Source organism: Colletotrichum fioriniae (genome assembly GCF_027942845.1).
Source record: "Colletotrichum fioriniae strain IMI 355084 chromosome Unknown scaffold_12, whole genome shotgun sequence".
NCBI lineage: Eukaryota > Fungi > Ascomycota > Sordariomycetes > Glomerellales > Glomerellaceae > Colletotrichum > Colletotrichum fioriniae.
The window spans coordinates 1757093-2025187 of record NW_027076848.1 but is presented as its reverse complement, the minus strand read 5'-3'; the positions used below and the strand labels follow the sequence as shown (position 1 = coordinate 2025187).

Genomic DNA, 268095 nt, shown 5'->3' with positions numbered 1-268095 from the left:
TTTATATAACGTAACGAACCACGCTATGTTATCTATCCCCGGCCCTAATAGCTCGCTTTTAATAGCTACCCCTAACCCCTGCCTAACCTTAAACTATTAGCTCCTAGCGTATAATAAAAAAAACCGCTAGTATAGTACCCCTATTATTTATAATAAATCCCTTATTATTATAACCCTTTTTTATATATTACCCCCTTTTTGCTAATTATTCTACTATTTATACTCTACTTAATAATACTCTTATATATTCTATACGTAGTAATATATATAATAATATAAATAATAATATAATTTATTGGCTTAGGGTAATATAATATAAGTAATAAGTTTAACTATAGTATTGGGGTACGGGAATAACTCTAATTTGGTTTAGTTACGGATAATATTAATTATATTATTAACTAATCTAGCGATTTTTACCCTAGCCTTAGTAATAATTAACTAATAATAATTATATAAATATACTATAATTTTATTAGTTATAACTATATATTAATATAACGTATATATTAAAATAAAATACTACGTAACGTAAACGAATAGCTCTATTTTTAGCTATATATATTAATTATTTTTTTTTATTTATTATTTATAACTAATTCCTCTTATCCTTTTTTTATAATCCTACTTTCTTACCCCTTAATTTTATATATTTTTTTTTTTATCTATTTTACTCCCTACTTACGTTCTATTACTTAGTTAGGTTCTCTAGCCTAGCTAATAGCCCTATTATATAATTAGTTAGTTAATATAGGGACTAGAATAATATTATAAAAAAATTTATTATCCTATTCCCCTATTTCTAAACTTAAAATACGGAAAATAATACTAAAAACTAGATTCTTATAATAACCTAGTTTATAGTTTTAATTATATATTACTTTTATTTATTTTATTATTAGGAATCTCTATAGCTTTATACCTCCTTTATGTACCGGCTTTAACCCCCCCTCTCCGTGGCCCCACTTTTAATTCTAGTGGTGGCCACAACGGCTTTGATACACAACCATCGCCCACGTAATATTAGATATAATATTTACACTCTCGAGAATATTTAAATCGACAATATCATACTTACATAGCAAAAATCCAGCTTCCTTACTAAAAATATATTATATATGCTGCTAATAATTTATAAATAAGACTTAAAGTCTTATCTAAATAGCTAGCGTTATAAGAAAATTAGCATACAGGCACAAGTTTCTAGTCTTAGCAATATCTTTATAATTAAATTAGTAAGAGACCTACAGAACGTTAACCTTCCACCGCTTATAGTTAACAAGAGCGGTTAAAACAGTTATAATCAGGATAATCAATAGTTCCGGGTCTAGTTCATTCATAATACAAGCCCTATTATATCAGTCGTCTCTAATAAGCCTTCGATTCGAGATAGAGCGACCTTACTACTACGACAAGTTAACGCATTAGCAAAGAGTCTCTTCTAAAAAACAGGCCTAGCATTTCTCACTAATACTATACAGCATTCAATAATCCAATAAAGTTACTAAAAAAAAGCTTACACATTTCCAGAACTTAAGCAAAACTAACGTAAAATAAGTATCCAACAATATACTACTAAAGGTTCGTAAATAATTATCTCGAGCTACGAATATATATACCGGATCTCCCGATGCCTTCCTTACTAAAATACCTAGAACTCACTAGAGTTTCCTCGCTCGTTTATAAAAAACTAGTAGCAGCAGTACTTACGAACAGCTTCCCTAATATAAACAACACTCCCGCTATCAACGGTAACTAACATATACCAATCATACTCTTCCCTAGTTATCACTCCGGCATTCAACGGACTTGTAGTTACATTGCTATTTATATAACAATCTTAGCCACTTTTTACATTACTATCTTCCGCTAGCGATATCTACGACAATGCGAACGCGATAGTAAAGGGTATTCCTTAAACCGATAGTCATCTTAAGGGGAGGAGGGCCACCTCTCTTACGGATTGGTTTATCCTCACAAAAGTAATAAGGCTTCACGTAGGTTTCACTAGGAGGCAAAGATATAATCAAACATCGGTGCGCAGCTAGAGAGCAAGCGACGCTCAACATTTCTTAAAATAATTATATTAAAGCTATAGAAGCATTGATAGCGAGGACGTTATCGCCTCAACAAGATCAAGGTTGAGAAGACCCCAGTCAATCTTAACATAAAGCTAACAGACTTTAAAAGTCATGTCGCTACAGTGAGCATTAATGCAAACACTAGCTTCCTGTTAATTCCCGTTTTCTAATCCTACATCAGATACCCGAATCATCCTGCGTTGCATTGTAGTTCTTGTTAAACATAGTGTAGTACGCAGCCCAGTTAGTACAAGTTTTCGAAAATTCGTCTACTCTACCGGATTCACCAAATTGGCGGCTGAGCTTCTCTGGTTGCTCAATGAATTGCAAAGCAAGACCGCCGCTTGCATGCCAGGCAATCTATAATCATTAGTCGGACATTGCATATATATAAGGTAGCTATTTCATGGCAAACGACTTACGTGACAGTGCATTAACCAAACACCAGGGTTATCGACTGATTGATAGTTAGCTACAACTATTCAGTTAGAGAATGAGACTGGAATGCCTACTTTGGAAAGCAATTATAAGATACCCGTTAACTGGAAGGAGTGCCACGTCACGGCGGGGCGGGTTATCGCGATTGATGGTGTAGTTCTTTGGGTCGAACTCGGCAGTTCCGGAATCGAGGATAACGAAATCGTGTCCATGAATGTGCATGGGATGTGCCACTGGTGCTTGTGTCTTGTAAATTTTGTGAGTTGCGTTGTCGACAGACTCTTGGAATTTGCCCTCGATAAGAAAGTACACCCAGCTATTCTCCTTGTAGGACTGAAGATCCACAGGCTCATAACCTTTGGGAAATTTGGGATTCTCCCAGCCTTGGTCAGATGCAATTTTAACCAGGCTCAGACTGGGCTGCGACCAGTCTAGATAAAGCGAAGAGTCTTTGAGAACCCACTTGTGGAGCGTTGCATCGGGATCAAAGTCATTAGGAAATCCGACCAGGTGCACCTTCAACGAATCCTTCTCGAAACCTTCATTAGCTGCGTTTTTAACCATCCGTGGGACTATCGGTTTCAGGTCTTTCGGAGACTCATCGAGGCAGCCATAACAAACGTGACGGTCGTCTACTGGGGGTGTCCAAGGTAGTCTTGTAGACGTAGGATCATAGCGGATGATGCCAAGATTCGATCGAGCACCTCCAATTTGACAATCCCGAGCATGAATCCAAAAGTCCGTCCGGGTGTTCTTGCTTGCATTGGCGTTGATAATAATGTCGTAACGCTGGCCAATGGCAATGTTGATGATGGAGGCTGTGTATGGTTTGATCGGGACAAAGTCCGTACCCACAACCGTAAAATTGTGATGATCAATCCAAAAAGTCGTATGAGTCGAGGTGCCGGTGTTGACAAGGCTCATCTTGTAGGACCTCCCTCGCTGGAAGTTAAATGTCGTAATGTTAGATCCGCCAACGCAATTCGGGTCTGCGTTGCAGCTCGCACCAACTGGACAGCAGTAGTATCTCCCGTTACCGTTCATTAACATGCTATCGGGAGCAGGAGGTCGACCTGGTCCACTTGATTTAGTAGTTTTGACTAGTTTGTGGTGGTGCGGCCTTACCCATGTACTCAAGTTGCACCTGGGAGAATGCAGTCTTGTGGAAATTGTCAGTGATAAGTACGGGACCGAGATCTTCGTCGTAATTCATGCTCGTTGGCCCATTGATCTTCAATGCACCCACAAGTCCATCCGCATCTAACCAGACGTGTTAATATTACGTGCAGAGGGTGGCGATAAAGAGTTGGGGTGACGGACATTGAAGACTAAAGTGGCCTGAGAAAGTCAGCGATTGTTATGCAATTGACCGTGTTCAGTACGCACTGTGGTACCATGAAGTTCCATATTGAGTGGCTCGCCAGGTGTATGTTTTCTCCTCCCCGGGCTTTGATTATCAGCTTTATGTCGGTGGAATATGGAGATGCAGGCCTACCGGGATTGGGCATTCTGTCACGCCCGACACTCCATCCATCCAATTCGAGTTTCGCTGATGGATGCCATGCCAATGGACAGATGTCCCATTGTGATTCTTCAGCTTGTTCTTGATTGTGATTTCTTTTTGGAGGAGTAAGCTAAAGTACCTGGATCTGAGTGTTGAAATCAAACTCGACGGAGTCTAGGCCAAGATGACAGAAGGCAGCGCCAGCAGGCTTACTAAAAGTATCTCCCCAATTCCCCTCAAGCGTAGGACCAGGATAGGTTCCATTGAACAACATGCGTTGAACAAGGTACCCATCAGGGGCAATCTCATGATTGTCGACCTCCAAGTAGAACTAGATCATCCATGATCAGTGACAAATGATCAGTTTTGGCATCACTATAAGACATCACTAACCTCTCTCTCTATTCCATCAGGAACATGCTTTTCATAATCAGTGGTGATATTGAATCCCTCAGACCAACATTCGCGATTGTTGGCGGTGTTGCAAGACCCTGCGAAAGACAGTCGACTGGGTTCCTCGGCCAATGGCTGCGTTGCCAGTCTGCCCTGTGCGGAAAATTCAGCGGTGAAGAAGAGGAACTCTGTGAGTCTCTTGAAGAACGTCATTACGGAGGTGGACCTGTTTACCAGACTAAAGTAGGTACCGTAATTGAAGGATCTTATGCAGCACCGACATCAGAGGTGGGGGAAGTCCTTTACTTAAAGGCAAACCTTGGGAGCCAAGTTTGACTGTCGTACGTTTGGATTTCAACTCGTGGAGCCCCTTGAGATAGCCAGTATGTATGTACTAAGTGCAGTATGCATGCATGCAGTCACGCGATTCATGCAGCTGTCCTAACAGGCATGCTTGTTGATGTTAAGTTCTGTGCGGAAACGGACCGACTGACTTTGCCTTGGTAGATCATTGCTCCGTTAAAGGACTTACGCTCTCAACTGTAAGGGTTGGCCAGTCTCGGTTATCATGGAACTGGCAACGACAGCCACAGCATTCTGGCGCAGTAGTTTTATCCTCGCATTCATCTAAGTCAAGAACTGCTTTCATGAATTACCCGGGAAACGAAAACCCCGTGGCTTGTTGATGTACGAATACCTAGGGTAACCATCAGAGGGCTATTTTGTGCCAACATAAGCCACAACCATGCTTGCTAAGCCTGTACGTTGCCATCGGACTTGGCTTCAGGCGTCAATCTCAGTTTCGGGCCGTGAACGGAAATCAAAAAGCCTTATCCTCAAAGTTCTACTTCGGGATCCAACCGATGTAACTTCCGTTGGAATGCATTTGCAATGGCGTTGAGGGGAGCTGAAGCGGGACGGTCCGAACCTGGGTTAGCTAGTCAGATTCCAAGACACACTACGTTCAGCCGCACGGAGCATGGCTGGCTGATCACGCCAGCTTTGACGCGAACCTTTGTCTCTTAGTCCCTAGGAACGAACAGGACCAAAATTTCATCATGGTAAGATGATTGGGTTTTCTGTTTTGACAGCCGTCAGGCAACCGCGGGCCGATGAAAGGTTGCGAGGTATGTCAGCTCATGCCAGGCCAGACAGCAGTCTTGGGAGCTAGGGAATTAGAGGTCTCTACCTAATATCGCTTCATTTATGGCGAGAAACCCAAACCGTTTAGTTGAGACCCGTGATAGGAATGTGATACACTCCGATATGGAAAGCAAGTATCTTATGATCCCAAAATACCGTAGGCAACGCCTAGATTGGTTGGGGCGCCGCCCTGTACGACCGCTCCCCGTTATCGCCCATTTGCTAACCTATGGGAGGGAGTAAGACAAAGTATTGAGGGGCCAAGATGAGCCGCGACTTCTACCTGCTTGTTGGAGAGACTATGTGGGAAACGGCGCTTGGTCATTCTGATGTCTTGCTTCAATGAAGCAACTTTTACTCCGAGGCTCGGATCTCAGTAGTCTATGGTCAAATTATCCATGCTATTCGCGAAAGTACGCTGTAACTGAAAACAGATTGATGCTTTCATCCCGAGGCATTAAAATCACTCATCGACCACTATTTTCGGAGCCCATGTGGCGGAAATTCGTTGTGGCCGGCCGCTTGCTGCCTGCCACGATGGCATGACAAGTATCAACCCCTAAGCCAAAGTAACTTTGAGAGCGCGTTTAGAATCCTCTTGTTCCAGCTGTAAGTCCGATTTGTCGCTCGAGAGTTCCACTCCCGCAAATGAGATCTAGACCGCTCGAAAGTAGGCTGAGGATCAAGATCATAATTTCTAGCAGTTCCAATCATTTCATGGCGTCGAAAGGCTTCATTGCTGAATGCCAAGCTGGTGATCTCGGTCCGTTCTAATAATTCCACTAGCAAGACATTCTTCCCTTCTACTAAAGTATCATGGCTAGTGGTACTAAAGCCACCCCAGCGATGGGGCCGATATAAGGACGAACCACCCGGCCTACTGACATCGGTTGGGACTCGAAAGGTTCATACGCATGAAATTCACAATCAACATTGCTCCAATGTCTGCTCCTGGTGACTTGTTGAATTTCATTCCTGCCGATGTTTTCTTCAACTCGGTAAAGGCATCTGTTCCATCTTACAAGACGCCTGTCAAAGCCATTAAGGTCGAATCCTCTGCTTTAACAGAGAAAACCAACAACCCTCTTCGATACGCCGCTCATATTACTCTCCAAGGAGTTGAAGGCGATGCTTCAACACACTGCCTCGTTCAGTTTGTAACCCCTCAAATCTGGAGAATCAGATACAACCCAAAGTTCACTGGTGTCGGGGACTACCCGGATACCAACTCGTACGTATCAAACCTCGCTTGATCCCGACATTACTTTCTAACTAATGATCACTCTAGACGCACAATTGTGAGGAACCGTTTTGTAGATCTCGTTGATGACCTCCAGCAAGAATACCGAGATTGCGACGCGGGCAACAGCTACCATGCACCGCAGAGTTGGTACTGGAACACAACGTTTGAACAGCTGTCTGGTGACCACTGGGTTCTCAGTGTATGTATTCTTGACCCATTTAGGTGACTTCGAGTTCATAATTCTAAAAGTTACGCAGTCGGTTGATCACACTGCTCAAAACCCGAACGGAGCAGTTAAGACTCGCCTACACTTTTTTGCATCACCATTCCGCATAATTGTACGTTAAAATCCTCACATGGAAATGGCAGTCTAATGTAGGTACATTAGGCAACACGGCCGGGCCTCGAGCCGAGGGAGAAGACTCCCACATTCATAACAGAGGCCGGCATCCAAGGAACATCAATTTCGGAAGAAGTGATTTGGCGAACTGCTGACCAGGCCTTTTCTTACAACGGCGATCGCGAGATTGATGCAATCAACAATGTCATCCTCAAAATGCATAAGCCTCCCCCAGCCCACTATCTTGGGTTTGGCGAACAGGGCGGAAAGACTGTCTTAAAGAAGCCAACGTACATGAATTACTTCTGTAGGTCTTCATAATCAACCCCAGCGTCATCACTCCCTACAGTCTGCTAATCGTCCCAGGCTACGACAACTTCAATTACAGGAAGGTATATGGTCAGGGGGCTCTGGATGACAAAGAACCCTTGTAAGCGTTCGTTACCAGGATGTCTCGTGTCTAGGCTGATTCCACAGATACCACTCATCTCCATTCTTCCTGGAGATGAATGGAATTCCGACCCATCGGAATGTTACCGGCTTGATGGTTGACAACTACTCACAGGTCGCCATTGACCTTGGTATGAACGACTCGAACACCATCGGCATTGCCACGCGATTTGGGACGTTTGATGCCTACGTTATGACGGCGGACGATGTACCGAGAATGATTTGGTTGGTCAATCATCTGCGACTTTGCCAAGTCGTTGCTGACAGCTTTAGGCAATACACTTCGATTGTCGGGCGACCAAAGCTCAAGCCTCGCTTCATTTTAGGCCATCATCAAGGATGTATGATGTGAAGCTGAACCCCCCCTTCTCATAAGCATGCTCATGATCCTAGGTTACGGATACAACAGCAATGCGACAGTTGGGGGAATCGTGGACGGGTACCGCAACTCTAACATTCCCCTAGACGGAATGCATCTGGACGTGGATTTTCAGGTAAGATCTCCACCGCCAACCTTGATTACGACTAACAATTCTAGGATCGATACCGCACTTTCACCGCGAGTGAGTCAAAGTTTGGCAACATTGGCGACTTCTTGAACGGCCTCAGGCAGAAGGGGGTAAAGTGCTGCACGAACATCACGCCTATCCTCAGTCTTCGAGAGTCGGACGCCGACCCATACATCAATCTACGTAACTTTTGGGACGAAGATGATAAGCTGAATCCCGCCACAAAGTAAGCAATACCCAGTTCGTCAATTTTACCAGGCTGACGGACAATTGGCAGCCTTTTGGTCAGTGACAAAAGATATCTCAAGGGTCTTCCCGATAACCAGCAGCGTGGATGGCGATATGATGGCGGTGGATTCGCAGTGCCGACACAGCTGGATCCAGCCGACCCGAACATACAAAAGATATACACAGATTCTGTGGATGCACCCGGGAATGGACTGCGTGACGATTACAACTTCAACGAGAATTACAACAGCGGGTACCCATTCCATGGAGGCGTTAGCTACGGCACGCTTCCAGGAACCAACACCAACCTTGGCACTGTGAGTAGGTCTCTGCATATCTTTGATTCAAGACTAATCCTTGCAGGCCGGTTATTATCCCGACCTGAACCGTACCGTTGCACGCGAAAGATGGGGTGAGCAATACCAGTATCTGTTCGACAACGGTCTGGAGTTTGTCTGGCAAGATATGACAACTCCTGCCGTTGCAGAGGTCTACGGCGACATGCTTGGGTCAGATAGCCTTGTTTTCTGGAGTCAACAGTCGCTTACAAACTTACAGCTTCCCATCCCGTCTCCTCATGTCAGATGACACTCCTAACCAAGATCCGAAAGTTAAGCCATCGACGAAGACTGCTATTGAGCTTTGGGGTCTTTACTCGTACAACTTGCACAAAGCAACGTACAAAGGGCTAAATAAGCTGAAAGGAAGGGAGAATAAGCGCAACTTTATCATCGGCCGTGGTAGCCTTACTGGTATGCACAGATTCGCCGGCCTTTGGACCGGTGACAACGGCAGCTCTTGGGATTTCTGGAGAATATCGGTTGCGCAGGTCATTGCTCTGGGATACAGTGGCATGACAATTGCAGGAGTTGACATGGGCGGCTTCACACCTGATCCAGACAAGAATCTCAACCCCCCGCAATGGTGTGATCCAGAGCTGCTGATCCGCTGGTACACGGGGGCATTTTTGCTGCCTTGGTACCGAAATCATTACATTCAGCATTTCGGTGGCAAGAACTTCCAGGTAATTATGGATACTACGAAGCTTCACGGACTTTTCTTATGTTGATCATTGTCTAGGAACCGTGGCAGTACACATACGCTTTCCAGAATTACCCGCAAGCTCTTCAGGGGTCCAGTCAAGATGTGTACAACCTATACATGTCAGTCGAGCCGATTTGCCGCTACTACGTCCAACTCCGATATTCGCTTATGCAGGTATTGTACGATACTATGTTTGCAAACCTGATTAATGGGTTGCCTATCGCCCGTGCCATGGTACGCCACATGTTCTTGGTATACTCTTTGAACGAGGTTGTTTACTAAAGTGATTAGCTTATTACCGATCCGGATGACACAACGTTGTTCAATGCAAATGACGATTTCATCGACAATCAATATCTTCTTGGTCACAACATCTTGGTTTGCCCCGTCCTAAATCCAGGTGTAAAGCACAGGCCAGTTTATCTGCCCGGTTCTGATCAGTGGTACCCATTGAACCTTCGCATCGACGTCCAGAACCAAGGAAAGGATCCGCAGCGAATCAAGCATGCTGCTAATTTGGAGCAATCTGTACCTGGTGGTACCACGATCAGTTATGGGTGTTACATACCCAATGCCGGGTTTCAGCCCGAGCAAATACCCTTCGTCACACCAGTATATGTCCGAGCCGGCAAGTAACTAAAGCACCCACCAAATACGACTGAAAATCTGACCATCACAGGCGCCATCATCCCGCAACTTCACTTCCGCCAGTTCGTGAATGAAGGCGGTGTAAACAGGCCTACAATTCACATCTATCCGAATGTTCTGGGGAAAAGGCCAACGGCAAGTGGCCTCCTACAACTTGGTCAACGAACTTAAACTGATAGGTGTGACGCTTTAGCATTACTCCATGTACTTGGATGACGGCGTCAGCCGGGACAGTGCGCCGGCCTGTCTACCTCAACACAGGTACTCTCATGTTACGACCTCTACAGTGAATGAGGCCAAGAGCTACTTCCGCGAATTCAAGATTCATCAGGTTTGTCTAGTCCATCAAAACACCACTGTCAGCGTATATATCTGATACCGGCCTTAGGAGTATGACGGCGCGTTACGCATCGTCAAGCTCTCTCATCCTTGGAACCAATTCAATGCGTGTCCTCTCATTGGTGACACGTATCAACTCGCCATTTGGACCGAGAAGTGCACAGCGCCAAGCACTTTGGATGCCGTCAGTGTCTCGTTCCAAGACCAAGACGGGAATTCCATCACTAATTCAGGTTTGACATTCGAATACTTCCCAAGCCGAGGTGTTTTGACGGTTTATGTGCCGGTAGCTCTGGTACCCGATCATCAGAACCAGCTACCTGGGTTGGTTTCCCCTGAGGACCACTTCATTTCTATCCGTGTTTCTGGGCTTCTTTAGGCTGGTACTTGATGAGGTAGTCCACAGATAAATGGGTGTGATTCCTAGGCTCAGTATTGCATTGCTACTCAATGTTTGCTTTTCTTGTCAGGGTTTCACTTATCAATGCTCCTGGAATTGTGCGGTTGTGAATCAACCAGGACTTAATAGTACGGAAATAAATATCTGGATTTAACTCTTTTTCTTTTCACTTTCTTTTTATCACCTACATATCCAATGAAGATATCGTGCGACAGGGCGCATCCACTTCAAATTAACCCCAGCTTCAAAGTTGGGTATGAAATAGCGACAGTGCCTTTTCATCTAACCCGCCGGAATTTCATGTACGAAGTACCAACGTTGAATTTCTCTACTGACTGAGTAAACTTTAAGGGTTTGTGTAAACCGTGATTTCCACCTTGACTGCTTGACCCATGAAGAAGTGGATTATTTAGAAAATCATATGATCTCCTTAATACCTATGGAGTTACATAATTGTGCTCAAAGCCTTAGTCGGGGAGGTAATCTTTCATTAATAGACTAGTCAAGTAGGTAACAAAATAAGATACCGGTCAACAAATAATTACACTACTGCTTTACGAATTATTTGTTATTCCTAGCGGTCTTATTCTGCATTTTATTCTTTTTATGTATTTTTATATCTTTTATATATTTACTAAAGGATACTCTTGAAAAGTCCAGAAATCAGAGCAGTAGAAAAAATGCTAGGGTTTATATAGCGGCAAACAACTATGTCACCCACTTGCTCGTGCAGAAATTCGTCACGATGCAAAATACATGTGTTTTTCCCCAGTCTTCTGAGTGGTGCCAACTACAGAATGCACGTATCAAGACGTAATCTATGCGACGGCCTCGTATCCAGAGCGAGAGTTGTGGGCGGCGCGGTTTGAGAACAGCCAGTAGATGACCATGCCGACGATGGGGAAAAGGAAGACGACCAGGCACCAGAGCACCTTATGGCTGACAGGTCGATCAGACTTGAGAACCTCAACTAAGCGACAGTACTGTTAGCAAACACAACGTGACTGCTTGCGTGCGAACGAGTATTTGGCTGTCGAGGACACCATTTAGGAAGGAGACTCACGGAACACGATAATATCCAAGACGAGGACTATGAAACCAAGGATACCGCCACCAGTGCCATACTGCCAGGTGTTGCCGTGAGCTGCTGTGCCGACAGCGGGATCGGATGCCGGCGCGGCGACGGCCAAAAGCGCGAAGCACAGCTGTAGGAGAAACTGTGCGAATACCGCGTTATGCATCGTGATATCGATCGTTGTCAAGTGGTGTATGTGATCAAGATGGAGAACTATCTGGTATGGAGGGACGTGGTTCGAATTGATAGGTATTGTGATGAACAGTGGAGTGGGTGTTGACAATAGGTAGGTAGAACGGCGTCGCAACTGGTCATTCACGTGGGGAGAGCAGTTGCATTAATATTCGCAGGACAGCGATGGAAATGACGTCACATGTTCGTGTCGTCTGACCAAGCCGCGCTTTGCGCTACGCCCAGACTGGTCCATCGAGATCCTGCGGAACTTTGGCGGGGTTAATGATAGGCGGAATATGCTCTGCTGACCCTCCAACCGCGGGCAAAGACAGCAAGCCACTTATGGGTAGCCTACATGTGCCTATGGTATTTTGTCTCGAAGTTCCCAAAGCGGACGGTGTTCTTGAATGAAGCTAAAGCTCGCTGATTGGCTTTCCTCTGCTCCGAAGGGCAAGCGATGAAGGTTTAGTCGCGGCCCAACCCCCCGCTGGGTCGGGGTAACCCGCAAGGTGTATACGCAGTTCGTCGGAGATTAATATCCATAGGTAATGATTGTTGTCGACAGAGTTTCGCATTTAAGCTTCTTGGGGCCGTGGGTACTACTTACTTTTGTAGCGCGAATCTAGCCATGGCCTTTCGGTCAGTATTACAAAGACCTTTGAGATGGGTAGCTGTTCACTACAGAAGTACCTAGAGCGTATCATGCTCATATTTGGCAGTCTAGTTGTTCATCAGTTCAATCAACGATGAAAAGAGCAGGAGGCTACGGATTGAGCTTGAGGCAATAGTCATGGTTCACAAACTGTGCTGTCCAGGGCCAGTATGAGTTTAATAGTGTCACAGTCTCAGAGGTCACGATGCAAATCACTCGCTCTGTGTGATACGAAACTAACAAACAGCCCCAAAGAAAATACTGGCGATGGGGCGCTACTGTGTATGGTCGCGTTTGAAGCTATAGATACCGAGCCAGGCAATGGTTCTGGTGTACCAATTGCATGTCTTGACTGGCACTGTAGAGTCTCTTACAAAGAATCAGAGGGTCAGGTGCTTTGAGGGGCGAGTGTTGACTTCGTGTGCTTAAAAATAGAAATCAAACAACAGGAGAAGATGGACGAGGTGCAAGAGATCGTCTCTTACTCGGCTACTCAGTATTCTGTGCCACCTAGATGAACGAAATCCCAAATGGAAAACAAAATAGATTGTGCCTGTAAATGTTCTCTAGCTTCGCGCCCTACGCAACCATACAGATTTGATGCTGTTGCTGACGACCAGACTAGTCGCCTTGCATAGTGTAGTGATTGAGTTCTGTACACTTTTGCAGCTTTGCGAGCTAGAACATGATGCATTCTCATCTGGTATTTTCGCCGTAAATATCTCTTGAACCCCAGCTTTCTTTAAGATTATTCCATTTCTCTGTTTAAGACGGATGCTGCAAAACATCAAATCGGTACCATGGGGTGGGTATCCCGGATGATGTGAGAATATCGATGACGTAGCCTCCGTGTCACCACACATAAACCCCAGCTCACTGCCGATGCATCAGTGCGAATGGAGAATGGATTTTGTGCATGTGATTAGGTTTTCATAGAGCCTGGAATGAAAGGCTTCTACATGCCTCTCTCCCATTCACGAATAATAAGTATTGCATTTTCTTACCTTCTTGGCCAGTTTCAGACAGCTTGACCAAGCTTCTTTCGCAGGCACTCTGGGAAAGTGACCATGCCTGGATTTAGAGATATCGAAGCGGCCAGCCGACGACACCGCAGAGCTTCTACCTCGAGGTCAAGAGGGCAGGAAATGTCACAGCCAGCTTCCTCTCTGACTCTCCGATCCACGGTCGTCGGCATCATAGTTGGCTTCTTAATATGCCTCTCCAACACGTATTTCGGACTTCGTACTGGTTTCCTGGCCATCATGAGCCTTCCTTCAACTATACTAGGCTTTGCCTTCTTCAAAATGGTCCAAGATCATTTGGCCTTCCCATTCACCCCCCAAGAACATGCGACAATGGTTGTTATTGCCAGCTCGTTGGGCTTGATGCCGTTTACGATCGGATCTGTCGGGATTTTGCCGGCCATGGAGTTCCTCACCAACGAATCGGAAAATGGGCCCTTCCGACTTGACTGGTCTCAACTCTGTGTTTGGTCCATTGGTGTCAGTATTCTAGGTGTTGCCGTGACTCTACCACTGCGAAAACGGTTTCTTGTCCAAGAGCCTTTGCCATTCCCGTTTGGAACATCGTCGGCAGCTATGATTGGATCATTACACCGGGATGCTGACATTGCGGATCGAATTCTCCGCGCTCAGAATGATTTGGATAGCATTAACGACAAGCAAAAGCCATCAATTGTAGAAGACTCAGTTGATACTGACGCTAGCCTCGTGCAACATGGTTGGAGCCAGAATAACAAACTCATTCTCATCACATTCTTGTTTGCGGCACTTTACGTGAGCGTCAATTTTCTTAGACAACCCTTCCGCCTTGCTGACCTCGAATGCAGTCCCTCGCTGCATATTTCATCCCTCAGATACGTACCATAAATATCTTCGGCAACTATCTTGCTCGAGAATGGCTCTTTTCTCTCTCGACATCCCCGGGCTACATATCCATCGGCTTAATTGTACCTCCGGTCACAACCCTTTGGATCGTCGTTGGATGCTTGATTGGGTGGGGAATACTTTCACCTCTATCCAAATTCAACGGGTGGGCACCTGGCTCTGTCTCCGACTGGGAAACCGGTTCAAGAGGTTGGATCATGTGGATTGCAGTCGCACTGATTTTAGGCGACACAGCTATCACTCTTTCGACAATGCTCCTACGTTCTTTCAATGCCTACGCCATGCCAAACCTATTGAGCCTCACAACATACCTGAAAGGATATCACCAGCCTGACAACGAAGAGGGCACACAGCCTCTGATCAGAAGTTCATCACGGTCTGAAGCACTGCCTCTAGTTGGGTCTTTACACTACCGGGATGACAAGTTGACGACTAAAGTATATCTAATCTGGATACTAGCTGGCCTACTTTTGTGCTTCGCTTCTATGGTCGTCCTTTTTGGGTCTTCGGTTCCAATATTAGCCTTACTGTTGGCAGTATTCACAATCTTACCGCTAAGTCATGTTAATATCCGATGTTACGGAGAAACGGGGACTGGAGGGGCCGCCTATATTGGTATGTGGTTTTTTTTCCCAAGTTCCTGCGGTGATAATGGCTCTAACCCTTCGGGCATGTCATAGCTAAGATCCCGCAATTTCTGTTCGCCTTCCTAATACCTTCAACAAATCCGAACGCCATTTTACTCAGCTTAGCCGTTGCCGGTGTTGTTGAGGCAAGTGTCTGGCAAGCAGCAGAGATGATGGACGAGTTCAAGATGGGTCATCTTGTCAATGCGCCACCGATGTCTCTTTTCTATGGACAACTCATTGGATCGTTGGTGGGATCCGCAGTATCGATGCTGGTTTACCGGCTTTACACCAACATACTCGGCTTTCCGTCCAAAGACTTTCCCATGCCATCGGCGCACATCTTAATATCAACAGCTCGGCTAGTATATGGCCGAGGTATGCCGCCTGGCCTACTCAGATTTGGTATAGTTGCATCAGTTTTGGGTGGTATATTCAAGATCTTGAAAGGTTCCAAGCGTCTTAGTCGCTGGTCTCCTTGGATACCATCAAGTGTTGCGTTAGCTGCAGGTATGTCAAGCTGCGCAGACCAAAGGGATCACAATCCTAACTAATAGTATAGGCATGTACATAATGCCCGAAATGATTTTGGCGCAAGGAATTGGCGGTCTGATTCATCATTTTATCCTTGGCCGCTGGGGTCGCGAGAAGGAATCACGCCTCATTTCCACGGCTACGGGGTTTATACTTGGCGAGGGCTTGTTCAGCTTAGTAACCATGATTCTGCAGAGCATCGACGTGCCACATTTATAATACCTACATTGCGTCCGAGGCCGGTTATCAATTGAAACCAGCCAAATTTAAAAGGCTGCTGAAATAATTGCCAAAGTGCCTCGAGACACGTCGTGGGACAAGATTTGCCAATGCGTGCTGCCCGTAGATAATGAACTTTCTTTTATTAATTAGTATAAAGCCCCGTTATTGTTTTCGCCGGGACTTTTCATCGAGAATTTCAAGCAATAGCCTTCCTCAGAGTGTCCATGAACTTCCATACATCCTGGAATGTGCAATACAAGGGCACTGGCGCAACACGGATAACTCCTGGCTTGCGTTTATCGCAAACGATTCCTTCCTCAACAAAAGCTTCCACGACATGTTCAAGTAGGCCGTCCTTGAGCAGGACACTCAGCTGAGCACCTCTCTCGTGGGCATTCCTAGGTGTAAGAACCCTAAATGAAGGTTCGCTACCGGTATCGTCTGCCAAGATGCCATCAAGAAGATGCTCCGCGTACGCAGTAAGCACTAAAGATTTCGTTCGCAATTCAGCCATGGAGGTCTTGCTGAATACCGAGAGGGCACCCGAGAGCGAGGCGAGATCGATGGCTGAGGGATTTGAAACTTGGAAACCACCAGCGCCAACAGTTGGAAGAAAGTTGTTATCCATGTTGAAGCGGACCGATTTGTCTCCACCGTACCAGCCTGTTAGTCTATGGCGGAACTTGGGCTTACCCTCGCTGGTGTCGACTTTTCCGTGTTTTTCGTGGACAAATGCGCCGGCCATTGACCCTGGCCCAGCATTCTGGTACTTGTATGTACACCAGGCCGCGAAGTCAACATTCCAATCGTGAAGTCTTAGCTCGACGTTTCCAGCAGCATGAGCCAAGTCCCAACCGATAACAATACCCTTGGACTGCGCGTATTCGGTAATCCGAGGCATGTCGAAGAGTTGGCCACTGTAGTATTGTATGCCAGGAAGCAGAATGAGGGCTGTCTCCTCTGCATGTTCATCAATGGTCTTCAGAATGAGATCAGTTGAGATGTAAAAGTTCTCATCGGGCTGGATCTGGACCATCGACTTGGACGGATCCAATCCATGCCACTGAATCTGCGATTCAATCACATACTGTCTTTGTCAGCTAAGTATACGAATAGCATGTGTTGACACTCGACTCACATGATCACTCGGAAATGGCCGCCATTCAAGGATAATTTTATGCTTCTTCTCTGTCGGCCGGTAGAAGCTGGCCATCAAAAAGTGCAGGTTTGCGGTCAAGGTATTCATCATAACAACCTCTTCGGGGAGGGCGCCGACAATGGCTGCACTTTTCTTCGCCACGTCCTCGGCCATGTCTTGCCAGCAAACAAGGGGGGAGTTCTCGAGACCCTGAAAGTGGCCATTCACCCCAATTGATGCCCAGGTCTCCAACTGAGCGTGAATGTAGTCCTTGACTGCTTTGGGTGGAACTCCCAGTGAATTACCACAAAAGTAGACTGATGGAGTCGCATCATCTTCGAGTGATGAATTACTTCCATTGGTGCCATTAACCCCATTTGCATTGCCGTTGAGAAGTTGATTGTCTTTTGGGGTGATCAGTACTGAATCTGTGATGATTGCTGTGCCACAAATATTGTGTAATCATTTCTTGACAGGACTTACTAGGGAGGGTTCCGGTCAAAGACCTTTTTTTAAGAGAGCCTTTGGTCGGAATGATAAAATCGTTGCGCAAACACGCGAGTTTGTCTTGCGCGTCGAGCTGCTGCGCGAACGAGATGGTGTTTGCATTGGCAGGAAACTTGGCCTGGCTCCCAGACCGAATCTGCTCGGCAAACGCGTTGAACTCCATCTTAGATCGTACGACAAACTGTGTCGATTTTTCTGGGTGAGTCGGATACTCTCAGGTGTGTCACTATTCGAGGCAGAACCGAGGCGTCTTGTTCGTCTTTGTACCCGTCGCTTCCTCATCTGACTCGAGACAGCGCATCGTCATTCCGAAAACTTCGCGAGCGGCCCCACCAACATCCGGCATCCGCTTCCGTCTCAGCCCTAGCGCTTCCGCAAATAAGCGACGGATTTCGGCTTGGTCCACTTATACCATCGGATGACAAGCGTCTCAGTGCAAGATACATACGGAATACTGAGTACGTACGGATACAGGTTGGCAAGCAACACGGAGACAGGGGACTTGAGACAGGCATTTGGAGAGCTACTTCTTCATCTTACCACACCCTGACTCGCATCGGATTGTTTTCTGTTCCATGCACATATCATCTCAATCGATCTCTTCTGACCCTCTTCTCCCGTTCACACGTATCGACTTCATCATAGTACGCCTCCTTTCTGTTATTGACGTTAAACTCCGTCAATATGTCCCCTCATGCGCTTCCTATGTTCTCAGAACAGGCACAGACAGATGTCTTTGCCCTGATGAAGAAGTACGCAATCACACAGAACGGTTTCCTGCCGGCCGACGCACCGGTCAAAGTTCTTCCGGATCCTTATTACTCACCCTGGGAAACAATTATCCATCATCTCCCAGAGCTTCTTAAAGCCCGCAAGCTTAGACGAGACGTTGAAGGTCTTCCTCTTTTATCGACGAACAAGCTACGCAGTCAATCTGAGTGGAGGAGAGCTTATGTGATCTTAATCTTTCTGGCGCATGCCTACATTTGGGGCGGAGAACAGGCAGAAGAGGTTGGTACCCCGTCTGACTTTGCCAAGGGCTTTCTAACATCAGTTCAAGATCTTGCTCCCAGCAGTAGCTGTCCCTCTCTTACGCGTCTCCGAGCATCTCGAGGTTCCGCCTGTCGCGACCTATGCAGGCTTGAACTTGTGGAATTTCTCATCGACTACGAACGATTTCACTGATTTGGACTCTCTAGAGTCTTTACACACTTTTACTGGCACAAAAGACGAAGCTTGGTTTTACCTAGTCTCAGTGGCCATGGAGGCCCAAGGAGCTCGAATCATGACCGACATGCTGAATGCTTTGGAGTCCATCAAGACAAGGCATTACGACAAAATCACGAGGGCACTAGAAGCACTGTCTGGCAATATTCGACAGACCGGGGCTTTACTGGAACGAATGTATGAGAACTGCGACCCGATGGTTTTCTTCTACGAGATTCGTCCATTTCTGGCCGGGAGTAAGAACATGGCAGCAGCAGGTTTACCGAAAGGTGTCTTTTACGACGAAGGCAATGGCCAGGGTACTTGGCAACAACTTCGTGGCGGAAGCAACGGACAAAGCTCTCTCATCCAATTTCTCGATATTGTTCTGGGGGTTGAGCATACATCAGAGGGCAATAGCAACCCACATGCAAGCAAGACCAACACCAGCCAAACAAGAATGCCCGCTTTTCACGAGGAGGTCCGCACTTACATGCCAGGGCCACACAAACGTTTCCTCGAACACGTTGCCCGCATGGGCAGCATCCGAGAGCTTGCAAAACTACCGGTTTCAACTGTCGAGCAAGAAGCCTTCTGCAATGCATACAAAGCAGCAATTCGAGCGATGACGGAGTTTCGGAACAAACATTTGCAGATTGTAACCCGCTACATTGTGCTTCCCTCGAAGAAGATGCACAGTGGTGTGAAAGTAGACTTGGCAAGCGCGTCTTCAGTGAAGGACGAGCAGCTCACGGGGACTGGCGGAACAGCATTAATGCCATTCTTGAAGCAAACAAGAGACGAGACTCTGCATGCGGGACAGCTAGAGAGGGCAGAGCGGAAATGATCATTCGACGCGTTGATCCATGATATCCATAACAGTAGAGCCATCAAAAAGGAGAGAACTTACATAATTCAGTGCTAGACTAATGCAAGGGGAATGAAGAGTCCAACTTCCGCATGTAACCTCAATGCTCCATTCATATTGAGCCGGGTCCACAAATTGGGAAAGTCGCATCTGTGTGACTGCTGTGACCCATTCTCCGGTGACGGGAGCGGAAGAGCGGTTTCGGATCTCGGATCGCATCGCAGCTGAGCGAGAAAACAATAACAGTCTTCGCAGTGGCGACGGGTGTCCTGATGCTGATATGCATTTACTTCTGTTTCTTCCGAAAACCTCGGCTGTAGTCTACTATTCCCCAAACGCGCTTGTCCGATTGAAAGGTTCAAGTTCGGCTCGCACTTTGCCTTCATCTGATAATGATGAGATGCGGGCAGAAGATGCCCAGCCTTGAACGCAACTTTCATTTGGTCATCTAACTAAGCTGCCGCATGCCGCAGTCTGATGTCTGTCATGTCTTGGACTTCCAGAAACTCCGTACTATTCGCGGAGTAATCGCAATGTACCATCGTACGGGGAGAGTAGAGAAAATGGCTGGTTGAAGAGTATCTCCATAACAGTTAATAATCATGACTGTACTGAGAAAGGATACTGCGAATCTAAACGATATTCCGAAAACTGGGATTTTCGAAGAATTCGGAGCCAAGCAATTATAAATGAAAATTCTCTGCAGTCAGGTATGTACGTCATCGTGTTATAAGTCACGCTTGATCCACTGCAGAGTATGGAGTAGTGATTAGGGTAGTTTCTAACTTTCCATGCACGATGCCTTCCTAGGATCGAAAGTGTGATGACGAAGGCATCAGGTCAAATACACTAAGGCTCCTGCACGTTGGAAGTGGCTCTGGAGTGGCTAGGAGCGGCTCCAATGGATCATGATTACACCGTGCATCCGTCAACGTGTATATAGTCGGAAGTACTGTATCATGTGCTCTCACAGAAGTTTATCCAACCACGGCTAGCGTCATGCAAGTTCCGCCCTCGGAAACTTCCACCTCGGCACTGGCTGATTTCCTCCCTCCGCGTCCCGATCTTCGCTCTTCCGCATATACGTCTGCACAGCAGGAGAGTAATTACGGCTGTAACACCATGGAAGATGTTTCGGGGCGAGAGTCATCGCCACACACCTATGTCCGCACAAGAGTCGCCAACGCTTGCGACAGCTGCAAGGCCCGCAAAGGTACAATTCCCATTCTGTTTCCTTTGTCTCCGAATGTCTCTCACGAGCCATTTTGCTTTGATTTTGGGCATTGTTGTGTCAAGTAGTCAGCTGAATGTGCGTGCTTCTGGCGTGCTTCTGGCCCACAAACAATCTCAGCGCGCACTCGCATGCCGTGGTTCGTGGATTGCTATCCGAATTTCATTTTGACCATTCTATGAAATAGTCAAATGCGATGGCAAGTTGCCATGCAGCTATTGCTTGAGACGGCAACGTCCTTCCACGTGTCGATACTCTCCGCAACAGAGGCGAAGAGCTCCGGCACCCCTTCTGAGAACGCCGTCTCCGTCTGTGCACAACGGCCCAGATGTTCAGTCCGAGACCCGGCAATCAGTCCCGTCACACGAGGCCCTCGCCGAAGAAGAGACAGAAGTCCCTCGAGAAGGACGTCTTTTATGCGACGCTCAGGGGAAAATAAGTTCGTCCATCCCCCAAAAAAATAATACCTGATTCCCCAACTGATGTGTCGTATGCCATCAAGTCTTCATTGGAGATTGTGCGCCGTTGTCATTCTTCCAAACTGTCCGGCAATTGGTGAACACACGCGTTGATCCGCAAGTCTTTGCGCACCAGACCGAAAATCCACCTTTCCGACCGCCAGTTCAACATTCCGGAAACGACGAGCCCACTCTCCAACTTACGACAATATCGGGCGCTGTTGCAAGGTACCATGAAGTGGTGAGACCTCCTCCTTGTGTTGCTACAGAGTGCCCAACTTTGATAACCAATCATACATGATCTTACAGACCAGTGGTCTAGTTGATCTGTTTGGACACGCGCAACTCGTCAACGAAATTAAGTCCTGGGTTCGTCAGAACCGTAGACTACAAGACGCAGTATCCGCCACTTTTTACCTCGTTCTTGCCATAGGCTACCAGTCTTCCGAGGAAGACCTTGCATCTTCCTACTTTGAATATGCGCGCAATATCGCCCTCGCAAATCTCAGCGGGAACATCAATGTCCCAACCATTCAGACGTTCATTCTAGTTACTGTCTATATGCTCGGTTCATGCCAAATGAATGGGGCGTTCTTATTCTTCGGTATTTTCCCGGCAGAACTATCAATCATAACATTACTTAGGCAGGGTGGTTCAGACTAACCACATGGCAAACTTGCAGGCATTGCAGTGAGAGCAGCCTACTCGATCGGGATCCACCGCACCGAGATCAACTCTCGATTTGGTGCAGACGTTCACAGACAGCGGTACAAGCCCCCTTCGTTACTCCGTCACCAAAATAAACCGCTAACACTCATACTTGGTAGGGATCGCCTGTGGAAGAGCTTACGTGTCTTGGATCTCTTCTTAAGTACATCGATGGGCCGGCCGCCTGCAACATCTGACGTGGATTGCACTGTACCATACAGGGAGTTGGACGATGAGGGACAAGAAATATTCGATCTACTCAATGCTTCAGCGCAAATATTTCTAATTACTGAAGGCATCGTCGTGGAGGTGTACTCAAGAAGGAAGGTTTCGTATCAATTGACCGAGGGTATCTCACGACAGCTACGTGACTGGTCGCTTCGGTGGTTACAGAGGCTAAAGGACACGATATCCGACACTACATCTGACCAAGAAGCAAGCAAAGTGACAGGAGCATGTCAGGTCCTTTGTTCCTACTACTACGGTCAGTTTCCTTAGCAATTTCTGTCTAGCACTACGACCCAAAGAGATGATACTGATGTGATACAGCGGTAATCTTGGTCTCACGACCTTTCCTAATGTATGAATTGCACAAGCGACTAGCCGACGGGATTGCCGAGGCACCAACGACAACTTCAGGTCTGACCTCCGGCAAATCGAAACTTGCCGATGCGTGTATCGATGCCGCAAGCTTCATGGTTGACATTTTAGTTGGCCTAGCAGAGAAAGGGGTTTTGATAGGGCACATGCCTTTAGTCGTGTGAGTGACCACCCCGATGCATTATCATTGAACCTGACTTATTCATTTCTATAGCTCTTGGTTATTTGCTTCATCTCTCATCTTGGGCGTGGGCCTCCTCGGATCCTTTGGCCGCATTTTGGAAAAGTACACGCGAAACTCCATATTAGTGCTAGAACATTTTGCGAAAATCGATGCCCACGCCTCACAATACTCACTCATTGCAAAATCATTACTCAACGCTGCTCTCGAGTATTTGGAAAAGAAGGAACTCAGAGAGCGTATCCAGCGTACTGAAAGCTCCTCGCAGCTTTTCGGGCTTGTCCCGCGAGAAAGCACTGAAAACATCCACAACATCCAAGCTTCAGCTACTGAGGCCAGTCCGAATACAAGCACGGATCGAAACCTCGTCCCGAAGACAAATAACTCCGCCTCTGGTTTTCTTGGGCTTGGTTCGCCATCTTTTGTGGATGTGGACGCGTCCTTTTTAAGCCTTTCATCCTCCTTACCCAGAACGCCGGATTTATCTATACTTGATGGAAGAAACGAGATGGATCATGGCTTTGGGGATCTGAACTTATTTCAACTCCTAGATGGTGACGGACACATTGATCTTGGACCTTACATCTAACAAGAGTTCTCATCAGAAAGTCCTTTAACATTTGCTTAAGAATTCGTTACGCGTTCGAAATCTTGGTTTAAAGTTTGGGGCCAATCAGAAGATTCAAGCTTATTCTTTCCTATCGTTTCGGGGCGCTCAGATTCAATGTGACTCTTGCCAGTCTGACTTCCGTATCAAGGAGGAGGCAAAACAGTTATAAATCTGCTTGGCCCGAATGAAGGCATGCCAATATGTCGTAACGCCATATGTGGCGCTCCCCATTCACTGCCGTACGATACCGCTTACTACCTTACGAGACGACTGTCCACTTCGTACGGTAATTAGATACGACCCCTTAAGGTTCTCTCTCACTTAGAGGAATTAAGCCACTTTTTACTATATATGTCTTCCACTTGGATCCTCGCTTTGTGATAACATACGAACTATGACCCCGAAGAACTTACTTTTACTGGCTCGGCATCTTCCAGCGGTGCGTTTTGCCTCGCTCAACGCCTCTACTAGTCATGGGGAGGGTACTGATACTCTACCTTACTTTGCATAAACGGCCAGCCACATATTACAGGTAAAAGTAGAGGTATCCATACGCTAGGCTAGCTTGCACGTCCTGACTTAACATCACAATCTGAGAACAAGATATATTTCGTAAGCGACCTCTAAGTTCTTGCTGAGATGCATGACATCGGGATACTTTTACGGCTCATTGCGCGTGTCTGAATGCACTGCGTCACCAGGAGGACTGGAGCGACATCTAGCAGTACGCGTTGATTCTTGGAACCGTTAAAGCACGCAGTGAAACAACGCTATCGAAAACGCTAGCTTAAGCTTGCTGTGCGAGACGCTGCGCGATTTTTCACAGATGCCGCATTTTACGCCGGGTGGCTTGATTCACTTGACGGGTTACAAAAAGAGTCTCTTCAGGAATATTTCGCCTAAGGGGACGTGCTCCTTCTAGATGGATCCCTTGATCAATGTATGGCCTAGGCACAATTTGGTAGTATTACTTGGTGGCAGCCTAGCTAGAGGTCTTCGACGCTTTACGAGTACGTGTTCATCACAGCTGCAGGGGCCTGCAGCCGAGCAAGCCGCTCGGTTCCTAGGCATTGGCTTCGATTTAAACTTCGTCACCCTTTCCGACTGACGTCTCACAACGGGAGTCTGCGCAACTTCCCACACATGTTGACGCCACCGACAATTGTGCTGCATTGTGATGGATGAACGCATCGGCTTCTGAAAGAGGTACCAAAGAGACGCCCACAACTGGACATCCCGCATGTCTTCCAATTGCTGGCCGGCCCGCAATCGCCCCTCCGTACATACCCGTTCCCGCTATCGGCAGAAAAGATTGAACGAGACTCCTGGTGCACATTTCGCTTATCTCGTCAGCTCACTTATCTCGCGAGATGTCAGCTCCTCCTCCGAATAGGCCTTATGCAAAGCAGCCTCGGCCTCTAGCTTGCATGTTATGCCAACGTCGAAAGGTCAAATGTGACCGGAAGTACCCGTGCGCGAATTGTGTCAAGGTCTGTCTTGGAAAACGTCAGCGACATATCATAATGTCATGGATCTCTATCTCTGAAGCGGAGGAGCTAGAGCTTCCACATTCTACCGGACCACACATCTCGTTTTGTTGTTGTTTCTTCCTTGCTTGCTCTTGGATTCTTGCTGACATCTATATTCTCATACCTAGTCTAATATGACATGTAGTCCTAGCATTCCGGCACCAGTGCGAAAGCGTAGACGTCCTAATGCGGAGCTGCAAGCTAGACTTGCTCGTTGCGAGGAGCTTATAGCCCGATATGCAGCTGCAAGCAATGAGCCCCTGGAAGACAATGGCATAGTCGCTCCGCCACAGTCTTCCAGCATTCCCCAATATGAGAATCACGAAATCAACTGGAAACCCGCTGGCAAGCTTGTGGCGGAAGGTGGTACTGTGCGTTTCATGGACAACTTCCTATGGGCCACCGTCTATGAAGAGGTACGACCTTTTTAAATATCCGTCGCCTGGCTGCCCTTCTTGCTAAGAAAACAACACATTTAGCTACGTGGGATGAGAGAACTTGTGGAACACGAAGAGGATATTGCTGAGGCAGAACCCCACGACTGGGACCCCGGAGCTTCAATGCCTGATTACAGCGAATATCTTCTTGTCGGCGGCAATTTGCCGTCTGAGAAACCTCATGATCTTTACCCAAGCGCCGGTCAAATTTTCGGCTTATGGCAGATCTTTCTCGAGAGAGTGAATTCTCTTACGAAAATCATACACCCTCCCACCTTGCAGCAGTCTGTGGCAGAAGCTGCCGCTGGCCCAGGGACCTTGCCACACAACATTGACGCCCTCCTCTTCGCCGTGTACAGCATGTCCATCGTCTCCATGAATGATGGCGAGTGCCTCGCAATGCTAGGCTCCACATGCAAAGCTGCATTTCGGCGGTTTTCATCCGGAGTACGAGCGAGCCTGCTACAGGCGCAATTTCTTAAATCTCACGATCTGACAACACTCCAGGCATTAGTTTTGCACATTGTAAGGCCACTTTCTTGATTGTTGCTGTCTATTTTGCTAATTATGTCCAAGATGTCGATACAGGGCCGGTGCAACATCCATGGAGCTTGGATTTTGAATGGCATCTGCGTACGAATCGCCCAGAAAATGGGCCTCCACAGAGATGGAGAGCTTCTCGGCCTTTCACCTTTTGAGACCGAGATGAGGCGGCGGATTTGGTGGCAGATTTTCATGCTGGACTCCAAATTCTCCATGATATCAGGGCTGAGCCAATCGTTGCTTCCTCGACCTAGCGACTGCAAGCTTCCCAAGAATCTCAATGACGCGGACTTACATGCAGGTGCAACGGAGCGATATCAGGATCGCGAAGGCCCAACAGACATGGTAATTCCACTCTTGGTGTATCAAGTTGGCTTTTGCATTCAGCAGCAGCAAGACATCGAATCGTTAATGCTTTACAACGAGTTAAGCACCCTGAGCTCAGGAAGAAGAAGCAAAGTTCAGTCGGCACAAATCAGCGCTTTTATTAAGAATCTCGAGGGTCGGCTCAATAACGTTATCGATAAGAACTCCGATCCGACGGCTGGTCCTGTCCACGAGTTGGCCAGCCTCTTGAAGTCTCTGATACTTCAAAAAGTTCAGGAAACGAGTCGCCCTCCCCAAGAACAACCAGAATGGGGCTCGGAAATTATCACACCTAAAGACAACCTATTTAAATGGTCTGTCATGACCACCGAGCAGAACATCAACGCCTATAGATCGAATAGACACCCCGAGTTCCACTGGTTTCTCAAGTTGCTATTTCAGTATGACGTATTAATTTTCATGATTGGCCAGCTTAGCCAGCGAATGACCGGGGCTATAGTCGAGCGGGCCTGGCAGCTGGTTCCGTCTATTTACGAGTTTCATCCCGAGTTTTTGGACCCTTCTCAGGAGTATAACCTCGTTCTCGCCAGGTTTACGGTAAAGGCCTGGAAAACCCGTGATGACTATCTTTCATCTCAACAAGGACTACGACCAGAAGAGCCAGACTACATGAAGCGCATCAGACAGATTCTAGGGACCTCCTTGGATAGGTGTGCTACTGGGACCGTGCTGCCGGTTCCTGAAGATGCACTGAGCGCCGAGAGCCAGATTGGACAAGGCTCTATGGAAGAATTGTTTTCCACATGCCTCGGTGCAGCTGCAGCATGGGATTCTCTAGCGCACCCCGACGAAGAGTGCATTCAGAGGCAGCTCTCCACGTTCGAGGATTTGGACATGACAGTACCAAGAAACTGGTGATTCTGTGGCTACGAAGTGTAAGGCTAGAACAAACAGGCTAAGGTTTGCCACCGTAGCTACTTAGCGGTCTAAGTGAGGGATCTTATCGACATTCCGAGTCTGGAGAGGCATAGCCCGCTTGCGGGTCTTGGGTGAAAAGAGAGTACTGGTGTTGCGTGCCAGTATACACGTGTGCCACACTAGCTCACTGTACACCTAACAACTGCCGTTATGTATCTGGGTTTGAGGCTTTCTTTACAGAAAGTTATTGCGTTATAAATTAGGTGAAGGGTCAAGACCCTCCACTGTTGCCTTTTGAGTTATGTGTCGAACGGGGCTCATCGTTTGTACAGACCCTAACTCACCAAGGTGATATAAACATTATCCACAGAATAGTCCTATTGATTACATGCACCCTATGCTTTTTGCACTAGTTCTGTCAAGTACCTCTCTCGGTGTACTAAATCGAATTCATACTTATCGAGGCTCCACACAAAACGGACACATAGAAGTTCATGTCAAGATGCATATGTCGATCACTCAAGGCCGATTGAGGTTGCGGATATTTTAGGGGCCAATGATGTCATGCCTTCAGCATAGTGAAAGGATCGTGAATGGCTTCAGTTAGCCGTACATATGTATGTCTTGTATACAAACAGCGAATGCGTGCGGACTCGCCAAGTACACAAGCTGCAATCAGCCCGCATCTCTCTCAATCTGTGAAAGGACAAAATCGAGTTTATTGTTGCAATAAGACATGGCGATGCAGTATAATTTGAAAGAATACTACTTTTGCGACACAACTTCGCCGCCTTTACATAAGTGGCAACGTTGGTGTTTAATACAGCAGAGAACCCGCACGGTGATCGCGATCAATAATACCTTTTGGTCACCCTGGCATTTTTTACTGGGGTGGGTGCTGCAGCGGTGGAGTCTCTCATGGGTGTGAGCAACGCCCGTAAGTGACATACGTGCGAACTCAGGATGCGTTAGGAGGGATGATGGTTCAAGCCTTTGAGGGTAATTACCTCACTAAATTTGCCAGACCGCTTTCTAGAACTATGAAATACTCTGTGCCTCAATACTTGCGTCTCATTTATGTTTCGCACATGGTCGAGCTCAGACCCTGTCGTTGACAAAATTACTTGTATGGTGCAAACATGGGACGAGCGCTAAATTCGCCAATGTCTGGATGGGCCTGAAACAGAAGTGGCTATGTTATCCGTTGTTTCTAACTCATGAAACGCACAACTTTGTGAGAACCCCTGGGGTGTTTTGCTGTCTAAGGTAGGTTCAAATCTCGCCAGAACCTCATTGTTTTTCCCACCCCAACCTCATACATCATCAGCAATCACTAAGTTACGACGACGAAGCGGTCGCTATCGAGAACACGGAAAGTGCCCAAACAGTCCTCGGAACAAGCCACGATGGAGTCAAAACAGGAGGACCATGAACCCTTCTTAGGCTTTCGGGACGACCCTAACAAGCGAACTTCCACCGAAGACGAGATGGACGATGACAGCTCCCGCCGCCAACAACAAGCTCTGAGAACATCACGCCATGGCAGGCTTCTTCGAGACGTCCTCGTATTTCTCGTCGCATCTCTTCTATGGGTCGCAGCGTTCTACTTTCTAGTGCCCAGTCCTCTGAACCAGAACACAGGCGGCAAGGTCACCGATGGAGAAGATGGGGGAAGCCGAACTCCAACATCGAGTGACTACATCGCAGCTTTCCACAATGTCACTTCCAACGCCCAATATATCTCTTGCGGAAACTCCACAGTCGAGGCGAAGAAGATGGGTTGCAAGTACGATACCTTACTGAATTATTGGGTTCCGTCGCAATGCTACGACCGAGAGTTCGAAACGGAATATAAAGATGACGATAGCTGGAATGCCTTCGCGGAGTATGTCAACGAATACTTACTCAAATCATTGTGTATTATATCTATACCAACTAACACTTTGCTGCAGTCAAAACTTGACTCAACCCATAGCCGCAGAAGCAATGGGTGACCAAGAAGTCTACTATACTTCAATTCGGGACCATCTCAACCACTGTTCGATGCTTTGGAAAAAGCAATTTTGGACCCTTTTCGAGGAACGAACCGCGTTTGATGGCATAATTGTTAACTCGTTTCACACGGAGCACTGTGCCGACTTTCTCAAGGATATCTACGGATCAAACCGAACTGAGGCGACGCTCGTGAGAGTTGGCTTCTCAGGATGCTGGATTCGGAACAATAGCAAGGATGTCTAGAAGAATAATGCAAAAGCAGGCCCATAGCTGTTGTATCTACACACGCATCTAATCGTCTAGATCGTATTACTCAGTGATCTTCAGCCTCGGCGAGTTATCATGACCAGCCAGACACGAAAAAGCGACATGGTTGATGAAAAGTCGCAAATCATATTTTCATGCCCGCAAGGTGTGTGCCTGAAAAATTGGCTTCCCGAACCAGATTTCAATTCCCCTGGCGGCGTACTTCTACACCAAGCCACCTCTTCCCACTTCGAAAATTTGTGTTTTCTTCGCTATACTGTTGGTCGGAACGCTCACTTCAATCAGAGTTTCTTGGGATGCAGCTCCCCGTAGTCCAATGTTGTGAAAGGGGGGTTATTGTTTCTTTCCGGGTAACATTAGGCTGGTACTGTGATGGCTCGGACATCTATAACTTTTAATGTGACCATCGTTGATTTGGCATTGCCTTTTTCTCGAGAAATCTGTGCATAGCTGTCTCAAAATACACTCAAGCTTTGCCAGTCAATATGCAGATCGCTATCGTCAAACTGGAGCTCACTCCAGTTCAACAACCCCCCGTCAGCCCCAGGCCAAACGTCAAAGGATCCTTGTTCAGTTCCTGCCCGAGTTGGGGCCCAGGATGTCTCATCCTCCGTATATCCCTCCTGGTTGCCAGCGCTGACGCTGCCTAGACTCTCCAAGCTAAAGAGCCTTGAGACGTATCGACTGCTCCCAGCGTTATTCGACTTCAAGCGACGCTCTGCGATGGCGGTAGCCAACGACGTCAATATCTCCAGGTAATGTGCGGCCTGTGGGCTTTGGCCAGCAAGAAATCTTAAAACATCTATGGCTCCTTGAAATGCTCTATCTGTCTCGAGATCGATGCTGACCTTTGCGAAGCACTCCACTCCGAGAATGAGTCCTGCAGAAAATACCAAAGCTCTGTGTGGGATTATTAGCACTGTCTCAGAGCGAACCTTGTGGGAAATGAACAAATACAGAAACCAGAACAGTTGAATCTTACTTCAGGATACACATGCTTCTCTCGAGTAGCCCGGCCTTCAGAGCATCAGCACAAGTTTGTGCCAAATACACGGCAGCTTCGATGCACGCCGCGGCTAGCGGCGGATGATGAATTTTGTTTCCTGCTTGACTGTTGAGAGAGGAAATGAATATCGGCCGTGTTGCCAGTGTGACAGCGAAATAATATAGACAAGATACATGGATCTTGGCAACGGCCATTCGATTGGCTTCGATGGAATCTCCCAGAACTTTAGGCTGTTCAGGGTTCTCCAAAGGCATGAGGAGATCCCTTTTCCAGCCATCTATGTTGACTAGAAGTTGCTCCACGACGGGAACCGTGATATCTTTACCGTGATATAAGGTGTTGTTGATATCATTGATAATTTCAACAACCTCACACGTTGCAACAAGATATTTCGATCCGTAGTTGCAATCGGGTGCCAAATCTCCAATCAGAGGCCTAGTATCCGTTCCAGCCGTGGCGGCTGGCCGGCCTAAGAGAGAGCTAACAAGCTTGTCCAGAATTCGTACACTGATCCAAACTCTCGATCTTTATAGTGTTGCGAATGTGAGCGAGGTACGATCAATTTTTACAGACGCATTTTGCTGTGGGATGACTTACTTCAATAGTCCACACTGATGGGACTTGGGCTCACATGTATACATAGTTTGACTGTGAAGGCCAAGTGCAAGAGCAGCCCTGACAGCAATAGATATGTACATGTACGCTGTATTTCTGCGGCAATTCCCCAGCATATAGAATGCCATAAGCAGGAAAAGTCTGACCATGTCTAAGTCTGGATCTTCTAGCAGTCCAGAGAAGGCTTGCCGCTGTGCTTTGCGAAAAAACGTGAAGCTGTGATCTTGAGCTTCTGGTGCGTTGCTGCACTGTGCCCCTATTGCCATTACCATGTCTCTGATGGCATCTGAGAGGTGCGGTGAATGGTTTGATGGCCAAGCCGCCTTGTCAGCAAAAGAATTTTCGTCAAAGGGTGATGTAACTCCGACACAGATGCTGTCGGTTAAGCACAATAATTCCCTTTGATCATCAGAGTCCAGGATGTTGATGAGACCTTCTGTCTGTGGCATGATACTTAGTTATAATCAGATTTGAGGAGGGGGGGTCCTCTTACGATTGTATAGTAACATTTCAAGTAATCGAGTCGTTGCTGATTGCCCAAGTCCACGGCCTCATCTGATGAAATCGACCGCCTTGCCTCCGGAGACTCGGCTTCGAGCATCGTCTCCATTCCATCATTGTGGGAGAAAGGTGAGGGGCCAATCTGCCTCACCACCACCTGGCGAACGGTTTGAAGGAACGAGATTGCTGCAGCGCCCCCAACGAATACTTTCATATGTACGTTCAAGGTCAGCAATCTCAGTAGTGCGCTAGTAGGTCGAGTAAACCACCCGACAACTACCTACCTTGTTCACCGTGTGCACTCCGTAATAATCTACTTGGATTGGCCAGTAGAGAGGATTCTGGCCGAGTATCCTCTCCGGTGTGGGATTCTCGAGGAGGTGTCATGGGACTTTGATGCGCATCAACACAGGGTTCTTCGCATTCTTGTTGAGAAACTGAAGGAGACATTGGGAATGGGTTCGGAGGCTGTTCCGTGTCAATCTCACTGTGCCGTCGCGGACGAGTTGTTGATGACCCGGAAGCGATTGTTGACACTGTGATAGAACCATGCTCGAAGGATGCGCGTGATCTCCGCCCACCAGCAGTACTGGCCCTTGTAACTGAGGGCCTTTTCGTCCTTGAACCTCTGGGTAGATACGTCATGCGACAGTCAGGTTCAAGACCACGGCGAACACATTGATTACAAGGTGCAGTGCCGCTGCACTTCTTCTTGGCTTCGCGGCAGAACCTACATGCCTCAGCAGCACGCTGACGCTGGCTCTCGGGGACTTTGGGGCGAGGCATGATTGTGAGGAGCGCGAGGAGGTTGAAATGATCGTGGAGAGATGGAGATGCGTAAGCCTTCCTCCACGCGACCAGACGTCAGTCAGTCCAAGTCAACAGGGCCGCCCAGTTGTGTGGAGCACCTGATAAGAGAGAGTTTCTTACTGCAGTAGGCACATCGGTTGCCGGCTCCCGGACCCTGCACCCCGAACCCCCGCGTCCCCACCCCGCTCACAGTGCCCTTTCGGAAGTTCCTAAATGGCTTCCGATGTTAGCACAACGAGAATTAGTTAGTCAGAAACCAGCGCTGATAAGCCATGACTTCAAGCTCGCCATGTGATTTCTCACGAACGGGAAGAGTCGCTCAGATAGCAGTAGCTTCTCCGGCAATTTCATACACTCGTTAACTATACATGTACTATCTAGTTGATCTCGACACAGCTTGATGCTCTTATGCGCGAGAAACAATTCTTTGTGACTCTTGCTACATCCATGAGGAAATAGCTTTTATATAGCCAGTCAATGATTAAGTTAGGTACGAATCATAGATTGCCTGCCAGTGGCTCGCTATTACACACGAATGCATCCTGAAGACTCGTATCTGGTATTTTCAAATTATTACTTGTACTTGATAGGCCGCTTACAAAGCAACACGGTATCCGCTGGCTCGCCTTTCCGTCCATGATGTGTCTAGTCCCACCTACAAAAGCTCATTTGAACATTGACTTTACGCCTCACTGTCCTTGAAACCCGGCAGCTTGAACAGTTGCTTGGCGTTGTCCCGCCCGATTTTCTTCTTGTCGTTATCATTGATGGGAAGAGCATCATACCAATCGCATCCATCCGAGAAAGATTCGAAAGGGTAGTCAATCGAAAACAATATGCGATCCGCTCCTACTTCAGCCATGCAGAACTGAAGAGTCGTGGTGGAGAAATGCCCGCTAGTCGTGATCCACAAGTTGCTTGCAAAGTACTCGCGGATAGTTCGCTTGCAAGACAGCCCCAGCGGCTTCTTCACATCCTCGAACCAGTGGTTAATGCGCCACATGTCGAATGGTATCTTCTCTCCTAGGTGGCCCAAGATAATTTGGAGCTTGGGATGGCGATCGAAGACACCGTTTGTGACCATTCCGAGGACGTGCAGACTGACTCCCTGCGAAAAGCTCAATGGAGGTCCAATGAGCCATGAGCGCTTTGCCCATAGCTTTTCGTGAATTGTTCCGGTGGGATTTCGTGGGTGCAGGTAGAAAGGAACATCGAGTTCGGTCACTGTAGACCAGAAAACATCCCATTCCGGGCCGTCATAGAAGATCATGTCGTCACCATCAGGGCCTGCCCGCTGAGTGTCGTTGACAAGGGCACCCAAGAAGCCGTACTCAGTTACACAACGCCTTAACTCATCGGCAGCTTCCTTGGGGTCATGCATAGAAAGAGTTCTGGCACAGGTAAGCCACAGAATACTTCAAGTGCTTTCTAAAAGTAGATGACTTACGCAAACGCGCCGAAACGTTCAGGGTGTTTCTTAACCTCTGGAGCAATGTAATCATTGATCTCTTTGGCCAAAAGCTGTGCTTCCTTCGGATCCCAGATGTCCTGGATCCCAGGTGCTGTGTACGATAGAATGGTGAACCCAACACCGTGTTTGTCCATGTAGCTGAGTCGAATGTCCGCAACATCGGAGATTTCAGCTGCGTGCTTCTCGGGGTCGATGGCAAAAAGTCCTGCCCACCAACGTGTCTTCTCTTGAAAACGTGGAAGAGCAAAGGCCTCCTCGAGCGCAATTTTTCCGAGCATGATGAAGGATGTGCGGGGTTACAAACTGTTAAGGTGATGGGAGCACAGTCTGACTGCTTATGTGACAAAAAGCTGAGGGAAGTGAATCAAGGTCAGGCAGTGAAAGTAGCAAAGGAATTAAGATGTCTCTGCGTCTGGTAGATTCTTGGGGCTCGGCGAGTGTTTAAATCTCGAGTCGATCACAAACACAAAGATAGATGACCCTCTTGATCCGTAGCATGAGACAACGGCTTCGAGCAAGACGCACTGTCGCGTACCGGGCCGCTCGGTTTCATCCCGCTGCCCGCATCGGAATACATAGCATTCGGCCTATACCTCAGGTACTGTAACCATTGTGAAATCTACCGCCTGTCCATTCGCTGCTACTAGGTAGGTGTATGGCGGATATGTACTTTTGGAGAGCTGCCCACTACAGCCAAAGTTGGGGTCTACGACACAGTGCGGGCTCAGAGCGGATACGACTCATACACCTTCTCATTTACCGAACCACTTGTGGTTTACCTGGCGGACCTTAGCCGATGGTGGCCATGAGCGATGCTGACCCGCTTAGCCGAAACGAAAAGCTTCTTACTACGTACTTAAGGTGGCCCGTAGCCGACAGGCCTGACATTTGCAGCATCTCCGCATCTAGCCGCTCGGATGTGCAGTCATCAAAGAGCTAATCTGTTAATCCCAATGTTCCCAACGCCGTCGGATAATACACTACTGATCGCTCCCCGCCACCTTTGAGCATTCCAATGGTTGTAAGTTTAGTGACGTGACTACGTGTACTCATAATCCCATAAATCCGGCTGACTACTCGATTAATGGCGTCGCGGGATCGTGGTTCTGTTCAACACGGAAATCTCAAGGTCGTGATCGTCAATACTCTAGACATTTTACCGGCGGCCTGAGAAGTGAATGCACCCGTGAGATTGCCTCCAGTGAAGTAGGAGAATGATCGCTTCCTGCTTACTGGTCTTGTAGATGCGACAGTATCGCCAGTTCAAAAGGCTCTACGCAGCAGTTGCATGCAAACTACATTGCTGTTTGGCTTATAACGCGATTCAGACGATTTCGGAATTGTGTCTACAATATTTACGTACTTTACCTTGTTCCATTACTGCCTCAAAGCTCATATCATGCGCGAAAGAAGTCCCGAATCCTTGCTCCTTAGATTCCACTATACAAGCCACCAGAGAGACTTTAAGTCCCGTTGTTGCAATGTATATGTTTGGCTAATTCATCTTCGCTTATTGATATCGAATTTTGGTAAGTAATCAGTGCTTGTATCTTACGGAAACGATAATGGAAACCCAGAGTATATAAGTATACAGTAGGACATATGTTGAAAATAGCCAATACGCAGTTCGAGGCCACTTTTGTGTCATGAGACATCAGTAGTGGGTACGCATGACTACTGCTTGCTATCTGACGTTGCTGTCTCTGCCGATATGCATCTCGCATGCTCCTGCCGGCAACATAATGTTAAACATCCAAAGCGAGGGCCTTATTAGAATTGTCTCTCAGAGGAAGACAATCACAAGTCTATAAGTTTGTGGAGATAATTCTCAAACCCGTCCTGGATGATCTCAAACCCCTCTGTGGTTGAGAGTGAATCTAAAGCGTTCGGCGCGAGGAATGTGGCTCGGGAGCTTGCATCGTTCATACGCAATTAATGACCACGAGAGTTACTCATTTTAGATGCCAGAATGGCTCGCATGTTGATGATTGACGAAGATGGGGCATGGTACCTGGCGTTGATTCAACAATACATGCTTTGTGATTGGATCGCGACGAGCCAAATTTTCTAAAGACACAGGCATCGGATATGCGCTGTTTTGATTGATTGGCATGTCATTATGTTCGCTAATACTATGACCGAGAGGCTAATGCAGGCGATGCAGGAATTCGTTTCCCCGCTGTCGATCTTCAGCAGCTTAAACTACCAGGCCCAAGCGTTTTGTCTAGATACGAGGAATGGGGCCTAAGCATCGGGAAACACATGGGCTGATTGGTGCTTACGCCGCAAACTGCAAAAAGGTTTCGTTCTCCAACTGCGAGTTACCTGTAATTCTAGCAATGGACGTATTTCCTTCTACAGGAGACCACGGTCCTAGATCGTCCACAATAGTAGCCTTCATGGTCATGGATCCGGAGTCTGGTAATATGACAATGAGGAGGCCGAGTATATAATATACTCCAGGTATTCCCCAATGTTGACCTCACTGCCCAGCACCATTCCAGCAATATTCTCAGCAACTTACATCGCAACCCAATATCTTTTTCGTTCACCGCAAGATTCGTTATAAATTCTCCTCCGATAATGGGGCTCACTATCATCCAGGCTTCTGTTGTTGCTTTTTTAGCCACTGTGAGCTTGGCAGCCCATATATCGAATACTGCCGTACCTAAGCCTTGGAGCAATTTCAACAACAATGGCGTGTTCTATCCAGAGCAGACTGCGAGTAGCTGGAGAACTCTATACGGCCGAACTCTTCAACTGCCTGACGATTCTCTTCTTCTCTCTTGGGAAGACTATGACCCCGCGGCAGCTTTGACTTACTTTCCTATCTACAAGTCAGAAGATGGCGGGGCTTCGTTTACTGCTTTCTCCAGAGTCGAAGATCAAGTCAATGGCTGGGGAAACTGGTATCAGCCATTCCTCTACGAACTTCCGCAGCCATTTGGGGGGTTTCCACAAGGCACCATTCTCCTGGCCGGTGTCTCTACGCCACGCAATCTGTCACAGGCGTACATTGATTTGTATGCCAGTACCAATCAGGGAAAGGCATGGACGTTTGTCAGCCATATAGTCTATGGCCCTGGTCCGGAGACCATCGCCCGAGGGGACAAGGCAGTCTGGGAGCCCTTCTTGCTGATGCATGAAGGAGAGCTTGTGTGTTATTATTCCACTCAAGTCGACCCCTATCACAACCAAAAGCTTTCTCACAGAACAACCAAGGACCTGCGGCAATGGAGCGATGAAGTCGATGATGTCGCCCAGGCAGATGCAGGATTACGGCCCGGCATGGCTACAGTGGCATATAGCCCAATCTCGCAAAAGTATGTCATGACTTTTGAATTCTGTGGCGGCCCTATCGCTAGCGGATGCCCAGTCTACTACAAGGTCTCCGACTCTCCCCTGACCTTTGGCGATGCCGACCTTCAGCCCATTATTCCTGGTGACGGCCAGCTGAATCCTAATGGGAGCCCATTCGTCATCTGGACTGCGGAGCCTGGGACAAATGGCACGAGTGGTGTTTTCATCGCCAATGGAAGTAGTCGTGAGGAGGTCTTTGTGAACAGCGATGCCGTCGATCCAAACGGATGGAAGGTAGTCAACGTCGGGCAGTGGTCAGCTTACTCCCGAGAACTTCGGATCATTGCCACCCCCGAGTCTAGCCCTCAAACGGGAGCCCCAAACTTCTCCTCACGAACGGGGGAAACGTTGGCTGCTCTGGAGATTGCTACAAGTATGTTGCTAATGGTGTAGTGGATATACCTACATACCATGCCTAGAGAATGGCGAACCGAAGCAAGGAGACATTTTTGGCTTAATCAATTGATTCATAGAATCATGAACTTTCCAGTACAAGCGCTTTCGAGATTTCTATTTACGTGGCTCTTACAAACTATAGGTAGTAATCGTCCTAAAAGCGTCGGTGTGATCGAGCTCCTGCACTAGGAATTTTTTCGCAACATCTATCATGTAAACCACTTAGCAGTATAATGCAATATGATCGGATATTTTGCGAAGCTCCAGGTCATTGAAACCAACAATTAAACTCATTAATGTTGAGAAAAGCTTGTGACTTGCTTCAGTTACATGAGACCCGTCATGTCGATGCCAAATAGTTTCAATCCCAACTTTCTCTACTTCATGAACTGCACTGGCACTTCGCATTTCAAATATAGATACATTTCTGTTCATCATGCTTGAACACATAGATTTCAATCTCCAACGAAGTGTGAACGACTTATTAATCAAGGTCAGACAAATGTTTTAGCAGGTTCATGTTCATGGGGCCGAAATTGGTGTCATTCCTGGTTTCCCATCTCCTCTCCATCTCTCATCTTTCCGAATTAATTTACTTCCACCACTATGGCGCATCAGCATTTCGATGCTACCCAGACTATCGATCAACCATCAGGTGGTCTCCGTGACCATATATCCCCCTCCAAGTTACTAGTCATTCATTCGTCCTTTACTAGCTGCTCATGAGTGTGATATCGCGGATTGGTTCTAATTGGATATGAACGTATTTCAAATTCCCAAAACAACTACGATTTAAATAACTTTCTGTTTTCATATCGTCTATTCACTGTTTGTCGTGGTGTCTCCGGGAACAGGCCCGGGGGCTAGGGGAACAAGGGCGGTCGGCAACGCTAGTGGAAGTACGTACGGAGAAAACGTCTTTTCTGGGATTCCATCCCCGTTTGCTCCCCACAACCTCATGCTAGCTGTCGAATCACGTTAATGCATTCATCACGTGCCTGGCGATGCCAGTGACACCCTGCCCGACTGGGCACAATGGCCCACGCAAGACGAATGAATGTAAACAACATGATAAGAGCACGTGGCCGGCAATGACCGGGCCGATGGCTAACTATGATTGTATATAACGAGGAGTTGGCAGCTTATGTCGAATGCAAAGGTCTCTTGTTGCGCGGCACAGAAAAGGAATTGCAATGGCACCCATTAAGCTTGGCTTGGTATGCCTCGCGGCAATCCTGGTAGAGGGAAGTTCAAGATTCCTTGCGCCAGTTCAAGACATCAATTTACCGGCCAGTGAATCCGCCGAGCACCCTCTTGAACACCTGGGCGCAAATGGGCCTTGGTTCGCAGGTACATCTCTCTATCTGACCCTCATCTCGATCGTTCAGCACCGCTTACCTTTAGTCGCTTGTCAGGACCTAACGTCAACGAGATCTCATCCGAAATCCCGGAGAATTGTTATGTTGACCAAGCAGCGTATATTTCTCGGCATGGATCGAGATACCCAGATACTGGCGCTTACAATGGATGGGTCTCGATGCAGGAACGAGTCAGTAACATATTTGTCTGTCATCTAAAGCATGTTCGTTTGTAGCTGAAGGTTTGGTGTGCAGTTCCAAGCTGGCAACTATACTGCCTCTGGCAGCTTGAGCTTTTTGCCGCGATGGCAAACAGCGCTAACGAATCCATCGTCTCAAATTGCTAATTTGAGTCCAACGGGCTACAAAGAGGCTCACGATCTTGGGTACACTTTGCGAACCAGGTGATTTCTGCTCGATAGCATCCAAACCCAACAGAACAGATGTGCTAATTGTGTTAGATATCCGGGCCTCTACACTGAAGGCGAAGACTTCATGGTCTGGGCAAACAACTACTCTCGAGTCCTACAGACTGCCAAGTTGTTTGTTCGCGGTTTCTTGGGAACCAATGCCACCTTGCTCGGTGACATCGTTTCAGTGACATCTCGAGGCTTTACCGCTGGCATTGGCGACTCATTGGCGCCGTCTGATATGTGCCCAGCTTTCAAGGATACGGAGGGAGGTGACTACGTGGCTGCGTGGAACAACGTCTACATTCCTCCAATTCTAACCCGCCTGCAAGCACTCGTCGATGGAAACCTCACACTTACGCAAAGCGATGTGTCGCAAATACCCTATCTTTGTGGTTTCGAAAGTCAGATCACCGGCCGCCTCTCACCTTGGTGTGATATCTTTTCGGACGAAGAATACCTCCAGTACGAGTACTTCCAGGACCTTCGCTACTACTACGGAGTCGGCCTTGGTACCGATGTGCCTCAGACCATGATGACTCCTTATTTAAACGCATTGATGGACATTTTCGTTCAGGGACCTTCGGTCACCGGCAAGCGCGGCGACGGGAGCACTTTCAATTTACCAAAGCTTCTCGTCTCCTTCCTCAACGATGGACAGCTCAACCAGTTAGTGGCCGCTTCAGGTGTATTCGACAAGCAGCAGCCTCTTTCAAGTACGCATAAGGACGATAGCCGTCATTTCGTCAGCTCTCGCTTCACAACAATGCGGGGAACTATTGCATTCGAGAGATTGAACTGTGCCGGGGCTGGAAACGCCACACATGGCAACTTCACTAATGTTACCCGCCGGAATCCAACGATCAGAAGATCAACCTGCACACAGCCGTCACCCCCGATCCAAGACAGCCGAAATTCGACATATATTCGCATTCGTCTGAACGATGCTGTCTACCCGATACCTACTTGCAACAGCGGTCCTGGTTCTTCTTGTCGGCTGGAGGATTACAAGCAATACGTCGCCACGAAGCTTGAGAACCAGGGTAATTGGATCCAGAACTGCAACGTAACCACACCTGGAGCACCAACAAAGGTGAAGGGTGCAAGTTTCTACACCGATCTTAGTAGCCCTTGGTTGAGCCATGTCGCTCCTTAAGATCAAGATGGGTAGGACTAAATTTGGACAAGCTTATTACATTTCAACGGAATCAGGACATCTTCAATTCTTTGGCACTTTGCATAATCAAATAATATTTCTATACACGCAGCATAACTGTTCAGATGCTGCACGATCTCGTGTCTGTAATGTCAAGTGGAAGGCGATATTCAACCCCTGTGCTCTCCTCTCTGACATCCCAAGCGTTTGGGACTTGAGTTTCCGTGACTTGCAAAAAGCAAAAGGTATTTTGAGAACTGGCGCTAGACGATTGACTTGAGAACTGTGCGGTACAGGGGTCGTCATCCATAGAATAATCTTGCCATAGATGCTGTCTTGTCAACATGTCCCTCACCCATCAAGCTTAACTTCAGGGGCGATGAAACTTCGACTAGCCAGTCTGCATCCGTAGTTTGATATGCATGATTTCGATCGTGTAGAAAACATCCCTCAACTCACGTTATCTTGCCATCGAGGAGACAAGTTTGTACTCAATCAGCATGCCGGCTAGCCCAAGCATTGACGTAATGAATCATAGTCACGCACTCGTCGACAGGTCAATACGCCCTGAATTCGTAGCTTCCGACTGTTGGGGCTTCTATCTCCAAGTCTTATCATCCTCCTGCCGCTTATTGTCTTTCCGTGATATTTCGTCTCTGCTAGATGGCTCCAATAAAGTTGCAAGGCCAAAGATCTGAATCTCTATGGTGTGAAGACAGAAGTTCTGCTTTATATGACCTCATACATACGATTTTCTCGGCAAGCACAATTCAAAAAATTAGTAGGTAAAGAATCATGCTATGTTAGAGCTTTGGCAGAGCCTCCAGTCTTTGCGTCACACTCACATTCATCAATTGTCGGGCTTAGTGCCTTATTCGTTTGAAGTCGGTCTCAGCCGATAAAGATTGTAAACGTGGACGATGATCCCAACGTCATTCCCCACACCTTCTGAACTTTGAAATGATCGCCGCGAGGCAGCGACAATGGATCAGGACTTCTAAAATGTGGGTTGGAACTGACAGCTATGGCCAGTGAAACATCTAAATTATAGATATGTCAATAATTGCGTTACTACGGCCCTGTGATCATTTATTCTGTCGTGCTAATGCAGCGAAACATTCGATCTAGTCTTCTCCGTTCCTGAGTGCATCGATCCCATGGTTCCCAAGCGAGTTCTATACCTCCACTGTCCACATACGTGAATGTTCCTTGGGTAGAGGGGGCCATAGGTAAACTTTTGTCCGAATCGCGTATACACACATTTATCCATGCAGAAACATTCATCGTGGGCAGTCCTATTGGGCGCTACCTCACGTTTGATTCTGAGCTTCTGCTCGAAACCGCGAGACTCCGATGTGTTTCGACCAGGAACCGTTGCAACTCGCACGTGGTTGATGTGCCAAGAGATTCCACGTTGGTGAGGTATCAGAGCACTGGTGCTTGCTGTAAACTCAATCAACAAAATCTTGAGCTTGCTTTTATGTTACTAGGCAAAAGCTTGCTATATGTTGCTTGAGTGGAACTCTCCCCAAGCGCTAATATTGTCATTTGAGTTCACGTCTGATTTCCCCCTCCCAGCGAACAAAGATATTGGGTTCCCTTACATGCATGTTCCTGGGGGAACGATTGCTCGGACCCAATTCATATCCCGAAGATCAAAGGCCGTGATCAAGCAAAACCTGCACAGGCTCTTGCTATCATCGTCAAATCACCTGATTCTGGAAGCAACCTTCGTAACCATCCTTTGACTTTGGCTCAGTTCCGGCGGTCAATGCATTGACGCCGACAACCTGCTCGACTCAACTCATCCACCTGTGGTAACACACACAACAAAGAGTGTCTTAACCATGGTTGAGCAACTGACTAGTTCAAGATGGTCTTGGGAAAACTTAATTCGTGATGTTGTGCGGGCCGAGTACTCCTCGTTGCAGCTTGACCCGCTCACAACCATGCATAAGTAACGTCAACAGCGCTTTCTTATGTCATTTGCTCATCCTATGATGCTTGGTACACTCATGCCAATTTTGTGAGCTCTCTCGCCTGCACACTTGTTATCAATCGTCGCACCTTCATCTCAAAGTCATCCCACACGCCTAGAATCATGGGCTGAGGCGCAAACCCCTCGGTGTCTTCAGGCGTAAAGTGTCATTATCTGCAAAATACCGAACTTCTCACGGAGTTTTTGGAGTCCTGAGGATTCGAGTTATTTCGGGCATATGTTGCGAATATCATAGCCTTGTTGGCGGCTATAAGAGAGTATATCATGGCGGATGACATGGTAGGAGCGCTTGTCGGTTCGACAGTAGCCATGATATGTGTCACTACACTGGTTATTTCCATACGAATGGCCGTCAGAACAAGTCTGAGAACTTGCGGCCTCGATGACGGTATGTGACGTTTGAGAGAGTAGAATTCAAACAAAATTGCTGAGTTGTGTATAGTTCTCATTACCGCTAGCTGGGTACGTTGATTTCGTTCAGCCATACCTACTCTGCGCGGAGGAAAATTGATAAGTGTTGATCTATAGGTTTTCGCGATGGGCATGTTCACTGCGACCATGATCTGTGAGTTAACGTCCAACCATGACGTTGCAGTTTCCTTGGCATTCCCGGCTGTCGAATGCTAACTAGCATGCGCAGCGGCCCATTCAGGATTTGGCAGACATCACCATGATATCAGTATTTCAGAATACGAGCAATTTCTCAAGGTGATACATCATCTCTGCGGTCCTGACGATAGCTAATGATGGTTGGCACGAGGGAAGTTGACTATCGCGACTTCGGCAACGTACAGCTACGGTCTGGCTCTCGCTAAAATGTCCTTCGCCGTTCTCTACATACGAATGCTACCAGATCGAAGACTCGTGGTGATGAACAGGGCCATTATTCTCTTCCTTTGCTGTCAGGCCATCGAAGAGAGCCTCATCCCAATATTCCAATGTAAACCGATTGCGAAAGCCTGGACCGTAGGTATGGAAGGAAGCTGCCTTGACCTCCCGGTTCTATGGTGGAGCGGCGTGAGTGAAAAGTCTAGTCTCGGCCCTGGTGACAGTATGTGGTTAAGCGTTATCAAACTGACTGATAAATATATTAGTTTGGATTCAATCTCTGCACCGACTTGATCTTATTCATACAGCCAGTCCCTACGTTATGGAAGTTGCAACTGCCGCTAGTGAAAAGACTTGGCCTCATCGCGATGTTGTCATTGGGTTTACTGTGAGTGCCACATGCATTCTCGAGTTTCGCCAGACGTTTGAAGAAAGTAGGACTCACGAACATGTTCTGACAAATCTCTAGGGTTGTCGCTATTTCTGTGATTCGCATGCACTCCGTCACCAAGATGGGAATTGACGACACACGTGAGCAATATACCCCTTGAAGACTAATCATCAAAGCTGATACACATTGTCAAAGATGACCTTGCAACCCCAATACTGTGGTCTGAAGCAGAGATCAGCACCTTGATAGCTTGTTCATGTGTGCCTTCCTTACGAAAGGTGGTCCAAAAGTTGCCATGTTCATACCAACCATTTGGTATAACTAGCATCGACACACCGCCACGGACCATCGAAACCATTGGCCAGACGAGACGAAAACCACGATTCACGTCGAAGTATAGTGGCGGCCAGGAAAGATACTACTCTATCGGGTCAGGTTCTACAGGTAGGACCCTGACGTATCCTTTGAGCGTATTGAGTCGGCCTATGATAGCTTCGTCCGAGGTAAAGGAGGGAATTCGGGACATACTACGCACCGGTCTCAAAGACGACGTCAATAGCGTTGCCAATCTGCGAAAATTTGAACTGGAGCTAGACTGCGACGTGGAGCGCGGTGCGGGAGATACGGTCAACATGCCCGAAGAGACATACTTCCCAATGGGAAATGTTAATGAAAAAGTGAGAAGCGACGGCAGATAGACATAGAGATTATACCACGAGATGAGTTATCACCTTGTCGGATCCAAATACTTGAGCGGGTGTGAGAGGTGGAGGTCCGGATTGAGCTAATGAACGGACCGTGCGGAGGAATGATTCGGGAAATATGGGTCTTATCCGGCGGCCTTTTCCGGGCTACCGAAAATCAATGACGTATAGAAATCCTTGAGAGTAGCCGCAGTCGCACGTGGAATCATTAGGGACGGGAGTCCACGTCATGAGCTTGTAACTTTCATAAAATCGCCGGAACGTCGGAGATCGGCAGTTTGCAGTGCCCGAGCTCGAGTCTTTGTACCACCCAGTCATTACTGACGCACGACACCACTTGAAAGCGTCATTGGGGGAATCCATCCTTCCTCAATCAAATAAGACCACCTCCACGACCACAATTTCCATGAGCTTCATGAGCCAGGACTCTACTTCTTGAGTTGAAGTATAATAAACCTACGCGCAGAATATCGTAGCCGAAACCCACAACATGGGCGTCTCACTTTCTACTGCCAAATGGTTGGCTCCGCTATCCTTCGCTGTCGACTTTGCAGCTCAAAACTATGGCATGCTTAGTACTCCCAATATGAAGGATGTTCACGACGCCAACCTATCATTTTGGTCGCCTCAACCTTTCTTCATTGCTGGATTTTTCTTCCCTCAGCAACTTTTCCAGCTTGCTTGGCTATACCGCCTGTACAAGGCAGACCCCAAAGTAGAGCCCATGGCCCCCGACGTAGGCACCATGGTTGACTTTGCACCCTTCTACGCCATTGGAAACTTCTGTATTGCTAGTGAGTAGCAATCTTTACTCCTTTGTGTGCTATCTGAGCTGCGCTGACTGTCTTCAAAAGCATGGATGATCTTTTGGAACAAATCTGACCTGAAGGTTGCAAATATCTTTGTCGTCATCAATAGCCTTGCCCAGCTGTACTTTATCTTCAATCGCCTTCCGCCCATGAACAAAAAGTCCGTCAACTCTGTTCTCACTCACGTCGTTGCCAAAACCTTTGCTGGTATCGGCGTCTTGGATCTGCTACACAACGGCTCGGTAGCATACTTTGTTCACCAGCAGCCATCTACCACTGTCAAGGTTCTCACCGGCGTAGGCTTCGGATTGTTGTCGAGCATCAGTGACTGGATCTTCGGAGGCTGTCTGGTCTATGACTTGATTGCGCTGTCAGTCGGTCAATCCGCCTATGGTAACGCCGGTTGGAGCAGGCTTCTCGGCATTTATGCCGGCGGAGCTGCAGCCATTGTTGGCACGCGTAATCTCTTGAGGTAAGGACTTGATCAGCACCAGCGAAAGACACTTTTGCTAACTTTTGTAAGACCGCCATATGTTAGTCAATCTACGGCGGGATATCAGCCTCTTTAGATCGTGAGGTTGGCCTCTCATTTGCCTTTGCGAGCTACCTTGCCTCACAGGAAAACCGAGTCAGATATGGAATTGTATTAATAGCACTCGTAGTTTATGAACATTATTGTTAACCCTTTTGCGGAACAATCTTTTTGCCTATTGCCAATCGTATTTCAAGACTATTTGTAGACAGTTGTAACCATATTACCCTCTTATCCAACGCCGATAACCTGGTCCTGGATACGACCTTTCACGTCTATGTGGTATCAACAATGCTCTATACCTGCCAACGCCTCTGGATACGATTCGATGTGTCCCCCGAAATGCTGCTAGCCCTCTCAATCATCTCGTAGGCGCCCAATTGGTCAGCCATTCCCGCGCTTTATCCAAATCTCCCGAGCTCGCTTCGCATGCCGCTATACACCATTCAAAGTCCCACACACCCTCACCTGCCAGCATTTCCGCTAATTTCCTCCGTCGTTGTGAAGCCTCATCCACACAAAAGTACATAGCCTCTTTCACCTCAAGAATGCTTTGCACGAGCGGCTTCACGAGCGGAAGAGCGGCCTGCGCGCTGCCACCCTTCGCATCAAGTCCAAGATTCATCCTACCTGACTTGCACCACTCATTTCCACACCACTTTTTACCACAACCAGTCATCAGCTGGCTGAGATATCTTCTCTCAATACGTCGCCGGAGAGCTTTGCCTTCTGGGTCATGCATGCTGACGTAGAGGGGGGCCGAAGCACAGTGAGCAGAGACCAAGATCATTACCAGGTCCCTGACCCATTGCTGTTCCGGCCCCAACAGCTCCAGCAGATCCCACGCCATGTAGGGTGCGACCACAGTTGATGTTGCGACAGATGTCGGGCTTCCGTCGAGACACTTTGTCTAGCTCGTGGTGCTTCATATGAGCTGACATATCTCGCATCCGTACAATCTTGCCACACAAGTGGCAGTCGGTGGTTCTCGCGCCATCTGCTAGTTCGTGTGCAGTCAAGCCGGACAAGATTGTTTCTGCCGATGGATTGGATGGATCCCCCTCTTGTGGTACCTCAAGGTGACAAAATTGGCAAAGAATGAGTTTGCCAGGGCAGACGCTTGTGCGATGTAGTGCCAATTCCACCAAGGACGGAGCTGCATATTCGCAGCCCAGACAACGCTGTTCAGTGTGACGCACAGCGTGATGTTTGGCTTTGCTCGCCGGTGAATCTCCAAAGACATCGTCATGCTCGCAGTGCCAGTGAGTTTCCCACTCTTCCGACCCCTTCTTGAAGACACGTTTGCACTTTGGACAGGCAACGTTATTCCGAAGACAGAAGTTCTGATGCAATACCATTGTCCTCTTAGGGATCCATTGCAGACAGTTCTTACACTGCTCCTCGTCTGAAGACTTAGAATCCCTGTGTTCCGAGTCAAAAGGCACATCTCTTGATGCGTACCCCGCCTCAGCTCTGGCCCTGAGTTGAAAGGATGCTGGGTTTGGGACTTGGTCGTTGTCTACCAGCGGGTAGCAATAGACTGAAACGAGAAGCTCTTCAGCAGTCTCCATCTCGACATTCGTGGGTTGTATAGTAATGGATTTGATGCCGTCTTCAGCGGGATTAAAGTTGCCAAAGACGTACTCGGAATCTCGCGGTCGTGCTCGCTGTCGTGCTGATCTCGGACTGACGAATAGGTCGATACGATCAGGGTGAGCAAGTTTGGAAAGCTCGATCGTCAAGGGCCGAGTCCGGTCCCAAGAGGGTAGTTCGTAATCGACGTATTCCCCATGCAAGACCTGGCCATTGACAGGCTTCCACACGTCGATCTCGCCTCCTATTGAGCTTCCATTGGAAGTACCAGGCTGAACTTTGGCCATGATCTGGCGCATAGTCTCGCGGGCCTGCTCCTCGTTCAAAGCCTCAATATCCACTTCCAGATCTGTATCGACCACGCAAATGCCGTCACCTTCTGGCAGGAACTTGTCGACCAAGAACTTGAAATCCTCGCCCTTGACGCCGCGAACAGACAGAACCGTATCCTTTGTGAGTGTTGTGTAGCTTTCGCGCAGCTGGCGTTCGAGAAGTGACTTCCAGTCGTCGGGATCGTAGCCGGCTTCGAGGGGTCTGAGCCGGACGTAGGTGCCCTTGGGTAGTTGCTTGGCGTGGACCATCAACCGTGGTTCAGTATCGAGGACCATGTCAGAGGTCGACTCAGATGGCTCTTTTGGGAGAGAATCGTCAGAAAAGTCAGTCGGAAGTAGCCCTAAAGCATCCATGAGATATGGCCCCAATGCAATGTCCCCTTCCTCGGCCGAAAACTCGCGGATGCCGGCGTATACAGTATTTCCATTCTTTTGGTTAACCAGCCGAAACATCAAAGGGTTCGGTAGTTGCTGGGAGGTTTCGTGATAGAGACTCTGCTGCTGTCGCGCGTATGGATTGAAGGGATCGTAGGAAGTGAAGGTCGAATTAGAGGGCGCGGGTGGTCTCGGGGACGCTGCGAGCAATTGTTCAAGGGCGGACTGGGGAAGCAGGATCTTGTCACCGCGCAGGTCTCTTGAGGCAGATTTGATGGGAGGCACGACGGCAAATGGTGCAGACCACTTCAACTCGGGTTGCTCGTTCTCCATATTGGCGTAGCAGAGTCTCGTCCAAGTCAGAGTAGGGCGGTAATCTCGAATAAGGTATCGTGATTCTCGTTGCTCGACGCGTCGGCCGTCGCTGAGGGTAAGGTGGGGTGGAGGGGTAACGACCACGTTATCTGCTCAAAGGGCTGCTGATCGAGTTGCTGTATCTGGGCATGGCCGGTGGATTGAAGTCGAGGTGACCCAAGCCGTGAAAAGGCATTTGTGGAAGGTATAGCAAGTAAATTCCAGAGTAGGATTTGTGTTGTTAATTGGGATGTATCATGGTGACAGTGTCGATGAATCAGCAGGCTGGTTGGATTCTTTGAGATTCCACAGTACCTTAGGTCAACAAGCTCCAGGTTGACTCGCTGACGACATGATGTGGGCCGCCCAAGCCTCAAGGAGAAAGCCGAGTGTTAAGGTACCTATCTATGTATGCAGTGGAGTTAGGCGTGCGCCACAATCTCAACTCTCACCGGCCACCTGTATGCCATCTTGCCGTACCTGCTTACTTAAGGTTCATGAGGCATCCCCCAGAAAGGAACAATCGGATCCGGGGACAGGCTGGCCGGCCTCCGACTGGCGGCCGACGATGGCGCAAGAATGGAAATGAGAGAAATGCTTACTAAACACATTTCACAGTGCTGCTACAAGGCCAAGGCCCCAAACCCCCAAGAGTCCAAATGGGAAGCTTCTCAGACCTTCTCAATTACAGTCGTCAATAGTCCACGCCCACGCTGGGCATTGGCATATTTGCTGGTCCATTAATTTTCTGCGCACGCCCTTGATCAACATTCAGCGTGCAATCAGAAAACCAAGATAAAACGAATACTACTCAACCAATGCCAAATAAAGCTGAATCATGATGTGCATCTGCCAAGAAGCCTCATATCCCGACTCGCCAAACACAAGAACCACTGAGCACTCAACCACTGCAACGCAACCTGAGTCCTTCACACCTCATGCTGGTATCATTCATGCTTCTACTATTGGGTTCCCCATTCACCAAAAACAGCAGAAACAAATGTGGCCAAAACTCCCGACTCCGCGACTCCGGACTGTCACTCCGTGCCCCCCCGGAGCAGGGCTAGCTAGCGGATCAGCACGCCGAAACAATACCTAAAATAGGCATGGGAACCCCCTCTAGCCTACCACCTAGTGTACATACCTACACCACAGGTACGGATACCTACTCGCAGTTCCCTGTGCTTCCCCAGCTTGCTCGACACTACCACACCAGGTATTCAACGTCTTTGCAGCAACTTGCAACTCCGCACCGAGCAATGGGGCAGATATGGGACTTCTCGAGGCAGAGGCACGGACAGGCGAGCACGCACAGCTGCTCCGCTGCGAGTCGCAACTTCAGGATGAGGTAGCATGACCCGAGATACGCAGAGCAGACACAATGAAATGGGCAGTTCGAGTCGAGCGCCGGCCAAGGGACATCCCGCAGTGCTAGAGCGCCATCTTATCGGTGGTTGACAGACAAAAGTCAAAGGCGGCACCACCGGAGCCTTGAGGAGTATACAGAGTACGTTATGTGTGGTGCAGCTGAGCGTGAGGTGAAGTAAGGTAAGGTGGTCACTCGTGAGACTGCCAACGTGGCTGCGCAGAGCAGCGGAGCGGAAACACTCAAATGGCAACTGGTTATTACCTACCCCACGAAACGCTTTCGTTGATACTATGTAGATAAGTGCCACCCTGCGAAGCGAAGCTGTCGTACCGTATACAGCCTGTGTGAGGTTGGAACGCCTGGCACCTTTGGCTCGGTGACTTTGGGGATGGGATCGAAGTTACCATATCCGGCAAAGCCATCCCCAACCAAGCTTTCGCATTTGATTTGGCCAGGAACACCGAAAAGCGAACCAGCAACAAGCTTGCGCTGCGGCAGTCGTGCTACTGTGCAGGGGGTGGTGGGCTTCAATAATCTATGGTAATCAGGCAGCCCAGCGATCCCCGCTCAATCATGGCAGGTTTAAGCGGTTGGAGCGGCTAATTTGGTCATGTAACACTTTCAAGACATGCCCAGCTCGACAACCTTCATTGGAGCTTGGATCCCGCATACCTCTTTCTTGCGCGGGATGGAGCTTGACGGGGCGGGATGAGATGAGAGCGCCATCCTGAGGAGGGGGTCAAGAACCTGCGCTTGTATCCGTAATGGACATAGGTTGGTGCCCAGCATGACCGGGGAGACCTTTTCTCGTCTCTTTACTCCGTTAATACTCCGTATAGCCGTACGAATGTCCCGCAATCATTTCACAGATCCTCCCGGTTATCTCGGACAAGACATCGCGATTATGCGCACCTGGGCTCATTCAAGCCCCGTTTAGTCTTGACATTCAAACATTGTTAGATCTGCAATCTCCGTTTTCGATATCTGCTTTTGATGAAAAATATGTCAACACACATGGCCTGCTTGAGCAGTATACTTTGTTGTAGGTACTTTACACCTCATCAACTCATCTCATCGTACCGCACCAGAACTCAACAACACACCGTAACTCGGATCATCACCCCCAATCCTCCCCCACCCCCTTCTCACAACCCTTCGGGCCTTCACCCAAGGTTCAACCAGTTTCCATACACATCAACCCCCGTCCAGTGCCTCACATTTCGGTCCGTACCTTATTAGGTTTCCTGACTCTACGCATACCCTCTCTCTTTTTTCCAAAGCTGTCGCTCAAGTCAGCAAGGGCGCATAAACGCCTGCATGCTTGGCACGGAGTAAGGTACCGAGTAGCAAAACGCGGCGTACGGATACTTTGGAGAGGTTCTCAACGTCAATGTCAAGGTGCCAGCGCAGCGGACCTTCTCTGTCGCCGTGCTGTTGCCAAGACCGCACCAGGCGGCGGGTTGAAGCTCTTCCGTTTCAACCGCACTATTCTTTGCCCCGCGTCTGCCACAAATGACTCCATTGACTGGACACGGCCGATCCTCTCTTTCAGGGTCCGACGGTCGACTCAACCGGGCCAACCCCAGATGGATGCTACACGGTTACACTACAACCCACGCTACCACCTTCTGCCGATAATACCTGCCCTGCAAGCTTCTGGGGAAGCCAAAGGCGAGCAACAAGTGGATAGTGGGAACACCTGTGACTCTTACGTCTCTACTTGCCCTCCGCTCTTCGCTCTGTGCCATCCTCTACGGTGCGAAGGCCCGGATGGGAGGGGGAGGGACGTGGGTAGGTAGAGAGAGGTATGGGATGTGGATGATGGCACGGGGTGGGTGTGTGGGCAATCTGGACGACCGTCCACTTGGACCTTGGACCGGTCTAGCCTGCACAGCTCTAGCCTGCCCGTGCTGCATTTCTCGGCGCATCTTGTTGACTGTACGTACGCAGCGGTTGACCCCCAAGGTCCCTTGCTCGATGTACATCTAGGTATGGCTTCCAAAGTTCCCTGTCTCGCTTTGCTTGAGGGCGTGACGGGGTACCTCTTCACCGCAAAGCTAAGGATAGACACTCCCACGTTTCTTGTCTTTCCCGGACACTACGTAGCCCACCGTCCTCTCTCTTGTACCTGGCAGGGCTCGATACCGTGGATATTTAGAGCGACACGTCGTCCGCCCGAAGACGTCTTTGGTCTGGCAATCTAGATCTCTACCTTACCAAGCCGAAAGCTCTTATCTTCCCATGTAAACAGTGAGCATCATCAGTCTGACACCAAAGCTCGATTGCGATTGCGCTTACGACCGAGTTCTGCCCGTCCTCCCTCGACGGCCTCCGCTCCACCTACTCAGCTTTCTGGCTCTCAGCCTCTCTTTTCCCGTCTAACAACGCCCTCACCAACTCTTAACCTCCAGACTGATCGCCGCGGACCCTCGAGGTTTACGGCCGTCGCGTAATACCTCGCCTCTGCTCCCCCGTTTTCCACCCTTCGCGCGCGTTCGCCGTAACATGCTCCAGGACGTCGAGGACGCCTACACGCCTTACCAGAATCCGGTCACCAATCTCCTCCATCTCCTGTCCAATCCTCTCATCCTCGCCCACACAGCTCCTCACCTCTCCGCTTATGATCGCCTGAGTCTTGCCTCCACGAGCCGAGCATTCCGAGAACTGGTCAAACACACCTCTGGTGTATTCCGCCATCTTGATCTGACCCACGTACGCGCGGCGCAGTTTGAAATCGACGGCATTGATCGCGGTGGTGAAGTCTGGCGCAATGTCCAACTTGATGAGAATCTGACCGAAGATGAGTGCGTCCACTCTACCATACTCCACTCCACCTCTCTCCAACGTTGGTGACATTCTTCTCCCTACCCCCGGTCGCGGTATTTAGACGCGGTGGGGATGCCGGAGAGGGCCGACGGTGGTGCTGTTAAACGGTTCGACTAACGCGCCATTCTCACCAGCTTTTACTCCGGTCCGCTGAGAGGCATCTTCTCAGGCATCCGCCGACAGGACATCCTCCAAGACGTGCAGACGCTGATCCTAGACGGCTTGTCCGTGACGGCTGAGCTCTGCCACGAAATCATCCTCGACCCAGCCTACAGCGTGCGACTCTTGTCAATCCGCGGCGTCAAGAACCTGAACGAGCGCAAGCTGTGCGCATCTCTTCAATATGCCTGCAGACCGTCGCGACCAGAGGACATGCCCCGGCTGAAGGGTCTCTACGTTTTCGGTGCCAAGGATACTCCGCTGCTCTCCCTGGCAGCACCCAGTGTACCCTCTGGCACCGCTTCGCACGCAGCGCAGATCAGCGCAGGGTGGAATGCCAAGTCGCAGCAGGCGTTGACATCATCGCTACGAAGCGAGGAAGAGGACTGGTACCATAGGAAAGGCCGCATCATCGCACGTCCGCTGGTCGAGGAGTGGGCCAACACTCTGGTTGACTGCCACGGCATCATTGCCTTCGATGCCGTTGCTTGCACCGGACCTCACCATATGAACTCGCCTGCCTACGGCAAGGTAAGATCCCCGGCCTCAGCCCGGCACTGGGCCGTAGCGACAGTCGCCCTGGGCGGCTGTGCCGGTTGTGGTGCTGCACCCGAAGGTATGTCAGTCCACAGCGGGACTCCGGCGATTCAACGTCCTCTCCTGTCCCCTCCGCCTCTCCTGGCCTCGTCAGTCAAGGCCGCAACGGCACCGCAGCTCTGTACCGGATCGGAATCGTCCTTCGTGGCTCGATGCATCGACTGCCTGCGAGAGAGATACTGCGCCGGCTGCAACAAGTGGTGGTGCGAGGAATGCTACCAGACACCCAGCGCTGTGACCGAACTGGCCGACACCGATGTGATAGTCGTCGACGCCGAGGGCGGTGCTTGGGTCCAGCACCAAGAGCACGAGAGCCAGCCCAAGATCAAGGTACGAAATGGCGCCTGCTTCCCAGACTGCACCATGGGCGAGATCATTGATGCGCAGAGGGTGTTGCTGGGCTGAGTCGGACGTCCTTTGCCGTCTGGCCCGGCCTGTTCCAAAGTGTATGCCACAATGCTATTCATGTCCCTCCCCCTTTTCGCTCCTCTTGAGTTTCCGTTATCCAGCGAACAGTATACGTCACGATCGGCGACCCGATGATGCTGACAGGGATCACCAACCTTAGGCTCGTATCACGAAAAGCTGCTGGGAATGCGGTAGTAATGTAAGTGGCGATTCTAGACCCAGGATCTTTGTCGAAGAGACCTGAGCTGATGGCAAGCAAACAGTGCCACGACTGCATTGATCGTACACAGAGGCTCTGTAGGGGCTGCTGCGGTGGCTACTGCTTAGTTCACAACGAGGGGTCAACCTCAACTTTCGTAAGACCGCCTCTCCCGAACGGCATCTCTTGTGCCTTGGCTAACATTCGCAGTGTGACTGTTCGATCCCCGCAACCTCGTTGATGCGTTCAGATCGCTAACTCTTTCGGTAGGGTGCTCGAGCCGTGGTCGCTTCTTGCGACACCTTTAGGGAGGTGTCATTCGGGCGAAACGAAACGAAAGACGCCAACCGCTGTTCAGTCACCGCAGGCTGCGGGGTTTGAGACCAACTGAAGCTCTTCAAGGCTGGTGGCACTCTCGGGATTGGAAAATTCCAAGACGTTCCTCATACTTGCATCTTCGAGCGCGGCAAAGCGGCGCACCCAAGGGCTTGTTAGCTTTGGGTCACGATTTACGGCCCGTCTCACGTGGCCAACTTGTGTACTTTTTGATTTTCTACATGGGCTACATTTACAGAGCCGGCGAGCTCTCGTCACGTCAACAAGCGCTTTCATCGTTTGTGAGATACCCTTGAAGCAAAGCGTTTGAGGCGTTGATTGCCAATGGTTTAGCGGTATTAGACAACCTTTGACCTCAATCCCAACTCCTTTACACCCACTTCCTATGTGCTGTAATGGTGATACCCTTGACAAGAGACGTCTATAGACGGCTGTTTGGGGCTGCCTGCTATCCCCATTCATAGGTGAGACTATCACCATGATTGTGTCCTCGCTAGTTGGCATCTTTCCTCGGGCCTTTGTCAGTCTTCCTCGTCTACTCGATACTTTCTCCTGCCGATTCAATCCAGATCAAGTTCCGTCATTGACACCGACATATCGCATCAGGAAGGAAGAAATCATTCGGTAGTTATGCCAAACATGACTCCACTACATTGCTACGTCACCCAGTCGCTCAACCTGGCCATTGCCGGGAATAAACACTCTGTTTCACAGGTATTTGGCATGACAGTTTGCCTCAAACTCCAGTCGTCGTCACGAGTCATAAACCCCGGACCATCCGTGAATGCTTCCATCTTAGTTTAGTGAAAGTATACATTTCCCTGATGCGATGCTGAACACTTACCACATGCCTGGACTGATTACTTCGAGCAAGGCTCCGACTTCGGCCGTCACCTCGACTACGAGACTTTCGAGGAACCACGACGCGTGGCTGCGCCCAAGGGACATTGCTCTTCTCTAATTATCATGCGACGACCTAACATGGCCTAGTGACCAAGCGGAATCATGGAGCTATACGATATTGTGGAAGGAGGACCTCGTCGAGAAAGCCTACGATTATGTAGGGGATAGCTTGCCGTACCAGATTGCAAAAGTGGGAGTGACGGTATCACGAGCTTACTTGGACAGATACAACAGCGCCTTGCTTCCTCTCCGCTCTTTCTCTGGCGTAACTTTGTCATCTGGGACGACCCTGTGGACACTTCAAGTCACACGCCAATTTTCGTACATAGCACACCTTTGTTGATGATATGAAACCCCAGGCAAAAAAGATTGTAGGGACGATAGTAAGCTATAGACAGAAACGGGATTTGGATTGGTCCTTGTGTTGATATGCCAAGCCCGAGGAGATCATTCATTTGAGTGCCCAGTGTATCCGAGCACATCTTCTTCGTCCGAGCCGGGTGAACATCTTTGCACTGGTGTATTCATCTACCAGCTGTGAGAGGACGTGGCAAGTCGCACCGGTCTCCTAGCACAGGACAGTCGGGGTTTCTGTACTTTTTCAGGGCCCCCCTATTCTCAAGACCCTGCCTCGTCTCCCACCATTCTCAGGTCAGACACCATGTAGGTCATTGTCGATCGTGCGCTGCACAGGAAGGGATTCGTGATCGCATACCCAGAACAACGGCTTTAGCCTCGAGAAAGCTAGATGGAGATTCCAGCAGATGGCCTTCTACGCCTATTTGCTATATCCTGTTGGTCTATACTTCAAGCGGAGACTGCTCCGTTGCCATGGTACCCCCTGAGATCTCGTGGTGACTTCCATGGATCTAGGCGTCCTACCTGGCCACCGAATTAAGACCCACGAGCTAGTATAAATTCGCCTCGTCCTGGTTCGCCAGAGGGAGGACGACCACCGATCTAGAAACGGCATCTTCAAGATACAGTTGGACGCCTTTTGGACGCCTTAACCTAATCCTTCACGTCCAACATGGCCATTTTCGCCCTGTCGCCAACCAGGCTTTCCTCCCTCTTGCTGCTGTGTCTATTTGCCGCCTTCATTAACGCCACAGACGACATCCTACACCCAGATCTTGTTCGATCGTTGAGGACAAGTCCAACAGAACTTGATAAGCTTAATATTCTACCCGATGATGAAGACTGGACGTTCAACTACTTCACCCACGAATTCCACACCAATAACCCCGGAGGCGTTGTCAACGCCAATGCCGCGACATTTCCAGCAACTGTTGTCAATGGTATGACCATGGCCTGGATCAGTCTCGGTCCTTGCTCTATGCTACCGCCGCATTGCCACGCTCGTGCTTTCAATTACGTGGTTTCCGTCCAGGGGACTACCGAGACCTACATGACGCTAGAGAACGGAGCTCGGGTGGTGAAGACAACTTTGGCGCCCGGGATGATGACAATCTTTCCCCAAGGTAGTTTGCACACGATGCAAAACACAGGTGAGCTTCGTTAAAGCCTCCAAATCTTGTCCCATGCTCACCACTTTAGGGTGCGATAATGCTACTCTGATCTCGGCCCTGAGCTCGGAAGACGCCGGCACCCATAATGTCGCTAATGGGCTCTTCGATCTTCCTCCAAGTGTAGTAGCAGCGGCATTTGGAGGAAACCCGCTGTCAGCAAAGTTTGCACAGCTACGACGCGATATCCCGGCTGTCGGAACCGGTGCCGCGGCTGGCACCGCAGAATGCCTAAAACGGTGCGAAACTATTGGCTCGAAGTAGGTTGTCTATAGTATGCCCAAAGCCGTTTCGATATCGACAAAAAGGATGGTCGATACTAATGGATGTGAAGACACCCCATATTGTCGGGGAAGAGAGTCCTTACTTGGCCAAAGCGTATCGACAAAAGCTCGCAGCATAGATACCCGTGGCAGATGGCGTCGTGGAGCGGTCTGTCTGATATACTCCAGAAACATTCGACTGTTTAGACGCTGGAATGGAGGTTGCTTTTGTTCCCATAGACTTGCGATGTACACCTGCAGGGCATACGCGGATGTGAAGATCCTAGGGATGTTTGAAAGTGACCAATTGCTCTGCATGGTGCTTGGAAAAGTAATAATTCAAACACCGGTGTCTCCAGAGCCAAATTTTCGAGCAACCCACGCGCCGCCGTACTCTTCGTACTCTTGTTTCGTGGCAGACAGCTTGTGTATATCGGCATGGTTGGCCAGTTTGGCGCCGCCATGCCAGGTACTCGTGATAGGGTCGACGGGATGCGCTACCCTCACAATACAGGCATCAGGAACCCTCTTGACAAGCTCTTTCTCTAGCCGCTGAATAAAGCCAGGAAACAAGGCGTTGCCGCCAACGACGACGATATTAGCCAAGAGCGCAGGCCAAAGTCCAACCGGCAATTCGGAGAGGGACTGCATGATGACGTCCGCGAGGCCGGGTTGGCGGAGTCCAATGTCAGAAGGCTGGAAGAGTAGTTCGGGAACAGAGAAGCGTTCGTTTCGAAGCGTGAGTATGTCTTCGTCATTGTCAGCGGCGCGCGCTGCCATCTTTCTTGCTTTTGTGTGCATAGCAGGATCGTAGTCTCGGACGACGCCCTTCACCTTGGAGTGGAAGTCGGGCAGTATGTAGTCTTTGGCAATGCCGGCTCCCGTCACATACGGTTCCCTCTTCTCGCCCCTCGTGCCCTTCCAGGTCTTCTCGAGATCGCCATTGAAGTCGAGAGAAACGTAGCTAGCCTGCTCCTTGATTTCATTGACGATGTATGTGTCGTTTCGCATGTCGTAGTATCGCAGAGAAAGTAAACGCGTCAAGTAATTTGTCATGAGCTTCCCACCAACGTCCAGCCTTCGAACAGCGGAGTGCAGGGGCTTGCCGTTGAGAAGAGGCATGACAACGGTATTAGAGTAGCCAGAGTCTATGAGCAGCACAGCTTCGGCCGGAATCTGGGGCACCGAATTCGGGTCTCGGGGGGTCTGAAGGATACCTTGAATATCGTGGTACGCATTGAAGGAGGCCCCTGGGAAGACAAAGGTCAGCTAAGTCGATGAGACCTGCAAGGGGATTAAGCCACATACCAATGCCACGATAGTAGCTGGTAAACTGATATTCCTCAAATATTATCTGGTCACAGTTGACCTGTAGGGTAGGTAACGAGTTTGGTTGTTCCGCGAGGAGCAGTCTGGTCTCGGAGGGGTCGCACTTTTGCGGCGCCTTGTCGTCGAAGAACTCGTGATCCCAAATCTCCTTTTGAGCTTCCCAGTTGACAATGTAACCTTTCTCGACCGGTCGACGGAACTGTATTTCGCCAAAATCACGGCATTTTTCGAGGTCGGATGCGACGTAGACCTTCCTCGCCCTGTCTCTGGCGATGCAGTTTGGTATTACTCGGGGCTCGTCGGTGTGGTCGTCGGAAACGAAACCTGCTTTGATGGTCGACGCACCATTGTCGAGAACTAGTGTTCGCGACGGAGGCACTGGGCCCGAAGACTTCGTATTGCGGCCACCAGCCATGGAGATGACTTGCAATGGAGCGAGCGCGTCGCACTGGAAAATATTGACGAAATCGTGAACCTTGCGCTGGCAATTCCAGGCACCCGAGCTTGGACTTCTACCCGTCCGCCTCCACTATTGGACTTTCTCAGTCGGTGGTCGGCCTGCCCAACGCCGATACTGCTGACGTAACAGAGCCAGACCAGTGACATGGATAGGATGCGACTCCCGTTGTGCCAAGAGCTTGCAACCGTTGAAAGTGTCGTAAACTCTTTCCGACCTGAACTAATTATCCAATATCACAAACCAGCTTGAGCTGCGAAAAGCGTCTCCTTCGATGAGCGCTTTTGAGATGTATCCTGGGCCCCATATTGCACTGTCCTTCACATGCATTACTGGTACTCGCGACATGCGTACATTTAGTTGTGCTCACCTGAAGTTATGAGTTGACGTGCCAGAAATAACGGCTATCTTCTGCGCCATGTTGAATCTCACCTCAACGTATTCGAGGCTTTGAATACCTCTACATTTGACTTCCATTTTGGATTCAAATTTCTATCGTTTCGCGTACGCTATCTTAGATGCATACTTTCGAAAGCCTATCCCGCGCCAGGTGAGTCCCGGCCACCCAATATCTCGAGATTACATGACTAGGACACAATTGCGGTAAGTAGACTATGGCAAGTGCGAAACTGGCATCAATGAGACGAAGTTGGCGGTTGCAGCGCCAGCCATTGTGCGACGTGGGGTGCAGTTGGCGTTTTGATGTAGGTACTCCGTACTCACCGCCGCCAACATGGTGGGATGGGTGTCTCAGAGAATCACGCGACAGTGTCATGGCATTGGTTACAGAGATAAGGCGGCAGGCGGTCGGGGCTTTTGGAGAGTGTAGAGGGCGCCTCCATGGCGGAAGCTCATGAGGCACCCCAAGGAACGAAGCCGTTTTCCCAGCGCTTGCCTGTCTTGGACTCTTTCGTTGAGTCAATTTGTTGGACACCGCCACGGGTAAGCCTTCGCACTATAAAGAGCAAAGTGTTCGGATATCGTGTGCACATGTTGCAACTTGAACCTCATGCTTTGCAATGTCTAGCCCAGGAAGCACATGCAAACTGCCTTGGGTCCCTTTGTTAGTCGTATCTAGAGTGCATGCAGGGAAACAAACTCGGGCTGAGACGTGCCGTGTAATCCAATCAACCTAGCACTTCTCCTGTAGGTAGCTGACATGGCCGAAGGCTCGCGAGCATCAATGATGAAAGACGATTGTCTGGAGAGGATCCGTTGTTGAGGCGCATTGCTTGGCGGTAGCGATTGACACGTGGAGCATCATAGGCATAGGGTAGATGCGAAGGCGGACTCGATCTTTGGTACTACCTTGGAGTCTTACACTAAGGCAATAGTGGAGAGCGGTACGAATACATTGGGTGCAACAGACGCTCAAGCCCGTGAGGCATCATAGCTTTGCAGGACGGGGTGTCGCGAGATGTCGTGCGCATGAAGCTCTAGGCGCAAGATTCATGGATATAGGTGGGAGATGTCCGTTGGGAGCTTCTAGAGGCACTTGCCGCGTTGGGTCGGGACCGGGAAGCATTAGACGGCAAGGGGTGCCGCGGGGGTCATGGTGGATTGGATGAGACATGAGACATAGCAGCGATGAGTTGTTCAAGTGCCGGGCTGGAGGCTAAATAGGGGGCAAAGAAGTTGGTTTATGACCACAACCGTTGATGGTATGTATTATGGACGTGAAAAGGGAGTGAGAGACAGTAATTATCGACATAATCGAATGACACCGAGCAAATGGCAGTGGCTGACTGCGGAAAGACCGGAAGCAGGGTTTTCGGCTCTCACCCCATCAATCTCTCATCAAACCGACGACCCCTCATGATGGACAGGCGTGCTTAGCCAATGCGGGTCAGGAGGGGCTCCAAGTGGTGGTGAATACCGTCCAAGGCTCCAAGCCAACGGGCCTGGACAAGCTTTTTCTTACCTTGAGGTCATGTTATGTCGATGAGAGAGGCATGAGGATGAGTGGAAGATTGAAGTGAATATAAGAAGTAATGGTGTTACTCCCCAATTTAGTAAGACGGTAGCAGGCCTCAGGGCTCAAGACTCAAGTGCATTTTGGAAGTCGGGGAAAGGAGGGGTCTTGCCGATGGTGTACGGAGTATTCCTGACCACCTTAGCTTAGGTACTTTGGGTGCTTGGGTTGGCAGGCACGCACCTAAGGTACCTTGCCGTGTACCTAGGCTGCAGATGGTCTCCACCTTCCACGCCAGCCTCTTGCCCCTCCATGCTCCGAAGTCCCCAGCTAGGTCCTTCCTCTCGTCTATTGGCGTCAAGAAAGCATAGGAAGGTGTCGTGGACCGTGGTGACTTCCACTAGTTAAGGTACAAAGGAAAGAGGTTGTCGAGACTCGGCGAGCGCCTCCCATGAGCTGTTATGACTCTACCTTGGTGGAAAGAAACCACAGGATTCTCCTTCCCTTAATGGACCGCACTCTAATTACCTCTACTACATGAGGCAAGGTACTGAGGGAAGGTAAGAAGAGTCCACTTTTATATCATCTCCTACCTTACAGGTTAGGAGTGCCTTCCAAGTCCCAAGAGTGTAGATCTGAGGCCAAGAAGCAAGCCGGGCCGGTGCAGCCAGCGATTTCGGTCCAGACTTCATCCACCTCACTCACCCACCAACTTCAGCAAACCGCCCCCAAAGGTGAGATGAGGTAAGGTACCTTACCCAACGGATAGCTACCACATTAAATGCCTTTGGGAAAGGTACAATGCTCAGTGCACAAGTAACCAGCCGATTGAGGTACCCTTCCTACTTCCTGTAACTTAACCGCCCGACGCTTCTACCCATTGGAAACAACCCAAGGTAACCTCGCGCCGCACACCCGCCTACTGTACCTTACCGGCTTCAAGGCTCAAGGACCAAGGCCTCTCCACTGGGACCCGATTTCCCTTTCTTGGACCCTGTCTGCCTTGATTCTCGACCTCTTGCACGCACCTTACCTCACCTGCACAATTTTGCTGTCCTTTTTCACTTTCTCCAGTTCTCCCTCTTTTTTTTTTCTTTCCGTTTGGACAGCTTGAGTACGGATACAACGTCAGACGTCACATCTCCCTTGGCGACACCGGTGACAGCTACAAACTACCTTACCACCTTACTACGCTTACCTACATGCCTAAGGTAGGTACATACCTAAGGTTCCCAAGGTAAGGCAAGTCAGCCAATACCATCCAAGTATGTAGGTACCAGTATACTGGTACGGATAGAATGAGCACCATCAATCGGCCTTTCTCCTTCTTCTTCGTTTGCCATTCAGGGTGGAACCTCTTGCTTTTGTATTGATCAAATATTATCATTAGCAGTCCTACTACATAGAGGTAGGTCACTTGACTTTCATCACCTTTCGTTGCTACCAACCTACAAGGTAGCAGCAGGCCGGCTACCTTACCTACCTTACGTACCTTAGCTACACCACCTTGCTGAAGTAAGGTACCTTTCCTCCATACGAATACCTGACCTTCCATTAGGTACCTACCTTACCTGGATTATTGGGAACCTTGCTCTCCACCGCACCCGACAACCGTAACCGCGCCCCCCGGCCCTCCGCGCCCGACAACTTTCTCACCTTCCCTTAAGCGTTTGTTGCTCGTCCCTCCAACGACCACTTCACACTTCTCATCTCTTTTGCTTTTGCATCTCCCCATCTGCCATCTTGGCAACACTTTCACTCATCCCTTTTATCCTGCCTGACTCAAGGTAGAGCCACTTTGCGTCCTCTTGCGAAGCCCGTCTCTCTAAACGCCTGGAAACCTTCACATCTTGGCCTGCCTAGCATTCAGTGCTCAGTGCCCAGCCACGCACGTACGACATCCACGTCGTCACAAGCTTCCCCGACCCGACACGCCCGTCCGGTCCCAGATCCCCAAACCCAGCACCACAACCACCACCTAACCACCCAGACATAACATCCGCTGACTGCGACCCCTGGACCGTCACCCTGCACTGCCAACACCATCCGTCCATCATCACCATCCCCGATATCACCACCCGCCATCAACTCATCGCGCCCATTCGCAAAGGTACATCCTACTACCTCTTATCCGCCTCCGACGATCAATAACATCACCTGCCTCCCCTCACCATTCCCAACAATGCTTGCAGCTCTCTGCCACTTCGTCTGAAGGATGCGTTGTTGATTACATTCGGTTCATCCCCAACCATATTGCGGCGGTACTTCACCTGGCACCCACAACACTGCGACCATACGTCGACTACGACATCAACACTCTCTGCCGGACTAATATTGGCTGGACTACCTCTCACTGCTTAACTTACTGCCGTGATCGACTCTGGTCCACTGCAGTCCTACTTGCAATCCTTGTTCTGATTGAATCGGGCCATCAACCACCTGCCGTCGCTCTGTCCACTCCGAGAGAGCCCACACTCGACGAACCCTCTAGCAATACCGCCCGGCCACATCATCGATAGCCAGTATGGGCAATAGTAGCACCAAAGAATCTCGTCCGATTGACCCGGGGACCGACTACAGGCAAAGCCAGGCTGCCTACCTCAACCACTCCACCTCCAGAGAAGCCGCAAACGATCATGCCAGCTCACGGAGGCAAAGTCGCTTTAGCAGAGCCGACTTAAATCTCCTTGGCCTGGGAGCCGCCGGATCTTCAAGTGCTGCAGGCAGAGAAGATGCGCCATACGAACGGAGGGAGACGAGGCAGGAACGGGAAGCCCGGCGACTTGAAAGGGACCGCATCGCGAGAGAAAAGGAACGTGAGCGGAGTCTGAAGGAGGAGCATATCGATGGCGGATACCTTGTCACTCTGGGTACATACACTGGTCCCGAAGATTTTAGCAAGCCCGTCGTGCGGCAATTACAGGTAAGATGCTTTCCGAATATTCCCATGCTTTGGTTGCAAAGGTTAACAGTTGCGGCCCCGCAGATTGAGAGACGACTTGCACCATTCTGGAGAGGTCTCAATGACTACTCCGACAGCTGGACCGAATATCAGCTCATCTGCGCCGGTCGTGGCCTGCCTATCCCGGCTGCCGACGAACAGCCTCCGCCCGAGTTCATTCCCCAGTCCAACACGCCCGCCTCTCCCACTGAATCATCCCAGAACCTTGCCAACCTCACCGTTCCAATGGGCCCGAGATCTTTGTCGGTAGGATCGGATCGTAGTAGTTCAATGCCCGGCTCCGGGATATCGTCGCCCAACGCAGCCCAACAGCGGAGTAGCTCGCCTTTCAAGCCTCGGGCAAAAGCCCTTGCAGCAGCCTTGAGCGGCGGGTCACGCAGCAACTCGTCAAACGACGTCGCGCCCCGTGAGATCAAGTTGCCCAACGACCCCTTGGTCAACGGACAGCCATTAGAGGTTTTCCTGTACAAGGATGCTACCGAGTGTCCTATCTGTTTCCTAACCTATCCTCCCTACCTGAATCGCACCCGTTGCTGCGATCAGCCCATCTGTAGCGAATGTTTCGTGCAGATCAAGCGCGCCGATCCGCACCATCCCGAGCATCACGGCGAACCGACCGAGCAGCCTGCGAATCCGACCAACCCGGAAGAAGCTCCAGAAATGCTGATATCAGAGCCCGCGCAGTGCCCCTACTGCCAGCAGACCGAATTCGGTGTAACCTATGACGCTCCCCCTTTCCGACGAGGTCTATCTTATGCCATTGGATACCCGTCACAAAATACCGCCATGTCATCTCAGAGCTCTCTGAACTCCACTTTGTCGCCTACCTCTCCAACCTCTGGCAGGCGGCGTGCTCAAAGCTTGTCCGCCAACGCCCCGAATGTTGTCACAACTGATCGAGTTCGACCGGATTGGTCAACCAAACTCGCAGCGCAACGAGCCCACCAAGCACGCAGAGCTGCAGCAGCAACTGCTTTGCACACTGCGGCTTTCCTCATGGGAAATAACGAACAGCAGCGCGGCTTCGCTTTCACACGACCCGGGCGTTTCAGTCGGAGGAACACTGGGAGTCGCACCCCCTCTGGACCTTCCAACCAGCAGCCGGAAGAGGGCCCCCATCGCAACCCTGAGGGTGAAGCGCCCCCAGCTGGACCTGAGCCTGGGCCGCGGAGCTCCTCTGGGCGTGGAGCCCTGAACAATAGGAGAAGTCGGATGGAGGAGCTCGAAGATATGATGTTTATGGAGGCTGTCCGTCTTTCTCTCGCCGCCGAGGAAGAGCGAAAACGTAAACAAGAAAAGACGGAGCGAAAGGAGGCCAAAAAGAGGGACAAGGAAGAGCGAAAAGCCCTCAAGAAGCAGGACCGGCAGAGTGTCTATGGGCCTGGTCAAAGCTCTGCTAGTGGTAGCAGCCTCTCTCTTGGCCTTGGACGACGCAGAGGGAACAGCACAACGAGCAACTTGCGTGTGGAGGCTACGCTTCAGGGAGCGCAGACGACGTCCGCAGGGCCCAGCGCCGAAACTTCTCCAGTGGCTTCCTCAACACCGATTGGCAATACCTTTTCTCCCACCTCGGCACCCGGCTCGGCACCAAGTTCGAAAGGCAAAGCTGTAGAACGTCCGGCCGTTGAGACGCAGTCATCCGAGAGCAGCTTCCAAAGCACCTCTACTACGCCCTCACTACCGATCCCAACGACTAGCCGCGGGCCTTCTCACTTGAGGCAGATGAGCAATGCATCTTCCATCTCATCGTCTCTGGCTGATAGCGCAGCTGGTAGCTACAGCAACCAGGCGTACTTGGATCCTCGGGCTAGCGAGCTAAGCGTTGGCAATAGAAGCGAGGAAGGTGACCGAGACAACACGGAGCCAATGTTCAACTTCCGGAGCCTGGCAGAGATGGTAGGCGTTGACATTGAAAATGGCGAGGCCAACCAGGACCAGGATATCGCCTCAGGCGAGGGCCGGACTGCCAGCACGAGCAAGAAGGCAGAAGCGGAAGACGAACCAGAGGCGGAGCACATGGAAGATGTACACAGTGAGGAGCCTGTCCAGACAAATGCTGGCACATTGAAGCCACCGCCAACAATTCCCGAAGAGCCTGTCGATGGCGCCAGCAAAGGCGACGTGTCTCCTTTACTTGGCAGTGGAGCATTGACACCGGAAGTCACAATAACACCCGAGACTCCGGCTCCCATTTCGGATGAGGCTGCTGAGTCGAAGAGACTGGGCCATGAAAACATTGTGCAGAGTTCGACTGGAGTAACGCAGTAATCGGAGTGCGGATAGACAGAGATGACGACGGGATGATTGCAAAATATGATGATGCCAAATTTGATGGCAACGGCTACACGGGAGGAAGAGTTTTGCATACACTCTGGGGGTTGTGGACTCCAAGAAACTCAAGGCGTTCAGGGTGGACTTTGGGGAAGGAGGCCATTAGACGTGATTCTTTTTTATTTCATCTATTTGCTTTTTTGCCATGTGAATGGCTAGCGCTCACTGTACTCTACCCAACCTACCTATTATAGGTATGTGAGAAAAGCGGCTGAGATGTTGACAGTCTCGAGCTGCTTGACAAATACCATCAACTCATGGAAACATTCCGGCCCCGATTGTTGTTTGACGTTTTGAAAGTATGACCTCGCGTGCCCAGCTTGCTTGTATAAAGAAATGGGTTCCTACCAGGCTTACAAGTGTGGCTCGGCGGTGGCGGCAGCGGCAGCGGCAGCGACAGTAGGAAGGGCAGCATCAATGGCGGCGACGGAAGGTTGGTTGACGAAATCTTCGCCAGGACTGGCCCAGCTGTAATTCCGCCATTCGCCCAAGGCCGGCCACATTTGCTCCGTGACCAAACGCTGAATCTTGTCAAGTCGGCCGGCTTGGGCGCCGACGGGATTTGACTCTTCATTCTCGGCCGCAAGCTCGCGCATCATGCCCTGCCAGGCAAGGAACGTCTCTTCCAGTTCCGACACGGACGTTACGCCCATGACGCTGACACCGACCTTGGCAGGGCCGTTGTAGGTGGGCGGCAACAGCTCGCTGCCAAAGGCGCTTCCTACGCGCGCCCAGTTCGCCATGGCCCAGTATAGAGCGAGCTCTTCCATCTTTTCACCCGCACCCTCAGCGATTCCAACCAGGCTCTTGCATAGCTTGCGCAAGGGGCTCGGAGCCGGATGCCAGCTCGCCATGGGCCCGTCGTCAACGCCGCGGGTGGTGAGCAGGCCCATGCTCAGCATGCTCGCGTTGGTCACGACACCGACGCCGGCATCTTTAAGTCGTGTGAGGATCGCGTCGCTGCCGAGGGTATCGTTCTGGATGCAAAAGTGCGAAAAGGATTGGACGGCGTCGACGGGTTCGCCCGTTTCTCGAAGGATCTTTTCGGCGAGCTCGCAAAGGATGGGAACGGGGTAGCCGCAGATACCGACGTAACGGACTAGGCCCTCATCGCGGAGACGGCGCAGCTCGCGGACGGCGGCGACGACCTGGTCGGGGGTGACGAATTCTGCGTCGTGGGTGTAGACCAGGTCTAGGTAGGTGGTGTTAAGACGCTCGAGGCTACGAAGGACGGAAGCGCGGATCCAGGCCGGGGAGTAGTCGAACTCGGTCGGGGCGATGCGGCCGGCCTTTGTGACGAGGAAGTAGGAGTCGCGGGGCGGGGAGAGGGTGCGTAGGGCGGCGCCAAGGATGGTCTCGGAGGGACCGTAGTAAGGAGAGGTATCGAAGGCGTTAACGCCGAGGGATAGGGAGCGGGAGACGATGTCGACGGAGGGCATGCGCGAGGGGTTCGAGACGTATTGGTAGTTGAAGGTCGCGGTGCCGAGGATCAGAGGCGGGAGGACGGCGGACAGTGGCCGGGTTGTGCGCGGGGCCGCCATTTCGGATGTGTTATTTTGCGCGCTCTAAAGATAGAATTCGACCTTTAGCTTCGAATGAGGAAGGAGAATCGGCGGGCTATAGCTTCGATTCACCACTCGCTAGTAGATACCTGCTGCAAAAGCTATCGTTGCTGGCTGTGACGAACGGTGCACAAGGCCCAGCTTCAGGGCCGGCGGCTCAAAAGATATCGAGTCGAGCACGTCAATGATTGATAGTCAGGGTCCCCCCCCGCGTGCCTGAGTCCCCGAATGCGATTTGCCCCGCCGGAAAGGTGGGGGAGAGTCTTTTTTCCCTTCTCTTTGGGGAATTTCTGGAATCGGACTGGTCTTGTTCTGGTCGCTCCGGATAGGACCGATTCGACTGACGCGGAGGGCAACTCTAAAATGCTGAGGTTCATGGTGTGGTGAATCGGTGGGTGGATAGCTTGATTTCGTGGCCATGAGCATAGCTAGAGAGAGACTTTGGGAAATAGCATACTAAGTGTTGAGATCTACCCCAGTAACGATGGATTCAATTTGGTACACCTTTCTTGAGCTGAATGAAGATGCCACGAGTTTCGTGAAGACCTCAGCGCCATTGCGGGGGGCTCAGCGTGACGCGGGGTTCTGGAGGGGAAGCTGGGGTGTCGAGGCTTCTGGGACTACCATGTTTGCGGTGAGGGCCGAGGTAGGTAGGTAGGTACCTGAACCCAAGGCAAATGGGAAGAGTTGCTGCATCTGGAACAAGATGGGTGTGACGACCGAAATATTACAACGGTTGAATTTGTAGAGAGAATCATGGAGGAAGACAAGCACTGCTGGGTTTTGCAGGAAACAAAAGATGGGTAAATTCGATCTTGATTCTCAACAGGCCACCAGCACCTGCTCCTTCTCTTCTCATGGCTGCAGGCCAAGAGGGGTCGCCTGTTCTTCCGAGACGGGCAGCGTCCAGGTAGGTACCTAAGGTAGGTCGTGATTCTGTTATCACTATCTTATCTTATCTCTTATCTTATCGATCACCGGCAAGCTCACCTCGAGCTTCGTCTGTAAGGTACACCTACCTTAAGGGAATCACGATGAATCACACAACACATGATCCGTAGAGCTCTTGTTCACCACCCATTTATAGTATCTTTCAGAAGCAGAAACTTCTCTACGTAGATTCCTTACATTAACAGCAAAAGTATTCTCAAACGACCCACTTCGTTCAAACCCTGGCGCGGTGAAGTGTCTCTGGCGACGCGGATTCATCTCCAAATTCTGCCCGAATCTCGTCGTCTAGTGACGAGTACATCCGTCTTCGGGTAAAGCATATCGTGGTATCTTGGAGTTGCCCACGGTCTTATTCTTATAGACTTTGGCTGATACTATATCAGGTAATGCATGGTATCAATTACAAACCGACCTGTTAGCATTGGACGGCAATTAGCCTGAAGATCCTGCCAAGTGAGCTCTACATACCACACTCATCATTTCTCCCTATCAACCACCCGAGTGGTCCTTCACAGCCTCGCTCCCTTCAGGCTCTAATTTTTCCTGCATCAACTTATTATCTCGTTCCAATCATAACAGCATCAACGTTACCCTACGAGTCTGACTCGTATTGGCTGTCGACCATCCCTCGTTCGACACTTTGGTCAGCCGGTCAGCTGCCCCTATGGAGAATCTAACCTCCCTCCCCGTTCACTCTGTGGCCTGCCAAATTCGACCTCCGAGACAAGTGTCTGCTTAAAGCTATGCCGGAGTCTCTCACTTGTCACTTGATACTCTTTCAAGCGGCGATACCTACCTCCTGCCCCTTCTGATGTAAGGCCTGTAGGCGATTTTCCACCCCTCAGTGTGTCTTCCGTCTCCCAAATGATTGCCCGTTATGATCAGATCTTCGCTATCCATGGCGTTTGGGTTCCAATCTTCAAACGGTGCTAGACGACTGCCTTTGTTTTCATCACGTCTTCTCTTCTACGGTAAAAAAGCGTAACCGGTGTCTCGAGAGCATTCATCCGCCTTGGCAAATGAATGGCTTTCGGATCTTCATATTGGCAACCATCTTCCCCTCCCTTCTCGTATCATATTGTGTGACAGTGTTGCACCCGGAGTGTTTGGTCTCATATCTGTCTACTGTATCCATACGATATGACTTCCTCTTTCGTCGCTACGGAAGTCTACATGGATGAATGGGTGATTGCTCCGAACCACCGTTGACTATGGCAATGCTGGTGTCAGGACTTCACTTAAAGACTTCAAAACAGCTCCCATAGAGTCGTCATCATCCTCATCAGAACTTCCCCGTACTACCAAGGCCTCATTTGAAGACAAGAGAGCGAACTGGCCGGCAGAGATCATGCTTTGGCTTACCTATACCCTCAGTGCTGTGGCGCTCATTAGCTTCGGTAGGTTCTATTACCACCCGTATTTGGGGGAATTGTACTAATACATAGGACAGTAGCCATCGCCCAAGACCAGTCAACATACTGCGACAGTCTAGGTCGTTGCTTCGCTTCCTATACCAACGCAGGCGGCATAACTTACGGCATCGCTATACCTGAAGGGCCTGCGACGGGTCAACCATATGAAGCCATTGTTCAGATCACTTCCCCCATCGAGGTAGGCTGGGCTGCTTTAGCCTGGGGCGGCTCTATGACGTACAATCCCTTGACAATCGTATGGGCCAATGGCAAAGACGTGGTTGTCTCTTCTCGAATGGCATTGTGAGGATACAGTTCGGTCCACGGAAACCGCAGGATCACTGACAATTACTAGTGGCTACTTCACTCCTCCACCTTACGAAGATGCAGAGTACACCGTTCTCCCAGGCACTGTCGTCAATGATACACATTACTCCGTCACGGCTCTATGCCGAGGCTGTACATACTGGGCACCATACGGAAACGACCCAATATCTGTGGACCCCAACGGAGAAAACTACTTGGCGTTTGCTTACTCTGGCGTGCCAGTTGATGACCCGGCTACCAACGACACAACTTTCGGCATCCATGAGCGCGCAGGACATTGGATGCACAACTTCCGGCCGGCTCAGGCAGTCAATTTTGAATCTTGGGCAGCGGGCAATGCTGAAGGCGAAGGTCCGACCAGCGCCGTTACCAAAACGACGCTGCCGACCACCTTGTCGACATCCACTTTGCATAGTACCACGACTCCCAAGACTAATGTTACTTGGACAGGTGTTTCACTCAGCAGCTCAACGGCCACTGTCTCATCTCCGCGTTCCACTTCTACATCGTCCTCCATCGTATACGGCGCCCCTGTGCCTCCAGTCCCCAACTCGTGCTCTGGCGCCAGTGCCTTCAGGTTCGGATACCAAACTGCGAGTGGCTGGAAGGCCGTTAAGCTTGCTGGATCTCTGACAGGCCCCCGCGGATTGGTCGTTGACTCCGAGGGCAACTTACTTGTCGTGCAATCGGGCAAAGGTGTTACGGCTCACACCTTTGGGGCCGACGGCTGCATCTCTTCCACAAAGACCCTGATCAGCAACCCCTCGCTAAATCATGGCATCGGCTTGACGCCTGATGGTAAGACTCTGTACGTCACCTCCATGACTACGGCGTGGTCCTATGCCTACGACGCAAAAGCTCAAAGCGTGAGTGCGCAGACTGTTGTCGTCAAGGGGATGCAGCAGGGAGGTCACCCAACGCGCAACCTCGTCATTCCGCCGGCAACACCGCATCTGCTAGTCATCCAGCAAGGCTCTTACAGCAATTTTGACTATGAATCACTCAACAAGGCAGTGGCGCGTGCTGTAGTCAAAGTGTTTGACATGCGCAGCGTGCCGTCCGGAGGTTATACATACGCCTCCCAGGGGTGGTTTCTCGGCTGGGGTCTGCGCAACGAAGTAGCCCTCGCAGCGGACGGAAACAATGCGTACGTCCACATTTTCTTGTCTTTCGTAAACATCTGTAAGCTGACAGTGATCTTCACAGGATTTGGGGCGTGGAAAACAGCGGTGACGACTTCGCCCGCACAGTCAACGGCCAGAGCTACGACATCCACAATGACAACCCAGCAGAAGAGCTGAACTTCCGTGAGTCTCCACATTCTCCGGGCAAATAATTCAAGACAGCTCACAACTCGTTCAAGTTGGCGATCCTTCTCAACCGAACGACCAGTGGTACGGGTACCCAACTTGCTTCTCTGTCTGGGAGCCGTCCGTCATCAAGGACAAGGCCTTCAAGGTCGGCCAGCAGTTCGTCGTCGCTCCCAACAGTACCTTCAACGACGATACTTGCACTCAACGCTCTGTGGCGCCCAGGCTTTCGATCCAAGCACATAGCGCACCCATCGGCGCCGTGTTCGACAGCGCGTTCCAAAACCTGTACGTCACGCTACATGGCTCATGGAACAGGTCACCTGCTACGGGCTTCAAGGTGTCCTTGGTGCCGTTCACCCAGCTCGCCTATGGCGGATATGAGCCGGTTGCTGCTACAGACTCTAAGACTGGTTACACTGATGTCTTTTGGAGCACAAACGTCGGAAGCTGCACTGGGTCAACGTGTTTTAGACCTTCCGGCATTGTCTTTGACAAGGAATTCTCGAGGTTGTTTGTGGCCAGTGACAACACCGTGGAGGGTGAACTCTTCATGCTCATCAAGTCTTGAGACAGGCGCAACTCATTGCTTACAAAAATAAAGTGGTGCGGGCGTATCTAAAGATGACCACGCCGATAATTAAAGCCAATTTGTGGTATGGCATATGTCCTTGCTTCATGTTTATCCATAGACTGCGTGAACTTAGGCTGTAACCATCGTACCATTCACCATACGCAGCCGAAGAAGCGTAGTAATGAGACGACCGGCGCCAAGTTAACATATATTGTTCTCATGAATAGCCTGAATCTCCCTAGGGGGCTGCCTGGATGAACAGATGGATTACTACTCTGGGATAAGATGTAATTACCCAATTACACAGCCTGCAAGTTGACTGTCAAGTCGCCCATCAGATAGACTCGAAATAAGTGATGAGATTGCGTCAGTGCCACATAGGTTCGAGCTGGTGCGGCTGGTTGATATAGATTTTATTTATTTCGATTCATACTGAGTGAGCATGAACAAAGGATGAAATGCCTCGTGATCAACTTTTCTTGATGCGGAACTCGAATAACAAGGGAGACCCATAGATAATCTCTCATTATCCGAGGATAAACCATTGTACGCGAGTTTGATCATGATCCTGCTTCTCTGTTTGTACCGGTTGCCGATTCTACGGAATCCCGGAAAGGAGCATCATCTTGCAAGAGATGTTCAGAGAGGTCTACCAATATGTCAGAAGATCAGTGTCATGGCAGAAAGGGGTGTTCGGCCTACTATCGACATCACTCCGTCGTGCTTCAATGGCGCCGAAGAGCGCGTCCATGTCCTCCAACTCCCGACCCTTAGTTTCGGGAAAGAAGGCATATATGGCCTAGAGCATTTGTTAGCTTTTGGGGGTTCGATAGGCAGTAAGTCTGAGGTAATCACACCGGAATGCAGATAATGTTCACGACCATGAATATGAAGTAGATGTTACTGCCCATATATCCGATGCCCGCAGACCACACCATGGTGACGATAGAAGAACCGACAGAGGCACCAGCGGAGGCGAAATTCAAGCCTCGGGCTCGAACCGAGGTGGGAAAGATCTAAAGTCATATCGACATCAGTGATTGTCTCACGGGATGGGAGAGGGCATCATCAAGAGGTACCTCTGTATTGTAGACCCATGCAGTTGGCCCAAATCCCAAGGAGAAGCCAATGACATATACAAAGATGAAGGCCACGCAGATTATATCGGTAGCTGGGCTTTTACGTTGAGGATCTAGAAGGGGCACAGCTCCATTGATCTGAGAAAAGCCTGTTAGTAATTGCAGTCCTTGCGCACGGGTTCCTCCTTTTCCCTACCAGCAGTGAGAAAGCCATGATGATACAACCAGCGACGAGGCATTTCCTCCGTCCGAAACGATCAATGATAAACATCTCGAGAACAGTAAACCCTATCTTAACCGTGGATTCGGTAGCGCTGATTAGCAACGCAGTATGGGAGAATATGCCATGTTGCTCCAGTAGCCATGGGAGAAAGTATTTGATGGCAGTAGCACCACAACTTGAAGCCATGAATTGTAGCAGTGTAGCACGCCAGAGACGATTGAACAATGGCTTTTGTCGGAACAGAGAAAGCCAGTTGCTGCCGGATTGATGGTACTCGTCGACGCTCTTGATGATGGCGGAAAACTCATGCTCGATTTCGTCATCGTCGAAGCTACCCTCGCGGAGCCAACGAAGTGTCGAACGTGCCTGATCTTTCCTGCCATGTTCGACTAGCCAACGGGGACTTCTTGGATGTTAGTGCGAACAGCCTCTTTGGGATTGAGGTACTGACGTTTCGGGGACCCAGGGCAACCCGAGTCCAAAAACCGTTGCGGGGATGATCTCCAGGAGGATGGTCAATCTCCAGCCATAGAAAAGGCCTGCATCGGAGGACCAAAATCTCATGAAATAGCCAACCCTGATGTCGTTAGAAGGTTCTCAGACAAAGGTCAAATTGGCTTAGTTTACCAGAAACCCAGCGCTATGCCAGCAATGAATCCGACGTGGTTCAGTGTCACGAAATGGCCGCGCTTGTGTGCCGGCGATATCTCACTAGCAAAGCAATCAGCCTCTACACATTGGGAATCGGCTTGAGAGACCTTACGCTTGGTATAATGGCACTGAAGTAGACACGACGGCGACTCCGACGCCACTGATAAGTCTTCCAGCAAGCATGGTGCCGCGAGCTGTACTGCCACCACTTGTGGCTTGCAGTATGGCGCCGAGGCAAACGAAAGATATTCCCGACAAGGCGGCATATCGACGACCAAGCCAGTCAGTTATCGGATGAGAAATGCAGAGATAACTGATGAAGGTTCCTGTGTAGTAGATGCTGACTACAGTTCCGATCAAAGCGCGTGTTGGCTGCTGTAGAGCTTCGCGCCAGCCTGCACTGACTATCACTGAAGATAATATGCCGATGTTGTATCTGTATAGAGTATTTAGAATCAACTAAGCTCTTTGGATCACTAGCTGGTATAGTTCCAGATTGCTCCTATCAATATCCAACGCTATGTCGTGACCTCGATGTCTCAACAAATTCGGTTGGCTGGGTGGAGGAGAGAACGAACTTACCCCCAGACGGATGCTCCAATGCCGAAAAAGATGCACAGAAAGTAGAGGCGCGACTCGCCAGCGGGAAATGAAGCACCAAGCCAGGCCATATTGATGGACGTACACTTTGGAGTCGCGGCTAGAGGGGTAAGCGGCGGGCGGGCACCGCAGGCTGGAGGGCGCCTTGCGGCAAGAAGGTGTCCTCAGTGGCTTGTCAGAATTACAGGAGAACCTTTACCGATGAGTTCGCACGTAAATTCAACGCAATTGCCAGCGGAAACATGCGGCTGGACGGCTCCTTAGGAAGGTATGCAATTCCATGGTGAAGCGCGGGGTCGCTTGGCCGAGACAAGTTGGAGCATCTTGTGATTATGTAAGACACCTTCATGCACCACCCGCTAGCTTAATCCTGCCGTTCAAAGAGACAATTTTTGTCCTGTTTGCGTACTTTGCGACTGGAGTTTCCCGAGTAAAGTTCATGATTAGCTCAAGTCTTGTGTTTCCGTTTGGCACAGGGAGCCTAGGTAGAATCAACGAACATCCGAGTACGGGTTGAGACTACCAACTCCATGCGGAGGCTGCCCCTCTTCGGCGGACCGATACCCGCTCTTGGAGGTAGAGCAGGCAGAGCGAGGAAAGGCACAGACTGCCCTCGTGGACCAAGTGGCCGCAAACTCTATGCGCCAGCCACGCTCATGAAAGCGAAAAGTCTACTACATTATTATCTACTTGATGATTCTGACCTGAGCGTGTTGTCGGTTTCAAACATAACTCCTAGATTCAGGTGTGATACCACCCAAGGCCTCCAGATTATGTACCGCCAGCGATGTTCTAGCCAGCTGTTGCCTCAACAGCGGTCCTCATCTGAAGTCATAACGGCGAATGACCGCTTCCAGTGTATCCATCATTCATACATTAATTATACAACGTGACGTTCTCTCCTCATAAACACACACTCTATCGAGGCACATACCCCGTGAAGTCGTACATACCATTATGATCCTGCAGTCCCGAGTTCCAGTCGAGAAACTGGGGCTGCCCATTCGCGTCAATCACTGGCGCATACATGCCCATATGGCTGGGTGATGGCCCTGACACTGGCACCATGTTGCCATCTTGGTAGCTCCAAAGTTGAGCTGCCATCTCTGGCGTCATTCCATTTGCCATTGGCATGAGTTCCGCCTGTTGGTCAAACATTGGCGGCTGCTGAGGCAATTGCTGCTGCGAAGGTGACTGTTTCTGCACTGGAGGAGAGCCTCCGAGACCGAAGTCGGATGCGGGCAGCTGTTCCATCAAGGGCTGCAGCGCCCTCGGCGGAACAGAGCCTCTAAAGTCCTCTGGGGTCGAGGACGCCCTTCTAACTGTTCGGACACTGTCGGAGTGGGCGAGCATACCCTGCCCGTCGAATCCGCCTCCAGGGAAGATGGCGACAGACTGGCTATCTTCCGAACCCTCGTCGACGTCTACACCCGAGTCTGGACGAGGAACAGTGCGAGTCAAGTGGCGTGGGGCCAGGAGGCGGGACGGCGATGGCTCGTTCTTTCGGTTGCTTCGGTTCGAGTAGGGCATGTTTTGTGCGTTGGCGATGCACTGTTCAATGACCTGAATGAATTGATTGCGATAGATGTTCCCGATGGTCTCCAAAGCTTGGGGAGTCATGCCCTTGTTGCGCAGGCTATCCTCGACATCTTTCAGACTGTTCATGAACTGGTTCTGCAGCTCAAAATGCTCGATTACAGGGCAGAAGTCTAGTCGGCGTTAATAGGGTTGGAGACACTGCGTTGGAGGGAAGAGATTGGCATACCGAAAGGTTGAATCCTATAGTCATCGTCATCAGGGAATAACAGGTTCCAGATCTCCTTCCATTGAACCTCAGTGCTCATGCCACTGGCTCGCTTCCTACTAAGAAGCTTCGTCATTGTAGGACCGTCGATACCGGATTCTGGATCATGATCGGAAACGTCACACATTTGTTCCTTTGGTAGACGTTGGTGGTCCCTGAGATCCTTCTTGCTTGGGAAGTCTCGATTGCAGCGGTCGCACATGAAGGAGGAAGGGTCGTTGCGCTTGTGTTGCTTGACGATGTGTTGCCTAGCAAGGGTCAGAGCATGTTTCGTGAGCTTTCCAGTGGTCAGGTACTAACCTCAGCTCGGCAAACTTGGGGAAGTAAGTCATTGCACACGAATGGTGCTCCCTCACGTTGAACCTGTGCGGATTCCTCTTGCGAAACGGACAGCTCAGTCGAAGGTCTCCCTCTGCCTCTCGTGGTGTTTGCCTGGCCCTCTTGAACGGCACGCTTGAGTCTCCATCGTCATCTGTCAAGTCATCGCCATCATCATCACCATCTGCACGGCCAGTGTCGCCCTTCTTGCGCTTGCCGTTTTGGGACCCTCGACCTGACCCTGATCTCCGAGCTAGGGGCAGAGAGCCATTAGACGATGTGGATTGAGTGTGGGTTAGTTGTGTTCCGGCGGGGAATCCGTTGAAAGCAAATCTTCCAATGTCTTGGATAAATCTGAAGACGAAATGGCGGAGGAAGGCTGGCGGCATGGTGACCTCTTCCAACTCCACGCCATAAGTCACTTGCAAGACATAGTCGAGGACTGCATCGGCTTCCTCGTTCGAGAAGTCAATGGGTGTTGGTGTGATGGGCTCCCATGCGCGTGATAGACGATCGGAGCCGGAGTCGAAGCTCATCCTCTCATTGAGGGGCCGGGGTGGCACCCGCTCTTCGTGGGGTGACTCGGGCGTTTCGTCCGGCGACGGTGGCCTATCTTTGGCATAAGCATCGCGTCTGGAGAAACACCGGTCTCACGGATCAAGATTTACCTTGGGGTGCCCACCGTGTGAGGCAAGTCAGTTTGCTCGTCATCCTCCGGCTCGATGATGTCCATCCGCGGCAGTGGATCCTCCTTGTGACCCGCGCCGATGGATTCCGGATACGCCGGAAACCTCTCGCCCATGATGGAGTCCACGAACGTCGATCCCGAGTCGCATGATTCTCTGTAACGATGTCCGCTCGTACCGGAGCGCGACGCAAGAAACGGTGTTGGTAAACGTTCAGGGCCATCAATATCAGGAGTCGTAGCCCTTGTAAAGGTCGATGAGGTGGGGGACATGGGCATCGAACAGGTCGTCGCTGAGTCTGGAACATGAGTCGAGCTCATGGTCGATGAGGTCGGCGACCGGTCACGAAATGTCTTCCCATAGACGCCTGAGATGATCTTTAGACCCTCAGGACATTTCTGCTGATGATGCACAGGTTGCGACAGGCGAAAGTGGTGTTCAAACGGTGGTGAGTGAACCACTTCCTCGATTTTGGCATGAGAGGCATATGTCGAATCCCGGTGACGTGACTCCCGAGGTCGGATCGGGATCTCGACCGTGAACGACTGCTCGTCGCTCATCGTGACTGATATACTTTAATCTGGTCGAGATGTCGCTGATTCTGAATTGCTGGCGCGTCTCGATTGAAAGCTGAGCCCAGAATGACACTTGTACCCGATTTACTGGGTTGGCCTTGGCATTCAGTTCTCCGGCTGCCCTTGCTCAAGAGATCCCTTTTCGAAACCCGTACGTCACTTGTCGTTATGATCGCGATGAAAATAAGGCACTGAAAATGATTAACGAGAGTGATGAAAGAAGACAGAAGAGCGATTGGAATCGAGTCTTGGGATGCGACACTCGAAGAAGGGTAATTCCCCCTCGGTCATGCTGTTGCCTCCAGGCTCAGCCCCCCAAACTATGCGGAGTACTTAGAATGCGAACCATCTCAGCATAACAAGGGTGGGCTAAGCTGGAGGCTGTGATTGGATCATGACGACGACCGTCGTTGGCGCAAGAAACAAGTTTCTATCATTGGACAATGCGGGCGTGACGGACGAGGATGCCTCCCCTATTTCTGGCGCGCAGCTTGCAGCAGGCCAGCATACCCCCTTTAGAAGAACTGGACCTCTGATTTGCTTGTGGCCGGTGCCGTTCTGCTTCTCTGACAGCGGCGGGCAGGCAGAAACAATGTTTCTGCCAGTGTGGCCTGTTAGGGACATACTCATCATAAACCTAGTTCTGGTGTAAGAGATCTGACGAGTCATGGTCTTCCCCTAACAGCCACCAACGCGATCAGCATGCTTCGTCTCAGGGCGCCGACCCAGGCGTCCGATATATCCTAGCACTGGCACCGTCAGTGCGCCTGTCCGACTGTCAGACCTGGTAATCAGCCCTACGAGGATCGCGTCTGTCCAACATTGCGACTCCATTAATGCACGCCATCGCGACTCGGTGGATGTCGATACTCGTCTGGACCTGAAGCGTTCCAGCTTCAGTTGAGATCAGATCGGCCAGGGCTCTCTGGTTGCCCCGTCGCAGGCCAGCCGCCGGTCATTCGAATTTGCCCTGTCATTGGATAATGGCAACAGTTGGCCCATTAAGCATGCGCAGTGTATCGTCTACTCAATGTAGGAAGCGGAGCTCACATTGAGATGATGCTGATTCAACCTCCTTCGAGCCTCACTGGTGCTTGAGTATGGAGTGTTCGGGTATGGAATTGAGCCTCCAATTGAGCCTCACAAATTCCTCATGGCGTTCTTATAAGAGCTGGATGGTAAGATGAAGGTCATGGGAGGGAGATGAGGCCAATACTGGTCTTTCCGTTCGCAAGCGACAGGAATCCATAGCCAAGCGAGCCAACTCCTCAACCACCAAAGCCAATTGCATCGTGACCAAAACTGGACCCTCACTTTTCTTTCCAAATTTGGGCGACCGCTACCCCGGACTCGATCCGAACCGAGCGCAAACCTTGAAACTCTCGAGGGAAATAGTCTACCGAATATGTCACACTCTAAAGCCAGCTCAAGCCAGAGCCTAGCAGAGTATCCCACCGGGTATGAAACACATCAATTTTCTGCCTTTGAGCAACCGCACTGACAATGCAATATCGACAGATCTTCCCGTGCCGCTCCCTATAGTGTCGATCGTTTCATGATCGAGTCATCTTCCTGGACATCATTGAGCCAAAGAACCGGCACTCTCCGCACGACTTACAACGACCTCATGCAATCAGACCTCGACAGCCTGTTACAACAAGCGAAGCAACGGCCACGGACAAGCAATAAGTGAGAAACGAGTGAAGGAAGTCAAACGATTGTACGATACTGTAATACTACTTGCTCACTTGATCGCCCCAACAAGGTTCTTGATTGCCATGCAGATACAATGGCATGGAGGATCAGAGGGCGATGATTTCCCTGTCTATGCGAATGATAATGGAATTACGGGAGCGTTGGGCTTGTTGTGGCCAATGCTGTGTCACATGGAAGTCGCAATGAGGGCTCTTGATGCATGGCAAGACGATAGAATTATCTTGACTGGTGAGATGGCAGGCCACCTCACGCGGGTACGTAGACTGCTTTTTGCAGAATTATATACGATGAAAGCATATGTGCTGTTGACCAAAGGTCGAATATATACGGTGAAGACTCAGAGGAAGTGTTTGTTTTCGCATTTCAACACCATCACAGATGCAATGCCTACTCTGCTGCGTCTTAAGCAGGAAAATGTAGGCATTTGGTCCCGGATGTGAACCAGCATGCGCTTACTGGAAGAGCTCGACGGTGTCGAAGATCTAGGACAGGAGTTAGCATAAACATTCATAATTCCAATTATCTCCAGTGAAAACTTACGACGCTGGGGCTCAGGTAAGTGTCGCCACTGCTGCCGGAGATGACATTGATGGTGATGGTGTTGGCTCCTGAAACGAGGGTGCCGGCAGGGATGCTAACGTCGTAGACCTCGCCGAGGCCGCGGTAAGCACCACGAGTAACGCCACGGGAGTCGATCTTGGTGGGCGCAGCAGGGGCCGGGCCGGTCCAGCTGTTCACCTTGGCCTGGGGGCGGCCACTGGCAAAGGCAAGGGTGGTGGCGATGCGGAGGGTGGCAGCGCCAGGAGCGGAAGCGAGGTTGAACTTGATGGTGACGGGGTTGTTGACGGCGGTGAAGATGGCCATGGGGAAGTCGCCGACGGCAGATGTGCCGACGGTGTAGGTGAGGGGACCCCAGCTGCTCATGCGGCTGTCAGAGGGGTGCATGCGGAGCTGCTTGTCGGCATTGCGGAAGCCGGTAGGCTGGCCGTCGTACTCGCCAATCTTCCAGAGGGTAGTACGGGCAGCGAGGGTGCTGGCGATGTTGGCAGTGGTAGTCTTGCCGGCCGAGACGGTGACGGAGCTGGTGGCAACCTTGAACTCGGTCTGGTAGAGGACCATGGTGTAGGTGCCGGGCTTCATCAAGGGGGAGGTGAAGGCACCGGTGGACGAGGCGTAGGTCCAGTACTGGGCGTTGGCGTTGTACCAGTGAACAACACGCTGGAAGCTGCCGGTGATGCCGGAAGCGGTGCCGGAGACGGTGCCGCGGCCGGAGGCAGCGACGTAACCCTTGAGGCTGAGCTCGCTGAAGAAGTCATAGTTGAAGTCGGTGTTCTTGGGGATGCCAGAGCGGGAGAAGGACTGGACGTAAGGGCCGTGCAGACCCATACGGTAGGCCTCGGTCTGGGCGTGGTTGCTGTTCATGTAGTTGTACAGGTTGGTAGAGTCACCGGCGTTGTTGGTGTTAATGTCGCGGAAGAAGGGACCGCCGGAAGAGAGCTCGAAACCAGTCTTGGGCTCGACAGAGACACAGACGTGAATCTCCTCGGGGCTGGTGCCGTAGACACAGCGGACCTTGTCATCGATGAAGCGCTCGCTGGAGTAGAACTTGGATCGGGTCTGGCCGCTGACGACGAAGACATCGGAGCCCTCGACGGTGGAGCTGGAGCCGGCTGTGGTGGAAACAACACCGAAGGGGTATTCGCTGGGGAGGGTGTCCTTGTTCAGACGCGAGATCCAGCGGAGCTCGCCAATGTCTGGCTCTGCGGTGATGTAGGTCGCCATGTAGATGTTGGCCTCGCCCTCCTTGACAATGAGGTAGTGTGTAAGAGTTGAGGTGGTGCAGGTCACCTTGATGACCTTACCGGTGCTGGCCGTGATAGTGGTGGCCTCGACGGTGGCGGTTCCGAGACCAGAGCTGATGTGGCTGCCCTTGCTGGCATACTGGAGCTCGTTCCCACGGTACTTGATGGAGTTGATATCACAGCTGGACTTGGAAACTTGGAAGACGAGAGTGTTGGATGAGCCGGCATCGACAACGAAGTTGCTACCCGAGGTGGTAACGCCGAAGGCGGCCAAAGCAGAGGAGGCGAAGGAAAGGATGGTGAAGAAGAAAACCTGAAGAAGAGTGTTGAACGCCATTTTGGCTGTACAGGGGCTGCCCTTGCCTGGCGAAAACTAGAATGAGTGAGAGGACGAAGTTGGAATAAGGCCAAGCAGTAACAGAACAAGAGAGCCTTCTCCTCGATGTCTAGAACGAGGGTGATCGACTTTGTTATAAAGTCAAGAACAGTTCGTCTGGACTTGGCACTTGGCACCCGGCCAGCGCAAATCTTGGGAGGCCGGGACAGTTTCTCGCCATGCTCACTGCTGAAGGCCCCTTGGTTTCTTTCGCGGGATTTCAACTTCCAAGAGCGGGCGTCCGCCGAAGAGGTTACCTCTTGCAAGGGCTCGTGATAAATTGCAACAGCTTGTTGATTGGCGGAATGATTGTTTCATGAGCCGGCGACCAGGGCTTCCTCGCCGTGGCTGCGCGAGATAGATCATGAAAGGGTGAAGCGGAAAGGGTGAGGGACAGGGCTCTAGGAACCAGGGTTTGCCCAAGTCCCGCTCCGGACGGGTGGAGGAAGAGCAGGGAAAAGGCATGATTGATGGGAATTCGGGACGACTTGGCAGGAACCCGCTGCAGCCGTGTGCCGTAGGATTTACATAAGAACGTTGTCCCTGATCTTTGCTCGATTGGATGGCGGATCTGGAAATAAGCATTCGAGGTTACAGTGGCATTTACAACTACTAGCTGCTCGCGCTCGCAATAATGATGGCACGGGGAGTGTGATGATTGCGGGGAAGTTCAACACTAATTCGAAGCTCAAAGAAGCTTGCTAGAAGTTCGTGGCAGACAATTCGACCGAGGGGACTTCAGCTCGAGGTACTCTACTTTGGTGCCGACGCCCTGCCGTGGTAGTTTGGACCACATGAGAAGTGCTCATCTGACGGGTTGTCGGCGGATTGTCTCCTCGGTCATCTTAATTGTCTAGGTGATGGGATAACCATTTGAGGAGATGAAGGGCTGACGGTGAAATTGGTCCGCTGGACAAAAGGAGACATTGTCGGGGATAGTCCGCTGCAAGATGCCCGAGTGAGCCAGGAAAGAGGAAAGACTGTTCAGACGAACGGCAGACCCATTGCGTAGCGTTCGCCAGGGACATGAAAGCAAGAGACCAGACGAACCAGCAGCGGGCAAGGCGCTGTAAGTCCCGGAATCTCGGGGCATTCTACGGTCTACCCCAGATTCGCACCGGCACAACGTGCAGCTACGCTGTTGACTCGGTGCTGCAGAGACGGCAGATGAATTGCGGAGACTTGACCTCGGGTTATGATTGCAGCAGTGCTGCTCAGCTTTGAGCAATATTGGGTTCCGTAGACATGTAACTCCGCATGAAGCTTAAAAGATTGACGAGGCGGTAGACCGGCAAGGAAGCTCGTATATGAGGTTGGAAAGACGCGCGATCCATGCTTGGTTCGTGAGATTGTTGTTTTTCAGATTTTAAACGTACGGAGACAGATATTCCCATCTCGCTTTCGCAAGGTTCCGGCGGCGACAATGAGCCGAATGGCACAGTAAGTAAGCTATTTGAAACTCAACAGTGGCTCTTCATTCCTCAGTCCTGGGTGCGGTGCCCTGTAAATGTTGTTACCTACTATATAACGTTCAACGTTAAAAAGAGCCAGTTACGGGGTCTTTCCTCCGTACTCGGTAGAAAGAAGTCCAATATCCGCTTATTCGCCCGGGGTTCTCAGGGGGGAGAGCTAATCGACAGAGTGGACATTGTGGGTTGGAAATCGCCGTGTCGACGCAAGGACCTCTTGGCTCTGTTCGGAAGGTGGGCAGCAGTGGCCCCAAAGAATCAGAGATGAATCGGGCATGGAAGTCGGAGTATTTGGGGGGCTCAACGAGTTTGGTAAAGTCGTGATGTCCCCCATCAGCATTCTATACAGGGTGGGCAGACAGAATGAGGGCAGAAATGAGACGGAAAGACGAGAAAGGCGGGAATTGCTCCAAGAGTCCAGGAGGCCCGCAGGGGGCCAAAAGACCCACTGCCGAGCCTCCGTGCTCATCTGACATCACGTGGAGACAAGGGTGGATGGCGAGATACGTACCCTCGGCGAGCTAGGATACCCGCTAAGCTTAATTTGTCCAAACGTTTGTGGCGCTCCTATCAGATCCACCAAATCGCATATCGCATCATCTGCGCCACTTTATTCAAAAGTCCGTCGCTTTTTGGGGATTAGTCTTAGGTTCCAATGCCTCCAACTCACCTTACCTAAACGTGCTAAGGTAGGTTGAGTAAGGTACGGTACGTACTGTGTCTCCAGCCACCGACTCTCGTCGACGTTCCGCTCATCGGCCATCCCCCGACAGGAAGACAACCCACAAACTCACCCACCAACCCTTTGCAATTTCACCTGCATCTCGACATCAACTAATACTACTCCGTATCAAGACCCAGGTTAGCTATGTACCCAGAAGCACAAGTCCTCGGCGGTCGTTGTCTGCAGAATTCAGACTGCCATAATTGACTATTACCTTGCACGCGCCACAGCCGCCACGCTTACTCATCAGCATACTTCATCCATACCTGTTCCCCATTCTAAGCATTCACTCTTGACCCTTTGTCACTTGGCGATATTGTCTTGTCATGTAGGGATGGCGCAGATTGCTTTTCTTCGTCGCAAATGAGCTCTTCGTATGGCACTCGGATGTCGAATAGCATGACTCGATATCCGCAAAGATTAAGGATATAAACCATGATATGCGCCGTGGGTATTTTACATCTTCCATCATTGAGTGCTGGCGGCCATCAGAAACACCGATTGGGCAAGCCGTGGTCAACTAACTTTTGTTATTCAAAAGTATCAAAGATACCTGTCTTCCCCAGTGCATCCAATGATCCAAATTCAAGCCTGGCCCGGCCAGCGAGACCAAGGTGTGGCGGCTAGGTCGGGGGTTCTCAGAAACTTAATCAGATATTAGTCTCCGGTCGGGCGACAATTTCTGTTTTTAAATAGATGGATAATTTCCCTCACTGGTTAGGTCATTCTGCCTTTCTATCTTTTTCTTATTCCATCCGAAGACTCTCGTCCGGACCACTCGCTCTTCCAAATCCACATCAACCTTCCTCTTGCTCAGAGTTCGTCGACTTAGTGCCCGAGTCTGAAATCTTTGTCCGCGAGTCCTTGTAAATTTGGACATTTGTGGGTTGATGACTGAGCACGTCTGTTCCAGAGCTGTGTGAAGTACCGAAGGAAGTAAGCTCACTATATTCTTTTCTGATGAGCAGCTCGTCTGTAATTCTTTCCTGTTGATTTGCAGAGCTTCATCTGCCCAATAAGTGGGACCGTCTTGTCAAATGATCCATATCGTGCACTGCACCCTTAGCAAAGAGTCACGCCGTGGACCGGTAGTGCACAGGGTGTCAGTATTAGACAGCTAAGTGATTAAGGCTTATTGTTGCAGCCTCTCCTATCTTTAGGATCGTCTTCGAGATTGCGATTTGCCTCGGCGGACCCATCAACGCCTGCCCTTCTACATATCCCGGGTATAATACCTACCCCAATCCATTTGGCTACTGGAAGGCGTTTATCATGGCGTCAGGATGCGTAGCGTCCGCACAGTCTTGTCGCTACCTCTAACGCCATGAGGATAGCTTCACACAAGTCGCGTGGTGGAAATCAGTGTAATTGGTCGTCGGGCAAATACATCCAGCTTTCTCACCCGGGTCTCATCTGTTCTTGAGCCGTTATGACCTTTTGCTTTCGTTCCACTGGTACTATCAAATGTTCTCAGCGTCCTGGGCAAAAGTTTCGCAGGAGCTCTCCATTGACACCCAACAGGTACCGTAGGCAGGCAGAAAGACCGCTTCCAATTCCTTTACCTGTACTTAGACTGCCTACCCCGTATAGGCAATCAATTACGGCGAGATTTCAGTCGATCGACTGGAGTAAGTCTGAGTAGCGTTTTACGAACGATCCCGCTCACCGATGGATGGTCCTCATCACGAAAGATCCTCTTATTAGTTTCTTCATTCTTTCCCCTCTCGGGAATCGATATCACTGTTTCTGTAGGTGAACAATATCTGAATAAGGTAGATTGGATAAACTGGATAGAGTGCAACTCGAGCGCATCAATCTACGTTTGTTGATTCCCACGTTGGTCCACCGCATCGCTCATCCTTGAACCAAGCATACGTCGCGCGACTGTCTCTAATGCCGCAACTATGGGAGGAAAGATGGATTGTACAGACAGGAACTAGTTTGGGGATGCATACCAACGAAGTTGAAGCCAGCCGTGACGGTGACAAATCCATAGAAGTGCCGACTTACCCATGTAGAGGACCTAAGCACAAGCTAGTCTCGCCTATTGACTCTTCGGGGTCCCGGTATCATGGACTAGGCACAAGCTGATTGGACTATAGTATTAGTGGGCTGCGATTGAGGGGTTTGAAGGAGCTCGCGGAAGCTACCCGAGCTGTGGAAGTTTGTTGTTCTTCAAGTTGGTTGGAATCCCAGGTTTTGTGCACTTCGATACCATACTTCCGGTCTGACAATGAAGTCTGATCGAGCACTTCGAATGCCAAGTACGCATATCATAGGCCACAAATACCTCTGGATTGATGCATTGGGTGATGTCTTGTGAATGGATGAATTTGAGGGTCGGCCTAACGAACGCGGGCCAAGAACTACGTATTAGGCTGTCACGGCTGTCACGGCTGTCACGGCTGATACGCGGAACATGTTGCACGCTGCAAGAAGACTAATCACAGTCCCCCAGGAGGAATTGTCTATTCTCCAAGTCGGGACGCAATCTATCCGTCGAAGATAAAAGTTCCTCCGTCCCCTGCCCAACTGGATAGGTTCCTGCTGATCAACTGAGGAAACAGGTACCGGCAACGAACTGATCCGAAGGTCAGCTCTACTTTGATGGAAAATATGGAAACTCTGATGGGACGTGTTCGTCAGATCATTGCCTTTGTTGACATGCCACGTAGGGATCCCAGAAACGTGGAACACTGGGTAAGACAACGGTCTGGCGGCTCCCTTGACGCTCCCGGCCCTCGGGATTCGGATCGTTGGCTTAGACTATTCGGACAGCCAGAATCCGGGGCCTTAACAGCTTCAGCCATCCAATAAGAAAAGACCTAATTCCGTAGATGTAAGCTGCTATCCCGACGTGGACATTGTTCTCCCCGGATCTGGGCTGGCCCGGCGCTAGTGCCTGGCTGTCTGCTAGCTCTAAACTCTTGGTCACGGCTAGTGCCAAGGCTTGACGAGACCATCATTTCCCGACTGGTCTCATTTGACTGACATTCTTTGAGAGGCAAATGATAGAAACGGCAGCAGTGCTACCGACGAATGACGATGGGGGAAGTCGGCTGCCCTTTCAGCCTTGCTCACTGCGCACTTATAAGCCGGACATCGCCCTTCGTTGATGAGCGTTGGAAATATTTGCCAAGTTATTTCTGATACCTCGCATCATCAAGTCAACAATCGGTCTCGACGACTCAACATGTACTGCAAAAACATCGCAATTGCTCTGGCTGTGGCCACAGGCGTCATTGCCCAACGCCCTGCCGACACTCCCATTTGCGACTACTACACAACGGCATTGTTGAAGAATAACACTGGTGCGAACCAGTACACGCTCCTCACACTCTTGGTCAACACGGTTGTCATTGGAAATTGTAAGTCACACCGCCATTGTATTTTAAGGCCCCTGCCACTCACACGAGTGTAACCAGATACGATGCCGAATGTCGGAATCAAGGTCGATGGTATCCTGGCACCTGGCATGTACAATGGCGCTGAGGTCAACCTCCTTCCTTACTTCAACGGAGACTTGGCCTCATCGAACCGGGGCGGCAGTTCTGGTGTGTCTGTCAACTTCCTCGATGGCGGCGGTGCTGCCCCTTTGATGAAGAACATGCCTGCGAACGATGACACGTCCAAGCAATAGTGAGTTGAACCCACTCAGGTCTGTACATCACTGGAGAAAAAAAGCTAACGTGAGCTTTCACTCAGCTTCCTTTTGACTCACTTGTACCAATTCTTCGGTGCCCTTCTCGGCTGTTCTCAATACGGAATGACCGGTTTCCCCAAGTACAGCGGCTTTGCTTCCATGTACGAGGTGCACAAATTCATGGACTTGGACCAGAATGAGCTTGGTTACTTCATTACCCAAGTTGCCATGGCTGCTGCCTCCTTTGGTGTCGCTCAGGACGACCTCAAGGCAGTCGGTATGGCTTTGAACCAACTCTTTGGCATGCGCTGCAGCCCGCCTGCCACGGCCATCCCAGAGCAGGGTCCTCAACTGCAGGCTATCTGCATTCAGGACAGCTGCCCCATCTCTACCAACTCTACCTGCGCTAGTTACCAGCCAGCCATGGCCCCGAAGAATGCCACTGCGACGGGAGGCATGAACGCCACCATGACTTCAACGATGACGGGAGCTACCATGACCTCAACAATGACTCCGAGCACAGTTCCAACGGCAGGTGCTGCTGTTCAGGGCGTCAGCTTAGCTCTCATCGCCGGGCTGCTGGCTTGCCTCATTTGATAAAGCTACCCCTAGTGAGGACCAAAGTCTCAGGAAGGGAGGAATGTGATGGGAAGTCGTCAGACCGGAAGATACCAAAGAGATGATCCGAAAGAACTTTATCTTCGCTTATTGATTGTATTCAAATTCGAAACTTTATAATATTTAGGCTAAGAACCCCAATACCCTTGGTTATGAGGTGTTTTAGAGACGTTGCGATACGGCCATCATCAAGAACTGTAACATTGACCCCGTGTGATTAAGCTCGCGCGCGCCATCTCCAGATCCTACCACCTCCATAATTATATTCAAATTTACGCCATTCAATCCCAAAGACTTGTCTTACAGGTATTTGAGTTCTGTCAACATAAGCAATGAGTGACTCTTCCTTGCAGGGTCAGTATCTGTGAAGTGCAAGGGCCATCTTGCTGAAGGGGCCACAAGAGTGTACTATATACGTATTATAAGACCACTGTGAAGAGGGTTATGGAAGCTCCAGAGAGGTGCATCACAGAAAGGTTTCTGATCCTATTGTCAATAGCAGACGTTGGTGTACGCATATGCCCTCAAGGCAGCTTTGCGATGCAAAATCTACTTTTTTTGTATGTGGGTTTTCAGTCATGTTGCAGCAAATGATTCCAGTGAACATGCAGTCTTAAGGCATGTCATCCGACAAAGGATCTGACGCTCTAGTCTACGATGTAGCGGGCGAATGTCACCTGCCGACAATTGCACGTCAAAGGCGGTGCAAATGATCCCTATTTCTAGCGTTTCGAGTGGATAGAGTTCAAAATTTCAAAACACCTGCAGAAAGCCCCATTGAACAGTTGAGACTTGGCTCTGGGCGAGGACAAAGTTTGAAGTAGTACAATCCTAGTCACGTGGTGTACCATGGGGTTGTCTAGGCCTGCACATATATGAACATTCTCCTTTGACATGGGAACACTTACCGACTGATTCATGCAGCGTTGTTTTTCCTTTCACAGGACTTAGCCAAGATAGATTAATGATCTCATGACCCATGTCCAGACAGAATCCTGCTCATCATGTATGCTGCACGTGGCACACCGGCTGCTTTCCAATCTCAGGCAGTAAGAGATAAGATAGATACATGTAACCAGCAGTCAACTATGTACAAAGCGATCTTCTTAACCTGATTCATTGGATGCACATTGAAAGGGACATGTTCGAGCTTTTCTGTCATTCGTGCTGCGATTCTGTCTTTGATACGGGCCAGCAGAAAGAAACGCCACCGCAACCACCTAAGATTAACGCAAACATTGCCTAAAGCCACGGCCTTGGTGAACTTGTTCAATGACAGGAAAATAGTGTCACCTGCATACCTAGGTATTCATTGGATCAAGTGCAAGGTTTTTAACATGACACTGACTTCACCAAAAGTCGCCAAGCTGAGGAGGGCTTGCACTTGTGTAATCAGGTTGTAACACGGGACCAATATAGTTGATGTCCCGGGGCGCCAGTGATGACGATTGTGTCTGGACAAACGAAAAGCAGATGAACAGAAGAACTATTCATGCGACGTTGAATGGGGTAAACTGCTGGTCCACTTTCTAGATGTTAGTGTTCCGATTTGGGATATGGAAACATAGTATTATAAGATGGATGATTTCGCAGCCCAGTATGAAAAAGTTTTGCATGCACTTCACCCTCAAAGCTATATCAACTCGAATCCCAATCCACCATCATAAAAGCTCCAGTTTCTCCTCAAACCCCCGATTTTCAACATGAGCGTTCAAGGCCCCAAAGGAGGCAGTCGAGGTGGCGACGATGGCGAAGACGACAAAGATCAGAATCGCCGTAACACGAACAAAAACCTACCTAAAGACGCCGATTGGTGGCAAGCAATCCGCATCGCGCCGCGAACGGAGGAAGAAGCAGACGCCAACGATAGAACCAATAAGTTCCTACATGAAGCCGATGACCAGCCACTGGACACGAGCTACACTTTCGACTCTAAGCAGACCTCCAGGAGCACAGATGATGAAAGCGAAACCGGTGACAAGGAAAGCTCTTCATCTTCCACCGAGGACAACAAGAGCAAAGCAGACGAGGCAGGCGACAAGCAAAGCCTTGGCACTCCTGCCAATGAGAGACCGGAGAGTCTTGACAAAGTAGGCGACAAGAAATCTACTTCTTCCTAGTGTAAGCCTCAGTGAGATGAGGAGTACTAGGTGGCCCAGTGGCTTGAACCAACCTTTTTCCTTAAAGGGCCGAAGCGCCAACAAGAAGAACGTCTCTTGCATTCAGATGGTTCCTTCTGCTGGCGATTATTCTAGTAGAGTCATGCCACGGCGTAAAGACACAAAATTTTAGTTGTCGCTAGCAAATACAATTGGCAGCTAATGCAATGTACTCAGTCTAATGTGAATGGATGATGATGATTTGCCAAAAGTCTCAAGCTTCTCTTTCGGTCTTGCACATTACAATTACTCTACAGCTACTGTTCCTAATCATGCAAGCTTCAAGCCTAGCAACCCCATCATTGAATATGAGACGAAGCCATGTACCGTTTCTATCAGGCGTCGGTGATTTGCTACATCAGCTACATCAGGCTAGCCGCAGGACGGAAGCCCAAGCATATTGGCCTTCACGAGTAATGATCGAGAAGATCATGAAAGTGACGCTAAGAACTTAAAAGGGTCTGCTTCAAGAATAAATATGTCCTCAATGGTCTCGAATGTGACGTGTGTATTACAATCCATGGGCAACGACGTAACTTCACTTCATCGCAAATAAGAGTCTTCAAGGTCAATATCCATGGTTTAAGTATCACGCATTTTCTAACTAAAGTGACGAAGTTAGCTACCAGGACAGCAACAAGTCTTTTTTTCCTCGTTTTTGCAGTAATACATGAAAATCACTTGAACTATGCTAACAAAACCTAAAAGCCAATGGGAATAGTGTGCGCGAGAACGTGGTTGGCAGATTCTGTCTTTGTAGGTTACCTTGCTTCTCTTTGGTAGAAGATAGGGTGGTCTCGCTTCTTGTGTGAGCAACAATGTGGAAAGAGAGATGACAACTCCGCATATATTTGCCCTACCTACCTTTTGCCTAAGGTCTCAATGGCTAGAAGTTGGTCAGTGTACCAGTGCGTATTAGTTCCTATAAGGAAATACTGTCCATAGGCATCTGGGTGGAATGATTCAAGAAAAAAAATCATGTAGGGTTCTTCTAGTCAAAACCACATGTTTGCGACCCGCACATATGCATATGGAATCCATTGAGGTTGTGTGCCCCGCTCCCGTCTCCGCTCTACTTGTTGGAACCGTCCTAGTCGCTCAACTCACGTGGTGTCGCAACAAGGACCGCTGGCGCAACGGTAGCGCGTTCGACTCCAGCTCAGGCTCTATCGAAAGGTTATCCGTTCAAATCGGGTGTGGTTCAATACCTCACAGCGTACCCTGTTCTGCATGAATCTATTCATGCAGTCCTGGGAACCTATTTTTGTGAGTTGGTGGTACTGTGATGATTTTTGTCTGGGGACGGCGAAGGACAACGCATGCGTATGTGCTCTTACTCTGGGAAACCAAAAGTGGATCCAGCCTAACTGCCTGTTACACCTGACAGCCGACACCCCATTCGCTTTTTGCAAAATCACAAAAAGCCGATCTCAGAAGCCAAAATCTTCATAGAGTCGTTTCGGTTGCTAAGTTGTGTACGTTTCACCCGATAAAGAGTGGTGGCAACATTCGCCGTGGCCCGGAGGCTACAGCTGTACCACGGCACTGTCTCTGGTAAGCTGGGCCCAGGAAACTCTTGCTTCCCCATACCATTGTGTCACTTTTAATCAATCATTAAACACCAACATATACAGTGGTCAATATGACTGAAGCTAAGGTATGAGATTACAAACTCAATGGTACAAATCCTCAATCCGCTGAGTCCCGAAAAACGCCAACCCAAGTCAGAACGCGACACAGCGAGATAACTCATCCTCGCTTACCCACAATTCCATTCAATGAGCAAGTTTCTTGGCTTCCTTCTCGTCGTCGTACGCAAGCCCAGAATAGTCAGGAAGTTGCCAGCCCGGCACATCATCTGATTGGAGTCGCTGAAGAATCTTGTCGATCCTCAAAGTCGACACCAACCACAAGATCGTGTAGAGAATTGAAATAACCCATGAAGAATTGGGGTAGATCCAGGACGGCTTGAAACCAATGTCTTGAACTTCCTTCATAAGCTCCAAAATCTCATTGTTGTACGACTCGAGGGCGGCAGGAATACCGTCGGTCGCCTTTCCTGACGACCCCGAGCAGTGTTTTGATATCTCGCCAGCGAGCACGTAGGCACCGATGAACGCGCATGTTGTGCCCCGGCCCGTCAAGACGCTGGGTGCATATCCCGCATCTCCAAGAAGGGCCACGCGATTCTTGTAGCACTTGCCCATGCGTATCTGTCCAATTTCGACACAGTAAAAGTCGTTGGAAACACCATCTTCGTTGAGCGCATCGCAAAAGCGGTCTGCTTGCCAGCCAGCATCCTTGAAGAGCTCTGACCACACCTGCTTCTGCCGTACGAGATCACGGCTTCTTTCCGTTTCGATGAGAAGCTTCTCCGTCTCCTTATCTGGTGGACACACGGCGAGGTATGCCTGAGTTGTTTCAGGATTGTCGTTTCTGGAAAAGAGCACACGCTTCTTGGGACACACGCAGACCGTGGCGTAGTTGTCGTCCGTCTTCCATTTCGGGACGGTGTAAAAGGCCATATGCACGCCAAGAGGATGGAACGGGTCCTTCTCGCCGGGGCTGAGCATGAGTCGTCTCGTCTTGGATCCCTGACCATCAGCTCCGACCAGCAGGTCGAATGTGTCCGTGGTTCCGTCTGACAGGTGGACCGTCACCGAGCCTGCATCCTGTTCGAACGACTCGATCTTGACACCAAAAATGTACTTCACTCCAAGTGCAGTCGTCTTATCGAAAAGCAGCCGAACCAAATCGCCGCGCATAATCTCAAATTCTGATGTGAAGCCCTGCTTGCCAACACCAGACTTGTTTGCTTCAAAGGTAGCTTGTGTCTTTCCTTTGCCATTGACGAATCTGATGCCAGCTTCATTGACCACCTTGTCGCGGATAAGACCTTCGAGTCCCATGCGACGCACAACAGTAACTCCTTGGCCTCGAAGGTCAATTTGTTGGCCCTGAACGCGAAGAGAAGGGGATCGCTCAAGGATGGTTACATCGTGGCCAAGCTTCGCCAACCAGAATGCAAGGGCCGGGCCGCCAATGCCTCCACCTGAGATTAGAACTCGAAGGGAAGACATGTGATTGGGAGTGTTGTAGTTGGATAGTAGGTTGGCGTACTGATGAGATTGTTTGGAAATTGTGTTACTTGGAGTAGTAGCGTGCTTGGAATAGTCGCGCTGTTGGCTAGACCTGTTGGGCGATGAAGGGTATCTATAGTATTAGTAGGTAGGATATGAATTGAAACGTTGTTCTCGATATGCGTCGCGATGTACACGGTGGTGGCATCTCGATGGACGCGAGAACTCGGCGATGGCTGTGGCCCGCAAGCCGACATCCATTTCGGGCTTTACGAGAGCGCTGTGGCATTAGTGACGTCAAGACTAGGAGCCGACTCCCGTGTGGCGGTGGTCGCACCAGCCAGCTTTTGCCTTCCATTGGTTGCTCCGAGTCAAGCGCGCCGCTTGTAAGCATGAGGAGAAATAGCTGTGAAACACTTCGGACTATTCAAGAAATCACCGGTTCGGTCCTGTTAAGACCTTCGGCCTTCGGACAGCTGAGAGGCTCACTAACCGCAACGGTCATACCGAACTGTCGCGTATTCGCCGCTACTAGCTATCAAGGGTGGGTCATAGCTGTCACATTCGGCCAAATACAGTATTGTACGACCGCTCCGTATTACTTGTGAACGTGACAAGACATTCTGTGTCGGACTTGTACAGACCGAGAAGATCGGTAGAAGTAGGCGGGCTTACTGGTGTTAGTCATAGACCCCTATAATTGTCATTAGATAGAGATAGGGAATCAAAGTTGGCGATGAGCCTCCCTCTTATTGACCATACCAACAACATGATGACTTTTAGCAAATTACGAGAAGGTATACATCATTGGTCTTATTCTTTTTGTTCAGGCACTGGGTGTAATCTTTGACGCGAGCTCTAAGCCACGTTTGGAAGATAGCATGATCAGATTGATGCATGTGGAATCTTGACACAGACAACATGGATTCTTGTCGCAGCTCTTGAGAGGGCACTGTAAGATGAAAATAGAACGGTTGAACCCAGCGGGTGATACTCCAAGCTTCCGTCAAAGGCGACGTTTCTCTAACATGGTCATGGAATCAAGAGCCATTTGGACTTGACTGAATCGGCTAAGCCGTACGGAGCGAGTACGTCAAGATTGTGTCTGCTCAACTCCTTTTGATAGAGCCAAATCATCTCTTTGCTCAGGACAAGGAATGATTTCTGGCGAAGCATGCGGTCACGGTTTTTCTCTTCTTCTCGCGTCACTGGTCAGCATAGCATATCGTGAATCGGCACGTATGTACTGCCGGAAGAAAGTATTTAACTCTGGTCCATACGTCTCGAGGATTCTTCTAGTAGGAAGTTTATCTAGCGAAACTCTAGACGTAATCTCGTTTTATAAGAACCCCTTAGTCTTACTCCTCCTAGCCTCTTGGTCAAGGGCGGTAGCAGACGTATCGGTTAATAAAATAGGGTTAATAAAAAAGCGCTCGAGAATTAGCAGATCTAGTTCGTACGATATAAATATTCAAGTGTAATTATTTCTAAGAGCTTTAAAATAATATTATTATACTTAAGCGGCGGATATTGTAAAAAAACATATATCCACTTAGGCTATCCCTTCTATTCTTTGCAAAGTTCGGTCTCATTAGTAAAAGAAGTAGCCAGTATATGATAATAGTTATTATTAAGCCCCAGGCTATTTATAGTCCCTACAAGAAGTACAGGTTTGTTAAGGAATTCGGTTTTAATCGAGGTTCGATCTAGTTTAGAATCAAAAAGATCGTTAATTGTCAAAAACTCTACAAACACTCCCTGCCAGAGACCAATGACAAGTAGATGGTGCGGAACTGAAAGTCCCAATCTGACCTGGTGCTGATGGGAGCTGATGCGTAAATCTGGCCAGCACTTTCAGTTTCCTTGCCCCCTTTCTTGTTGAGATTGGGATGTGAGAACGGACGGTCCGCTTTCCTTTCTGTTGGCCGCGAAAGAGATGGCAATCTTCCCAAGTTAAGAAGAGAAGTCCATTAGGTTTGACCTCGTCGTTAGCTGAGGGCCCAAGGAGTCTGGGCGTATAGCACAAGCCCTTCCAAACATGGCGTGCCGGAGGCGGCTCGATGCCACGCCTGCCGTCCTTCGGGGCAACCCAGAAACTGAAAGGCCTCCCGGTACTGAATGAGTGTCGTATACGAGACCAGACGGTGCGCATTATAGCGGGGAGTCTTGATTTCGGCCATAAAGGAGAGGTAATGACCAATAAGTTGCAAAAGGGCATCGAAGGTGTAAGGCTACTCGCGCTTTAATGGCAATAAGAAGTAGAGCCCGTCCAACACATTCTCAGCAACGCCATCCAGAATCTTACTAAAGACGCGAACAAACATGCGGCAGTCCTCGAAGATTCGGTCTTATCGCTCCTAGGTTAAGATGCTCGATTAACTAAAGCCTATTGCAGAGATATCGGATTCTTTCGCATCCTGCATCAGTCGTCGAACTCATTCACGTCATATGTCTCTGAGATTGTATTGCGCAGGCGCTTTATCCAAGCTGCCTGGCTTCAGACTGTATTTTGACGTCTTCCTGGACCGGCTTCGATGTTTGCTTGATGTGATTCGGAGGAACCGGATAGATGAGAAGGATCAGATGAGATTTCACTTTACTCACCTGGACTGAGGAGTGCCCAACTTCTGCTTCTGTGAGAAGTTGAAGTGAGAGATGAAAGGGAGTGAAAAGCTTACTGTCGAAGCGAGTTGAAGGGAATAAGTGAGACGGAGGACGGGCCCAAGGGGAGACTTATGACTGAGTGAGTCACAGAGAAATACGGGAGGTAGAAAGAACTCAACGTCAATCTTGTTTCCAGTCGCCTGCCGTATCGGAAGCGATCTATCTATTACCTGCGCTTATTGTATATTCCCTCGCACATCATGTGAGTATACACTATGGAGTCGCTATGTCTTGTTGGAACATTTCTCCCACTTGTTGTTTGCCCTTCGGCAACGCACCTACACTAACTCACCTTGAACGACAGACCTGTCAACTTACGGAAGATATCCTTTTGCCTTGAATGCCCGTTCGAGGATAGCACGGATGACATTCTCTTTCCTAAAGTTATACTCCCCCACTGTCTCACCCAGTGAGTTACTCACACCTGCGGCCTCCATTTTGGTCTTCGCATACAGATCCCTGTCATCGTCATGTTCAATCAACCACTCCTTCATGATGAGATGCCTCGCCAACTCCGCAGTCCCGACCTTGAAGACATGCAAATTGCAGGAGTACGGCTTGTGCATGGCGAAGAAGCGATGTTCGTTCCACTCAGGCTCGCGTATGAGGAACTGAAACCCTGCATTCTCAAGTGCGGGCGCGTAGGCGTCCTCATCCGACGGATTTTCAACGGCAAGATCGATATCGATAACGTCCTTGGCGGGAAGATTTGGCACCGATGTCGAGCCGACATGAGTTATGCTAACGGCTACAGGACCGACAGCGTTCTTTATAAGAGACTGGATCTCTTGGAACTGTTGTGGCCAATTCGGGTTTGGGGGCTCAATTGAAAGCGCAGGTTTGGATGTTCGCTTTGCGATGCGTTGAATGATTGAGGGATCAAATTCATAGTGTTTGACAATTTCTTCAATGGGGCAAGACATTTTTATTCAATGTCTTATTGAATTATTTGTGACAGATGTGAGATAGCAGGCTGAATAGAATAGTGCGTGTATGCTGTCAAAATTGGTTTCTAAATTAAGAGGATGAGTCTATCTGGTGATGTGTCTAAAGTGCTGTTATAAAGTACTTCAGTACAGTTTAAATCGTCGCCAACCAAGGTGTGTTACAGGGACGGCGTGAGTCATTCGGCGACTGTGTGGCTAGCATCGGATGGCACCTACAGCATCTTACCCCAACTCACATCATCTTCATGCCTTTTCGAGTTGCCTGCCGCGGCGGCCGAAGCATCTAGGGATCCTCCAAGTCGACAAACCGATATGCCCAAAATGCGCACCAGATGAATGTGATGCCACACAAAAAGAAGCTGACGAGGTAAAACACGGCGGCCTGGTTTGGTCAGTGATGTTCGTGAACAAGATGGAAGCGGGAGATCAAACCTTGCTTGCTCCAACCCATCCCTGGCCGTCATACAACGGCGCGCAAACGTATACTGTCAACCCGCCGAGGAAGCAAATGGCCGAGTACGCCATCAACATCATGGGCGCCTGCCATGTGAAGATCATGTTCCACCGAACCTCTACAAATGGCATCTCTTTTGGGATCCACCCTCCCTTCTTCTTGATCTTGATGGCACGGATCTGCGGGATGGGAGGCACCTCTTCAAGTGGCGAGTGCATGGGCTCGACGGCCCTGCTGCGACGTATATAAAGGATCATGGCGAGGTCTTTGTCAACGTTGCGCGGCGTCGGGGATCGATGAAGAGTCTGAAAGATGAACTGCTCCGAAGCAGCGAGGAGGATGGAGAAGAGGGAGAAGGAGATGCTCGCGTGCCAAAAGGCTGGACTGAGCCAGTGCAATGAGTCGGGAGGCGGCCATGAAAAGCAACCGATGACGGCGGCTGAGATCAAGGTGCTCTGTGAGGGGTGAGTATGGGATCGCGCAAAGCGAGGGCGTTGGAGACTTACAGCAACCTGTACGAGTTGAAATTCGCTCAACTTTCTATCTCGCCATCGCTTGAGTTGTGCTGAAATTTCCTCATCGGATTCGCGATCTTCGACAGCTTTGGCGATGGCCAATATCGGTAGCAGGGTGTTTTGCTGATAAAAGCGGTTGTATGGAAGGGTCAAGATATCGGTGGCGATGTGCGCAATCTTGCTGCTCAAGGTCACAGCGATAATCTAGACGGCGTCAGCCCGAGATGATCACGTTAAGCAGAAGAAGGTTGAGTGAATCGTACTGCAATTTTGAGACCGCGGTCGCTCTTGGGCACGCCTGGAGCATTGCCTGGTCCCCTTTCCGGATCCATCTCTGTGTGCATATCTTGACTATAATATTCATCTCTGCTATAGGGGCTCAGAGACTTTATAAAGGCTGTATCTACGGCGTGCTGTAACCAGGCAGGTGGCTGGCAGGCCATGTGCAGTATTTACACAAAGCAACGGATGACTGGCCGTCTTCTCGTGACCGCGCTGCTCCCCCACACCAACAGGTGATGTTTCCCCTCAAAGACTCCAAGTCACCATGTCTTAGCTTGGCACCCTCACGACCAGCGAGTGACGGTCAGCTTAGCGTCAACTGACCAATCAAAGTCTTGTCGCAGCTATGAAGTAAGGCGAAATGAACATGTTTCATGCTCGTCAACCAGGCCTTCATAGGACGCAACGCAAGTCTACGCCCGCGTGGAAGTGGCGGATGAAGGGCGAGGCCGCGCTAGCTCCCGTGTGTAGCTGAATACGAACCCATGGTTGTGTGTGCAGGTTGAATCGGGCGGCTCAACCCTTTTTGATTTCAGCCTGGAACTTGCCAACCCACTGAGAAAACTCGTCGCTTTCACCGGTCCAAGGTGCCTTCAGAAGTTCCGACAGCCCAACGATCTCATCGAAGCACAGCTTCATTACTCGATCGATTTCGTCAGGTGAGAGCTCGTAGAATGCGCCGGCAAGCTCGTCGAACACGTGCGGGAGTTTCCTGAGGACCCGCATCGACTCGTCCAGGCGCTTGGGGATATCGGATTTCTCGGCCGGAAGCGATGGTAGTGTCTTGAGTCGTCGCTTGATGATGGCCTGATAGAGCAGCGTTGTCAGTCTCACGCGCTTCAGACAGGACTCGAGACGGTCACGGATCTTGTCGGGGTCGTCGCGAGGAATCGTGCCCTGATTCGCCATCATGTCGTCAATCATCTCCTGCGCCGAGGGCATCATGGAACCCAGAGCTGAGTCATGGTCCGCATCGTTTACAGCATTATCATTATCTTCGTCGTCGTTGTCATCGTCGTCTTCGTCGTCTTCTGGCTCCTCATCACCCCACTCCTTGAGCTCCTCCATGACATCCTTCAGCGTCGCCCTGAACTCTTCAACCTTTTTGATGAAACAGCCACCAATACCGCCCGTGGAAAACTGCACCAGATCGTCGCAGGCCGACCAAATAACACCGGTGGCGGCCATGCTACCCTTGCCAGGTGCACCCGTGGAGCCTGACTTTTGCGCCGTTGACAGAATCTTGCCATCCCTGGGGATCTTTTCAACCAGACCGCGGAGCTCTTTCAATACTGTGTAACATTTCCAAGCCAAGTCCTTCCGCACAGTAGTCGTGTATCGGTCTGCGTCACAAGCCTGGCCCGCGGTGGCGATGCCGGGAATCGGGCCGCTGACGAGTTCTCGGAGGACTTTGATGATGGCCGAGGGTGTAAAGGGCTCGTTGATGATGAGGACGGAGATTTTGGTTGAGTGCGCCTTGATCAGCGAAGCTGAATCACGGGCAAGAGCGAAGGCATCGACGGACGAGGTATCAGTCTGCTGGGGGGTGTCTTTGCCACCATTGATGTTCTGGAGGACAGCCTCCAACTGCTGCATCAAGGCGACAGCTGTGTCTGATAAAGCATTCAAAGCTGCTGGTGTAGTGGAGGAGCTTGAGGAAGCCATGTTGTTGAGCCTGTGTGTCTCGCAAACACCTTGCAGGCTTCGGTGGCGGTGGTCAAGGCGGAGGTTTGCTCCGATATTGAAGATGTTCGGACTAAGGTACGAAAATTCGATATGACCAAAAATGCAGTAAAGTCATTGTGCCCCGCGATGGAGGGGTATCTGAATAAAATACGTACCTTCTTCGTCCGGTAAGTACGTACCGCTCCTTCCCGCTCATGAATTTCTAGTGCTCCTTCCTCAAAGCTGGCGGCAGTATCCAATCAGAACCCATAGTGATAAGACCTGGTGGGGTCTATGATACTGCTGGCAGAGACTCTTGCACGTGACCAGCCTGTAGCTGCCCGTCGCCAGCTCCGCTACCCCTGTCAGCGAAACCCACCTTAGGCGTTTTGGGTGAGCTGGAAGTTCCACGAAGTAGCCCCGTACCTTACTCTCCGTAGTATACAATACCTCACCTTTCCAACCCTCCAGTCTGTCAATTCGGATTGGATCTGGATAGCTTCACAACCACAACAGATCCCACAACAACGATCGAAACGCACGGATTGATGACCGATACGATATCTTGAGAACCATCAAGATGCGTCAAAGCTATGGCATGGTGCTTTTGGGCACCTTTGTGTCTGCTGCTGCGCCCATCGCTGCAGCTAGCTTGCCCAGAGGTGTCGGTCCTGAATGTGAGTATCAGTCGGCAGCCGGCCATCCACGTCTCACCTATATGGAGCATTTGGGTCACTTCAAGTCCACATGAGTGAGATGGAACAATGTTCCTTTCTCTACATTCCTCTTCCTTTGTTACCTGACCAATGGGCTTGAAGCTTTATTTGAAGGTCCATGATCTGTCACTAACATGATTCCTTGCAGTCGCCAAGTTCTTCGAGCTCAAGCCCTCCTTCAAGTGCATAGGCCACCCTGAAATCAAACTTCGCTTCAGCCAGGTCAACGACAATAGCTGCGACTGTCCTGATGGCTCCGATGAGCCTGGCACCGCTGCCTGCGCGCACCTCGATCCCCTCTCCCCTCAGCAGCCCTTCGCCGGCTCCCTGACGGGCACGACCAATACTTCCAATGCCCTCCCGGGCTTCTGGTGTGCCAATGAAGGTCACATTGGTGCCTACGTACCTTTCATGTTCGTCAATGATGGACACTGCGACTATGACGTCTGCTGCGACGGAAGCGAGGAGTACAGCAAGGTTGGAGGCATCAAGTGCGCCAACAAGTGTGCCGAGATTGGAAAGGAGTATCGTCGCGTTGAGTCTGCGCGCAAGGACGCCATCGACAAGGCTGCTAAGCGACGCAAGACGATGGCCAAGGAGTCTAGAGAGCTCCGCCGTCGTGTCGAGGCCAAGGTGACTAGCCTGAAGGACGAGGTCGCGGGTCTCGAGACCCGCAAGGAGGAGCTCGAGCAGAAGCTGCACGACATTGAGCGTTCTGAGAAGGGCAAGATTGTCAAGGGCGAGGGATCCGGCGGAAAGCTTGGCACTCTGCTTAATTTGGCCAAGACTCGTGTCACCGAGCTCCGCGAGACCCTTGAGGATGTTGTTGCCCACCGCGATGAGCTTCAGAGCAAGGTGAAGGAGCTTGAAGGTATTCTCAGCCGCTTCAAGGAGGAGCACAACCCCAACTTCAACGATGAGGGTGTCAAGCGCGCCGTCAAGGGCTGGGAGGACTACGCTGCCAACCTTGCCAACGACCCCCTGCCCGATGGCCTCGAGGCCGACATCAAGGAGGTCCTTGTCGAGGACAACGAGTCTTCAGGCATCAACTGGAAGGAGTTCGAGGAGGATGACGTTTCTGACACTGATATCCGTATGCGAGACCCCCTGAACAAGATTTATGGTGAAAACATATGACTGATCATGCCTAGTCTACAACTTCGAGGCCTACCTCCCCGAGGGCATTCGCGAGTTCATCCACGGCAAGCTCTTGTCTTTCAGAGTCTGGATGATCGAGAACGGCCTGATTGCTGATAACAACGACGGCGGTGCTGAGTCTCGCTTGGTCAAGGCTGCCCGCGAGGCATTCAACTCGGCCAACAACGATCTCTCTGACAAGAAGCGCCAGCTGGAGACCGAGCAGAAGGATCTGGAGAAGGACTACGGCACTGATGACATTTTCCGCATCTTGAGGGACAAGTGCGTCAGCACCGAGATTGGCGAGTACGAGTACGAGCTCTGCTGGATGGACAAGACGAACCAGAAGTCGAAGAAGGGCGGCGGTCACACTAACATGGGCAACTTTGTCCGCATCGACAAGGAGATGGCCGATGACGAGGAGCGCGTCGATGGCAAGAGCCTCGGCAAGGGCCTCCGCATGGTTATGCGGTACGAGAACGGTCAGGGTTGCTGGAATGGCCCTCAGAGACGTACAGATGTCTGGCTGGCCTGCAGTGAGACGGAAGAGCTATGGAAGGTCACGGAGTCGGAGAAGTGCGTCTACAAGATGGAGGTAGGCACTCCTGCCGCCTGTGACGAGCTCCTTGAGCCTCCCGCGCCTAAGGGCAAGGATGAGCTGTAAAGGCAGCAATGGCACGCAATGGGTGTCTAGGAAGAATTCAGCATTGGGTCTGCTTAGTTTGGCGTCAGGTTCGTCTGCCTTAGACCGAGTAGAAAGGATGCATTAGGAATGGCCAAAACGTTTTTCGGTACTTGCAAATGGTGCGCCCTGATTTTCGCGTAGAGTACAACTTGGAATGAGAAGCAGGGGTATCATCTTTGTTTGTTCATTTGCCTTGCAGCTCGATATTTCTTTTCCGGCTATGACAAAATCAACCTTTTGAGGTTGCCATCTTCCTCCGCCTGCTGAGCTCCTCTTGTTCAGCCAAGACCTTGGCTGTTAATGATGCGGCCATTGGATTGTTGATGTTGCTCGTCTTGCTCTCCTTCTTTGCAGCCTTTGCATTATCCGTAGCCCTCTTCTTCTCGGGCTTGTCGCCGTTTCCATTTTCCTTGGCATCATCCTCTGCTTTGCGCTTCTTCTTGCCGCCAGCTTTCTTGTCTTTTTTCAAGCCGTGTGTAAGCCCTGCAGCGGTCAAATCGTCCATTCTTTGCACCAGTTTCCTCAGGTCACGTTCCTCGGTTGGCAGGATTGGTACCACGTTCTCGCTCTTGAATTCCTCGTTGCACTCTGGGCAAGCTGACTCTTGAATCTCCTTGATAGCAACCTCGGCAAAAGCATGCCCGCATGGTACCAGATAAACGGACTTGACTTGTGGGCCGAGTTCCTTGAGAGAAATGGGACAGACCCAGATATCTTTCTTGGTGCCTGGTGGTGTATGCTTGTGGAACTTGAGCTTGACAATATCGCGCAACGATTTGATGCCGGTCGAAGCAAATGTGAGTTCTTGGGACTCGGGATTAGATGGTGGCGATTCGGTGCTGTCGTCGGATGGCATGAGGCCTTGGAGGATGGATTCGTAATTGTATAGGCGGCCGCGCCAGTCCGACACAATGTTCTCTTTGTCAAGGGGTTGATTCGACAGAGGATCGTTGCTCCAAGCGTGGCCGAGGGATTCGAGAACGTTTGCCTTTAGCTCGCTGACAGTGAGGGCGCGGGCGGATTCCTTAACCAGCTCGCGGCGTTTAGGAATGGATCCTCCATCGTTACCCATGGTGAAGAGCGGTCGAGGGAGGTGGGATGATGGGATTGGGATGGGGTGGACGAGACTGCGAAAGTCAGACTGGCGAACGCCGTAGTTGTTGCTATCTCGAGCAGAGTGGTCTCACTGCTTATATCTTGCCGTTGGTGTCCTACTGTAGATGTTGCGCGAGTCGTGATGTTGATTCTCGGGATGGTGTCTTGATCCAAGAAGTCGCGACGACAACCTAAGGTACCTACCTAGGTAAGAAACACCTGGATGCGCATTTCTGACCGATAAGATAAGAAGACGGGGACGGAACCGTGAGGTGGACAGATCCAGCCCACCTCAGTAGGTTCCTCAACACCCTAGGAACCTTAGGTACCTACGCAGTATTAGGAATGGGAAGCTACAGGGGTAGCAACCGAGGGAAGGTCAGCCGCGAGACTCCCACCCACCAAAGCCACCACCCATTGCAGGCTGCAGCCGCTGAAGCTCTGGGGCAATTGGTTTAGGAATGGGGGTGCCACGGTGGGGCTGAGACTGGCCGAACAGTGCGGAGAATAGCGGGGCGAGGTCGAATGGGGGCAGGTGAAGAAAGCCGGCAAGTACTGTGTGGGAACTGTGCATCAAGGTACCTTCCGTTCTTGCGCCGTTGCTCCCCCATGGTTGACCCTCCATTCCCGTGTCGCACTTTCCGTCACTGCAGACTGCAGACTGCCCTGGCCTGGTCAATTCATCTTTTGAACCTCCCGTCGTCACTTCCATCCCCAAAGACCTCCTTCATCACATACCTTGTTTGTGCAACCCAAGCACTTCTACCTTTCTCCTTCACCCCAACCACTTCGCATCGCGACAGACGGTGGGATTTGGTGCAGCTGTCACTTTGACAATCCCCTCGTTGTGTACCATTCCATCGCGCGCGACTCCTCATTTGACAATCACCCACTACGAAAAAGCACCAAACGACGAGCGCCGAGCACCACGACCCCCAGAAACCCTCGATCCGATCCGATTCCTCCTATACCCAGTCGATGTTTCTCCCATTCTGATACTCGAACGCTCGGGTGCGCCAGCCAGTGAGCCATGGCGACCCAACAGCAGATCGCCCTCGAGCGACTTGACAATCTTGTCAGGGACTTGAGGTCTCGGTATTTTCCCTTTCCCCCCCATCTCCAACGCCGAGTCAAGATCAAGATCGATTCCCCTTTTTGCGCAGCTCTTAACCATGTCAAAGATCCTCAGACGAAGTCAGGAAGCGTGCAGCGTTGCAGCTTAGAGAGCTGGTGCTAGTCTGTCATCGAGGTAAGCCTTCTATCCCCCTCTCGGAACCATGTCATTTGCGCGACAGCGAGCTGACAGCCCACCTTTGCAGACCTTCCCCTCGATCAATTCAACACCATCTACGGCCAGGTCAACAACAAGATCACCCAGCTCATCTCCCACGGAAATGACTCCTCCGAACGCCTGGGCGGCGTTTACGCCCTCGATGCCCTCGTCGACATCGAAGTTTCCGAGCAATCGACAAAAATGTTTGCCCGCTTCAACCAGAACCTCAAAACCATCCTGCGCGGGAAGGATATCAACCCCATGCAGGCCGCGGCGATTGCTCTGGGAAAAATGTGCCGACCAGGCGGTTCTATGATAAGCGAGCTGGTCGAGTCCGAAACCCAGATGGCCCTCGAATGGCTGCAGAGCGAAAGAGTCGAGGAACGCCGATACAGTGCCGCTCTTGTTTTGCGCGAGCTTGCGAGACAGGCACCTACACTCATGTACAACTATGTCGGCTTGGTCTTGGACCTCATCTGGAACAGCTTGAGAGACAACCGCCACCTCATCCGCGCCACCTCCGCAGAAACCGTCGCCGCATGCTTCCGGATCATTAGAGAGCGAGACCAGGAACTCAAGCAGACGTGGATGGAGAAGGCCTACGCCGAACTGATGCGCGGGCTGCAGCACGGCACCGTCGAGTACATCCACGCCTCTCTTCTTATGTTGAAGGAGCTTCTGGAACAAGGCGGCATGTTCATGCAGGATCACTACCCCGAAGCCTGCGAAATCGTCCTGCGCTACAAGGACCACCGCGACGTCACTATCCGCAAGACCGTCGTCCTCCTCATCCCCGATCTCGCGAGCTACTCTCCCGCAGAGTTTGATCGAAGTTACCTCCACAAGTTCATGGTGTACCTCTCTGGTATGCTGAAAAAGGACAAGGAGAGGAACGACGCGTTTCTTGCTATCGGCAACATCGCAAACTCGGTCAAGAGCGCCATCGCCCCGTATCTCGACGGTGTTATGACCCACGTCAGAGAAGGGCTTAGCTTGGCAGCTCGCAAGAGAGGTTCAGTCGACGCAGTGTTCGAGTGCATAAGTCGCCTCGCTGTTGCCGTTGGCCAGACCCTCAGCAAATACATGGAGGCTCTTCTCGACCCAATCTTCGAATGCGACCTGACACCAAAACTGACGCAGGCCCTCGTCGATATGGCTTTCTACATCCCGCCGGCCAAGGATACCATCCAGAACCGATTGCTCGATATGCTCAGCATGGTCCTTTGTGGAGAACCTTTCAAGCCCCTGGGAGCCCCTCACCCAAACACTCTTACAGCTGTGCCCGCTGTTCCCAAGGATTCAAAAGATCCTTTGGCCTATGAGCATCGCAAAGCAGAGGTCAAGCTTGCACTCAACACCCTTGGCAGCTTTGACTTCACGGGACATGTCCTCAATGAGTTTGTCCGTGACGTTGCTGTGAAGTACGTTGAGGATGAAGATCCAGAGACAAGAGAGGCTGCTGCTCTCACTTGCTGCCAGCTTTACGTGCGCGACCCTATTGTCAACCAGACTAGTTATCATGCACTGCAGGTCGTTGGCGATGTGATAGAGCGATTGCTTACTGTGGGCGTATCCGACCCTGAGCCGAATATTAGACGGACAGTCCTTGCTGCCCTCGACGAGCGTTTCGATAGGCACTTGGCCAAGGCAGAGAACATCCGCACCTTGTTCTTCGCTCTCAACGATGAAGTCTTTGCTATCAGAGAGGTTGCAATCTCGATTATTGGTCGTCTTGCCCGATACAATCCGGCATATGTCATCCCCTCTTTGCGCAAGACCCTTATCCAGCTTCTCACTGAGCTTGAGTTCTCTGATGTTGCGAGAAACAAAGAGGAGAGTGCCAAGCTACTCAGCTTGTTGGTCCAAAACGCCCAAGGACTGGTCAAGCCATATGTCGACCCAATGATGTCCGTCCTCTTGCCCAAGGCCAACGACCCCAGCGCTGCTGTGGCTGCAACGATCCTGAGGGCCATTGGCGAGCTTGCCACTGTCGGTGGCGAGGAAGTGTTGCCATACAAGGACAAGCTGATGCCTCTCATCATTGAAGCTCTACAAGATCAGAGCTCAAACAACAAGCGCGAGGCTGCGCTGCATGCTCTCGGCCAGCTAGCCAGCAACTCCGGATATGTTATTGAGCCTTATCTGGAATACCCGCAGCTCCTGGAGCTACTCCAAGGCATCATTCGTACAGAGGGCCAACGCGGACCTCTTCGACAGGAAACCATCAAGCTGATGGGCATCCTGGGAGCTTTGGACCCCTACAAGTACCAGCAAGTGGAGCAGCGTCGGCCGGATGCTCAGAGACGTGTTGAGACCACGCAAATGACGGACATTTCTCTCATGATGACTGGCCTCACTCCATCCAGCAAGGAGTACTTTCCGACAGTTGTCATCAATGCTCTCCTACAGATTCTCAAGGACAACTCCCTTTCGAGTCATCATGCATCTGTTATCGAGGCAATCATGAACATCTTTCGCACCCTTGGTTTGGAGTGTGTATCCTTCCTCGATCGAATCATCCCAGCCTTCCTGGGTGTCATCCGCGCCGCAGACAAGACTCGCCTGGATTCGTACTTCAGCCAGCTGGCTACTCTGGTGTCAATCGTCCGACAGCACATTCGCAACTTCTTGCCTGAGATTGTCGAGATCTGTCAGGAATTTTGGAACACTACGACCAACCTGCAGTCGACCATCATGAGCCTGGTGGAAGCCATCTCTCGTTCCTTGGAGGGCGAGTTCAAGATTTACCTTGCGGGCTTGCTGCCTCTCATGCTTGGCGTGCTGGAAAAGGATACCACTACCCGGCGCACGCCCTCTGAAAAGGTTCTCCACGCCTTTCTTGTCTTCGGATCTAGTGCCGAGGAGTATATGCACTTGATCATTCCTGTTATTGTCAGGACGTTTGAGAAGCAAGGGCAGCCCCCTCCGTTGAGAAAGCAGGCGATCGAGACAATCGGCAAGATTACGTATCAGGTCAACTTGAACGACTACGCTGCGAAGATTATTCATCCCCTCACCCGAATTCTCGGCAGTGGGGATATTGCCTTGCGGATCGCAGCTCTAGATACGCTATGCGCCTTGATCCAGCAACTCGGCAAAGACTATCTTCACTTTATGGGCACGGTCAACAAGGTTCTCGCGCTGCACCAAATCCAGCACCAGAACTATGACTTGCTTGTCAACAAGCTCCAAAAGGGCGAGGTGCTCCCGCAGGATCTCGGCGGCGGTGACCGTTTTGTCGACTGGGTCGATGACCAGGCAGCCTTTGCGGATCTGGGTGCAAAGAAGTTGGAGATGAATGCCATTCATCTCAAGCAGGCGTGGGATACGAAGGGCAAGTCAACCAAGGAGGATTGGCAGGAATGGCTTCGTAGATTCTCCACGACCTTGCTCACCGAATCGCCCAACCACGCTCTTCGTGCGTGTGCCGCCCTCGCTAGCTCATACCTTCCGCTAGCTCGCGAGCTGTTCAACTCCGCCTTCGTGTCCTGCTGGAGCGAGCTTTATGAACAGTTCCAAGACGAGCTGATCCAAAATATCGAGAGCGCCATCAAGTCGGAGAACGTACCCCCTGATCTACTCGGCCTCCTGCTCAACCTCGCCGAGTTTATGGAACACGACGACAAGGCCCTGCCCATCGATATCAGAGTTCTCGGTCGGGAGGCTGCTCGATGCCACGCCTACGCCAAGGCACTCCACTACAAGGAGTTGGAGTTCTTGCAGGACCAGAGCAGCGGTGCGGTTGAAGCTCTTATTGTGATCAACAACCAACTCCAGCAGTCTGACGCAGCCATCGGTATTCTCCGTAAAGCACAACTTTACAAAGAGGGAATTCAACTTAGAGAGACGTGGTTCGAAAAGCTGGAGAGATGGGAGGAAGCTCTTGCTTTCTACTCGAAGCGCGAGTCGGAAGTTCCGGAAGACAAGCCCGTTCCTGTCGAGATTATTATGGGTAAAATGCGTTGTTTACACGCTCTCGGCGAGTGGGAAGCTCTTGCTGGTATTGCAGGCACAACCTGGGCCAACTCGTCGCCCGACGTACAGCGCCTCATTGCGCCGCTCGCAACAGCCGCCGCATGGGGCCTCAGCAAGTGGGATTCTATGGACAACTACTTGCAATCCATGAAGCGTTACTCTACTGATCGTTCCTTCTTTGGCGCTATTCTCGCTCTGCACCGCAATCAGTTTAGGGAAGCTGTCAATTGCGTCCAGCAAGCTCGAGAGGGACTTGATACCGAGCTCAGTGCGTTGGTTAGTGAGTCGTACAATCGCGCGTATCAGGTCGTGGTCAGAGTCCAAATGCTGGCCGAGCTGGAAGAGCTCATCGTCTACAAGCAGACGGACGACAAAAAGAAGGCGACAATGAGGCGCACCTGGGAGACGAGACTCAAGGGATGCCAGCGCAACGTGGAGGTTTGGCAGAGAATGCTTCGTCTTCGCAACCTCGTCATTACGCCCACGGAGAACATGCACATGTGGATCAAGTTTGCCAACCTTTGCCGCAAGTCTGGTCGCATGGGCCTGGCCGAGAAGTCTCTCAAGTCCATCATTGGTGTCGAGGCTCCGCTGGAGACCTTGATTCCTTACTGGAACGAGAGACAGCAGCCGAATGCCGCTATCCCGCGAAACATTCCATCGCAGGTTATCTACGCCATGCTCAAGTACGAGTGGGAAGTCGGCCAGCAGCCCGCGTTCCGTACCTCTGGTATTGCTGAGCGTACTCTGTACTGCCTGCGGAAGTTTACAAACGACTCGGCGCACCGCTACGAGGCGACCAAGGCGCATCTTACGGCACAGGCTCCCAACGGAATGGACCTGTCGAGTGACTACGGATTCCCGCACCAGATCGACCCCAGTCTGATGAACCCTCAGACTCAAAAGGCGCTCTACGACCAGACCGTCCTGTTGGCCAAGTGCTACCTGCGCCAGGGTGAATGGCTCATCGACCTGAACAAGGAGAATTGGCAATACGAGCACGTCCAGGATATCTTGACTTCGTACTCGCAGGCTACTAAGTACAACCCGCGCTGGTACAAGGCTTGGCACGCTTGGGCTCTGGCCAACTTTGAGATTGTCCAGGCCTTGTCTACTCGTGGCGAGAGAACTGATCACATGGTAGTTGAGCATGTGGTTCCGGCTGTCAGAGGCTTCTTCAAGTCGATCGCGCTGTCTGCGGGAAGCTCTCTGCAGGACACACTCCGCCTTCTGACACTGTGGTTCACGCATGGTGCCAGTGCCGACGTTAATGCTGCCGTCACTGAAGGATTCACCAATGTCAGCGTCGACACCTGGCTGGAAGTCATTCCCCAGCTCATCGCTCGAATCAACCAGCCGACCCGCCGCGTTCAGCAATCGATTCATAGCCTCCTCGCAGATGTTGGTAGGGCTCATCCGCAGGCGCTGGTCTACCCGCTGACGGTAGCGATGAAATCTTCGCAAAACACCCGCCGTTCGAGGTCTGCTGCTCAAATTATGGATAGTATGCGTCAACACAGCGCCAACCTCGTTTCCCAAGCCGACATTGTCAGCCACGAGCTTATCAGGGTCGCGGTTCTTTGGCATGAACAATGGCACGAGGGTCTCGAGGAAGCATCGCGACTGTACTTTGGTGATCATAACATCGAAGGCATGTTTGCCACCCTCGAGCCTTTGCATGATCAACTCGAGCGCGGTCCAGAGACTCTTCGCGAGATCTCCTTTACGCAAGCCTTTGGCAGAGATCTCACCGAGGCTCGCGAATGGTGCCGCCAGTACGAAGCCAGCAGAGACGTCAATGATCTCAATCAGGCTTGGGATCTCTACTACCAAGTCTTCCGGCGCATTTCACGACAGCTGCCCCAGCTCACAACGCTTGAGCTACCATACTGCTCGCCTAAGCTACTGGCCGCCAAGGATCTTGATCTCGCTGTGCCTGGAACTTACCGCAGTGGTCAACCAATTGTCCGCATCATGGAGTTTGAGGGCACCTTTACTGTTATTAATAGTAAGCAGAGGCCTCGCAAACTCAACATTAGCGGTAGCGATGGTGTTTCATACGCCTTTTTGCTCAAGGGCCACGAGGATATTCGCCAAGACGAACGAGTTATGCAGTTGTTCGGTTTGTGCAATACCTTGTTGGCGAACGATTCTGAATGTTACAAGCGTCACTTGAACATCCAACGATACCCGGCCATCCCGTTGTCACAAAACTCGGGTCTGCTGGGTTGGGTGCCCAACAGTGACACTCTTCACGTGCTAATAAGGGAATACCGTGAAAGCAGGAAGATTCTCCTTAATATCGAGCATCGTATCATGCTCCAGATGGCTCCCGACTACGACAACCTCACTCTCATGCAGAAGGTTGAAGTTTTCGGCTATGCATTGGACAACACGACTGGCCAGGATCTCTATCGGGTATTGTGGCTCAAGAGTAAGAGTTCAGAGGCATGGCTGGAGCGCCGCACCAATTACACACGCTCTTTGGGCGTCATGTCGATGGTTGGATACATTCTCGGTCTTGGTGACCGTCATCCGTCTAATCTCATGCTTGACCGCGTGACGGGCAAGATTATCCACATCGACTTTGGCGACTGCTTCGAAGTGGCTATGAAACGCGAGAAGTACCCAGAGCGTGTGCCGTTCCGACTGACCCGCATGCTCACCTACGCCATGGAAGTCAGCAACATCGAGGGAAGCTTCCGTATCACCTGCGAGCATGTCATGAGAGTCTTGCGAGACAACAAGGACAGCGTGATGGCCGTCTTGGAAGCGGTATGTTTCTTCTCCTAGTCCATGTCTTGAAGCCTCCAAGCTAACTGCCTCACAGTTCATTCACGATCCTCTCCTGACCTGGCGCCTTACTAATGCTGCCAGTCCGGCAGGACCGAACTTCCGATCTGAACGCGAGACTTCACTTGCTGGCCCGCAGGCTGCTAGGGCACGCCGTCCCTCTGTTCTCGACGCAGACGTGGCGCCGTCGGAGTTGCTTGCCACTGGAGATCCCGGTATGCCCGGCGGACCCGTCGCGCGCTCCCGGTCGAGAACAAACTCATCAATGGCACACGAGGGCAGTGTCGTTAATGGCAACAACGGACCGGACCCCACCGAAATCCAGAATGCTCGGGCTGTCGAGGTGCTGGATCGCGTCTCTCAGAAGTTGACTGGCAAGGATTTCAAGCCGAACGAGGAGCTTGATGTCATCAACCAGGTCAACAAGCTCATCACGGAGGCGACAAAGTTGGAGAACCTCTGTCAACACTACATAGGATGGTGCAGCTTCTGGTAATTTCGATGTTGTTTTAGGTTTGGGTGAGCGATTGAGCTCCCACGATTCTCAAAGGGCTTTAATGAGGATACGAACTCGTTGGGTTCGTGGGAGGGGTTTCGCTTGTGTGAGCGGCCGCGGCGGCGTTGGCGGTATTTCTCTTCAAAGTGTGTTTAACTTTTCCTGGCATGTTGCCAGGCGTCTCCGTTTTCGTTGGTCTTGTAAGTGTATACCAGGTCAAGGGTCAAGGGCTTTAGCAGTACATTCTGGACTTTGCAGACGGCCTCTTTTGTTTCTCAAGGTATCATGGCATGGCGTCGTGGTAGACAGAAAATCAATCAATGGGTATTCAAAGTAAAGAGTTGCATCTAAGTGGTGTCTAAGGTATGCATTTCCATGCGAAATCAGGCAAACGCTGGTCACGGCAATGCATTGTTGTCTTTGGGACAGCCCCTTAACCAATTTGTGACCTCATGTTGGCCTACACCTTTTTCAGGGTGACGCCGAACGGTCGCGGCGAAATACTCTTGGCCGACCCATCCTCGGCAGTGGTGATGGTGAAGTCGTCCAAAGCAAGGTAGTTGTAGGTCTTGCGATCAATCAAGCCCCATGTCTGACAATCGCCGTCGGGGTAGACGAGTTTGTCACCGACATCCGGCTCGTCGTGGTTCTTGTACACGGCGCGCCAGGACCACTGTTCACCCTCTCTGATGTTGGTGGGGTACACCCTGCCGCTGACATTGAAAGCCTGGATCTTGGAGCCGACGCCGTAGCTGGGGATGTGAGAGAGCACGTCGAAGCCGCGGACGGTGTAGTTCGTCAGAGATAAGCCTGGGCCGTCGTCGATGGATAGTGTTAGCGTCGAGTTTGTTTCCTTGTCGATGTACTCTCCTGCAAAGTTCGCGGCCGCGTGCTCCTTGTTCGCCTTCTCTAGGGCTGGGACGAGGGCTTGGATGACGGGGGAGATGACTTGGGAGGGGAACTGGAAGGTGCCTGCGGCCTCGGCACCGGCGGTGAGAATGGAGATGACAAGGTCGTAGTCCGGGATGAGTAGCAGGACGTTGGTGTATAGGCCTAGGTCGCCTGACTTTGTGTAGATGCTGACGGGGACGCTTGAGTCGAGAAGAGTGGAAGTGGTCCAGATCTCCCAGGGTGCACCGATGGAGTAGCCGCGCGAGGAGGTGAAGGCACGTGGCTTCAACCAGGAACCTGTATCGATGCCGACCTTGTCAGAGAGGATTGCGGTGCCGAAGGTGAGCATGTCGCGGGTGTTTGTGTAGATGCCACCTGCTGCGGCGTAGGCGCCGAGATCGCCGCCCCAGGTTGGTTCCTGGAGGGGAATGAAGCCTGAGCCCTTTGCTGGCGTGGCGATGGAGGTCTTGGTCAAGCTGAGAGGCTTAAGGATAGTGTCGGTGAGGATGGTTTCGTAGGTTTGGTTGGATGCTGCTTCGACTGCGAGGGCGAGGAGGGCGATGCCGATATTGGAGTATACGGGGGTGGTGTGTGGGCGGAAGACGAGGGGTTTCTCGTTGAGGCCGTGGAGGAGGTCTGTATGTTGTTAGAGGTCTGCCGTGGAACTGTACAGAAGTGGAAGATGGCTTGCCTTTTCCTGAGCAGGGCTTGGTGCCGAGGAGACCGGAGCAAGTTGGTCTAGCGTCGTTGGAAACTGGGGGGAGACCCATTGATGCCCAGGCACCGGGGAAGACAGCGAGATCGGTAGCGACTTTGGCCTTGTCAGTAGAGTTGAGAAAGATGTACGAGGTGTAAACCTACTATCACCGCCTAGTCCAGAAACATGGGAAGCCAAGTCTTCAATAGTGATATTGTCCCACGGGATGAAGCTAAGCTGGCCTTCATTCTTCAAGGCGTCGGTCTTGAGTTGCGGTAGGTACTTGGTGACGGGATCGGACCCTTTGATATGTGAGTTCTTTAGAGCCGTGAGGGTCGTGAAGACCTTGGTGATACTTCCTCCACGGTATACGGTGTCGATATCGACCTTTGCTACGCTGCGATTATCTGCGATGGGAGGCGTGTAGTGCCAGTCGAATAGGGGCCCATCTTCGTGTATGGACTTGACGCCAATAGAAATTGCAGTGTAGTTCAGGACGGAGGTGAAGTTGGCGAGGCCTTCTTGGATCTTGAGGATGGTTTCTTGTACTATCGTCGAGTTGCTTGGTGTTTTGGTGGAGGGTAACGTCGGTCCTAATGGCGGGCAGGAATTGGCTTGGGAGGCAGTGATTAGAGAGGCTGCCGTGAGGGCAAGGAGTGAGTATTTGAAAACCATCTTGAGAGAGGCCCAATCACGGATGATGAGCGGGAAACGATACACTAGTAAGATTCGTGCACTTGAGCAGATTTGTTGAGAGGAAGCCCTTCTCGAAGGCGCACAGCCAGACACAATTATATCGTTTCTACAAGACCAAGATTCCTAATGCGTCTGTACGAGTATTTCGCCATGCGACGCCCTGCGAGTATCTAGGCAGAACCTATTCCTGGGTCTTAGACTATGATGGAAACTAAGCCACGACAACGCGTGACATGAAGCTCCAGCGAGCAACGTTGAGTTATCAAAAGCTCGGGACAGAGCCTTTCAAAGTCCGGCATCACCAATCACAGCTCGTCTGACAGACGATCAAAAGCCATAGCGTCTCGCAGGATGAGCAAGACAGACGCTATACTAGCGAGGAGGAGGCGGCAGCTTATATGGCATGGTTTTGGTCAAATTAAGGTTAATTCTACGGATATTATCCTGTGTTGCCTGTGCTCAGCCACCCACCTATGGCCTTCCAATCGATGACCCCTGGAGCAAGTGAGAGGAAGAGGGAAAGCTGGGATGACGGGGGAATTGGGACGCGGCAACAAAGCCGTAGGCCCGTAGGGCAATGCAAAGACCAGGAATGGACTGGGAAGAGAGACCCGTTTATCTGGGTCTAGGTACAGTAGTGTACCGTCTGGGCTGAAGAATGGGTGCGGCGTCAAGGCAGCAAGGAACAAAGCCACTGAGCCAGTCAGACCGCAGCTTGGCCGGTATTTGCCGGTGATGATATGATGCAATGACAGGGTCTGGAGCTCTTTTCGTGAAATCATCTGGAATCATGGATGCCTCAATTGGCGTTGATGGCAGGAGGATGGGTACAGGATGAGAAAGAAACAGGGTCGCAGGCAACGGGATACGGGCGCCCCCGTATCCGCACCGCTGAACCGCTGAACCGAGTGGGACCCTGCGGGGGCCGGCTCGAAGCCCCACTACAGCTCAGCGATTGGTCCGCTCGGGACGATAGTCCGAGATCTGGGACGAATCAGAGACGCGTCAAACCGTGACTTAGCCCCGCTAAAGTGGGTAATGCGCCGTTGGGGCCCGTGAGCCTTGGCTCTCCCAACCAGAAGGTGCGCCCTGTGGCCTGCTGCGGTGCTCCTTCCCCTGCACAGGTACGGCGCATTCACAACCTGGAAGGTGCAGTCTGCAGTCTGGAATTCTGGGCTGAGCCGCTTCCTTCCATTTGTTCCACAACTCGAGTCGCCCAAATGCAGTGCAGCCAGACAGCCACACAACCTCACCTCAAGCGCATCTCACCACGATGGGACGTCGGCCACGCAGCTGGGGCAGTGACAGGGCTGACATCTGAAAGACCACTAGCCAAACTATCCTTGGATCCCCCTACGGATACAGACTACGTTACCTTAACCAGTGCCAGACCTACCAAGACCACCTCACCTTGTCAACCCTCGATTTGTATCCGCTATCCCCATGTCACGACCGTCACCATAACTCCAGGCAGAGACATTCTCTGAGCTCTCGTTCGACAACTGCTGGGAATCCAACGGGGTTGTCTCTACAAATTGAGAAGCTCGGCTCAACACAGTACCGTCTCCGATCCGTATCTACCTCACTTGTTACCCTGTTACACCTCGGCTTAGGCGGGAATCTCGCTTCCATTACCTCGAATCGCCAGAGAGTGGATTCTCTACGGATACGGGTTTTGCTCATCAGTGCTCGCTGTAGGCCTAGCTTGTTGCAAGGGGTCACCGTCGTCGATTGATTCCAAAGACCGCTTCGTGCAGTACGACATACAAAGGTCACAGGTTTCACCACAATACACTAAAAGGCACCTTGGCCGTGATTGCTGGACTCGGACTTGACACCTCGGATCCAGAGAGACAGAACACTACAGACCAGCAATAGACCAACAGCACCAAAGTCCCAACGCCGTTCCAACGACCTGGGACGAGCCGTGCCAGCCCTGAGCCCAGGAACATACAGTACTTGCTACCCACTCTGTTCAACCCTACCTCTGACCCTACGGGCCTACGGGAGCTCGGCATCATGAGCACGCCAGACGACCCGCAAATCAAAGACCCAGCAAGCACGCCGCCGGCGTCATTGCAGGTCCCCTCGGGCCGGAAGGGCACAAAGAAAGTTCGGACTGGATGTGTGACCTGCAAGTTGAGTCCGAGCCTCCCTATCAATCCCATTACTACATCTGCCATCCCATCTCCAGCCCTGCGTTCATCTCACTACATCTAACTTCTCTCCACGTTTCTTGCTGACCCATCGTCCAAACACCTAGGATCCGGAAAGTCAAATGCGACGAGACGAAACCCGCCTGTCTTCGCTGCACCAAGACAGGCCGGAAATGTGACGGCTATTTACCCTCGTCGAAGCCGGGGAGCAGCAATGATGGCAGTCCCGGTTCCGATGACAGCATTTCACGCTTGAGCCCGGCAGTCTCAGCCTTTGCCGACTGGGCCGGCGGCTCCAGAGAACAGCGCGCGTTTGACTTCTACCGTAACTTCTCCGCCCCATCCATCTTTAGCGACGGAGTCGCCTCGACTCTGTGGAAGAAATTGGTACCGCACTTTTGTCATGCCGAGCCCGCCATTCGCCATGCCGTCCTTGCCATCAGCAGTCTCCATGAAACACTCGCGCTACCTTCGAATTCGGATCCAAATACTGAAGACGCAAACAGTCCTCGTGTGCTCACCAATAATTTTGCAGCGGAGCAATACGGCAAGGCCTTGAAGTGTCTTCAGGAGTGGAAGCCAACAGCATCATCGCCTGCCACCGTCCCGCTCTTAGCATGCTTGCTATTCATATGCATCGAGTTCATGCTTGGCGACGAGGGTGCATCCCAGGTGCACATCAACCAAGGCCGCACCATTCTCTCACAACTTGAGCCCTCTGCCGATGTGGATATGATTAAGAAGCATTTCGTGCCCATATATAGTCGACTTGGCCTCGCATCTTTTCTCTTTGGGAGCTTCCCCGCCGCCATACCCGCTACCCTTCAATCGAGTCCGGCAACGAATCTATACTTTGCTTCCGTAGACGAGGCCGAAGTGTCATTGTACGAACTCATTGATGACGGCTTGAGGTTCACAGCACAAGCCAAGAGAGCCGTATACTCATGCCAGCCAGACGATCCAACACTGCTGGACCTGGCCCATGAACAAGACGACTTCCTCGCACGGTTATCACGATGGCACATTGCATTTGTCGTAGTCTCAGCCACCGGCACCGATGACAACCTGAGCAAACGAAAGTTGTGCATGGTCTACTATCACGCAGCCAGGATTGCAATCAGTACGGCGATGGACCCGAAGGAGATTGCCTTTGATACGCATACCACGGCCTTTGCGTCCATTGTCAGCAACTCGGCGGAGTTTGTACAAGCCACACGCAAGACGGTTCGTGACCCATCCGAGGCCGCCAAGTCGATGCCCAAGTTTGTTTTCGACACCGAGGTCATCCCGCCGCTTTACTACGTTAGCATCAAATGCCGGCATCCGATGCTACGGCGAGCTGCCGTCAATCTACTCAAGCAAGACGCCGTGACGAATCGTAGGGAGAACCTGTGGGATGCCCAGATGCTGGCTGAAATTGGCAAGCGCTGCATAACTATTGAAGAGGAGGCAGCTCGTTACCGTGAGGAGGCTTTTGATATCACAGCTGGGTGGGACACGGCGTCTTGGGAGGGATCCGATGGTGTGCCAACTGGCCTCTTCCCGGCGGAAATGGAATCCGGGATGGCGTGTGACTACCCCGTTCCTCGATTCCAATACCCGCAGATTCCAAAAGCCACAAATTCGCAACAAAATGAAGAGTATGAGAGAACGCGGATTCTTGTCCATGATTTGATGCTGGACAGTCAATTGACGCCCGGTTCTGCATCTACGGGATCAACGCCATCTTCTGGGAGCATCGGTAATTTTGGGGCCTACCAGCTCGAGCCGCCCTTTGGCCTCCCTGAGCACGCGAGGATCAAGAATGCTCTGATTGACAATGAGCAGAGGCGAGGTAGCTGGGTGACGATATTTATGGACCCCGAAGAGGCTGGGGCGGCGAACTGGAAGGTTACCAAAGAGTTCATTTCACGGTGAAGCTGGCCCGGATAGTTGTTCAATCTGTGTTTTTGCATCGAGCGGCGCTTTGAATATAGCGTACAAATGATCGTGAGCTTAGAACACATGCCGTTGAGTAGATTAACGACAATAAAGATAATGATTGACTGCATATTGAAAGGGTCGAGAACACGATTGGGGAGTCTCGAAAGAAGTTGAAAACACAAGCATCAAGGGGATAGTTGGCTTGATGCCCCTTCTCAGCTTCAGCCATGTCTCATCATGGTGTAAGACTTGCAAATTGTTTCATCTCAATGAAGGATGACACCATCTTCATAAGCTTCGGTCCATGATTTATAAATTGTTCATAGCCATAAACCTATCAACGAAACAGAATAACCAGACTACCTCAAGTATCTCCATGATAACTTCTTGGAATTAAATTATGACGCAAAATCGGTCGGTCCCTTTTTCTACACGAGATGCCGATACCCAAGTGTGAAGTTGCGTCACTGTCGTACCCAAAGATCACAGAGAATGTAAAGTCCCAGTCATCCGTGGACCATTATGTAAGTTTCTCTCCCCCCCCCCCCTCCGGGCGTGTCGCCGCTTCTTGCCCCAAGTGCTTTGACTGGATTCCATACATCCAGAGACTGGTCGGTATTGTCTGGAGTTACACATACCACTCGCCATTCATGTCGTAGCAGCTGAGAGCGCCGTCCTGGCTGACCCAGATCCCCTGAGCTATAGCGCAAGTCAGCAAGGCAATGGTTAAGACAATCATGCAATTAGATACCCACAGAGATTTATGGATGGCGACTTATATCCCTCTAGCCAAAAGATTCGTGGTTTGCACTCCTCGCACCTCAGGCCGACATATGTGTCTGCAAAATCCTGAAAGACGCCGCATTTACTGCACCTGAAACCGCCTCTGTACAAATACTATCGTCAGCCAAAGTTTCATCAATCATGATATGACCGGCTGCAGCTTTCTGTTGGAAAGCATTCGACTTCAAGGCAATTCTTACCTCGGTGTCCACTCCAGGTTGCCGTTCCAGTTGGCGATGCACTTTTTGAGATCCAGTTTGGTGTAAACATAGCTGCCTTCCTTGTTCTTGCACTGAGCAACGAGGTAGAATGGATCTTTTTCTTCCTTTTCTATGAAACTGAAGTTTGTACAAATGTTTTCCATGCAATCAGACTCGAGGGGGCATTTTCGGTCCAAAGGTGCAGCACGAGTTGCTAGAGCGGTAATGCCGATTGCGAATAGGCAGATGGAAAGGAGGGCTTCAATGATGGATGACTTCATGATGGCGATTTGCGACAAATTGACTTGAATTTACGTCCTAATTAAATGGAGTTGCAAGACTGAATGTGGCGGAATAGATTCTCTGGGAGAAGACATCCTCGAATCCTTTATGGATCTCATTGCGATGTTCCATTTAGCCTATCGGCCACACAACATTGAAGCCAACAGACTTCAAAAACATGCCGTTACACCAAAGCACGAGGGATATCGCGAGTACAACCCTGAAATTGGACAAGTTTGTTCAAGTTCAGTGTTTGGATACAAACTGTGTTCTTACAGTACTACACCTCTGAAAGGAGGTCTGTTCTCTGGGGGAAAAACTTCGCCCGCTTTGAAATACCCCTACATGCCCCCAAAGGGAAACAAACCTCGGTATGAAGGTACAAACTTGTTGCACGAGTAATAATATTTCATTATTACAGACTCAAGGTCGGACTTTTCGCACTGGCCGTACCGTTTTCTCATGCAAGACTGAATGTTTTTGGCTTGACGTCGAAGGAATGCGCTTCGTACCTACTTTATTGATCTCACTTTCTGCTCCTTTGCTTCCTTACTGATATGTTTGATACCACAAACATAAGATACACCTCGCAAACTGCCAAACTTAGATTATCTGCATTGAAATTGATTCAGTAACTTAACGCATTTGCCTCTCAAGCTAAGTGGACATTGACATCAATCTGCGGTTTCGAATGGGAACTCTGAAAGTAAGGGTCATGACTAAAGTGCCAAATATCAAAAGAAGCCCGGTCATTGCAAACAATTAATGTTAATTCGTTCTCTAAGCCTAATGTTCTATTGCTTTCCTGTCAATGCTCAGAAAATCAGGGGCGTACCGTCATGGTTAGTAACTCGGTCGATTGATCCCATGAAATGACGGCGATAGGCGGACCCGAGTCACTCGGTTACCGTCCGGGTCGAATCTAGCTCCTGATATCTCTCCCGGTGAATAAGCTGCCATTCCTGGCCGCACTATGATGACCATGGTCGTCAAGTGCTGCATCAACAGATACAGCTGTAGTAAATGCGCCACGTTCCCCCGCGGGTCGCGTGTAGACCTCCATAGGATGTGGGGCAGCCCAATCGGGCAACTTAATGCGGTACATGGACTGCAGTCCAAAGTCTGATCAGCCAAGAGATTGTGCCTATAACATTACTCGATCGGGCCAAATGAGCGAGTATATGGTCACATTGCCCCTTGGATTCATATCAACGGGAGGACATTCGTGCACTCAACCGCGAGATAACTTCGTATAGTGGGTTCGTTGCGAGAAATGCCTAAGCCGAACCGCCGGCCACTGCATGCAACGATGGAACATCGTAATTATTCGATTGAACTTTGGAGATATGCCAGACTCGGCCTACGAGGCCGAGATATAAAAGGGATGAGCCTTGACCGAAAGAGTGTGAATGTTCTTCTTTTGACCAGCATCCCTTTTTGAATACAGTGCGCTCAAAAACTGGCACATCACTTTCCAACTTTATAGCGACTTTGTCAAGATTTCATGTTCAACATGAAACCCATCATCTCCGTAGCTCTCCTCTTGGCTTCAAAAGCTCTTGGGCAAGACCCTGGATTGCCGGTTGCCAATCCCACCATATCCTACTGGCAACTCCCCCCTTCGGAGGGAGTCGCGGATCATCAGTCCGAACACCTTCCGACGGATGCGGATGTTGTCATTATAGGCTCGGGAATGTCGGGGACTAGTATTGCCTGGCATCTCCTCAAGGAGAACAATAGCTCTACGCCGCTGAGAGTAGCCATGATCGAAGCTCGACAGGCTTGCTCTGGTGCTACAGGAAGAAACGGAGGCCACATCAGACCGTCTTCCTATGCCGAGTATGCCGGCGCCAAGACGGTAGTATCACAGTCAGAAGCCGCCAAGATCACCAGGTTGCGATCCGCTCATGTAGACGCCTTGATCTCCGCAGCTAACTCTCTTCCGGAAGAGGGCAGACTGGCTGCAGAAGCTCGTGTTGTGGATAGCATCGACGCCTTCTTCGATGAAGAGAGATGGAGGACAGCTGTCGAACAGGTCAAGACCCTCAAGGATGAAGTTCCAGACGTTGGGGCTGAATGGTCCATCTTTGAAAGTGAAGAAGCCCGTAACGTGAGTCATCATAGTCCTCCAAATTTGGTATGCAAGCTCACAATATAACTAGATATCGCTTCTCACTGAGACCGTTGGGATTCTTACCGGAACCACTAAGATGGCTGGTGCAATTTGGCCGTACCGCTTCATTACCAATGCGCTGAAATCACTTCTGACCACATACCCTGGCTTCACTTTGGATACCAACACAGTTGCCTTGAATATTTCTGCCATCACCGAGTCGTCCAGTCCTTCAAACTTTGAGGTGCACACTTCCAGAGGAAGCATTAGAACCAAGCACGTCGTTTATGCTACCAACGCTTGGACATCACACTTTGTTCCCGGCTTACAAGGCGCCATCCGCGGAGGCCGCTTGCATATGAGCGCTCAGCTTGGAGGCAGCGGCTTGCCCAAAGCCGGAGAGTGGCCATCTTATACCGGTAACGGAAGTTTAGCTGGAGGACGTGCCTGGTCTCTGTTTCGAAATGGCTTGGATTACATTGTCCAGATGCCTCGGAACGGAGAACTCATGTTTGGCGCAGATATTGACGGAGATGACGCGAATGTCGACACTTACGACGACAGCCGGGCTCCCCTTCACCTTTCAGCCTCATATCTCAACGGGGCTCTACCAAATCACTTCGGGTACGACACTTGGGGTTCTGAGAGAACTGATTTTCCGCAATCTTCCGATACCAGGGTCTGGAATGGTCGTACGAAGCGCGTCTGGGTTGGTATCGAAGGAAGCTCACTGGACTCCAGGCCATTCGTAGGTCGTATCCCTCAGTCCGCCACAGGTCGACTCGTGAAGAATACTTCGGCTGGGAGTGAATGGGTGTCTGCGTCTTTTGATGGCGAAGGGATGTGCTTTGCTTGGCTCTGTGGCCGTGCACTTAGTCGGATGATATCGATCACCGGTTCTGGAGCGAGTGCTAGCAATCACAGTTCAACTATTCCTGAATGGTTTCCAGAATCCTTCCTGGTCACTGAAGAGCGGTTGGCAAAAAAGAATGTTACTAAGAGACAAGTACGCCAGTGGATGCACCCACGCATGGCCAAGGTTTTGCATTGGGATTAGAGTAGCCTTGACTTGGGATCGGGGCTATGGCCTATCAAACACATCCTTGAATATCTCTTTACATATCGAGTATTGTTTTTTGAGGTTGAAGAGTCTACTTCACATGTACTAAGCGATTTTTAAACACCCCTTCAGACACAAAGCTCTCTTCAGCCGGCTTGTTGACATAAGGCCCTTGGCGTAATGTAGCATCCATCTACTCTCTACACTTAGCCTAGATCGCACCAGCTCGACACCCATTAATAAGACCAGGAAGCCATTTCATGTCATATCACTGGGTAATTATAGCATTCATTGTAACCAAATAGAAGCTATTATCTACATGTAGACTTGAGCTCGGTTTTCTCTAGCGCATTGCATTGCTTGTTACTGGCCAGGGTCTTATCACGACATCGGGGTTTCCGACGAGAGAAACATGCTGTTTGCACTTTCCCACACGATCCGTAGAACATGATACGTAATAAGGGACTACGATTGCTTGTCTAGGGCCAATTCTCTCAAGGCCGCACTCAAAATGGCAGATTCTCCGGCGTGAGGTGAAGCACCTCGGCTGTTCTTCCGAACTATTACCAACGGAGGCCGGAATTGTGCTGAGTCAGCCAAGTTTGCTAGCACGCAATGGGTGCCAAGTTGAGATCATCGAAGCTATCTGCACAACCCTCGTCGCTTCTTATCTACATACGTACGCTGCTACCATGTTATCTTCAGTCAACAGCGGAGGTCACCGGCAATCACCTCGGCTGTCACCCCCATCTACCAGAAGTCTGGAACCCTCTTGGTGCGACAAACGCGGAGATGACAGCGATGCCTCCAATCAGGGTCCCAATTGCGTGCTCTGCTTGCAACTCGCGCAGCACCCAGCCACGTGGGAGTGGTGTTTCTCATAAATTCTTCTCGGCAATGATGGCAAGCTTTTTGAAAATATTCACGACGGAGCTTCTTGTTTGGGCAACTCTTCTCTCTTGGACCGTATCTCTGCCAGCGAGTCAGCATCCCAAGTTGCCATATCGAGGAGATTGTCACCGCTCAAAAAGACAGGCCTCCATCCAAGATGGCCGAAAAGGCTGACAGCGTTTCCGATACGGCGCAGCCCGTTGAGCAGTCGGAAAGGGTCGACGGTAGGATAGTACGACACATCATCAATTTCACAAACTGACGTCGAGCAGCGAAGTGGTATCGGACACCATTCTACAATGCTACGATTCTTGGCATGTGTAGTTTTGCAGCCCCCGGTCTTTGGGGTGCGATGAACTCTTTGGGTGCTGGTAGGTCTCATTTGAGGATTGCCCTTCTGCACCTCGGGAACCTGGAGTTTCTGACAATCTTATAGGTGGTGCTCAAGAGCCATACCTTGTTAATACCGGAAACGCACTCACTTTCTGCCTCATGATCATTTCATGCTGGCTCACAAGCTCAGTTGTCAAATATGTCGGCATCAAGGGTGCCTTAGTCATTGGCACAATTGGGTTTGCTCCATACAGCGCAGGCCTGTACCTGAACAACCGTTACGGTGTCGAGTGGCTCGTTATCCTTGGCGCTGCCTTTTGCGGCGTTTCAGCTGGTATTTTCTGGGGATCCGAAGCTGCTATTGCCATTGCATATCCTGAGCCTCACAACAGAGGGCGTATGATTGCCTACTGGCTTACGTGGACTCGAGTTGGTCAAATCCTCGGCGGAGTCATCAATCTTGGTCTGAATGCAGACCGCAGTGGAGCTGGCAAGGTGTCATACAAGGTTTACCTCATCTTCATCGCCTTACAAGCTTGCGGACCTTTTGTTGCAATGCTTTTGAACAAGCCAGAAAAGGTCCAGCGAGCCGATGGGAAGCCAGTCCAGCTAACCATTGCCGACAACCCGTGGAAAGAGATCAAGGCTACGACAAAGACGTTCCTCACCCCCAAATTCCTCCTTCTCGTTTTGTGGATTGGCCAGGGCGTGTACTCTGAATCGATCTTCTTCACATACATTGCTCTGTGGTTCTCTGTCAGAGCTCGTGCCCTCGGATCACTTCTCTCCGGTATCGTCGCAGTTATCGCTGGTAACCTTCTCGGACTGTGGCTCGATCAGAACCAAATCGCTCTGAAAAAGAGAGCTCGCTGGGCCTTTGCAGTCATTATGACTCTCCAGGGCGCCTGGTGGTTATGGCTGACCATCAATGTCACCGAGTACCGTCGAACTCAGCCTACACTCGACTGGAGTGACCCAGGATTCGGCAGAGGCTTCGGTGTCTTCATCTTTTTGGTCGCTGGCTTCCAATTGAACTACAACTTTGCTTTCTTCATAATTGGACAGATTTCCGAAACTCCCCAGGAGACGATTCGCCTGTCAGCACTTCTTCGAGGAACAGAGTCGGCCTGGCAAGCTGTTAGTTACGGACTCAACGCAATCCCAATTTTCGCCTTAGTCGGCGGGCCGTACATCAACTTTGGGCTATGGTTTATCTCCATTTACCCCGCTTGGCTGGTTGTCAGACATTTCGGCAATGATGGAAAGAAGACTGATGCAGAGACAGTCGCTCAGTCAGAGGCAGTCCACGAGATAAAAAGTTGAAGGGAACGCCGGACACTACTGAATGTTGGGCAACAAGTCAAGCTGTAACTTACCATGAGGTATAACTCGTCAACGTCTTGGATCAGTCATCTAGCTACTACGCACGAAGACGTAAGGTAGTGATAAATACAAGAACACAACGTACCTCAGTAAATATGCCCTTTTACCCTTTGTAAGACAGCTGTATAAACCCTTTCTTTGCAACATGTGATCAATTGTATTAAATAGATTCTTGTGAAAGCAGACAAATAGTAGTTTTGGGATGCCCCTCTTTGTTCTCTGTTTGCAACCTCACATGCGTCAATGTTAATGCGATGCTGTTGGAAATCCCATTCATCCATACAACAGCAAAGCAGTTGGAGTGCAAGCATGACTCCACTCATAGTAACTAATTTGGATTCAAGGTCTTTGACCTTGCTTATTCTGTGAAAGATTATGGTTCTTCAAGCTATTGTTCCAGGCATCGAATCGATGGCATCATGCCCATTGTCAGTTAACATGGAGACATGGACTGTGTTTTTTCGGGACATATAGATACATATAGCCGAGGTCCAAGTAAAGATCCTGCCTTAATCACTATCTTCTCAGGTCCCATCAGCCGAACTCTTCGACTCGTCAGTACGGGAAAGAATGAAGCACCACCTCGTTTCAACATTCTCAAAGCCAAAGCCAGTCCGTGGTATAGCCCGAAGATCGAAAGGACCAACAACAAAATGACCGCAGATACGCAGAATCTCAGGCGAAGTGCCTTTCTCCAACTACCACGTGAGATACGCGGTCGCATCTATGAGTTATCCAATCTTGTGCCTTTGAGGTGTGAGCTAGATATTTGCGAGCCAGTTGGCAGTCTACCATGGGCTGCAGCATACCCGCCATCTCCTCTTTTCGAAGTCTGTCTCCAAATTCAAGCCGAGATCCTCGAGTTGTTCTACAGCCGAAACCATTTCAGATTCTGGCTTGGACAGAACGGATGGTGTGGGAACCAATCTATGTTTGGCTCTCTCAACTCTACATTCACTGAAGCGCAGTTCAGATTGTCAGACCTCCCTCAACTCAGACACATCAAGCAACTCTATCTGAACTTCTATAAAGGCACCGTACCAGGCCGAATAGTAGCGTCAGAACTAGCTACATCGGCCAGTCTAGTAGAGAGAATTACGATCTGCCCCAACAAGCATAGCCAGGATCCCACTTGTCACCAGTTTCAGTCTACTCTTCTGAGGTTCGTTAGAGACATCCAAGAGCAAATCCCTTCAGTTCATACTATCAGGCTCGCTCACCCCATTTCCAAAGAAATTGCTCAGAGAATAGCTAAAGAGACTCCGTTGCAAATCGAGGCCATTTATGCGGGAGGAACTCATGACGGATGTGGCCGCACGCTTCCACTGTCCTCAGAGACATTTCGCGGCTCAGCTAGGTCTAATGAAGCCCAAGGAAGTGTCCCAGACAACACAGCATTCTCAAATATTCAGGGATATATTTGGACTGTCAGGAAGTCAGTCGGGGTATGGCATCAACGATTTGTGTCAACGGGAGACTTAGCGTGAATTTCGAAGCTTTTTTTCAGTTGAATAGCTTTTACGGCTATGTGGCTATATTTTCCTGGCTGAAAATGAACCTACTTTGACGAGGAAGGAGGTGAGCTCTGCATTGCATGTAGTAGCACTCAGAAGTAGCAGTACCGCCATATACATGCCACATACACCATAATTGCGGGATCTGGTCATTTTTCAGCGAGCCTTGTTTCGAATTTCGTGCCTAATAGTTGCATGTAGCTCTTATTCCGATGGCTGCCTGTCAGAACGTCAGGACCTATGCCGCTGCGCAAACCTTCTTCTGGACTGCTATGAAAGGTATTGGCTACGTGCTCAATGTCTTCATCGCGGATACATCCGCACTGAAGAATCGCATGATCCTATTCGGTTTCACCTCGACGCCTTACATTTCGAACACCTTCGCTGGACCTGTCGCCGCCCAGTCATTTCTCAATTCTAGCCCTTGGAGATGGGGGTACGGCGCTTTCACGATAATCATTCCGGCCGTTGTCGGCCCCTTGATCAATATTCTACTGTGCAAATGCAACGAGCCGTCAAGCAGGGTCTTTATACTAAGAAAAGGGAGAACCGAACCTTTTCGGTCTCCGCCAAGTATTGGATCATTGAGCTTGATGTTGCAGGCATGCTGCTCGTCGTCGCTTGTTTCTCACTGATGTAGCTACCTTTCAGCATGGCAAGATACCAGGCTCACCAGCGGCGCGAGCCAACAATTATTGCCATGATCGTCCTGGATGGTATCGTTTTGGTCGCTTTCTCCTTGTACGAAAAGCACATTGCGCTCAAATGATTTGTACCTTTTGAGCTCTTCAAGAACAGGACCGTCTCAGTCGCCTGCTTTCTGGGAGGAAACATATGGATCAGCTTCTAGTAAGTCATACATTTTCAGTCCGCCAATTCTATGTGTAAATTACTTGAGCTAGCATATGTCTAGCTGCTACAAGGTTCAGTTTTTGTTGCATCTGCAAGTCGTTGACAACATCGGCGTTTCTCGAGTCGGCAACATCTATAACCTCGTTTCTTGCGCATGAGGCATTCCTGTTGGGCTGTAAGTATCTGACACTCCGTCAACAATTATGTAGGACAACTGACTTACCATATTCTAGCCCTATGCGTTTCACCAATCGTTCAAAGTGGCTCGGCCTGGTAGCAGTACCTACCTTTTCAACTGCGTTCGACTGTTCTCATGATAAAATTCCGTATACCAGACACTGGTATCGGCCTCGTCATCATGTGCGAAATCCTTATTGCTTTAGCAGGAGGCACCATTGTCATGGTAGAGCCGATCGCTATCATGGACTTTGTTCCACGTCGGCATGTTGCCATCGGCCTTGTACTTCTTTCCATGGCTACTATTGTCGATGGCGCCATTGGCTCGTCAATCAGTGGAGCCATCTGGACCATTTTGATGCCCTCCAAGTTAGAGAACTACCTTCCGGACGAGCTCAAAAGCGAAGCCCTCCATATTTACGAGGATCTGACGAAGCAGATATCATATGAATGGGGAACCCCCGCGAGATATGCAATCGTACTTGCCTACGGCGAAACGCAGAAGATCATGATTGTTACGTTGTTGGTAGGATTGGCGGGCCCTATCCTCTGGGTTTACTTGATGAAAAACCACAAGCTGAGAGAGAAATCACAAACCAAGGGTGTCGTCTTCTGAGATAGGTCATTGTACAACATCAGAGCGTGTGGAGGCCTGGACTGGTTTCATTGCATCCAGACAGGGGTCGCCTTCTGGCCCACCTGGGCTGAATGTAATGAGAATCGACCACGCATACTTACATAGCAGCGCGCAATATAATTCCAATGCCATTGAAACATGAGACATCCTTTGCAAAGTCAAACTCCGCCATATAACTAGATGCATTCATACGAAGCCGATGATAGTAGCGTAAGCTGAGAAACTAGAGGTCGCGTCTCCGGGGTGAGGTCGAATTAAGTGCCTGAATGTATATAGTCGTTCGACATCGATGGAAGACACTACTAACATTAATATAGGTATTGCGAAGTCTGACTTTTACTTTCCAGCTTGACTGCTCCATTGAGTTTATCGACGCGGATCCGAGACACACAGAGGAATCCGGGGTAGATGTGGAGGTCGGAGACGGAAGCCGGAACTCGGGAGGGAAACTATTGCCAGAAAGGGCTACCTCTTTGTCTGGGAAGACAAGATCAAGAGGGCAAACATTACTTATTCTGGCGTCTTGCATTCAAACAACCCGTTGAGAACAGCTGACGAACCAAGTCAAGGCAGGAAGTGACATGATCTAGGGTCGAAAGTAGACGTTGGTCGTTAAAGACAATGATTGTGAAGAGCGCCAGATCATAGAATGCCCAGTGGCCCACTGATCAGGCTTGGTAGCCAATCTGGGCCTCTCGAAATACCTGCGGTCACTCGATCTCTCAGACTCTTAGTCTCGGTCTCCAGTGTGACCTCCGCAAAATGCACTCCAGTCTCCAGCGCTACCCCGGAAGTGTAGTCCCACCCCCGGTCAATAAGTCTTCCGAGTCATGCCCTCCGCGTCTCGGTCTTGCCAAAGGAGGCAGTCTTTAGCATCTTCAGGCTACCAAGAGATGTTGCATCCACGTGGAAAGTGCGGAGAACTGGGGAGCTCTCAAGTACCCTCGGCGAGTGCCCATGGGGAAGCCTGCATTGCAGCCTTTGTGTGCTTTTTCAATTCAGCATGCTTGGAGTATAAGACGCGTGAAGGTCCCAACACCCTCCGAGATGAGTACGACTCGAAGCAACCTCAAGCTCGCAGGGGGACATCATCACGCGTTCCGAAGCCAACCCAGCCCTGCGCAACCTCGGACTGTCAACCACAATGGACGCCAAGAACGAGCCGACGGTCCAGCATGATGACAAGCAGAGAGCGGACCAGCTTGAAGATGCGAAGGTGGCCGCAACAGCTGCGCTGCCAACAACGCAAGCCAACGAGAAGCTTACTTTCCGCGATCTGTGGGAGAACAAGCGCGTTTTGGCCTTCTGTCAGTTCATCTATACCTGCTGATCCCTATATAGAATGTTTCGCTAATAATGTGTGTGCCGGTAATAGGCTTGATGATCTACCTTTTTGCCCATCAACTTTGGTTACGAAGTCTCGACCATCGGAAAGCTCCTCGCCGTAACCCCTTTCGCTCAACGTTTCGGCCACGAGATCAACGGAAAATGGCAGGTCGCCGCTAGGGACCAACAGATCCTCAATGCTGCGGGCACGATCGGAATCTTCGTTTCGGCATTTGCAACAGGCTTCATTAGCGATATCTTTGGCCGGAAAAAGACCATTGGCCTCGCTTGCTTGATTTGCTGCGGTGGCACGATCCTTCAATACTTTGCTTCAACCATCATGATGCTTTTCGGCGGCAAGGTCGTTGCAACTTTTGGATTCGGTCTGGGCCACTCGCTGGGGCCCGTCTTTGTTGCCGAGCTCGCACCAGTGAAGATGCGTGGTGTTTGCCTGGTTCTTGTCAACACAATGATCACTGTTGGCCAGTGGCTCAACTCGGCGACGGTACTGGCAAGCGATCACTATCACAATGACCTTTCTTGGCGAATCCCGTTGATTACGCAACTCATTCCTCCTGGACTGCTCCTTTGCGGTTTGGTATTCTTGCCCGAGTCCCCTAGCTGGCTTCTCATCAAGGGTCGTCGTGAAGAAGCCGCCAAATCATACAAAAGGTTCAACGGACCCAACTTCGACGTGGATGCCGCGTTGGCGGTCGCCACTGTTGCCATTGCCAAAGAGCAAGAATCCAAAAAGGAACAGGAGTCAGCTCGCTGGGTTGACTGTTTTAAGGGAGTCAACGGCAGGCGCACAGCAATTATTGTCATGGTCTATCTCTCTCAGCAAGCCATTGGTGTGAACTTTGTTTCGGGCTACCTCACGTAAGGCAGCCTCTTTTCTCTACAATTCCATGTCGACGGTCACTGACAACTCGCAGATACTATTTCCGATTGGCTGGAATTAACAATCCGCTTGCAATCGGCCAGGCAGCCTACGCAATTCAGTTTGTCGGCAACATGACTTCTTGGCCACTTGTGGATCGATATGGAAGACGCCCGTTGATCGTTGGCGGCGTATTCACCATGACAGCACTTTTGCTTCTCATTGGCGGTATCAGCACCATCGGCAACCAAGCCTCACTCACGGCAACGGTCGCTTGCATGGTCATTTGGGGATACTTGTATCAAGCAACTTTGGGTGCGGTTGCGTACTCTGTCGGAGGAGAAACTGCCAGGTATGTTTACGATAAAATCCCAAGTTATGCTCTTGGACTTTGGATTCTGCAAGCAATCAGTCCAGCCCAAGTGGTCTTGGTAGGTATTAGCACGTGGTGTTGCTCAGGAACACCGGCTTGTGGGCCTTCAACCCTGACTCAGGGGATAAGAAGAACAGGGGCATGCCTTGCTGACGAAATGACGAACAGTGTGCAATTGCGACAAAAAACTTACAGCATCAACATCATGTGCTCGACCGCGGCGTCCTGCTTAGTATTGCAGGTGATGCCCTACCTGCTGAATACAGACCAGGCCAACTTGGGCGGTAAGATTTGCTTCATCTTCTTCGGCCTGTCGTTGCCCATGTGCGCATGGCTTTATCTCTACTTCCCCGAGATGAAGGGTCGTAACTACGCCGAGATTCAAGAAATGTTTAGCAATCGCGTGCCGGCTCGCAAGTTCAACTCTTATGTTTGTGAGGTCAGCTCTGGGGGCCGAGAGGAGAAGAAACTTCAGGACGAAGCATGAAGGGGCGAGAGGTGGATACCTAGGATGTAATCTCTACGGATACCATAGGCTACAGCAATGAAAGACAGACCACGTTATCCTTACTTTGTAAAGGGTGTGAACCGTTCGCGAAAAACCTGGAAGCCATAGGGCTACCGTTAAGAAGCTTAAATGAGGCACACAAACCGTTAATGAGCACATGATGCTCCGTGCAGCCATTGGGTGGCCTGGTCCCCTTAGAGTCGCCTTTACGCATTTCGGTTGGCTCACTGTCGAAACCCGGCCGAAATGACATGGGACTAATGCAGAGACGATGATTAGCGACGTTTAGGATAAAGCAAAATAACGCAGTGGGCCGGGATCATAATCGGAGATTAGAGTGATCCTGACTGGGACTCTTGCTTGTCAGAGTTCTTTGCTCGAGTCCGTGACAATGTTGACATTGTTATCATTCAGTCTTCCAGGGCGCGTCCACAATTTTCTTTTAAAATCTCCGCTCTCCACGGTCTTCTCCAGATCAGCATTCTTTTTGGGGCAAAAACGTCTGGTACAGCCTCAGTTGACAGTTGTTGATCCGTCGATCGCGAATACTTCAACGTTACACTCATTTACAACCACACTCATTTACTAGCAACCATGTTCTCTCAGCGCCTCTTGTGGCTTGGTGCCACTCTTCTGGCCTCGTGCTCCCAGCTTGCCAGAGCCGAGTTGCCCGCCGATGCCATTGAGCTCGATCTTGTCTTCCCTCGTGGCGATGGCAAGTATGCCGAGACCACCAACGGCTACCCCGTCCTCCTCAACGTCCAGAACCCCGATGTCGCGTACAAGTACGGCTACAACTTCGTCTGGGATATCTACTCGAGAAACAAGAACTCGTACATGCGTACCGCCGCCCACGGCATCTTGGGCGCTTCCATTGGAAACGACAGCACCTTTGGCAACGGCCCGCACCTCGAAGTTGGCAAGACCGGTCACCTCGCTGCAGGCGACTATACATTCGCCTGGGTCTTTGGCATGGGCGCCCAATGCGAGTTCACCGAGCAACCCGACTACAGCGAGTTCAACCTGAACCCGCGCATCGCCAACGGTAGCTTTGACTTCACCGTCGAGACCAGCGGTAAGGAGCCGTCTTTCACCACTTGCCCGAGCGCTATTGGCAGCATGAGCTACGTTTCCACGACGACATACAACTCCGAGGCCACCAGCGTCTGTGCCGTCACCGCTTCCGTCACTCACGATTCGCAACCCTGCTCGGCTACCGTCAGCAACGATCAAGCTACTAGCGTTTACAGCGAGCTGGGATATGCTCGCGCAACAGGATCTTCCGGAGCCGCATCGCTCAACTCGAACTTGCCCTCGTCTCATTTTGCTCTCATTGCCGGTGTAGTCGCAGCGATTGCGATTTTAGCATAAGCGCGGTAGACGACCTCAGTCGCAAATACAATTCACAGAGAGACGCGCCAATGATGTTACGAAGAGCGGCAGCTGAAAGCGACGGGCATTACGACCTGCCCGATTAGCAGCCCTATGAACACTTCAATTCTTCACTCTGCGAGGATGGGGGGCTGAGTAGCGACAGCGCATGCAGGCTGCACCAACAGCACCTTATCAAAGCTTGCTGTGCGTTCACGTCTGCCTTGGACTGGCCCCATCGTGCAGGCGGCACAGTTTGGTTCCCATCCACATTGCTACCCCTCGCGGTACAGCACAGCAACCAAAAATAAGCCATAGATCTGCAAAGGGCGCAGTCCGGGACGGATCTGGCCCTCCGGGAGAGGCTTCGGGTGGTCAGCCTTGATGCGGGCGAGGGACTAAAGTGACAACATACTGCTCCTCGAGAGAGACATTTCCCCAACCACCAACATCTCCGTGCAAGGGTTGGACGAGTTGGTTCAGCCCCCAAAGGCCCAGATCGCTTCCTTGTTCGGTATCTCGCACCCTCCACCATCGATCTCAGCCAATGATGGAGCATGTCGGCTCACGTTAGCATTCAAAAACCTTGAAAAATACAACGGCATTCGTCCCACTCTTCCCAAAGTTCCCATGTATTGTATGTGATATGCGGCATCGCAGTTGGACCACACATGTGCATGTAAGCACTGCAGGCTTCCAACTCATGTAGCAGTCACCCTGCAATGCCCAGGCTTCAAGAATCTGTCAAGCTTTCTCGGCGTGTTTCCAAGTACTTGAGGCTCCCCGGTCCCAAGCCACCATGCAACTTTCCGTATGTTTGCTTTTGTTTCCATGTTCCTTTGTCTCATGCACTGAACCTTTCTGACAGCTGCGACCTCGATCGGGACCCTGCAAACGGCAAACATGTCGCACAGACAACACTCGCACAATGTAAGCACAAGCTCGGCTGACACGATTTATGTCGAGCAACCGACGAGCCCCTTCATCCCTGGATCCGACAAGAGACAAAGCCTGGGATCGTACAAGGCGTACCAGTCAACGTTTGTTTCCGTCGATGATGTCCCTCCCAGCGAGCCTGCCTTGAGCAGCAACGGAGAATCTAGACGCTCTGTTCCCTCACGCTGGAGCAGGATCTCCGAGAAATCACACATCAAGTCCGAAACGTTCTCGCCATCTGGCTCTTGGACATTTGAGATTGTCAGTCTTTGTGTAACCATCCTTGCCTCAGCCGCCATCATTGGTGTTCTCGCAGCATACGACGGGAAGCCGCTAGCATCATGGCACTTTCAAATCACCATCAACGCCGTTATCGCCTTGTTGGCTACCATTGCAACTGCGACTATGGCCCTTGTCCTTTCTAGTGGCATTTCTCAGTTGAAATGGATCCATTTCAAGATGCGCCGTGAACCATTGTCGGATATGGAGGTGTTCGATGATGCCAGTCGAGGAACCTGGGGAGCTCTCATGATGCTCATTAAGCTTAGGGGAGGGTAAGTAGGACATGGTCGTCAATGGCTTCGGCCCTCCTAAACACATAGAGCTGACCTGACGTCCCGTATAGCCTTCTTGGTTCTTTTGGCGCGTTTGTTGCCATCTTGACCCTAGCATTCAGCCCCTTCGCCCAACAAATTGCTACGTTTCACGCACGCACGACCAACTCCACAGAAGGAGCCATCAATCTCCGAGCCGAGGAATACTTGATCGCTCTGAGCAGTCAGACTGCATCTGAAGGATTCATTCCGATTCTTCCTTTCAAGGCTGCTGTGTACAATGGTCTCTTTGCTGAGAACGGTAAGCCGTGGCTGAGCCTCCCTGTCAACTGCCAGACGGGTAATTGCACTTGGGAGCCTTTTGAGACTCTCGGTGTCTGCAATACCTGTGTTGACATGTCTGAGTTCATGACGCGATCATGTGAGGGCGGATCGATTCCTGAAGGCGACATGACAGAGTGCGGCTGGTCAGTCCCAGTAGGTGCTCGACTCAAGACACATGCCGACGTGTTCAGCATGACACCAATCTTTCCTCAAGGCCTCGGAGATATGTCTTACTCGACCATCATGAAGCTTGTATTCATGGGCACTGAGAAACAAGGGGGCGTCGCTGGTGCCCTTGCACCCTGGGCTCGGCAGTGCACCCTTCAAGCCTGTGTTCAAACTCTGGACTCCGAAATTGTCAACGGCGAGCTGAAAGAGACCATTATCCATACCAGCACCAACGATTCCGTCGCTACGGCAACTCAAGACACCCTTGAGCCCATCTATATCTCGGGCCAGAGGGGCAATGAGTCCTATCCGATTGACATGAAAGTCATGATGGGCGTACGGTCGTGGTTCTCGGACCTGTTCCGGAATGGGTCGGCCTCGCGTAATGAAGAGGTCATCAACAAGACCATTACGACTCCAGACAATGTTATTGTCAATCTAACCGTCGGTATCTCCAGCGGCGAGACATTCTTTGATACCGACATTGTCCAGGCCTTTTACTGGAACTACTACGAGTACCCAACAGGGATTGACATGCTCATGAACGATCTCGCAACCAGTGTCACCGTCAGTTTCAGAAGTTTCAATGGTACCAATGTTACTGGCATAGCGCACACAGTTGAGAGCTACGTTCATGTTGAGTGGAGTTTCCTGGCTGTTCCGCTCCTCACTGTCTTGTTAACTACTCTTTTCTTGGTCGCCGCAATCTATCAGACATACCGCCAAAAGGCTAGTCTATGGAAGAGCAGTGTGCTCGCAACCTTGGTTCACGGTCTAGATGGAAATGCCAGGGAGAGACTGGAGGACCTTGGTGGCTTGAAGGAGCAGCAAAAAGAGGCTAAGTCTGTGAGGGTGCAGCTGGACGACGGTGACGGTGGACTTCTGAGGCTATCCAAGTACGATGATATCTGAGTTCGCATCTGAGGTGCATTCTGAGCGATGAAGTTGTGACGGACTTTGGTATGGGGGAGATATCTGATCGCCAGGTTTGGTGTACTCACTTATACGCTCTTTACGACTATAATGATAATGCTAATAGCTAGAGACGTCACGTCTTCCATTTTGAACGGTCTTAGAAAAAGATGAAAACGCTTATGTTACTATGCTCTATTTTGTACAGGTGAAAACTCCATGCAATCCTTTCCATGGCCATCCATTCCAAGCGTAGACAAGTAGTACTTTTACAAGTTTAAACGTACTCGGCGCAGATGAGGTCACCTCCAATATCCATAACCTCTCTGATAGTTGCGTTGGGCATGATATCGACCATCCACAGGTTGTGGTTCAGGGTGGTTTCATTGCCACCATCGCCAAAGTAGTCCGTCAGAGCAGCACTGGGGTACTCCATGCCGTTCTGGGTAAGATAGCTGGTGAGAGGGATGTTACGGCCTCCCATGTCCGTCAAGCGGGAGCTGTTGACCTGCTGCCACTCCCACCAGAGACGGTCCAGGTTGGTGTGGTGCAGGAAGAAGAGCGGCTCGCCAGGGCTGCCAACGACATCGAGCATCTGAAAAAAAGAGTCAGCTGTGATCACGTTTAATACTTCGGGCGAAGGGGGATGACTAACGGTTCCACCAACTGCAGAGTGGCCCGCGGTATGAGGGTTAACTTGGTAGCATTCGAAAGCCGCCGTGTAGTTCTCAGAAGCAAAGCACTCATCAATGTACTGCTGCTGTCCGGTCTGGAAGCCGTTTGAGTTGAACGAGCGGGTCAAGCAATCTTCAGCATAGTTGGAGGTGGAGTTAATGTGGAGAGTCAGGTTGACAAAGGGGCCATCGGTGACACATCCACCGTCGCTATCACCACCGAAGCCAGTGTCGGGGTCAAAGACAACCGAGCTGTTGAGTGAGTCCATGTCTAAGACCTCGTTCCAGTACGGCTGGCCACCTTCGTAGCCGCACTCGGATTGGAGGAGGTACTCGTGGACACGCATGAAGTAGCGGTGCCAAGGAAGGAAAGATCCCTAAAGATTAAGTATTAGCCAAGCTTTTTGCTGTTACATTGAACTTCATTGTGCATACAGTGTTGTGAATGATGTTGGATTGAGTGATGTGTGCCCAGTCAAGCTCATCCCAGCGGTTGATGGCGCCTTCGATGGAGGTCTTAGCTGCGGTAGACTGGAGGCAGAGCTCGGCATCGATGTAAGCCTTCTTCTCGGGATCGGTCATGTTGTTCCTGTTTCTTGGCTTTAGCTTGATAACCCTTGGTTAAATTCTTAAAAAATAATCATGTTCATACCATGCTTTTCTCTGGGACTTGCTTGTGCAAGTGGTGTTCCAAGAAGCGGCGGCTGCCAATCCTGTGGTCGCGAGGAGCGAGACTAACGAGCGAAGAGTGACAGTCATTGTGGCTGCTGTTTAAAGAGTGAAGAAATCGGAAAGTAAAGACTGGAGTGCGATCCTCGGATTTAGGCTGAGATGCTGAGTGGCGATGAGAAAAACGATCCATCATCGCGGCAGCCACCTCGATTTATAACCTTTTTCTTTTCACTCATGAATATCACCAACTCTTTTCTCCATCTTCTCAAGCAGAGCCGCGATGTTAGACATGGGGATGTGAGTGTGCACTGCGCAATCGGCCAATGCGCCTCACTTGGCAGACCGCGTCACCCCTGCTTTGTTCGGACGAACCGTACATTTTACCCACTTCCCGTCCTGTTTCTCCTATTTTGCGGAGTGACCACCACAACAGCCATGTGGGATGTGCCATTGATGCTTAAAGCTGCCCCTGACTAAGAACCAGAATAGAACTGAGCTCCCCACAGATATTCGTAACGGCCTCCCTTACTTTTGAATGAGCGGTGCGCAATCCTTGATCGTGGCACCGTGCTGTGAACTCTGGCGAAGGCGATTACGTTGTCTCGGGTTGAGCGGCGCGGCGGCAGTCACATCGTGGGATTAATTCCACAGGGAGGCTCCCACGAGCTCCCTCCTAGACACATACTCAGCTTGGGGGAAGATGTATCCAGTAGATACCCTGTCTCTCATGCACGGCAGTTGCGAGGGCGTAGCTACCCACTCGCCGCGTCAGTCTGACGCAGTAAACAAGCATGGGTGAGTTATCAGATCAACTTTTGTGGTGACATGCATTTGAATCGCCTCCACACTTACGTTGGGTGAAAGACACGACAGCTAGCTGTGCTTCGTCTTACCAAGGCGGTGGTCGCTTTGACATGCAGCCGAGCCTCAACAAGCAACTGTAAGAAAATTGCACCAATCAAAAGCAGATTCAAGACAACTCCTGGACCAACTGGTAGTTGATTGCCATTTGAGGGGGATGTGAAGAAAGACAAGCTTCGTAGTAGCATCGCCAGGTCTTGGCACAAAGTTGGTTTGCTGAACGCAGCCGGATCGTCCCATCTCTCCGGATCAGACAAAAATCACTTGCAGTCGTGGGCGCGCTTTGACTGCATCGACCATGTTACATTTAGACGACGCGTCCTTGTCGATATGAAGAGGCGCATCATCAGGCTGAGTAGGAACTTCAGTGGCTGGGTCGAGAAGGGTTGAAGCCTTGAAGGGCCAGTCGAAACGTGGACCTAGCGAGATAGGCCTAGACTCAAACCTGACATGCCCATCTGCTAGCTATTTTTTGAACATGTATTCTCCCAGTCTAAGATGAGCATGGTGGTTCAGGTCGCTTACTGATTTCCGGTCGCTGCATGCACTCATTAGTATGCGCTCATTCAATCGATTGGGGCTGTCCAGAGACTGAGCAAGTTTTCCTCAACTTAGGGAAGGCCCCTGTCAGGCACTCCACCGCCTGAACACAACTACAATTTGCAGACTTGAACTATGTTGACTTTGCTTTTCTACTGCATTCTTTCCAGTGCTGAAAATAAGAGCCCAAGAAAATGCCCGACTGTGATTGTTTGACAATCCTCGAATACGAAATCACCCCTGTTCAGGGAATGCCGATCGGACTGCGCGTCAGGCCCACTGGCGTCCGGTGGGCGCATTGAGCCAAACGCTATTAAATAAGTAGCCGTGGACTTTCTCGTCAAGTGGGAGGCATGCCAAGATGCTAACCCTCTATTTCCACACATGTGGGATACCCTTTTGACGGGTCTTTCGGTTAATAAAAGCCTTCGGTATTCTTGGCCCCTTGGCAAATGGCTGATGTCCGTCTTTTTATCTTCAAGTCTGACAAGTTGCGGCGATCTTCGAGACTGTGCTTAGGCCGAGAGCTGTACTATCTCCCTGTCTCGGTTTCCGAAACTAACACCAGGCTCTGGCGAATCGATCCGACATAGGCTCGCTATTCGCCCAGTTATGAAGGTCGAAAATCTGCGAGAGCGGTAAATGCGGCAGAGACACTCAGAAGAGTCCACATTACCTGACTATTGACGACAACAGTCCAATGAGCCATTCTCATATAATCACCATTGTCACTCGAGTTGTTTTTCATGTAGATGAGCCGTCGACCTGGAAATACTCACTCACACATACTGACACTCGACTTTAAGAGTTAATCAATGAAAAACCACAACGGTCCTACTTGAGCTCTTGAATCCTGGGCAAAGAGATAAATCTCATAACGCCAGTGACAGGCGAGCAGTTCAGGTACTCAAACGTTGCCTCTCCCCTCTTGAGTACCGAGACCTCGTGCCAGGTCCGAAACTTCCTTGACTCTCCCCACGTCTTCGCGTGTTTAATGGCTCCGATGTATATAGCCAAATGAGAACGATGCTTTTTGGACCACTCTTCCAATGAACTCAGGTTCGTGAAGAACCCAGCACCGCAGGTCTCCTTCTTGGTATGGCCATCGGCGTCTCTGTTGCCCAAGAATCGCAATCCCATAGCGCCACCTTTTTCACGATTTTGCCACAAGTATCTCAAGCCCGCCTTCAAGGTGGGTTCCAGCTCCGTCTCATATGACTGTGCCTCTTCAAGACAACAGTTTTCCCAAAATTGACCTGACCGGATATGAACAATATTGTCGTAGTTTGTTCCAGTTAAGTGCTGGCCCAGTCCGACCGGGATATTCTCTGGTTTTGCCGTCTTCGCATCTTCATCCTCTTCAAAAAGGTCATGAGCAGATGCCGGAATTCGATCTCTTGCCGCTCCCCAGTATGCTGACAGCTGATGCTCTTTTGTACCAGTCTTCGGTAGCCTGGCCAGACCAGGTAGATAGTCGAGTCCAGAATAATTTGTTTCAAGTCGTGAGATAGGTGTCGTGAAACTCTCCCTCCATAAACCAACGAGCATTCGGTGTTTTGGTGCGAGTTTGGCGTAAACAGACGCGATGTCAAGTTTCTGCAGGCTTGCTTCTCCTTTCTCAGGATCATCCCAATAACAGACCCAGACACATGTGTTCGGGGCGTCATCCCCATCTAAATGGTTGAATCTCTCGGTTGAAAGTGGCCTATCTTCCGTGTCTATGCTGAGCCATGATTCAACCGCCTGGACTGCCTGTTTGACTACTGTTGAACTATCAGAAGCGCCGCGATGAACTTGTATACCGATGTAGGCTGTGAATACTTTCTGTACATCTTTGCAGAGGGTAAGTTGCCATCGTGGAACCGGTGGCCGATGACCCTCTGGTCGCCCGAGGGGATAAGTTCGCATATCTGAGGACATTGTTGTTGCCGTGTGGTTTCTTGACCGTTGCAAAATCTCTGAAGCGTGCGCCCAAGTGACAGGAAGGTCCGATAAATTTCAAGAGCAGCTCGGCGTTGATGTGAATTTCCGGAATCCAGTTTCCAGAGCGCAGCTCGATCTCATGGCCGCAGTCCACTGTCAGCAAGCTATTACTAACACTCATTGTCATTGGTGGGAACTCGGAGCTTTTTCTGGCGCCGACGGTTTGGACAAGTCCGCGGGCTCAACGAGGGTGCTCGTGACGGCCTGAAGGCGCTGTTTTACGTAACCAGGAAGATCTTCTAGTCATAAGTATCATCTTGGTAAGTCCGAAATACATATTCAAACCCCCCCCGGGAAAGAAGCGATGCAGTTGGGTCACATGTTCGAAGCGGGGCAAAGAAGGTGGTTAAGCCGTTCAAGACTAAGTGGAAATACCAGAGATGTCAGACTATCACGACAACAGTTTGTCGAGAAATGCCCTTCATCTTGAGTTTGATCCGCATATTGTTCGAATGTGATATTCATTCTCCAAGTATGGAAACCCCCAATGAAATCGAACAGACCGAAAAAGAAAGCAGCGGCGATACAGTGAATAGCAGAGGTTAGCTTAAAGCCAATCTGGATACAAACATTGGTATCGAATTCACCGTGGTCTGTACAGGCAGCAAAGAACATCAAAGAAACTTCCAATCCTTTCTGCGTGAAGACTTCAAACCCTTTTTGTTCAATGCCTACTTTAGGTCTTATATTTAAATTGCTTGTGGTTCCGGACGACTGCAGGCGTCCTTAATCACTTTGACTCACAGAAATACAAAGGGCAAGGTGGCACCAATTACCAACAATCCAAACTCCCACTGAAGTATTTCCACTTGATTGCTTTCTGAAGCCATCACCCATAGCCTCCTAGAGCAGCGATGCCATCTTTAAGCGCCGAAGGATCTATCCAGGAGCCTACTCGTTCCAGGCCAATCCTGAGGCTTGATATTGCTGCCGCTTTGGGGTTGGGGGAAGCAAGGAAGCCGATCCTGGTCAGAGAGTATCAAAGTCCAACAATGTCTCTAGAATCGGCGAAAAGAGAGGTATCCAAGCATCCCCTACCCGAATATCTGCCTGACATCAAGGAACAACATAATCATTCACGAGACAGAGTTCAACACTCCGGTGACGCAGGGACTCACGACTATCTCCAATGGGCTTTACAACATAATGGCAAGCAGCCACGGAACTCTTGGGATAGTTGCAGCTGTGTGGGCGGCAGTTACGAAATTGATTCGGATGAATCAGAGCCAATGACGGAAGGCGAGCTCGCTCAGAGACGTACCAGACTCCAGGAGACATTCAAAGACTTAGGAGCCTTGATACCAAGTCCGGTGAGCACTCAACTTCGTGCTGGAGATGCAAATGCTGAAGTCACAGAGACTATAGATACGGACCTCTCTGATTATCGCCTCCACGAAGAAAACGTCACAATCGGATATCAGAACGACGGCCGGAAATTTAAAGATGCCGTTGGGGCAATGGAACTCCCGGAAGATTTGCAAACTGATTTAGACGATGCCGCATCTGTTTTAGAGCATGGCCAAGGAAGCCAAGCAGATGGTACGACTAATAGTACAGTTGAAGAACCAGAGGTTGGTCGTCGCACTAGATTCCACGAACATTTGGATTCGCTCGATGTACCAGAATTCCGGTTGAGTTTAGCCGGCCTTACTCCTCCTCAACAGTCGACTCCAATGCAGGAATCTGATAGTGCAATAAGGACAACTTCTTCTGACAACGATTCCGAGCAAGCTTCCTCCACTTCTCGGCACAAAGGAATATTCATTCCGACTTGGCTGTGGTGTGTTCTATGGATCACTCTCATCGGCTTTTCAATAGGCTTCTTCATCATGATGAGCTTGTTCATTGCTTTTAGACATGAGGGCATGCTTCACGTTGGAAAGGCTTCGCCTTGCAGAACTCCCCAGCCATGCATGTGTGACATTTCTCCTTTGCCATTTAATGGTGCACATGGCATGGATGAAAGGATTTCCAACGACAACAGATTTGAATGAAGTAGGGTGCAGAAATTTGACAACCTAGGAGCGCGACCATTCATTGGATGTTCGGAATAGGAATCAGAGTTTTCGTGGATAGCATTTAGGTCTCAATATCATTCAGAAGCCTCGCAACTTCTTCATAATAGTGATGTCGTTAGAGAAGACCTACAGTGACAACTTAGCTTTCTGAGTGACTTCCGGGCTCAATTTTCCCTTGGAATCTGTATGCCTGCCCTTCTTCTTCCTAATATGGCTTGAGTACTTACCTGAGTATCTTCAAATCCCCGTGGGTCGAGCCATACCGTGACTGGACCTTCCTTGGCTTGTTTTTTTCCTCCTCTATGCGGCTCACTCTACTATCGAATACAAGGCTCGGGATCGTGAACACTGTCGCGAAAGACGAAAAGGCTAACTAACTAAAAGAGCACAATACGAAACAACCAGAGTTTATCTTTTTGGCCGAGAGCTTGCGACCTATCAAATCCCAGGCTTTACAGAAAAGTTGCATAATTAAGCTCAAGCCCCCGGCTGTCCGTTTCTGAAATAATCGACGAATTCAGACGAAACATGGTTTGGGAACGTTCATCAGCGTTTCATGTCGTTTCATGGCATATATAGTTAGCAATTAAAGACGTCGTAATCACTTGAAGACATTCAGGAAATGAAATCTTGGCGTGACTTCACAACGACGTTCAATAGGTAGTCACTACGTCCCTTGAGGCTGTCGACAAAGGTCCTCGTACTACCTGCTACAATATCCTCCAACAATTTGCAAAATCCAACATAGAGCTGACATGCTACCCGTAAGATTTCACAAATTCCCCGCGTCTACTTCGCATGGTTCGGACTAATTGCTGATTCGATGAAGGCTTTGCTTCTTAGCTTCTCTGGCCTTGCCAGCGCCTGCGGGCTTTCCCGACGAGACTCTCTCGTTTCCTTTCCGCCTTCAGGGTAAGCATGTTGGAGCAAGTCTCGCATAAATTCATTCACCTGACAGATATCAAGCATCGTTGGTAGAGCCAGAGGAGGAGATCCATTGCAGAGTCTCCGCATTCTGAACCCCTATCCCGGCATATTCGCCTATTATGATGGGCGTACTGGAGAACGATTCGCTTCCGATCAGCCCAATTGGCTTGACGATGGCGCGTTCACGCTGGGAGTATCGACATATTCCATCATCGACGGCAACGAGGCCATCATATATGACTCTCACATTACTCCAGACCATGCAGGTGCCGTGATGCGTCATGTTCAGAGCCAAGGTGTGACCAAGATGTCGGTGGTGATCAGTCACTTTCACAATGATCACATTGCTGGCACTGAAGTTTTCTCCAAAGGAGGAGCTACGATTGTCGGACACGAAATCACGGCCCGGACAGTGAAGAGGAATACGCAAGATCTTGCTGCGGATAGCCCAGCCATTGTTGCTGTGCCCCCTACGGAACTCTACACTGGGAAGAAGGATATGAAGGTGGGCAACCTCTCTGTTGAATTGCACAACTTCCAAGTTCATACTCCTGATGGAACTATCCTTTACATCCCTTCGAAGCAACTGATCTTCGCCGGTGATACTGTGGAGGATACGGCGACCTTCATCGCCGATGCCAAGAGCTTGCCGATGCATCAGAAAGAGCTTCAACGAATGGCAACTTTCCCCATCTCAAAGATCCTGCCTGCACATGGAGAGCCAAACAGAATTGCCACAGGTGGCTACAACTCAACTTTCATCAACGCAACGCTTCGGTACATTGCTGCGATGACAGAGGATGTGCCGGAGCCAGCAGCTTGGAACAAACCTTTGTCTCAGGTTGTTGATGCAGATGTCAAAGGCGGGGACTTGATATACTTCGCGCAATACGAGGAAGTGCATCAGAGTAATGCAGATGCCATTCGCAGGAGCCGCGGGAGGGGCAATAATAATAATTGATGCGACTGAGTATGGAACAATTCAAGGCAAAGTTGTATTTTGAGGTCGGGATTTGCAAGCAAGCGAGACTACCCGAATAAGAACAAGGGGCCCAAGTTTGGGCTCAATCTACTGAAAGGTTTGAATTGAAAGGACTCTCTAGTGTGCTTAGGTAGTACAAAAAGAATATTTCAGTCCAGGTATTCTTTTCCTTGGAATTTAGGGAAGAATGATGCTCGAAAATAGTGGAATTTGGTGAGATACAGACAGCAACTCATCAAGACACTTGCTTCTGTATATATGAGGCTGTCTCCTACTGTAATTGAGTGTGAACCAATGTAGAGATCTAGAGTCTTTGACCTCCCGACCCATCTCATTATTTGCTTCAAGGCTATGTTCGTGTCTACTGTAGGTCTCCAATCGTCGTTGTTTTCAGAAAAGTCGGGGTCTAACAGTTGTAGGTAAGCAACCAGGGTTCTACGTCCATTACTTCACAAAAGTTGAAAATCAATGGCGTTGAGCGTCGAGCCCGGACCAAATCTACAACAAGAATAGACTTGTTCAATCTGCGGCCCTTATGTCGGTTCCCCCACTCTTGAAGTCGGAGAAGTTACAAAAACCTTGCGCATCCGATGCATCCCCCTCATTCTATCGTACAATCTTTATCTCTGGAACCTCGACTCTATCGAGGCAGACCCTGAGATAACGCCCACTTATGCAGCTACATGGACATGTAACCAATTGCGGCATCATGCTGCTTGATAGACAATGTCTCACCGAGGTACGTCAGCTACCTCTTACAAGGTCTCTGGCCTGTCTCACCATCCATAGGATAGTAATCTCTCGGCACAGCCGCACTATCATTTTTATCGCGGAACGGAACTATAATCCCTGGCGGAACGTGCGACCTGTAATGTTCCGCAAGACGAATGTGTGACGTCGACGGTGAAGGCGAGGGGTAAATTGGCGCTACCACCAACAAAACTTTTGTATCCCAACGGCGCCATTCAAGGGAGCCAGCTACCTACTCGTGCGGACCAGTACAAAAGGCCAGTGAGTTGTACTCTTTTGTTTAGCATTGGCTCCGAGCTCGTACTGCCGGGGACCTAAAGAGACTTTCTGACTCGGCCTCTTGTCTACAATCAGCCGACTAGAACCGAGACCGAGAACTCCGAATGAACTACCGGGCCCTCATTCACCATGCCGTCAATTCGCAATACTGCCTCCGATGTACCAGACATGAACCTCTACAAGCTCAACCGGGTTCACCGCACGCTTGACAAATTAGAGGAGAAGAAGGAATGGGAGGCAGACGACACAAAGTCGTTTGACTGCATGCACTACCTGGGCGATAGTGCGATCGAAACAGCTGCCAAGTCTTTGGGCCTGCAAGCCGGGGAGCGGGTGCTCGATATCGGATCCGGATTCGGCGGCACGGGCAGATACTTCTACCGACACTTCGATGCTACGACAGCTGGTATTGAGCTGCAAAAGGAGATTCACGATATTGCTCAGACGATTAACGAAAAATCGGGTGCTGGAACAAATGCGACCTCCATTAACGGCAACTTCCTCGAACTTGACCCAGCTAAAATGGGTGCGCCGTTTGACCACATCGTCTCATTCCTGTGCATCCTGCATATTCCAGAGCGAGAAGTCCTGTTCAAGAAAGCACACAGTGTCCTCAAGCCAAGAGGCAAGATGTACATTGAAGACTTCTTTGCCCGGACATCTCTGGACGCCAAGACTCTCGAAGTCTTGAGAAGCTCGGTTTCCTGTCTGGACTTGCCCGATAAAGAGCATTATATTGCAGAGCTCGAGAAGGCTGGGTTTGAGGTCACTGACTGGGTTGATATGTCAACAGTCTGGACCGACTTTGTGCATGAGCGTGCTGAAGCCTACAAGAAAGATCCATCGATAGATGCTGACCTCACCGCATTCTATGATGCCGTTGATGAAGTCTTCTCTGGAGGCCAAGTTGGAGGCACCCGAATTACATGTCAGAGAAAGTAAATGCATCGGTTGCCTGCCTCTCTTTTCTACCTTGTCTTGAAAGCTTGTTCATCAAAATTCTGCATAGGAAGATGAGGTTGTTAAGGATTGGACACAACTATGTCGACTTTGTCTGCGTGGTGTGGGCGTCAGTTTTTGACAGATGCATATAGTCTGGCATTTCATCATGCTTTGGAACTAGATTCTGAAACATAGCCACGGAGAATTGACTTATAATGGTTAAAAATGCGGTAGTTTTCTCGCGATAATCCATGCTGCAATTAAGCCTCGGTTTCTCCGTTGGGCACCACTCCTTACCTTGGGTCATGATAGATAATCCGGTATTCCGAAAGTGTGCACACATTGACGCGAGAGACAGCTGGGTCTTCGGCGCCGGGAAATACTTACGTGACACCTGAGGTAGTCGGGGTCCACACTGCCCGCGGACAATCTTAGTAAATAAGACCCGAGCCCCCTCTTAGCCCAAGTCAAGAGCTTCTCGACTCTATCCGTATGTGAATCTTGTTGCGGAGTAGAGCGTCGGGGCAATGTCCAGAATAACTTTAAACCTCACCCAGCACAACAGGCAACTCCCCCCTCTCCTACGAACCCTCGGTACTTGTAAACGCTGCACGCAACATGGGATGACTGGCGAGAACCTCGTGGCTCGGCAAGGGACACTGACACGGCTGCTGTGGGATTTCTTAATAAGGGGCACCCACCCTGTTCGGTATGCAGACAGACACTACTCCCACCCACCTTTTGACAGTTTGCATTCCCCGGAGCTATCCAGGGAGCAGAGTTTGGGTAGTGGTCTCAACTACACGAATCAGGCAAGTTTCCGCACGGGAAACAATGCCCCAAAATGGCAAAATAAGAATACACCGCCTGACCGCTAATGACTGTACAGTGTTTCCGTTTAGCAGCGGCGTAGAACCGATAGCGAGCTCTTTTTTTTTTTTTTTCCTTCCCCTTCTATCGGCCAGATTGCGTTTGGGCCACCTCTTTCCGGGGACTTCAGGCGGAAACAGCAAGGAAACATACAACCTCGCAGGAATGCAAAACGTAGTGAAGCTTTCTACACACGTCCCATCACAGCGATTTTTCGGTATCGGTCCGAGTTTTCGTAAACCCTACCATACTATACGAATTTCTGTAAATGCACTCTACTATGCGTAGAGTTCGCATTTTTGTTTTGTTAGTGATCAGCGTCTGTGTCATGTCAGCTATTAGTGATTACTGAGGAAGGTGATCCTTTACTCGCCCGCCCCTCTTAATGAGAACTTGGCATTACCCGCCCCTCGGTTGGACAGGGCGAATTTGATGGAGATTAGTGATCTACGCCTAGTGAGACAGGGATTCAAGTTTGGGACTTTGGAACCCCGTCTATGATCGGAGTGCTCCGCCATGCCATGGCCGATCCAAGAAGCGTTCGGTGATGATATGGACTGATAGGTGAAGTCTATGATGGGATTCGCGAGGTTGCACCTCACGACTGCCGTTTCATCAATTTGATGATGGGAAGAATCATCAGCATAACTGAGAAGCTATGGTGTAGGCCGGGTGTTCCAACACAACGCTACGTCTATGATATCAAACTAGGTCCAAGTATCCGTACTGATACGATAGTCTCAATCTGGTACCCAGACAAGCCGTCTCAAACATCTAGATAGTCATCAACGATCTTTCACGTTGCACAAGAGGCGTAGAATGAGCCAAGCATACGCTCTCACTGACTCAGACTTGCATGATGCGCAACTTGACAGGCCGATAGTGCGGCTGTAGGTGGTCGATGGCGCAATGCAGGCTGAGAAGCAGATGGCAAATCAGAGCATCCTTCCGTCCCAAGCTAGGAATAGCTTCTATTCCCGTATAGCCTATTGCCTTGCCGTCTGGCGGTAAGAATCAGGCACATGAGCTGCTATGAATGCGAAAGTGTGGCGGGCACCCTTCCCACTACTGATTACATGCGTGGCGGACGGGGATTGGGCGGAAAGGGGTATAGTGCTTGTAAAACTTGGCCCTGCAGTTGATACACTGACTTTTATGTGTTCGTACGGATAGGTGAAGATGCTGAGATGTGGTAAGAGTTGAAGAAGCGATTGGCCTGGCGTTGACAATAAAAAGGGCACCCTAGGTAATCAGTCTACGGATTACCTGTCACCGAATGGCCCTTTCTAGAAGAAGGTTGTTAGTGTTACAGTGTGGCATAAGAACAATATGGGTTACGGATACCGAATTCCGCTGTTCGGCTATGTGTGTGTGCGCGTGTGTGACCTTGCGTTGGGCAGGGTGTTAGAGAAATGCTAGAGCCTAGAGGGGACTGGTTCGCCCCAAGCTTGTAAGGTAGAGGCACGGGTCCCTTCAAAGTTACAGAGTTGTTCGCTTTCGCAAAAAAAGATCCCTGATTGGGCCCCATATTGTGGGATGCCGATATTGAAGGGGATGGGATTCTCGGATTTGTACGACATTACGAAGTCTCGGCTACTATGGGTTGTCCCTCCATGCGGCCGATGGACTTCAGGAGGCCGGGCAGTCCGGGCTTTCATTCCTCCACCTTTGGTAGCTTTCTGCCTCCGTGTTTCCTTTCATGATTGACTATGGATGTGTAATCCATGGTATGAATGGCGTCATTTGAGTCAAGCTCTGCATACCAGCTGGACTATTAGGGGGAATGTACGGCTACACCCAACGCATACACGTATCTCGGTATGCACGGCTCACACAGGTCTCAGGAACGCAAATCCAAGCCATAGCCACAGATTGTTGTAGTTTGATGTCTGACAGGACATCCACGGCCATACGGATTCCGAATACCGAACGCTCGTTGGCTGCATTGAATAGAGACACTGCGCAGCGCGCACGCTCTATCGCCTAGTTGCATGAGTAATGGCGGGCTCGTAAGGGTATATCGGACTGACCGTCCGCAGTAGATATTAGAGTTGCACCAGATTGGGATTGAGTCACAGAAATAGACAAGAGGACGGATAACGAGGAACCAATATGGTTCAGCTGGACGAAGTTGCACTGGGCTGCACAGAGTTTTGATGCGAACACCGAGCCAGGCACGGAGGTATCGGTATCGTGAGGCGGCGCTGAGGAGCAAGGAAAGGCTAAAGTGATGACCTGCCAACAGAGAGTTTATGACTGTGCGGAACGGGGTATGGAGTTTAGGGACCAGCAAGTAATCATTAGGACGGGGAATGGGGCACCGCAAGCAAATTACTGTTTGAGAGGGGCTAACAATTTACAAAACAAGCAAACGGGACTACGGGCGTATGATGGATAGTTGGACAGTTTGACAGGATGCCTGCGTGCACAGAAGATTGGTTTTGAGTGGTGGTGGACTGTGGAAATACTTTCTTCATTCGGTAAGAACGTCAAGAAGCATTGCAAGCATTGTGTGCTAGTTTGGTTGGTTGGGCGTTTGCGCCGCCAGTGCGCCTGTGATGTGAGGTGAGTGCGCGTTCAGTGCGACGCCAAGAAGGGGTCAACGAGTATCAGTTGATTTTGCCCATGTTGTATGTGTGTTCGGCTCAGCATCGACGGCGAACGGGAGGGGCAAGAAGTCATAATAATTATCGGACGGTACGTACGGGGAGAGAGAAAGCCCAAAAGTCAAATTACGCTCTACTGTGATAAGATAGCAGTAGAAAGGAAAAGCACGGCGACGATTCCGTGGTATAGATCTGTACGGCAGTCGGCAGCACATGGTTTGTGGTCATGGTGCGTGCATACATTTTCGGGAAAGGGGGGGGTTCAAGTTGTAATGGGATCCACGGACAAGATCCCACGCGGGCCGCGGACACGGCGAGAGAGCGGTTTCGAGTGGGATAAATCATAAAAAGGCATGTTTTGAGTTGGGCTACGCGGAATCATGGTCCGTCTTGGAATAGCGGCATCATCTAAGAATTTTGAATCCGCAACTCTCAACTGAACTGCGACATGGATGAGGGAGTGGATGGCGGGTGTCGGATGTGTGCCACCGCCCAGTGCGTGTGCAGTACGAATACTTCGTACCATGGTCAATGGTGATATAGGTACCTAGAGGCTAGGTGAGAGACAAGCCGAGGGTGAAAACGTGTGCTCTGTAGTAGGGTACGCGGATCTCGGGAACGACCCAGAGGAATAAGGTAAGCTGTAAGCGGGCGGGAAACAAGGTGCAAGCAAGCCAATGTTCGACGGCCCTGATCACGATGCCGATCGACCTAACGTCTCCCGGACTTTACAGGCTGATCCAATGTCCTGGTGGAAGTGCAAATGCGCCAGAAAAGTAATAGTTTGGCAGGGGGTCCGTGATGAGTCGCGTGGGACGCCGGGCGAAAATTACCAAAAGTGCTCAATGGTGAACCAATGAAAGACGCTATTATGAACTGTATGACGGCGCAATATACCCGTGCCCTGCCTTGCGAGTGGTGCCAAGTCACGGGTCCAGTTAGGCTGTAGAGTACGCAGAGATACGGAGTACTGGCCAGTCAGAGTCTGATTGAGTCTGAATTATGTTCTGTCAGACCGGTGGGAGAGTCATGCCCAGACTTTTGCCATGCAATCTCTTAGTCCAAGGTGTTTGAGAAGAGTCGGAAGAAGATAAGTGAGGTACTTGCGCATCGATCCGAGGCTTCGGCTTCCTCGTAAGACCGGTTAGGTTAAGGGCAGCGGTGATGTACGTTGTCACACTCGTGTGATGAGATGAGGTGAAGTGAGGTGAGATGAGATAAGGAGGAGGCAAGCACTGAGCAGTGCGAGTGAGCGACTGGGGTGGTCATTCATAGCGGCATGGCATATTGTATCATGGCAAGCCGCAAGGCAAGGGTACGAATAGTCAATGGTGACAGTGATGGTCAATGGTAAGCTGGTAAAGTACGGACAGCGGAGTATCCGTAATACACCAGCTACATAATCATGGGAGCATGGCGGCCATGGCCTGCCGGGGGCGCGGGGCGCAGGGTGATACGGGGATTTGGCGCAAATCAGATGCCGTGCGGATTGCTCCCGCCTGCTTGGAGCCCATGGAACCCATGAGTCTTGTAGCGAGTGAGCAGTGAGAGGCGAGTAGCAGGTTCGCTTTCCCCCCTCTTTAAGGGATCAATGGTGTGGTGATGGCGGTGGGTCCCTTGGTGTATGAGTATGAGAAGGGGGAGACTGGGAGACTAGGTACTTCGTAGAGCCACGGGGATGATGGATCAATGGCAATCTTTTGTGTCTTGAAAGTTTTTCTGCCTTGTCTTCACGAGAGCGAGAAAAATGAACGGGGCCGGAGATAATCATCAAGGACTCGGGAGTCGGGGGTGGAACATGGAAGTATGAGCCCGACGGCGTTTGAGAGCGGCGAATTGGCGTGTTTTGGGGGGGCCCTCGCTGAGGAGGTCCCTAATGCGACGAGATACCCAATGGCGAGGACATGTTCGGCTAGTAGGATACGTCCAATACACTACCAGTCGAAGGCTACGACCACGGTCAAATACTTTTGAGATGGGATGGTCTGGTATGAGTTGGGACTCATTGGAAGTTGAATCATCAGTGAATGAATGTGTGGATTTCTTGGAGAAGCAGGCTTGGTTGGGAATGAGTGGGCGTGGCGCCGAGCTGAAGGGGAGCTTAGGTACGGATTCAGCCTACCGTGCCACGAGTGTAATAGGAACACTGTAGCTAAGGCTAGGTATGGGCGTACGAGGGCTCCGTACTTCGTATGGTAAGGTATTATAACGGATACGCGGTTGAGGAGGGATGGATTGGCACGCCTTACCGTCCATACTTCGTACGTTAATGAGTGAGCGGGAGCCTGTGAAGCATGTACCTCTGGAGCTTCTTTGACGGGGGTACCCACCCTTCGGAACGCTACGTCCATTTCTGAATAGGTTTTCCGATGAGTGGTGGGCAGCGGCGGATGGCTCCATTGCGTGAGATTCAGGTAATCAGAGTGCGAGAAGAGAATAGTGTTTGAGAGATAGACAGGCGGAGGGTGAGTGAGAGTGAGACCAATGACAAGGTACGAAGTACCTAAAGTGAGAGTGAGAATGAGAGCCCAAGTGAGAGAGATGCGCGGACTTAAGATACGTGGTCAGCCATGGAGAAGTATACGTACCCCAGTACCTTGTGTCAGCAAACCTACCCACCTAAGGTACCTTACTCAAAGGTGAGGTGAAAAGGGCTAAGTACTTAGCAGATACGTACCGATTCCTCCAGACGCTTGGCCGTAAGGTAAGGTCGTCCAATCCCAGCCGGGTCCGAGAGAGCAATGTCTCTCTTTCCGTAAAGGCAAGCGGAGGAGCCACAGGGGGGAAAAAAAAAGAGAGAAAGGCAATAAATCAATTTCCTGTATCCGTAAGAGGTATCCGTACGGCGTAAAGTAGGCGCTGATAACCCCCCAAAAAAAAAAAAAAAAAGCCCCTCCCCCAGGAACAGCTTGCATGTGCTCGACACACAACACACCTCACACACACTCTCTCAGATTATCTCACCACTCATGCACACTCTAGCCCAGTCAGACGTACCCCAGCTGTCTCTAGTCTAGCTTGGTCTGGTACAAGTAGCCACCAAATGAGCACTTTGCCTACGGATACGGATACTTACACACTGTATGCCCTGGTCTTGCTTTTTTCCCTCTTAAAAGTATTCATCATTCTTCTCGGCCCATCCTCATTCCACTTGTCTTGCTACACACTCGTACTTAGACACCGTACACCCGTTCCCCCCCTTCCCCCCTCTGAGTATCCATTCGTAGGGATAATTGGACACTTCTCTTCTTGTACGGATAGTAGGATCTGTTTTTTTCTTCTTCTTATGTTCACTTTGTACGGGCTCTGACCGATTGCCGATACCTCAGATATCAGTAGAATAGCAAGCAAATCAGGTACGTACTTGGCATTGAGCGTTTCCCATTGCTTTACTTTGCCTTACCGGGTATCTACCCAGTAAGGTATGGTAGGCTCTTTCTTTACCTCACTTTACCTTACGGTCCCTCCCTTACCTACCTTACCTTTACTCCCCGGTCTGGTTGGTCCTTCCTCACCTTGTCTATGATGGCATGGGAAGACTCGAGAGGAAGTAACGGGCGGCAGAGGCGCGCCTGCCATTCTATCTTAGCTGGCGGTTATTATGTAGTAGTAATGCCATTCATTGGCAGGACCAACAGCATTTGCTCTTTCCCGAAACAATGGACTAATTTCCCTCTTTCCTTTCTTTCCACTCCTTGCCCTTCCATACCTTCCCATACTTTACCTCACCTTACCTTACCTTACCTCACCTTAAGGTACCTTTTTTCCTTTTCCCTACCTCTACCTTTACCCGTTTTACCCAACATATTCGTCCCTGATTCATCATCCGGGCTCATCCATCACCGGTCGTCGTTGGTCATCTTCACACTCACCCTCACAATCACTCGCTGTTTGCATCTTCCTTCTTACGCTTTGTTGTTTGCCATCCTTCTACCGCCCTCTTACCGACCTCGCGCCCCCCATTTCTTTCATCTTTTTTCACCTCCCACACACCCAAACTCCGCACCTTCCCACACCCCCCGGTCCGAACAACTTCACCTCTCCAAGTGGCAAGTACTGGCGCCCTTGACATCTCCCCATTCTATTTTCGATCACCACCATACCGATAGACGAGGGGTCCCGCATCTCTGCATCTGGGATCTTGATCTGATTCATTTTCACTCTATTTCTGCCTGGCAACTTATCCTAACCGGGACCGAGCAGGTATCCGTACGAACTACAAGAGATCCTAATAGGCAGACGTCGTTGACTTGCCACCTACACAACTCCACCTACGACAGGACTTCTCGCTACCACCGCCGCACCTGCCTACCTACCTTAGTACGCTGCCTGCCTGCCTACCAACGCCAAAGTCCCTTTCATCTTGGCCGTCCTCACTTTGTCCTAGACGACTACACACCGAGCGAGGCCCCATCGCCCTTTTCCTCTTTGCCCTTCATCGACTCTTCATCTCACGCTTCCCTTTGTCTAAGAGACGTCGAGTCTCATCGCCCGGACCCTCTGCTCTGCGGCCTACTGCTCTACGGATCGCCTCCTTGCTGCCGTTGCAAAGGACATCGCATCTGTCTGCGAGCTCTAGTCAAGCATTCCACGTCGGCTAACTGACTAGTCGTCGACATTATTCGTCCTTCCTTCCGCGGATTACGAATCGCGTAGGAAAACTCTGTGGGTAGACTACTTGACAGTGGTCGTTGAGTGGGTTCTACTTCATCTGGCCCTAATCACATAGAGGTACAGACATCACCGATGTGCCTTCATTTTGCGTAAACCCATCGACCCGCAGGGTTGAGATATCTTGGAATGCAGTATCTAATGCCATGTTTGAAATAGGTTCCTCCACTGGCTGAGACTTGGGCATGGGTCGTCCAAACTGAGTCAGTCAGTCAACTTACTATCAGCAGAGACTTTGATTAAAACCTCTGCCGAGTGGACGAGACAGACATTTATCCTCGGACAGCAAACCTAATCTCGTCCTCATGGCGAGTATCTCATCTTCCACGGCGACCATGTCGCAAAATAGTCAAACAGATCTAGACCAAGATCGCAGACGTTGGTTTGCAGAGTTCGAAGCCCTGAAGGCCCGCTTCGAGGCTGAAAAGGAGAACGTAAATGCCAAATTCACCCAGCAGCAGCGTGACGCCTGTCACGATCTCGATGATGAGGCCCGCTTCGCCGACACGTTAAATCTGCCACAGAAAGCTCGCGAGCTTCTTCAAAAGTACCAGCACGAACTACGGTCCCATCGGTATGCCGCCTGCCAGCAACGGCGTGATGCCGAGGAGAAGGACCGCGCGAGACGCGAAGCGGATGCTCTTCGGGAACATCACATGGGGTTCCCCGTGCCCGGCAACAACTCGGTACGCAACGCCGGTTACCCTCCAAACGCTGGCATACTGGGACGTACGCCAACAAATCCGTCGGCCCAGATTGTCAGCGCACGCGTTGGTCCAGCTGGGCGCGGCTCACCCTCAACCATGCCAATGAGCACACCTCCTCAGCAGGCACGTCACCCTTTGCCACAAGGCCCCATGGTGCCAAATCAACCCGTTCAGCAGCGGCCAACAAATGGAATGCCTGGGCACGGCAGCTCGGCTCCGATGCCGTCTCAACTTGACCATCAAATTCGCCAACCACAGCAGGTTAGCCAGGGCCACCCAACCCAAGGACAGACCTGGATTCACCACAACCAACCTGGCCAGCAACAGGTTTCGCCTCGTACTTCAGCCTTGTACCACCCGAATCGACCGGTGAACAACCCACTGGCAAATGGGGCGCCTCGAGTGCTTCCTTCGCAACCCCATATTCCTACGTTGGGTAGCAATCATTATGGCCCTCCGAGAGCCGGGTCTGGACAGCCTGTCAGCGGCACTCAGCCCAACCTAGCTGACCGTAGCAACCGGGTACCTCTGCCGCCCATGAATGCTGGACCCATGGGCTCCCGTGTGGACAGACTACAGGCGGGTGATGGTAGAAACTTTGGGCAAGGCGCCATGTTAAGAGCGGAAGATGGGCTGAGACAGTCTGTAGACTCCCACTCTGACCGCCATAAGATGGCTAAGAGGAAGTCGGATGCTAGCGACATGTCATCTAGAGATGCAGATCCGAAGCGCGCAAGAACTGATACGCCACAGTCGATAGCTCCCAGGACGATCACATTTGCTGAAGTTTACCAGGACGGTAAAGCAGAATACAAGCACAACATCGTCAAATTCGAGGACGTTTTCTATATTCTGCGATGCGACGAGCATGGCGTGCATTTCAAGCAGAATGCACTGGCTGCGGCAGCCAAGCACCTCCACGGCGCCTCGCACGGTCATCAGAAGAAGGAGCACAAGTTGGCGGTTGAAACCATTGGATTTCATGTCGTTGATTGTACGGAGGAGCTTGCTGCAATGAACAACGAATGCGTCCGTCTTGCTTTCGAAAATGGATACAAGCCCCTGAACCAGCTGCACGGTCCGAAGTCCGGTGGTAAAAGACAGTCGGCCGCTCACACGATGGCTCCAGTCAGGGACCCGTCTGTTTCCGATTCATCATTCCAAGCACCTCATAACAGCGTGGGATCTTACCAAACGAAGTTGGACTCGAGATCACAGGAAGAGAAACAGCAACGTGGTGGGGATCACATTATGAATCCAATTCCAGGTGACATTTACCATGCAAAATGGCCGAGGAGCAACAAGCTCTACATTGTCATGATACTGGGCTGGACATCTCTGAAGATGTGCGGATGGGATGGCTGGCTCAGCGACACACAGCTTTGCGACAGGAAGATCAGGCCTACTTGCTATACGTACAATGACGAAGGCATTGGGGGTTGGGCGCCTGGCTACGGAGATGGCGAGCCGCGTGAGTTGGATAGGGACGTTCCCGTTTTGTGGTTTGAAAAGAATGGCAACACTAGACTGGGTTGGCTTGGCGTCAAGTTCATTCTGAAGCCTTTGCTCCTTGACGACCCTGACCGATCTGCTGATCCCTTGGACCCGGCCAACAACGCGAGAAAGAAGTATGCTGAGATCCGTGGGTACGACTCATTCGAGGCCATGCTGGCTCATGTGCAGGCAAGGCAATCACCGGCCGGCGCAGAAGTAGAGTCGACGACAGAGACGGCGACGACGGCGACAATTCCCGCGAAGCTGCCATCATTTGCTTCGGCATCGGACTCGGATCCCGTACCCGATGTGGATATGTACGACTTTGGCGACAATCCTCCTCCAGCTGACGATTCGGATGACGAAGATTACGTGGAGCCGAAGCGCCGAAATGGCCAGGATTCAGATGACGACATGGCGGATATCGACGAAGGCCCAACTACACCTCAGCAGCCTCTCAGGCGCAGCACTCAAGAGGTGCGGCCTGCGTCGCGGTTGAGTGAGAGCAGTTGGATGACGGGGAGATCTGGAGCTGCTGCGGGCACTCGTCTGTCAGCCAAGAAAGACAAGGCAGCAGTAGATAGGGAGGATGTGGCAATGGACGATGCTATCCAAGTAACGCCGTCCAAGGATCGAGCCGACAGTAAGGAGAAGGCGACGCCCGTCCCCACGAACACCAATGGAGGACCCGTTACAGTCGCTCTTGGAACCCCCGCGACACCTCAGCCAACATCTGCAGAGATCGCTGTAAATGGGCCAACTCCAGTTCCCAATCCCGCTCCTCAAACTGATGGCAGCGCGCTTAAGAGCACCGCATCACCAGGTTCGAGCCAGGCGACGGTTGTTTCGGCAACTGGCCGGTCTGCGCATACTGAAACTGCCGTAAGTAAGGCGTCTCAGAGACAAAATGCCGAAGATGGTGCGCACGCGGCGGTAGAAGCTACAAAACTCCGGCAAGACAGCGAGAAGCAGTCTCAGGTGGACCAAGTATCAATGGCAAGTTTGGCCCAGAGCGCGATGAAGGCTGCTACCAAATCACTAAGCCTAGACAAGGAGGTTCCCCGTGTAAGCCCCAAGCTGCAAATTGCAGACCTGGTAAACGACACAGCCGACTCCGAGAGCGCAGTCCGTCGGCCTCTACCATCCAAGCCGTCCCCAGGCGTTATTGAGCCAGCGCCACTCCGACATCCATTGCCTCAGAAGCCTAGTCAGGGTATTCATGTCGATCAGATGACGAGGGCTAGCCAGCAGCCTTCGCCTGCACTATCCACCAAGAGTATCAAAGAGGCAGCGTCGCCAGCGTTGAACAGCCCGTTTCCTCAGCCTCCGCGGAGTGCTAGCGCCGCCAGCGGCGAGAGCGCTGCTCGCCGGCCTGATCCCCGCATGAGCATCGCGAGCATGAGCAGCAGCAGTGCTCATGATGACCAGGAGCGAGGGGCGATCAAGCAGACGGTGGTGATCAGCACGAGCAACGGTACTGCTTCGGGTAGTAGCACTCCCAAGGTGTTGACGCACGCCAGCTTGGTCAACAGTGAGCAGTGGCGTGCAGTCCGGGCATCCGAGTCACCTCGAGTCACGCCTGCGGCGCTCCAATCGCCTCTCATCGACCGAAGTGCGGCGGCATCTCCTGCTCTGGGAGGCAGGAAAGACGTCGAAAACTTTATCGATGTGTCAGAGTTTCACCAGGGCAGTCAGCACTGGGCGCAGCCAGGAAAATTCCTGCGCTTCCACGCCGAGGACGAATCGAGCAGTATCATGCGAAGCAAGGAAGAAGACGGCATGGAAGCCGTGGTGGATGCTAGCCTAGTCAAGGCGGCAAAGATGGCGGGAACGACAGTACAGCTGGAGCTCAAGACGGAGAATAGCGAGAAGGCGGAGCAGAAGCTGGTGTTTGAGGCCAACTCGTTGACAGGCAGCCAACGCGGAGCCAAGCTGCAAGCGACCAAGTTCTACAAATGGCTTTCGGGAAAGAACCCGGACATGCAGCACCTGTATTGATATGGGATGCCACGGTGCGGTGAGAGATTCGAGGGTACTGTGGTGTATGAATGACTAAACGGCGTCAAGGCGGTTGGCTTTTTCATTTTCCTTTTCTTTTTTCCTTTTCACCTTTGATCGCGAATCCCAGTATGGACTCGGTCATCGGTTATTAGACTGGCTTTCGCAAGAGACATGGGATATCCCGAGGGGGAGGAGCGATGCGGTTCAATCGCTCGATATAGTGATTTGGGAGTTTAAGGACAAGGAAAACATGGGGATTGTTAGTTATGAGAGCTTTCCATTGCTATCAACATGGAGATGTGGTGTTAGTTGAGTGCTATCAGGTGCATGCCTGATTGAATTTGTAGCACAGCACAAATCAATATCATATTGTTGAGAATGTGTCACGAAAGAGACTTTTATTGAATATTGTATGTGAAGATGGTGGCAGTGAGATGAGGATATTGATCCGTAGCTTAGCCAGGAGGTTGAGCATCGGCCATTTGTCATACGGACTTGAGTCTTGCACTGGGATCCATCATCCGTGCTCATGGTCGATGAATTGCAGCTGGGGTGAATAGTGGATCGATCAGTCAGCAGCTTGCTTCCCTTGAGTTAATACCCGGGGATGAATGGATGGAGGTATGGGGAGCTTTGGGGGTCTAGGTAGGTTGTGAATTTGCATGTGATTGCCGGGGTTGAAGTGAGAGAGAGAGAGAGAGAGAGAGACAGAGCTTGAGCTTCAGTGAGATGTGAGAGGTGAGAGGTTGGGTGAGATTGGATGGAGTGAGAGCGTGAGCACCAGCCGAAGCTGTACTAGGTACGTGCTACGTACCCCAAATATCGGCAGGCACGTGGACCGATGACCAGTGGCACCTTACCGACTTCAGGCAGGTAGGTAGGTACCTTAGGTAGGTACCTCAGCAGCTCCCAGCTGGGTGCAGCAGCGCACCTCACCTCAGTCTCGTCTCGTCGCATTTCTTCAGCGCTCAACTGCAACTTTGCCGAGCTTGATCCATTCCATTTTCCGATTATCTTCTCTTTGTCGTCCCTCCCATTCCACATAGCTTGCTCGTACCTCGTCCTCTATTTCATCTCCTACCTGCAAATCAACAGGATCAACCAAGTGCTGTCCAGAACTCAAATCTCTACCTCGAGTTGAAGAAAGAGAAGCCGGACAAGATCCAGGCAGTCCGATGCCGATGCCGCGACGGACAGTTTAAAGTGCGACCAGCGAGCCACTGCGACGACCTGATCCTCGACTACCCAACTACCTTACTTTACCTTACCTCACGAGTCTACGACTGCCCGCCTGCGACCCAAACCGATGACGTTGCCATCCACAGAGTCAGACAATTGCGATCGAATTTGGCCTGTGGAGGACATGCGCATGCCATTGCGGAAAGCCTCGCTCCCTCCGTTCCTCTAATCCTCTTCTTCAATCATCCTGCGACAACTACCGCTGTGCCCTTTCGCTGGCAATTCCCACGAACCACCAACTCTTGATCCGAGTCAACGCGGGCAATCCCTAAGCATCGAGCACGACGACAACGACGACGACGACGACGACGACGACAAGAACAACGCGCAGAAGCCGCAGCGGCCCCGAAAGTCTGCGGAAGCAGTGGAGGACCACGGACATTGATGGCTGCCTTTGTGAGAAAAAGAGACCCTCCCGAATCACCCCCACCCCCGACCCTCGCCCACCACATCCTTGCCCTGTAGTCTGTTCGTCATTACGGAGCAGCCTGCGGATACCCAGACCTTGGAGCGCACCCGGCTCCGCCCTGTTCCGCCGTGGCCGAAAAGAGTGACAGAGAAACGGAGGCGGCATGTTTGAATGTCTGCCTCCCGACCTGACTATCTGGCCTTGTTCACGGGCAGTAAAGCTAAGCAGAGCAGAGCAGAGCAGAGCAGAGCAGAGCAGAGCAGAGCTGAGCTCGGGACAGCTGCTGGCAGCAGATGGCACACAGACAAGACTGAAAAGAGAGACACTGTCACGCCCGTCACGGAGCTACCCCGGTTGCCTCTTGTCTCTCTCACTCTCTCTGTCTCTGTCTCTGCCTTTCTGCTCAGCTGCCACTTGCGCTTTGGCATCCTTCAACGCATCAGCCACGTCATAACCTTTTCCGCTCGTCTGCCCTATCTGGCCATACATTCTGCTCTCTGCCTCGCATCTCCCCTTTCCCATCCACCTTCATCACGCATCGCATTCCACCCCAAATGGCATCCAGTCTACACACCTCATTCCCTCTCCGGCTTCACTGACGGGCGGCTTGCCACAGCTGCATCCTGCCACCTACCTACCTTACGCATCCATCCACTCTTCCAATCCACAGCCAGGCTAACCGTTCCGTCACCCGCTGCAGGATACGCCCTGGCTAGTCCACATGTCGACCCCAAAGGCCCACCGCGGCGCCGATGCCGACTCCGGAAACGATCCTTCTCAGGGCTCCGGTTTCGACGGCACACCCTCCGGCGCGCCGCCCACTTATGCGACCTTCTCCCCCGTTACCCTCGCCGCAACTACTCCAAGCCGATCCTCCCGCCAGTCCACCATCATCGTCCACCAAAAGTCTCCGCTCCTTCTAGCCACGCCGCCGCAAATCACCCGCGCATTAGCATACTCGCATCCCTTTCTCCTGCCCCTCAATAAGCTTGCCGGGCTGTTGACATGGACGACCGACGATCCGTGGGAGAGCTTTCTTCTGCTGGCATCCTTCTGGGCCATCGTCCTATATGGCGACATTGTTGTGCGCATGGCGGGGCCGATTGTCGTTGTCCTGACCTTAATACTGGGAATGTATGGCAGGCGCTTCAGTCCGCTGAGCAGCAGTGGGTGGACAGAGCCGGCTTCCAAAGACCCCGGTGGTGCGCAGAACACCGGAGGAGGTACAACTGGGGGCAAAGCACAGAAGTCGACACCCAAGAGCAGCACAACCACGAGCACAACAAAGGGGCATCAACGAGGCGAATCAGAGGCGACGAATACGAGGCACCAGAAGACACTGGACGAGATTGTAGAGACATTGAAGGAGTTTACTGGGCGATGTAATCTCTTGCTGGAGCCGCTCCTTGAATTGACCGACTTTCTGAGCACTCAACGAACCCCTACGTCTGCCACAACACGACCAGCCTTGACGACGCTGTTCGTGCGGATACTGTTCTGTACGCCTTTCTGGATGGCCTTGACGCTCCCACCATTACGCATCATCACGACTCGAAGAGTGGCTCTGCTCTTCGGCACCCTGGTGCTGACATGGCATGCTAGGTTCCTGCGAGTCGCCCGGACGCTCTTATGGCGGAGTGCCACAATCCGGAGGACGGCGGCCTTGGTCACAGGCTTAACATTTGAAAAGCCTGTCAAGGCTGTTCCTGTCCAGATCACCGCGGCAGAGAATGGCAAAGTGCAGGCGAAGCCGGCAACATCGGAGTTGACCAAGGCGCTGCGCAAGCAGTCCCACAGACATGGCAACAATGCCACGAGCAAGGACGCGGGTGTCAAGTTCACCTTTATTATATACGAGAATCAGCGGCGATGGGTGGGCCTAGGCTGGACGCAGAGCATGTTTGCCTACGAACGGTCGGCGTGGACTGATGAACATAATAACCCTGTGCCGTCACGAGACACATTTGAGTTGCCCGAAGTTGAGGATGGTAGCAACATGCGCTGGCGGTGGGTTGAAGGGAGCAAATGGAGGGTCGATGGGGTTCCGGATGACGGAATTGAACCCATTGACTATGACGGGGAACCTGGGAAGAATGGATGGATCTACTACGACAACAAGGTGAGCGACCTCTGACTCTTTGTAACTGAGTGCCAGCATGTATGTGATGTGATGTGACTAACACACTTCGCCCAGTGGCAAAACGGACGCCGCGGCTCGGACGGATGGGGACGTTGGACACGACGGAGAAAGTGGTACCGCGACGCCGAGCTGGTGGAGGTTTCGGAGGACGAAATGGCACACGAACTGGACGCCTCACAAGCACCGAGCTCTGCCCGGCCGGGCTCGCCCACATCAGGTCCCCCGGGTCCCGCCTTGACGACGCAGAGGTACAGCACGCTCGAAGAAAAGATGGTTTCCCCTACACAATCCGCGCAAGACCTGACCCTATCAGATAAGGACCTGGAAAGAGAAAAGGACGACACAGCTTCCACTCTCTCGACGAGCTCGGGCGGACGATCATTTTTCAAAGCGCCGTCATTACGACGGAAAGTGACGGATAAGAGCGTCGCCAGCAAAGCCGACAAGGAGCAGGACCGCAGTCGTAGGGCAAGTGAGGCCAAGAGCGAGGAGGAAGCTGCGGCGCTGGGACTCAAGTTGAACCTCGCTTTACAGGGCAAGGAGGGTGGGCAATGGGGAATCGGCGATGAGGCTAGAATGAGCTTGGAGTAATGGGCGACAAAGTCCCAGGGGTTGGCTTCAGAATTGCGAATGACTCTTAGTAGCTATTGAATCCTGATTGGGACGGCCAGGTACTATACGGTGCGGTTCGGTACGGTACAGCACACTGCACTGGGGGGTTGGGCATGGACGCGGCGTTTGTCGGCTGTAGAGTATTCATGATTCGGCAAGGGAAGAAGGGTACTAGATGTATGATTTGGGGTAATGAGACAGAAAACACGCACGTGTTGTGTGTGTTTGCAAGTCTACCAGGCATGGCAGGCCGCAGGCCACAGGCTGCAGCAAGTCACACACACACACTCACACACACACACACACACACTCTCTCTCTCTCTCTCTCTCTCTCTCTCTGTGTCTTTTATGCTATGACATGTGGTTTGGTGGGAAGGCAGATGGATGTGCTTCCTGTGGGCAAGGTACCTTGCGTGCGGGTGTGACCACAAATATGCGTGATGAAGTGTGTGTTATGTGTGTGCTATGTGTTTTGTCCACCACTCTGCCTTTGGATGGTATTCCGTACTGGCCAGTGGTCACTGGATAGGTTGATATGCGTGAGTGTCGGCTGGACTGGCGGGAACGAGAAGAGTCCAGAGAGGGCGGACGACTATGAGTGGTGCGCAGACGAGCTGGGCATCGAGACACGGGGTCTTGCGGGTCCGGGGTAACGGGCCTTTGCTGCGGGGGGTCCGAGAAGGGCAACTTGCCTGGTACCTGACTGGTGGGAGGTCTAGGCCTTGGGTGGAGGGCAGGGCAGAAATAAAAAAGGTAAGAGTATTGTGAGAGGTAGGCAATGAATAGGTAAGTAGGGATGAAGGGAAAGAGGGCTGAGGGGGCACGGCACGAGGGGTGGATGGATGATGTGAGATGGATGGCTCAGGTGCGACGCGGACGGGAATGGTGACGGGGTCAGGTGGTCCGTCGCATGTCGGAAGAAAGGGAGACACACAAACCCTTTTTGTCAGGGAGAGATACTGGTCCTCTACCTAGGCACTTCTAGCTAAGTAGACTTGTGTGTGAGAGACTTGTGTGAGAGTCGGGAGCCGAGCCAGCTGAAAAACACAAAAGAAAAAAGGGATACACAGCCCAATGATACCAAGTATCTAATTAAGGGGTTCACTCACATAATTCCGTGATGCCTAAAGTTTCTTGGGGGTGGAATTTGTCAACGTGTTGTTCCTTGGTTTGTCCACACCCAATTCAAGGTTCTCTCTTTCTTCATTACCCAACTTTCTTGAAATGAGTTTCTTACACGTATTCTTTTCGCCTGGTTCTCATTTTGCTTCTACTTTTTGTTGCAATCATTCACTCGTCGTCGACTCTACGCAAACTCCCTACTGAGTAGGTATATTATCGAGTACACTCTTCTACCAAACTCCCGACAACTACTCCAGAAAAAAAAACTCCAAATCTACAGGGAAGACAGAAACGCCGGGCAATTCGCATGTCTACACTGCGTACTCGTACGTTATTAACCTCGGCACAATCGAACCGGATTGAGCTCGTCAGCCCACGTCTACGCCCATATCCGCATACACATCCACGGTCGCGATACCGATCCCGATGGAAGCCGCATCTCGCCTCGCCTTGATGGCCATCGTCACTAGGGCAGGAAGTCCGCAACAGCAGCTACGGCAACATTTACAGCAGCAGCGCGTGCCAAAGCAGCATCAGCATCAACATCAACAGCAACGAGACGAAAAGGCGGCGTGGAAACATCATCACCACCCGCTGGTCACGGTCGTCGAGTATGACGTTGAAGCGCAGGCGGGTCTAGGTGCAAGAGAAGCAGCAGCAGCAGCAGCAGCAGCAGCAGGGGAGGGGAAGAGGATGTTGGGGAATCTAGGCCATTACCACCACCACCACCACCAAAACCGTTCCTCGGGACGGGGACGTCGGGGCAGCGCGGGGAGTTCGAGCTCAAGGTCGAGTGAGGGGGAGAACGGTGCGATGACTGCCCGAGGTGGATTGGAGGCTGTTGCGTGGTGGATTTTGATGGGGTTGGAGTTGTGTGTCGTTGGCGGTGTTGAGGGCTGGATTATTTACATGGTCTACAACGCCGGCGGTGATTTTGCGATTTGGAACTGGTGAGTTTTTCCCCTACTGTTTTTGCCTCCGTCCGTTTCTCTCCACGAAGCACCAACTCCATCAAGTACCTACCACCCAGGGAGGGTGGATCTCGATGGAGTCTTGATCTCGTGTCATACAAACAAATCAGGCATAGCTAACGATGACGGCACCCGCAGGTTGTCCCAGTTCGCGTCGCCGGCCCTGATGATCCTCCTCAGCGTCTCCCTCTCGGCGGCCCTGCTACGCGGGGTCGGCTGTCTGAACAGGCTTGGGGATTTGGGGTTCCAGGCGGCCGGTCTTGTGCTGGCCACATTTTGCGCCGTCGTAGTGTGCGCTGGTGTGAGTGGTGTTGAGGAGGGGCAAGGGGAGAACGGCGACAGGTTGGAGAAGAAGGGGGTGCGGGTCGTCGTCGGGTTGGCTGTCAAGATGTGGTGAGTAACTCGTTCCCTTTCTTTTTTTTCCTCTCTTTTTTTTTCTTTTTTTCTGTCATTTTCTTAGTCCATCACGTGTCTCTTTACGACAATATCTCTGGTCCGGATCAGTCCGTTGGGAGGAAAGGGATACCTACATGTAGCTTCGGGCTTGGCTTGACTCAACACCAAAACTTACATGATTGACTAACGGATTGACCTTTTTTTTAGGTTCCTCTTCTTCATTGGCTTCCTGTGTGCCGTGTTCCAGTGGTACAGCGAAGACCGGCAGAGGACAACAACATCTACGACGAACCAGACGCCGCTACTACCAAAAAAGGGGAAGAAGAAGGAGAGGGGCTACGGCACTACCACGGGCGGATTGGCGACCGTCGACGAGACAGTTGAGGGGTTCGTGAGCGACCTATGAGAGGCGCGCGGATGGTCTCTCCCCTTTTTCCATTATTGATGATGAATTGGTTTTTTCACGACGAGCATATGCATGATGAGCGCGCGCACCTACATTACAAATGAGTTCCGCGACATTCCGATACCCCCTTTTTACCCGGTTCCTTTGCATCCGGCCGTGGTACTTCTGCTTTAGCCTACGAACGGCAACAGCCGTTGTCCTAGATACTACGATTCTACTGTACTAGAATAGCCTTTTCTTTCGTGTCACTGTCATATATAGCTAGCCTTTTCTTTGTCAACCTGATGAGATGAGATTACTTGTACCTATCTTACTGGCTGCTTCGCCGGTTGCCTTTGCTCCAGATCAATTGAGGTAAGGCAGCCTATGCCACCTGTATGATAACTATCTTATGCGGCGTGATTCGACTGCGTTCGATGTCACGACACATTTACGTGTGATAGCCATACGACGGCCAGCCAGCTCGTCGATACCAGCGATTGCACCGCATGCGTATCAATACCAATTAGTACAGTAAGCTCACGTATATGTGGCGCATTGGTATTGGACGATACCCTTTCGCCGATTTTGGCTTTCGTGGTGGCTGCGGCTTTGAGAACTTTGGTACATGGGCATCGCTGCACTGCTCTCTGGGGAGATGAAACGGCAACTTTGAGTCTAATCGGACGGCAGGGTTCTGTTTCGTTGTCGGCGCTTCATCAATAAAGGAATGGCTACATTGATTATGTTTCTCGTTTCGTCGGGTTGTATTCCGCCGTCCAAATTCGTTAGGCCTTGTATTCTCCCGTGATGGTTCCATGGATTGTAGCCTTGCCATCCATGAACCGTAGACCTAGATTCCCAGCTCTCCTACTTGCCGTTCTAGTTAACCAAGATATGTTAAGTGGGTTGTGTTGGTTAGTTTCGAGATCAATTAGATGAGTACCAATCTGGTAGGCAACACGTTTCTGGCTTGGATGTTACGTAGCGAAGCAATCTCGCACTTTAAGAGACGCCAAGTCGTCCATAGAGGTGATCTGCGGGATCTTTTTGGGCTACCTAGAATGCGGCGGTTTGGCAAAGCATTGATGGTTGTCTAGTTTAACTTCGTCTGATGGTATCTTTCGGATATTCAAGACGACGTGAGCATCAACCAGCCCCTGGTCTTGACGCCACCCCTCTTCGAAACAACAGGTTTGATACTCCTAACTTCAAAAGATGAGCCCCGCGCCAGGCTGTCCAACTCAATCAGGTCTGTCTACTCCTATTCAACTTCATCGCACACATCATGTTGATCTCACTGTCCATCTCGTTCTCGTGGGCTATCTTGGTCACTGTGGTATGTCTCAGTGTGCGTGCGTCTGGAATACAAAGACTTAAACTCTCTCGATAGGCATGGGCCTTTGGCCAAGATGCCCCAAGCCCCGGCGCGCCAATCCCGGGCTATGGCATCTTCATCCCACGATGGGAGATACCCTCCCCCGACGGCAACGGCGAAATGCTTTCCCTCCGAGGCACGGTCGAAGAAGTGGCAACCCAGATGCGCGACATGCACCCGAGCTTTGACATTGACGACCAATTTGGCAAGATTGCCATGCCCGCCATCGGGAAGCGGGCCACCTTTGAGGATAAAGACCAGACGCTGTGCCACAACTTCAGGGAAGGCAATAGAACGGCTGCACATGTCAGTATCGATGAACTGAGGACGGTTCAGGGGAAGCCTGAGAACGGGGCCGGGCCTGCGAATTGCGGACGGGTTAGTTGTCGGAATGGCACCGCTATCTGGTGGTGCAATGATGTGCGTATCTTTGCTTCCCACCTCCACTGAGGACCTTGTTGGTGTTGGCCTAGCATGATGGAGTGGCTAATACGTTTGTTCCGTGCAGGCCAAAAGCTCCAAGAAGATCGATTCGTTTGGCGACATTGCCGACGGCGCTCAGCGTGTCTTGTCAAAGTGCAAGGACAAGCTGAACGCCAATCAAGGGCAAGGAATGACTGTCAGCGGTCAGGCTTTTCACAAGGATAGTTGGAATGTTGTTGTCCGAGGCGGAGATAACTGCGATGATGCTGGTGTGAATATGAATCCCAAAGGCTCTCGAAGACTCTTTAAGGGGTAGGCATCTTGATCTCAGCCGCAGATTGAGATATTAAAAGAATATGGGCGTGACGAACGAGGACTCTGGCCTGCAGCATATAGATAAGGGGCACCGAGAGCTGTACATTGTCAAAATATAAGGTAGAATGATCAGTAAGAGTGTGTTTCTATATATCCGCATTATCAAGCCATGTTCAACGTCTTTTGATGCCCTGGAGAATCCAACCATCTCCTTCTCTACGCAGCCCTCCGGTAATACCTGACGCCCTCAGGTGCGGTAGCCTGCTATCCTCATTGAGCATTTCCTCGACATGGTCTCCTAGCAGCACACTCTTCTCATCTGGGTGCACTGCCAGAAGTGCCGGGAGGGGCGAGCCCTTGACAATCCCAATGTCTAGACTGGCAGTCTCCACCATGATGATGGCCAAGGTCAGGATCGAGAGCCCGACCTGAGCCGCCAATAGCGTCAACCATGGCCACCGGATAGAGACGAATCTCTCCTCCTGCCACGCAGTCCCGCTGACGTTGCTGATCAAGAGACTTCACGGCGTTAGTTCGTCTTCATGTACACTAGAAGAAACGCAAGATTCCTCGAGGACTTACGCATTCGTGAGACCACTGGCAATGTTCTCGGTAAGGTTGCGAAGCGTCGTGGACAGGGCATCATCAAGCTTCTGAGACTCGGTTGTCTCATTGATACCGATTGCAGCTCGCGATAAGGCTGTCCCATAGATTTGAGTCCCGTTCTGGAACATGTATGTGCCGCCATCAATATAGGTTCCCGATAGAGTAGAGTCGAGAATGTCAGCAATCTCGGCAGGGCCCATCCCGTCGGCCACATACTTCTTGCCCGGGTTATCTGGTGATGTCAAGTACGTCGCGTTACTGGTCATGTTGTAAGTCTCCACAAACACCTCTCCCGTCTGTGGATTCGTATAGGAAGCGACCTTTTGCGTGACGGGAAGGTTGTCCTGTACCGTGACCCTGTATGTGTTCACACACCAGTGCAGCATGATCTCAGTGGCTCGTAACCGGGGACCGTATATCACGAAAAAGTTCCAGATCTTGGCTCCCATGGCGTCGGTGCCGTTGAACGATAGACTCGGGCCGCTGGAGATGTTCAAATTGCCATACCCATAGCTTCTTTGCAACCTCAAGCCGTTGGGAAGCGTGGAGTTCGTGCCCATTTCGATAGGGTCGCCATCAGTCTTGAGAAGGTCTGTGACATCTGGAAGAAATCAGTTGTATGAACAAGGGAGAAACTAATGTGACGATTATCCTACTCTTCATGTCTACGCATACAGCAAGTGAGGTAAAATCGTCCCAGGTGCAGTTATTCGATCGGCAGCTAGCTTGATAGTATGACATCACCTCGGTAGGTGGGGTGTATAGACTTCGAGGAATAATCTGGTTGATTGGGAACATGATATCTCCTGCCAAAAGGTCAACTTTGAGGTTTCATTTATCAATATGGGCAAGAAGACCAACTTCGAGCAGGGCCGTTGGCAGTGGCCCAGAAGTATTCATTGTTCCTTCGTGTGAGTGCGGTCTCATTTCCAGGAATAGCAACTTGACGAGTAGGATAAGTGACAACGGATTGTGTCAACGTTGAGGTCGCAATCCCAGACACCAGGATGACAGCTGATAGAATTCCAACAAGCCTGTATCATCTCGACTCATCAATATCTGCTGTTGAGTCACACTTGCTTGGCTTGAGGTGGATTCACATACCGGCCCTTCGTCCTGAGCAGGAGCTTCAAGCTGCCCCACGGCCCGCGGCTGGCTTCATCAAAGACGGCAAAATCGCCCAATGGCCTCGGCGACTTGTACCAGTTCCATTTGTACTGCGACAGACTTTCGACGACTGGGAGAACGAAAGAGGTGCGACAGAATGTGGAGATGAAGGCAACAACGGTGTTGAGCGTCAGACCAAGTGGCCAGTTTGGCAGTGGCTGATTATCGTACGACCTCAGCACCGTGACGAGAACAATGATGCATACAACGCTGATCAAGCACCATATAATCTCTGGCCACCACCCTTTCAGGATTTGCCATCGCCGTCGCGGAGGCCGTCTCATGTTGTTCCTCGTCTTCTCGGCGCTCGACGTCTTCACCAGCTCGTATTCCGTTTCACCGCTCGCAAAGGTCGACTTGGAGGGCAGATCTCTCCCAATCTCCGTGCTTCGCGGCTCGTCGGAAGGGCGTGCCGTGGACTCGGGCTCCTGATCCCAATCATAAACGTGGGTATGGGCAGATGAGAGCAGCAGGGCCTCGTCGTACCCAAGCGGCGGAACGTACGAGGGGACCGGTTTTCGCCGTAATTGTCGCGTCTCGTCGTCCTGCCCTCTTGAATCCATCACGAAGATTCGCCTGCCGCTGTGCCGCTGTCACGCATGCGAATTGTGGGCGTCTTGGTGCTGTCCTGCAAGCTTATCGGTGTACCGAGATCAATCTGTTCAGCTCCTCGTTACAGTTCCATGTTCCGGGGGGTCTCTTCCCTTTTTTACACCCGAGAGCCCGTGAAAACGCTCGTATTGTCACCGCCGCGAAGAGGTGCCTAAGTGTGAATTTGTGTGATAAGCACTACCCCAAGTTGGCGTAGATCACCCAAGCACGGTTTGATCCTTCATGCTGCGAAACATCTCTAAAGTAGCTGCCTGGGCGAGCTGACAGGCTAAGTCTTACCCGCCACTCGCTAAGAAATAGCCCGACTAGTGCAGGATTCAGGCCACTTGGAAGTGACTTATTGTCAATGAGAGCTTAAATTGCTTATTCTTATTCACTTCGTGAGTCGATCGGGTCATTGTTGTTTGTGGAACCGCGATACTGCACCGATGGTGTGAAAATATCCTAGCTTGGGGTTGGTTGACTTGAATTTACGTCCAGAACTACCTGCTCTGAACACAAGAAGGCCTCTCATTCTGATCGATAGCGGCATCGAGTCTAACTAGCAACTCATCCTGCCTCCCCGCTCTCGATGGGCCCATTTCCAAACTACATCTTGCGAAATCTATGCAAACTTGACACCGTTCTTTAGCGTCCCAATATTGGTGATGGTGACTTCCATCTTGTTTCCAGGCGTAAGCCATTTCGGGGGTTTGAAGCCCGCGCCAACACCTGTTGAGGCCCTCGAGTCAGTTACAAGGAACGACGATCGACTACATGCAGAGTTCTTACCTCCTGGGGTACCCGTCATGATAACCGAGCCCTTCTGCAGTGTAGTACCAGAGGATAGATAGGAAATGATGTAGGCACAGTCAAAGAGAAGATCATCGACACCCTCTGTTTGCCTCACTTCTCCGTCAACCTTTGTCTCAAGGTGAAGCGATTTAGGATCCCCAACAAAGTCAGGTCGTACGAGACAAGGTCCCAAAGGTGCAAATGTGTCGAATCCCTTGGAGAAACCCCACTGCGGCACGTTTCCTGCAAATGCAGCATCGCGCTGGAGCTTTCTTGATGAGATGTCGTTGCCACAAGTATACGCAGCAACATAGTCCAGCGCATCTGTCACAGATACATCCTTGGCATCTTTACCGATGACAAGACATAACTCGCCTTCGTAGTCGGCCTGGTCATCCTGGCAGATCTTGGGAATGATCACATCTGCGTCATGGTCCAGAACAGTTGTGTTAGGTTTGAAAAAGATGAAGGGAAACGGGGGTGGCTTGCGGCCGGCCTCTCTAACTGAGAACGTGGTTAGTATCCAAGTTATCATGCAGTGCGTCTGACTTACTGTGCGTTGCATAGTTCAGCCCTACACATCGGAGAATAGGCACATCCTCTTGCGCTAGGGGGCCGAGAAGCTTCTTCACCACAACAATCTCATCGATGACTTTGGTCTTCCCGGAGGTATCGTAGATGTCAGAACCTTCAATGACTTTTGCCTTCAAACTTGTCTCCTCGGTAGTGTTTCCCAGGTCGAATCCATCATGAGGGAGGATGGGCTCTCCTCGGAGGATCCGCCCATCGCTTGCAACAAATCGAATCAGTCTCTGCCACGATACCGGCATTATGGTGATTTGGCGAATAGACAACGTGAGTAAAGGTAGTGTAAAAGTACTTCAGGAAGCTTTGTCAATGTATGAACTGAATATCACCTCGCTTTTGTCACCACGATATCACGTCACCCGGCAGGCGCTACGACTGTTGGTGGTGATGACTGCCGTCACACAAGCCGCTTGATAATGGCATGGAATCGGGGATAGTGACATCTCCCCGCTAAGCATTACACGTCGCAGGCCGTCCAAAGTGACCTTAGGATAATACGTCCGACTTGCGGGACGATTCCGACGGCCTCTCGACAGGGCATCGCTACGGCGCGGAGGTTGTGGGGGAGAGTTGCGAAATGCGGGGATCCGGGGAGTTAAGGCTAAGTTTACCAGGGTGTTCACGACGCTCAATCCACGGCAATGGGCACGGGATGCATTCGATAACTGGTCGTGTAGCCGCGAAACATTGAAGGGCCTCTTTCATATGAACCAAGGATTTGATCACGAACTCCCAATGAGGTAACACGGTAAAGCTTCAAGTTGTAGACGATCTTTCTATCTAGCCTCCGATATCATATTCCCTCCATTTCAACTTATTCCAAAATGCCCGCTGCTACAAAAGTAATTCAGCCTGTCTCGCAGGACCTATTTATTCGGTCTCACAAGTCACAGAACGAGAACGAACGGACAAACGGTCACGTCGGCGATGGGTCGAACAGTCAACAGCATAATGGGCGAGCTGGTCATCGCAAGCCACTTTCCACGTCTTATCCCTCCAATAGCCTCAACTTTCTTCGAGGCCTGAACTTCGCAAAGGACGAGAAGACATCAAAGAGTACCCCATCAACGTTGATTTCTCTTGATATCCTCATTGTCGGAGCTGGTCTTGGCGGGCTTGCAACCGCAGTTGCTCTAGCGAGGAGTGGCCATCATGTTACCGTCTTGGAACAGGCCGCTCAATTATCAGAGGTAGATTTTTCTGCAACCCATCCATAAGATGTCAACTGAAGCCTCTTGGACCATCTAACCACTAGTTGTAGGTTGGCGCTGGCATCCAGATCCCGCCAAACTCCAGCAAGCTCCTTCAAAGATGGGGTGATGGATATCATGGCAGAGCAGGCAGTACGGCCCGACGGCATCTCGTTTCGTCGCTGGGAGAATGGCCATCGTATTGGCTTCACTGATCTCTCTGAATCATTTATCGAGCTCTGCGGGGCACCATACTACGTCGCACATCGTGCTCACCTCCACTCTGCTCTCTGTCAGCGGGCCAAGGATCTTGGGGTTGCGGTTCGCTTGGATAGCAGGGTCGCTGGCTACAACCCTCACCTACCAAGTGCGACTCTGGCTAGCGGCGAGACTTTTTCAGCTGATCTCATTGTTGCTGCCGATGGTGAGTACATCCTCCATGTTTTAAAATGCGATATGTATCTGGGCTAATATCTCCTTGTAATGTAGGCGTCAAGTCGGTAGCTCGAAATCTGCTCCCCTCCAACCAAGTCGAGGCAACAAACTACACTGGGTTTGCAGTCTACCGAGCCACGGTGGATGTCAGTAAGATGAGAAAGATCCCAGAAATTGCCTGGATCCTTGAAAAGCCTGGATTGCACGTCTGGTAAGCTCACATGAGATCAAGTATGTTGAAGATGGCGGTCTAACATGCTCTTTAGGATTGGGGAAGATCGTCACGTCATGACTTACACTATTGCTGCCGGCGATTCCTTCAATATGGTGCTATCTCACAGGGACTCGAGGGATCCTTCAACGTGGGAACAAAAGACCCAAGCCGAGATTCTGGGAGAGATGAGAGCAGAATTCAGTGGTTGGGACTCACAGTATGACCGCGTTTATTCTCAAAAGGTATTTGCTTAACTTGCTGACATATCGTAGGCTCACGAAGATCATCGAACTGATTGACACCACAATCAAGTGGCCTTTGATGGCTGGCGTCCCGTTGGATAAATGGGTTGCGGATTCCGAGCGTCTTGTTATCCTTGGCGATGCAGCCCATGCAATGCTCCCCTACATGTCGCAAGGGGCAGCCATGGCAGTTGAAGACGGTGCCGCTCTGGCTGTGGCCCTCAACAACATTCCAAATCGTGAAAAGCTCGGTCTTGCGCTTCAGTTGTTTCAGAGAGAAAGAAAAGCACGCACCTCCATGATGCAGGAGGCCAGCATGGTGAATGCCCTGCTATGGCACTTCAAGGATGGCCCGGAACAGAAGGCTCGAGATGAGGCGATGCGTCCCGAAGTTGAGGGTCGCAAGTTTGCGAGCAGCCCAAATCAGTGGTCCGACCCCCTCACTCAATCATGGGCTTATGGTTACGACGCCGAGGACAGGATGTTGGAGCAATGGAAATGGGAGAGTGAGGCGTAAGAAGATTGATATCGATATGACTGCAGGCTTTTGTAATACGATGGATTGTGAAAAGATCTGGTCAGTTAGCTAGAGTGAGAAGGATTGAAGGTCTCCTGTTAGAACCAATTGAGAGGATATGTTGCTTAGCATTTCGACTCGCAGACCATTATGGGAATACCTTACAGAAGTTAGTGACCGTTAAAATGGTGGATGAAAAGCTATTCATTGAGATGGTTCAACGAGAAAATCGCCCGTACTTTTATCGACGAATCACAGATGCAGGATGTATTCTCAAAGCACGTCTCGCAATCCCAAGATTAATTGTTGTCATGAATAAGGGCTCTTATTCAGCCCTCGGAAATGATAAGTTGAGCAGCTTCGATGATTCAACAACAGTTTTCTTGTTCCTGCATGTAGTGACTAAAATCGAGTGTCTAGCGCCTACCAAAACAAGTCTCCTGTAGCAAAATCATCCATCAACTCAGACATGGAGAAGTTTGCACCAGTGTTGGGGAAATCGTTGAAGTTGGGTGGGAGATAGTTCATCAGGTTGGAAAAGGCGTCATCCATTCCTCCATTCGACGCTATTTGCGTGGCCTGCGTACCCTGACCTCCGTTTGAGGGAATGGCGTGGCTTGATCCCATTCCTGCCACTTCACGGGCGACATCGTCCCGGCCCGGAGCTTTGCTGAAGTTAGTTTCCGTACATGTAGGTACATATTATAAACAGGCTCGACCACGTACTCATTTGCAAGCTCTGCACCATGAAAATCAAAGTGGCGGTGAACTTTGCGCACTTCTCTACCATGGGGTTCTGAATATCCAACCGCGCAATGCAACTAACTGCACTCTTCAAAATATCATCAAGTCGTATAGCGGTGTTTGTATAGCCTTGATCAAAGGGCATAGACCCATAGCTATCCTCGACGAGCTTTGTCGCAACAATAGTTAAAGAGGCATTGAAGGCTTGAGTGGAATTAGCTCTGGCATTCTCTCAGATAGCAGGCCATACTCACTGAAGTACAGGCTAAACCACCACGCTCCAAGGAATGAGACGGTAGGCTGGACATCATTCGCAAGTTGGCAGGCTTCAACCAGGCGGATGATAGCTTCCGCCGACCGCAGGCATACTGTTCTACTGAGATGCCACGCTTGTTGCAGCGTGGCCGCTTCCTGAGGTGACTGGGGGCTTCCATCGAATGATTGTAGGCAACGGTCTAGTATTGGGCGATGTGACAGTAGTTGCAAGTTATGATACCGGAGTGTTAGTATTACACGGAATTTCAGTAACATCATCTTCCCCTCAGTGCTGGCGACTTCGCTCGGCTCCACAAGTTGCATCGTTAGAGGTAGAGATGCCTGCCAGTCAGCCAGTTTTTGTCCGATCTGTATCACACTAGCCACGGTGTTTGTCAACGGAATGGCCGATATGGATCCAACATTGCTTTCGTATAGATCGTCAATGACGGCGGCGGTCACTCCGTAAAGCGTTCTAGGTAGCCAACTATCAGTCAAATCAGGCAAGAGGAGAACTGCGTGGTAGACAAACATGGAGGCGTTCCAAAACGCAGTGCTCTCTTCCTCGTTGGACCATCTCGAGGTATCGGAAGTTCTCTGATGGGAAATGAAATGTCTTGGCAGAGGTGTTCGGATATAGTTTTGCGGAATAATTGGCGGCCGGCCGAATGTCATACTAAGCGTTCTGTATTTCCATGGTGATCTTGTTAGATATACTTGTTTCTTATACAGCCGGTCGCTAGATCCACTGGATATGCTACTTACCTGTCAAGTACCACGCATCCATACCAAGTGCGTATCCTTATTTCTCTTTCGAGTGGTTCGAATCTTTGAAGCGCTAGTTCGGAATGGAATCCTAACTCGAGTGCAGCTTTTACAGCAAGTCCGTGTATTGCCCATGTCTGTATAGACCGTTGACTGCCTTGAAGGTACTGTGACATCAGGAGCATGGCCTGGACTTTCAGAAACCTGAGGTCAGCTAAAGGGACTCGTGCTGGAAGATCCAGCAAATACTGAAGACGTAAAGGAAGGAATTGCGGCAGTACCTGCTTCTACATTGGCTCCTGTCATCATCTTAGTCATAGACAGGGCTTTGGCGCGCCGGTAATGAACCTCTGATATCGCCTGTCGATCGCCCAAACCGACACCTGTAGCGTTCATTGTGCTCGTAGCCATGGCTAAAACCATGTGCAATAGTGCAAGCCATGCGGTTTTCGCATTCTGCATACCTGTTGCTCGGTACTGAGCGTACGCTTTCCAGAAACTCTCTTCGTGTATATAAGGAAATAGGAGACCTGTGTCACGGAAGAATTGGCGCACAAGATTGACAACCTCCTCTTCGGGTGGCAAACGGGATGCCTCGGATGGCTTTTCGAGTTTCCTTGAGTCGAAGGAATCAGTGATTGGTGACTGAGATCTAGAGACAGCCAGGATGTGTTGTTGTGTATTCTTTGCAGGCGTCGAGGATGTATCCCCGCGCTCATCTTTCTGGGTCTTGTTCAATAAGTGATCAAGCGTGCGGCGGATAATCCTCGTGAAGGCAATATTGGATGAAGGCCCTGAATTACCGGTGGTTGAATCAGCAGGTGTAGGGAAAAAATCGAGGCCCCTGGCCGTAAAGTCTTGTTTATTGTGTCATACCGAAATACGCCCAAGACTCGTCGGTGGTAAACTCAATGGTACCAACGCCATCTGTTGCGTCGGGGGTGATGCCCTGCGTGACGCTTCCATCCTCAACATTCAGTGACTCCTCGGGATAGTTGACTTCTGAGAAGTCATCGGTATGGCCAGAAATGCTACGTGGAAAGAGGACGTGTTGCTTTCCTTGTAGAAACGAGGCGGGTATAAGTCTCTTCAGCCGACTAATTTCTTCTTCGACATCGGCTAGGCGATGTTCGACTTGTTCGAGATATCTAGTCACAGAGCATGGTAAGTTTTAGAAAAGCTCTCCAGTAAGATCCACCAAACGTACTGTTTCGGTACCAGCGCATTGCTTCCACCAGAGTTGGCTGCGTAGATACACTCTATACCTTGTTCGACGCAAGCGGAGCACTGGGGCCTAACACCGTCGCACTATTTTCAAGAGTGTTCGGATTAGTTTTCTATGATTACCAGTAACACCCGGTGGGCGGTACGATCCCGTCCAGGCGAAATCTGCCAAAACTGGCTCCCACCGGCGTGGCAGTCCGAGAATGTCGCACTCACCCTTGACTTCCGAGCTCGACAGGAGCTGCAAGCAATCGGAATACGCTTCCGCTTCCGAGTCGACGCGCCTGTTGGCCCTGGAGTGCTGTTCTCCATCTCCCGGAGAAAGTCTTCGTACAGCTTACAAGTTGTGTGGCACGATAGGGCAGAGACTGGTAGAGGCGGGGATTTAGAGAGAAAGATGATCAAGTCCCCGGTGTAGTTGAAAAGGGAGGGCGGGGAGTTAGGGAAGAGCATCGAACTCTAAGTGCTGTACGCCCAACGCTGAGAGGCTGTGCTACGACGAATCGCGGATGGCTAGCGTAGTGGTTGGTTTCTTTGCCAGCGCGTCCGACCATGCTGTTTCGGCCAAGAGCTTAACTCCCCGAACACATCTGTGTTCGCTTTGTAACCTCGCCATCACGTTAACAGTATTTGCGAAACGCGGTTGGTCTTCATACGGGATGAGAGTTCGGCAAACACCCGTAAATCATGTGTTTTTGATCAAGTCATAAACACATCTCGTCAACACTGAATTATCGCTATCTCAAAAATCATCCAGGAAGAGTGAAAGAAATCCATTCCTTACTACTTGACTCAAGCAACTCGACTTACCTAAAGATCATCCTAACAATCCCAGAGCTAGCCATGTCTTCAACAACCGTCACAGAAACCTCGCATCAAGCCGAGCCGGCTGAAGACAACACCGCAGCGATGCTGCGCGCCGCCGAGGCCAACCACACAAAGCCTCTGTGGCTGCAAATGACCAGACTAAACCCCCCTCTGCCCAACCCACGGTGCACACCCCATCTTTGGAAGTATTCTGAAATTCAACCCACCCTTTTGCAAGCGGGTCAGCTTGTTACCGAAAAGCAAGCTGAGCGCAGGGTACTCATGCTCGTCAACCCTTCCAGAGGTACGCAGCTCGTGTCGATGGAGCTTTAGGTCTCTTACTTCTGAATCTCAGATCCATCTCTGACTCAAAATCCCAGATGCTCCCTTCACGACTGACACTCTTTATGCTGGGCTGCAGCTGGTCATGCCCAATGAGACAGCACCGGCACATCGGCACACGGCTTTTGCTATGCGCTTCATCATTGAGGGCAATGGCGGCTTCACTGCCGTTCACGGAAAGCGCATCCAAATGAACCGGGGAGATGTAATCTTGACCCCCACTTGGAATTGGCATGATCATGGAAAGGATGGGTCCGGCCCGATGATCTGGCTTGATGGCTTAGATTTGCCCAACTTTACCCACTTTCCTGTTCATTTCGTCGAGCATTTCTCGTCTCCGCGATACCCAGCAGACAATGTTGATACATCCCAGTCGCCCATTGTCTTTCCGTGGAGTCGAATGAAAGCAGCACTTGACGCCGAGGAAGGGCAATATGCTACACAAAGCTATCTTCGTGCAGATGGATCCGAAGGTACTTGATTTATGTTCCGCCTCATTACCATTTTTGGCACTTGAACTGACTTGTGCAACGCTCCAGTCAGCAAGGTTTTAGGTGGTCGTGCCGCCCGCTTGGCCTCCGGTGCCAAGTCCCCTCTCGTTCAGGAGACGGCATCATCTGTTTACCATATCGTCGAGGGATCTGGGCGCTCTCGCATCGGTAATACAGATCTCATTTGGAAGAAGGGTGATACCTTCTGCATTCCTTCTTGGTATCCGTATCAGCATTTCGCGGACGAGGGTCTGAAGACAGACGTATACTTGTATCGTTTTGATGACATGCCCATGCTGAAAAGTCTGGGATTCTACCGCTCAGCCGACATGGATGTAGAACGTCTTGTATCGAACTGAACGATTGTATTCTGCACCACTCACGTGTAGACTAGGCAAGCTAAATGAAACGTCTTTTGCTACGGCATGAGCGCCTAGGACCCTGGTGTCTAGGATAGAGTCTGCGAACCTACAGACGGTTGATTCTTCGCTCCAAAGCACGACTCACGTACGGTAGCTTGTTATAAGTGCGTTGTGTCAATCATTGATAATGTTAAATCACACCAAGATTCACACCAAGATGCTGCCCCTTTCTTATTCATATGAAATTTTTAAGCTCAATATTGAAAGAGGTTTGTAAGAGGGTGCTAGCAGTCGAGTGCCCAAATGTTCTTATTTGCTGCCAGGGAAGAATTATAGACGGGATCCATACGCTCGTGTTTCTATATCAACTTCACTACGCCTGCCCGTCTAGAAGACTACCCTCTCAGCCTAAGCGAGTGCTGCAGTCTTGCGAATGACTGCATCACTGAAAAAGTAAAGGGGAATCACCAATAAATACACCGCCCAGAGGATTCCCGCCATGGTACCAAACTGAGCGACAGGTCCCACCTGCGCCATCCAACTTGTAGCCGCGTAAGAGACTCCGAAGCCAACAGAGTTCTTGATCAAATTCACCAGCACTCCGATATGGCTTGCTCTAGGTGGCATGGTATCAACAGCGTACGTCAGTAACACATTCGCCGAGCAAGTCAGACCAGTGGCCAGCATGCCATAGCCAACACTGACTTGCGCCCACTTCTCCGGCGATGCAAGGCCGTATCCAATGACCAGACATCCACCTGGGCTGATTAGACCTCCGATAATCACAGCTGGCAATCTTGAAGCTGGATCCTGTCTCCCACCATTGAATCGTGTGGCTCGGTTGAACAAGTGATCAGCCAACGCACCTCCGACTGGGAGACCAATCAGAAGACCGACCAATGATCCAACACTGAGCAGACCGACATCTCGGGCACCCCACAGTAGAGGCGGGGGGCTATATACCACCGAGAGTAAGATCGATACTAGAACAGTCCAGCCAATGGTGAGACCGAATACCAAAGTTGTGACAATAACCTGTGGCGCGCCGAGAAGTTGAAGAGGCTGAAAGAGGCTCGATGCGGCGAGCTTCCAGTCCATGTCGACATATGCTGTCGAGAAAGAGCGCAGTCTCCATTGTTTTCCGATTTCTCTAAGTCCTGGATAGCCTTGCTGGTTGGCATTTTCGACTTCGGCGTAGGTAGGGCTCAAGGGCAGACCTTTAGGATTATCTTCAGTGATAACGGGGTTGAGCTCAACTTCAGCCGTCTTTGGCGAGTCCGCACGTGTTTCCGGGAGCATGATCAGTGATCCGACAAATGTGATGAAGATCAGGGCCGAGAGAATTCGGAAGTACCATCTCCAATCTCCAGTACCATCCGCAACAATTCCGGAAACGATTGGTCCGATCGATGAGCCGGCAGCTAGGAGTCCAACGTAGACAACCATTGCGCTTGCTAACTGATTGTTTGGGAACGCCTCTTCAACAAAGCTGGGCCCTAACGCCTCAACAAGCCCGCCAGCGAGCCCGCCGAGAATCCTTGATGTTCTCAAGTCATTGAATGTGGTTGCTTCTCCTGACCAAAGGCAGAAGACAAAGAACATGACAAGCGATATCAGAATCGTGTATCGTTTACCGATGAGAGATGCGGCAGGGAGGGCGAAGATGTTCTAGAGTTGAAGGTAAGTTAGTTCGCGTCTCTCAAGAGCCACACATGCAAAACTTTCAATGTTCTCATTTTGAAGATAGGCTTACCGAGAGACCTAGAGTCAAAAGCACATAGGTAGAGAGCTGGGAGGCCTCTTCCGAAGTGCAATGAAGCTCTGCAATAATGCGCGAAAATAGCGGAGGAGCACCCGCAGCAAAAGCATTTCCCAAAAGGTTGTAGAAGCTAACGTTCAGGAGAATCCAGATCCTCCACGAAAGTGGCCATCCCTATCGAGTATTCAAGAATTAGTTTGCAAAGCCCACGGTATCGTGACATCCTCGAACTCGAGGACACCGGCAACACTTACCAAGACGCTCGACTCCATCGCGGAATCATTCGATGTTGACATGTTTTGTTGCTCTTGCACGTACGATATGAGTTGATTTTTTCAAAGTCTACTTTGATAATCTAGACAAATGCTAACACGGGTTCTCGCAATTTCCGCTCAACACCGGCTCCGCCTTATCCTATCTACTCCAGCCTACCCCTTTACAGACCACGTCTTTCATTACAAGACCGAACTTACCAACCCGTAGCGTGCCATTGGTCTAGCGAGTCATTCGGGGAGATAAACCTAAGGGTATGCGTCCGCGGAGAACTGCCATAACCCCGGATGCTACCCCGCATCCGCAGCGGCCCGCGTCCACACTGGAGGCCGGGTGACGATGGGTTGCTTCCGTGATCTCGGGGTCAAGTGGGGGAGGCGGGTCTTGTTAGAGACTTGCCGCGCGCAGTGCAAAGCATATATCAAGGACTTGCGTTCAATCAGGGTAAGTATTGCGACACAGCCGTGTCCGGCACGTCAGCCGATCGAGTCAGCTGGTCACTCGTAAGCAAACTCAAACACCCCCCCAGGCTATGCTGAGCAATGGCACGGTATCAGAAAGGTCGTTAACAAGGAATCAGTAATGGGGACATTGCTTCATTCAAGATCCCATCGTCATGCTCTGCTGGAATACGAGCCGGCAAGAAGCAGAATTTCCTATCTCCGCGATGGAGTGAAGTCACAACTTGAATCTGGCTTGCACTCAACACTGAGGAACACATATTTTGAGAAGTCTCGAAGTCTCGCTAGACCCTACATAGCGTGAAGCTGCTATATCCCTCTATTCTCCATCCACCAGCTCCCATCAGAAAATGGTACTTAGGTCAAGGGGACTCTCAGAGCCCAACTTGACCTTATTCATCTAAACTGAGGTGGTAGAGAACTGCTACTGGTTGGGGACCCATCAACAGTGCTGCAAAATTAGAACGCTTTTGATAGCCACTTATGTTCTTTTTTCTATTCGTTGGGAACTTGATCTTTCATTTTACCACGAGATGGCAGGTAAGACAACGACAGGCAACGAATTGGGCATCATCGCAAAGGAAGCGATGTGAAGTATGACATAAGGATGCTAGTAGGCAGTTCCTGAATGGCTTGAATGCATGAACTCGGGCTTTTTTTTCTTTTTTCGCTGAATTTATCTCTACTCAACGGCAATGTTCCAAGTCTTGAACCGTTTTCACTCAAGCGTTTCAAAGACTTCTTACCCAATTTGATTTATTCTACACTCGAAAAGTTAGTTAGTCCCATTTCAGGGTTGAGGAACAAACTAGACGCGATGGTGAGTATATTGAAGCTTGGGAAGATCTCAAATGATGAGTTACCAACCTTGGCAAAGAAAAATATTGTGAAGAATAGGCAGGTATGAGGAGACTCGGACAGAAGGCACCGAAAATATGAGGTCCATTTAATATGAATGATGAGAATTCCACTTCGCATGTCAATTATACCAGTTGTCTTGTATGAGAAGCGAGGAGGGTTCTACCTTAGTGTGCATGTGCTCTCAGACGGGAGTCATCTCTGGACAGGAACAGGCTTTCTGATTTCCTCAGCTGTCCCTGAATATTCAAGAGATCAGAGTTGATTGTGAGCATCATGGACTTCATCGGGACAGCCTGCCACTTTTGAGATTCCTGCAGCTGCTTTAGGCGAGCAGCTTGTCAAGTCTCGCACAAATTGCAGGTCACCCCGATGAACGCCATGACGGCAGCCAATCAAGTCATGAACATTCCAAGGCCTTTCCTGGGGTCCTGGGGAAAGTCTAGCTCAAAGCGCCAACGCTAGCCGCGATAACGAAATTTCCAATGATTTGTGCAATTTGAGTTTTTGTTACGTTTCCTTTCCGCTATGGTAGAAAATAGCCGGGGACCCTCTTTCGGGGTTTATCTCGGTTAACCGCTAACGTTAAGAAGAAGCGGGAGCTAGCAAGACCGAAGCGGGGCCCGACCGTGTACGTTGAGCGGTGCCGAGATGTGGGGCTCCGGAGGCCACGACTCGGTATCGTGACCGTGTACGTTAGGAAGAGCCGGGTCGGGGTCCAAGAAATGCGCCGGACGAGAAAACTTTGCTGCCGCTAGTTCTCGGGGCCCGGACTGAATCAAGAAGACAATGTCCGTTCTTACGCTGGCCGATTTGGTGCATAAGAAGGCATGTTTCCCCCTTTTCTTCGGTGAATTTGGAGTTTCTTCCTGTCTCATCCATCTGATCTTTGCACTTCAAACAGTCGATATCAACCTGAACATTATCTGTGCCACGGAAGTATATCAGTTTTACGTACTCCTCTTTTACAACACGACTCAAGGCCGCAATGTGGTCTGCGGCTTCCAAGATGCCTCTCCTCGACATCAAAATTGACGATCATAATTCGTCCAAGATCTATACCAGCGGCTCCCACATCACAGGCACAGTCGCTATCTGTCCAGACAGCCGTACTCCCTTTCATTGCGTCCAGATTGCTCTGATGGGAACCTCTCATACCCGGGTCGACATGCTACCCGTCCCTAAGATCACCACCGATGTCTTCCTCAACCTAGACATGCCCATCACCAAGACTTCCTACCCGCAAGGACAGGTCTTTGCGGCAGGAGAAACCCACATTATCCCATTCAACTTCACCATACCACGAGAACTACACAAAGATGCCTGTGAGACTCCTTCAGGCGATCACTCCCATGATCAACACATGCGACTCCCTCCATCGATGGGTGGCTGGGGAAAGGATGACATGTCACCGACAATGGCTCAGGTGGAGTATAAGATAGTCGCTCGACTGCTCCGGAAGAGATCTTCCAGCCCAAAAGATACTACCGAGGCCAGCCAGCGGATCATGATCCTCCCAGCCTTTGCTGAGGACCCGCCCCTAAACATTAACAACCACGATGCACGCTACACGCTATCCAGGACCAAGTCCGTCCGCAGAAGCCTCCTTTCTACGCAGAAAGATCGCATCATTGTCAATGCCCTTCAGCCTGAGGCGGTATACATCAGCATCGGCGGCCACCAGCTACCCGACTCCTACGCATCTGTAACACTGGACCTGAGCTTTGAATCCACCTCCTCATTCTCATTCCCACCAGAAGTGACTCTGGGTCAGGTCAAGCTAGACACTCAGACGTGGTTCACAGGAACCCCCATGAAGATGTCGCCCGACCTAGGAGACCCGCGTGAGGCGGCAGGGCTGCGCCACGAGTTGCGATACTCTACCCAAACCAAGCTCTCTACGACAGACACAGGAGTTATCCTATGGCACAAGGATGATCAGCCAGAAGACCGCAATGTGTTCTGCTGGCGATCGAGAACCAAGGTTCCTATTCGTCTTCCTACCGCCCACAAGATGTTCCTGCCCACCTTCTTCAACTGTTTCATCGCTCGAAGCTACATCTTGCGCATGTCTGTCAACTTCAGTGGTTCCAAGACCAACCTCTCTATACCGCTGCAGATCGCGTCGCAGTCGCTTTACCCCCAAGTGATGGAGCCAGAGGTGGAGGACCTACCATCTTTTGATGCATCTCTTGCTTGGAGATGACAGAGTGTGGCCGAATTTGTTTGTTTTCTTACGTCTACTTGTGACTTCATTTCGGGAGGTTTAGAATGCGCACTTGATATTTCGTGGGTGGACACGCAAGCTCTTCCACGGAAGGCTGCAGAATGATTGGGATGCGGCGTTAGACAAGAGTGATGAAGGTTGCGTGCTTCTGTCTCGTTTTCCTTCATGATGGATTGGAGGGTCTCCATGTCGGTAGCGACTGGAATGATATTTATCGATCTCTATTAGTTGATTATCTATATTTAGCCAGAGACCAACCGGGGTGTTTGATCCGTGATGGGTTCTTCTCCCTACAGTCTCATTATCATTACCACATCTACACCGAAGCTCCATCGTCGAAAGCCTTCTCCTTTTGACTCTGCTTGTTCTTGACACTTCCGGCAGTCCACTGGCGCATTTTCTTGCCCCAGAAGTAGAGAATCGGCAACCCAAGAGACAGGACGATGATTGCCTCCGCATATAAGGCGAATGTTTGGAGAGGTCCTTTCTCAGCTATCCAGACAGTGGCCTTGGAGGCGATGAAGAAAGCGACGACAATGCGGAGTGAAGATACATTGACGAGAACCGGTCTATTAGTGTGTCAGCCATGCAATTCCACCAGGTTGATTGAGCTTGAACATACCCTGCCCATTGCGGGTAGCTCTCGACAATGAAGACGTTGAGAATGGTCATGGTCGTCAAAAAGGCAAAGACGATCAAGAAGGAGCCGACCAGTAGGACTGCCCAGTGCATGTTCTGCTCACCAGCGGTTCCGAAGACGAAGCAGCCCGCCACTCCAGAAACGAGAGGCAGGATCAAGTTGGCCAGGTGATGCTCCGGCTCTCTGCTCCCGCCCTGCCACCTCGTCACAGCGTTAGAAATCTTGTCAGCCACAGGACCGCCAAAGACGTAGACCAGAGCCGAGGCCGCGAAGAAGGGAAGCACGGTCAAACCAGTCCACTGGAACTGCCAGCCTTGGGCGAGGAGGGCGAACGGCGTGATCTGCTGAGCGGCTTGGTTGATGACAATCATGGAACTGTTGGCCAGCACGCCCCAGATGATGGCAGGGAAGTAAGTGGATCTGAGGGCATCGAACATGGACTTGGCAGCGCGCTTGAACTCGAAGCCGTTTTGGAAGACACCGATGTTGGTCCAGACGGTGCGCGGCGTGTAGTTGACGTAATCGAGCTCGGGGCGGTTCTGGCCAGGCAGAAGAGGAACGGTATTCTGACCACCTGTGACAGGTTAGCTGTATTCGAGTAATACCATTTGAGGGTTGGGGCGAGACGTACTAAGCTCTTCCTGGGAACGAGTCCAGCGAGTTTCAGGCAAGAAGGCAATGAGTATGGCCCAAGCCAAGATGCCCATGCCGGAAGTGATGTAGTATAGCCACCTCCAGGTGTAGTTGGCGGATACCCACGGTGCTGCAACACCAAGACCGATGATGATGATACCCTGACTGGAGACTACGGCCGACATGGCCTTGTTTCTCTGGTGGATGAAGACCATATCCTGAACAATCAGGGGAATCAGTGCCTCTACCGCACCCGCGCCCAGACCCATGAGTGCTCTGGCAAGCAAGTGCTGTTGCAGGCTCGTGCTAAAGGCAGCAAACAAGCCACCAGCCCAAGCACTAGTTGCAGCGAACAAGAGCACTGGTCGACGGCCGATCCAGATGGATGTGGGAACGAGGAAGTAGCTCGCAATACCGTTCGCCAGAAGGGGCATCGTGGCCAGGAGGGCGACTTCATCGAGGGAAGCTGGCTTGACGCCAGGTGGCACGACGGACATGGGATTGATGTTGAGACCGCTGCCGCCACTCTGGGCCTTGAAGTCGATGTTGTTGAGGATGCGCGGGTCGACCCCCGAGTACTCGAGGATGAAGACGGGGAGGAGACCACCGATGACGACCTCTGCTGACAGGGCGAGGGCACCGACTGTGGGAACAAGTCAGTCTTAAGTGGCCCTTCATGTGATTAATGGGATGTCTTACAGAAGCAAAGGGCACCGATTGCCGTCCATTTTCGCCATGCGGGGAGGTTCAATGGGTCTACACATCATTCTAACATCAATCACCTTGCTTGTTGGCGTGAAATGGGAGACTACAAAACTCACCCTTGGGATCAGCCGTGGGCATCTACACGTTGTCAGAAAGGCCTTTGTATCAAAAGGATACGCCAGACTTACAGGAATCAGCCTCAGCTGCCCGTCCACATAGAGATTTGTCGTACCGACGACCAGCGTCTCGTTTTTCTCACTGACCCCGTCGTCAAACTCCGCCACCGACACGGCGGGAGGACGCTTAGGACCAGCCTGCTCGTCCTGGAGCGGCCAGCGGTTGTTCGTCGCCATCTTGTCAGTTTTTGTGGTTGTCGTGAGATGGAGTTAGAGCTGTAGCGCAATCCCGCCGCTCCAAGATTCAAGGGTCAAGCTCGTCTTCCCGCCGGACATCAGCGCAGCCTTATACTAGACCTGACATGCCCCCCTGTGAGTGTTCGGTAGCAAGGGGAGGGGGATGATGAAGTGCAGGTTCGGAACGTCCCCTAGATTCCGAGCTGGGGTTGAATTAGAAGAGTTGGATCTAAATCAAACAAGTCAAGGGAGAGAAGACGTGAAGGACAGAAGAGCCGTGCGTTTGTGTCTGTAGAACCCCCCATTTGCGTCCGGTCTTGTGTGCCTGTACTCGAATCGGAGACGTGCCTGGACGGATCTGTCGCATCAGGCGAACCGTCAATCGCACGACACCCGCGACGATGATCAACTACGCCAGTGACACTTGAGAGACAGACTCAGACACGAGTGTACGATGCTGTCTCTGGGCAAAGTGGGTGTATGTCTCCCTCCACATCCCGCCCGCCGGGGCGGAAGAGGCCTCTCCCATGTTCGCCCAAGTTCCCCTTTCTCCCAAGCACGGGCGTGTCATGTTTCCACCTGACAAACGTTCGTCGCCGCGAGACCGGGAGCTAGGATAATGAACCTTGAAAAGTCCCATGGTCTTTGATGTGTCTGCTTTCGGCAGTTGAAGAATGTCTGGATCGCCTGATGGGGCAGTTGGGTGGTGCGGGCCGGGGAGCTAGGGCGAGACTAATTCGTCGTCGAGGCAGAGAGTCCCACGCGCAACAGGATGGGATTCGTCTAGAATATTTGGCATGACACAGCTGCGTCTTGCGCCTTGTAGGGATTGGGGCTCTTTGGGTACGGTGGGATAAGGGCCTGTGACTTGGTCTGGGGTTGGAATGCGGCATGCGACGGTTTGATCGACGTTCTCGCGCGCGCGAGATAAGCCCTTGCCTGTCGTTCTTCGACGTCTTGAGATTCTCCACGCTTTCCATCGTGCCTTACGCCTACAAAGTTGCCCCTTGCATCGGGAGACGTTGCGGAACGAAGGCAGACTGCATAAGGCTCCTAGCGTCCGGTCCATGGGGCTGATGTGGAGGGAATCTTAATTCAATTACCCCTTGAGCAATGACATACAAACGGCCAGTGTCTTTGAAAAAGCTCTACCATGATATTATTACCCGTAGTGAGGAATGCCGACGTCGGCTTAGGTAAACTCTGTCGATCTCGACTCGCTCCAGTCTTCATCGCATCACAACCGCGCGCGCGCCAGTCGGCCGGATCAACATCCTCCAAGTCTTATTGCATCAAAGACTTCAGACCGTTTCTTTCTTTCGGAACAAGTTGAGATGAAAAGTAGCAGACTACAGAGAAGGAAAAACAAACTTTTCCAGCATGGCAGCGAAGCTCATAAGCGACTATACTAAGACGCAGCTAGTCCACTCCGTATGGGTCGCAAAAAAAAGGTTCTTGACTCAACGCATGAACGCAGCACCACCACCTTGTTACAGACCCCCGGTCCGAGTGCCTCAAGCCAACACAATTTAAGACGTTTGGATCTTCGACAACTTCGACTCTTTTCTTTTTTTGACCCGGCGCACGGATGGCGATGCAACGATACGCCGGGTTTGATACATCTCGACGTCCCAATCACAGAGTCGACATTCACAAAAGCTGCACAAGTGCTTTGCACATACGACTACAGAATCTAAGTCAATATCACCACGGTAATATTCCAACCTGCCAAGAAGGTTACAATCCTGATGATTTGACGGGAAGGGTTGACGACGACTACAACAACGATCGGCGGGTGACAAACTCTCATCAGCCCATACCCAACTCCCCGTACTGTCGTACTACACATTTCGTCTGAATTACATCGACTAGTTTGTCTGGTCTCTGAGCTTGGCCCTCCTCCACCATGACTTCATGCCGGCGTTACACGTTTCGGTTTACCAATGAAGCAGGTATTGGCACACTCCAGCCTCCACGCCTCTAGCTAGTCTCTCTTGTACACGTCTGCTTTTCTGCCAAGCCCACCGAACGGCCGAAGCTCTCTTGTCTGAGGCTCTGAGCTGGGTGCCCCCATCGTGATCGTCGCCGGTCGGCGCTCCATGTGTCGAGTCTGATGTTTCCTTCAGATGATACCTATCCGTCGGCTCATCCGTTGTGTGCCCTCCTACTCCTCGCCGTCCACTTTCCGGTGCGGCGACCCGACTTGCTGGCTTTGGCTGGGCACCGCGTGTCCACTTGTGACGAGCCAAGGGCTGCTTACGAATCTACACGCACGGAATGAAGTGATCGTCGAGAAGACCACTTGGACAGCAACCTTGAGTTTTGAAGCCATGTTTCGAGGAACACTCCATCTGCTCAATACAACGTGGAAACTTTTCAACTGCAGCTGCAATGTGATCAGCTTTTGGCCGAACTCTTATTAAGCGGCGTTCCCTCGTGCGATAGTCAGCGAATGCCATCTCTGCAAGTATTTGGCATGAAATAATTTGAAAGAGGCTCTCGACCAATGTCCTGCCGTCGGAGTAATGTCCCCCCACAATGGCTTGGCCGAAGCTCGCTATATTCCATGAGCCATGGCGAGTTACTAGAAGCGAAGGTTTATTCGACTATTGCTTCCAAAAGCCCATTCTTTGGCGGAATCTAGAGTACATTGGTCATTCAGGTTTTGCCAACCTATAATCGGCCGTTCCAAGTCCCATCTATTAGTAAGACTGTCGTGCTGTATATCACTCTGGTCCATCATCAGAAAGCCCAAAACATAACGCCATGCTTAGCCCCATCGTCCCTTGCACACAGTCTGACTCGCTTCTCGAGACGCAACGGCACTATCCAACCAGAAATCGTACGCCTCTGAAGCCGCTTTAATTGTCGCTCGCACCCAAGACTCTCGCAAGCAGTACGTAGAAGAATACGACACCGCCGGCGACAAGCAGCTTGTTCTGGTTCAGCCAACCACGTCCGGCATCTCGTTGTTGCACAACAGCATCGACGACAGCCTGAGCTTGGTGGCCACTGCCATTCCCGATGCCAAGTTGGGGCCCGCAAGAGGCCCCTGCTGCTGCTCCCGTCCTGCTACCTGTCGCCAGGTCGATCTTGGTCTCCTTCATCCACTCCCAGTTGGCCTTGTCGGCGTCGGGCCACTCGGATCGGAACTTTGCGCCGCCGTCACCAGCCTTGACGTTGCCCTTTGTTGCCACATTGGACTTTGCGTGAGATCCTCCACCCGTCGAGTTCCACCACTTTGTCCGTGCTGCCAGCATCTTTCTTTCGACTTCTGTGCTGGATACGGAACCGGTCGTCATTTCCTCGCTGGTCATGAAGGAAAGCAAGCCTATCAGAATGGTGGACACCTCCCAGGCAGGGTTGAAGGATTTAGGATGAAAGTCGGAGATGGACAGGCAGAGGCGCGTAGATGGCTGAAAGCGACCGGAAGGAGTGTGCATTCGGATAGCCGGGGGCGCGAAAGGGTAATTCGGGGGGAAGACCAGAGTTCCCCAGTACTGGCCGCCATGATACGGTGTGTTTTCGGGACCGGTGATGATATAGTGCCATCTGTTTACCTGTTAACATGGATATCTGACATGGATGCGATGGACGACAACGTACTCGAGAATATTGGATTCAGAGGGGTGTGCCTCGATGTATGGTGGAGGGTTCTCGGCGATAGTCTTGTACTCGCGAGTCAACTGTGTAGGAGTTAGTCGAATGAGTCTCATGGAAGTGGATATATCAGTACATCTTACCCTCTTCTGTGCGGCTCTACTGGCAGCCATGGTTGCTGAGGATTGCCGACGAAATGCTGTGGTATCGGGATCGACGGTGGGCGGCGAACGACGTAATGGGGAGCACGATCAGTGAATGGTGGCGGATGGCCGGTCGCGAGAGAGCGAAGAGAATGATATGGGTAATGTACAGAAGATGGAAATCGAAACGACTGAATACACGCAGTTGGATGCAGATGCACTGAGGTGCTCTCTTTCGACTGTTGGTTGGAACGGTGTTGGGGCTGTTGTTGATATAGGACGAGCGAATGGGTAACGGAGATGGAATGCGGCGAGGCTGTGACAAGTGCCGCCAGTGCGTTGTCCACTCAAGGTGCTTTTGGGGGCGCTTGAGGGGGCCCTCGGGGTGCGTCCAAACGCAAAGACACAGAGACGGAAAAAGATACGTATCTCCGGTGTCCGGTGAGTCCACGCCGAAGTTGCGCCACAGAATTATGTCACTGGTCAGGACAGTGGATCGTGACCAGCCACATACAGCACTCTACGCCACAGAATTTCCACCAATTTCCATTATACTGAGATGTGGCTGGAGACTGATGAATACGTACTGTGTACTGCAGAGGATAGAGCTTCCAGAATGTGGCTGGAGCTTCCTCTCCCAGGCCCCCAGCAGCCCCCACCGAGAGTGACCTCGTCCCGATCCGTTCCCTTGCGCCCGTGCAGCATCTCGAAATTCAACCGAAGCTCTCCGGACTCGTGTGATTTTTGTTTTGTACACTCACTCACAAGCTCCCGTCTGTCACAACACCCACCAAGGCTCCAATGGCTTCCAAGACCAGTGCGAGCGGAAGCTCTGTATAGCCCCCCCCTCTCTCAATCCTCTCTAAGCCATCCAACGAAAGCTAATGGAACCCGCGTTTTTCTTAGGCTTCCAACCCGATTGGCAAGCTCCAGGCCGGACCCGATGCCTTGCGCAAGGAGGCAGAATCCTCGGCCGAATTCGAGAAGCTCCAGGAAGAGGCCAAGATTAGAAGGCTGCAACAATTGGCACGCTCTGACCCTTCTTCCCGCTCAACGGTTCTCGACCTTGCTAATGCGCCCAGTAGCTCTCCGATCAAAACTCGCAGCCCATGACCATCAACCGCTTGCAGGTCCACGGCGCTACCAACACCCGAAGAGGCTTCCTCGACCCCATCTTCACCCCGCTCCTGACCGAGGATGTCAACAGCTCTTCTACACTTGGCGAAGTAGCGGCGCGATTGGGCGACGCCAGAGGGAAGCTGGAGAGGCTTGGTATGACCAGCATCGGGCTTTGAAGAGACACCATGGTCTAACACTCACTCCTAGGCATCTTCCACCCCGATGTCAAGGTCCACCTTAGCAACGCCAACAACACCGATGCCTCGTCCACCCCCACCGACGTCGATGTCGATGTGGTCGTCAAGGAGCTCTCCCGCTACAAGTTTAACGCCGGAACTGATGTCGGAAACAGCGAGGGCTCCGCTTATACCTCTTTGCTCTGGCGCAACATCTTTGGCGGTGCCGAGCAGCTCACTGTCAATGCCAGTGCCGGCACAAGAACTCGTTCCGCATACAGTGCGACCTTGAGCGCACCTGTCCAAAGCAACCCCGACACGAGGATCGCACTCGAGGGCCTTGCTTCCGCCACTGATAAGTCATGGGCAGCCCACGAGGAGGTTCTGAAGGGAGGAAACTTGCGCTATTCGTGGCTTTCTGGCCTCAAGGACATGCACACCGTCGAATATTCCGGCATCTGGCGTCAAGTTACCGGTCTCCGTGACAGTGCCAGTCCCACCGTCCGTGCCGATGCCGGAGATTCCGTGAAGAGCTCCATCAAGCATACATATCAGAGAGATGAGAGAGATAACCCGCAGCTTCCGCAAAGCGGATACGTACTGAAGTCGGTTTGGGAGCTGGCTGGTCTCGGCCCCCTAGGCGGTGACGTCGCCTTCTCCAAGAGTGAATGGGAGGTAGGCGGTGCGCTGCCCGTCCCCGTTCCTGGTGTGGAAGGACCATCTGGTATCTCGATTGGTGGAGGCTTGAGGTTCGGCGTGCTATACCCGCTTCCCCTAGGCTTTTCCTCCGAGGGAAAGGCTCAGCCGAGCCGCATCAACGACAGATTCCAGCTCGGTGGGCCCACCGACGTCCGCGGGTTCCACTACGGAGGTCTTGGACCCCACGACGGATCGGACTCGGTCGGAGGCGACGTCTCTTCGCAGCTGGCAGCGTGAACATGCTGTTCCCTCTGCCTTACAAGGGCCCCGAGTCCTCCCTTCGCTTCCAAGTATTTGCCAACGGTGGTAGATTGGTCGCGATGAAGAACAAGGGCAAGACTGGTGCTTCAGCTAGCGAGGGTCTCGACGCTAGAAGTGTCGCAGGCAGCGCATGGAGAGCGTTGAATGACCTAACGACTGGCCTGCCATCAACAGCCGCTGGTGTGGGTCTGGTCTACGCTCATCCCGTTGCTCGTTTCGAGCTCAACTTCAGTCTCCCGTTGGTGCTGAGACGCGGCGAGCAGGGTACCAAGGGACTACAGGTCGGCGTCGGCATCAATTTCTTGTAAAAGCCTCATTTCCCACGTACGGATAAAGTTTGCGTGCCGGCATATAGCACAGCCTAGCCAGGCCACATTGTACAACAAAATCATTGTAGATACTCTCTAATTGAAAGATTACAACATGAAAGTACCTATCGAGTTTCCGAACACTTCCGGGCCGGGCCTTTCATTCCACACCACCTCCGTCCGTCGCCCGGTGCCTGTCTCTCCCTACGATCATACCACGGTCCCTAATAGCTTATTCAGCGCAAACCTGGGATTTTACGGTCGGCCTCCGATCGCCGGGACTCATCCGTCTCACAAGGATATCGTGGAACTTGGAAGCCATCGTGGCATTGTTGCAGCGCCGGCATAAGGGTTCCAATAGTCAATCGGCACGAAATCCTTCCAGAATATCCCATTCGCTGGAATTCGGGCCTCCGGATGGTTGACTACAGGGATAGGACATCAGCTCCAGGATAGGAAGTTGAGCCAGCGCAGAAGCGACCTCAAAGTCTATGGGCGATGTAACGTATAGTTGGCCCTCACTGCAGCTCTGCCGCCCTTGTGTAAAATACGCGGCTGGTTCTTGGGGGCTGGGCAGGGAACCACAGCATTCTGGATGTTTTCTCCGTTGGTTCCAAATTACACCTCCCAGGGGGACGATGTTTTTTGGTGCTGATTATACCCCGCTGACAACTGCATCCTACGCGATATACAGGTTGTCGATTCCAACCTTGGCGGATTCCATGACTCGCTGATCACTTTACGAGCCAGGTCCCTGGATATAGGCTGCATGTAAGACGGCGTCGATGGCACCACTAAGATGACACAAATAAGAACATGTCGTCTGCTGTCAAAGACTGATGTGCTGCACTCCTGCCACCTTCGGCATTCTCCATTCATCAAGTAATTACGATGCGGCTCCTCTCTTCTCTATCGCTGCTCGTGACGGCGGCTTCCGCCCTCACCGTAAGAGTCCCATCCGTCGCAGAGGACTTGAAGACCCTTGTAGCAGCATCGTCATCAGTAGCTGTTGACCTCCGTGCGAGATGGAGTACATACCATGCTCCCATCCCGTCCATCGTGGTGAATGTGACGACGGAGAAAGACGTCGGCGCCATCGTGAGTTGTCCTACCAAAAGCCGCATCATGAGCTATGTTCCCTGACCTTTGTACCAGGTCAAATACTGTGCAAGCCGCAAGATACCCTTCACAGCCCAGAACGGTGGTAACGGTTGGGGCAAGACATTTAACCTTGGCAATAACGGGGTCATCATCAACTTGGCTGGGCTGAATGCCGTCACTTTTAGCAAGACGAAGACGGAAGCCACTATCGGAGGCGGAGCTATCATTGGCGACACAATCAAAGCAGCTAATGCTGCTGGTGTATTGGTCCAGACGGGCAACTGCAACTGTGTCGGTGCCCTTGGTGCCATCCTAGGAGGCGGTTACGGTAAGTGGAAGACACTGACAATCTAGGCCAGACCTTGAACTAACAACACGACAGGGAATCAAATGGGAGAAGTTGGCTTTGGCGTTGACAATGTGCTCTCCATGCGCGTTGCAGTCGCCAGCGGAGAGATCCTCACGGCCTCGCCGACCTCCAACCCAGACCTCTTCTGGGCCCTCCGCGGCGCCGGACCCAACTTTGGCATTGTTATCTCGGCGACGGTCAAGGCGCGACCCATGCCGGCCGAAGGCCGCAACGCCTGGCTCATGAACCTCTTCTTTTCGCCGGACAAGCTTCCGCAAGTTGCACAAGCCATCCAAGACCTGCCCCTGAAACCGGAGCAGGTCGTCTACCTCGTCCTCACCAACTCGGGACCACCATCCAACGCCCCCGCCGTCCTCGTCACCGGGTTCCTGCGCCAAGGCAACGACGCGACTGGGCGAGCGGCTTTCGCGCCGCTGTATAAGCTTGGCCCGATCTCGAATAGCAGCAGCGTGGCCGGGTACGAAGGCTGGAACGCGGGCAACGACAACTTTTGCGCGCGCGAGGAGCGCAAGCCGGCGTACAGCACGACCATTAACCACATGAAGCCCGCGACGTGGCCAGCGATCTGGGACTTGTACACCAAGTTCCAGGCCAAGGGGCCCAACTCTGCCGTCTTGATTGAGCGGTATAACCTGACCAAGGCGCAGTCTGTACCCAAGGGGTCTGCGGCGCTGCAGGAGGCGTTAAGGAGGGATGCGTTTGCTCAGGCGATTGTGATTCCGTGGTATACTGATGCTTCGCTCGACGGCGAGGCCGAGGCGTTTGCGAGCAAGGTTAGGGATATTTGGAGCTATTCGCCGAGTGCGGTGGCTAACCCGACGTATATTAACTTTGCGCATGGCGATGAGACGCCTGAGGCAGTGTATGGGTCGAGTTTGACGAGGTTGAGAGAGCTGAAGAAGAAATGGGATCCTTTGGGGGCTTTTAATCAGTGGTTCCCAGTCGGGGCATGAGATATGGGGTCCGTCACGAGTTAAATGGAAACTTTTGAATGGTATAGCTATAGCTTCTGGATATAACCACGCTCTCCTCGATTGCGTTCACCCGGCTTTAGTATATCGAGGTGTCAAATCTCATAACTCCGGCTTCTGGGCAGGATCACGCTCCATTCGTTTGCATTCTCCTGATTCTAGTGGTTCGAGATACTGTTTGTAGCGAAAGAACCCCCTGTGAAATTTCTCCGATTCTTCATCGGCGGTTTTGGGTCCGATTGGGGATGCTGCGGACTCTGCTCCTCCATCCGGCCTTGATAGCCAAGGCCACCATCCAGATAGCGGCATGTTAACGAGGATGGCGTTGAGTGATTGTGGACGAACCATCGGAGATGACTTTTGAGGTATCCTAACTATTCGGACAAGGAACCATGGGTATTGTCGGATAGCCGGGAATCGCGTACCTAGATGACTGCATTCCGTCCGTATCTGAAGACTCCGACTTCAAGACCACTTGTTTCTGATTACTTGATCAATAGAATCTCCATTGATTTCTTAAGGCACTAGGCGTTTCTCCTATTCCCACATCATGTTGCCAGTTCAATCATGTCAAGATTCTGAACCAAATAGTCGATACTAGGTAAGTGTGTGTACCTGAGATTCTCTGTAGAAAGTGCTAATGACTAGAGGGAATGGCTTCGGGGCGATGGAATTCAATTGGAAAGGCCGATTGTGAACTGTGAGGATTGCAAGAAGTATCGGATCCAAGTCCGGGCTCCACTTGAAAAGTGCGGCCCCACACCGGCTCCGGATGCAGATGCGCCAGACCGGTAGTCTGGGATTGGATCATAAATCGGACGGGACCTGGACCGGTCTCTTGTCAGATGAGTAGGATCCCAGCAGCGGATGGAGGGGTCTGAATTTAAGTGGTCCAGTGTCTCGGACAAAGCAGTCGGTGGTCTGACGTCGTTGGTAAAGCATTGCTGACATAATCCTCAATCGCACCTCGATTAAGGTAAGCACCTAGCTAGGTACAATGGGACGGTTGCTGGAGGTGCGCCCAAAGATGAGGTAGCTTCAACGGTAGTGTACCGGCCGCCCTGGTGGCTTGGGATGTTGAGAACCTATTTTTGTGGCCACCACAGACCGCAAAAGGAGCTCGGTTGGTCGGCCGGTCAGAGCCTCAGAGGTGCAGCCGCTAAGGTAGGGATGGCGTTGAGTCTTTTGTCAGATTGTGGTGTGACTTGCAGCGCACCAACTGTCAAAGACCCGGAGCTAAGGAGAAGTGATGATGATTTGTTTGTCAGGGCATGGGCGGAAGAGATGAGGATGCAAACAAAGCAACAAACGGATCTTGCCATATCAATGACTCCTTCAAGGGGGACGGCTTCCTGCATCCCTTGGCTTCTTTGCTCAATGCAACAAGACCTATTCCCACGCACATTGTTTATGCATTAACAGGTGAAAGGGAACGGATAATTGAGGCTCGTCTTTCAAGTCTTCGAACTCGATCCAGGGTCCCTCCAGAATTCAATGTGAATTGGCCCGAGCTGAGCTTCCTCTTCACCTCTTTAGGTGACTGCTAAGGTGAGGTACGGAGCACCTTCCAATCGGTCGGTACGTGCTTTTAGAGTGGGCCGTGGCTGTAGCTCTCCGGAGAGCCAATCAGATCGAGGATGGGAAGCTCCAAGCTCGGAGTACGTACCGGGAAGATCGAACCGCCTTTTTTTTTTTTTCTCTTCTCTCAGGTTCTTGCGGGGGTAAAATTTTGTGACGCAGCCCCGGTTTTTGTCATCATCGGATTTTTTTTATTTTTTTTTTATTTTTCGGTCTCTTTTTATTTTTTTTTTCCTTTCCTAACCCAGGCACCGGCCCACGATCTGAGGGTGAGTCCTTACGGTGTACTATCGTTACTGGGCTCAGAGCAGTAACATCTCGCCGGATAGGAGCAGGAAGCACCTACTCCAGCTGCAGTTCTTTCCTGGCCTGGTTGGATGCCTATCTAGGTATCTGCGCATAGGAAGGTACGGACTCGGTGACTTCCAATTCTACGTGACCAATATCCCAAGACCTTAAACAGAAACGGTCAAGCAAGGCAGGGACGGAAGCTTGCTCTTGCTCGCACCTTCCTTCTTCCCGTCTTATTAATCGCTGGCTCTTGGACGTTTTATTTTCCACCTCCACCTCCACCACCAACACCTAAGTGACCTGTGACCCAACAGTCAACACCCCGTCATCCAAAGGGCCAAGGACGTCAAGACTCAAACGGCCCGTCTTTTTGTCTTCTTGTCGTCTGCTTCTTCCTCTTCTTCTTCTTCTTTCTACCCCTTGATCCTTTTCTCCTCCCCTTCATCCACTTTCTTCTGCTTGACATCCCATAGTCACGCCTCTTTCACCACGCTCGGGGGACCCTCCACTCCACTCTCTCACGTCTCCCCTCTCCTCATCCGTCCGTACGGATACCTTACTTAACCTTGCCTTACCTCATCACGCAGCACCGCCTGAAGCTGCTCGCTATTCTGTTGTGCCTCGCTCTGACATAACTCCCTCCCACTTCCCTTCTTTTCCCTCTTTGCCTCTCGCTATTTTAGTTCCTGCTTCCTCCTGCTTTCGCCGTCTGAAGACTTTGGTGGCACGCATCAGCACCCGCATATCCCCTCTATCATGCGCAGCCCCTACCCAACAGAGGCTCCTCTCACCCTACACGAAAAGAGTCACTAGCTCTGTTTGAAAGTTACCTTGCCCCCCATCCAAGGCCACACCACACGACTTACAATTTGCGATTCTTCCATCCAGCTCGACCGCCTGTCTTCTTCCCTCAGAGATATCCACTTTCTCCTCGGAGTAGTGTGGCCCACTCTGAGAAGAAACTGCCCTGGGTCTGTCTGCGCCTCTAAAATACTGCCGCTATCGCCGAACCGACCACAGCTGCTACCGCCTACCGTCTACCGCGAACCACCCCCGGCTCCTATTCCTTGTGTGGCCCCGGCACACACAGCAGCCCATCCACTCTCAATCTTGGGGCCCGTCCCGCCAAGTCAAAGACCGCTTCTCTTTGTGCTGTGCGCTCAACAGCACCCTCTCACAATCACCACCACACAAACCCTCCCGCCTAGCCCCGTCCACCATGGCTCCCAACGGCAATCCGAAGGCGAGGAACGGTGCCGGTGTCGCCCATGGAAGATCCAGCGCTGCAAGGCGTGTGGTTCCTGTCATTCCTCTCCCCATGGACCGTCGCGTCAAGGCCAATGCTGCTGCAAAGCAGGCCGCCGCTGCTGCCCAAGCCGCCACTATTGCGACCCTTCCTCGACCCGCCATCACGAACGGATCTTCCTTGAAAATCCAGCACGACGTCGACTCCGCCCCCAACACGCCCGAGACCACCGAGATTGAGATTGCCACAGACGAAAACGACAAGGGAGAGCCCGTTGCTGCCAGCAATGGTGCTGAGGAAACGCCTTCGCCTGCCGATGCGGAAGTCGATGACACAAAGGATCGCGAAGGTACGCAGGAATTTTTGCCAGGCTTCAACGCACTCGGAGAACATCCCACTCACTCTTTTCTACTAGCTACCGACTCCCAGGAGTCTTCCGCCGCCATCCCCACCCCGTCCACGACCGAAGAGTCCGAATCGACCGACAAGACCGCCGCCGACCAAGACCTCCCCCGCTCTGCTGAAGAGCCTGTTCGAGGTATGTCCGCCCTTGGCACTGGCAGCTCCGGGCACCCCATCTCACACGCTACAGGCAGTAATCACATCGCCTCTCCGCCCGCGGTGGTTCGAGTTGCGAAGAAGGGTAAGAAACTTCAATATTATGATATCGTCATGCCGCAAAGTCCTAATCACCATGCTACAGACAATGCTCCCCAGCAGCATCCGTCGACATTCAGACCCCCTCCCGTTATTCCTCCGACGCGTTACAACATGCCACCCAATGGTCACAATGGCTCGCGCCCTTCTCCCGTCGTCATCAATGGTACCTCTCACCGGGGCCCCCGATCTGTTCACAACGGCCCTCCACACATGCATGGCCCGCGTCCCAGCAACGGAAGCCTTCAGTTTGGAGGCTTCGCGTCCAACTCGTCTTCTCCGGCGCCTCCTCACTCTGGAGGCTTCATGCCCCCTCCCGGCATGCCTCTCCCCGACGGACGATCCTTCAGCGGTGCTGCCAACGGTTTTCACCGCCAGATGCCCTACGGCACCGAGTTTGTTCCTGGTACAGGTGTAGATGGTTTCGGTCGACCTGTTCCAGGCTATGGAGGCATGGAGCAGTACCCTCCTCACCTCAACGGTGGCTACGGACCTTCGACTCCTCATAGTTTCCAGGGGTCGCACTCTTCGGCCCATGCGGATGACACTGGTGCCTACAATCACTACCCCGCGCCAGGCGTCCCCAACGGTACAGCACATGTCGATGACGCTCGCCCTCACCCTCCTCCGGCCGGAGCTTGCGGTGTACCGCCCCAGCGAATGATGCCTGGGCCCATCCCGCCCCCGCATATGATGCACCCGGGCCACGAGCATCAGGGACTGGACGACATGGCCGCCTACCTGCGATCACAGTTTAGAGACCCTGCCTTTGCCGACTGCACCCTGGAGCTTCGCTACCTCGACGACCGCGCTCCTCCCGTTCGCCTCCCAGGTCACCGCCTCGTTCTTGCCAGAAGCCAAGCCGTCCGCAACGTTCTAGAGGCCGATAACGTCGAATCCAGCTCGCCCGGCGCTAACCGCACCATCCTTCTGCAGTCCGATGACAAGTACCTCCGATCCGATGCCTTCTGGATGGCCGTCCAGCACCTGTACGCCTTCCCGCTGTTGGAAATGCCAGAGCCGGCCTCCAATGGCAACTTCACCATGGCCGGCAATGCCGATGACCGCTTCGACTTTGCCCTTGGCTATGCTGCCGCTGGCCATATCCTGGCGTGGCAGCCTATTGTCTTCCGTGGCCTGGAGATAGCGTCTCATTCCCTTAGCTGGTCGACGATTGAGCGTGCTCTTGGCTTCGCTCTCGGTGATCTGCCCAGTCGCGCTTCAGCTGACAGACACAGCCAGTTCGTCTATGGCGAGCCTGTCCACGTTCTGATGAACGGCATTATCTCGTTCATCATCAACAACTTCCCTCCCGACTTCACCCTAGACACGTCTGTCGCCGATCCCGAGCGCTTTGCCCGACTTCCCATTGCCTCGACATCGCTCCCGCCCCGGGAAGGAACACCCACTATTGCTTGCGGAACAGCAGGCCAAGATCGTCGCCCTCGCCCCATGCACATCCAGTTCGGTGACCTCGCTTTGTGCCCCGACAGCACATCAAACGGTTCGGATTCGACCTCGCAGTCCTCTCAGCAAAATAGCATCCGGTCGACGCTCTCAACTATTCTCATTAACCTCCCGTTTGCGTACTTGAAGCCAGCCCTCGAGTCCAGTGGCTATGGTAATGTCAATGGATGGGCGAACGTCGAGGCTCGGCACCACATCATGCGGGCCGTTGTTTCTGAGCGGGAGAATAGACGCTCGAGAGTGGCCGAGGCGGTCAGATCTGGTGCAGTTCCGTATGCCGAGTCCATCTTGTATAGCCTGCAGACTGCCGATTCCCGTCAGAACGAGGAGTGGCACGCCCTTGGCTGGCGCGAGGATGTGGTCTCGTACGTTAACGGCGACGCGCCGTCTCTCGGCCGGCAGTGGGCACCGTTGATGGCGCCACAGCAGCAAAACGGCACCAACCATGTGGAGGCTACCAGCCGAGCGGCCTATCCTTGAGACGGTGCAATCGCGCAGCTAGGATTACGATGTTACGACACGGGAACTAAAAACAACCAACAGTGGATGACCCGCAATGGGCTGCAATCGCATTTGCATAATGGAGTACAAAAAGCGGCAGCAATTCCTTTTCTCAGGTTCAGGGCGAAGGTTTCGGCATTGCATATGGTGTTGGCAGTTTTCTCTTTTTTTTTTTGGCAATGGAGCCAGAACATAAAAGCTTTGGGAAGCGCGCGGGCGGTATCGCTCAGCGCCTTTTTTTTTTTTTGGCTGGTAATGGGCGTTTACTGCGCCAGTTTTCTTTGTATGCGCGTGCAAACAATCTGACGAGGACTGTCCTTGGTGGATGCTCAATCCTTTCTGATGCCGGCCGATTCTTTATTGGACGCTTGACAGAAAGGGAAGGGCGTTTGGGTGAGGATAGACAAGGGATTCGGCAAAGATTCTCGGGGTACCCTGAGTCAAGGAGGAAAGATATCCTCAATCTACCTGGGCGGCCACGAATGACGATGGCATATGACGATATGAGGGGAACAAAAAAAATACGGCGACGGAGGGACAAAATTTCAAGCCAGGATATGGCTGTCGGTTGTGGGGATGAAGGATACCCAGGATGAGTGAGATGAGAAAGGCTGCTCTGGTCTGCCGAGGAAGCAAAGGCAAGGACGGGGATAGTGGCAGGGCATGAGACGTGTGTTTTTAGCAACGGAATGGCTTGCGAGGCCGTGAATGCGTGCATTGCGAAAATGGTACTCATTGAAGATTGACAGAGATGAAGTGCGACTTGAAGATGAGAGGCTCATAACGAGACTCAGTGAGCCTACCTATCTGTGAGATGTAAGTGAGGAGGAGGTTGATGTCCACCTCACGTGCCTCGGTTAAACTAGGATGAGCTCGAGGTGAGTTATGGCAACAAACGCGACACAAGAAGACACTTATTTGGCTGATGCAACGTCATTAACAATAGTCAACATGAAAAAAAAAAAGTCAACAAGAAGAAAATCAAGACGCGACTTGTGCTATGGTACACGTGTAAATAGGGAGTAATGTACAGTAAGTTTGTCAGTGTGGATGATGCATGAAGTAGTCATTAAACTTGGATTGTCTGCAAGTGACGAGTGTGGGGGAGTCCCCTGCTGCGGGGGGGACGCCTTGGACGCCTAGGGAATTAGCTGCGTTGCATGGGCCTATGGGAAGCACCCGTTTTCGTTTGTTTCTGCCCCTACGGATACTGGACCCCGGAAAGGTAGGCAGGCACCTTGTCCTGAAGTACTAAGGTAGGTAACTGGAGGGATGAGTGGGATGGTCCATGGATCATTAGGTGGTGGTCAATAATTCCAGGTTGGGCCTGAGAGCCGAGGCATGTGCTTGTTGTATGCTTTCGGCCGCCCAAGGAAATGTTTCCCGTGACACTCTGACGGCCCCCCGGGACGGAGTCTTGGGTGTTTGGCTCGAGGGGTTCCCAGGTTGCTCCGTCCAGTCCGTCCAGTGTGCGTTTCTGCATTCCTTCCACAACCACGCGCGGCAACAACCATTGCTTTTCTGCCTTTCTACGCTCTACACCATTTTAACTTCTTGTTGCTTTTTTTTTTTTCTCGCCTCACCTTCAACAGCTGCTGTTCTAACTTAATTGCGTCTTTCCACGACTCACGCCGCGCAACTCTTCCCCTTTATCTCTGATACCTCGACCACCTTACAGTACGTTCGTCATTGAAGCCATCACCGTGCACACGCACTTGGACGATTGGCCGTCTACCCAAGGTTTCGGCTTTGGCACGTGCTAACCAAGAGCTACTCCAGTTCGGACCAAGCACATTGCCAACCACCAACCACCGAGGAACACACCTCACTCACACACAAAAGCAAGCACATCCAGTATTATCACAACCAAGATACTAGAACGGCTACACCGTCTCCAAGGCCTCGATTTAAGTAACACACACAATTCTCTGCTGGCGCTGCTCATCTCCCCCATCAGGCGCCTCATCGCAGTCACCCACCACCACCATCCCATCTCGCGATAATGGCCTCTGCCGCGACCTCGTCGTCGCGGCCAGGCCCTCTTGCAGCCTCCCGTCCCGCGCAAACATCGAGCCCCCGGCCCTCCGCAGGCGGCCCTTCCTCGCGACCACCGCCCTCGCGCAACAGCATCACCGATCCCATCCTCCGAAACACCCTGCGATACACAATTTCCGCGAAGGAGTATGCCACTCTGCACAAGTACGTCTTGTCGCGCTCGCGCCTGCTTAAGAGGGCTGCGCCGAGCGTTACTGCCGTCGAGCGCATCGTCGATGGTGACAAGGCCGCGGCTACAAGGCAAGGGAATGCTGCTGCCGCTGCTCCCGCTGGTGCTGGGGCTGGTGCCGGGAGAGCAGTGGACGATTACAATGCCCGCGCCGTGCGGCATTCGCTTCGCGTCTTCTTGGGAACAGCTATGGCGTTGAAAGGCTGGGCTCTTATCTCGACCAAGTTCCTGGGCGGGAAGCCAGAGTAAGTTGCTGCTCCAATCATTCATACACGCGAGAAAGACAGCATGCTGATGATGTATGTGCCTTGCGCACTTGCAGTCCCAATGCCAAAAAGCAACCCCTCCACAAGTCGCCCACCCTCCGACTCTCCCTCTCCCTTTCGGCTATCCTCCTTCTCTACCGCATCCTCTTCCGATTCCTCAACCGCCTACGTGCGCACCTTCTCGACCCATCAGCGGCGCCCTTCCGCCAGCGCAACCCGCGCACAACTGCGACCTTGACGTCCCCCTTCGCTCCGGCCATTGGCGCCTCTCTCGCTGGTGCTTTTCTGGGCGTGTATCCCGCCCAGCAGCTGCGCGTCACCATTGCAATTTACACCCTGTTCAGAGCCCTCGAATTCGGCTGGAACTTGTGTGAAGAGGAGGGCATGATTTGGGGCTTCAAGAACGGCGGAAAGGTCAAGAGGGAGAGACCTTGGTGGTGGGGTAGCTGGCTCATCCAGCCTTTTGCTTTTGGACAGCTGCTTCACGCTGTTGTCTTTGACCGGGATTGCTTCCCAGAGGTAAGGAATGCTGCCGAGCCTTGTACTTGGGAAAGTGCTGACCCCTGACCAGTCATACGGAAACTTCATTTTCAAAAACTCAACAGCATACATTCACCCCAGGCCAAACGATTACCCATCTCACCTCAAGTGGCCCAAGGCAATGGAAATTGTCGACAACCTTGCCCAGATGGCAAAGCTAAACTGGCCGTGAGTCTTCCTGAATCATTTCACGAAATCGCCTTCTCTAACAACTGCAGACCCTTTGTATCACCAACTCTCTTCCCGAACAAGGAAACACTGCCGCCAAAGCTCAGTGCTGTTGCGCCTTTGACTTCATCAGCACATCCCATCATCACTTCGCTATCATGCGCTACTCTTCATCCATCCGACCCATCTTGTCTACGAACTTACCTCAACTTCTGGCTGGGTTCTTTCCCTGGCCTCACCAAATTCTTCCTGGTTATTTACTCCGTCATGACCTTTGTTCCGCGGTTCCGCTCGCTGTACAACGCTCCCGTCACAACATTGCAGCGTGTCATCGCCAAGTCGTTGCGTATGAGCACCTTCTTGACAGGCGCCATCTCCACTGCCTGGGCCAGCATCTGCTTTTTCCAACAGTGGTTCCCCCGCACATTCCTGCCGACTCAGAGGTTCTTCTTTGGAGGCTTCCTCGCCGGTCTCTGGGCGTGGGTTGAGCGCAAGAGCGGACGTGGTGTCTTCCTGTATTCGGCCCGTGTGAGCGTTGACTCTCTGTGGAAGGTCGGCGTGAAGAGGAGGTGGTGGAAGGCCATGAAAGGCGGAGACGTGTGGGTCTTTATCATGGCTTTGATGCTGACTGGTGTTGTCTACGAAAGAGACGCGAGGGCCGTCAAGGAGGGCAGCTGGAGAAAGGGCATCAGCTGGGTCCGGGGTGAGGGCTTCAAGGATTGGAGCATCGAAGAGGAGCCCGAGGATGAGGCACTGTTGGAGAAGACCGACTAGAGTGCGGCGAGCGATTCTGCCCTGCCGACGACACGGCCTACGCCTTCCGGCTCCCTGGAAGATATGGCCACGAAGGATCGAACAACCGTCCAGATGTTTGGTGAGGAGATGATGCTTGAGCTTGAGTCGGACACCAAGCCTCCGACTGATTCGTCGTCTTCGACGTCGTCGAGGAGCGAATTAAGCACAATCGAGGAGGAAATCGACGATGAAGACTTGCCCGTCAGCTGGGGAGCGCCCCTCATCATCGTCACAGCTCATGGGAGTGAGTATGAATGAGAGCACGATGCTTTTGTAAATGAACCCTGTACGCTTTGGTGTGGCTTTAGTCATGACTCCATGGCGAGTTTGTTATTCTTGACATTCATATTGTATCAATGGCGACGAGTTCATGCTTGATGGCTGTTATTAAATACCTCCCTAGTAATGCAAACTTTGTAATCGTTTACTTGTGCTTGTGTCCGTATGAGTACAATATCTTGGCCTCATTTTAGTAGACACGAAGTAGATGTATCTCTGATCAAAAAAAGATATAGTGAAACATACTGTCTAATGAGATTAGTCTCAAAGGCTTATTACAATAGCGAATGTTCTGACTAAATGTAGCTGTGGTCTATACCCATTTACGAACCCATTCTATTTATTGCATTACCCCTTGCCATGTAGGAACGACTGACGAAACCATAACAACTGTCATTTTTGACAGCTCTCGAAACTGCTTTACACCGCAGCCGAGGAGACGCGCTCGTGAACTGAAAACGAGCCATACTTGCCACCTTTCCCTCTTGTGCTGTCGGACCCGGTGATGACAGTCCCCAGCGCGCTCTGCTCCGACATGGGCACATAATCGCCAAACAGCTCGTCCATCTGCTCGAGCGTACGACCCGACGTCTCGGGATAGAAAAAGTAGTAACACAGCGCCGCGACGACGTTGAAGACGAAGAAGACGTAAAAGAACTTGAACCCCACGGCCGTGAGGGCCTGCGGCGAAAAGGAGACGAGGACGAGGTTGATGGTCCAGTTGGTGAAGGTCGTGAGCGCGTTGCCGAGAGCGCGGATCTCGAGCGGGAAGATCTCGGCCGGGTAGACCCAGCTTATGATCCCCAAGGGCGTGAAGAAGAAGCCAAAGACAAAGTTCATGGCGACCATGCTGCGTAGTTGGTCTGCGTTGGAGCGGTCCAGGTACTGGAATTGGACGGCGTTGACGAGGAGGGCGGCGGCTAGGCCTACGGCTGAGGCGATGAGGGGCCTTACGCGGCCGACGCGATCGAGCATCCAGAGGCCGACGGTGTTGTATATGATGCCCAGCGCGCCGTTGATGCCGATAATCATGAGCGAGGTCTGGGTGCCGATGCCCAGGAGCTCGTAGATGCGGGGGCCAAAGTAGTTGATTACATTAATACCCGAGAGCGGGGAGAAGGCCTGGACGCCGCAGCCGAGCAGGAGGCGTTTTCGCCAGGAGGGTTTGGTGATGATGGCCTTCCAGAGGTTGCCGTTCTCACGGAGGGCGGACTGGGTGCGGACGGCGTGGCGGATCTCGTTGTACTCCACGTCGACGGCCTTTTCGTCGACGCCGACGCGGAGCTTGTCCAGGCTGCGACGGGCTTCGGCGTAGCGGCCCTTTTCGACGAGCCAGCGGGGGGATTCTTCGAGGAAGTAGATTCCTGTTGCGATGATGATGCCGGGAATGCATTGGAATGCTAGTGGGAAGCGCCCTGTTGTAGTATGTCAGTGTTGTGTTGCCTCGCGGTACACCAAATAGTTTCAACTCTGGATATGAAGCCTCCACGGAACAGGGAGCTCGGAAAGGTGTAGAAGGGAGATACTAGAGGGGCCTCACATGAAAAGTCATTCGTTACAAACGAACATCCATACCCCAACCACTGCGCAACCAGGAACCCCCAACTAAGCATCCACTGCAACAACCCCGACAGTTTCCCACGATGTCTCGCCTGCGCGAGCTCCGAGGCGTACATGGGAATCGTAGACGTCAGCACGCCCACGGCCGTCCCGCCGACGAACCGCCCAACAATGAGAGCGACGAGATTTTCCGACCCGGCCTGGAGCGCGGAGCCCATGATGGAGATGAGCGAGCCGAGGAACACGGTGTTGCGGCGGCCGAGCCAGTCGGAGCAAATCATGTTGATGATTGTGCCGAGGATGGCGCCGCCCTGGAAGGAGGAGACGATGCCGGCCGCGACGGCGTCGGAGGGGTTGAAGTAGGATTTGAAGGTCTGGAGGGCGATTGTGGAGGTGATGATGCCCGAGTCGAAGCCGAAGAGGAAGCCGCCCGTGGCCAGGAACGCGGCTGACCAGATGGTTACATGGCGGCCCATAGTAGCTTGGGACTATGTGGTAATGGGTAGTAGTCGTGGATGTGACCACACCTGTTTAATTCTTTCTTGAGTGAAGAAGTTGGTGGGTGTGTTGTCAGTTGTCTCTGATGTAACCGATTCCCTGAAATGGATAGCTTTGTATGGACCGGACGGCGTGTAAGTGAGTTTGTATCATGCAAAAAACGGCTCCAGTTGCCAAACGTCGTATCTTGGCAACGGCTTGTTCTGTCTACTCTTCCCCACGAACGGAGGAGAAAAGAAAAAGAGGTGAAAGCAGAGAAAAAGAGAGAGGAAGACAAAAAGAAACCTAGGATAAGATGTATGGGAATTCGGATGCATTTCTAGAAAGGCCTGTGCGAGAGCTGGGCATGTTCGGAACGCAACCTCCCAGCTATAAGGTAGGTGAATGACGGCGGGAAGTGGCGGGCGGGAGCTTATTGCGTAAGTCGTCCAGTCTTTTTTCCCCCTTGAGAAGAAAGATGAGGGAGGTAGGGTAAGCAAGCGAGAGTGAGCAGCGCGACAGAGAGAGGTGTGAGGTGTGAGGTGTGAAACTTTTCGCGATAGGATTTCCCAACATAGTCAACGTTGAACCGACGGCCGTTGAGCTGCGAGATCTCTCCCTTCTGTCTGTCCTGCTTCAGTCTTTGTGTCCTTCTACGCACTCTGTAGCAGGACAAGGTTAGAGTTCCCGGTGCCTTTTCTCCATCTCTCTCTAAAAGCACCAGCGGCCGGTATTCCTGCAACCGCACAAACGAAAGACGCGCAACGCAAGTCCGTTTCCTGTACTTCCCGCCCCGGCTCCCCGCCGCTTGAAACCGTCACCAAAACGTAAATCTTGCGATGATTATCATATGCTTTTCTGGCTACCCGTCACCCGCCTCCGTCCACCTCTATTGTGTTCCGATTTTTCCTTTCTAACCTTTGTAAACTCACATGTCTTCCCGACTTTTCGTTCAAAGGTTCTGTTAGCCAAGGTATGGACTACTTTCCGGCTCAAGATGTTTGGGGCTGAGCCAACTCCGACTGCTTTTCCCGTCCGCCCGCCACTCCGGGGATGGATGGATTGTCAAATACATTTTGGACCGGGGCTGGCATGCCGCACCCTGTCTTGGTACCCCAGCTTGCCCAGTATTCTACCCGTCCCCCATGTGGTCTTTTCCACACTAAAACATTGTACTAAAACATTGATGTTTCCTTGTCAAAGAGGCTGCTTTTCAGACGCATGGACTCGGGCGAAAGAACGGACGATGACGCACTTGGTTCCGGGCTATTCCTTTAAAGATGGAGGGGGAGAGGGGGGGAGCTTCACTGCTTCAACACAGACCATCACGTCCCGAAATAGGTGAGGAATGCAATACTCGCCGCATTGGTAATCAGAGTTGGAGAGAGCATGATCTTGTCATAGCTTCAAGTTCGGGCAGCTCCATGTTCTACTCGTCAAATCATTGATTCATGTACTACCTCAAGGTAGGCGGGTTTATATATACAGCCGAACCGGAAAATCCGCCCCATAATTTCTAACAGCTACATCCTAGCTCGTGTTTCCTCCCCCCTCCTCCAGCTCGCAACGTTTCTACGCGCTAGGCTCGGCCCACTCGTAAGTGGAAGCTTGCGGGACGCCAAAGTTGGGCGTGCCGTCCGCGTTGGCGGTAATGGGCTGGACCATGACATAGCGGCTGTCGTCGCACGCGCCGTTGGCATTCGCCGTGGCGTGGAAGGTGATGTAAGTCTCTGTCTCGTCGGGGCTGCGGAAGAAGCTGTTGTGGCCCGTACCAAAGTTGCCGTTGGCCGTCGTCAGCTGGCACCCGTTGCTCTTTGTCCACGCCGAGGGGGAGGACGGGTCGGTGATGCCGTCCCACTCGAGCAGGGCGACGCAGTAGTCGGGCGTCCAGCAGTAGTTGGCCGAGTAGGCGATGTACGTCTTGCCGCCAAAGTAGAGACCGTAGAAGCCCTCCTGGACGGGGACCTCGCTCTGCTCCCACGGCTGGTCGGGCTGGGAGATGATGGTGATGTTGGGCGAGGCGGAGATGTAGTCGTCGTTGAGCTTGCGGACACAGGCGGACTGGTGCGAGACACCAGTCATGCAGGAATAGACAAAGTAGTTGCCCCAGTCGTTGAAACGGACGACGGTGCCGTCGAGGGACCAGTCGTCGGTGACACGGCCTGCGTAGGACCAGTCATCCCAAGGAGAGGCGCCGCCTGGATTCGAGTGTAAGCATACGTCCCTTCCTTCTATTGAATTCATGGCATCACAACTTACCCTGCAAGACATGCATCCTCTGGCCGTCCAGGTTACCGTCGTTCCCGGCAGTGTAGTAGAGGTACCATCTACCGTCAAAGTAGTGGATCTCGGGAGCCCAGACGCTGCAGCATCGCGTCGGGTTCGAGTCGGAATAGATGACCTTGGGCGTGGCCGTCTTCAAGCCTTCAATGGTCGTAGCACGCGCGAGCTGGAGGTTGGTCCACTCGGTCGAGATGAAGTAGTAATATCCATCGAACCACGAGATCTGAGGATCACCGCCGCCGGGGTTGCGGATGGGGTTGGTGTAGGCGGCAGCCGAGCCGAAGAGGCTGAAGAGCCCCAGTGAGGCGGAGATGATCTTGGAGAAGAACATGGTGTGTTCCGGGCCGGTGGACTTGACTGGAAGATGGTGCCTTGCTTCAGAATGCTACATGATGCCTTCCGACAGGAGAGCTTCCCGCGTCTTTATAGGTCCTGAAGCCGTGACATCGACGGACATGAGGTCGCAACGAGACTGCCGACATCATCAGTTTCCCGAGCGTTCCTGGGGTAGATCCACGCGGGAAGGTATTCTGGTGGCATGGTTACGGCCCCCGGTGGATTCTGTCAAGACAAGATGCTCAATTGTAACTGGAGCGCTTTCTGCCACATGTCGAAAGATGCTCGAGTCAAGACGAACAGCCAGGGACGATCCGGCAACAATCCAAAGTAAACCCCATCAATCATTCCATCTCGGTGCTCGGTTCGGGAAAGACAACACTCAAGATGCGGAGAGGCCAAGACTTGCTAACGGGCGAGGGCACCCAATGTCGACGTTGACTACCGGTACCTTGCTTGAGAGAGGTTACACCGGATTGGCGCGCCAGAAAATGAGAGCAACGGGCGGCGGAGATGGCGGGGTAATAAACGAGAGAGCTCGCACTAACTTGTAATAGACGAGCCAAGATTTTTCTCCCTCTATTTCTCTCCAGACTCTCCAGTTTCTCCCACTTGAGCTATGTTGTCTGGGGTTTGGTGCCACCGTTGTTACCTTAATCTGTGGGGTTCGTCCGGTCGTTGTCACCGATGAGGCCTAAGAAAATCCTAGCATCTCCCACACTGTCGTTGTTTACCCCGTATTCGCCCAATCTGTCTCCCATGTCAATGGATTTCAAGGCTCGCGCCGCATCCACTTCCCAGTTTCTCCGTGTGCGCGTGATAGTCTCGCCCCGCGTCTTTGTGCGTCTTGTCACCCAGCCTCTCGAGGCGGTGCACATGCATGATGGTTCCATCGCGATTTCTTTTCCCAAATATGCTTTTAATAAGCGCTCATTGACGTCACAGCCCAGCCCAAAGTCTTTGCCATGGCACTAACCGCGCCCGTTTGCCTTCTGCCGTGGTGCGCTTATAGATACAGAACTCAATCTAACTCAATTGAAGGAAACGTATCTTTCTTACAGTAGCTATTACGAGGATGCGCGAAACTAATTGTAGTCCACCGTGCTTGGCATCATGGTGATCTTCAAGTTTTGGAAAATTCTATGAATCAGCCCTCAGACCGAGGCACGTCGTGTGAATACAACACAGAGTGGCCGGACCGCTTAATTGAACCACTAGATCATTTCATCGCCATGAGATACGAGCAGAGGCATTGTAGAGTCCCACCAAGGTCTTTGAATGACGGTCGATCCTTCATGCATGCACGTGCATTCAGTTGTGTGAGGTCTTGCTATAATGATGAGAATGAACCCAATTGATCGCAGCGGCAGCTTGGATGATCGAATACCGTGGTCGATCCAAGCCTGGATGGCCACTTGAATGGGCTAAGCATATAACCTTTTCAGCTGTCAACGGTGAATACTCTTCTCAGAATACCTTGACATAACCGGGCAGTGATAGTGGTCTGAATGGTAGATCGGCTTGGTCAACCGCGCTCTCCCTGATATCCAACATTTATGGAAATACTACTTGCAAAAGTATCAAAGGCGAAGCTATTCTGCTTCGGCTAGTTGCAACCTCGGCAAGGAACAACGTCTAGAATCTCGAAAACTATCCAGCTTCCAAGACCGACCAAGTTGCATGTACTATACAGCTTGCCCGTGTTGTCGATGACTCCCATAACAAAGATAAAATACAATCAATATTACTGAAAGACTGCACTATCCGGCAACACTTAAGATTCGACAATGGCCGGGAAAGCTGTATGATTGATATAGCAATGCCTCTCGTCGCGCTTACTCGCAAAGTAAGGCCTCGTCGCGATTAGTAGACTCGAAGCGACTTCAATCAGCAGGTTTCCTCATCCACAGAGTGGTGTTGTCTTGAGCTGTTCATGCTAGTTATATCGAAGATGTGTAATACAGGGCACAACCTCGATCTTAGTAAGGCTGCAGAAGGTAGCCAAAGACATTCGATTTTCAGAGACGGGATTGCTTGTATTGACGATAAATGACAACGACACGAGTCTTGAGAGTCAAGCGGTAGAGTTTCCTGCAAGTTATCATGGCAAGAAATCTAGGAAAGAGCTGAGGGAGGGACAGGGATACCAGCATCAGACAAGCCTTTTGATGAAGCAGTGAAATTGACTGACATGATTTACGAATAGCCTCCCACCGGATCCATATTATTGGCTGTGACACCATGCTGCACGCAAGCTTTGAAAAGGGTCTGGTGCCTTCGCTTAGATCAACTGACAACAGTATCATTAGCTTTACTCTCGTCTGCCTCTACCTGCGATTCCACGTACCGCAGATACTGGACAAACTTAGTACACAGGACATCATATTGAAATCATGGAATGCCTCACATTATCAACCGCTCGAACTCTAGACGAGCACTAGGGCACGATTCGTGTAAATGCCACCATTACTATGCCCAAGTTGTTGATGCTACTCCGTGTTCGACATGGGCAGCATTCAATTCTTTGATGTCGGTCTCAGCCCTGGAATCGGACCTCGCAATCGGCTAGGGCCGGTGTCTCGTGGTGACTGCATGGGACTGGTGAGCTCGCACGCTAAGCCACATGGAAAGAGATTAGATCTGAGACATTAACCAACAAGACTCCCTCAAGGCGAGATGATTGCCCTAGCTTTGATCATGATAGGTGACTTGCAGCAAGCGAGCTTCCGCTCCCGTCCCTCATGACACCATGTAGAACCTTGCAACATGTGAGTGTTTCTTGCACCTCTGGTTTGGGTGCATCTTTTGAAAATCCGATGGGTTTCGGAATAGTAGTCCTGGTGGTGTCGTCACTTCAAGATTTTATTGGTCTCTTGGCATTGGGGGATCTTCGAGTCTACGACATATGTGGAAGCGGTTCTTTGTTGTGCGCGGTAGATCAACGATCAACGCATTTCTCGATGTCTGCGGGAACACCCTTTGAAGAATATTATGTCATGCTGTCTTTTCGGCTCCATCAAATAAGTTAAGAAATGGCATTCCTCGTGGTCGTGGCCCATAGGCGAAGCTCCATTACCTAGTTCAACTTGAATCAGCACCACATCAGCGATAACATCATGACATCTCCGCACGCCAACCAAGAAGCTCTCAAGATCATTCTTACAAAGCTGAATCGTCTAGAACTTCGCTTCAATGAAATCGACGACAGGCTAGGTGCTATAGAATGCTCTGTGGTATCAGACACTAGCACAAACCTTCCAAGCGTCTCAACGACCCGACAATCCGTATCAAGCTGTGCATGTACCCTCAGCGATATTCCTCAGCCACTATTTCAAGAGAATTATACACCCCGACAATGTTCTGCTTCGACATACAGAGAATCGGTCGACAAACTACGTCGTCGCTTCGAATTCGATGCTTGCTCCGAAATCGCTCCTAGAATCTCAGAGGAGGAAGAAGTCATCTCTCCCGAGATTGATTTGGAGGACATAATTGACGACTATTCCGATGTCCAATCAGTATCAGTCTACCCTTCACGCTCCGTATCACTATTTTCGTTTCCTCCTCGCGAATCGAGGCCGAGTTGCGATGTTCCCAATGTTCCCTCTCTGCGATATGAAGACTTGATGATCCATGCCGAGCAGATCTCGTACTCGGATTCAAGCAGACGAAGCAGAAGGAGCTCAGCGACTCAAACCTTCTCAGAAACATACGACTCGCCTAGCACACCTGGGACTTCATTTATTCAGGGATCATGGGCTGGCAGCAGGCGAAGCTCGACCAAGGACACTTTCAGCAAAAGGAGGGGGTCCCTTCGACGAGCAGATTCCCTGACATTGAATAAAGATCTAAAGGCAGAAGACATAAGCAGAGATGCTCCAACGGAGGTGGCACAAAACCCATCTATTGCCACGAAGACAACTTTCATGAGCGCTGGAGAACGAGAAGACGTCTTGCGTGTCTACCAAAAGGCACAGAAAAGGGCTAAAGCGTGCGTCGCATTTGGTCAAAGGTTCATGTACAGGATAGGAAAACGCATGGTGAATATGTCAGAAATTGAAAAAGCTTGATTGTTTAACATAACAGTCCGAAGTTTATGCGCCAGTCATCCCTGATCAACGATTCCCCTGAAAGACCAGGCACTGGAAAACAGTGATTCGAACCGCGGACCGCGGGCTCCCCACATGATCCTCAGTACTGCAAGTAATACCGTTGGAGCATTTATGTTATTTGAGACATATATACTGATCATACTAATTGGTAATAAGAGACACAACTGCAACAAGTGGACCCAGCGTTCTAACAAATTCCATCCTCAAAGGACTCACTCTTGCAATTACCTGCCTCCTGAGCTGATCAGCCTGAGCAAGGTGCAACGGTGAGGGAATGGAAAACGGATTCCGTTCTCATTGTGATGTTCCATGGCCTGTCTCAACACAAACTCTAAATCGCGCTTCAGGCCATTCCCTTCGGATCCCGCGGCAATCAACCAAGCAAAACCCAGCCCGCTCGTCGTCCCTGTCAAGCGCGATGAAATGTTCGCCCAAACACACCGTCTGAGCGCAGCAAGAAGGTGACATCTGCATGGTTGACACGAGGTCATTTGGGCAGCAAAAGTGTAATCAGTCCAATGGGCCGTACCGAAGTGGTGGTGTGAAGTCTGAATGTACTCTGTCTTTCATCTCTGCAGGGATTTTGGCCATGGATTCGACTCCCTCAAGGAGCACGACCTGCTGCCCAGCCTAAAATAAGGTTAGTTACATCGGTTGTTCGCAATCTGCAAGAGGGCTTGATTGAACGTCGTTGACTTACTGCAAAATGATGAATCATATGGCAATGAAGCATGCTAGCGGCAGGGAAAGCGATCTCGTATCGAATGACTGTCCAATCTCCAGTGCTATTTCCGAGTCTGCAACCGTCTCGATTGGGTGGATTGATGAGATTGAAGTGCTTCGCCATGCCGCCCTCGCGAATTGCATCCTCGACCGTTGGCCACGGGAAGCCACCAGTTCCAGTGCCGATGACGAAAGCCTTGTTGTTGTGCTTGTGGAATGGGTGTTGAGAAGTGACATTGGCACCATTCTCGAAGATGATGTCCACGACGGTGCCATTCTGAAGCGCACCACCTTGTGTGTTGTCTCCGTAGGTTGTCTCGCCACGTGACTCCTCGTCCCACAGCAACGGTGGAAGCTGTTGACGGAACGCCTGGTGAGGACCGATGTTCAACGCCCAACTGCTGGGGCCCGTCATATTGACGAAGAACTTGACGGTGTTGTCTGCCTTGGTTGGAGGAGCTCGCGCTGGATAGGGTGCAAGCTTAGTCTCGTTCATGGCCACAGAGGATGACGAGATCAGGGTTCCGTTGAGATGAACCCAAGGCTTTGTATTAGGAATCTCTTGTTTCAATTCGTTGCCTTGATCAGGATAGCGGAGGATCCCAAAGCCCTGAATGACTTGTTCTGGGCGGAGCGATGTCAATCTAATGGCGTAATCCCCAGGCTTCTGATTGAGGCGAACGAGAATGCTACGTATGTCTTGTTAGCGGTTCATCGTAGGCAAAGGCGATGTTCCCCTGAATATTTCCTCACCTGATGCGCTCTCCAAGATTGCAATTGGCAACATGAACCTTCTGGGGATGCACAAACTCTCCATCGGCAGCGATGACGTAGAACTCATGCTCATCCACGCTGATTTGTAGCTCGTGGTGCGCTCCAGAATGAATGAAATTGATCCAGATCCATTCTTCGCCGCTCTCAGCTTCAAAGATCTCCAGATCAGCAAACGTCGGCCGGCAAGTCTGTTCATTTGCGAATTCCTTTTGACCAATTTGAGGTAGACAACCAAGAGAGTTTCTTCCTGGGCCTCCCACGGAATCAATCAGGTCCTTTGGATGGCACACTGTCCTTCCCTTGCCGTTGATAACGATCGAGTTGCTGCACCATGGAACAATACCAGTATCCCGGTACATAATCAGCAAGATGTCCATCGGCTCGGCGTTCCAGTCACTGATGACAACATGTTTGGGATGCTTCTCCGCTCGCTTCATGCCCTCAATGTCCTTTGGCGAGGACGATATCAACTCGTAAGGTCTTGGCCTCCATGCAGCAGGTGCAATCCATATCGGCCCTCGCATGCCATCGGCAAATGCAGGTCCGAAGTGACCATGATAGAAATAACTTCCATACTGTTGTTGAACTGTGAAGCTGTACGTGTAGGTATCTCGAGGTTGGATGGAGTATTGTGTCACACCAGGGACTCCATCATTCCAGGGTCGGTCGATTTGGTAGATGCCATGCCTGTTTGTGTGTAAGTCTAGGTAGGATGAGAGGCCACAATTGTGGATTGGCTGGGGAATACATACCAATGCATGGTCGTTTCAAAGGCGAGCTGGTTGTCCAAGAACACCTCAACTTCGTCGCCTTCTTCCGCTTCAATGAGGGGCCCTGGTGTCTCATTGTTGATAGCAAAGACAGGTCGGCCATGTCCATCCCCAACATCCCATTTGTTTGTGATCGTAAAATTATACCGCCTCGTCTGAGCTGCCAGGCTAACGCCGGCGAGCAAAGACAAGATTGCACACTTCGTAAGAGCTGCCATGACTGTCTTCCTGGCCCCGAGAGAAGCAAAGGAAATCGCTCGAAGGACTGCCCAACACTTCTCTTTACGGTTCCCAACTTGTCCTCTTTTACGGCGTTCTTCCCGGGTCGGACTTCTGTCGTCCAGGTATCCCTACAACCATCCGATGCAACCGTTAGAGTTTACCGAGTCAGGGGTGCCAACCCGCTTTCCCGCAACCTAACTCAAAGGAAAACCTGTTCAACATGCTTCCGAATGGTTGGAGTTTACGGAGTGTAGGCGGAGTGTCACTTTAGAGTTCAAGCAGCATATCTGCCCCGTTCTTCGAGGCCTCTACGCTCGGTCGAATGTCCCCAATTATCGTGAGGCTCCATACATATCGATTGCAAACCCCTGGCAGACCTCAAAGTGTCGAATCATGATCAACGCAATGCTCTACGAAACAGGGTCGTGCTCCTTTGCCACAACACCTTCGGAAAAGCTACAACGTTGCAAAGTCACGGTCCGAAGGACAACGGTGAGACCTAGCGTCTTCGAAGGGGCGATTAGTAGTCAGAAATCTGACTACCGAATTATGAATCTGACTCAGGGCGGGAAGAACCCCAGGAAATGTCGTGTCCTGAGTCGGCGGTCGCCATGGCCCACCTGGTTGTTATTGTCGAGTTGCCCAGACCAAATTCCCTTTACCTTCCCCCGAACCCCCCGGGTCAGAAACCTCCAAGCCCAACGCGAAAATGGAATCAAAACAGCAGTTACTTGAGCCAGCACAGCTCGGTGTTTTCCAAGGGAAGCCGAGGAACCGCTACACTCGAAATGTTTGGTTATCTGGCTTGTCCACGCTGTTGCTCCTTGCTCTTACCGGGCTGTGGAGGAACGGGTACCCGCTCACGGGGCTGCTCGGTAGCTGGGGCCGCCACAACCCCAGTGGACAAGACAGACTCATGAGAGAGTACACGCTTCAGTCAGGAGTGAGATGGATGAACCCAGGTCTGAGCCAGGCTTACCATCAGCCTTATGGAAGTGACTGACATGGAATTAGATGGTGGTCGTTGGAGAGTCATGTTCGTTTGCAACGGACAAACACCTTGCCCCACGCTGTACGCTGAGGAAGGTAATCTCGTCGCATTGACAGTCAAAAGCGACGTCTATGCTCAGTCTTCCATTCACTGGTCAGTACCTCCCTAAACTCTACGTCACTTTCTGGTTTGATATTGACCCATCTAAAAAGGTCTGGCATCGGGCACAAGGCGTAAGTGGCAGTTCCAACATTGCAGTGTAGACGGGATACATCGCTGACTCCGTCTATCACAGAACCGGAAGCTGGAACGATGGTACCGCTGGGATATCGCAGGTTCGACAATATCGCGCGGCTCACATGTGCAAAGCTTACATTGACATAATAGTACCCTATCCTTCCTCGCGGCAACTTCACAAGCGTAATTGACACGACTGGCTCCTGGGGCCTCAACTGGTACGCTGAGCACACAACTGCTGCGTCTGCTGATGTAGGCTTCCCCCCTTCTCATATGTCATACACTCAATCTTTCGCCTGCTCAACGTACACCCTTCTCCATCCAGACGTTTTCTTTTCATTTCTCTGCTTCTCTTTTCAGTACCATCTCTCTTCAAAGTCACCAAGCTACACCATTCTGACTTCGAGCATAAGGGCTTGTATGGCATGGTCTACGTAGCGCCAAGCCCATCGCGGCTTCGGCCCTACCGTCTAATCACCGAAAATGACATCGAGCTGCGGAAGATTATGGAAGCCGAGAAGCAAGTCCGGCATCTCGCTATCAAGAACCACCAGCACCGAGACACTGGCTGGAAAATGCTTCGCATGCGGGCTGAAGGGTCGGAGTTTTATTGCTATGATTCGATTCTCGTCAATGGTGAGCAAGTCAACTCACACCAGAGCTTTACACCGCTAACTTGGGCCGCGCCTTGTAGGCAAGGGCCGTGTACACTGTCGCCAACCGGGATACGAACAATTGAACGGACTTCGCTTGGACGAGACAGGTTGCATCCAACCACCTGGTCTCCCCTGAGGAATCATGCACGCCAAGTGAGGCGGACTATGAGGTTCGTGATGTCTGGCTGTCATGGCGCGGCGACTATGAAAGATGCTGACCATAACGGAAGATAATTGAAACGGAAGGCAGAGAATACATAATGTTGAACCTGATCAACATTGGCTTTGAGCACTCCGTCATGGTCTCCATTGACAATCACAAGCTAACTGTAGTTGCGAACAATGGTGGCTTCGTAACTCCCGAAGAAGCCGATGTAAGTCATCCCGCTTAACGATTGTCCTCCTTTGACACAGACTTACAACGCCTAATAGGCTGTCTACGTGCCCAGCGCTGGAAGGCTCACCGTTTTGGTGAGCCTGAAGGCGGATCCTGGAGACTATGCCATGCGCATCTCATCCACGAGTCAGATGCAGAACCTGCAAGCCTATTCAATCTTGAAATACCCAGTAAGTCTAATCGTTCAACGATCAAAATACAAGCTGACTTGGCGGACATGGTAGGCTAGCCGCAGACCTATCTATGGCGAGCCGATGAAGGTTCCACAGCCAGCTTCAACCGACGATATCTGTGTTCTGCCCGATGGTTCCACAAACCAGGGTTGTAAAGCTGTTGATGGCCAGTTTCTACCGCCGTACCCTGCCACGCCGCCTCCTTCGGCCAAGAGTTTGCATCCAGAGACAGCAGACTTCACCTTCCATCTCGCTGCCGGATCTCAAGCTTCGCCCACGGAGGCTCATGTGCCGGAATTCTACCTCAACGAGAAGCCTTGGCAGTTATTCCGCTCATCTTTGATGCCTCTTCTATTCCACGCAGCCAACGAATCTAGTTCCCTAGGGTCTCTTGGAAAGCCCATCATCGAAGGTATTCCAATGGGTTCCGTCGTTGATCTCATCATCGAGAACAACCTGAACGACACGGTGCCACTCTACAAGCATGCCGATCCCGCTTGGTTGCTTGGCGCGCAGCCGAATGCGAGGTTCTCGCAGAAGAGTGTGGAGGAGGCTCTCGTAGGTCGCAATCACTTGTTTAAGTCTCTCAACCTCAAGGACCCTGCTCTCGTCACAGTCCACGACCTCCCTCCCCTGGGATGGAGTGTTTTACGATTCAAGGTAACCGCGAAGGCCGCTACTATGATTCATGCCGTGAAGCTTAGATATTTCGCGGTAAGTAGTCTACGCTTGTCTTTACACCACTGTTCATTTTAGCAAATCAGACTGACAATATTGCGAACCTCAGCTGGGCATGTCTGCGCCGATCATGGAGGGCATCCTGAGCAGTGACCCCGCAGAGTTTCCCGAATCAGCTGTCAATCGCCCACATGTGGAATTCGAGCCGAAGAATGATGGCGTATTTGGCTAGATCATTGCTGAAACCGTGTAAACCAAAGAAACAAAAAGTCTGTTGCTTATCTTGTCTGTTGGTCATTGCAGGTGTAGGATAGCCGGCCACTTTCGGATCACACCGAGTTGCCGTCCGGTCCGAACGTGGGATGGCAAGGATGGTGCGAAACATCGGCAAAAGTTGAAACGGCAACATGACCAAACTGGAGACATCAAGACACACAAAGAAAACGACGCACCCGATGCTTTTAGACCATCTACTCAGGATGCCCTGGACTTGAAAAACAATTAAGCATGAACTGTTTATAGAGCAATGATGAGTAGAGTAGTGACCTGCGGCGCTGTGTACTATTTAGCGTAATATGATTTTTCTCTCTCGACTACCATTGCCATGTGTCAACAGAGTTCATCGGATCTCTAAGCGAACAGACCGAAACCGTTGTCGTCTGAAGTTCATCCCTGCTGGAACAACTAGCTCACATCACAGCCGCAAATCTGCGATAGTGCTCTTCCGGAGTCATTGACTCTGCCCTCGTACAAATTACCAGTCTTGGCCTTTTGACGTTGCATCTAGATTCAGCAACATACCGGTTTGCTGTTCTCGAAGGCTTCGTTCACTTTATCTCCCGTTTGTCTTGGCAGGTCCAAGTAGATGAAACTTTATCCTTACTCTATCTAGTAAATTTATTCTACACTATCTCTCTGTCAACGCCAAAATGTTAATCACCAACGTCGTCTCGGCTCTGTTGCTTTTCTCCGGTCTTTCTGCTGCGGTGCCAAGCCCCATACTTCCGCAGGCGAACGACAACACCCTGGAAATCCGTGCATCGAAGGATGTCAATCCAGCAGCCGTCACTGGCACTACGTGCACAGACAAGAACGCGTAAGTTGCCACCCATACCGAATATGTGTAGGGAGCCATCGAGCTAAAGACATATTGTAGCAAGATTGATACCCACGACATGAACGTCGCTACACTGGCTATCTGCGGCGGCATAGCAGGGTCCATCCAAAAATGCGGCGGCGCACCAAAGAGTACCACGGGTGTATCAGGAACCGCGAAGTTCACCTTGAACCCAACTGCTTCTGGCGCCACGATCAATGTATCCAAAGGCCGTTGGGAAGGATGCATTCGAGCTGCGAGGGCAACATGCCCTAGTGGTAGTTTCAAGTCGACCTGCAAAGGAGGCGCAAGCACGGGCGATGTCGCCTTCACGCTCACTAATCCATAAGCCTTGTTGTAATACACCATCAACGACATCAAGTAGTATTTCTGAAGCGAACTTGAAGCATTTCGTCCCGAGTCTTTACTTACATGGATGATAATGAGTGATATTTCTCCGATTATGATGAACTTGTCTGAAATATCGATCAGCTGTACGCCGCCGCATATCGTCGGAGCGTCCATGCAGTGCTACGTAGACCAAAGTCTGACTCGGCACTTAGTCGTGCTAGCGATGTGAAAATTTGCTCACATCCAAGACTAGCTAAATGCCAATTGAATTTGTATCATGCTTGAAAAGCCAAGTACCTAGATCGAATACTTGAGTGATTAGATATGTCGCTACCTTAATACAACTGCGGCGGATTGCAGACCTGTAGTCATAGAAAGGTCACTAAATAGTCCTGAAGTAACTCCTGTCTCTATCTCACAGACTTGATGAGGTGGTGATCAGATCGTTGAGCCGGAAATAAAAATAAAAAGTCTCGCTTGTGCATTGATACTCTGTATCTCTGTTTTCTGAAATTTTTTTAGAATCAAGCTCAAGAGCTCCCTCAGCCTCCAAATCCAACTGGGTGCCAAGATGTCTATATGCAGCGTCGATCAGGAGGATAGAAGCAAGTAGTGCCCGCCCTTGAGAGAGTGTTTGGGCAAGACTAAAGCGAAGATAATAGCGACATGAGGTACGACATTGCGGGATGCCGAAGGATCAGATCGCATTTAGTGACCATATGTTGGAAATGAGACGAAGATCAAATTCTGCCGCCCCGCTAACTTGCGCATCTTGAGAGCGAGAAGTATGAGTCAAGTCCGTATGAAAAAGAAGAGCAGGACACAATAACAGACTTACCCGATAGATCGAAGAGATACCAGGTGTTCTGTGGTTATTCTCTTATTGAGGCCTTTCGATTCGACAGGTTCTGAACTCATCAGGCCCAGTTCTCTTCCATATGAACTTCATTTTAGAGGCTTAGAAATGTGTCAAGACCAAGCCACTGGGCAGAATATTCTGATCAGGATGAAAGTTTAACCAAACTGCACGTCCGAACTGTCTAAAAGTCCCTGACACTGTTGTCCGTGATGAGAATGACGTCCAGTCCTCAAGTTGGGCACCTAGTTGTGGGACTTCCGAATTTTACATACTCTCCACAGGGAAATAGAACTGAAAGACTAACTTACAGTCTTGCCAAATTTTAACTCATTTACAGATAGTACTTGACACAAATGTAAGGACCAAGGGTTGGGGTCATTCAAGTTGCGTCGCACCACTCCTGCCGACTTGGCAATCTTTGAGTCTCAGCAACCCTCAATAGTAAGCAAGCATGCTGACTGAGTCCATTATTTTCTTACGTGAATCAATCTGCGGTCTCGTTAGAAGGCACAACAGTCTTCACCGACTTCTCTTTCTCAGTCGACTGCAAAGAAATTGAGAAGGAAAGCACTTTAACAAAGTTCCTTTGGTGAAGATCCTCTCCCACAACCCGTAGCACATCTAGCCGACATTTGAGGGGCTCTGTTGGCTGACATGACTCGATGAAGTTCAAGTTGCTATCACTCCCTACAGTGTTCGCGATAAGTTGCCATTCCGGGTCCAGTAGCCATTTCGCTCTTAACTCTTTGTCCCCGGTCTCGCTTCTGCATCGTACAGTGGTCAGCTGTTTACTAACTGAGAAGGCTCTCTCCGCTTTCGATTAGAGTTGGCGTGAGTTGCTGCTACTGTAGTACTGAGAATCACAGGAATGTAAGTAATTCAACAGGTCAAAACCACAGATGCTCTCAGGGGCGCTGGGTGGTGCCGTGCCACAAACGGTCGGTCGTATTGCGATGTGATAGCGAAAGGGCTAGGCAGAAAATGGGGAAATAGTCGCCTTTGTTACGGATACCATTACCCAAGAACTCGGGAGTGTTGTGTAAACTAACCATAAAGGCTCAGGGGAAGTTTCCGAGTACTTTAAATCACTTTAAATCACTTGCGGGTATATTGCCGCCAATCATGATGAAGGGCTGCAGGGAAGCGTGTCAGAGAATAATGGGGTCCGTGTGTGATCTTTTGACTAACGCATATTCTGTCAGCGTTTAGCGAGTGGCACGTTACGGAGTACGGGTCCTTCGGTTGGGTGGGATGAAGCCATCGTCTACGCAGTACTTGCAGACTTCCTTGGGAGGGCACACCTTGACATTCGGTGAAAACGAGATCATCGTCATTTCGAGGTGGAGGATTTGACGGGGAGATCCAACATCGAAGTCATTGGCATATGCAACCCCCCTCCTTGGAGAAGTTCAGACGAGACTCCTCTTCTCTGTGTTGCATTGGACAATGAGACATGACTTCTAAAAGCTTACTTCTTGTACGGATATTCTACAGCAGCGAGACTCCCGACCGAGAATAGACTCGGTTCATTTCATAATCTTGAAATCCATCAATCATGAGATTCCTACTCAATCTGTACCTCCCGGGTCTAGGGTAGAGACTGGGATACTCTTTTTGAGGTGATCGATGCAGGGAACAACACGAATAAGGCCAGCGAGGGGCCAATACGCATCAGTGCTGATTGGTGTATTCTGCCCGCCGTTTCATCACAAATTGCCAACACTTTCTTAGAAACACTCCATCGAGCCCCCATGGACGGGCCCAGTCTCAACTAACAAGGGCCAGCGCATTCCACCTCTCAACATCAACTGAAAATTGACTGTACGCAGTACAGGATTCCGCCCTGTGGACCACTGGACTATGGCCAGGCGGGCTGTATCCGAAGATCACCAGGTCACTGTGTGTGTGTGTTTGCCTGCTTCGCATCATACGTCTTGGCTAGAAGAGGAAATAATCCTTACCAGAGAGTCTTGGCGAAGTTGGCGCTTCTACTTACAAAAAGATGGCGCCCCTCGATCTCTTGGAACGAGGAAAGAGTAGTCTCCGATCAAGTTCTCATCCATCTCGATTTCATTCTTTGCAAGAAAGCCTCTGTCTTTCTTCGTTCGCTCATTTGTTCATTCGTTCATTCGCTCTTTTCTTCAACGTACACATACAGCAGGTTGCCCAAGATGGCCAGGTCAAACCAACTTCTCTTCACAATCTTCCTCGCCCTCACCACCGGCATCCATGCGGCCCCTCAGGCAGGCGCCCCCAAGGTAGTCGCGCGCGCTGAGCCCGCCGAGTTCGAGGCCCAGACCAAGGCCGGCCCCGGCGGCAGCGACTTCAAGGACTCGGCCCACTTCCGCGTCTACGCCGGCGGCAGCTCCGCCGATGACTCCCTCGCCATGCTCGAGGGTGCCTACGAGTGCTTCGTCAACACCCTTGGCTGGCGGTCCTCTGGCCTGTCCTTCAACGAAGGCTCCGACAACGGCCCTTACTACAAGACCAACGTCTACTCCGTCTCCAAGCTTGACAACGCCGCCGGCGTGATGCACTCGGAGTACGAGTCCGGCGCCGGCTGGCTCGAGGTCGTCGACACCTACCTCGCCACCCCGGGCGTCACCGTTCACGAGTACGGCCACGCCTTGCACTACCACCAGCGCACCTGGGTCGACCAGGAGCGCACCGGCGCCTGGTGGGAGACGGTCGCCAACTGGGTTGCCGACACCTACAACACCTCCCCCCTCTGCGCCGACGCCCGCACCAAGCACAAGTCCCCCGAGGGCCGCACCGAGTTCGAGGTCAACAAGGTACTTGGCGACTCCTTCCAGGTTATTGTCGACGGCACCGTCGACTCTGGTAACTACTACCAGGCCTGGCCGTTCCTGACCTACCTCACCAACAACCCGGACAACATTGCCGGCCTCGGCAAGGACACCCTTCACCAGATGATGGTCCAGTACGAGGCGAACAGCAACGAGACGCCCCTCCACACCCTTAACCGCGTGGCCAGCAACACCACCGCCGGCGAGATTGTCGGCAAGTACTGGGCCCACATGGCCTACGTCGACATCGGCCACGACCAGGCCCAGGAGATCTTCAACCAGGCCAAGGGCAGCGTCAACTTTGCCAACGTCGACAAGTCTGGCGACGGCTATAAGGTCAAGTCCGCTCGCGCCCCCCGCTACATGGGTGCCAACATCATGCCCCTGACGACCTCCGGCGGCAAGGTCGACGTCAAGATCACGTCGGCTGGCGAGTTCACCGCCCACCTCGCCATCAAGGGCTCCAGCTCGGTTCGCTACGTGCAGCTCGCCAACGGTGCCGGCTCCGCTGAGATCGCCAGCGGTGAGGAGGCCAGCTTGGTCGTTGCCAACACCCCCAAGACTCTGATCCTGTACAACGGTTTCCAGCTTGCCAGCAGCGATGCCAACAAGGGGCTGGACTACTCCTTCACTTTGACTGGAGCCACCGTCGCATAAGCGGCGAGAATTAGCGCGTGTGCTGTGTATCATTTCATGTAACATATTTCTCTTCTCTACATACTGTTAGCCACTGGATGAGGGCATGCATATACAGACTTCAAGATACCACATTTGGTTAAATACGCTTCCCGCTGTGTGTGACACTTTGTTTCCAAATGCTGACGATCCGAGCCGACCGAGCGCACCGGAACATGGGTCACAACCATGACACAGTGGTAGCCCACGACGATGACTTGACGAAATCCAACTCTCTAAAGGTCAGCGCCGTAACAACAACGGCGGCACCGACAACCAAGGCCATCGGACGTTGCATTAAGCTCTCGACCAAACTTTTTGGCTTCTCGAATGCGTTGTCCGCGGCATCCGTGGGAGCCAGCCTAGATTTTCTGCCTGCCGTGGCGTTGATGTATCCTAGGGACCCCAGCTGGACAAAGCTTAAACGGCATATGTGAATGCAATAAGATGCGATCCCGCCGAGGTAGTCTGCCCTGGTTTCCGGCATTGCCGCGCTGTGGGCTATAATTGGGAGAAGTCTGAGTACTACCATCGAAACCACATTCGCGAGGAGGATCTTTCGGAGCATTGGCGAGCCTGACGTCGTGCGGCCGTGGAATCGCATCAATACGGCAGCATCGTAAAACAGCTCCGTCGCCAGGCCGGCGTAGATTAGATAGAGAGGTCGCCTTGGGCCCCGGCCAATGAAGAAGAGGCCGAGGGATGAGAGGGAGAGGACGTGGTGAGCGACAAACTCTGCAGAATAGCTGAGAAGTGGCAGCTCAGAGGTCCAGAGGATTGCTCGAGAAGCAAGGCAAACTTTGCCATTGGTGGTGAAGGGGCGGTCGAGCCCAAATATTTCGGTAGCGGGGGACGTGTCGTTGTATGCCGCGATACATATGGGTGTTGAGATCAGTGTCAAGAGGAAACCCAGCGGGAAGACAAAGTAAGGGGCCAATTTGCGATGCTTGTCCGTCTCCAACGTCTTATAGAAGTCTGGGTTTGCTCGTTTGACTATCTGATGCGCACAGCGGTTCACGAGCTGATAGGCCATCAGGCCCGCGACGAAGAGTGCCCAGTCTGGGGCTATCATGATGTTCGAATCAATCTGATGCGAGGCAGCGAGGCATCACATAGCGAAGGGTGACGACGGGAGCCAACAGCCTTTTTATGGCGATAACAGTAGTTGTGACTGCGAGACTGCGGAGTATTAGGGACATCAGCTCGCCGACCGATATGTCTCTCTCTCGGGCCTCGATGCGATGGGTAGCTTCATGCAGATCAGCCAACACAACATGCGTCTTTCTGCCTTGCTTAGCGATAGCCGACCAACGTTGTTGATAGGAGATGACTGGCATCTCACGTAAGCCTCTATGCGGCTGATGTGCCTCGCAGATATATTGCAGCATTGCCAGTCTGTATGGGATAGTCGTAAATAGAATACAGACGGCGTCCGATAATGCATCATTTTGAGTCACAATTGGTTAAGGTAGTCTCAGTGTGATTTGATCGACAGCGAGGATGAAGAGCCAGCGGTTGAAAGGTATCGCATGTTGAAGGTCTTCAATATGTCATTTCATCAGCCAAACTGGCTCCGAACTCAATGCTGGAGGCAGAAGTCGAGGCTCGGGGACACGGCACTGTCATGTCTCGGCATTTACATGGTGCGGCCGTTCGATCCGGAGGTGGAGCCACGGAGCCGGCGTGGCGCATGTCTAAAGGCAGAAGTATGTTGACGATGTTGGAAGTTTGGGACGATAAAGTTTATTCGTAGAGCGCCACGAGGGGCTGTTGATCTTGGCCGGCGTGCCATGATCCCGCGATGAGGCTCGCCTGTAGGGTTTGCGGGAGTGTTAATCTCGGGGGATTCCTTCGCCAGCTGGACAAGGATGGCGCAGGGATGACTCTCAATCCGCAGGCGATGCTTCGACTTTCGAAAGTGATTGAAGTTGAAAGAGGAAACGAAACAAAGACACCCCTGCCTTTCGACTTGCGTATTTGCCCGTATCCATGGGTTCTCATACAATACCAGAGACTGCGGCTGTATGTACCTTATCCGTAGATGCAGCGAAGTCACGAAAGATGGAAAGACGTCGTGCCAGGTACGTACTTGATAGGCGCCGTCCGGGGATTTCGGGTGCCGTTGGGAGGTCAGGGGGAAACCTGAGGTTCCTAGGTTGGTGAGGCGGGTCATGGTGCTAATTTAATGGGGTCTTGGCGGCTCAAAGCTGTCAGTTTTCTGAGAGGCACGTGATTGGGCGCTTTGTACGGTCCATGGAGCAGGTACGTACCCCGTACCGTAGATGCCCGCATGCTGTACTGTCAGACAGTTACTGTGCAGGTGCCCCCTATTTGAGGCAGGAAATTGAGAGTTCCATCCAAATTCCCGGTGGCCTTGGCACTGCGTAGCGACTGGCTTCGCTACAAGGTTTGGTGGGGCCAGCGGGGACACGTACAGTGCGAACGGGGACTAAGGTTCGTTGCGGTCGAGACCTTCCTTCCGCGGGCAGTCTCCAGGTGTTCTTTCCTTCTCCAGTTGCCAATCCCTCCCCTCGGTGCCTTCCCAAATCCCACAGCCCGCTGTCCCTCTCCTCTTTCCTCAGCTCACTCCAGTAACCATCTCAACATCTCACTCACCCACCCACGTGCCACTCTGACCCTCACTCTCACACTCACTTTCACTCTGAATCGCACTCAATTTGACAAGACTTGTCAAGACACCAAGCCAGCCAATGTCTGGGAACAAAACGATCGCCAGTTTGACTTGTCATCGCCCAAACACTCGCGATGTGTTGGCAGCCCGGCAGCTCACACGGCAACCGGTGGCACTCGCCATAAGTAGCTCATATCCCCCGCGGCGTCCGGCTCTCTACCGTCGTGTGATCTGCCTTGGCCGAACCGATCGCTCCTTGGCGTACATAAACAACACAATGCCCAAGCCTGCCGGTTATGCAGTCATAGCCAAGCAAGCTTGAAGATAGGGATGTGGATGTGGGATGTTGCCCTGTTTTTGATTTTCATCTATCGACGTCTTGCTCGCATTCTATTTTCCGTCGCGCGTGTCTGGACCTGTAACTCGTATCACCCTCTCATAATTCGTATCCAACCCGGTCTGCCTGCCATCTGACAGCTTTGCCTTGCGCACAAGGCGAATGAGCTGAGCAGAGCTGACAGCCTGAAGCGGCCCGAGCTGACATGCCATCCGAGGTGTTGCAGCTGACTACCTAACTTTCATATTACAGCAAGGTGCAGTACGCATATTCACCTGTTGGGATGAGACGCAGACACGAGCTCTCACTTCTTACTTGGTTCTTACCGACATACAACTTGCATTTTGACCTGATTCTTAGCTATTGTTTTGCTTTCGATTCCGTTTGTTTGCTTGGCATTCTCCGGCACTCAATCCCCTTCTGCTCTGCCACCCTTTGTTGCCCTTCATTGTATCCGTACAACCAATCCTTCCCTTAAAGTTCGCGTTCCTGGCCTGGACCATCCCTCCAACGGCTCTTCCCATGTGTCGGACGGCCGATCGCTGCTCATCCCAAAACCGCGAGTCAACGATCAGCGGCCACTCAGCGCAGTAGTACTCTGTCCGACGCATCACAGAGCACCACCGGGCCTCAGCCTCTCAGTCGCACTCAACATCAATCTCCCTCGCCGGCCCTGAGACGCCATCGCCATCGCCAAGACGCTGCTGAGCCTTAGCTCTGGGCGACCCCTGGATCCATCGTGCCTCCGTCCCCATTTTGTGCTTTTCGGAGCTTCAGAGGCATCACCTATATCCACATGGAAGGTCCATTCAAGGCAGGGCTCATTCTGCCCTCTGTGATCCCCTTGCCTAACCCTTCGGAGCGTAGGATGCCCGTGGGCCGTGAGTCGCGACAATCCCTCCTAGTGAGCCCCTCGTAACCTGAAGGATGACGGGCAGAGAGAGGACTCCCGAGTCCCCGCGTATTTTGCGAGGAATGAGTCTTGGCAATGTTCGTTGTCGGGTAGGGATGGCTGGTCCTGTTTGAGAGAGGCTTCTTGACGTGCTCTATGGCAGGACTCGTCGTCTTGGGTTGTCCTTGAACCCAAAGGGTGTCTGGTCAATCGCAGTTCGTCCCTATCCGTCTGTTCCCAGCCGTCACTGGCGATTGTCCCATTGACATTGAGCTGTAAACCATGTCATACCCCATTCCCCCAGCCTATCCATTCATGCATCCATCTCTCTGGTTCTCTCTCTCCCCATAGAGGTTCACTCGGTGGGTGTGGCCCGTGTTTGCATTCAACGGCCTGTCTTTCGGTTTCCGGGTCTCTGCTGCATGAGGTGAGGTGATCCTTCGTGCTGCCCGCGTTGCTTGCCCTTGCAGATGGCGAAAGAGGCAAACCATGGACCGTGGGACCGTAACCGCCCTGTGAGCCTTGGATAGAATGGATAGTCCCGAGACTGGCGGCATCCCATGAAATCCATCTGGTCCATTTGGTCCAAAGGGGGGCCCTTGCTCCTGTCGAACCTTGTGAAGGGTGCTCGAGTGCTGCCCGGCCAGGCACCTTCTCAACTTCTCATTTGCTGCACAGCCCCGATGCCCAGAAGGCCAAGACTTTACCAAGAATACCAAGACTTTGGCGGCCACCAAGACTGATTTCTACCGCGTCATCCTGTGCCCTCCTGTGGTGTGTCTTCCGTGTCTGTTGATTCCCATTTTCTTGTGTTCCCAAAAAGCCCAGAGTTGCCGAGAAGGAAGAAAAAAGTGGTCTTGAAAGCCTGTTTCCCCCCCTTTTTCTTCGCTTTTCCCGTGCATCCTGAACCTGAGCTGTGAGAAGACAAAGCTGTGTTGGCTAACCTGCCACCATCCCCAACTCACACCCGTCCATCGTTTATTCCTCCGCCTCAACTCGAATAAACATACACTGCTTACACACCAAACTACAACCTTCGCTTCATTTCTCACCGCCGGATTTTCACTTTCACATACCAGCGGAATCCCAATTCAGGGAAATCAATCGTAGTAAATAAAAATTGACACTCGCTTCCGACGACGAATACGAAGTTCCGACCGACCGATCCATCGACACCTCACCGCAGCCACAGTTTCTTTTACTGCCCCTTCCACCTTTGGCGCTGCCCATTCATGAACAGTCGCTTCTCATAAACGAAAAACCTTCTTTTTCAAACTTCGACACTGCTTTCATTTTCAATCACAAGCGACTTCATTCGGTTGAATTTCAACTCACTCGTTCTCACCCGGAACCGCTCCGACCGATAAATCGATTCGACCGCCTCCTCCACCCGATTGTACGGGATCTTGAAGTACACCTCACCAACCTTGATACCTTCATTCAAGCAGCGCTCTTCATCTTCGTCCGCAGACCGGCTCTTCGCCATGGTCGCTTCACTCGCTTCTGCCGCTTCGGCGGCACTCTTGCTCGTCAGCAGCCTCCCGGCCGTCAACGCGCAGTACACCATCGACACAACTGGTAAGCAAGCCGAGCACCTCTCACCCCACGATCATTCTCCCCGCCTCATGGTGAAATGCAATGCGACTCATCTCAACAAGCACCGTTCCCCCTGCTAACGCCGCTTCTTTCCCCACGATTCAGAAAACGTCAAAAAGTCAGCAAAAATGCTCGCATACGACCTCATCAAACAATACAAGGGCAACCAAACCGGCGAGATCCCCGGTATTCTACCCGGCCCGCCAACCGAGCACAAGGGCGACTACTACTGGTGGGAAGGAGGCGCCATGATGGGCACATACATCGACTACTGGAAGCTGACGGGCGACTCGGCCTACAATGACCTCGTCATGGAGGGCATGCTTCACCAGACCGGCCCCAATGCCGATTACATGCCGCCAAACCATACCGCATCGCTGGGTAACGACGACCAGGGCTTCTGGGGTATGTCCGCCATGTTGGCCGCAGAAAACAAATTCCCGAACCCGCCCGAAGAAAAGCCTCAGTGGCTGGCACTGGCGCAGGCCGTGTGGACGACGCAGGCGAGCCCTGACCGCCACGACGATACCTGCGGTGGAGGTTTGAGATGGCAGGTGCCGTTCTCCAATGCTGGATACAACTACAAGAACAGTATGCGACCCCCGAGCCGAGTTGTGGGAGAATGTTTGGGACGTAGAGGTAACTAACACGCCACAGCCATCGCAAACGGATGTTTCTTCAACATTGGCGCCCGCCTCGCCAGATACACCAACAACGACACGTACGCGCAGCACGCCGAGAAGACCTGGGACTGGCTCTGGGCCGTCAACTACATTGACCACGAGTCCTGGAACGTTTACGACGGTGGCCACGTCGAGCACAACTGCACCGACGTCAACAAGCAGCAATTCTCCTACAACGCGGCTATTCTCACGCAGGGCGCCGCTTTCATGTACAACTACGTAGGTGTCACCTCACGAATGGAGCTTAAAATACCCTAGTTATGACCTCATACTGACCCGTCTCCAGACCAACGGTTCCGACGTCTGGAAAGGCCGCATCGAAAAGATGACAGAATCCCTCTTCCTCAACTTCTTCCCCAACAACACCGCCTACGAGCTGGCCTGCGAGGGCCGCAAGGGCCAGTGCACCGCCGACATGTTGTCCTTCAAGGGCTACGTCCACCGCTGGATGTCCGTCGTCACGCAGGTCGCCCCCTTCATGAAGGACAAGATCCTCCCCGTCCTCAAGGAGTCGACGCAGCACGCCGTCAACCAGTGCACGGGCGGCGCCGAGGGCCGCACTTGCGGCTTCTACTGGAATGAGCAAGTCTATGTCGATCCGGCCGTCGACAAGACCTCTGGTGCTGGCGAGGTCATGAATGTTTTGGCCGCGGTGTCGAGTCTGCTTATCGAGGATGCCGCGCCGCCTGTTACGAATATGACGGGTGGTATCTCGGCGGGTGATCCTGATGCTGGAAGCAAGAGTAAGGACAATATTGAGCCGGAGCCCATCACGACGGCGGACAAGGCCGGTGCGGGTATCTTGACTTTCATCGTCCTTGCTGGCGGTCTGGGTACGTGGGGATGGATGAGTCTGGGTGACTGAGGTGGTGGGGAAATGTGAGAGAGCCCGAAGAAAGGAGGCATGAGATACCTAAAGTAATGGGTTGTTTGATTTGTTGTACGGATTACATATCAGGATCGCATGGCATGGCGTTCTGGGTAAACACTGCAGGAGGGGAACTTGACTAGCTACCACTGCCACGAATTACTTTTCTTACTTTAACCACTTTGAAATATTGCGACCTGGTGACCTACATTGTCGGTGAAATGACGCTATCAGAAAGCTCAACAAATCGTTGCGACTTGCGAATACTTCCACACCCGAGAGAAGAAGTGTGACGATGTTCAAGCCTCAGCTATCGGCGTATTGAAACTACATCAAATACCAGCCTCAGCTATCAGGAAACTTGTACGCTGCATATCTCAAAGTCCGCTCTCGGTTCGCCTCGCTGTGTGGCGCACGCCGTCTGATGTTGAGTGACTGGTGCAAGGGTGCTGCCTGTGCAGGGACGAAGTCTATCTGTGGCTAATATTGGACATGGTGGAGTGATTGCGGAATGCTCCGAAGTCACTCTCGCTATCGGTTCCAAATTGATTCGGGGCGTTGTTGTCCGTTCTCTTGATCCAGTTGATGGAAGCATTGAACCACGAATCAGAAACTGATTGACTTGTAACAGAGTAATAATATTCTGGCTCTTATTAAGCCATTCCGAGGAGACGGGTCGTTTTAAGGCTACACAAGTGTGCATCCTAGGTTTTAAGCTTATCGGGGGTTCCCCATAAACGTGCCGAATATCCGCCCTCACGACAGTCGCTCCCCATGGACTTTAGTGTCTGGCAACGGTGAGCGTGAGCATGTGAGCGCTTAGAGTATCCATATTACTCCAAAATCCAGCAAGTTCAAGCGAGATAGTCAATTCAGGGCTTTTCATGGACGGAGTGGAAGAATCTGAAGAGTCGAAGAGTCGAGCTGGGGGAGGACTCAGGGTAGCCCATCTCGCTGAATCGCTTTTCGAATTCTTTAGACACTCTCTAGGCTTCCAAGTGAAAATTGCCTGACTTGCCTGTGCAATCAAAAAGGAAGAGACGTAGAACCCGTTCTCTGATATCCAAGAATCCCAAACATGTCAGAGCCAAAGCACTGCCAGAGGTACAAATCTGAGGCTCAGCCAGACATGAGCGTTGGTTGGATTTACCCAGACCAAGGCGGAAGGACAGACGAATATGAAAATCTACTAGCCGTGGGTTCTGATAGCGACAGACTGAAAACGGTATTGATATCATGTTGAATACAGGGAGGACATGTCATTTTTTGTGAACATCACATAAGCCGGCATTCATGAGCCCTCAGGCCTCGGATAAATAGTGAACAACACGTCACTAGCCTTTCCCTCTCGGTTCTTTCCAACGCTCTCGGAAAGGTTTTCTAGAAGTTTCGATGAGAACGCAGTGATAGGAAAACTGAATCTGTGGAGCGGCGGACCACTCGGCATACGGTGAGTGTACTTAGGTGGCCGTTGATTTCTCAAGTTCCCAAGCCAATCGCACCAGGTCATCAACGAGACAATATGTGCATTTTGACTATCTTATTATTTTGGACACCAAATCGTGCCTCGTTATCGCGTTAAAAAATTAAAATTAATAAAAATAAAAAATAAAAAACAACTCGGCGTTGCGCTGTATGGTTGTTCTTCGAGCTTCGTGAGGCCAATTGTAATGCGGTGTTGGTTGTGTTAAATGTCGTTCGGTGAGGACCAGGGGTAAGGAACGGCACCTCTGATCGACAATTGAAACTGCAGTCGACGGCTTGCTTGTGCGAGAGACAAAGAATTGCTAGAAAGACGGGAACCGAACAAAATAACCACGACAAGGAAACACTACTAAGTAAATATGCAATAAGAACGTGTTTCAATGGGCCGAGAATTCCAGCTTGCAATCCGTTGATAGATTATGATCCAAATTCAAGCGTAATTGGGCAGAATTTGAAGGTTCGGGGCTGCATCGGCTTGCGATGATCGTCACGTCAAAGCTAGCAACTCCCACCGGCAACACCAGATTAGACGTAATCAGAGCTTTCGATCGCTCGAGTCGTGGATAGACAGATCTCCACGCGCACTTACAGCGGCTCGTAGTTTAAACATGCTCAGTCGGTGAGTCCTCTCCCCGAAACAGCCGCTGAGATTTGTGCCGATTTGCCGCCTAACCAATCACGAGTTGTCAGCATGGCTAATCCCAGTAAATGGGCATCGTATACTCGCTACGAAAACCCGCCGTAACCCAGTCGCAACCCCCTTCATTTGAACTCGGCGAGTTTTACCGCTCAGAGTCAATCATCGAAACGACCAGCTTTGAGTCCTGGATTACTCCCTATGTACGGAGTAAACCGCAGCCAACACTACTATAAGATGGATGTAACCTAGCGTCTTGGCCTTTTCTTGTCTCCCTCGCACTCTGCAGCTGTACTGACCTATCATTCTGATTCATTCACTCTTTTCTTGAAACAGCCAAGATGCGTTCATTCTCTTCCATTGCCGCTCTCCCCCTCGCTGCGCGAATCGTCGCTGCTGGCAAGTACGATGCGTGGAAATTCGGCAACATGTTCACCCTTGGCTCCGACAGCAGCGTCATCACCAAGGCCACTTACACTCTCGTTCCCCCGTCCATTCCCTGCGGCACCGTCATCAGCAACCAGAATGACCAGCCATGGATGTCAATCTGGGTCGGCATCTCTCAGTCCGTCAGCGACCAGGGCAGTGATCTCTTCCAGCCTCTTTTGAACTGGGCCCCCGATAACTCTGCTGCGTGAGACATCTCCGGCTCTAGGCTTCTTTTTATCATCGACTGACGAGACCTTTTCATAGCGGTTGCCCTGCCTCCAACACCGAGTGGTGCGTTGCTGCTAGCACCTTCACCGGTTGTAAGTTTCAAAACACAAAAGCCGCCGATTAGGAAGGGTATACTAACAAGTCGCAGCCACCCAGGTTGCCCAGCCATACATTGCCATTCCCTCCAAGTCCGACGTCGACTTTGAGCGTACGTTTCAGATGCCTGTCTCTTGACTGTAGTAGCTGACTGTGTTTTAGTCGTCTACGATGCCTCCAAGGGGGTGACCCAGAAGGTTTGGATCAACGGCGCCATGGTCTCCCAGCAGACCGACGGTAAGTATTTTCTCCACCTCCCTCAACCAACGAGACAATACTGATGCAGGAACCTAGTGGACGGCAACGGCAAGGGCCCTACCTACATCTACTCCAGCAACGAGTGTTACCAAGGCGCCTGCGGAACCCTCCCTGCCTACAGTAAGTTGATTGAGCCTGCTATCTTGAATTGTATTGTGTTTTTATGCGCTAACTTTATACTCTCAGGCTGGAGCAACCTCACTGTCACCCTTGCCAAGGCCGACAAGACCTTTGGTGATTCTCTTCAGCTTACCGGCGCTACCTCGACTGGCGTTAAGACGACCGACGACGGCAAGACTTGGCACGTTGACGCCATCAAGATCAACCAGGATTTCTTCTACACTGACGGCTCGAACAAGCAGTGCTAAGTTGTCAGAGACACACCAAAGCGGGTGACCTAGTTAGACCATCTTCACTTTAGGGCTCAGCAGCCACTCCTCGATCTTCTTCAAGCCAATTTTATCATTGATCTTGCTTGATGTATCCAAATTTTCCCTTCTCCAATCAGGCGAGCGCATTTGAGATGTTACCGACCCAAGTACCTTGTTCGAGCCCTTGTCAATAACAGTAGGTCTGTCCTCTCCATCGACCATGATGTTCCCAGGATTCAGATCGTTGTGGGCAATCCAAAGAAAATGTAGATATCTTATGCCAGCTTGGATGCCCTTTCAGTAGCGAACCTATGTGAACGAGAGATCGACCACAACCTTCCACTCGTTTTGCAGGACTCATCGCATGACGCTTCAACAAAGTTCCAACAATGCGCCCATTCATCTACGAGCACCACGTGGACTCCGAACCTGGGTGAGGATCGTATCAAATACGCTGATATACTCTGATCTCATCGGCAAAATCAGCTATCAGTTTGGTCCCTGCGACCGGAGAGTAGACAACTACGTTGGATCGTTCGAGTCATCTGTCATCGGCAGGAGTGAAGCTTGGATCATGAATCGCAGCCGTGCCAGATAACGGGAGCGGGCAGATTTTGGACTTCGGAATATGGCGAAGACAGATGATGGCTTGTTCTAAATTGAATTATTTCTTGGCAATCTCGGTATCACCAATACATGCTGTGTGTTCGTCGTTGTCGACCAGGAAGAACCTAGTGCATTTGAAGTTGATATCTCCGTTCTCGTATTCCTGAAAGGCCTTCATTAGACCGGCGAAATCCATAGGACTGCGTGCTGCAGTCTAGGCTCCATGGTTGGAGAACGTGTTCTCCTGTTTGTCGATATCCTCTCTGACTCAGTAAACTTTTGACTTAGAAATTGGCGAGATCGGTCTGACATTACTATCAATATTGAGTTTGAAGTATGGAGAGTAGTGCTGAAGCTAGGATAACGCAGCAAATAACAGTCGCAAGGAAAACCTTTGTAGGCAATAATGGGGTTGCTGAGCATCATTTTCAGTGAGGTGTAGGCAAGCGTGATAAGCAATCCACATGCAGATTCTAGCTCAAGCCAGTGTAGGAAGTAAGTCCGGTTGATGTTTTGCTGATAGAGACACACTCCGTCATCCGAACTACTAGACTAACAGAATCACCGGCTTGTTGTGATCCTCCATGTCTCTGTCTACATGCCTTATGGTGATAGGCAGGCACCTCAAATAGCACACTTCAGGTACGGTGGGAAGTTAAGTATGGCACACATCAATAAGTCGAACATCGATCTTGTTTCTTACTTTTGACTCGACAGATATATTTGATAGAATGTTTTTGTGTACTTTGAAGTGTAAAGAGAGTTCCCTGATACTAGGTTTGAACGGGCTGTCTAATGATCAACCCAGTCGATCACAACAACAATCTCTGGCCCATCATGAACTGCCTGGCCAGAAGGAATCCTTTAAGGCACAAGGGATCTGACTTTTGGAATATCTCTGCTCCATTTCTCCCCATGATAGTCCTCTTGCGGCCAATATTTCTCAAGACAATCCTCTGCCTCCCTCTGGTTCGTCAGCATTAGCTCTAGACCCAGTTCTGTCGCCTTACACGACCAAAGTTCAGCAAACCGCAAGTATTCCACGCCAGCCCAAACCTTCGGCTTTCCCTCATGCTTCTCTCCGCAAGTGTCACAGTAGCAATTGATGGCTGTATCGACATAATTGCAAATCTTCTTGTTCGACTCTGAATACGAGATCGCAGGGCCAGTGAGGTCAACGAAATAAATTGTGTCAACACTTGTAAAAATACAAGTGAGGAGTCGGAGTGGATGGTATCTCTTCTCCTGGAGCCTCCTATACAGTCGCTGGGGTTCCTTGGGGTACTCAGGTGTGTGTGAGCGTCCACTTATGTATGACGAGTTTGTGATGGCTGAGCATTGACTTTCATCTTTCAGAAACTCCTTGAGCCCCCCGACCGTGTCTTCAATCGCCCGAAAGGTATCCATCTTCATGTGCATGCGATTGAACAGTATTTGAATATCGGTACCCGAACTCATCGCTTGCCAGTTGTGAACACTCATGGCGATGGTTTTCAAGCCTTTAAACACGTCATCCAGGCAAATGACTGCCATTGAACCAGGTTTATCGGGGACTAGTCGTGCTCCTGGGGCTTTATCTTGATCCGTGGGGAAATCTACGAAAGAAAGATCTCCCGCTTGAAGGATGTAGGGTTTGCCCACTGTGTCGATGACCTCGGGAATCCGGCCCTTGACAAAGCGGCATTGAGTATTGCTAAAGTCAGCCTGTTCATTTTGAGCCGGGTCTTCGATGTCTTGATAACTAGGGCAGCAATCCAGGGCCGCATCGATGAAAGCACGGGACGTCAAAAGTCCCCAGTTCTGAGGGTCCAAACGTCCATTCAATATGGAACGTGAGAGTGGCCATAGAGTGACGTTATTTGGCAGCTCGTCGTAGCATTTACACATCTGATTTTGAGAGTGTTTGGATTTCTCTTCGCACCTCTGTTTATGTACCACAGCATGTCTGACCCTGAAGAATCGCATGTTGGGTACCTGCTATTCCCCAGACTGCGAGTTGGTTTGTTGTGGATCGATGTCGCTTGGAGGGAAGGCATCGCTGACGAAGGTGTCCATCTTGCCGGTTATTAGGGTTTGAGTGATACGAATGCGTGATGCTTGATGTAACCGCTCACAGAATGCGATTCTACTTCCTTGTGGAGGAGTTGAAGAGTCGCAGTCTTAACCCACGGAATGATTCTTATATCTTTGGGGGTATGTTGAATTCTAGAAACAAAACCGGCCAACGGAGTCATTCGCGAATAGCGTCTTTGTTGCAATTTACCTGATCACCGGTCGGTAAATGATCTTGATTGCCAAACAAAGACACGAAGTCAGGGGCTCTTTCAATGACTTGTATCACGGCCTCTTTGTCCTTGAATGTTGTTCATGAGATACCCGATAGGCCCATAAAGCCTTCGATGCCATGAAATGTCCCGGCTGTTTTTTTGACTGACAGATGATCGTAAGAAGGCAGTTGCTCCTTTTGTTGGTGCTTAACTGAGCCAGACACTTATCCAAGTAAGCGGGATCTAGAGGCTAGTCAAAGCTTATGTCCAAGACTATATGTGCTTGTCACAGCATCGGCGATTACGGTGTAACCCAGTCCAGGTGAGCCTGTAGAACCTCAATGAAAGAGGCTGTCAATTATGGCATGATTTCACATAGGTACTTGCGTTGAGTGAGGCGCAAATTCAGTGTGTGAACAATATCTGATTTTAGGTTTCTGTCCTTACTGGTGTGCTTCGGATCATAAAGGAAGATTCCTTTCTTCAATAAATACTTTCACCGCAGCAGCTTCTTCTCCACCAATCGAAGCTACGTTTTTAGAGTCCCATTGGAGAGGTATTCTCAGTTATTCTTAGGTCAGAGAGAAATCTGCCCTGCAGAATGGACTGACGCCTTGATCATAATTGCGGCTGCATATACGTGCTTTGTAAGAGTGGTTTACATGAGGGTGTATGTCATATACAAGCCCTGTTTCAAATTAGAACATGGGACTCTACCTATTTGAAGCTATATAGATCTCCCATGGCCTTGGGTGACCATGAGCATATTCCCAACGGTGTCTGGGTTTAGCGAATTCTCGGCCTCTCTCAGAGCTTGAGCCACAGCAACAGAGCCCCGCTCGACAACATCTGCACCATATGCTCCCATGATATCTTTGCGGTTAATGACCTCACGAACGCCTCTTAGCTTTGACAGTGCATTTATGTAGTTTTGCACATCAATGATCGCATGCTGAAGTCCCTGGCCTCGGACTGGTGATGGTGTTAGTTCCAAAAGGCTGTCCTCTTTGTAATCGCACAACCAAGTCTGACTTACACGGCAACATGGGATGAGCAGCGTCTCCTGCCAGGGTCACTCTTCCATCATGAGTCTCCCAGGGACTGGGAAGCCAGTACTTCATTTCGTCAAGATAGCAAGAGCTTCCTGCCGGCGTCCATTCTAGGGCAGACCGGAACGGCTCGCAGATGCCTGATAGATCCTTTTTTGCATAGTCAATGGCTTCTTGGCCATTCAGGCTGACGGAGTGGCCGCGCCATACTTTGACCCAGAAGGTCTCCCAACTGGCAACATCGTTCGGATCTTCCGCGGACATGACTGCAATCTTAGCTTAGACGCGTATGAAAAGCTGTCAAATATCCATATACTCACCACCACAACCAGCTAGGTTCGCCGTTCCAAGCATGAGCGCGCATACAGAGTGTGCTTTCACCACAGAGTTGACCTTATCTGCGTCCCCGTACTTGCAGACACAGTTCGCGATGGAGTATCCTGAGGGCACCGGCCTGGCCTTTTCAACCCCCATAAGCAGTTCCCGGACTTTGGAGGAGACGCCGTCTGTTCCCAAGACGTAGTCGGCTTCATATTTCTCTCCATCTCTGAAGACCAGGTCCATCGAGGTACTCCTGGGCACCATCTGATCGAGGTACTTGCCCCAGCGAACATCGAGCCCTTCAGCGAGGACTTTGCGAAGGCGTCGTCTGCTGATTCGCCGAGCGCCTGGAGTTGAATTTTGGAACATGACCTCGCCGGTAGCGCCGTTGTACCCGATGATACTCTCATCCCAATCGTTGAATTCTAGGTGCGGATTGCAAATACCGTGAGGGAAGTTCTTCACAATCTGCTCAGGTAACAGCTCTATGAGTGTGCTCATGCCCCAACCGACGAGGATGGACCAGTCGCGCGGTCGAGCTGCTATGCTTTCATCACGCTCAAACACTACCACTTTGAAGCCATTCTGATATCTCGCGTTAACATCTGGCACGGATCGGTGCAATACATGCCCACTCACCTTTTTCAGACCTTGGGCGGCGATCAAGCCAGTTAACCCCGCGCCAATGATTGCAACCTTAGACCCATCATCCCGATGCTGGTCAGAGTTGTCGTTCGTGTTCTGGATTGCCATTGCGGTCGCGATCAATACACAATCTAAGGACTAGCCCAGCTGTATCACCACCAATGCTAAGGAAAGATGTCAAAAGCATGATGAAAATTTCAAACGGTTTCATTACCTCCGATTCTGCGGCGGACTTCCGTACAGAGAGTTTGACACGTGATATTGCTCGAGTTGCACAACTTAAGACGATCGCATCTTCGGACGAATATCAGATACTCCTTGCTAGATGGTGACGTAGCACAGTAGCATTGTTACCTCCGTCACAATGCTAGAGAATGCCCATGAAGGATTGTTTGCAGGCCTCATCGGCACTACTAACCGATAACAGGTTGCAAACACCGGGTCTAGCACCATCACGGCAATGTAGCGAGGGGGCCAGGTTTTCATACCTATCAGCAGGTAGTGGTCTAGAGTGAAGTTTGTCAACCATTGTCGGATGTGTTTGTGGGGCCGAAGGGATTCTCATGCTTGCGCTTGATCAGTCGTCGTGGCCCGGCGCCAGTGCAGACGATGAACACATGCACTTAAATACTAAGAAATTAAGGTATTATATGGAGTTGTGCTTCTGTTGAGCTATAGTGTACAGAATTGAAAGGCGTAAAGTGTGGTGTAAAGTACAAATGTGGTAGCTCGTAGACGCTTGTCGTGGCCTCGCCCTGGCCGGGGTCCTCACCCGCCCACTCCAGCCCAGTTTCGGCGAGCGAGTGACACTGTGACAAACTATTCATCGAAGAGCGGTAGTGCGGCAATATCCCTCTGGTCACTTCTGAACTTTTCGACAGGGGACTCTTTCCAGCTGCGCAGAATCTCCTTCAACTTGTTGATATCATTCCTGACCTTGGGTGAGTCGGCCCGCTTTGTGAGGTCCCTGGTCATTTCGACTCGCAAGTAATCTGCCAGCGTAGGACATTCGACGTTGACGTTTGAGAGATCACCAAGAATGGTGGCAATGTAAACAAGACGTGGCGTCCAAACGGAATAGTTACGTGCCAGCTGGTGCTTCAGATGTATCCAGTTGTTGTGGTACAGGGCAGGTCCGTTTGACAACTCGTCAATCAATGCCGATATCTCTTTGGCAAACAAAGCATCCATGTCAGCACCTCCAGGAGGAACAGCCAGCATTGCCACTTTTAGGCGAAATGGGTCTGGCAGAGTCTTGGGCTCTCGCATCGAGTCATGCTGCCATTGAGGAGTGCGTAACTCCTCGACTCTCGCGATGACCGATCGTAGCACCGGCTGCGTTGTCAATTGCCAACTCTTCAGCATCTCTGGATTCTTCTCCCTCATCATCGCCTCAGACTTGTGCCTGAGCAGCGCCTCAACGTAAGAAGGGTCTCCATGGCTGATAAGCCCGTCTGCAAAGTCTTGTGCGAAACGTTGGAGCATGTCAACGGTGATGCGATCGTTCGGGTTAGCGACTTCTTTGCTCATATGAGGCAGATGCATCTGCTCTAGGCAGTAGGTCCAATCGCTTCGAACCATCGTTCCCTCATTTCCGCTAAAGAGCTGCAACCAGTGTCTTCCTGCATTCGAGTTGGCCAGGGTAGCATTGCTTTCGATCTTCTTCGTGACGGATGCCATGCCGGGAGAGGGCCGAACGTTGGCAAGAACGTACCGGCTTAGCATCTCAAGCATGGGTCGCGAGAAGTACACCGGAGTTCTCTGAAAGATCTTGAGCATGGCGGGGTCGACTGGCGAGAGTGGGAGGCTATCTCCAGAAGGCAACGAGAAGCCATTCTTGTTGAGAAACAACTGTAACCACCGTCTGTTGTTCTCTGCGGACTGCAATATCAATCGATCCGTGATACCAACCAGCCTTGCTTTGGATACAGGGTCGTTGGAGAGCTTCATCTCCAAATTATAGAACAGAGACCGTATAGGAGCTGCAGATCGATCCTTCGCATTGGCGACTTCGGGTAGAGCACGATCAGCTTCTGCTTCCATCCAGTCATCCTCTGTCATTGGATGAAGCTCATCGAGAGATGCTGCAAGCGGCACGGCGAGGTCCTCAATGACACTCAGAATCCGGTTCTTCACATCGGGCGAAGCTGTCTCAGCTTCTAGGGTGTCGAACATGGTCTGAATGATGGCCACTCGAATGTCGATGTGCTGGGCTTTGGTCAAAAGACCGGAAAGGATATCTACAGCTGATGTGACGTCCAGGAACGGCGCATTGCTCAGAAGCTTTGCCAGCATCTTGACCGTCGTAACTTTGACCGCGGGTGGGGACCGCGCAGCTAGCTCACCGCCCTCCACCTTAGCCTTTTCGTATCTAGCCTGCTGCTCCTCGAGCTTCTCCCGTATGCCAATCGATATCATACAAAGAAGCTTTTTCGCCTGCTTTGGAGGGATGGCATTGAAGAATCCTTTGGTGAGAAGTTCCCGGTGCCATGCGCTATCGCTTGGCCTGTTGAGAACAACGTCCCTGATGAAGGGGAAAGCCAGAGATGGCTGGTCGCTGCTCGCTAGCAGTTTGACAAGCTTCATGGCCACCTGAAAACGAGCATGCGTTGGGGATTCTGAGTCCTCGTTGGCAGCCACTTTCTGGAGAATTGAGTTCACAACCGGTACAAGCAATGCTGGTGGGCCTGACTTAATGATATGCTCTATCTGGGCCTGGTTGTCATGGAACAAGGCTTCGTCGACGGTTTCAAGGAAGTCCTCGTCTAGGTAGAGCGCTGGGTATCGAAAATCGGCCTCCGATGGAAATGGGCGCTTCAAAACGGAGCTGTCGGAGCCATGGATGGTGTTGAGAGAGAGAAGAAGGGACGCGAAGTAAGCATCCACGACTTTACCAGAAAGGGGCTGTGAGAATTGGCTCGCGTCCCAGAAGTTGGGTCTCTCCTTTGATGGAATTTGCTCTGTATCTGACCGACTGAACGCCTGCCACACTGCATCACCATCCAAGCCAAAGGCATCACAGCTTATCATCACGTCTAAGATCGTGACGGGAATCTTTTTGCTACCGAGCTCTTCGAATTCCGTGTGACAAGAATCCGGATTCCACTCTGTTGGCGTTTCCGGATTTCCAACTTCAGGAATCGAGAGCTCGACTCGTCGCGGGAACTCTGCTTTGATGTCTGCAGGTAATGAGACGTTCGCGCGGTTGAATCGTTGTTCCCAGAACCGTAGGGCTTCAGCTTTCGTCATTCTTGCTCCACTGAGGCTGTCGACTGCATGGCGCCAGGCTTTACGAGTGCGCTCTTCTTGCTGATAGCTGTCTTCCCCTCCACCGATGTACGCTTTCAGTGCAAAGCTGTATTCGTCCACAAAACGGCCTATCGCCTGCTGAGATTCTTTAGCCTTCGGAGGCTCTTTAAGCAAGACCTCGGGAGCCCCAAAGACAACTTTCTCGATCCGCGCTCGAACGTAAGGCATGGCATCGATATTCTTCAGGCCGAAGAATCCGATAGGCAAAAGAGATTGCAGCGGCAATCCCTTTGGCCATGGCTCGCCCAGCGTAAGAACCGATGGGAAACGCTGAGGACGGTGTTTCTGCCACAACTCATCGCGTGCCTTGGCGAGTCCGTCCACAAACTTGAAGGTGTGGGACCGCTTTTCACGGGCTCCGAAACAGTCCCTGGGGAAGCCCAGCCCACGTGGTCCGAAGGAGTCGAGCTCTTGATGGCTGGGATGAAGCAAGAAAGTCTCTAGTTCAATCAAGAAGTCCACAGTTGGCTGCCAAACGATCTCGGAGATCTCGGTATCGGTCAGCTTTCGAGCATCTTGGAACTCATTGACCAGTTGGAAACGTCTTTCAACCACTGCTGCAGGCAGTTCTATGACGGTTTGCCAGTCATAAGCCTGGAAGCTGGGTTCTCGGGTGGCCATCGATGCGGTTTCCAGCAGCTGCATCATAATCTTGTTCGCAGACCGAACGGATTTCGCAGCATCGAAATCTGGCTTGCCGGCATGAGAAGCTATCTCAATACCGCTGAGTAAGTCCAAACCCTCGGCAGTCTTCATAGCCCGCTCGTCGTAAAGATCCCTTACCGTAAACACGTCTTTGTTGAAGCGTCTCGCCCAAAGCAGGTTCTCTGCGTAGAGATCCAACGAGCCCGCCGCAATGGAGAGGTCGAGTGCTGACTGAGCCCACAAGGCTCGAGTTTCCCAATCACGGCTTGAGGATGCTTCTTTTCTGCGCCTCTCCAGATCTGCGTCTATTTTGCTGTTGAAGCTTGTGTTGAGGGGGCTCGAAGCTGGCGAACTTCGCAAAAGAAAGGCTTCGAGTGCGAGCGCGTCACCTTGGACTGAATCAGAGTCTTGCTCATGCTCAAAGATGGAACTTGCTCTGACGTATGAATACTCCAGGAAACGTCCGTCAGGGAAAGCGGCCATCAAACGCTGGACTAAGCGGAGAGATGCAAGCCGGTCATCACACCCAAGTGTTGTGACGAAGAATCTCGCTGGCCATGGTCCCTTGATCTTCTCGAGAGATATGTCTTCATTGCCTATAGCGTCGTCGATATCGAATTTGAAGGCAGGTAGATGCCGGAGCATAAGCCGAAATAATCGGTAGGATACGGCCGGATTGACAACACGTAGATGCGGAACGATCTGTTTTGCTGATTGCCACCTTGTCTCAGGCGTGAGTTTGAAAAGCTCGACCAAGTGTTGCTCAACGCGCGGTCGCGTCGAACGGGTATGCTCCCAGAATTTGATGACATGGAACATGACACCGACAAGGCTATCGTCCAGCATCCTCTGGAGGTCGGGATGCCTGTTTATGAGGCGGACGAGAAGCTCAAGGATCTCGAATGGAAGATGCTGTTGAACGGCTGTTCTGCGTCGCCGCAACCGTTTCACAATGGGCAAAGCAATCTGATTAATGAATACGTCAGGCGCAACGGGGAGCTCAGCCCCGGCGTCGAGAAACTTGAGGAGCATCTCCTTGGCGAAGCCAAAGTTGTTGTTGATAAGCTGCGTGCACGTGTCGGCATCGAATTCGGCAGTAGGAGATTCTTCATTCGAAAAGATGGAGTCCAGGAATTTGGCCTCATAGAATGTTGGGTGGGTGCGAAGCAAGTTAGAACGCTGCCTCGCTGTCCATTTGGGCGATGTCCCTTCATGCTCGGCTACTCGATCGGTTGTGCAGGCCGGCAGGATTCTCCTGTAATGGGATAACAGCGGCCTCGCATCTGGGTTTTCTTTGGGGACTGGGGTTCCGGCGCCGAGGATGGCGATCAACTCTGTCAATTTTGCTCGTCGCTGCGATCGTCCGTGGGGAAGGGAAGCTGTCCTGGCGAGACCATTGCATAGCATCTTGACCTCCTTGACGCTGAGGTTACTCATGATTGTTGCGACACCTTCAGCACCACCTGCCGCATTCCATACGGGAATCATCGTGTCGTCTGATCGCATGGCCTTGAGAAATGCCCTCATGGCCACACGTCTTTCGTGCGTACTCCCCGATTGAGTGAGTGCTGCTACGATCGACTTTGCATCGTCGGAAATGGGGATCCAGATTGAGAAGATGCTGTGCGGGATGGAACCTCGGACGACCGCTTCGTGGAGATTGTATGTGATAGACGTCGGATCGGCAGTGTTAGCTCGAACCTCCTTGAGGTACTTGGCAACCTCCTTCGGCGTGCCATTGCGAAGGATCGTATGTTTGATGGACGTTGAGTCTGCCATCGTTTTCGGTATGTGAACAAGTCGGGCTGTTGTTGCTGGTGCAGTATGTGAGTGACAAACGGTAGTGGCAATCACTAAGAGGCGATGAGATGAGCGCTTGGCAGCAAACCAAGGTGCCATGGCGGCGGGGTTGAGGGGGGAACAGAGCTTAAATCATCTGGGAATTTCAATTTTTGGAAAGATTTTCTTCGAGTATGGATCTACCTGGACTAAAGTACCGTACCTAAGCATGTACTCATCTTCGTGTTGGTTAGAGTCAAGTGAGATTGAGGCCGAATTTGGCCTCACAGCCGAGGCCGCTTTGCCGCAGACGTGATGAGCCGTATCAGTATGGCAAGGCATCAAGCATTGGTTGATTCCCTGAGCTACTCCCAATACGTGCTGATGGGACGACAGGACATGTTGGTGACCGGAAGTCTAGGAACTTTGGCCTTGATTGGGCTGGCCCCGGTTCTTTGCGGAGGCGTAACTGTGGCATTGCTTCTGTCTAGGTACTCACTCGCAGTTGCAAAAGGATTCGAGAGGTACGAAGTAGGTAACAAGAGGTTGGTGATCGACAATAGATGTATGGGTCAAGAGCACTTGTAGTGTAGGTTATAATAAGAGTCAAGTGTGGCCAAGCCAAGAATAAGTCAATGTCCTCGGCGTCAGCAGCAGCAGCAGCAGCAGCAGCGACAGCTCCTTATAAAACTCACACAACAGCAGCTGCCACCACTGAACCTTTGACATTATGTAATCTCTCTTAACTTGCCAAGAGAGATGATGGAATGACTAAGCTCCTTCAAGTCGGCAGACGGGGTCGTAGCTGCGTGCTGATTCGTGCCCTCATTCAACTTTCCCCAATGATTCCGGCTTCACGCGAGTCACAGGACGAGCTTCCCTCCCTCCCTGATGGCTGGTGCTTGGCGGGGGACCTTTCAATTAAGTAGACTTCTCGTCAGTGAGTCGCAAGTCCCAGTGTTTTAGCACTTCCATCTTCAGCAGAGCTGTCTGCTCTAGGGGTAGCGTGTTTGTATCGTCAAAAAGTCAACAGACCAGGCCGCTTTGATATTGGATCTCAACTCGACCCCAGCTTCAAAAGTCAATACGTCGAGAAATAACGCGTGTTCCTCTGATCCAAAACTTTGCCGCTTGCTATCCGTACAGAGCACTTTAGCTCTTCACCGAGATCGCCAGAGTGCACCCGGGCTCCTCTCACCTTCCCCTCACCTGGATGGAGGATCCTCAATCGCTACGTCCAAAGCAGGCCGCCTGTCTGGTCTGCCGCCGAAGCAAGATCAAGTGCGACTATTCTCCGCATGAGAACAAATGCAAGAGGTGCATTCAGCTCGATTCTGAGTGCATACGGCCTACGTTCCACGCCGGAAGACAGAAGGGAATCAAGAAGTAAGGGCCCCCAAGCTCCCCCCGTCTAATGGTGTTGACACCAGACGGCCCCCCATGACCGAGACAACCCCTTCGAGTCGCACCACAACTCCCCCACCATTCTCTGATGTAGTATTGATCATTGGCCGGGCGTGTAATAGCAAGCGAAAGGGCCTAGATAAAGCTCTATATCAGATTGAGCAGGCCATCAAAAGAGCCAGAACCGGTGAACACAACTCCGAAGATGACAAGGCCATCGGCAGTCTCCAGGCGCTCCTGGAGGGCTCTCGAAATGCTCGGTCAACTACCGCCTCCTCTCACTTAAGGCGGGGTTCATCGCATTTCAACAGCCCCGACCAACCCGACCTCTCATCTGACGATGATGATGACCTGGATAACACCCCAGACAGCAATACCTATATGAGTTTGCATCATCACAATGAAGAGAGCCTAGCAATCGACGATGCCGAAAACCCGCTTCAACTCCTGGCGCGCGCCTCGAATCTGCAGCTTTCGCCCAAGCCCATCAGTGGCCTCTCGCCAAAGCAGCCGGGTCCCCGCGCCGGTCGCAAGAAGCAGGTCGAACAACCCGATGAGGACTTGGAGATCCAGTCCTTCTTCACCTCTGTTCGCGTCAACTTCGATGTCGGCGATGACATAGATCCTATCATTATGGGTCTTGTGACTGAAGAAGAGGCAGAATCACTGTTTGCTTTGTAAGTGACACACGCCCGCCGCCGATGAGGGCCTCGTCAAACTCACCATTTAGCTTCCATGGCAAACTTGCCCACACCCGATGGGGACTTGATCCCAAGATCTACACTCCATCCTTCACGCGCTCGCGATCTGCCTTCTTGTGCACCTCCATCATGGCCGCATCGGCCCTGTTCCTTCCATCCGCTGGTGCCTTGTCCAAGAGACTGTCAAACCATTGCAAGACCCTCGCACATAGAGTCATCGCGAACCGACACAAGTCCGTTGAGATTGTTCTTGCATTCATGGTCAACGTTCCATGGATGTTTCCTGGCCAGCATAGCACTGATGATGAGACTTGCTGGTATGTCAATATGGCTGCCACTATCGCCATTGATCTGTCCTTGAATAAGCTCCTCATCCCAATGGAAGTCGTCGGTTCCGGTTCGAACATGGCCTTGTCCCGTGGAGACTGTCTTGATCCTCGGACAGCGCTGGCCATGGATGGCTTCAGCCACATTGAACATACCTCTGATCTGGGACAACGCCTTCTTCGTCGCCGTGAGCGCTGCTGGATCGCACTCTTCGTTCTCGAACGAGGCATGTCTCTTGCTCGCGGCCGACCTTATACCGTACCCATCACCCGGGTCATCAAAGACTGCGACCAATGGCATCGTTCCACCATTGCTGACCCCATGGATGGTCATCTAGTCTCGATGGCCGTCCTTCGCCGAGACCTTGACGGACTGCTCAACACTGTCCGCGCGCTTTGCGATGGGTCGCAGGGAATATCTACGGACGGCGGGCTCATCGCTCAGTCGATCCAGAGTGCTATTGAGAGATTCTTCGATCAATGGCTGACCGAATGGGGCTACGCCATTGGCACAGGCCCCCAGCGCCGACTCCCTCCGTACGTTGAGATTCTCGTCACTCATACCCGGCTCTCGACGTACGGAGGCGTCATCAACCACCCGACCGCCCCGATGGAAGTCCGACAATTCTTCCGTACGGCCGGGCTATCGTCTGCTGTGACGGTCATGCGGGCAGCGATCCAAGGAGAGTCGCAGCTCCAGTCGATCCCGAACAACACGACAATCATGGTCTCGTTTGCAGCCTGTTTTGCCCTGACTCTGAGCGCCTACGCTACGGGCAGCTCGAATCTGGCACCTAGCATTCGGAACCTCATTGAAGAAACGGCAGATGTCTTGGAACGTATTGGCTCTGCTACAAAGCACAGAAATGGCTTGTCTACACTGTACGGAAAATATCTAAGACGTATCGTTAAGAAGGCGGCCACAGCCATGGACGGCCAGCCTCAGACGAGTATGCATCCAGATCCAACTATCCCTCGCAGCGGCCAGCTCGGAACGCCCTCGTCCGCTGTTGCTGCCTCGCCTCCCGTCAACATGGGGCCACCAGTCTCGCAGCCACCCTACATGGAGTCGCAGCTATGGCCTGGGACTTTGCAGTTCTCTGCCATGTCTGACGACCAGATTGCCGAGGTTCTCAATCAGCCAGGCAACGAATTCGACCCCTCATTTGCAGGCCTGTCCTGGGACGATATGAATAACTTTGACTGGCTAAGCTGGCCTAATTTGACGGAATTTGGGTTCTAGAAAAACACCTCTCGTTTTACCATGTTGCGCACATCATGCCTTCATGGTTTCGACCGGGGCGGCGAACTGCCATTGCGTCAGTTTCCGCAGCTGTTCCATGAACACAAAAGTTAGGACAGTATTCGGCCTTCAGATACGGTTCATTAGCAACATCATCAACATTTCTTTTCATTATGGATGTGACTTACGTCAATCTCAACCACGCCGGGGTCCATCCCTTCATCAAGAAAATTGCTCCTTCCTCCCTCAGGCCAGTCTGTACGATACGAAGCAGAGACTGGATTCAATCAGTCAGTTGCTCTATCACGAATGGGACTGGACCTGTCTACTCACGTTTGCCCCTGGGCCGCTCGCAGCAGCACTTTGAATCCTGCTCTTGAGGACATCAGCTGGCGCGCAAATCGTTGTCGCCGCAGTCCCAGCAAAGAGGGATGCCACAGCGTGTGTTTTGATATCATCCTTCATTTCAGTCTTTTGCAGGAGGATGCGTTTTGCTGTCGAGTATCTGTTTTTACCTTCCTGTTAGTTTTGCCTGATTTCTGCAGTCCCCCCCTCCCGGCGGACGTCCACTCATTTGGCACTCACGTGGCGATTTGTCCCACATCTATCATTCGACGTCAGCTTCAATAAACCCTACAGTCGTTTCCGAGGTTTCTGCTTGACTTACTCATGAGTATGCTGCGCACCACATTGGCAGATATGCCTCGTGTGAATGCTCCCACACCCTCTTCGCGACCTATCCTGTATAGCCCTTCGACGGCGTTGGAGTAAGCGAATCGTTCGCCGACATTCTTGGCTCCATCGGCGCACATGCGGACGAGGACAACCTAACACCTGTGAGGGTCTACGCTGAACAGTGGAGCGATGCCAGCCCTACCTCAGCGGGATTTCCAACTAGCCCTGCCATGCCTCCAGCCAACCCAGCACAAGATATCGTCATCGCTGTTGTCAACTTTTCTTGGCCTGTCCACTGTTTCGCTTGTTGCGCAAAGTAATTGTACAATCCGAATCGGGCGGTGGAATAAGTGGTTTGTCGAAAGATGGATGCCGACAACCCAGACCACAGAGAAAAGAACCCTGTGCAGTGTGAGCAGTGACGATACCAGAAAATTAGCTGTATCCCTCACCATCCCTAGCTGCGAAACGGTACATTGCTCGAAACATTGACTCCCTTGACTTGAGGACCTGCATTCGACTACTACGATCAGTATTCGTTCTGCGCGCTCCGAGCCGTGGGCAACTCTTCACTCACTACTTGGTTTGATCCAAAGGATGTGCTGCGATTGCGAGATCAGTAACCAGTCGAAACACGGTGATGTCGCTCAATGGCAAACGTACTGAAGCAGACTGCCATAGAGGCTGCAGCACCTCTGCAATTATCGGTTAGCTAAAATTCAACCTCCGATTCCAACTTGGGTCCGTGTAACTCACCCAAGCCAGAAAGGCTCCTTCTGCTTGCTACCGCCGGCCATCGTGTGCTGGTGTAAGTGTGTGCTGTGGGTATATGCAATGCTACATGCAACCAAAGTGCCAAAAGAACTTCTCAACATCCATTTTCAGAAGCTCGATCCATGGACATACTCTTCTGATAAGAAATGAGGCATTGTTACCATCAGCCCCTTGTCTAAGCTTATCCGCCCGCTGTCTGTTGTTACGCAACCCGTCTCGTTCTCATCCCGCAATGCCTCGGACTCCAAATGTAGAGCCGGCGAGCTCTCGGCCGCTCGGCGCAATGTTCAAAGAGTCGAGCTCCAATTCCCCACGCTGATGTCACATGGGACTCTTCGCCTCGCCACTTCTTTTGGAGTCCGAGACGCACGGTCGAGGGACCTTCTTTTGTCTTCCGACTTGCGGAACCCCTCCGATCTCGTTCAATTGGGGAAACAAAACCACTTCTGCATCCCACCACCTTCGCTTGAACGCACGCCTTCTAGTCCGATGGATGATGAGCCCGCAGAGAAACAGTTGAAGCAGAACAGTTCCCGCGGTAATCGTAAGCCAGAGGAAACAATGTCGAAGCTCGCACCGTCGCTCAAGGCACTCATCAACGCGCCGTTTGCCCGTCCCGGCCAGACGGCTGCGCCGTCGCATATTCGCGAGGTGTACCAGGCCATCGCTAAGGATGCGGCATCAAAGAACGTCGGCGCAAAGCCATGGCTAGCAATTTCGGTGAGACATACCTATCGCGACTTTCGTAGCTTCAGTTGTGTAGCTCAATTGACTACAATCGAGCTGGTACGACACCCATGCGAGCTTAGTTGCTAACCTCGGCATCTCATAGGCCGCGGCAACCTTCACACTCAACTCTCCCGACTCTCTAGAATCCCTCTACAGTGTCGCGTCTTCCTCCGGTCGCCCCGACAAGCGCGAGACTGCCGAGTTCATTCGCGAGATCGGTCTGAAGTGCATCAGCTTCAACGGCATCCCCCGTACCATCAACTGCCTTAACGCCTTCTACGCCAGCCTCCCCAAGGATATTACGGCACAACTGGAGACGAAGCCGACGCGAACACCAAACGCGCAAAACATCGACGCCATCACAGTTCGCGGCCAAGGCCTGTGGGACTCGATTTACGCCCCCTTCGAGGTTAAGCTCTACGAGAAGCTGGCGCAATCGCACCCGGATCTTCCGGTCCACATTCTCCACAGCCACTACGCGGGTTTGCTGTCGGAGCCGAAGGAGAGGGGAGGTCTGGCCAGCGTCGGGAGAGTGCTTACTTCAATGATTGCCATTTCATGCTTGCGAGCACAAACCGGCGTTGGTCCGCAGGTTCTGTCGCACGTTTTCGGCTTGAGGAAGGGACTTGAGGACGGCACATACAAGGCGGACAACCAGGAGGACATTCAGGGTGCGGAGTGGTTGGCTAGCGATGAGGGCAGTGAGTGGATTTTAAAGTCAGTTGACACTATTACGGAGGCCATTGGCGGAGCTGCGAGGTCAAACTTCGCTCCAGGACGCGAGTCCAAGTTGTAGATCACCGGGGCTTATGATGCTTGTCGAGGTGCTGTACACTACCGGGCTCCAGGACCGGATCATGAAGCCTTTTATGAATTCAAGCTTTTTTCAATATCAATACTTCTGAGTGCCATTCATCGTGTTGCCAGACGCGCGTCTTTTCTTGCAAGCAAAGACCGTCACGAAGCCAAGTACGGATGCTGGGCGCCCTTGCAGCGACTTCAACAGAAGTCCGGATGCCCAAATTTCTTACTCTTCAAGACAAAGTTGACTGTTGACGTGCGTGTGTTCATGTGTATTCTGATATCGACGAAGACGGTCTACGGAGCATTTGGAAATGCTAGGGCTTGAACTTGGAACGCAGGACACTCCGAAGAAAGAAAACATCATTCTACCATAAGATCTAAGTAAGTCCATCACTTCTTGACATCCAATACTTGCTTAGCCAACCCTACAGCACCATCTTAAAGTGAGGTTCCCGGTCATCACCTGTACCAATGAACTGATCATACTTTCCAGCAGCCTTATCGCGGTTGATCTTGGCACACCAGAGAACATTTATAAAGGTTCTGGAATTTCTGTTAGTATCTTGAATCACGAAAAGTAGATGGCTTTACTCACGCTACCCATGCGTAACAAAGTAGTCCCAAGATGACAGTGTGGCCCTTGTGATACAACGGACCATCAGTGCTAGGGTAGATGAAGGCTTAAGATAAAGTCAGTCAAAAAAAACTTTTTGTCGATGCACATTGTCAACTTACTCGCTACGAAGCCGCCACAGTTGGCGATGGCAAGCTGAAGTGCAGACGTTGTCGCGCGCTTGTAGTGACCAGCTGAATTGTTGGAGTTCCATACCAAGACGCACGGAACGGCACTGTACATGCCAATGGCCATCAGGCATGTCATGGCAAATCTCGTCTGTGGCGCCGTGACGTTGGCGATGGCTGCGTAGCCCGCGATGGAAATGGGCAGGACGAAGAGCATGAGTGTGCCACGTAGGCGGAGGCGATCCGATAGGAAGGCAACGAGGACTATGAGGGAATTCAGCTTTCAGTATGGTCACTATACTTAATCTTATATGCTATTGCTCACCTGTAACGGGGGTCGCGACCGCGTACGGGATCACGGACCAAAGTTGAACTTGGTTGGAGTTGGAAGCGATATGCATGTCGTTGATGATTGTCGGGAGCTTTTTGGTCTCAGTCAGCTGTGTAAAACTTCATATCAAATCCCAAGAAACTCACGAATAGGCCAAAGGAGTAGAGACCAGACAGAATGGCAAAGTAAGCAGTTGCGCTGAGCCAGATCTGAAGGTTGAAAACGCCGCGACCAACTTCGGACCAGCGAAACTTCTCCTCCCTTTCGCGTGAAGAACTAAGAAAATGTCAGTATTGAGCTTCTCTACAACCTGGCGTTGGAACCTTACTCAAATCTGTCCCCAGCATGACCTTGAAGCCTGAGCAGCGCCCACTCGCGCTCTTCATCCGTTAGGATCTTCGCCGTCGCGAGGTTGTTTGGCAGGCCAATAGCGGCAATGATCCCACACACAACGGTCTGAAGGGACATATTAGCATCCACTGGTTTGGTGTCTGGGGTTCAGGAACTTACAATGATGCCCTCAATGATGAAGATCCATCTCCAACCTTCAAGGCCAGCCGCAGGACCAATCGCCGACAAGCCTCTCGCGAGGAGACCTCCAAATGCACCAGAGAGAGATGCAGCCGTATAGAAGATACCAATGCGCAGTGCAAGTTCACCGCGGGTGTACAAGCCAGAAAGATACAGCACCATTCCGGGGAGCAGTCCACCCTCAGTCAAACCCAGAATTGCTCGGACTGCGACGAAGCTGCCGTAGCTACGAACAAAGCCGAGACACATGGCTTTGCAAAGTTAGTAATGGGTGATAATTAGACAATATCCTGTTGAGTTGTGTACGTACTAACAATCCCCCAAGCACAGGTGAGAAAGGGCAGCCATATCCGCGGCGAGACCTTCTTCAACACGAGGTTGCTTGGCAGTTCGCTGGGCGTGCATTAGCGATCGGACGACTGTGGGGAACCACATGGGACGAGAGCACGTTGACAGCGCCAAGATCAGCTGAGAACAGACGGAGAGATGTTACCTCGCGATGTATGTCGCATAGAAGACGGCCAAGCCTTGGTTGTATTGGTTGTTACTGATGCCAAGGTCCTCGGCTAGGCCAATAATCTTTGCGTTGCCGACGTTGGTTCGATCGAGAAAGGAACAGAGAAACAGTAAAGCCAAAAGCGGCAGGACCCTGTCAATCGTTGGGTGTAAGTTGGAATTATTCTTCAAAGTGGTTCCTCGTAGTTGAGAACTTGGGGAAAGCGCTCACCTAGTGTCGACTTTGAAGAGCAGAGTCTTTGTGAGATGCCGCTGGCGTTCTGCTTCAACTTCCAGATGGCTCTCGTCATGCTCAACCTTGGGGTCCATGTCAAAGTCTTTCGATGTCATGTTGAATTTGAATAAGATTTGGCAGTGTAACCTTGGGAAACTCTATGAAGAGACTGGAAAGATGAGAGCAACAGAGAAGACAAGACAACAAGACCCGAGCTCCTATCTGCCAAGCAAGGGCAAAGCTTGGGGGTCCCTCCCCCATTTTGAAGCCCGTCTTCCCCAGACCCCAAATCTGCGGGGGAGGACGAACCCACGGCGGGTAGCATCTTAGACCATCCCCGGATCGTCTCTCTGACTTTGCCGTCATCCCGTCCAGACCAATGACGAGCCTTTGTTTACTGTACGCCATAAAGCTGACTCGGAGTCTACTTTTGGTCTCCGAGAGCTACTGCAGAAGAAACTCCGAGTTCCCACAACTCCCGGTGCCCCGCCGAAGACGTCAGAGACTCCCCTGACTCTGCCTGCATCTTCCCCCTCATGCCGAAGCCACTGCTGAACCGCGGGAGCGGAGGGACCCCGTCGTGGTCGGTGTGCAAAAGAACGGCCGAGGCGTCCCGCGCAGCAACCCGTTCAAAAAGATGAGGTCGCGCCCACCTAACCCGAACCTAGAAATGTCCCCCGACAATCGGCCTTCCTTTTTCTTTTACTTGTGCTTAATCTCTGGTCTCTCGTCGCAATCGATTGAAACCTTCCCTTTTGTGTTTTGTGGATAAGTCTGCTTCTTCCTCCAGAAAAGGACCGAACAAATGTCTTCCATTACTCGCCAGTTGCGCCCGCGGGTGCTGGTCCGCGCGTCCTTCAGAGCTGTGCCCGCAGTGTGTGCGCAACCTCAGCGTTTCCCCCGCGCAAAGGTCCTTGGTGTTGCGACATGCCGTGGCATAACGACGACACCGATCCGTAGATCACAGAAGGCGCCTGCTACGAAGAGAGGTGGCTCGAAGCTGTATGCATCTGCCGATGAGGCTGTCGCGGACATCAAGAGCGGATCAACCATTCTGAGTTCGGGTTTCGGGCTCTGTGGTGTTGCAGGTTAGTCCAGTCAGGCTATGTTTTATCGGCACTGCCAGAGCATAGGAGAATGGCTGACACTTTCGACGACAGACACAATCATCGCTGCACTAAACCGCAGGGGGCCCGAGAACCTGCATTCGCTTACAGCTGTCTCAAATAATGCTGGTCAAGAAGGCAAGGGTGGTCTGGCTGTTCTGACCAAGGCCGGCCAGGTGAACCGCCTGATCCTGTCATTCCTTGGAAACAACAAGGCATTGGAGAAGAAGTATCTCACGGGAGAGATTGGCATCGAGCTGTGTCCTCAGGGAACACTCGCGGAGAGGATCCGTGCCGGTGGCGCTGGAATTCCCGCCTTCTTTACGCCCACTGGAGCTCGTAAGTTATACCTTGGCAGGACCTGGGAGATGTAGCTGACGTGAGTAGACTCTCTGGTTCAGAGTGGTGACATTCCCGTTAAACTTGATGCTTCTGGCGCGGTGAAAGAGCGCGGGCGCACAAGGGAGACGAGAGAATTCAACGGCAAGACGTATCTCATGGAGACTGCACTTACGGGAGACGTGGCTATCTTGAGAGCATGGAAAGTGGACACAGCAGGAAACTGCGTTTTCAGGTACGAGAACTACACGCGAATTGACTGAGCGAAGGACCTTGCTAACTGTGTCTCCGCGCAGATACACAACCAAAGCATTTGGACCCATCATGGCCAAGGCCGCAACAGTCACCATCGTCGAAGCGGAGAATATTGTCGAGGCGGGCGCAATCGACCCCAACGACGTCGACTTGCCCGGAATTTTCGTCGACCGAATCGTGCCTTCGACCGCCGAGAAGAACATTGAGATTCTCAAGACAAGGGCGGAGGATGGCGAGGGCGAGGATCTGAACGCACCCAAGAACGATGCGCAGGCAAGGCGTAATCGCATTGCTAGACGTGCTGCGAAGGAGTTGCAGGAGGGTTTCTACGTCAACCTCGGCGTTGGTGAGTGGAGACTCGTGCCCCGTATGGAGGCTTGAAGAGAGGTGCTGACTATCATACTTTTAGGTATTCCGACTTTGGCTCCCTCATTTCTTCCGGCTGAACGCAATGTTTGGATTCAATCTGAGAACGGAATTTTGGGTATGGGTCCTTACCCAACCAAAGACCAGGTCGACGCGTAAGTATACCGTTTAAGAGGAAGTGAGATGCATGAGCTGATATATTCAACTCTAGGGACATCGTCAATGCTGGCAAGGAGACCGTCACCCTCGTTCCTGGTGCTTCAACATTCGACAGCGCCGAATCCTTTGGCATGATCCGTGGCGGCCACGTAGACGTCTCTATCCTCGGTGCGCTGCAGGTCAGCGCCACGGGCGACTTGGCCAACTACATGATTCCCGGCAAGGTGTTTAAGGGCATGGGTGGTGCTATGGACTTGGTGTCTAATCCCGACAACACCAAGATCGTTGTCGCGACCGAGCATGTTGCCAAGGACGGCTCTTCCAAGATTGTGCAGGACTGCAGTCTGCCGTTGACTGGTGCTCGTGTTGTCAGCACAATCATTACTGATCTGGTGAGTTGAGCGTGGTGTCAGGTGATTGACTGAGAGACTCGTTGCTAACATGACGATAGTGTGTCTTTGAGGTCGATCGCAAGAATGGTGGCTTGACACTGACCGAGGTTGCGCCCGGTGTTAAAGTTGAAGAAGTGAAGTCAAAGACAGACGCAACATTTGAAGTCGCAAACGATTTGAAGACGATGGAGTGAGACGATGTTGTAATAGTAAAGCCTGTATTCAAGATACCAATAGAGAAAGCAAAGCACTAAACAATTCATCCCTTGTGTTCAATCAATTCAGGTGTTATCATTCGTGCGTAAAATACATTATCGTCTATGTGTGCAAGTCATGAAAATCAAATCTCTCATCGGCAGTCGTTCTCCCGGTGCGCTTGATGGAGACTGAATCGGGGGGTATCATCCGAATTTAGGCACCAGAAGTTTATTACAGAAACGTGGGAGACAGCGTCCTAGTTGCTGCTGGAGCTCGAGCTGCTGCTACCGCTGCGCTTGCGGTGCCCGTCCTTCTTGCCATGCTTTTTCTTATGCTTCTTCTTATCCTCCTTGCTGTAGTTGGTTCAAGTTAGTCATGCGTTTTGGGCAATTCCAGGCAAACATTAGACACTCACTTTTCGTACATATGCTCCAACTTATTCGCACCAATAGCGCCAAGAATCGCACCGCCGACAGTTCCAATGATACCACCGCCGGCCTTGTGCGCCGCCCATCCGGCCGCTCCGCCACCGACTAATGTTGCGCCGAGGCCCTTGTCCTGATCGGGTCCGCCGGGACCAGCGCCATACTGAGGCTGGCCGCCATATTGGGACTGTCCGCCATACTGAGGTGCGCCTTGTTGCAGGTGCTGGTTTTGGGAATAGCTGTCTCGGTTGTCGTGGCCGTAACTTTGCTGGTGCTGATTGCCCTGGGCGTAGGTGGGTTGCTGCGGTCCGCCGTATCCGTGCTGCTGCTGGGGAGGGGCGTTGTAGCCACCGCCCTGCTGGTACGGAGAATGTGACTGCTGGGGGTAGCCGCCGCCGCCGTGGTGTTGCTGGCCCTTCGGGAAGTGTTAGTTTTACTGGTCTCGATGTTGCTTCTTGTCAACTTGAGTCCCGTCTTGTTGAAGGTCTTACCTGTGCATAGGTGGGCTGTTGAGGTGCGTAACCGCCCTGGTTATATCCTTGCTGTCCACCGTATCCCTGGTTCTGGTTGTGGCCGCCGCCTCCGTAGTAATCGTTTGCAGACATCTTAAGAATTGGGGTTGCTCAATTGAGAGAGAGATGGGTGTTTCGAGATGTGCAGTAGTCGAAGTATCGGTTGAAGTCTGGTATGCTTATTGAACGACCTGATAGAGCTGAGAAAGAGGGGAGAGCTGAAGCTTTATGAAAAGGCGTCAGACTTGCTTACTGCTGAGAGAGCCTCGAAGGAACGCTAATCACCATCTAGTCAGACGGAGCTTGCGGAAATTGGCAGGGGCGGGCATAACTAACGTGCCACAAGCAGCCTAACGCGGGACGGGGATTGGATCTCTCCCGTCTTGCCCCCAGTCAAGCCAAGTTCTTCAGCGTCTTGCCCGCGCCCTCGGCTCAGCTTCTATCCTGTCGTCATGTTCGTGGCGCAGTCATTACGCGGGGTGCCGTGTGTGCTTGTCAGCCCTGCTGCAACCTGCAAGCCACAGACCGTGAGCTGATAGACAAGCCACCAATGACGCGACCCCTCTACTGCTGGGTCGTTCGCATTCGGTTCCTCGGTTACAGGAAGGTTGATGGCGAATCAATGACTAAAAGCTCGAATTCAGTGGGTTGCCAACTTGCCCTACGCAGAAGCTGCAAGTTTCTTGTCTCTACTGTACACAAGAAAAGCCCTCGCGATGTCTCCAATTCCTGTGACTATCCATCTTGCCATTATCGAAGTCAGTAATCAATAATGGGTGGCTCAACCCATTGATATGGTAGATCATGTTTCGTGGAGTATTGCCTAGCCTCTGTGATCGGCAGAGTCTGTTTCAACAATTGGATCGGACGAACTCTCATTCTGGCGCTCTAAGATCACTGCCACCCACCCACGCACCTTCTGTGCTGCTGCACGCCATGAGCTCTTGCACGCCCCCGGGAAGCACGGCCACGATCCATCATCCAGGCCCTTGTGGTGACCCCAGAATAACATGCAGGGAATTACCGTTGAGGGGAGTGGAGTTGGGCCGCAGCTGACATCGGCGTCTCCGGCCGCAGCGCGGGTGGGGCCGATTGGCCGATTTTCCCGGGAAAAAGGTCCAAATTGCCACGGCGGATTGTCTTCACGGCCCCGAGAGTAGGATGTCCCCGAGTCCGCCGGGATTGTTGCTTAATAACTACTAATCCTTTGTTGAACTGTCGACCGCTAATCCGTGCCCCAGCACTGAGTGTATTGGGCTCAATCAGCCTAGAAGTCCCTGGGTTAGACTCAGTCCCGACCATAGCCGTTTACACCCGCTGGTTCTTACAACGTACACGAGGAATCTGGTCAATGCAACCAACTAACTTCACGGTGATACCTCATTAGTAAGACGGCCAGGCTCATCCATAGGCCTTCGACCATTGCTCCGGGTGAAAGGGTTACAAAAGGCACTCCCTGATTGGCATCCAGAATTTGGAAGAGTGTCTCACTAGCTTCACTACCACATAGCTGTTATTGCGGGGTATTCGACGCCGTCGTAGGGTAGCGCGATCGGATGATATGTAGCGCCTAGGTTAGCATGAGCCAACACACTCTACTCGAATATCACAGGGGCGATCTTGTCCCACTGATCGCGTGTAGGAGCGGCAATGTTACTGTGTACGAATAGGCTCGAAGCATTAATACCCGGAATAGTCCCATTATCTGGATGATGCGTGTCTATTTCATACTTTAGTTTTCTCCATCTTGAAGAGACCTTGAGTCCTCAGATAGCAAACAATATCAGATCACGACGTCATGACTAACATCATCAGCAACGTCCTTCCAGCCGGAGACCTCTCCACACGCGCTTATGTGCGGTGGGACGCGAAAGGGGTTGAAGAAGTGCCTCCAAATGAAGCAGAAGACATTCAAGCCGTTGCTGAAATGATCAATGAGGGGCAGCGCAGAACTTGGAACTCGACACGTCATGGCTATGGTGGTACCCATGCCAGAACACAGGGCATCGTCAAAGGCACGTTCATCGTCCCTGATGACTTGCCTCCCCACTTGAAACAGACGGAACTGTTCCAACACGGCGGCGAGTACCCTGTAGCCTGTCGATATAGTTCAGAGCCCGGTGACCCGGGTCTCGATGTGGGTGTTCTTTGCTTTTCATCATCGTCTCTTAAAGTGTAATGCGCCATGCTTACACGTTGCAGGACCGCATCCCCCAACCCCGGGGCTTTGCCATGAAGCTGTTCAACGTCAAAGGAGAAATGTTCGAGGCCGGCAAGGATACTCCAACTCAGGACATTGAATTCAATAGCACCCCGGCCATTGATCTCGCCGACGCAAAGACGACAAAGGAAATTATCGGGCTTCGGCTTAAGCATGCTGGCAACAAACAAGAATTGAATAAAGAGCTCAACGCTCGCCAAGATGCGCAGCTCCAACTCGCTCGTGACCAGGTTCGCAACACCCATCTCGAGTCCACGCGACAGTATTCACAGACAGCGTACCGGTTCGGAGACTACGTCATTAAGTATTCTCTCGTACCATCTACCGAGACGCAGAGGAAACTTTACGATGAGACCGTGAAGCCAGAGCATGACGAGTCCATCCTGCAAAAGTGGCTACAGAATTTTCATGCACACCATGATGCGGAATACCTCTTCCAAGTACAGCTGCTAGAGAACCTCGGTGATCAGCCTGTAGAATATTCAGGCGCCGTGTGGGATGAATCAAAGTACCCCTGGCAGACTGTCGGCAAGCTTGTGATTCCACAACAGGACAGTTTCGACTACGAGAGGAAGAGATTTTGGGAAGACTACGCTCGTGTTGACCCATGGCATGGGTTGAAGAGCCTTCAACCACTGGGTAGCTCGAACAGACTTCGGCGGGCAGGTAAGTTGTTCATCTTCCCCTGGCTATGGAACGCCCTGACACTTCGGGTTCTGACATTTTCAGTTTACGCTGCGAGCAGCAGCATGCGACGCAAGTTGAACGGGGTCAAAGAGGTTCAAGTCAAAATAATCGACGAGATACCTAATTGAATATCTTTCCAGGTATCTCAGTAGGTTGTAGATTAGCGGCGGGCCAGAGCATTGACGCTATCGGATGTCGATGTATGCCTGTGCTGCCTCAAATTGTGTCCAAAGAAACCATTTAGTATTAATCCGCTATTACAAAAAATAACACTCACGGGTTTCCGTTCAAACGAGTGTATTGTACTAATAATCGATGAGTACTTGAATGTCTCCATGTCGACCGAGACATTGCAGGTGACATCTTGACCATTGAGCAAATTGAAGCCCAACGATCTCTTAGGAACCGGCATGCCGACAACAGGGTCTTCATTCTGCCTCTCCAGAACCAAAAACATCAAAACATCTGCCAGAAATTCCTTTCCGACTTCCCAAACGAGTGTCCAAACGTTTGTTTCGCAAAATACTGAGATCCACCTAATACGCATGCCAAGCGCCTGCCTTCAATTATCGGGGTTCTGCACATTTCCAAAAACATCTCTCAAGACATTTTTTATATGTCAGGTGCTTCAGTAATTTCCAGCAACAATGTTCAGCGATTTTGCCCAGCGTGATAGTCGTTCTGCCGTGTCTGGCTCCTTACATCACTTCCAGTGATTCCAGTGAGGAAGAACATCGACATCTGCGTGCTTTCGGAGCTTTTCCTTCATCTGGTCCAAAACGTTGCCAGTTGAGATGTTTCCCAGGCAGCGGTGTCGGATCAGAAAATCGATCATAACGAGTGCGGAGTTTGGCTTGAATTCGTCATTGAGAAGATCTTCGACAATCTCTCTGACAGACTTCTTCTCGACTGACTTGACTTCGTTCGGATTGGGCTTGAAAATAGGGTCTTCCTTCACTTCCAAGTCGAATGGAATTTTGACGCCAAGCTCAGGGGCACCAAGAAAGTCTTCACCCCATTTCTTATCCCGCAGGACGGCAAACTGTATCGGAGAACCTTGCTTGACGTCTTTCAGCAAGTCAGTTATACCATTTATTTCCTCTTTCACTTCCCGTTTCAGACATTCTTTCGCAGACGTGTCTTTAGCTTTGCCGAAACCCCCACCTGCGTACTGATAGCCTCCAGCAGCGCACTGATCGTACTTGCCAGGAAAGGTTGACTTCTGATTCGAACGTCTCGCAACGAATATACAAAACTTTTTCGGATCATCCTCATCGTTAATATCACGTTTGTAGATGTTCAGATGAACACCAGTAGTCACAATACCGAAGACGGGGGACAAGCCACAGACGAAACCGGTTGACATTGGCAACCTGTTGATAAAGGTCAGGCTCAGCGGCCACATCTCATTTTCGTCAGCCCTGACGGCTTGGGGAAATTTGCCTCTATGTTGACTCTCTTTTGGGCAAAGGATATCTCGTATGTTTCTGATTCCTTGAACGAAAGCGGCCGGAGTCTTCAAATGGTCCGCGTGCAGTCGAATACGACTTGGCTTCTGTTCCGTGTCGAACAAAAGGTATTTCTCTAACTTTGGTTTTAACTCTTGTAAAAGTTCGGCGTGGTGAGCGGTAACAACGCCCAGTTTATTCCAGGCCGATCCATCTTCATAACCGAATTCCCAGTAATCGGATGTCTTTTCGAAGTTGTTGTAGTCTTTGACGACTTTAAGTAGCGTAGAGTAGTCTTCGACGACTTCAAGTAGTGTAGAATTTGGGGCTGGCATGGCGAATGCTGTCAAGTTTGCGGATGGCTTCAAACTATTTTCTTCTAATCTCCTGTTCTAGATGATTATGAAAGAGCAAGGCAACAGTTGCGTATAGAATTCAGTGTTTTGGTATGCTCAGTGAACGTATCGACGCACGCGGTTTGCTGCAATATTTTCCAAACTACTCTACAACACTTGATCGTCGCCATGGCCGATTTAAACATTTTCATCCCATAGGAGAGATGAAAGATCTTGAGTGGTTTACTCAATGCCGATTCCTTCGACAAAGCCGCAACCCAATTCGCTTACCGGTGTGCATATTGGGGGCAAAGCCGACGCTTAGCATCTCACTCGGTTGCATTGGAATGTCTTCCAACAAACACATTGTTTTTCAAAGTGAATCGTGAACAGTAATACTTCTCTTGGAGGAATACTGTATGTGAAGGCTGAACACAAGCACGAAACTACATGAGGGAGCTAGTCTCCTTTTGAGGACAAGCAATTTGCTTTCTCAGCATGGAACTGAGGAATACATAATTCATTCGGTACGCTCAATTCATCAATGCATTGAAGTGTTGAAAGACATATGTACAGCTATTGTTGATTTCCATGTGGAGACTCATTAACTATGTCTAAGCTTGAAGTCCCGACATGGACTTTCATCTGCTCCGGCGCTAATGCACTTGGGTAAATCTCTTTCCAGCTTCTGCTTCGGCGCCGGTGACCACTTCACCATTCAATACTTTGACGGAGTCCTTTTTCGGCTAGGGTAAGTATTGAGGGCTTACCATATCATAGTCTATATGCAGACAGACATCAGATTGTCTCCTTGGCTGCATTTACCACAGACGTGGTAAACAACACAGTGGAAGTCAACGCCGAGTTTGAATTATCAAAATACCTTGTGGTCATGGGCGCGTGTAATGAAAGCTTAGAGTGTGTTCAACATGAAAGAAACTCATTGTTCAAATTCCTTCAGAGTCGGCATTTGGTGTGACACCACGTTGAGTGTAGATGATGACTTAGTACAGTGTAACACTGCAGTTTTGGCTGATGATGGCCTCGTACCCAAATGGGATAGCCGGGGGTGTCTTCTCGGTAAATATACCGAGTCTCGGTGATCTTCGGTGTATCTCGGTGTAGATGCCGACTCAACTGCCGGCTGAATATTTAGCCCCGGAACCGAGCTCAGAGCTCCTCGTATGGTTGCCGAACCCAATTGCCATGCCATGCGGGTCCCCCCACCTCGGCTTTGGGGATCAAGCTGGGGAAATTGAGTGGAAGAAGGGGAAGAGCTATTCTCCCTGACTAGTAGTACAACGCTCAAGCTCCCCCCGGTTACCAAGCGACATCGCTCACGTTTACCCGACTCTTTTTCGAGACAGCCTTGGCCGAGGGCTACTTTCTAAACTTTGTTTCCTCCTTTCTGTTCAACAAGTCTGGCTTCCTGTCAACATACACAGTTAATTGACGGCCGTAGCTCCGAGAAACACCACAAACATGTCTATCCCCAAAGGAATCTCGTCCGTCTTGAAGAAGGCGCCCTCCGACGTCGTCATTCTGTCGTCGCTGCGTACACCCGTGTGCCGGTCGAACCGCGGACAGCTCAAGGACGCATACCCCGAAGAACTGCTTTCGACCGTTCTCAAGGCCACCCTCGAGGCCAACCCGAACCTCGACCCCAAGAAGATTGAAGATGTCGCCGTCGGCGTCGTGCTCTCGGAGCTCGGCGGCTCCAAGGCTGCCCGCATGGCTATGAACCACGTCGGCTACTCCAACGACACCTCCCTGTACACCGTCAACCGCGCCTGCTCGTCATCACTGCAGTCAATTGCCCTCATAGCATCGCAAATCAGGACCGAAACGATATCGGTGGGTATTGGGGCCGGAATGGAGAGCATGACCCGCAACTACGGCAGCCGTGCGATCCCAGTAGACGTGTGGCCCGCTCTCAAGGAGTCACCGGTCAAGGACGCGAAAGATTGCATCATGGCCATGGGCATCACATCTGAGAATGTTGCTGAGCGCTACGGCGTCTCCCGGGCGGACCAGGATGCGTTCGCGCTGCGCAGTCACCACAACGCCTCGAGGGCGAGAGAAGATGGCTCCTTCGCCAAGGAGATTGTTCCCGTCACAACAAGATTCCAAGAGACGGACAAGCAGGGCAACAAGGTCGGAGAGGAGCAGACAATCACAGTCACCAAGGACGACGGCATTCGCGCCAACATGGCGATTGAGGCCTTGCAGAAGCTGAAGCCGGCATTCAAGGCTGATGGCGCCAGCACAGCAGGCAACTCGTCGCAAGTGTCTGATGGCGCGGCCGCGACGCTCTTGATGCGCCGAAGCACCGCCACAGAGCTGGGCCTCACCGACAGCATCATCGGCAAGTTCGTCGGAGCCACCACCGTCGGATGCGCTCCCGATGAGATGGGTATCGGACCCGCCCTGGCGATCCCCAAGCTTCTGGGCCAGTTTGGTCTGGAGAACAAGGACGTGAACCGCTGGGAGATCAATGAGGCCTTCGCCAGTCAGGCCATCTACTGCCTGAGAGCGCTGGAGCTGGAGCAGGCTTACGAGGATGGCAAGGTCAACCCCGACGGTGGTGCTATTGCCCTGGGCCACCCTCTTGGTGCCACCGGTGCCCGCATGACGAG

General features: G+C 51.3%; 68 protein-coding genes and 1 non-coding gene across 69 annotated transcripts in view; 41 read left to right on the top strand and 28 right to left on the bottom strand.

Annotated features, from left to right (window-relative positions):
* Positions 1-11578: 11578 nt before the first annotated feature.
* N0V96_009767 (uncharacterized protein) lies at positions 11579-12001 on the bottom strand (the record flags this gene model as incomplete). Its single annotated transcript, XM_053190440.1, has 2 exons — positions 11579-11730; positions 11824-12001. The coding sequence occupies 2 exons, from the start codon at positions 11999-12001 to the stop codon at positions 11579-11581; spliced, it is 330 nt and encodes a 109-aa protein (XP_053052370.1).
* Positions 12002-16146: 4145 nt separating this feature from the next.
* Positions 16147-17262, bottom strand: BNA5_2 (Kynureninase (L-kynurenine hydrolase); the record flags this gene model as incomplete). The annotated part of the gene is made up of 2 exons (XM_065758744.1): positions 16147-17037; positions 17089-17262. 2 exons carry the CDS (start codon positions 17260-17262, stop codon positions 16147-16149), a joined length of 1065 nt encoding a protein of 354 aa, XP_065612809.1.
* Positions 17263-26377: 9115 nt separating this feature from the next.
* On the top strand, positions 26378-27211 carry N0V96_009765 (uncharacterized protein; the record flags this gene model as incomplete). Its single annotated transcript, XM_065758743.1, has 1 exon — positions 26378-27211. One exon carries the CDS (start codon positions 26378-26380, stop codon positions 27209-27211), a length of 834 nt encoding a protein of 277 aa, XP_065612808.1.
* Positions 27212-33087: 5876 nt separating this feature from the next.
* N0V96_009764 (uncharacterized protein) lies at positions 33088-34154 on the bottom strand (the record flags this gene model as incomplete). Its single annotated transcript, XM_053190436.1, has 2 exons — positions 33088-33796; positions 33853-34154. The coding sequence occupies 2 exons, from the start codon at positions 34152-34154 to the stop codon at positions 33088-33090; spliced, it is 1011 nt and encodes a 336-aa protein (XP_053052366.1).
* Positions 34155-38825: 4671 nt separating this feature from the next.
* On the top strand, positions 38826-40556 carry N0V96_009763 (uncharacterized protein; the record flags this gene model as incomplete). The annotated part of the gene is made up of 4 exons (XM_065758742.1): positions 38826-38982; positions 39048-39181; positions 39246-39394; positions 39452-40556. The coding sequence occupies 4 exons, from the start codon at positions 38826-38828 to the stop codon at positions 40554-40556; spliced, it is 1545 nt and encodes a 514-aa protein (XP_065612807.1).
* A 4412-nt stretch (positions 40557-44968) lies between these two features.
* N0V96_009762 (uncharacterized protein) lies at positions 44969-45856 on the top strand (the record flags this gene model as incomplete). The annotated part of the gene is made up of 3 exons (XM_053190434.2): positions 44969-45272; positions 45333-45759; positions 45811-45856. The coding sequence occupies 3 exons, from the start codon at positions 44969-44971 to the stop codon at positions 45854-45856; spliced, it is 777 nt and encodes a 258-aa protein (XP_053052364.2).
* Positions 45857-46553: 697 nt separating this feature from the next.
* N0V96_009761 (uncharacterized protein) lies at positions 46554-48827 on the bottom strand (the record flags this gene model as incomplete). The annotated part of the gene is made up of 2 exons (XM_065758741.1): positions 46554-48543; positions 48823-48827. The coding sequence occupies 2 exons, from the start codon at positions 48825-48827 to the stop codon at positions 46554-46556; spliced, it is 1995 nt and encodes a 664-aa protein (XP_065612806.1).
* Positions 48828-52347: 3520 nt separating this feature from the next.
* N0V96_009760 (uncharacterized protein) lies at positions 52348-53829 on the top strand (the record flags this gene model as incomplete). Its single annotated transcript, XM_053190432.2, has 2 exons — positions 52348-52646; positions 52803-53829. 2 exons carry the CDS (start codon positions 52348-52350, stop codon positions 53827-53829), a joined length of 1326 nt encoding a protein of 441 aa, XP_053052362.2.
* Positions 53830-57398: 3569 nt separating this feature from the next.
* On the bottom strand, positions 57399-58803 carry ARP6 (Actin- protein 6; the record flags this gene model as incomplete). Its single annotated transcript, XM_053190431.2, has 2 exons — positions 57399-58309; positions 58368-58803. The coding sequence occupies 2 exons, from the start codon at positions 58801-58803 to the stop codon at positions 57399-57401; spliced, it is 1347 nt and encodes a 448-aa protein (XP_053052361.1).
* Positions 58804-63281: 4478 nt separating this feature from the next.
* SIP5 (SNF1-interacting protein) lies at positions 63282-65987 on the top strand (the record flags this gene model as incomplete). The annotated part of the gene is made up of 2 exons (XM_053190430.2): positions 63282-63680; positions 63744-65987. 2 exons carry the CDS (start codon positions 63282-63284, stop codon positions 65985-65987), a joined length of 2643 nt encoding a protein of 880 aa, XP_053052360.2.
* A 416-nt stretch (positions 65988-66403) lies between these two features.
* Positions 66404-67591, bottom strand: N0V96_009757 (uncharacterized protein; the record flags this gene model as incomplete). The annotated part of the gene is made up of 1 exon (XM_053190429.1): positions 66404-67591. One exon carries the CDS (start codon positions 67589-67591, stop codon positions 66404-66406), a length of 1188 nt encoding a protein of 395 aa, XP_053052359.1.
* A 2679-nt stretch (positions 67592-70270) lies between these two features.
* N0V96_009756 (uncharacterized protein) lies at positions 70271-72183 on the top strand (the record flags this gene model as incomplete). Its single annotated transcript, XM_053190428.2, has 4 exons — positions 70271-70278; positions 70331-71449; positions 71509-71609; positions 71666-72183. 4 exons carry the CDS (start codon positions 70271-70273, stop codon positions 72181-72183), a joined length of 1746 nt encoding a protein of 581 aa, XP_053052358.1.
* Positions 72184-75657: 3474 nt separating this feature from the next.
* Positions 75658-77825, bottom strand: N0V96_009755 (uncharacterized protein; the record flags this gene model as incomplete). The annotated part of the gene is made up of 4 exons (XM_053190427.2): positions 75658-76448; positions 76505-76791; positions 76844-77470; positions 77530-77825. The coding sequence occupies 4 exons, from the start codon at positions 77823-77825 to the stop codon at positions 75658-75660; spliced, it is 2001 nt and encodes a 666-aa protein (XP_053052357.2).
* Positions 77826-80290: 2465 nt separating this feature from the next.
* Positions 80291-81977, bottom strand: ASD1 (aspartate-semialdehyde dehydrogenase-like protein; the record flags this gene model as incomplete). The annotated part of the gene is made up of 2 exons (XM_053190426.2): positions 80291-80320; positions 80379-81977. The coding sequence occupies 2 exons, from the start codon at positions 81975-81977 to the stop codon at positions 80291-80293; spliced, it is 1629 nt and encodes a 542-aa protein (XP_053052356.2).
* A 5425-nt stretch (positions 81978-87402) lies between these two features.
* Positions 87403-88449, top strand: N0V96_009753 (uncharacterized protein; the record flags this gene model as incomplete). The annotated part of the gene is made up of 3 exons (XM_053190425.2): positions 87403-87577; positions 87635-87848; positions 87915-88449. 3 exons carry the CDS (start codon positions 87403-87405, stop codon positions 88447-88449), a joined length of 924 nt encoding a protein of 307 aa, XP_053052355.2.
* A 1724-nt stretch (positions 88450-90173) lies between these two features.
* N0V96_009752 (uncharacterized protein) lies at positions 90174-91046 on the top strand (the record flags this gene model as incomplete). The annotated part of the gene is made up of 3 exons (XM_053190423.2): positions 90174-90560; positions 90807-90812; positions 90969-91046. The coding sequence occupies 3 exons, from the start codon at positions 90174-90176 to the stop codon at positions 91044-91046; spliced, it is 471 nt and encodes a 156-aa protein (XP_053052353.2).
* Positions 91047-91751: 705 nt separating this feature from the next.
* On the top strand, positions 91752-91833 carry N0V96_009751. The gene has a single exon. It is a non-coding gene; the product is annotated as a tRNA-Trp (tRNA).
* A 571-nt stretch (positions 91834-92404) lies between these two features.
* N0V96_009750 (uncharacterized protein) lies at positions 92405-93709 on the bottom strand (the record flags this gene model as incomplete). Its single annotated transcript, XM_053190422.2, has 1 exon — positions 92405-93709. The coding sequence occupies one exon, from the start codon at positions 93707-93709 to the stop codon at positions 92405-92407; it is 1305 nt and encodes a 434-aa protein (XP_053052352.1).
* A 3894-nt stretch (positions 93710-97603) lies between these two features.
* N0V96_009749 (uncharacterized protein) lies at positions 97604-98633 on the bottom strand (the record flags this gene model as incomplete). The annotated part of the gene is made up of 4 exons (XM_053190420.2): positions 97604-97702; positions 97753-98229; positions 98281-98493; positions 98553-98633. The coding sequence occupies 4 exons, from the start codon at positions 98631-98633 to the stop codon at positions 97604-97606; spliced, it is 870 nt and encodes a 289-aa protein (XP_053052350.2).
* Positions 98634-99087: 454 nt separating this feature from the next.
* N0V96_009748 (uncharacterized protein) lies at positions 99088-100236 on the bottom strand (the record flags this gene model as incomplete). The annotated part of the gene is made up of 1 exon (XM_065758740.1): positions 99088-100236. The coding sequence occupies one exon, from the start codon at positions 100234-100236 to the stop codon at positions 99088-99090; it is 1149 nt and encodes a 382-aa protein (XP_065612805.1).
* A 580-nt stretch (positions 100237-100816) lies between these two features.
* On the top strand, positions 100817-102753 carry N0V96_009747 (uncharacterized protein; the record flags this gene model as incomplete). Its single annotated transcript, XM_065758739.1, has 3 exons — positions 100817-100913; positions 101101-102045; positions 102104-102753. The coding sequence occupies 3 exons, from the start codon at positions 100817-100819 to the stop codon at positions 102751-102753; spliced, it is 1692 nt and encodes a 563-aa protein (XP_065612804.1).
* Positions 102754-103003: 250 nt separating this feature from the next.
* On the bottom strand, positions 103004-103846 carry rtf2 (Replication termination factor 2; the record flags this gene model as incomplete). Its single annotated transcript, XM_053190417.1, has 1 exon — positions 103004-103846. One exon carries the CDS (start codon positions 103844-103846, stop codon positions 103004-103006), a length of 843 nt encoding a protein of 280 aa, XP_053052347.1.
* Positions 103847-104899: 1053 nt separating this feature from the next.
* TOR1 (phosphatidylinositol kinase- protein kinase tor1) lies at positions 104900-112406 on the top strand (the record flags this gene model as incomplete). The annotated part of the gene is made up of 4 exons (XM_065758738.1): positions 104900-104964; positions 105051-105118; positions 105189-111892; positions 111948-112406. The coding sequence occupies 4 exons, from the start codon at positions 104900-104902 to the stop codon at positions 112404-112406; spliced, it is 7296 nt and encodes a 2431-aa protein (XP_065612803.1).
* Positions 112407-112866: 460 nt separating this feature from the next.
* Positions 112867-114669, bottom strand: N0V96_009744 (uncharacterized protein; the record flags this gene model as incomplete). Its single annotated transcript, XM_053190415.2, has 2 exons — positions 112867-113933; positions 114159-114669. The coding sequence occupies 2 exons, from the start codon at positions 114667-114669 to the stop codon at positions 112867-112869; spliced, it is 1578 nt and encodes a 525-aa protein (XP_053052345.1).
* Positions 114670-116709: 2040 nt separating this feature from the next.
* Positions 116710-118763, top strand: N0V96_009743 (uncharacterized protein; the record flags this gene model as incomplete). Its single annotated transcript, XM_065758737.1, has 2 exons — positions 116710-116802; positions 117048-118763. 2 exons carry the CDS (start codon positions 116710-116712, stop codon positions 118761-118763), a joined length of 1809 nt encoding a protein of 602 aa, XP_065612802.1.
* A 3033-nt stretch (positions 118764-121796) lies between these two features.
* Positions 121797-122957, top strand: N0V96_009742 (uncharacterized protein; the record flags this gene model as incomplete). Its single annotated transcript, XM_065758736.1, has 3 exons — positions 121797-122144; positions 122197-122691; positions 122826-122957. The coding sequence occupies 3 exons, from the start codon at positions 121797-121799 to the stop codon at positions 122955-122957; spliced, it is 975 nt and encodes a 324-aa protein (XP_065612801.1).
* Positions 122958-124255: 1298 nt separating this feature from the next.
* N0V96_009741 (uncharacterized protein) lies at positions 124256-125754 on the top strand (the record flags this gene model as incomplete). The annotated part of the gene is made up of 3 exons (XM_065758735.1): positions 124256-124322; positions 124371-124469; positions 124535-125754. The coding sequence occupies 3 exons, from the start codon at positions 124256-124258 to the stop codon at positions 125752-125754; spliced, it is 1386 nt and encodes a 461-aa protein (XP_065612800.1).
* A 2339-nt stretch (positions 125755-128093) lies between these two features.
* On the top strand, positions 128094-128973 carry N0V96_009740 (uncharacterized protein; the record flags this gene model as incomplete). The annotated part of the gene is made up of 2 exons (XM_065758734.1): positions 128094-128100; positions 128516-128973. The coding sequence occupies 2 exons, from the start codon at positions 128094-128096 to the stop codon at positions 128971-128973; spliced, it is 465 nt and encodes a 154-aa protein (XP_065612799.1).
* Positions 128974-130138: 1165 nt separating this feature from the next.
* On the top strand, positions 130139-132060 carry N0V96_009739 (uncharacterized protein; the record flags this gene model as incomplete). Its single annotated transcript, XM_065758733.1, has 4 exons — positions 130139-130301; positions 130413-131199; positions 131256-131552; positions 131769-132060. 4 exons carry the CDS (start codon positions 130139-130141, stop codon positions 132058-132060), a joined length of 1539 nt encoding a protein of 512 aa, XP_065612798.1.
* A 615-nt stretch (positions 132061-132675) lies between these two features.
* N0V96_009738 (uncharacterized protein) lies at positions 132676-133452 on the top strand (the record flags this gene model as incomplete). Its single annotated transcript, XM_053190408.1, has 1 exon — positions 132676-133452. One exon carries the CDS (start codon positions 132676-132678, stop codon positions 133450-133452), a length of 777 nt encoding a protein of 258 aa, XP_053052338.1.
* Positions 133453-134355: 903 nt separating this feature from the next.
* Positions 134356-136346, top strand: N0V96_009737 (uncharacterized protein; the record flags this gene model as incomplete). Its single annotated transcript, XM_053190407.1, has 2 exons — positions 134356-134942; positions 135014-136346. The coding sequence occupies 2 exons, from the start codon at positions 134356-134358 to the stop codon at positions 136344-136346; spliced, it is 1920 nt and encodes a 639-aa protein (XP_053052337.1).
* A 277-nt stretch (positions 136347-136623) lies between these two features.
* Positions 136624-137779, bottom strand: N0V96_009736 (uncharacterized protein; the record flags this gene model as incomplete). The annotated part of the gene is made up of 4 exons (XM_053190406.2): positions 136624-136941; positions 137002-137397; positions 137456-137609; positions 137673-137779. 4 exons carry the CDS (start codon positions 137777-137779, stop codon positions 136624-136626), a joined length of 975 nt encoding a protein of 324 aa, XP_053052336.2.
* A 6138-nt stretch (positions 137780-143917) lies between these two features.
* Positions 143918-144982, top strand: N0V96_009735 (uncharacterized protein; the record flags this gene model as incomplete). The annotated part of the gene is made up of 2 exons (XM_053190405.2): positions 143918-144006; positions 144061-144982. The coding sequence occupies 2 exons, from the start codon at positions 143918-143920 to the stop codon at positions 144980-144982; spliced, it is 1011 nt and encodes a 336-aa protein (XP_053052335.2).
* A 1179-nt stretch (positions 144983-146161) lies between these two features.
* Positions 146162-146974, top strand: N0V96_009734 (uncharacterized protein; the record flags this gene model as incomplete). The annotated part of the gene is made up of 1 exon (XM_065758732.1): positions 146162-146974. One exon carries the CDS (start codon positions 146162-146164, stop codon positions 146972-146974), a length of 813 nt encoding a protein of 270 aa, XP_065612797.1.
* Positions 146975-155456: 8482 nt separating this feature from the next.
* N0V96_009733 (uncharacterized protein) lies at positions 155457-159320 on the top strand (the record flags this gene model as incomplete). The annotated part of the gene is made up of 1 exon (XM_065758731.1): positions 155457-159320. One exon carries the CDS (start codon positions 155457-155459, stop codon positions 159318-159320), a length of 3864 nt encoding a protein of 1287 aa, XP_065612796.1.
* A 2372-nt stretch (positions 159321-161692) lies between these two features.
* Positions 161693-163702, top strand: N0V96_009732 (uncharacterized protein; the record flags this gene model as incomplete). The annotated part of the gene is made up of 2 exons (XM_053190401.1): positions 161693-163090; positions 163166-163702. 2 exons carry the CDS (start codon positions 161693-161695, stop codon positions 163700-163702), a joined length of 1935 nt encoding a protein of 644 aa, XP_053052331.1.
* A 2052-nt stretch (positions 163703-165754) lies between these two features.
* On the top strand, positions 165755-166618 carry N0V96_009731 (uncharacterized protein; the record flags this gene model as incomplete). The annotated part of the gene is made up of 3 exons (XM_053190400.2): positions 165755-165795; positions 165955-166209; positions 166420-166618. The coding sequence occupies 3 exons, from the start codon at positions 165755-165757 to the stop codon at positions 166616-166618; spliced, it is 495 nt and encodes a 164-aa protein (XP_053052330.2).
* Positions 166619-167885: 1267 nt separating this feature from the next.
* On the top strand, positions 167886-168714 carry N0V96_009730 (uncharacterized protein; the record flags this gene model as incomplete). Its single annotated transcript, XM_053190399.2, has 3 exons — positions 167886-167936; positions 167991-168353; positions 168484-168714. The coding sequence occupies 3 exons, from the start codon at positions 167886-167888 to the stop codon at positions 168712-168714; spliced, it is 645 nt and encodes a 214-aa protein (XP_053052329.1).
* A 172-nt stretch (positions 168715-168886) lies between these two features.
* N0V96_009729 (uncharacterized protein) lies at positions 168887-171049 on the bottom strand (the record flags this gene model as incomplete). The annotated part of the gene is made up of 4 exons (XM_065758730.1): positions 168887-169220; positions 169296-169920; positions 170181-170224; positions 170424-171049. The coding sequence occupies 4 exons, from the start codon at positions 171047-171049 to the stop codon at positions 168887-168889; spliced, it is 1629 nt and encodes a 542-aa protein (XP_065612795.1).
* Positions 171050-171702: 653 nt separating this feature from the next.
* On the bottom strand, positions 171703-172702 carry N0V96_009728 (uncharacterized protein; the record flags this gene model as incomplete). Its single annotated transcript, XM_065758729.1, has 2 exons — positions 171703-172376; positions 172426-172702. The coding sequence occupies 2 exons, from the start codon at positions 172700-172702 to the stop codon at positions 171703-171705; spliced, it is 951 nt and encodes a 316-aa protein (XP_065612794.1).
* Positions 172703-173788: 1086 nt separating this feature from the next.
* Positions 173789-175058, top strand: N0V96_009727 (uncharacterized protein; the record flags this gene model as incomplete). Its single annotated transcript, XM_053190395.2, has 4 exons — positions 173789-174074; positions 174140-174296; positions 174352-174516; positions 174572-175058. The coding sequence occupies 4 exons, from the start codon at positions 173789-173791 to the stop codon at positions 175056-175058; spliced, it is 1095 nt and encodes a 364-aa protein (XP_053052325.2).
* A 3831-nt stretch (positions 175059-178889) lies between these two features.
* Positions 178890-180045, top strand: N0V96_009726 (uncharacterized protein; the record flags this gene model as incomplete). The annotated part of the gene is made up of 3 exons (XM_065758728.1): positions 178890-179157; positions 179234-179668; positions 179735-180045. The coding sequence occupies 3 exons, from the start codon at positions 178890-178892 to the stop codon at positions 180043-180045; spliced, it is 1014 nt and encodes a 337-aa protein (XP_065612793.1).
* Positions 180046-180456: 411 nt separating this feature from the next.
* N0V96_009725 (uncharacterized protein) lies at positions 180457-181494 on the bottom strand (the record flags this gene model as incomplete). The annotated part of the gene is made up of 1 exon (XM_053190393.2): positions 180457-181494. One exon carries the CDS (start codon positions 181492-181494, stop codon positions 180457-180459), a length of 1038 nt encoding a protein of 345 aa, XP_053052323.2.
* A 2893-nt stretch (positions 181495-184387) lies between these two features.
* N0V96_009724 (uncharacterized protein) lies at positions 184388-185605 on the top strand (the record flags this gene model as incomplete). Its single annotated transcript, XM_053190392.2, has 1 exon — positions 184388-185605. One exon carries the CDS (start codon positions 184388-184390, stop codon positions 185603-185605), a length of 1218 nt encoding a protein of 405 aa, XP_053052322.2.
* Positions 185606-185942: 337 nt separating this feature from the next.
* Positions 185943-187957, bottom strand: N0V96_009723 (uncharacterized protein; the record flags this gene model as incomplete). The annotated part of the gene is made up of 6 exons (XM_065758727.1): positions 185943-186195; positions 186249-186840; positions 186898-187542; positions 187599-187655; positions 187721-187742; positions 187793-187957. The coding sequence occupies 6 exons, from the start codon at positions 187955-187957 to the stop codon at positions 185943-185945; spliced, it is 1734 nt and encodes a 577-aa protein (XP_065612792.1).
* A 2861-nt stretch (positions 187958-190818) lies between these two features.
* UBC6 (Ubiquitin-conjugating enzyme E2 6) lies at positions 190819-191730 on the bottom strand (the record flags this gene model as incomplete). Its single annotated transcript, XM_053190390.2, has 3 exons — positions 190819-191509; positions 191564-191643; positions 191701-191730. 3 exons carry the CDS (start codon positions 191728-191730, stop codon positions 190819-190821), a joined length of 801 nt encoding a protein of 266 aa, XP_053052320.1.
* A 771-nt stretch (positions 191731-192501) lies between these two features.
* Positions 192502-194263, top strand: N0V96_009721 (uncharacterized protein; the record flags this gene model as incomplete). The annotated part of the gene is made up of 5 exons (XM_065758726.1): positions 192502-192534; positions 192607-192726; positions 192786-192972; positions 193027-193866; positions 193920-194263. The coding sequence occupies 5 exons, from the start codon at positions 192502-192504 to the stop codon at positions 194261-194263; spliced, it is 1524 nt and encodes a 507-aa protein (XP_065612791.1).
* An 891-nt stretch (positions 194264-195154) lies between these two features.
* Positions 195155-196687, top strand: N0V96_009720 (uncharacterized protein; the record flags this gene model as incomplete). Its single annotated transcript, XM_053190388.2, has 3 exons — positions 195155-195361; positions 195419-195692; positions 195747-196687. The coding sequence occupies 3 exons, from the start codon at positions 195155-195157 to the stop codon at positions 196685-196687; spliced, it is 1422 nt and encodes a 473-aa protein (XP_053052318.1).
* A 3106-nt stretch (positions 196688-199793) lies between these two features.
* N0V96_009719 (uncharacterized protein) lies at positions 199794-202424 on the top strand (the record flags this gene model as incomplete). The annotated part of the gene is made up of 1 exon (XM_053190387.2): positions 199794-202424. One exon carries the CDS (start codon positions 199794-199796, stop codon positions 202422-202424), a length of 2631 nt encoding a protein of 876 aa, XP_053052317.2.
* A 2023-nt stretch (positions 202425-204447) lies between these two features.
* On the top strand, positions 204448-206417 carry N0V96_009718 (uncharacterized protein; the record flags this gene model as incomplete). The annotated part of the gene is made up of 4 exons (XM_065758725.1): positions 204448-204914; positions 204992-205454; positions 205507-205643; positions 205694-206417. The coding sequence occupies 4 exons, from the start codon at positions 204448-204450 to the stop codon at positions 206415-206417; spliced, it is 1791 nt and encodes a 596-aa protein (XP_065612790.1).
* A 93-nt stretch (positions 206418-206510) lies between these two features.
* N0V96_009717 (uncharacterized protein) lies at positions 206511-206858 on the top strand (the record flags this gene model as incomplete). The annotated part of the gene is made up of 2 exons (XM_065758724.1): positions 206511-206682; positions 206842-206858. 2 exons carry the CDS (start codon positions 206511-206513, stop codon positions 206856-206858), a joined length of 189 nt encoding a protein of 62 aa, XP_065612789.1.
* Positions 206859-207137: 279 nt separating this feature from the next.
* On the bottom strand, positions 207138-208753 carry N0V96_009716 (uncharacterized protein; the record flags this gene model as incomplete). The annotated part of the gene is made up of 2 exons (XM_053190385.2): positions 207138-208132; positions 208360-208753. The coding sequence occupies 2 exons, from the start codon at positions 208751-208753 to the stop codon at positions 207138-207140; spliced, it is 1389 nt and encodes a 462-aa protein (XP_053052315.2).
* Positions 208754-210326: 1573 nt separating this feature from the next.
* Positions 210327-211368, bottom strand: N0V96_009715 (uncharacterized protein; the record flags this gene model as incomplete). The annotated part of the gene is made up of 2 exons (XM_053190384.1): positions 210327-210952; positions 211014-211368. The coding sequence occupies 2 exons, from the start codon at positions 211366-211368 to the stop codon at positions 210327-210329; spliced, it is 981 nt and encodes a 326-aa protein (XP_053052314.1).
* A 4627-nt stretch (positions 211369-215995) lies between these two features.
* On the bottom strand, positions 215996-217970 carry N0V96_009714 (uncharacterized protein; the record flags this gene model as incomplete). The annotated part of the gene is made up of 4 exons (XM_053190383.2): positions 215996-216115; positions 216186-216897; positions 216962-217669; positions 217735-217970. 4 exons carry the CDS (start codon positions 217968-217970, stop codon positions 215996-215998), a joined length of 1776 nt encoding a protein of 591 aa, XP_053052313.2.
* A 1126-nt stretch (positions 217971-219096) lies between these two features.
* On the top strand, positions 219097-221338 carry N0V96_009713 (uncharacterized protein; the record flags this gene model as incomplete). The annotated part of the gene is made up of 7 exons (XM_053190382.2): positions 219097-219198; positions 219353-219454; positions 219616-219800; positions 220109-220232; positions 220291-220425; positions 220480-221142; positions 221216-221338. 7 exons carry the CDS (start codon positions 219097-219099, stop codon positions 221336-221338), a joined length of 1434 nt encoding a protein of 477 aa, XP_053052312.2.
* A 4245-nt stretch (positions 221339-225583) lies between these two features.
* N0V96_009712 (uncharacterized protein) lies at positions 225584-226876 on the top strand (the record flags this gene model as incomplete). Its single annotated transcript, XM_053190380.1, has 1 exon — positions 225584-226876. The coding sequence occupies one exon, from the start codon at positions 225584-225586 to the stop codon at positions 226874-226876; it is 1293 nt and encodes a 430-aa protein (XP_053052310.1).
* A 5363-nt stretch (positions 226877-232239) lies between these two features.
* On the top strand, positions 232240-233899 carry N0V96_009711 (uncharacterized protein; the record flags this gene model as incomplete). Its single annotated transcript, XM_053190379.2, has 4 exons — positions 232240-232333; positions 232457-232942; positions 233009-233253; positions 233321-233899. 4 exons carry the CDS (start codon positions 232240-232242, stop codon positions 233897-233899), a joined length of 1404 nt encoding a protein of 467 aa, XP_053052309.2.
* A 2466-nt stretch (positions 233900-236365) lies between these two features.
* Positions 236366-237403, top strand: N0V96_009710 (uncharacterized protein; the record flags this gene model as incomplete). The annotated part of the gene is made up of 6 exons (XM_053190378.1): positions 236366-236658; positions 236718-236773; positions 236830-236889; positions 236940-237014; positions 237072-237155; positions 237222-237403. The coding sequence occupies 6 exons, from the start codon at positions 236366-236368 to the stop codon at positions 237401-237403; spliced, it is 750 nt and encodes a 249-aa protein (XP_053052308.1).
* Positions 237404-241006: 3603 nt separating this feature from the next.
* Positions 241007-242402, bottom strand: N0V96_009709 (uncharacterized protein; the record flags this gene model as incomplete). The annotated part of the gene is made up of 4 exons (XM_065758723.1): positions 241007-241251; positions 241316-241594; positions 241649-242234; positions 242289-242402. The coding sequence occupies 4 exons, from the start codon at positions 242400-242402 to the stop codon at positions 241007-241009; spliced, it is 1224 nt and encodes a 407-aa protein (XP_065612788.1).
* A 711-nt stretch (positions 242403-243113) lies between these two features.
* N0V96_009708 (uncharacterized protein) lies at positions 243114-248027 on the bottom strand (the record flags this gene model as incomplete). Its single annotated transcript, XM_065758722.1, has 1 exon — positions 243114-248027. One exon carries the CDS (start codon positions 248025-248027, stop codon positions 243114-243116), a length of 4914 nt encoding a protein of 1637 aa, XP_065612787.1.
* Positions 248028-249240: 1213 nt separating this feature from the next.
* On the top strand, positions 249241-251701 carry N0V96_009707 (uncharacterized protein; the record flags this gene model as incomplete). Its single annotated transcript, XM_053190375.2, has 3 exons — positions 249241-249413; positions 249554-250108; positions 250162-251701. The coding sequence occupies 3 exons, from the start codon at positions 249241-249243 to the stop codon at positions 251699-251701; spliced, it is 2268 nt and encodes a 755-aa protein (XP_053052305.2).
* Positions 251702-251734: 33 nt separating this feature from the next.
* N0V96_009706 (uncharacterized protein) lies at positions 251735-253173 on the bottom strand (the record flags this gene model as incomplete). Its single annotated transcript, XM_065758721.1, has 11 exons — positions 251735-251767; positions 251819-251828; positions 251890-251978; positions 252035-252206; positions 252287-252305; positions 252369-252528; positions 252579-252778; positions 252829-252896; positions 252954-252978; positions 253040-253071; positions 253133-253173. 11 exons carry the CDS (start codon positions 253171-253173, stop codon positions 251735-251737), a joined length of 849 nt encoding a protein of 282 aa, XP_065612786.1.
* Positions 253174-253639: 466 nt separating this feature from the next.
* On the top strand, positions 253640-254675 carry N0V96_009705 (uncharacterized protein; the record flags this gene model as incomplete). Its single annotated transcript, XM_053190374.2, has 2 exons — positions 253640-253870; positions 253983-254675. The coding sequence occupies 2 exons, from the start codon at positions 253640-253642 to the stop codon at positions 254673-254675; spliced, it is 924 nt and encodes a 307-aa protein (XP_053052304.2).
* A 433-nt stretch (positions 254676-255108) lies between these two features.
* On the bottom strand, positions 255109-256691 carry N0V96_009704 (uncharacterized protein; the record flags this gene model as incomplete). The annotated part of the gene is made up of 8 exons (XM_065758720.1): positions 255109-255226; positions 255279-255363; positions 255419-255688; positions 255750-255846; positions 255902-256031; positions 256084-256211; positions 256266-256537; positions 256601-256691. 8 exons carry the CDS (start codon positions 256689-256691, stop codon positions 255109-255111), a joined length of 1191 nt encoding a protein of 396 aa, XP_065612785.1.
* Positions 256692-257821: 1130 nt separating this feature from the next.
* On the top strand, positions 257822-259827 carry N0V96_009703 (uncharacterized protein; the record flags this gene model as incomplete). The annotated part of the gene is made up of 7 exons (XM_053190371.2): positions 257822-258104; positions 258177-258461; positions 258510-258696; positions 258758-259062; positions 259126-259237; positions 259294-259633; positions 259693-259827. The coding sequence occupies 7 exons, from the start codon at positions 257822-257824 to the stop codon at positions 259825-259827; spliced, it is 1647 nt and encodes a 548-aa protein (XP_053052301.2).
* Positions 259828-260087: 260 nt separating this feature from the next.
* Positions 260088-260861, bottom strand: N0V96_009702 (uncharacterized protein; the record flags this gene model as incomplete). The annotated part of the gene is made up of 3 exons (XM_053190369.2): positions 260088-260184; positions 260247-260671; positions 260748-260861. The coding sequence occupies 3 exons, from the start codon at positions 260859-260861 to the stop codon at positions 260088-260090; spliced, it is 636 nt and encodes a 211-aa protein (XP_053052299.2).
* A 1834-nt stretch (positions 260862-262695) lies between these two features.
* Positions 262696-263804, top strand: N0V96_009701 (uncharacterized protein; the record flags this gene model as incomplete). The annotated part of the gene is made up of 2 exons (XM_065758719.1): positions 262696-262905; positions 262971-263804. 2 exons carry the CDS (start codon positions 262696-262698, stop codon positions 263802-263804), a joined length of 1044 nt encoding a protein of 347 aa, XP_065612784.1.
* A 575-nt stretch (positions 263805-264379) lies between these two features.
* Positions 264380-265042, bottom strand: N0V96_009700 (uncharacterized protein; the record flags this gene model as incomplete). Its single annotated transcript, XM_053190367.2, has 1 exon — positions 264380-265042. One exon carries the CDS (start codon positions 265040-265042, stop codon positions 264380-264382), a length of 663 nt encoding a protein of 220 aa, XP_053052297.2.
* Positions 265043-266941: 1899 nt separating this feature from the next.
* Positions 266942-268095, top strand: part of N0V96_009699 (uncharacterized protein) — a gene marked incomplete at both ends in the record, with an annotated part of 1257 nt that continues 103 nt past the window's right edge. The window contains one exon of the mRNA XM_053190366.2: positions 266942-268095. This exon is cut by the window's right edge and continues 103 nt beyond it. Within this exon, the coding sequence (XP_053052296.2) occupies positions 266942-268095 (1154 nt within the window).